Source organism: Platalea leucorodia (assembly GCF_965183815.1).
Source record: "Platalea leucorodia genome assembly, chromosome: 12".
NCBI lineage: Eukaryota > Metazoa > Chordata > Aves > Pelecaniformes > Threskiornithidae > Platalea > Platalea leucorodia.
In genome coordinates, this window is record NC_138834.1 from 3,223,464 (window position 1) to 3,509,361 (window position 285,898).

Here is a 285,898-nt window from a genome sequence, read left to right on the forward strand (position 1 = left end):
GCAAACACATTCTTGACAGTTTCAATACATCTGGTGAACAGCTCGGATGCTGCCTCCTGCCAAAGGCATAAGCCTTCATGCAGTGAGCAGAGCTCCGTATCCTCCACGTGATGCTGGAGCCAATTTCCCTCGCGGTTTTCCCCACCGGGATTGCAGGCACGTTGGTTGTGCCCCTACAGCAAACCCCCAGAAAGGAAGGAACAAATCCAGCAGGTCGCACCCCCGAAAGCACCCATGCATACCACTGGAAAAGGCTTGCGACGGTTGCAGTCCGAATCGGCTCTGAAGCACCCATCACATCAGTCAGCGCTGGCTGCGGCTGAGGCCGCGGTTAGGGAGGGTTGTTAGAGCGCTGGCCATCGAGGTGCCACGGCACACTGCCGGTTCCCCGCTTTGACGGGAAGTCTCAGCGTCGGAGCATCAGGATCTTGGAAATGAGTTGCACTTGGTGCCAGGATTTCCAGACCTGCCACATTGCCATCACATAATGGTCATCAAATGACTGTTTATACAAACACTTTTTTTTCTCTCTCAGCCACATAACCCTTACAAATACTCTTGATGCCAGTGGAGCTTTGCCTAGGAACTTGCACACTTCTTTTTCTCCCTCCCTCTCTTCTGGTCTCCTCCAGCACTTAGCTCTTGGGTACGGGTATTGAGGATGTCGGAGTGAATGAAAACAGACCCATAAGCTCTTCCACCTGCTAGCCTCATTTCTGACCGGCCGCTTCCATACCTCTCCAGCACCAAAAAGGAAGATTAAATCGCTGCCCAGTTTCTCACAGCACCCGCCACCCACCGTCAGAAGCCTGTGGTGCTTCCATCACCTGCCTCACCTTCAGATTCAAACTTCTCCAACTCCGGGGAGCAGAAAAGGCTGCTTTGTCGTGAACGAGCATTGCCTTTATCTTTAGGGAGCCGAAGGAGATTTCACTAGACATTTTACGCACGATATCAAGATTTAAGAGTTTGATTCAAAACTTTTTATCGTTTTCCATAAATAAGCCTCAGCTGCCACACGACAGGAAAAAGCCTTTATCAGAAACCCTAAGGCTGGTACCACACAAGCCTCTCTTTCCTCCTCCTCTAGCATACAGCTCATCTTTAGGAAAAATAATTCATTTTAATTAAGTTGAGGAATACATTTAAACTGGGCATGAGAACAGAAATTTATTATTCCTGATGTACAGGACATCAAGGTTATGGTTCGCACTGGAATTCAATTCATTGTCCAGCCACATAACGTAGCATGAAGCAGGAGGAGGGCCTATAAGAATACACAGATTTGACATTTAAAGCCACCAACGAGCCCACGTGGACGTTAATCACAGTGTAGGGTATCCCAGCTGTGTCTGATAGGAGCTGCAAGCCACACTGAACACTGCAGCTCTCCCCAGCAGTCACCAAATGATGCCCCGTGCTGCCCAGCAGTGCCCGGTGGCCACCCCACTGTCACCAGTCTCACAGCCCCACTGGGGCTACAGGTGCTCTGCAATCAGAGCAGCTACTGCCGGGGCAGGATTATGGGGATGATGACTTTCCTCCCATTCTGCTCGCACGTCTCATGAATTCAGAGATTTCGGCAGCGTGCAGCCAGGAGGAGGTGTGAATTTTTGTGTGCCAGCTCTTCTGAATGAGCCGGTGCCTCTTGGGCTCCAAGCGCAGAGCCCCAGCCTGCTCCACAGCCCACGTCCAGCTGGGTGCTCTCACCGGCTGGCAAACGACTCGGTTACTGGCCAGCAACCTTTCCTAGCTCAAAACAGCCCTGCAACAGTGAACCTGCCAACGCTGTGCGCCTGCGAAAGGCAGGTTCCCCAGGGAACGCTGCACAGAGCATGTTTATTGAGGTGCCGCAAATAGGTCAAGGATATGGCCCCTGTACAAAGGCAGCTAATTAAATGTACAAATCCAATAAAAATAAATATGTCACTTTAATATGCAGGTCCTGCTGTTCCCAAAGATAATAGGATGCAAGTTGGTTGCTGTAGCTACCACGCTAAGGGCAAAGAAACCCAGGGTAGCCCAGGGAAGAAATACCATCACCACCTAGTCCTGCTCCAACCCCGGCTGCAGCCAGCTGCCCCAGGGTGCTGCCCTGGGCCTGCCTTTATGGGCTGCGCGACGACAGGCAGCGCTTCCCTCTTCTGCCTTATCTCCTTATTGTTCTGCCTTCAGTGCAATTTTATTCACAGTGTTTTGTTTTGGAGGTGCTGAGGGGCTCACTGTGCAGCAGGATTGATGCTCCCACCGCTGTATCATATTGGCCCCCACTGGTGTTACTCTCATGTGCAAAAGGGAAGGGAATGGGGCGTTGCAGACCCGGACTGGGATCTGCAGAGCACCCAGCCGCCCTCTGCTTCACGCCAGCCCTGCCTGCCCCGGCCACGGGCTGCCTCGGGAGGAGAGACAGCATTTTATCTGCTACATTAAGAGTCAATACAGAGAAAAAAAATCGCATCAGCTGGGCTTTTGCCAGTTGTTGTCACCGTACATAGCGAGCAGTTAAAAAAAAAAAGGCAAATTGAAGTGGCATCTGCACCCAAAATGAAGTTTCTCAAACCAAAGGGATAAAATGCCACCTCACGATCACCTTTCGCCTTTGGGCAGCACTGTAGCCCATGCCACACCGGGCAGGGGTGCTTAGGGACTGAGCAAAAGCCTCCTCCTGATGGCAAAGCCGGGGCTGCAGCAGCACAGAGCAGCGCTCTAAGGCGTCTCCTCCATGACCGAAGCAACGTGTGCTGCAAACACGTGCCCTGCTCCTGGTTTCTGAATTCCAAGTTTGGGTGGATTGACACAAACTACTGCCCCCACCTTATTTTTTTTTAGAAATAAACACAATTTCTGTAAATGACCCTTTGTTATTGCAGAGCAAAGCCCAGACTTGCCAGGCAGCAGTCTAGGTGTCGTGCAGAGCTGGCAGTGCAGCTGGTACTCCAGATGCTCTGGCGTTTGTTATGGTCACTTGGATGCTTGTGAGCCAAGAATAGCCCCAGCACTCGTCAGCAAGCTCACAGGGAAGCAAAGGCTGTCTCTGTCCTGTCAGCTATTCAGAATGAAGCCTCAGACACAATTTAAATAAATAAATAAGCAAACACTTTTAAAAAGGAGACGAGTACAGAGGTTGCTTGTGGGCAAGGATGATGCTACAGAGCGTTAGTGCTAACTCACGGGCGTGTTGGCACAAACCAAGGTCTTTGCCCGTTCCTTCCCACCTTCCGAGTCAGCTCGGACGTCGTGCTCTCCAGCCTCGGGGTTAGTTAGCACCGTTACTGCATCGCGACGCACGAGCTCCCGTGCACGCCTGCACGTGTTACCCGGGCTGAGTGCGTGCAGGGGGATCAGGGTTACGTTACCGGCACCGGGGCACCCCTTTAGCCCCTCTGAAATGGCAGGCACAGCCTGTGCGTGTTTCTGGCTCCCAGAGACACCGACACCTCTGGCTGCAGCAGCTGACTGAGACCAGAGTGATGTTACAATTAATAATCCTTCCTGGGGCTGCACCCTGGCGCGGTGTGACCCGCTCCTGCAGCATCCGTGCTGCTGGCAGCATCCACCTTCATTGCAAGCCCGTCCCATCCCATACTGGCCAAGAGCTGTGCCAGGACAGGCCCCCAGGCTCAGCAAAGGCCACAGGTGATAACTCCCACGTGTATTTATTTGCCTTTCCATAGCGAAGGCCACCTGCGGTCTCTTGCTGCGGGAGAGGGTGGGGTGGTGCTGAGCTCATATATCAGCTGGGTGCGTTGCAGGGCTACAGATGCTACAGCAATGGGAGTGATGGCCTCACCCCTCAAATCTTCCCTCTGCCTCTTGCGTGTAATAAACATCAAATAAAGCCACGCTGGAGTCTTTAAGCCAAAATAATACAAGCTGCCAATAAACAAGTCAATGCCTGAGCAGTTTGTAAAAACCCTTCACGGGCTTTCTGCTCCACCTGCAAGCTGGACAAACCCTCCATCAGCGGTGGGCCGGGGCTGCTGTATAGTGCACACACGCTTTTGGGGAGGAGTCAGGCAGTGCATGCTGTACCCGGACCCCTCCCAGTCCTGCCACGCTCCAGCTGCGCCCTTCAGCCCCGGACAGACGGACAGACAGACAGAGCTGGCTAGGGTTGCTGTGTGAAACCCCACACAAGTCATGTGTGCTGCTGTTTTGCAGCTGGTGGTGTAAGGTAGTGCATTAAAAGCTCATTTACGGGTCTCAAAATAAGGTACCTGAATTCTCCAGTTGTTCTTTGCCATCACAGTAATGGCACTAAATCCAGAGGGAGGGGGAAAAATAACAAACAACAAAACCAACCAAACAAAAAAAGGCAAAACAAAACAGACTCCCTCCAAGTTTTTTGGAAAAAACTGAAAAGATACAATAAGATGCCAAGAATTCATGTTTATAGCAGTTCTATCATGTGTAGGGCATGCAATCGAGCACATCCATAGCACAGGCAAAAATTAAACAGCAAATTGAATGCCATGATTCAATTCTCACCTAACAGCGGCTGTACCAAGGGCAGGAAATGGAATTCCTCGACTCAGTTGTCATGACAATACTCTTGAAAAATATCTGCCCTAGGACAAACCCCCACCGCCTCCCTGCGAGCAGAGCGCCCGCGTTCCTGCGCGTCTTTCCCCCATTAATGCAGCGCTTTCCTTCAGATCAATTCCGGGCCTGAGCAATTACGCTCGGCTGCTGGATGCGGAGGCAGCAGATGATAGCAACGGTGCAGTTTATAATGCAGCTGCTATAATTAGCTCTTCAAACTAGCACTGCATCGGGAACTCCTCTAGCTATATCATTATACATGTAATGGGATAATTGCAACACGGTCACATTGTATTTCTTTTTTACTCACATTTTTCATTGCTAATATGCTTGTTAAATAGTGACAAGTACAAATGTTTTGAGCAGAAACATGAAATGCAAATGCTATTGCCATGCTAAAAAAAAACCACCACAACAAAAAAAGCCCTACTGTATCATTTTTTTCTGTTATCACTAATTCTGTGCTGGTCTTAGGAATTACACTTCTAGGATGAAAAGGCAACATATTCCTTGGAATATAAACTGTGATTAGAGTAGGACAATAGTTTTGGCCTTATTCTTAAAACTTGTATTATATATATTAAAATATATATATATAATAAAAGGAAGGGGGGAGAAGAAAGAAACTGGGTGTCTCTGCTGTTCAGTGTCAGCTTTATTTTAGAGAAATTTAAGAGCTAACTGGGCAGCAAGGGAAAAAAAAATACACGCTTTCATCCATGAGATGTCCTGCTAATTTACTTCCCCTCATTGACTTCATAGCAAATATGTTACTAATATCTCTTCCAAAATACTGATTAACTTTACTGGTGTGTGATGTAGCTATTGCTAGTATATTTATTTGTGAAAACAAATAGAGGGAGGGAAAGAGAGGGAAAAAAGTAAACCAGAAACATGAGCGAGGGCCCTGCTGAGTGATGGACAGGGTTTGCCCCAGAAAGAAGAACAGGAATGAGGAGCTGCCGAGAGCAGCGTTGGCCCAAAGCATGTAATGGGCACGTCATCCCCTTGCATCAGCATTTCAAGGGCAAAATGAGGCAGAAAGCCTCGCTCAGTTCAGTTCTGCAAGCTCAATTCAAGTTAATCTGAGGCAGAGCAGCAGCTTTAACATCTAGATCCCCAAATCATGCTCAAAACAGTGCATTATCCTTTGAAGTAGATGCCTTCGTCCCTTCCCCTCGCTTTTATGAGCTGCTTTACAACCACTCAGCCCAGAGGTCACCTTTCCCGCCGTAACCTAATCTAGCAAACAAACAAATTGCTTTAGAAAAGAGCAGGGTTGCATTTGAATTCCCACTTGACCGGCGCGCGCGAGTGCCCCGTTGGATCCCGGAGCAGCCCGCGCGCGGCGGGTTCGGCTGGCTCACCCTCGCCCGCGGCCACCTCGCGCCTCGGCGAACGTCGGCGCCTTCGCTGCGCTGCGGGGCTTCGCGGCAGACAGCGCAGAGCGCTTTAGGCAGAGACGTTGTACAGTGGAGCCAGAATAGAGCCCGGGCGGCGTGCGCGGTGCAGCAGGAAGCTTGTTAGGTGTGACAGGGTCTGCGCTGTACAAATGCTATTTTATTTGCACGTATGTGTGCGTGACAGAGTTTCAGGCTGACCTCAGGGCAGCAGCTGAATGACCCCGTCATCACTGCGCTGCCTGGGGTGGCTCTGAGGTGTCCCCGTCCCCCCTCCCCGGTTAGATGAGCCAAACAGGGATTTGCACAATGAATGGTGGACTTGGCAGTGCTGGGTTAACGGTTGGACCTGATGATCTTAAAGGTCTTTTCCAACCTAAAGGAGTCTATGATTCTATCAGCAGGCATCGTTCCGCTGGACAAACCTGTGTGCCCATCACCAGGGCGTTGGGGCTGCTCACCCCTGAATACAGGGCTGGGGGCCAGGTACCACGCACCAGAAGAAAGGTCCAGCCCCTTCTCGCTCTGAGGCTCGGTTCAGGCAGCTTTAGCTCCTCAGCAGCTCTCGGGACACACTTCAGCCAGGGATTTTGCACTTACTCATGCACAGAGATGGGAATTCAGCTGCCGTGGGCCATGCGGTGGGGAAGGGATGCTGGGGAGGCAGAGACGTGTTTGCACGGCCCAGGCACAGCCCTAACGCCGGAGCACAGCGCAGGTCCAGCCGTCTGCCGGTCTGGTTACAAAAGCTACCGCTGAATCGTCTTGGAGAAGAGAGAGTTACCATCGGATTTTCACCATATTAAGGCAGCTAGAAGAAAAAAGATCTTCCTTTCAACATTGCTCATGATACTCTGGTAGTCAGATTATTATCACTGAAGTAGCTTCCTCACCAATTATTTAATGAGGCCAAACAGGGCAGAGAGGCGGTGCGTCCGGGGGTCCTCCTTAATTAACTCCTACAGAGAGCAGCCCATCGTCAGTCCTGCATGCGCGGCTGATGTCTTTTCTGAACCAGCTCAGCGCAGTAAAGGGCTGGGGGTTGGAAACCCCACAGCCCGTGTTTCCTGAGCTCCTCTGTGCAAGCAGGGTCTGATTTGCTGTTATGGTCCTTAAAAATGGGGCAAACAGGGCGCTGGCTGCTGGCCTCCTCTCTTAGCACAGGAATAAACGCCTCAGCCGCGAGGCAGCAAGGGAGGAGCAATATTAACTACTCCTGATTTCCACCAACGTGCAAGGAGCAGCAAGGGTCCTAGAGCTGGGCGAACGCATGAGCAGCGTCTCTGCGTTTCACCTGTTTACCACAGCTAATGACCTTTTTCAGTAAAGGTTGGCATAACCATAATTATTAACTGCTGGAAAAGGCATTAGTTATCGCGGTGGATCGACGCGTTCCAGCAAGGTGTCATTGCACACAGGCAAAGGTGCTGGTTACAGATTCAGATACGTGGAAAACTTTTGAACTAGTCCCAGCAGATGAATTGCGGTTTGCGTTGGACTAGATTGAAGGAACTTTTGGACAAAACAAATGGTATATGCAAGCAACAGGATGCCACGCTTTTTCTATCTTGAAACCCAGAGAGACACTTAATTCCTGCTGAAGCCAGACCCTGACAGCTCTTCGGCAGCGCACTTTGAAGATAAGAGCAGATAGTACCTCAGATGATCCAAAAATGTTCCATAAAGTAAGGTGAAAGTTCAAAATAAAAATTAAACTGGGACTTAAACAAACAAACAAGCCCTAAAAAGTAATCTTGCCCTTTTCTCAAGTGATCTGAAACAACCTAGAGGAAAAATAATACCATACAGACGCACAGTGTCAGGCACCGCGAGGATGTGCTCCCGGTTTGGCAATGCCGCAGGTTTTTCTTTCCTTCCTATAAATGAGCCGGCAAGAGCCGTAACCTGAGAGCAAAGCCTTTGCTTCAAACCTAACCAGGACAGAGTCCACGTGGGAATGCTTTCCAACCGTAAGGGAAGAAAAACCCACCAGGTTGCAACGGGTGATAAATATTTCTCCAAGAAGCCTCTGGTTTGGCTCAGCACAAATTACAAGGCATGAGAGGTGACTGAGGGGAGATGCTGGGGCAGGGAGGGAGGACTGCAAGCAGAAATTAAACTGTCAGCTCGACAAAACGCACCAGCCGATCACGGTAGCATCTCCGCCGCTGTGAATGAGTGCGTGGCTGGCGCTGCACGTGGGGCACCCTCCTCCTCCTCCTCGAGAGCTAAAGGCCATCCTCTCGCCCGCCTGGGTCGGGAAGGAGCTGCTGCTCAGAGAAAGCCCGAGGAGCCGGCGGTTACTGGGCACTCGTTGGAGCACAAGCAGAGGCAACAGCTCCCAGAAAAGCACCGTCGCATTAAATGGTGCGTTTCTGTTTCAGCATGAAAGGCAGCCCCAGTGTAGCTCCAGGCTGGGAAGCGCTCAGCTGAGATCCCTGCTGGTGCCGAAATCCCTGCCGATGCCGAAATCCCCACCTGCGCATTAACGCAGCGGCACCTGGAAGAGGGAGAGGGCGAGGACCAGCCTGGCCGGGCACAACCTGCTGCTGCAGCTCCGGCACGACGCGGCTCGCAGCGGCGCAGGCTGCGAAAACCCACAAAGGGACAGATCGGATCAGAGCAGGGAGCCGGCACGCGGACCGGCACATCCCTGTTAGCGACTCCGTTTTCAAGGTCACCAGCATCATGTTTGGATGCAGCACGAGCTGGCCCGGGACAGCACTCTCGATATTAAAAGGAAACAATCCATTAAATGTGGTTCTTGGTGTCCTCTCATCCTTGCTGGTGATCCGAGCCCCCCCTGCCAGCTCCGGGAATTAGTCATCAGAGCGGCGTAATGTGACCTACGAGTCGTCAGCGGGGACAGCGGATACCTGCAAGCCTGCAATTTGCTAGCCATCAAATAGATGTGGATGGCTTGGCAGATCCCAAATTACAGTGGAAGTAGGAACTGAAGGTTTTACAGGAGAAATTATTATTGTCAGGGTTTTATGGAGAAAATAACCCCATAGAATGTATTTTAAGGTAGTAGTTTAGACAGGAGCATGATAACATCATAAACCATAAGAGGAAAACTTGAGGCATTTAAAAACATCAGAGGAAAACCGAGAGTGAATTACTACTGTCTCACCTTTCCTACTTATTTGTTGTCTTAAATGATATGTGTGTGCCTGTGTATGCATTTATAAATATATTTCTTTAATTCTTAGATAGGTTTTGCTAATGGAAGAGCCCACAGTGTTGCTGTATTAAACAGTCAAAAAAAAAAAAAAAAAAAGCTGTGAGTGTTTACAAGCACCAGCTGGAGAGCACAGGTAGGTAACCGCATCGCCACAGAGATGAAGGGTGGTATCACACAGCAGCCCGTCCGTCTCACTGCAGCCACCAAGGCCAGCAAAATTCCCTCTGGAAACCTCCCACCCCTCCGCCCTTGTGTTTCAGAAGCCACCAGAGCCCCGCCAGAGCAGGCACGCACCCCCATAAGTAGGTTTGATTTGTTTTGGGATCTTCTCAGTGGTCCTTTATGCATCGAAACGTAGAAAAGCTGCATCAGTGCAGGCTGAAGAGGGAGGTGCAGGTGCCTGGCCAGGGCTGCGGGCGTGCAGGGAGCTCAGGAGGATGCACCAGCGTGGTGGCCTTCTGCTGCCTCTGGAGCATCCGAAGCCCTCAGGGACGTATGTCGGAGGAGTCTGAAGTTCACCTTAAGTTGCACAGCCCGGTGTCATCCCACACAGGGATGAGCCTTTGCTCTAACACAGCACTGCCCATATCTCCTTCTCGGATCGGTTTTCCTAGCAAGTGGAAGAGGCAGATGGCAATAACCAGGGCTGTATTGCATTTCGGCATGGAGGCAGTCACGTGCTCCACAGGGCTGACGTGGGTTAAACTCCATATGCCTTCCATTTATCATAACTGAATGTCATAACCAAGTGTCCTCCAGCCAGCCTGGGAAAGGAACTAAAACGTCCGCGTTTCCTGCGCCTCCTTAACCAGACGTGCACGCAGAAGGAAAGCAGAAGGTCTCACTGCACAGAGAAAGGCAGTGGGAACCACCTCATCCTTCTAAGGTGGGAGGCTGGAAGGTGGCAGAACAGCTTATTTTGGGAGCTGCATACATGCCCAAGTGGGTTTACGGGCTGGGTTTGAGCTGTTGCTTACTCGTTTGTAGGGGGCTGATCGCTCCTGCTAAGTCCCGTGCCTGGGGATGCCCTTCCTCCACACAGAGCAATCTCAAGCAAGCAGAGCTGCCCGTTCGGTATTGCCTAATACAGGTAGGAAAAGGTGACTGTGGGGCTGTCGGCACCCTGGGAGGCTCTGTGCCAGTAACATCTTGGTAAAGCAGCATTTTTCACAGATCTTGGCCCTTCTGAGGAGCCATTAATTAGCCCTTGCCAGGGAGGATCCGGGACAGCTTTTTCTGCACTGCTTTCCAGGTTCAGTTCAAAGTTCGTTTGAAGTTAACAGAAAAGCTCCTACAGACTTGGGAACAAGGACCTAAAAACCTGGTGGCAGCTTTACCTGAAACAGTGAGCTGAGGGTTTTCCATCTTTTCCCTCATTTTCTAAACCCGCCTAACAGGCAAGGGCAGGACAGTTGTGCTCAGCGCTTTGCTGAGAGCAGCCATCCCTGCACACCCCTGCACACCTGCAGGTTATCCCCGGGGACCGCGCGGCCCCAGGCTGCTCTGTGCCGGCTCCCGGCCGGCTCCCGCGGTCCCTGATTGCTGCAGGTCCCAACAGGGAAGAGCACGAGCAGAACGTGCTCTCCTGCTCACAGATGGACAACTCTGCACTGCAAGACGTCTTCTTGCAGGTTGAAACCTTCGAGTCTTTCACTTGGCGCAGAATAGAACAAATTGCAGGCCAGACCCAACTTAAGCTAAGTGCCAAAGGGTAAATACCTGTAAGGGAAATGGATAAATACCTGGATAATACCTGTAAAGTTACCTTTCGGTGAGCAGGCGGAGCGGGAAGGTGCCTGCACAGATATTTACCCCCAGCATAACGCAATGCAGTCTGCACTTTGCCAAAGAAATCACAATGTATGTACTTCAGAAAGAGTTCAGTCATGTAGGGAAAGTAACATCACACTTAAATCTTGTTTTCTTTTTTCCCTTTAATCGGCTCTAGGTGTGTCTACATAGGCATGAGATTAAGGAGACTCTCAACAGAGGCAAAATCACCAGGGCACGACTGACTTCCCTCAACAGCGTATGTGCCCCCTGGGTGATGTGCCTGGGAAACCCAGCCCTGCAAGGTACGGTCCCCAGGGCACCAAGTCCCCAGCAGAGTTAAGACTAGTTTTGCTCAGCCCCCACTCAAAGCCTTGCTCCTCTGCTCTCTGCAAACACAGATCATGTCCCACTCCTCCTCCTCCTCCTCCTCCGGCGGCGGCGGTCTCAACCCAGTGTGCAGCACTTAGCCCTGCACTTGCAGCAGATGCTTGCCTAGTAATAAAACTAAACTATGGAAAATGATGCACGTGAACTATGCAGGTTTTCACTACAACTATTTTCACTAAAATACTGTATCAGAAGTATCACAGAGCTGTCCATTGTCTATTGGAGAGGTATAGAAATTAGAAATGGAAAAGGCCCATTCAATGACAGGTCCAAGAAAAAGACTTGTTAGCTCAGCTCCCTGCTCTGCATACTGGCATATCACCAAAACCTTGTGTCTAATAAAAGAAGGCATAAATGAATGTCTGAAATAAATACATTTAAGCAACTTTCTAGGAAGGATTTTTTTCTCTTTTTCAAAAATATGATTAGGATTCACTACTGTTTTGGGACTCTAGTCCAACATTTTCTCTGCAAATCACTAGCCAAGTGGGAAGCTGATGAATGGAAGTTTTTGGCTGACACAGAGAGAGAGGCAAAGTGATTTCACCCTTCATTGAACTCTTGCAACTTTCCAAGGTCTCTCTCTCAAAGTCCAGCTTTGTAGAATCTGCTGGAAGTTTTGAATTACAAAATCCCGCTTCTCAGTGCAGGGTACGAGGACAGAGCAGAGCTGGGCATCTCCCAAGGATGCGCAGAGCTGTCCCTTTCAAACTCAGAAGCAAAGAAACCCAGCTGGCATGCTGCGGGATGGCCGTGGCATGTCACACGTAAATAAATACAGCACAGCTGACTGCAAACGCAGTGTAAGAGCAGGCATTTCTAGGTGTGAGGGCAAAACACAGCGAATCCCCCAGATTTCTAGGTGGTGTAAACCAGCCTGGGTGCTGATTTCAGTGGGGCGATGCTGATTTCTATCATTTAAAGATCTGTCTTGGACTATTTAGGAGTGGGTCTCTGTTAGAGCAACTCCCAGGGTACCTTCACGGCGTAACACACCCTTTCCCAGCAAACCGTCAGCCGGTAGCATGAGTTATTTCAACGGCTACATCACTTCAGAGAAAGCCTCCACCATCTGCTCTACCCTCTAATTACAAATGCAGAAAACATAATTCACAATCAAATCACATAAAAAAAGGAAAGAAAATGAGCAATTAAAATGCACATTCTGCCAGGCAAATCAACCTTCCCTTCCCAGCCACGCTGTACCCACGACTGCTCTTGGATGTAACAGGCAGGGTCAGAATTAGTGCTGGACCACTGGAGACTTCAGCCCTGCTGGTTTCTCTGACAGCAGCCTTCCAGGCTTGATCTCCTCATCTACCAGGGACTCTCTCCAGCTCCAGTCTGCTGCAGTATTTACTGGTGACTTGCTAACCCTCGGGATCATTTTTTCTGAGGGAGCCTTTACCTGTGCAGACATAGCTGTTATTTCCCGCTCCCTGCCTCTCTTCTGGGGTTCTCCTGGCTCACGAGTCAACAAAAACTTGAGTGTTTTGGGGGAATAAGCAGGGATTGATGGCGGTGCGTTTGCCAGCAAACAGCCCAGGCTGAATTCATCTTTGGTGCAACATCGCTGCGCTTAGTGAAGTTATCATCCACTCCGTAACGTTCATACTGAAATGTACATTAACATTCAGGGATCATTTATACTCTATAAGTAATTCAAGCCTACAGAGGCAAGTTCTTGCATGTTCAAAATTCAAAGTCTCGTTCTCTAACATCAGCTGGTTCAGAAGGGCTGAAATCCAGCTCTGAGGCTGGAGTGAAGGGGGGTCCTTGGAGAGGGATGCTCTGCTGGGGAGAAGCATTTGACCACTGTGCCTTATCCCCGCGTACCTGACCCATGAGACTGGAGGACAGACAGCTCTGTCAGTCAGTCTGTCCATCACTGATGCAAGGGCTTTTTAGGAGCAGCCTGAAAGCCCAGCAGGTCCATCGCAGAGGATCAGGGTCAGCGCCCTGCGGTGGTCCAGAGCAGGAGGAAAAATCTCCACACTCTTAATTTAAAGGAAAATGTCACTCCAGGAATTCAAAGCTCTGCATCCGACGTGTCTACAGAGCCTCTTCTCGTGGCACATACTCCCACTCCTGCCTGGGTGGAGAAAAACCTCTTTGTAAGCCAGCACTGCAGCCTGCTCTTCCTTCCCTCCCACCCCTGCTCAAAGCCCGCAAAAGGCTCGCTCTCGCTTTTGGCAACGCTCAGGTTTCCCCGCTGGGGTCCAGGCACACACAGCGGATGGTACCTGCTGCGCCCTCCCTGTGCAGCTGCTACGTGGCACGGCCAGAGGAGGGGAAAGGGACGGGGCTTGGCTCCATGGCCGCGCTGCCAGCCCCGCTCTCGGCTGGCAGAGCCCCCCGCTGCTGTGGCACTCTGCCACTGTGCAGGGGCTTCATCTGCACTCGTCTCGTGGAGCAAAACTCCAGCAACAAGTGGGCTGCCACGGAGCCAGGCTGAGGGGGGTCCCTGACCAGATCACACTCCTAAATAATTTCTAATTTTTCCTTTTAAAAGCCTGCTCCAGTAGTCTTCCTCCCCTGCCTGCCTTCAAGGCTGCTCCACGAGATCCTCATTGGCAAGGAGAGCACAAGGCGCTGATATTATTTTGGAAATGTTTCAGTGCTTTACAATAGTTTTACAATATCTTGCAGCGAAGTGGCAGATGGGATTCTGGACTAATCAATAGACTACGCAGAGCCAAGTGCCGGATCACTGATCTGAACTGAAAGAATAAATAGTAAATCAAAAGAACACAAAAGTACCATCAGTTCTGTAACACAAGAAGATCTCTAACTTGTTCTGCAAGCAAGTCCGTTCCCAGATTTGCAAGCCCGTACTGTGAGCTCAGTATGATAAAAGGAGGCGGCATTTCTCTTCCTGCACCGGCTGCTGGAGGCGAGGTGGAGGAGGAACCGCAGCCCTGATGGCTGCTGCGGCGATCGCAACCGCAGCTCCTTGCGAGCTGCCTAGCGTGAGGCTGAACGCGGGCAGCCTGAGCCGAGCGCAGGGCTCGGGCAGCTCCCCCCAGCCCAGTTCCCAATGCTGTGGTCGCCTTCCTTGGCCCGACTCTGCTCTTCGTGAAGCAAAACGGTATGATGTTACATGAGAAATGCTGGATGCAAGCAGCAACCCCGTCGCAAGCAGCAACCCAGCTGCAGCTGACTGGTGCATCACTTCGGAGGCAGCTCTGTAGCCTCCTCCCTCGGGGAGCAGCAGGTGCCATCAGACACGCAGCAGGCTTCTCCGGCAATTAGCAAACGGGGCTGAGACGATTCACAGCTCTCAAGTGCCCTCAGAGCCATGACAAGGCCTCAACCAAAAGCCAAGGGCCACATCGTCGCTGCTGGCCGATGGGAACCGGTGGCCAGGAGGTTGGTTGGGCCATTGGGCAGCTTGCCGCTAAGGGACGAGTGACCAGCTGCCTGGCTGTAAAACCTGTGACACGCAGCTCGTGTGTCGGAGACGCGGCGCAGGGGAGTCATGGCCGCTCACGCAGCGCAGGGGCACCCGTGACCCCCCCTTCCCTCTCCTTTACAGCTACAATCTTAATTCAGGACTTGTGTCCTTAATTCAGGACTTGCACCCCCCTGCTGCCCCGGGAAAACCGAAGCGCTCCTAGCAGGGCAGACGGGGTCTGTCCTTCCATTTGCTCAACAGCCCCTGTGCCCAGGGATGAGTCAATACCCATCACCTATTACTGCACAAGAATTTTTTTTTTTTTTTTAATATTTAGAGATTATAAAAGACAGGCAACAAGTTATACATTCAAAGGAGCTCTTTCTAAGTGCCAAACCGCAGCTGAACTGTAGTTATGGTTATTATACAGAAACAGACATAAAACTATAATGTGGATCAACACATTTTATCACAGTCATGCAACAAAATACTGAGTCCATGCAGCTTAGCTATTACCTTTCTACAGCTCTGAAAGATTTACCGTAGTTTCAGCTTAATCTGGAATTTTATTATGTAGTTATTTTAATCTCACTTTATTTTATCACTACTTGGAGTCCTATTATCAAAGTAAGATCATGTTTAGATATAGCAATGATGAATAGTGTTAGAAACAGCTAAAACAGAAGCAGAATCCAGCTCTGTTTTGCTATACGCAGTGGAAAACCATCAAGAGAGCCTTTATGATGCATTACAGAGTGATAAAGGGGTAGTTCCGACTGGGTGGCTGGGATGAGTGTTTAATTGGATGTTCCCCCTCCTCGTTATTTATCTGTATAAGCATCTCCCACCCCTCATCAGACTGAAAGCCAGAAGAGACCCTGAGACTATCTTCCCTGAGACCACGGCTGAATCATAGAATCATCAAGGTTGGAAAAGACCCTTAAGATCATCGAGTCCAACCGTTAACCTAACGCTGCCAAGTCCATCTATACCATGTCCTCGAGCACCGCATCTAACCGTTCTTTAAATACCTCCAGGGATGGAGACTCAACCACTGCCCTGGGCAGCCTGCTCCAATGCTTGACCACCCTTTCGGTGAAGAAGTTTTTCCTAATATCCAACCTAAACCTCCCCTGGCGCAGCTTGAGGCCGTTTCCTTTCATCCAAATATATCAGGCACTAGCCTCATTTTTACATACTCTTACACACATTTCGCTGAGATAAAGTACTTGTTCAGCAGAAGAACAAACCCACGCCAGAAGATCCTTCTCCCCTCGTTTTCTCCATAACACTGATGTAGGCTGGGACTCTCATCTGCAGCCAGTGACTCCTGCCAATCGACATGAGAACATGACTTTCACAGTACGATATCGATAGAGGACTAACCATGCCGCAGGCTCAGAGCTGACCACATAGGCAGGGTCCCAGCACGCCAAAACCAGCCCTGTCCCCCGGGGCGGCCCTGGGGACGGAGGAGCTGGTCAGGCACAGCCTCCCTGCCAGCCGGCGGAGCCTCTCCGGCAGCTTGCCTGCACCGCCGTCTGGTTGCACCGAGTGCTTGGTCCTGCCGCGGGGTGTATGGAGATGGAGTTACCGCTTGGCTGAGGGGACCTCTGAGAGCAAGCCTGGCGCGTGGGGCTGCAGCGTTGGTACGTCGTTCAGAGGGCCGCTGCTGGGTGCTTTGCCACCCCGTCCCTCAGTAAGGAATTCAGGGGAGCATTAAAGACAGACCAGTGCTCTAAAGCACAAACGTACATCTCACCTGCCAAGACATTTAAAGCATACATTTAATTACTATCCTGAATCAGACTCTTTTCCTAAATTGGGACTAAAAGTTTCTAGGACATGGTTTAAAAACATAAGGATGAACTGCCACACGTGGCTACTTTGGGAAGAACCGGGAGACGGCTGCTCACGCAGCAGAGCGATGCGGCATCGGCAAGCAAAGCATTCGCTGACACAGGCTGCGATTGCAACCGGCAACACACGTGTCACCTGGATCAAAGGAGGCTTGGAGTCTGCCTTATCGCAGCCTGTAAGTGCAACGCTGGGAGAAGAAACCGGCACCATTCATTCCAGGTACGATCATCTCCTTCCCCGACCTTGCACCAGCTGCGGAGCCACCTGTGAGACAGCCCCAGGGAGGGAAAGGGCGGACACCGGCCCGGGCCACCCTGCCATCACCTCGCACCAAAACGCAGCCTGGCACGCTGTGATTTTTTATTTCTGCCTCCTCCCTTTTCAGCACCCTCAGTCCCGCAGAGCCATCCCGGCCACGGCACAACGGGATGGCGGCTGGGCGGTTTCTTAAGTGGGCCCACCACAGGTCCCGCTAGCCCCCATCTCTGGCGTGCTGGGGTTTACTCCCCTGCGTGGCTACGCGTGTCGCACGCCGGCGCTGATGCTCCAGCCCGGGTGGGCACCTGTGTTCCCAGGGGAGCGGCAGGAATCGGAGGCTTCGGTTTGGTCTCGGCGCAAATGGGATGTGTGTTCCCTTTCCTGCACAGACAGAAGCACCAGGCAGGAGCCGTGCCTTGGCAGCACGCTGAGCAGAGCCGCCTGGCCCGGTCTGCACCGTCCTCTAGTGGCCACCAGCCCCGATTCACTGGCCCGGCTGTGGTGCCCGAGGGCAGGGGAGCAGGCGAAGCCCGCGGGCAGCGCTGGGCCAGGTCTGCCTGCAGCGCCCTGGCTGCATCCCCTTCCGCGCAGCCCGCGCCTTCTCCATCACGCTGTGCCCTCCCCGCACCGCGTCCCCTCTTTCCCTCGCCTTCCCCCGTTCCGTTGGGCCTGGGACTGCCATCGTTGCAATAACGGCGACTGCAGCTCTCCTGCTAACTATCAGCAAGGCTCCGGTTTTACCCGTCGCCCCAAGAGCAGAGATGGGGAGAGCACTCGCCGTTATTTCTTCCACCCTTTCCAAAGCTGAGCTCCATCCCAGCAGGCAGCCAGCCCCGCAGAGCTCAGATCGCGGGGGGACCCGGATGGGAAGGGCCACTGTCATGGCAATGGAGATCCTGGGCCGGTCCTGAGCGTGCTGCTCTGGTCTTCGCACCCTGCTAACATGACAACGTCTGAAATTACTTCCCACGACTGCTCTCTCACCCCTCCTCGCTCTATGCTGGCTTCAGCGTGGCTCTAGGACAAATAACCAACTCAGCAGGGTCTTCCTACACCAGCGAGTTTCCAAAGAGCCGGGTCCCCCGTCCCCCTGCACGCATCGGACAGCCTCTGAGACCAAATGACCTCACCCGTCTCTGCATCGAAATGGTGGGACACCAAACTGATGTTACAAACAGACTCTAACTTTTCTTTCTGATCCCTGTCTTTTCGTTTCAAACCAGAGATTTTTAATCTGTTTTTCTCCATGATAGCACACACTGCCAGCTTCTAAAAGCAGACGCTTTTCCATAGTCTTGTAACAAGGAGATAAGAGAGCAGCAGGGGATGAAAGTCCAGCATAGCAATCGCCTGCTTCCCAGCTCTGCACAGAACACCCGGGGCGGCATTTCCCTCCAGACGAGGCGATGAGCGTGCGGGAGGGCAGCTGGGAGAAACCCCCCCGGCTGCTCCCCGGGGCCTGGGTGCTGCTGAGGACCACGCAGGATGGCTCCCAGCTTCGCTGGCCTGTGGGACGCAGCCCGGCAGGCTCCACACCAGCGACTCAGACCGCCAGGAGCAAAGCCCCCAGGCAGAAGTTGCCAGTAACAGCAACAGCCCCCAGGAGGAAGGTGAGGGGCTCCAGCCTTCCACGCCTGGCCACAGAGAATGGGAAGGATTTTTGCTGGGAAAACAATCCCTGCTGCCGAGTGTGAAATAAAGAGAAAGTTTGAAGTAAATCAGGCCATAAATCTCTTGATAAGCTGAAAGAGAATAAAAGCTCCCATCAGTATTTATACTCGGCTCCTCAAAGATAACAGGAGTTCATTTACTAAATACCTTTGAAAAACTAAGCCTTCGGGCAGACACGGTCCAGAGGAAACATTTCGACCAGGCAGGATGCTTCAGGAATCATCTTAACAAGGAAAAGCTTCACAGGAGAGGACTGTATCTCTGGAAGGAGCCACACACTATAGCTTTAGACACGATGCACCGAGCGCAGGAAGCCAAGCCCTGGGACAGGCTGCAAAAGCGGATCTGTTCCAGCTCCCCTTGGCTCCACCGAGGCTTGGAGCCATCCCACGGAGCGCATGGGGCTGGTGGGTGGGCAGCCCCCCTCAGGCACGTATCAAACGAGACGACTGCCTGCTGGCCCGCAGATCCAGCCAAGCACACGGCTAACGGGAGCCGCTCCGCTGGGCCCCACAGCAGAGCCCCGTGGCACACGCTGGGTAACCCGCAGCGGCTGCCACGATCCCTGCCGACATCCCTGCTGCCTGCCCACAGCCCCCAGGGCTGGCGCGGGGGGTGGGACTTCACTTACTGCCTGCATCCCTCGCCCTGGCCTCCCCCTGTAAGCCTACCGGGGTGACACGGCAGCAAATGTCACCTACAGCTTCTCTCACGGCTCGCTCAGCTCCAGGAGCCATTGCCCAGGTTGCAGGAGGACCTGACCTGGGCAGAGCAGCGCACCCAGCAGAGCCCCGTCTCTTCACCAGCAGATGAGACTGAAGGCCTTCCGCTTGGGAATTGCAGTTCTTGGCCATCAAGCCTCTGTTTCCAGTGCCACAGCACATGGTAGCTCCCATCTCCGGCTGAGATCACTAAAATGTAAATCCTCACTCTCCCAATCCGCAGGAAGCTGATGTAGGCAAAAGGGACGTGATGATTCGTTCACTTCGTATCTCGGAGCCCAACACACTTTCCCCAAGAGCAGCACAAGAATGCACCTTGCCACCCACCTCAATATTTGAGAAAAGTTAAATACAACCACTTGTGATTGATGCTTCTCCTCACATAAGCGCTCCAGCCAAAATCTGGATAATGCGTGGCGTTATTAAAGCATCAATTATCTTTAGCGCAAGCGGAGCTACATTAGCAGGACTGCAGTCTGCTCATTTTGATAAGGTTCGCTCTGTTCATTTATCAACAAAAGGCGGATACCAGCAGGCCACGGAGTCTGCAGGTTTTAACGCTGTTAGGATGGAGCTGACATTCACGTCCTCCGTGCGTGCAAATCAGCCAGAGCATCCTGGCTGTTGGGGCTTGCTTCTCCGGAAGGCTGGCGCTACGGCCCGCGAGGAGCTAGTGGCCACGGCCAGCAGATCCCCTGCAGCTGTAGGACGCAGGGCGAGTTCCCCGGGTCCCGGCGGCGTGCTCCTGCCTGACAGAGTGCCTCAGGTACCCCAGCAAAGCGGCCGGAGAGCTGAGGCTTGCTGCCGAGCAGGTGATGTTCCCAAACAGCTCAAGTTTTGCTCTTCTCACGTGCATGCAGGATGGTGGCTTAGAAAATTACAGGAGACCAAGACGGTTCTCTCCGAAGCTGGCCGTACGCTAACCCAGCTGCAGATGCCTTCCACCAGCTCAGAAGAGAAGTTTCCCTCTGTTTTTCTCTCTTTTGGCTCTACCCACATGCTCCAGTTCTCTCTTTTCAGAGATGCAAGCATGGCCCAGGGACAGGGCTAAGAAACTGCAGAAAAGCAATTCTTTTTAACAGACCTAAAATTTCCTTCATAAACTACACGAAGATAGGCTCTTGGCTTATTAACAGCAGTAAATCTCCAAGTCCAACAGACTTCAGTTAATGAATATTGATTATGATAGTGCTGGAGAAGGCTGGTGTCAGTCAAACGGAGATCCTGTAGCCCTCTTCGCCCAAGCAGGGCTGTAAATTACCCGAAGGCTCAGCTGTTTTTTAAAACTAGGTAGTGGAAAACACAGGGGTTATGGCTGCAGTGCAGCTTTCACTGTCTCAGGGCTGGGAAACCACCTTAATGCTAACAGCAGCTGGGCAGCGGGGCTAGGCATTTCTTACTGGGCTTTTTAAGCGCTTGGGAGTCTGTGGATCTGGCCCCTTTGGAGCCACAACAGGATTTATCAACTCGGTGTCCAGCTCCTGCACGCTGAGAGGAGCTTACACACCCGCGGTTCAGAGGAGCAGAGGCGGACTCCCGGGTGGCTGAGAGGACAGGCAGGGGATGCCGCTTAGGCAGTTCCTAACATCCACTTGAGACAGCTGAATGTACGGTGTGAAAAGTGAGTTATTTTTACACATGGAAGCCTAATTTCTTGGAGGACCACTGCCAGCCGGCAACCAGGCGTACCTGTGTCCCACCGTGCTGGAAGAGGACAGGCACTGACTGCCCCAGGGCAGAGATCCCTCTACCTGGGGGACACCGGCCCCAGGCCTCCGGCTGCCATTTGCACTCTTCCATCTACTTAGGGATGTAAAGCACGTTTCCCTCTGTCCCCCAATGAACATCTTAGCATCCGAAGCTGATTAACACAAACACCATGGTCACCTGGACCTTTGACTCACAAGACAAATCTCATCAAGCTCTCTCTTTTACCTTCAGGCTAGGATGACTTTGAACAGCCTTTAAATGAATGAAAGCTGAGGAAAATAAACCAAGGGCAGTCCGCAGACCTCATCACCGTCCTCTGGTGGGGGAACCAAGCAGTGATGGGTGGGGAGGGCGGGGGACTACGTCCATGTTTTCATAAAACTATCTTTTATGCTCACTGAAATAACCCAACAACAACAAACCCCCCCAGAACAGCCCTCTCCCTCCTCCCCGCATCTGATAAAAATCAAATAATAACAGGAGTGACTTATGCACCCTCTGCCTGGTACTTGAGTCTGGCCTTCCAGTTAATAGACACTATGATTAAAGCATCTATAATCTGCAGTCTGGGGAGACCTGTAGAGCAGCAGCAGCAGCGGGTGTGCAGCCTGATAAGGGTTGTTCACTCAGTGCAGATGAAACTTTTAATATTTATAACTGCTGATTTTTTTTCCTGATGTCTCCTATTGAGGGGAGGGGGGTGAAAGTTGAAAGATAAAAGCTTGATGAAAGACCAGGTGGAATGTTTTTCCAAGGACAGGCAGGGGCTTAAAGCTATCTATCTCCACCTAAGAGCTGGTTTAAGAAGGCTGCTTAGGCAAGTGCAGCATCAGAGATGGGGGATGAAGTCTCTGGAAGACCTTCAAGGCGTGTCTAAAGTGCACCCAGGCTTTAAGCCGTAAGCTCCTCTGAGCTGTCTGCAGTTGGTCTTGCCTGCACCAAGCACAGCGGGGCTGTGTCTGGGACTGCTAGGCATCACCACAAAATAATTAAGTCACACCAGGTCAGCTGCACATACTTTAAGTAAAGTGCTAACAGCATTTCCAGCTCAGCACTGAAATACGCCAAGAGCTGAAAACACACGGCGTCAGCCTAACCCCCCGTCTCAGCGGCAGCGGGAGCTGCAACGGTCAGCACACAGGGCACCGGGAATGCACTTAAAACAATAAATTGCATCTTGTTCCTATCAAGTCACCTTTAATTGCAGTACAGCACTTAGGATCCCCGGCTGGTGAAACACTGAAGATGCTGGGGCCCTTGCAGCCTTCCTCCTGGGAAAAAGCAAAACCCACTTCCAGTAGCGTCCCTTTTCCAAGCGTATTGATGATAGTTCAGTCGGTGGTCATTCGGTCCCAGAGACACAAGGCTCTGCGCACGAGGCAGCAGCCGGCCGTACCCGAGGCAGAAGCTGCCGCTTCCCTCCGCTCCCCCCGGCTCCGGCTGCCCCGCGCGCTGGCCACCCCCGTTCGGTGCCGGGGACGGCGGGCGGCAGAGGGAGGCGCGCAGCTCAGGCAGCCCGGCAGGCGCCCCGCTGACGGAGCGGCTCTGCCTACCCTCCCTCCAGACAGAAGACCCCAACCAAACGCCCTCGTTTCCAACACCGTGAGACCTGGACACGCCCCATGCCCAACTGGTTTAACAGATGTGCATTAAAAAAAGAATCTAACGCTCCTGGAGTGTCAATATTACAAAAGATATGAATGACACTGCCCATCAGTGATTTCAGACGGCTATAACTGGGCCAACCCGAGTACAACAAGAAGATGCAGAGAAAGGTATTCAATATATATATTCATTCATGTCACCTGAAAGATGATACACTTACATACTTCTTTCAAAGGCACCTACGTGGTCCTCTTTACTATAGCATCAGAGCACTTCAAAACGTTTACCCAACACATACAGATAACGTACATATGATACAGGGAAACACGTTTTAGAGCTGAAAGACAAGGCTTGGGTGAACCTGAACTGAGGTCTCTCAAGTTGTAAGTTACCATCTCAGCCACTCTGCCTTCCTACCACAGACACCAGAAGTCAAAGAAAAAAGAAAGGCAGGCTGGCCAGGGAGGAGACAGGATTGCTTTTTCACCAGAGAACAACAGAGTGTGAGACAATTTTTTTAGTGTTATTTATTTTTTTTAAGAAAAAAAAAATTGATTCATGAAAAACACCCCACCTGAATTCAAAAGCATCAAGGGAAAAAAAAAAAAAAAAGAGGTAGAGCTCTATACTCTGAGGACATGTCCATTGTTTGCAAAGCATGAAGAAAACTGGATGAAGAAAACATAACACTTTGTGTCTCCAACAGAGCTGCAGTTTTCCTTGACTTAAACAGACTCGTCTGCCAGAAATCACATTTCTTGGCCTCCACTTTGACTGTGTTTTTCTCCTCCACAAAACACTATTTCAAAATATGCAAGCAGAGTTAAAGTCTAGTGAGACAGTAAGTTGTTGAAAATGATTACGACAAAAAAGTTCGTGAGTTTATCTGTCCTTAATAAGGGTTGATCTAAAATCTGCATGACTTTTGGAACTATACGAAAAAACCAAACTAACAAAACCACCCAGTATCACTGGACTAGTTAAAACTTGATTAGCACCTGGATACCCAGCGGCCAGAGCTCCTACAACGCTTGCAGGCTGCAAGCAAAGCTACGTTAAGCTGCTTATCATTCTGAAGCAAAAATCTGGGATTAGACATCCCTCCCACTGCACATCAGCTGGCCTCCCAAGCTACAGCAGTCACCAGGATTATGCTCATTTCCAATGCTCATGAGCATTTTGAATCAAGCAACCTTACAGCATGAGATGGATGTACGCCAAGGAACATCAGCAACACTTCATAGATGGAATTACTGAGCATCATCTGTGAGTTGGTTTTGACAAACCTGAGTTTTCAATGCCTCAAACGTGCGTGTTAAGACTAGTGCATAGAAGCCGAACATCCCTCTGAAGACGTGAGCTCAAAAGTGTATAAAAATACAATTGTATATAAAAATACAATTAGAATATCATCAGGTGTTTACAGCTATGTATTGAAGTCACTTGCTACAAACAGGTTATCAGCTCTAGTATGAAAGTAATACATCTGAAAAATAAGAGTAGTAGTCAGAGACCGCGCTTCCCCTCAGTCCCATCAAATGGCAGCCAGAGGGTTTGTGGATGCAGTCACTGACCACAGCCAGCACCAGCAGCTTTGGAGAAAAGGGAAGGAATCCCAGCAATGAACAAGTCCAGAAAAATCTGCACTGATGGAAAATCCCTCCCAAGTACCAGGGGCAACATGCAAGCATGAGAAACAAGAAGCAACAAAGGAAAGTCCATCCATGGGTAGCGGCAAAGGTCACTGAAGAAGGCTGCACCCTTCTCAAGCAGTCCAGCTCTCATCACATGGAGATAGTTCAAAGGCAGAATTGCCGAGCACAACACGTGAGCCTTGTGCATGTCCCTAAGATCAGTCAGCTGTGCAGGTGTGTTTACAAGAGATCACGTCAATCTAAAGTGAAGTGCTCTGCAAAAATATCATTTTTCTTCCCAAACAAACCTTGTACTTGCTCAAACTCCAGGGGCACATCAACAGCCTTTTTCTTTACTTCTTTATCAAAAAGCTACAAAGAAAAAAATAGAATACATTGGCAAAACTCAGTACAAGCTCTTCACCCTGGCTGACACCACTGCTCACTCTAACCTCTTAAAAGATCCAGCAATAAACTTTTTATATAAAAGCCATCCCTGTCACCACTGCTGCCTCATGGTCCATCATTTAACAGACATTTTCCCATTTTCCCTGGCTCTGGGTAACCAAAAGTCAGCCTAGCTCCCTCCCCAGCAGCAAGGCTGATGAACAGGACACAGCTATTCCGTCCAGGAAGCAGTCTCCTTTCCTCTGGTTCCAATCATTCACAAAGGCAGAGCAACGCTACCTCATAAGCTGAGAGCTCCAGGAGCCCTGATATGTCATCCTCTATTTCAGACAGCGACTGGTTCAGGATAGCAGCTGCCTTGGCCACATCTGGGTGATAATGGTTTTGTAGAGCCTGCAAAGCAAGACAAATAGGAGATGGTCTAATAAGTACAGGGTAACAGACATCCATCTGGATTCCCACCCAGGCAGCTGCCCCTTTGTTGGTCAGATCTTCAGTGAACATCAAATTCTGGCAGAGGCAAGTTTGCTGCACTGTGCTACTACAGAGCTTCAAAAATCCTGATTTCAGCCATCTTTCAAAGACGCCAAAGGCCCCTCTCACCCGGTTCACATCAGGACAGACGGTCTCCTCCACAGGCCATACCTACAATGCATAACGCAATTCTGCTACCTCCCATAGCCCTGAGGCTGCATCCCAGCCCCTGCTCTCTGGCCCTCCTGCTCCTGCACAGCATTCTTCTTGCTGCTTCAGCCCCTTACACAAAACCCTTGTAGCATGTAAATGGAAAGTGATAACCCTGGCATTAAGGTTTTAGAACCATCAGGAGTAATTTAACCAATTTCCACCTTCATACACCATCCTACAAACGATCCAGGTGAAAGGTGAACATTACAATCTTCTCTAGCATTTTTAAACCTGTTTCTACAGGATGACCTAGCTGTACCCAATTAATTTCCATCAGTGCTCAGCAAGTTCCTCTCTCCCCTCTGAAGCAACTAAAAAGCCTCAGACGTTTGCAGCTATTTAGTCTTTCAGCTGTTAACTGCACACTTTTCAGCCGCACAGTCAGATGTGCGCTCACAAGTCACCTAGTAATTAGCATGAATTTCTCCAGTGTGTGGAATCCTTTGCCTCTTATGCTAGGACAGAAAAGGATGCAGAATAAATCATCAGCCAGAAACTCATCTCATTTGCAAGACGTACGTCAGCAGGTTCTTGTAAGTGGGACTGCCCACTGCCAACATGTGTCAGGGAAGCAGCAAGGGTGGAAGAAGCCCACACCAGATGCAGATGTTCCTTTTTAGCTGCCATACCTGAATCTCCCAGAGAGAGCTCTCCAAAGCCCTGCTTTCAGACGGGTCCTCCTCCTCCATAATATATGGATCTTCTGACATATCTAAGGAAACAGAGATACAGAGCCAATACCTTCTGCGTGATGTACATGACCCCAAAGGGAACACAGAAACCCAGAGCAGTGCTGCAGCCAGAGTTGCTCCCTCCCAAGACACTGAGGGTCCAGGAACAGGCTGACACATCCCAGCACGACCCAAGAGTCGCTGTTCGCAGCACTACAGAATCGTATTACTTTCAAAGAGCACAGGAAGTAGGGCACAAAGAAGTGGAATAGCCTGATGCAAAGGGCATCTCAGACAACTTGGAGCAGTCACTACTGATGTTCAACACTGATCAGTTAAATCACAGGGAGATGAAGTAAAAACTCGGGAGGCTGCAGAGGCGCCAGTGGGGCCACCTACACAAAACCACTACAGACTGAAATCAAAGAGGTCTGTGGTTTCTGCATCCATTTTCTTCTCATTTCTTGAGGTGACCAAGACAAGCCCCGTGCCTCCCGGCCCTTTAGCGTTTGTAAGCAGCCTGGGTCAGCGTGCCAGGCTCAAAGCAGCCTTCTCCCAGGGAATCACAGAGGCAAGGGAGCCAACTGCGAGAACTAAGGTCAGAGAGGAGCAATGCAGATGGGTCTTCACAGTCAGAGAACTTGCGGAAGCAGCCTGCTGGCTTTCCACAAACTCAAGGGACGGAGGGATCCTTCTATAAGTCAAAGCTGGGGCTGGGATCTCCCCTCCTCCTCCACAGGAATCCTGCTCTTTATGATACCTACAGGCATAACACAAAACTCCCCTGCCCACCTCCCCTCTTACCTTCTGGCCCATTAGGTCTGTGTACTAGCACTTTGCACGCCGGGTGCCTCCGAAAGAGATTACAGATGAAGGGAATGACCATGAGCAGAGCCTCGGGAGGAGCAGTGAGGGCCAGCCGGGAGAGGCGCTTTATGAACGCTGCCACCAGGTACGCCGGCAAGTGACTGTTGGAAAGGAGACAGAAGAAACCAGCACGTCAAAGCCCTAGCGAGTGAGCCAGCAGTCTCACCAATCCAAACAGCATGTCAGGTTAAAGACGAGTGGGGCTCTTCAGATTTTTTGGGCTATGGAGTAAAGAGAAGCTATAAGAATCCCGGTAATAGAGGGGCTTGTGCACTCTCTGGAACAAATTTGGGGGCATTTCCATTCAATGCATGAATAACCTCAAATCACCCTGATTCAATCCAGATGCATGGCACCACTCCAGGCACTCGCCGTAGCCAAGCACAGCTCTTGCACACGGTCATTCACATGGCAGTCTTTATTCAGTCATTTTATAAACTTCCGAGTGCTTGGCCAGGCAACCTTAATTATATTCTTCTAATGCTGTTTTGTGGGTTTAATTAATACAGGGGCCATGGTCTTAAATTTACATAATACTTCCAGGACTAAAGCAACCAGTGCAGCTGTTAATGGGAACATAAAGCTGCTGTAATGTAAACGTGCGCGACAGTTCTTTTTTTATGGTAAAAATGCAAATTTCTAACAGCAATCAGCTCATCTAGGCACTTTCTTCAGGTCAGAAGAGCCGGGATGAAAGATGACAATTTTCAGCCACTCTGCCTTCAGCCCTAGGGCTTGCTACACCTGCAAGGCTCAGCAAAGCCACCCCACAGGACCCCATCTGTCAGATCTTGTTACTCTCTCTAAAGCACACTATGAATACAAGGGGTTTGGTATTAAGTGCCTAGTGCTGAACTGTAAGCGTTACTCTTCGTTTATTTTATAACATATGACGGCAACTATATGACCAGCTGCTTATCTAGTTTCTTCCCTGCGTACCATGAATTAATAGCATCAAGACAGACTGTCAAAACACTTTATATTTCAATGTTATATGTCTGCAAAAGGTCATCAACTTATCAACAGCTTTATGATCTATAAAAAGCCCACAAATGTTACTTTTCCATATTCATAAAGACAGACAGAAAAATCATCACTTTCAGCCAAAGTAGAATACAGATCAAAATGCATCCATAATCACTTGAAGATTAAACTCAGATAACTAACTGCATTTTTACTTTCTGAAGCTAGATGGCTGTGTGGCAAATCTTCAAAAATAGCACAAGAAAAATTATACAACACTACAATAACACTCTTGGATTCAGTTTTCTCAGTAAAATGAATCTAATCCAGTAGGCACACTGAATTCATTATATCCAGACATGTGGGGGACTGTTCAAGAACAATTTCGGGCCAACAGAAAAGCAGGAGGAGAATATGTGAACATACATAATAAAGATGCTACTTACGACGAAGACAAAAACAGATCAACCAAGTGGAAAAAGCGGGCTCGGTACTTCACGTGATATATAGAAGGGTCTAAAAGGCTGTACAGCTTTTTGTAAAAGTCAGGGTATTCCCTGTTAAAAAAAGGAAAAAGACAACATCCATTAGTGATGTACAATGGGACTACACTGTGCCTAAACGTTTCTGTGCTTTCATTACAGACCACGCCAGGCCACTGCTGGGCTCTGTTTAGCTTTCTTAGGCTTCTCTCCACAGCCACCACTTGAAAACAAGCTGTAAGGTGAATTTATGGCTCTTGCGGTGCCCAGCCATTTTCAGGATGTGAAGCTATGCCCATTGACTGCAAATGGTACGGGATCCAGTGAGAGGCATACCAAAGACTACTGCTTCACTATGTAATCAGATCAATGGAAATTGATTTTCAAGTGCTGAGCAACCACAGTCTGGAGAAGATATTTAGGCTCAGCTGAAAAAAAGGTCAGACTACCAAAAGAGCTCAGCATCCAAACAGCTGAGCCTCTTGTGGAGAGTTTGGCTTTCTCATGGGGGAATTTTAAAGCCTGAAGATGTATAGAATCCATTTCAGTTCCTTTCTATAAAGATATAAATGCAAAAACCCATGTTCTGTTAAACAAGATGCTCTTTCACTTACAGATTATGCTGATGAATCAGAATAAATAATCCATTTAAGGCTAGAAGACTGATTGCTCCACCTGTAAGAATGCAGGCAGGTATCAACACGATAAGAAAATAAATATCAGCTTCAACTTGTTTCTACTACAAAACCTTCCCACAAGGAACACAAAACTAAGAGTACCTGAAATCAGAGCCAGCACAATGGCTGTAAGGTAACACAATTTCATCTAAAACCATCCAGAGGCTCATAAGTTACTTACAAAGATTAAGCTGTAGTTCAGAAGAACAGGCTCTGAAGGACTGAGACACAAACATGCTGCTCTAATCCCCCAAGAAAGCCCCACTGGGGAGGCAAAGGTCTCCTCAGAAAGGACATTTCTGTACGAATCTGCACATCCTGCGTCCGGTTGCAGGCCAGGTATCAGCATCGCTGGCTGAGCTCTACATTTAAAAGCAATCACTCAAGTACTCAACTCTTCCCAAAGCCTTAAATACGATCTTCCTTACATACAAGGAGCAACAACACTGACAAACACAGGTAAAAACATCTCGCTTTCAGGGACAGTGGAGTTCACACTAGTCCCTTAGCTTCATCCCAGCCAAAAGTACATCTATTTCATCACCCAGGCCGCGGTGTCCCATCTAGCAGCCCTTCCAAGTCCATACGTACCATGCTGCAGAGCCTCACAAAGGACAAAAAGCCTGTTTTCACTCACCTATGCCATAGGCCACTGTCAAGAAGTCTATCATGAGAGTGGGCTCATTCATGTAAGGCAGGATGGAGTCATGCAGAATGACAAGGACTTTTTTGTAAAGGCCAGTGGGGAGCTGTGAAGGACAAAACAATACAGTGAAAGAGTCATTGCAAGGAGAACTCAGAAAGCAACAGCAACCCATGGCTCAAAAAGGCCACACACAAGCAAAAGGGAATGTGCCAGGACAACACAGAACGGCTTGCGGCAACAGTTCCCAAACGGGAGAGTTTACAAGCGACACCTGACAATTACGTTCATTCAAAGAAGCAGGTGCTCACAACTAAAAGTGTCATCGCAGCTCAGAGGGGAAAGTCACCAGCAAAAAGGCTTGGGAACCTTCAACTTGTGGACAGGGTTGTTATGCTGCAGATCATTCCTTACAGGCAGACTTGTTTAAGGCGGGGGAAAAAAAGGCTGAGAGTAAGGAGAAGCAGCAGACCGTACATGAGCTCATGTTTCTTGGCAGGAGAACAATCCAGCAGAAATGGTGACTGGGCTGTTCTCATCTGACACCGAAAGCACAGTGGGGTCCTACCAGGAGCTGCATGCAAGGACGGCCACAGCCTCTAACGATTAGCAACTGGAAAGCAACGCAGATCAGCGGCAGAAGTAGCACTCACCTTGTACTTCAAAAAACTGAGCCACATTTTTTCAAACGCCTGCTTGTGTGCCTTAAAACAGAATTGCAAGCAGTGAGTTAAACACACTGGTGCAGATAAAGCTCTATTTTAAGCAGATAAAATTTCAACTCTGCAGCACCAAATGAACAGTTACCTGCAGCTTCGACACTTTCAATTCCTCCCAGTTATCTAAGAAGAAAGGGAAATCAGATGTTGAACTTGAAACGGATGTTTAAAAAATTAAGTTGGCCGTTTTTTACTTAGTCCCTTGATACCCTAAAAATTTGGGCTGAAGTCCTTGTCTTGACACAAGGCCATGACAGACCCCACTGTCGACTGAGGAATGTGGATTTTGTAATACTGTTTAGAATTACTGCAGTCACAGAAGCAGACATTTTTCATTAGAAACAATAAAAGAGTCTTTACACAATAGAAATCTTAAACCTGATTTTCCTTTTCATACACAGTTCATCATGCAGAGCTTACTAACCTTGCTTCACCATAAATTTGACCATGTCACACTCTTTGTTTGGCATGTTAATGGGCGAAATGAGGGAAAATACATTCTGCTGGTAAAATGGCAGCGGCCTCTGAAAAAAAAGCATATAATCAAACATGAAGCAAGTTCCAGAACAGATGGTAAGATGCTGGACTTCAATACTGCCCCATTTCCCCAAGCACTGAATATATTTAGGAAAGAAAAAGGAAAGGAAAACCACTGATGCCTAAACTACATACTGGTATATTCTCTATTGCTGCCTCATCCTGGAGTATTACTTGTTTGCTTAACAAAAAACCTATCTCTGAACTAATTCTGGTTTAACAAAAGTGGTGGATCCAATTAAAGAAAACAGACTCCTCTTCTGCACCAGAGAGAGGAGAGAATTAAAAGTTCTGTGTGCGCCACCTGAGCTGCAGAGATTTGGGTAAACCAGAACCTAGAGCCCAGACCAGGTTTTGCAACAACAACAGTATGTGTGTCTTGAACTACTTCCAATTTCAGACTGAAGACAGTCTTAACATAACTGGCATACAGTGTGATCAAGAAAAAAAAAAGCCTTCAAGTGAGCACACTCATTTCTCTTGCTCCCCAAGTCTTTCCACATACCACTAGTCCCTCGTCCCTCCCTGCTTCACACACAGGACACGTTTCAGAGCAGTTTATCCAGACCCACCTCAACAGTAACAATTCGTTACCTCTTTTGTCTTCTGCATGACTTGTCCAATACTCTCAGTGACCGCCTTTATGACAAAGTACCGAATGTCATCATATTCCATATATTCTTGAAAGCGAGAGATCAGGAGTGAAGCGTCCTCATTTAAGGGAAGCAAGCCATCAACAACTACCTAGCAAAGGGTTTGTAAAGGAAAGCAAGGAGTCATTCTCATACAGTACTGGAGCAGACAGTGAGCTGTGATGGCTGAGGGCACCCTCCTGTCGTTCTGAAAGGCAGCTAGCACGGCTGTGTGCTGCTTGCCCCGAAGCAACGTTCACAAGCCATTCTGACAAGCCCTCCTGACTTCCAGGATGGACCCCTTCTGTCAAGGACAATGTCACTGAGAAATGACACGGTGGCTGAACCAGGGGCAGTACCTTCCCTCTCATCTCCCAGTCCTTACAACTGAGGCCAGGGACTCCAAAAAACCACCCCAGAACTGGTACCTCATAAATACTCAGGAATCCAGCTCGAACCTGCACCAGGCAGCTGCTCCCACGCCTGCAGGTGTCACCTCAGCAGGGACAGAAGCTCCAGGTCTCAGTGCTCCCTCTGGACCACCACCCTCCCTTCACACTGAAAACCTCCCAGCCTGAAATTTTAGTCCTGGAGAAGGTGAGCACATGAGGTCGTGTGTGCCATCGGGTAAGTGACAGGAGGAACTTTTCAGTTCTGCAGTTTACCTTAAGAAGTTCACGAGGAAAAGTTAAACTCCCCTTCCACTCCGCTTTGATCAATGGATATTGCGCCTCCAACTCAACAAACTTCATGAGGGTGCAGAGTGATAATTCCTTTAAAAAAAAACAAAAAAAACAAAAAAACAAAAAACCAGGAAAAACCCCACCTCAACAAGGACACCAGGGGTCAGACCCAAAGGAGGCAACTTCTAAGGGAGGAAGAATGAACTAAGATGTTCTTCACGGAGAAAGCTGCGCGCCTGCTCCTGGCAGGCTGGTGAGCCGAGGTGAGCCAGAGCACCAGCAGTCTCGCAGCACCGCCTGCCCTCCCACACTGAAATATTACAGCGATAATTGCTTCTGTGTCGCGAGGGACCCCACGTGAACCCGCGTCTCGGCAGCAGGCCCAGGACCTACCTTGACCTGGAAGGCGTCGTGTCCCATCAGCTCGGCCAAGCAACCCACGCAGTCGTTGTAGCGGTGCCTCATCCATATCTTGTATTTGTCCTCGGCGCTGTAGTTATCTGAAGGGTGAAACACGGACAAGGCTCGACAGCTCAGAGCGGCCGGGCCGAGCCCCAGGGAGCCCCGACCCAGGCTCGGGGCCCTGCCTCCCCCGGGGCGCCGCCGCAGGAGCCCCCCCCAGCTCCCCACTCACCGGCCAGGGAGGCCTCCTCGGCGGGCAGCTGCCCCACGAAGAGCTCCCTCCGCTCCAGCAGCGCCCCGAAGAGCCGGCTGCAGGCCCTGCCGGCGCAGAGGACCTCCTCCTCCTCCTCCTCCCGGCCCTAGGGGAGAGCGCGGCGCTGAGGAGCGGGAGGCGGCGCGGCCCGCCGCGGCCCCGCGCCCTCCGCCCCCCGCGGGCCGCCCGCCCTCGGCCCCGCTCCCGCCCCCCGGCCCGGCCCGCACCGCCAGCAGCTCCAGGATCTCGAAGACGCGGTTGGCGTTGCTGCGGCTCCCCAGCACGGCCTCCAGGCAGGCGGCCAGCGCGGCGGACCGCGCCATGCTGCCGGCGGAAGGGGGAGCCGGGGCAGGAGGAGGAGCCGGCGGCCGCTCCGCCCGCAGGCGGGGCCGGGGGCCCGCAGCCGGGGGCCCGCAGCCCGGGGCCCGCAGCCCGGTCCCGCCCCAGCCCCGAAAACCGCATCTTTGAGGAAAAACTGCCCGGGTCCCCCCTTCCGCGGGGCGGCGAGCCCGGCCGGCCCCGCGTTACAGAAGCCAGGGCAAGGCGGCGTTATAAAAATGTACACTTTATTACACCTTCAGGTAGGATACATCACTATTCCTTACAATCCTACTGGATCGAGTACAAATGCTTATGTTCATAAGTTATTTACAGGTTGACTTCCTAACACACGCCTGGGAGAAAGACACGTCCAAAGGAAAAAAAGAAGGAAAAAAAAAAAAAAAAAAAAGAGGTGATTTTTATCTTCATTGACTGACCTAAACAAGAAACAACCGCCTCTTCAGACACCACATCAGACCAGCACAATGATGCAGTCAACAGCTTTCCACTGCTGGAGTGTTCCCCCCCCAGGACTTTCATGCACATAATAAGAGCTAAACATTTAAAAGTAAAACTGGGGCTAACTAAGCAACATTTCTGGATGAGCAACGCTATCCTGTACACAGTGTCAGTTATCCGTTACCACTGCATTTGCTCTGCATTTTGAACTATTCCGCTGCCACCGCTACCAGCTTCGCGGCTAGTGATGAAGTTTAGGTCACGGCACAAACCAGTGGTTCAGCAGGGTCAGGGGAATACTGCTGCATGCACAAACAGCTTAAAAAAACCAAACAATGCCCCCGTATTGGCAGACCTGAGGGTCCAAGAAAAAGAGGATGCAGGGGAAAAGAGGTATAAAACTACCAAAAAAAAAAAAAACCCAAAAATCAGGAACGCTGCCTGACCCAGTGTTTACATTCGTGATCTTACCGGAACGGGCTGTGCCTATCCTACTTAAAACAGAGGAGCTGCCTGGGTATTCTTTCTTGTTTAAGCCATTTGGACTGCTAGGTACCAATAGGTGTGTACATACAGAGGTAAGAACAAAAGATAACGCTTTCCTTGCCTTTAAATGGGCTCCCCTCCTAAAAGAGTAAAAAGATCACAGAATGGAAAAAATAATTTTAAAACCGTCGCAGAAAAGGAATGTTATAATTTTGTCTGAATTTTACACGTCGCGCAGTTTTATGGCCAAAGCAAAATAAATCCATTCAAGCCACCAAGAGCTTTTTGATTCCTCGCTCAGTGCTGTTTGCAAACAGAGGCTGTCTTTCATTTTATGCAAGAAAAGTAAAGAAAACCCCCACAGTTCTATGCAGCTTTTTGCTTGGGTTTTTTTTTTTTCCCCCCCCATAACAATAAGGCAAACTGATTTGGAGGAAGAGGCCACGCTCTATTCACATCCAAAATACCCACCTGAAGATACATTCATCATTAGCTTTAGTAAAAGAATAGTACAAAAGTTAGATCTTATTCTTTACACAGTTGAAGAATTAAGTCTTAAATTTAATTTCACTATTCTCCCCTTCCCCCAGCCCCCCACCCCCCGAGCTGAAAGCTGAGTAGAAAGTACTGAACATTTAAACATGTTGCCAGAGCAGAATGAAACTGAGAGATTCAATTTTATCAGTTGGAGAGTTTCCTTGACAGAAGTCCCATAAGAAACAGCTACGGATCATTTGTTTAGCTGTATCCACCAAACAATTCATTTAAAAAAAAAAAAAAAAAAAGGCTACACTTGAATACACATCTACTATCAACACAGTATTTACTCAGTTCATGCCTAAAATATCCATTATCTTAAAGTGAAATATGAGAATGAGCGCACAGGTTGGGTGATTCAGTAAACTGTACACAAAACTACTAACAAACATTTTAAAAGACTTACAAAAATGGAGAATGAAACTTTTTTTCCTTTTTAATTACATATACTTACAGGATTTCACATTTATTGGCTAAACTTTGCAGGGAGCACTTCAAATATAAGTTAGATCTTCCAGAGGTATTTACCTCAAGCGAGAACAACACGCAGCTTTTATACAGATGGAAAATACTTTGCTATATTAGCCACGCTTGGTGCTTTGAATGGCTTCACCGTGGATATTGAGCGCACATCCAAACTACAGCAAAGAACTGCATACTCCCACGGGCAGTTTATGGTATGCTAACACAGATGAATTTTACTGACATTTATGGCATATCACCATTTTACTTTTGTGAAGCTGGGCAGAATTTAAACGTAAGTAATGTTTGCTTTATCTGGTTTGGATGAGCACAGAGACCACTGGCAGAATGCATCTTGTACAGATTTTGAGTGCTAAACAGTTGCTAATACGCTGAAGTTATATGAAAGTTTCCATGTTTAAATGTTCACCAGCAAAAAGCCTTGCTGCTAAAAAAAAAAAAAATAGAAGTGGTTTGTCTTCCTTTCGATGTTTGGAGTAGCTTCTCACTTGGCTTAGCAAACAAGAAATGCTGTGTTTCCCTGTTATTGCATTTTAATCGTTAGTTCAACTTGGTTTAGTAGGTGCCTTTAATCTGACAGTAGGCGTCCTCATTTGTACTTTTGCTTGCTGATTCTGGGCTTCAGATGTTGCTGGTGCCTGGGCTGGATTCTGTACACCTGGAGCCTGAATCTGGGGAGACGCCGTTGTCACGACTTGCTGTTGTATCAGTTTCTGCTGGACAACCTGAGCAGTAGCAGTCGTTGCAGGAATCACCTGAACCTGCTGTTGACCTGCTGTCGTCTGAGAAAGCGTCACGGTTTGGGGTTGAGCTTGTACCTAGACATTAGGATGATGAGGCAATTACAAAACAACAGTTTGGCATTAACCTGAGCATTCGTTACATTACAGAAGGCAGCTTACTTATATGAGCATTTGCTCTCTTGACCGACACCATCTTGGGCAAAGTAGGAAGGCTGGGAGGGATTCTGGGAACACAGGCTCTGTGGTTTCACTGAGAAACACTGTGCTGTCACATTTTCTAGGGCCTTATAAATCAGAACTAAGAGCCAAGATGCCTGTAACGCAGCTCTCTGCAGTGCAAATCAAAGGACATTCCCCCAGATCCTTTACAGAAGATAGACGGAAGGTAAAAACCCCCACTGGATAAACAGGAAAATTCCTGTACCGCAGAAGTGAAGTAACAGAGAAAATAACAGAGGGATAGACGGAGGATCAAAGAGGTTAAAACGCCAACTTTGCACCCATACTGTGACAATAAATACAGCCACTGAGGCTTCCTACCAGTCTCTGACATTACCCTTTCAGACTACAGCTGCCAGTTCAGGGCATGATAGTTTGAACTCCATCCAGAAATCTCATTTTCATAGCTCTACCCTGAGCAAGGGAGGAAGTCTCCTTGTTCTGAGGACAAGGTAATGAAAACTGAGCAGCTTCGGCTGCCTTTGTCAGCTGCAGAAGCCAAATGCACTTTTCTCCAGGGGAAAGTTAACTCTTGACCGACCCAAGAGGAATCCACTGGGAAGCACTAAAAATGCAGGCAAAAAGAATGCCACATACACATCAAGGCCGCAGTTTTAAAAGTACTTAGCATGGCCTAATCCTACTGCCACTGATGTCACTGGCGTGTGTGCGAGGGGAGCTGTTTATTTGTCTTTTTACCACAGACTTCAACAGGCTGAGAGTTATGCCAACATCAATGACTTTCGAAAATCTAGCTTTTAATGTCCCCTGAAAAATTATCTAGGAGCTCTTACTGACTACAGAGGACAACTCGTGTTGACTGATGAGGTTTCTACTCCCTGCTGTCTACCTTGCCCTTGAAGCAGTCACATCTGAGGTGGTTATCAGTCAGCTTACACCACTTTATCATCATTTTAAGATAAACAGTCACAGATTTTATTCTGCCCTAAAAACCTGCACTATAAACTGCGACAGATTAAGAGCCGATTGGCTCAGATTTTTGTGCACCGAAGGCAATAACTTCATCCACTGTCCAAAGTTAAATCATTCCTGCCAATCAACTGCCTAAGTTATGCCTGTTGCTAATGGTCTGAATGACATTGTTCTAAACAGTGTTAAATAAACTGCCTGGCAGTTAGGGGAGGGGAAACCGAATCACCTTCTCTTCCCCTAGGCCCGTCTGTTAGCATACCACCTTTAGAACAGATACCACACCATTCTGACTTCTACAAAGCACTTGGCACAGCTTTGTGAACTGGAACAAAACAACTTGTAACCCTCGATTTGTCCCAGGTTTTGTAGAACTAACTCAGATAGCGCTCATTAGTTCAATTAGTTGCTATCTTTACTATACATCGCAAAAAACCAATTTTTAAAAATTCTTTCAGCTCTAGAAAATATTTTTTAAAATCTGTTTTTCAGCTTATCTACAGTGATGAGCAAAGTTTTAGACTAGAGAATATACAGCAGCTGACTCAGTATTCACGATTCGTTTTTATAGAAGGGCACTTGCTATATCCTTCAAAAATACTGCCTATGCCACACGTAAGGTGAAAAATGCACATATTCCGAATAGATGAGCTTTCAGTAGGATCATGTTTCTAGTGCCCTATTTGACAAGCGCAAAACCTACCTGTTGGGAAACTGAAACCATCTGCTGAATGTTGGCAACAGTAGCCTGTTGCTGGACCACTTGTGGAAGTTTTGCAACCTGTAGTGACATGAAATAAAAGAAAAATTTGGTCAAAATAAAAAATTGCTAATAGCAGCAAAACACCATAGCTATCAAAACTGCTACCAAGTGAAAACCTTTCCAAAGTCCTGTTCACGGTAAGTTGCAGCTTGGCATTCTCGGTGATACTGAACTTTTTACAAAAGTTTTTAGATCAGTGTATTGAAGAACTCAGCTAGCACAGGAAGAGGAAAAGTCATATTTTCAATTTTAACTGCAACATACTCATTTCCTCCTAACTATATACAAAATTGAAGGAAGCACAGAAGTTCTAATGGGCTACATTATCTTAGATTAATTTTTGGAATTCCTAACCCCCTTCTTTTTCCTTGGTTAGACTGATCCAGTTATGCAGAAAAGAAGATAACTGAACTGTCACCTACTCTTGGCTGCCAGAGATTAGGCTGGGAGGCAGCACCAGAAAACAGGAAGAACTCTCGCTGAATTTTCCTTAGTATACACAGTACGGAATCCCTTGCTTAATGAAAAGGAGTGACTCTATTTATTTATTTATTTCAAAGAGGAAAAGCAAACTTATAGCTCAGATAGTTCCTCTGACCTGCTATAAGGCCACATATTCTGCACTAATGAATTTTATTATAGTCAATTTAAACAAATGTGTGACTAGAATTAATATGAGTAGGTGGTAAAATACTACATCACCTGTCACCTTTACAATTCTCCAGTCACAGCAGAGTTTAAAGGTGCAAACCTGTGTTACCTGTACCTGAATCTGGGCCTGCACTTGCTGGGTTCCACCTGGTTTCTGGGTTTGGGAAATTGGAGTTGTTAAGAACTGTGTTTTAATGGCAGGTTGTGTAGTATAAGTTACTTTTTGTTGCTGTGAAGTCTGCTGTTGGGTTTGGACCGTAACCTGTTGAGCATTTATCTGCAGAAGAGAAAAAAAGGCATCAATGACTTCAAAATATATATGTATTTTAAAGAATAGGTATGTAGCTAACAAGATTAATTAAACTATTGAAACAAAATCCTCCCAGGATCAGTAATAGCAAAATGAGCACTGGTGAAAGCTTTCATGCATTTATACAAATATTCTGAATCACTTAAAGTATTTACTGAAAAGGTTCTCTCTTACACATGTGCACACATACGCATACTTCATACGACAATGCACTTCCAAAAAACCACATTGGTGGCTGATTGACAGCAAAGCCCATGACATTTGAGGAAAAAGTGTATTTTGCACAAATTATACTGTAAACAGTGAACATCTCTGGGAATTTTCCACATTTGGCTACATTAGAAGTGACTAAAGAGAATCTTCATCTTTGTTATTTAAAAAAGAAAACCCAGTTTGGGGCATGAGAAATCACACCGAACAGCTGACTTATTGAAAAAATTATTAAGTACCCGACAAGGCACATGAGAAACCGTTCTCTCTAGATATACTTAAGATTCACCCCTAGAAATCCTGACTGACTCTCTGGGAGTGTCCTCGTAATTCAGAGCCGAAGCTTTACAACCACAGAAGCACTGCATAACTCGATGGGAGAGCAAACAAGTACCTTTTGCTGCACAGTAGCTTGACCCTGGGCAACCTGAGGCTGGATAGCTTTCTGTTGCTGTGCTGCTTGATGATGCTTGAGTTTTAGAAGCTGCTGGACATGCAGTGGCTGTGCCACTACCGTCTGGCCTCCTGAAAATTACAAAAACAATTACAACTGGAAGAGTCTTCATTTTCTTGCTTTGTCCCAGTAATCACAGCTTGCAAACATAGATTGCGCTTTTTATAGACTTACACATCTGCATAGCTTTGAGCACTAATAACCCACTGAATAAGACATACTATTTTGACAGTGGAGAAAAAAAAACATTCTGTTATCTAAGGGCATGAGTAAGCTTTGTGTTCTAAGAATAATCTTCCTACAGGAAAAACTCTGTCCATCCTACAGGAGACTGTTATGAAATACTTCCATTTTAAAAAAAATTATGAAATTACTATGTCTTTATTCTTAAAACTATATCTGCTCACCTACTCTCATGCACAGATTAAAAAAAAAAAAAAACACAACCAAAACAAAACCAAAAACCAACCACATCTGGCTAAAGAATCATGCTAACCTCCAGATTAAATGGAATAAGTGTAATTCTCTTGCCTCATTTTTGAAACAAATGGGAATGCAACCTCTATCACTTTATTTTTTAAAAAGCATGAGCATCCCACAGAAGACATTACTTGAAACATCCCACCTTTCAAAAAGTGGGATTTAAAATTTTATGTTTTAGCAAGTCTGTTGACATACCTGCTGCTTTCTGCGGCTGCCCAATGGCAACACTAATGCCTGCAACAGTAACGGGGAGCGTAGTGACTCCTGCAGATGACACAACAGCAGCTGGAACAGACACCACCGGAGGCTTTGCCAAAGCAACCTGCGCTGCTTGCGGAGTTTGGGCCTGGATCTGTCCTTGTGCTTGAAGCTGGGAAGCAGGAACACGAGTCTAAGCAGTAAGGAATGAAGATTATTGTACTGGCACAAAAAATATTTGCTGCATATAACAGGTCGTTATAAAGTGATAGTTGTAAATGTTTCTAAAAATAATTGCTCCTTTACAGCAATACACTTCAGAGATGGTATCAGTGGGTAAGTGAAATTTAACGCTACTTATGTTACAGCTGTATCTTTTGTACTGCCTAAGTAATGCGAAGAAAGGCCCTTGTGTGTGTGAATGACCAGTATCCAGTTCATTTAAACCAGTAAAGAGAAAAAGGTGTTGAAGGCTATTTTTGCCAAGTCAAAGACAACTTACAAGACGAGCAACTTGCAGGTTTGTTACAGTAGTGCCTGTGAGAACTGCGCCAGGACGCGGTGCTGTAACAGCAGTCAGTTGTTGCGTTTGCTGTTGCTGTTGCACTTGTACTTGTGCTGTTTGCTGCTGTGCCCCTTGCTGTGTCTGCTGCGCTGCCTGCTGCTGGGGAAGCTGCAGTTTCTGCTTCTGTAACTTGATCAGCTGTTCCTGCAAAAACCAAACCCTTCCATCACTTCTAATCTTTTACGTGACTACAGGGGAAAAATGGAGATGAATCTGGAGCTTTTAAAGGAGAAACATTCTATGCTAGACTTCAGTTAAGATCAAAGAGCTAAGAATGCAACTCCTTTACGCAACGGGTTGCCAGTGAGTAAGTGCATGCTTTACATCCTGACCTACTGCGATAGTGGTACTGTTTGAAACGGCTATCAGACTCTGCCTTCACAAAATTTTAGTAGGATCAAATTTAAGGAAGAGGTGCATTACACTCTAGCCCAAGAAAAGAGGATGCAGCACACGCTGCTAATGATGCTTACAGTAACAATGAGAGTAACATGTCACGTTACTTCGGAAGCATTTCCTCACCTGTGACAATTTCCCCACAGTTTTTATTTGAGCTGGAGACTGTGCTTGTGCCTGCGCCTGAATCTGCGGGACCTGCACCTGAGCAGCCTGCTGCTGCTGTTGCCTCAGAAGCTGGAAGTGAGCAGGGGTGATTGTTTTGCCGGACAGCTGGACTGTTGGTGTAGCTGTGAACAAAGAAAAAACAAAATGCTCTGAAGAAAAGATCTTCAACATGCACTTTAAATTAATCGATTTCACCTGAAAAGCCAAGATGTTAAATGCATATTTTTCTGCTCCAGCACAGTTTCTGGACTAACCACAAATAACAACATATTAGCATAAACATGATGTAAAAGCAGAGTAAATAAAAAAAGATATGCTCCTTTCTTCACAATGTTTTTTAGTTGAGACAGTCAAGTCTAACATTTTACTGCTAGATTATTAATAATCTTTTTTTTAATTTTAATGCCTAGGGGTCAAGCAGCTCTCTACTGCAACACTCTATCCAGAAATACTGGAGAAAACCGTAATCTGAGCACCAACAATAAAGCAAGTTAAAAATCATAGCACTGTTTAACTGTGCAGCCAACAAATCCAGACTTTCAATATTGTGGGGCTACTGTGGTCAAGCAACCTACAGAAATTCTGGGGCCCTTTATGTACCCTTGGGAAAAATCCCTAAACAGACAATTATTACCTGGTGTAACTTGAGTCACCAAAGACCTTGTCTGGGTCTGCACGGGTGTTAAGTTTGTAGTTACTACGGCTGATGCTGTCACTGACGTTACTGCACGAACTCCCTGGGTAGATGCTATGGTCACCAGTTCTGTGGAAGCAGCAGGTGCTGCCGCAGTTCGCTGCTGGGTATGTACCACTTGTGCAGTTGCAGTGCCTCCTGAAGTCTGAAAAGGAACAAAGTCATTCATTCTCACGGTTTCCATACCTCATATAAAGCTATGGGACCTTCTGGAAATGGACTATATAATTTTAGAAACAAACATCAAAAATTGCAAAAGCAAAGAAGGTCCAAATCTTTCTAACACATCTGTCTGTTCAGATATGTCTCATAATCAGCATCTGGTTGAATCTTTTTCAAAGAGGCTGATCACTAAACCCGTAACTACATTACAGAGATTTGATTTTATTACCTTTCAATTTTTTGCTTTATATTCCATAGTCTTAAACCATTAAAATAAAGATCATAATTAACAAAGCACAAAACAGTTACAGAGGCTGGAAATGATAATGACATAATACATCGCCTATGACAGCACTTGCCTATGAGCTATTTTTAACAGTAGTATCTATAAGGCACTTTTTTCTGATAAACTGTTCCAGTGTGTTCTGATATTTTGACAAGGGAGAGGGGTTTGATAAAGAATCACATGATGCACATGGAATTTGCAAGAAGTAGAGTTTCTGATGACATGGAAAGCTCAAGAAGAAAACAGATACGCTGATAAAATACGCAACCAAGATCAGTTTAGGGACATAATTAATGATGTGATCTACTCACAGTCAACGTTCCAGGTATAACAGGTGAAGCCAGACGTTTATTGATGGGCTGAAAGGTAGCAGCAGGGACTCCAGCAACGGTATTCACTATGACGTTTCCACTCACTGTAGCTGAAAGTAAGCCAGGACTAAATGTGAGATTCTAAAAACGAAAATCCGAGTGTCCTATCATCTCCAATGCCTAATTATAAAGTCTTCTTACCAGTCTGTATACTTGTCCCCGTAACTGCTGTTTTGATTGTGCCCGCCTATTTAGAAGACAATTGAGGTAACAGTTCAGAAAAACAGTAAAAGAAAACTGAATATAGCTCTTACGCTACTATGCTGTTTAACACAATGCTGTATTCCAGAAGTGACAAAATAAGAAAAATGCAATAAAATGCACAGATACTTCTGCAGTTGTCCGTTCATTTTACATATCAACAACAACCAACGTATATATTATGATTCTGCCACACTAATGAGCAATTGGAGATCAGTCAAATGTTCAGTAAACACTGGTCATTTGACATCCTTCTTAGCAGAAGAAGGGAGCAATATATTACTCTGGAGTGCCACAGACAACCACTTACACGTGAACATCACTGAGCAGTAGATACACAGCAATACTTATGGGTCAGAACCCATCCTCTGTCTCTTTCTGTAAAAGCTGTATTATTGACCTATCTGCCCTTCAACAAGCCAAATAAAATTACTGATCTATTTGCCCTTCAACAAGCAAATTAAAATCACCACTGCCTGCACACATTAGTATGCAAACTGGATTGGCTCTAAAAACAAAAGCACCAGACCTGTCATCAGACTCGTTAAAACAGACTCCAGATTTAAGGAAGCCAGGAAAACTTTGCACGGATTTGCAATAAAACCACCATGATAAGTCCTGTAGGATGTAACATTCCAGTTCCCTTGCAAAGGTTAGTAAAGCTTTGGTTTTAAGCTACTTTAACAGAGTAACTCTTATAGCTACTTTCTCTTTATTGTCCAAGTTCTCTGTATAACACTGTTCACTGACTGTGTAAAGGTATTTGCTCAGACTTTGATTAAATTAAATTAAAGTCTAAACTGAAAAAGGCGAAAAATCTTTGCAACGGATATGGTGTTTTTCCACCTCAGAATGCCAAGACCTATGGCTAGAACGCTATGAACAGTCTTAAAAAATGAGCAAAAAAAGAGGTCGCCCAGCACACTCAGGAAAAAGAAAGACAGAAAGACAGAAAGAAGGACAGAAAGAGTTTTTACCTCACTACACTGACCTAAAATTCTCACCTTCCAAAGAAAACAGAACACGCAAATACGGTACACACAGAAGAACTGAAGGTACTACATCAGAGGCACCAAGCCCTCCCTTTCTTACCAATACTGCTGTGTTGGCCACAGTAGTTACTGCAGTCTGCACTACTGCCTGCGGCTGCTGAACTACCTGTGCCTGAGCCTGCGGCTGAGGTTGGGCCTGTGCTTGCTGTACAGCCGGTTGCTGAGCTTGCTGCTGGCCAGCTTGCGGCTGCTGCGGCTGTGGACCTGTCTGCTGCTGTGCCCTCTGCTGTTCAGCCAAAGCCTAGGAAATCAAAGCGTCAGCTTCACAGTCTTCAAAACAGTGCATGTAACAATCAGGATGTATTTTTTTAAAAACAAAACAAAACAACGCAACAAACAAAACTACTTTAATTCTAAGCATGTAATATGTATGTGTACGCAGAGACAGCATGCACATCTGTCCTCACTGTAACTCCCAAGTTACACGACCTAACTAGTGTCAAACTACAAGCTATATTCATGGTTATATGGCTTAGAGCATGGCACAACGAGCAACTGACCATCAAGAAGCAAGGACAAGTATCTCCTCCTGAATAATATAAGAAAGGAGGCTATAGAATGGTCAAGAATAAAACAAGATTTTTACATGGTTTTAGTATGTTTTCCAAAAAGATGCTTCTAAACAATGAGTTTGAGTGGGACATACAGGCCCAAGGAAAGGTCCCACTTTGGACCTTGGATATCTAAACCCTAGGACATGAACAATTAGCAGCTGCCCATAACATCTACTGTACCGCCAAACTTCTCCCAGGAGGCAGCTTTTCTCATACTTCCTCTGTTATCTCATTTTTTAATTACTGCAATCATATGTATAACTGAGGTGGAGACCATACCTTTTTCTCTTTTGCAATACGTTCTGCTCGGAGGGATGCAACTTGAATTGGAGGAAGCGGCTTATCATAGTTGATTCCACTAGAAATGGATAGACAAAAGCACACAATTGTTAAAAATAAACAACTGAAAATTAAAAAAGGAAAAAAAAAAAGCACTTTTATGCAGTTCATAACTCCTTTAAGACAGAGAATGCCCACCTTTCTGCAAGCACCGATGCATGCTTTGGATTCTTCTGGAAAGGATTCATGCCAAGTCTGAAATTGAGCAAAACTGTATTACTGGAGACAGAAAAAAACTTAAAAACAATATTTAATTTCACATGTTTTAGTGGGTGACACTGCAGTTTCGGCAAAGTTTTCATGATATTCCCACCAGTACTGGAGCCTGCATACAGACAGACATTTTAAGAAAGACTCAGAGTAAATATTAAATGGATACAGAAAAAGTTACTGCCGGAATATACATAGAAAACAATGTACTATTAAACAGCACAGACATCAAAACGTTTACAATTCAGGCAAATGGAAAGTGTAGTTTCTCACGTAGATTAAAAGAAAACAACTGAGTGCTCTTCTGCTCTTAATCACGCAAAACAAATTCATGCAGTGAGTAAAAGCTAACCCAAACACATGAAATATGGAGGTGTTCCAATGACAGAAGGCCAGGATGCAAGAACAGAGAAAAAAAACCAGCAGTTTGAAACAGAGCGTAAAATGACTCTCGCTTGAGACAGCAATTCCGAACATGGTTTCCAGGAGATCTGTGGTGACAGGGAGATGGAATGATCCCAGTTACACTTACAGAGGTTTGATAGGTGGACTTCTTTTCCCTGCAATCATTTTCATCATCTCAAAATGATTAGTATAAAGTTGTGTGTGGGTGGCACCCTCATCTTGAGCATAGATCTGATTGGTACGCAGTGGGCGACTGTTTTTAGTCTAAAAAATGAAAACAAACCAACTTTCAATTGCGAACACACCCCCATGGCGCTTTGTCTATGTATAAACACATGGTGCGCTTGTAGATTATTTAAAAACGTACTCCAACATATCTATCACAGACTGGTTTCTGCCTCGTGTCACTGATAACTTACGGTTACACAAAACTCTATGGGAAATATATAAAGAAAGAGCAAAATAATGAGCAGTTCTCACGGTCACACTGGCATCAGCACTTGGGGACATACAAAATGGCAAACTCTAATTTGAAAAAAAAAAAAAAATCTTTGCTTTAGTTTAGATTTTGCAAGTTTAATTCAGTACCCAAATCGAGAGCCCATTAGTTTACAGTTATGCATAGCGCACGCATAATATAATAAAACCATCACTGCACTGCTCTCCCAACAAAGCTATGTTAAGATCCAACACACCATGCCATTCTAACATTTGGCTTCTCCTAAGCAGAAACTGCCAGTCAGGGACAAACCTGCTTATTAGTCAGAGAATGGGACTACAGTCAGAAGTTCTAGATTCGCTACCCAGTTCTGTCACTAAATTGCTGTATGGTTTGGAAGAAGTTGTTTATAATAATGGAATTTGTTTTTATTTCTGTAGCGTACTACCATCCTCATTCACTAAAAGGTGCTTCGAGCATTAAAGTCACTATATATTTGTAATCCACTTAGACCCTAGCATGAAGTGCATTCTTACAGATCTTAAGTACCGTCACAATAATCAGGATAAGTTACATGGTGGTTGTTAGGTGGAAAAATACCCACTACAGTTTAAGTGAAATCACAAACTTCTTGCATGATTTAAAATTTATCTACCAAATCCAAAAGCTGAAGTCTGGTGTCAATCCACTGTATCAACAAAGAAAGGAAAAATAAATTTGGAGTTTTAATTGATGTTTCAGAACTCAAGTAGCACTCAACATGGATCGCATATGAATTATCTGCCCACCTCCATTGCTGCTAAATACCACAGTGTCTAGATTTGATTTTGAAAGAATACCAATGCACACCTTATAAATACTTTTTGTCTTCTTTTTAGGATTAGCTTCGTACATTAGCTGTAAAATAAGAAGGAAAGTTAGATGATCTTTTGTGGAAGATTTTGTTCAGGTGCTTTTTCTTTTCAAAGAAATCACATAAAATAAGTGGAAATCCTGATGAGGATAATTTTATAATCTTTTAAAAGTTATTTATTTACACTGTTGAAACATTTAACAAAAAACAAGTGTTTACGGAGATAAGGAAAAAAAACTCTACAAACTTAAGGTAAAAAAAGACGCATCATTCTATGTAAACTCACCTTTCCTTCTTCCCTTGGAATAATGACATTTTCGTATCTGTTTCGGCATTGTTTTGGTGAGCGATAGACTCTGCTGCATGAGTTAACAACATCACTAACAAGGTCCCAATTGGGAGTGTGTGCTGGCGATACAACAGCAAGATTTAAAGGAAGCTCCAGCAGCTGCTTCACTGCCTACAAGAGATAAAGTACAAAAGCTTCAGATGACAAATCATTCCAATCTTCCAAACCTACCCTTATCTGCATGTGTCCACGCACCATTACTACAATGACACAGACAGCTTAGGGCTCAGGCGATGGGTTCACCTACATTCACGGAGAATAAATGAGCATAAAATGCTATTATGCAGACTGACGTGCAAGAAAACACTTGGAGATTGGTATAAGAGGAACAGAGAGCTGCCATTCAAGTGCTGCTCTCTTCTCAAAGGTGGGGAGAACCTTAGCTGCATTATCCAACGTTCTGCCAGCACAACTAATCTGGAACATAATAGTAAGTGGTCTCTACAACAAAAATAGGACTTAATCTTCCATTCTGTAGTTTAACCTTTAATTTATCCTTAGAGGAACGCAAATGATAGGCAATCTGCTCTGAGTTATGTCAGCAAAATGCCAAACTAACCATTAAGAGTTAGAAATAACCTTGAACAGATCAAGTGCAGAAAGAGCCATTTCTGAAATCAGAAGCAAAAATACAATAAATAATAACAGAAGAAAGTGCAGGTATCATCTGACCTGCAGAAGTGCCCAGTCTTCACTGATCAACCACTCTGGATTATCCTGTCCAGCCTCAGCCGCTGGTTTGACAAGAGTCGGCAAAGGCTTTGCAAACTGCGTTTGTTGTTTCAACAAGATGTTCTTCTTTTGCTCTTTGCCCTCTCGGCGCATTTTCAACATTCCTGGAGTTGCTCGATCAAAAAGTGAACGAGGTGGAATAACTGTCTCGCCATGACGTTGCTTTTTCTTCCTACCTGCAGCTAAGACAAAAAAAAAAAAAAACCAAACCTTCCTGGTAAATAGTTACTACCATTCTTTGATTCTCCTGCTACTTATAGCCACAAAATGCTCCTACCTGTGTACAGAGTATTCCCCACTGCCTCTTAAAAGCATACTGTCAGTAACTAAACAGAGCCTGGTATAAAGTAAGATCGGCCTTGTCCTAACTCACATAGTAGAATGCCTGTTTTATAAAATTGTCCTTTTAAAAAACACCTATATGTCTAAGCAGAAAGACACACTGTAAGAACTGGGGCTTCCAGTGATCCTATTGCTTCAAGACCACGGTGAGACAGGAATTTTCATCTCTTCAAACCTGCAAATTTGATCTATACTGGACCAGACTTGTAGGAGGCATGAAAAATCCCCCGATTTTTTTATCTTTCAGCAATAAATCTCAGAACAGTTTTGAACAAACATTTACCAGATGGATCTGTTTTGTGTCGTTTACGTTCCTTCCTGACATACACTGGAGGCAACTTCGATTCTGGAATAGGGGTGGTATCATACATCAGGCACATAACAGAATCAATATAGATATCATTGTCATCCTGAGGTGGAGTGGGAGGAGTCCAAAGCTGCACAGAACAAAATTTGTGGTTATTGCAATATTAACTCTCCACTGATCTCTCTGTTTCAAAAATAAGCTGCCTGGTGTTACTTTTACTTACAGGCATTATTTCGGTTTGTCCGTCTGGACCTTCATAGACATATTCCTAGACAGCAAAAAGAGAATACAGTTCAAATGATCCAACTGAACACTGAAGGAAAAGGCATTCTCAGAATAAATGTTAAGAAATACACTATTTAGAAAAACAAGACTAATCAGGAATTACTTTGTTGTATGCATCCTCCCGAGTGTACGTTAGAAGTTCCTCTTCATCCTCCCAAAGCATTTTTTGCTCTTTTTCCTTTAACTCCTTCATATGCTGGACTTCCCACGCTTTCTTTGCAGTTTTCAATTCCATCTAGATGAAAGTCAGACTCCTTATAAACTTTATGCAGTAACAGACACTGGATTAAAAGTTATCGCTTTGTATTTTTATGGACAAACTCCTTAAACTTTGACATTTTCAGGCACAGAAATCTTACAGCAATTTCTTAACAGATACTTCCACAATCATTTAGAAGAGATTTTGTAGTCTCTGTTGAGGGTCTTTAAACCCTTGAAATAAAGCAAACTCAGAATTTCAGTTAAACAACCAAGACAGGCAGAACACAGCTCCTTTACCCAAACAAGCAGGCTCATTGAAATTACTGAATTTTTTCCCCCCACTATCAATGCAGTACAACAAATATTTGCTGAGCTCTGATGAAGAATGTCATTCCCATTTTACAAAAAAGAATTTAAGAACTGAAACCTGCTTAAACCAAGAGAATCCCAAAATAATAAGCTCTCTCTAAGGCATTCTGGTGTTCATAAAGTATAGCAAGAGAAGATCGCAGAAGTGCCTACAATATGTTCCACGTCATTGGAGAAATTTCCACTTCACGTTGAAAATATAACCCTGCTTGTACATACTGTGACAGAACAACATGGAAAAGAAAGATTTGTTTTACCTCATTCAACCGTGGCTCGTTCTCATCAACTGAAACGTGGAAGAGCTCTAAATAATTCAAAGCATACTTCTCAATTGGAGTCAGCTGAGAGAACATATCAAGGAAAAAAAAGTTAGTATTGAGGCTAGTAAAAGAAATGTTAACTGAAGGAGAGCGTATCAAAGCTCTCCTTAAAACCAATCTCCCTCTCTGATGGCTTAAGTCAGTAGGACATCTCCCATCCATTTAATGGGAATATCAATCCCATAGACAACAAAGTTGCTTTAAGGCCAGACTGAAAAGAAATTGAAATATTTGAACTAAACATTACTTTTTAACCAAATATTCATGGGAAGTCACAGTACCTGATCCACAACAGCAACTAACTCCTGCAGCCGTGAGGGCTCATCATTGTATTTTGTCTCGCAGAGCTCTGAGATTAAAGGTTCAATGCTTGACTCGGGTCCTATTTCTTGTATGCGATCATTCGACTCCTCATCCTCTTGTTCAATACTGTTGAGGGCCTTTCAGAAAAATATATTTTAAAAATAATGAAGACTTCAAAAATATGGAAAGGAACCCCACAAGAAGTTCACTGAAATCCAACACAAATTTCTGGAATAAGTCTCTGCTGAGGCAAGAGAAGCAGTCCCCAGAAAATATACAACTCAACTGTGGGCTTTTGGAAGTTTTGTTACGAGGAAAATGACAAAACAACATAAAATTACCAGAAAAAGAGATTGACAGAATTTACCCAAATAAAAAAAGGCATACTAATATAGTTAGTATTATAATACTAATACTGCACAGCTGTATTTTTAATGTATGTGTTAATAATTACCTCTATGAATGGTCTTGCAACTTTAGGTGAAATATTTTCTGCTGGAGATGGTTCTTGAGAGAGTACTACAAATTCTTCAGCTTTCACTCTAAATCCAGAATCCTCCATAGGAGAATGAACCTCAAACAATTCCTGAATCGTTTGCTTGGTAGGTAGAAGAAAAAAAAAAAGTAGTACATTCAGCTTTCGGGACCACTCTATTTTTTCACATAACTTTGAATTAGCTCAGGTTCAAGTGACCTTACTATGGACTGACTAAAGAAAAAATAAGCCTTTATCTATTATTTCTGGAAAATTGTCCGTTTTCTCTTCTGTAACTTTCTCCTGTAGGACTACAGAGTAGAATAAAGTGTTAACAGTTCATTTATAGGCACGTCAGAAATACACACTGCCTCATCCTGCACCACCATACTGGGAGTGCCAGAAGGGGATGGACTAGCTTCATCAGTGCAGTCACCGTCTTCTGCATCTTCGGAGCAGCAACTGAGAGCCTATCTCACTAAATACCCAAACTTTATATTTCGAAGTTATTGAAACCTTCATCCTAACAAGCTCTGCAGAATTTTGCAGCAGGGTGCAAGAAACCAGAATATATTAAGTCACACAGGTGATGCCTGCGCATCACTATGGAAGTAACAGAACAAAAGCAGATGGGCAGTATTTCAGAGAACGTGGCCCTAACACCTAGAGTTCAAGCAATCATGAAATCTAATGTGCTCACCTATCAATTCTAGCCCAAACAGATTTCTACTAAACTGTTACTAAACACTGCAACACAGATGCTTGGATTTATTAAACACTGCAACACAGGTGTTTGAACATATTTTGAATATTAACTTACCTGTGTTAAAAAGGCCATTGAATAGTCATTTCCCTGAGCAGCTACTTCTCTGATCAAGTCCTTTGTGCCGTTTTTCAAAAGCTTCTCTTCTACAGAATTACCACTGACAAGCCTAAAAAAAAAACGAGAAAAAGGAAAGAACAGGCATCTGATAAGTCATTTCCAAAACAGCTTTCAGAAACAAAAAGAGAAGTTGCCCTTAGAGAATGATAACACTGAACTCAAAATGTGGTGGTTTGTGGGTTTTTTTTTTTTTTTTTTAGTTCCGGTACAGGCCCAGAACGAAACACATACTACCACCTCTACTTCAAAGCTTTGTTTTAACAATGAGTGTAATTTAAAAAACAAACAAACAAACACAATCAAAAACCACCTCATTTAAAAAATTCCATGTAAACTAACAGATGAAAACCACGCAGGTACGATTCGTTCATTACATTTGGTGTTAAGAAAGATCACATTTTCATATGATAACCCAGCATCTTTTTTATTGAAGTGAGATGAAGTTTTCAGCACTGTTTCCACTTTATTTCAGATCATACAGAGTAGCACTATCTGAATTAACCTTACATTAAAGCATGTTAAAGAGTGGTCATTGATCTGTAACCATCACCTGTATATATGGATATCTTTACACCTCCCAATTCTGTCACACCATTCCTGAGCTTTTGCATCCATCACTGGGTTTAGGTCATTGTCATAGAACACAACGGTGTCTGCCTCAACGAGATTGACTCCAGTGGAACGACTGTGAGAGGAAAGGATGGCACAGAAAATGCGCTTGTCTCTGTTGAAAATTTTCATCAGCTCCTACATAAACGGAATAAAAGTAAGGAGTAAATAAACCATACATCAAAACAGAATACCAAACCAAATTCACTATAGCCTAACAAAAACCAGACAAAACCAAGTGTTTCAAAATGAGTAAGAAACAAGGCAAATTTCCTTCCCCTGCTGTAGGCGTGTAAAAGCCTGAGCAGCACAAATTGCTGTACCAGTTGACGACCGTTAGGGCAAGCTTACCTGCCGTTGTTCATGGTTAGCATATTCATCAATCCTCACAAACGTGAGGAAATGGAAATTCAGGAACAATTCCAGTATGTCCAACATCAGAATCATCTGTGACAAAATCAGCACACGGCGCCCTTCAGATTTCAACTTTTGGAGCAAGACAGCAAGAGCTTCTAATTTTCCTATATTTCAAACAAGAAAACCAATAATGATTTTATATAGAAATTCTATTCCTGTGAAACAGGAAATTACTGAAATATTGTCACCAAATGTCCTCCTTTACCTGAGTCATACTGCACCAGCCGGAGGTCAGGGAACTGCAGCAAGTGAGGAGTTGTAATCTGTTGCAACTGATGCAAGTGTGGAGCTGCCTTCTGCTTAAGACTGTGCTTAAGGAGTTTCAGTCTGTGACTGTATGAAGGGGGAGGATTTGCTACATACAAACATGGGGGAGCAGCAACTGCAGCTGGCAATACGAAGAGAGCCCTGTGAAAAGCATCAAAACAAGGGAATACCAGTTTAAAAAGTTACATACAAAATAATCATCTGCAGCAATAATTTTCAGCCTGTCAACCACGTAATTTTACACTAATATCTAACCACTTTGTTAAAGTGACTTACTAAGTGCTGCATACCTTCAAAGTCTTAATATTCTCTATCTCCCTTTATCTTTTTGTTTTGTTTTGTCTGCTTTGACGATAGCTTCTGTTAAAGTGTTTGCACTGTGACCACTGTATTCAGTCACTGGAGCTCAAACACAAGAAACACCCCTCATATCAAACTTACTAAAAGCAATTCAAAAAAAGTTTGAGGAGTTCTAATTGTATTTCATGTTTTTAGAAAACTGCAGCTACTGCTCTGCACACAATCCACTAAATGTCAGCTTTAGCTAAACTAGCTTCTGCCTACATCTCTGTCTTAACTCTTGTTGGTTGGCTCCAAGAGGTACCTACTCAGAAGTAAATCCAAAGCATAAGAATGTCAGCTGAGTTTGGGCTTGAAATTAGGAATGAGGCACTGAAAACTCTTATTATAAAGATCCTAAAAGAAATAGAAGTGACTGTTATTTTTTATGTTCATACTGCACATCATCTACTGCTAAATAAATCAGCCTAAACCAAACAAGCGCAGGAACAGAAACAAGGTTTTAAAGCTTTTTTGAAAAGGAGCGTTTAAGCAATAACTAAATGTGATAAAGGCTTACAAGGCAGAGTCACACATTACCTGTTAACAACATCCTTCAGAGATTCTCGTTGCTGAACCAAAGTCAGGATCATTTCTTGCAATGGGTTACTTGGGCCTCCAGAGGCACTTGAAGAAAGGCAACAGTTCACAAAGCCAGCCCACCTCCAACTGTTGTCTTCACTGGAAGACAGCTGAGCGGGCTTTCTTTCACCAGCCAAAGAACAAACACTCAGCAAGTCTCTGCCATACATTGGGGCCCGTGAACAACGGCGCTCATTGCCAGAAAATATTCTGTCCAGGCGCTCCTTCAAAAGCCGGTTCTTTTCTTCATATGTTTCCTTTGCCAAGAAAAGTTGAAAAAAACATTTGCTGCTCATCACAATCACTTAGGAATTTGAGTTTCTTTAGAACGAAGCTATCAGGATCAGAGTACTGTGTGCTTTATGCCACCAACATCCTAGATTATAACAACTACTTGGACCAATCACAAAAGGTGTACATTTTGGATAAAATTTGAAGACTACAGCTAAATTTAATTCATATTAAAGAGTCAATTCTATCTTAGTTTAGTGTCGTCTTTCTTTTTTTAAAGTACATTTTCATCATTTTGGAAACAAAACAAAATTTATTATTTATATTTGGGACGTTTCAGTTAACACATTAATATTGATAAGGTGCAGGTTCTTGCACGGTTTAACATATACTTGAGGTTTCCCTATGCTTTATAGGTTGCTTGGGTATCTCTTCTAAAAACCTGTTAAGATTAGAAATGTATAAAAATCAGCCCAATTGCCTTTGTGTTCTAAACACACAGAAAATCTTACGATTCCTTTATTTATGCATTACTACATAATTACAATATATTACAGTTATAAAAACCTGCCTGCTATCACAGCACAAGAAAGCTGTTAGCTGCTTTTATACACCAGAATTTATTTTAAACTATGGATTATAGATGAAAATGCATCAGATCTGCCAACCTGAAACACTGACAAAAGTTGGTTTTTTTACCTAATCTGTAATCATCAAAGTTCCTAATTAATTCCAGCTTTGTAAATTATAGCTTCCAACTACTCCCTGGACTTAGTATCTATCCTGAAAAGTTGTGTTTCCATAAGAAAATAAAAATTAAGTACCTGTGACTGTCCATGGGTAGGTGCTGGTTTTAACGCTCCTCCCATGTCACCAGATGACAAATTAGTAACTGCAGTTCTACCTGGAATACAAACTGAGGATAAACCTTGTGTTTATATATTTATTCTTCTGAAGATTGGTTTCATTTATAATTTTCAATAAGTAGACATTTCATAGCTGTAACACATCATAATTGCAGACAAATTTTTAGTCTAAATGTCCATTGGGTATTGCAAATTTGTATTTTGTTACACACCAGATATCTGATAGATATCTGCACCAACTGTTTTCACAAAAATCCAAGACCCATCAACTGAATTTTACTTTGCTTTGCACAAAGACCTGCTGCATTCATAGTTTATTCAGAATGTCATGTATAGTGCAATAGGTACTAAGATTTAGAAGTTATAATCTAAATTGGGAAAAGATTGTTCTAATTTACCTTAAACAAATCATCTAAGATTTTCCAGAAAACGTATGAATTCTGTGTATCTACAAATTGATGAAACTATATGATGGAATCTCAGAGTAGCATTCTTGTGAATTCAACTGCTAGCAGATGTTTTCCCAGACTGCTAACCAAACGATGAGAACGTTACACACAAGGAAACTAATTGAAACTACAGTAATACCCTTCATGTACTAGCAGGCTACGGACACTGTCTAGCAGTTATTTTCTTGATAGGATATATAGGTTTCTATCTCAGCCAGAACGCATTGCTCATCAGCACTGATTATTTATACTAGAAAAGCAGCACAACCTTCCGCTAGTCACTGTGACACTGTATTTAGTGGCGAGTCAATACATCCATGAAGAATTGCATTCAAGTGAACAAGCAGGTGCTAGCCCTTACATTAAGAATAATAGACTCCAGGGAGTCTGCAGAGGTTTAAGCTTTGCCTTTCTGCATTTTCATTACAAACAAGCTAATACAGATAGCCAGTATAAATCCAATTTTACTACACAGCTATGCGTGAGCCCAGCAATTACAGTTTCCAGTCAACCACAGCAATGGAATTTATTTGGCATTTTATCCAAAATTCAGAAAGTCAAAAAAAGTATTTTCAATGTGCTTTACATCTTCCTCCAAAGATGAACAGCAAAAATAACGTTTTCTTTTATCAACTGGAAACAGAACTTTAGTTATTATTGCTTTTAATGGAGCTCTCTTTTTACCATCATAAGAGTAGCAACATGCGTGAGTTTTTGTAGAAATCTTACATCAGTGGCCATATTAGGAGTACCTGTAACGTAATCAGAGCTGGAGGGTGAAACATTTGAGCCACGGATCTTCCAAACTATGACAGAAATCCTTTACCTCCCAACAACTGGGAGGCTGTTGAAGCTTCCTCTCCCCTTTTTATGATGAGATGTTTACTCTTCAGAGAATCAAAATATGTACTTCAAGGGCACATTAATATATCAAAAGGGAGCAGTAAACAGTCTGTTTTGAGGGAACGGTTTATATCCAGAGAAAATTACAGCAGATGGCCATTTCCAGAAATGAACTCCTAGCATTGCATTTATCATCATTTAACAATCTGCTGTTCTGTTGTAAATGCATCCTAGACAATTTCTCTATTGTTTTTTGATCAAGATCTTGATTGTGTTTTTAAGCAAGGACCTGATCACATTTGCAGCAAGGTACCAAACACCTAAGCAGTATTTGCTGAGGGAAAGGGAAAACAGTAGCTTGATTAGATAGAGAAGCAAAGAAAATTAGATAAAAGCAAAATCAACGTGGAAAAATTGAGAGAATTGCTGGACATTCTCTCTCAGTATAAAAAATAATCACCCTGATCTTTCTTTGAAAAAAGTAAAGTATTCCAAATTCACTTCTTCCCACAAAAATCTGACCTAAGACACAACTGGTAAAAAAAAAAATATATTTAATACAGTTTCAAGCTCTCCCAAGTTTGTACTAAAAACTTATCTAAAACCCCACTATACATCACACACAAACCAGAAGGATTTGCCTCATAGTTTACCTGCTTCTGAACTCAACTTAGAGAATTACAATCTATAACAATTTGGAGTTATATATCAATGTGATTTTAGTAATTGAATGTTTTGATAGACACATTTCTTCAGGCTAGAAAACCTACCTTGCTGTGTCACTGCTGTGGAAGTTGGGACACCTGCTTGATGCTGGTTTCCTAAAGCGTTCAGAGCATTCTGAACAGTTCCCGCTTGGGAAACTGTCTGCATGACAACCGGACCCTGAGGTCTCAAATACTGCTGACCAGGTGCTGAAACAATCTGAAGAACACTTCCTGCAATGGAGGATTTTAAAAAAAATTAGGCTGGATAGAGTGGAAAAGAATAAATGGTGTTCTCTAGCAAAAGATACTACTGTTACACACTGATCATTACTGTTTCAAACTATGTTAAGTTTTCCCAGACAAGTTCATCACACCAACCTGATTTAAAGTTCCATAAAATCCAATAGGAGGAAAACACTTAAGTCTACATAGTTAAAGAGGAGATCCACATTGTTGGGGTATCATTTTAAATCTAGGTATTTTATATGGAATTCAGATGAAATCCAATCAACCAAAAAGTCCTCACTTAGCATTCCCTCTATTTATTTTGTTGCCCACAGAGAGTCAAGATTTCCAGGTTCTCCTGAATTTGGCAACACACATACGACCAGCAAGGGAAACCTGAGGGCAAAATATATTGCAGCATTCAGCTCAGGGTAATAGCTGGGTCAAAATTCAGAGGCACACCAATCTTGAAGTACTATTTATACCATTTCAGAACAAACCAAGAACGTCCTCAGTTTTGTCTGTTTCTGCTCATCAGGGAGCTTAGCTGAAATAATGCCCCACCTTACTTTAGCTGTATTCCATACATGTGAAAAAAAATTCAATAACAGAATCTTGAAATACAACACAGAAAAAGAAAGTAACCGTGTCTTTCATTTGATAGGCATTTATTTTTCAGAACAGAGCTACCTTGTTATCCCTGTCTCACACAGAAAACAGGCAGAGCAGAACAGTACAAGCAATAGGGATGGAAAAAACTCCTCAATATACAGCAACAAGGAACGTGCTGCCCATACCAAAAAATAAGCATTCTAAATCATGGAAAACTCCCTGTTTTGAAATAAGTACCTTGTAACTGCAAGGGTTGCCCTGCAGTGAGCTGGCGAAGTTGACTATGTGATAAAGTGAACTTGTTCCCTTGGAACTGCAGTGTTACAGGGGTCTCTGGCTGAGCAATTCTGCCTTGTGCTCCTGCTATAGAAGCCAGCTGGGCTATTTTTACTACCTCACCACCTGTTAAGGAGGGAAACAGGCATTACAAAAAAACAAAATGGGAGGCCGGTTGTTCAATATTCACAGTTCTAAGTTTTGGTTAGTAAACTGGTGCTGAAGCGCCTTCCATGCATAATTATACTTAGTGCATCAAAAGTGTCATATAAAAGTTAAGCAGGTATTGCTTTCTATATTTGTTGGACAAACTGGAAAAAAGCTGATTGTTTAAAGGGTAAGAACATCAACATTTTAGAAGTTATCACTTTCATTAGCAACAAAATTAGGAGCTACCTGAAAACTCATGTGACACTTTGTAACAGAACGAGTATAGACATTAAAGTGATTTTCACTGCCTTTTCAAGAGCATGAACGAAGGTTTAAGGAAGAGACAAAAATATTCACACGTGTGGCACTGTAAATACACATTTGAAATGGCCTGAAATTTGCTGATGAAACGTGATTCATATTAAGCGATCTGCACTTAGACAAACCAAAAAGCTTTAAAGTGACAAGGACCAAGCTTTTTGTGATTTAAATGCAGAAGGGTTAGAGGCATTTAAGCATTAAGTTTTACAATACTGAGAAAATATTGGCGTGAAAATTTAGCTTTTGTAAAGGCAGTGCATTACCCCAGAGATAAAATTAATACATCAGTGCTCAGTACTCTATACACATGCTAATAGGCAGTGCACATACAACCTTAAAGCAAAGCCTCATCGCTTTTCTCTGCCTAACAGTTGCAACGTTCCTCTCCGCGAGAGAGGCCTTTAGCAGATGGATTAGTGTTTAACATGAAAGGAATAATTAGGAGAGAGCTAAAACATTTGGTCTGAAGGAAGTCTTGCCAGCAGAAGAAACATGCAGAAATAGGAGATTAAGTTGACACCGCTAATGTATGTCCACAGCAATTCTATTGTTTCTTATCCAATTTTCGATTTTCCTTGGTCATAAGCAACGTACTGAGCAAGGCTAATCAGAAGAGTGAAAAAAAAACAACGATTCTGTACACATTTTAGGGTGCCTAGTAACTTAACCTCATTGTAGTACAAAGGTGGGAGAAACCTTGAAAGGGGAGGCCACTTACTAGGCAACCGTGCCTGGGCCTGAGAGGTCAGTACCAGCCTCTGAGGCAGCACACTCTGTTGGACGGTGTGCGAGGGGGCCTGTGGCTGGGCCTGGCCTAGCTGAGAGGCCTGCGCAGAGGTCTGGCCCCGCGGTTTCACAGGGTTGGCTGTGCTAGTTGCTGTGGTGAAGGTCGCTGCGGGCTGGTGTCTTGGAGCACTGGTGGAAGCCTGAGTTGTCTGAAACTGTGCTGCTGCGGCTGCAATCAATAAGGGTTGTTTGTGCAAGCTGTTAGAGGTTTTAACTCCACTCTTTTAAACAACCTGCATTAAAAAGAAACCTTCCAACAGGATATTAAAACGGCTACAGGAACGGCTTGTCCTTACAGACTGGGATTTCTATCCACACCTATTACTGCGTCCTATTTTTACAACATTATATATTTGGAAAGCATTGTTTAAAGGTTAAATAAATACACGAAAGCACTGTAAATTCCCATCTTGAACAGAACATTACACGTCATCAGGGTTTAAATACCAACTGTGCCATATTTACTCCATACACTAACAGTTAGGTTACACAAAGCTTGGTTTTGTATTATACTGGCAGATCGCACTGTAGAAACTAGTGGGGAAATTTACTGGCAATTAGTCTGTTGGTATTTTTAAGCCATTAGTACTCTAGACCATTAAGCTAGAGGGAAAAGGAGTTCTATTAACCGCCTAACTTGTATCGTCTATGCAGAGGTTCAAGGTAACGAACCTAGCGCTAACTCTCTTACCTTGATTTGAAGACACCGTAGCTATGGGTGATCTTCCTCGTACTTGTCCCTGTTGAGTTACCGTCGCTGTGGTCACCGTGCGTTGCACTTGAGTGCTTGGGAAAACGACGGTCCTGCCCTCAGGTTTCTGACCGTACTGAACGGGTTGAAATAACCTGAAAAGAATACAAAAAGTCAAAGTCTATATGAAGATCACAGTTTGGCCTTTAAAAATAAACTCTATCACCCAAAGAAAGTATAAACTGATTGCATCAGGTGCTAATCTCTTTCTCGCAGATGGCTGAAGCTGGCAAGACTCATCACTTCAACAAACTTCACGTGTGGACATTCTATAAAGTCACTTTGCTAAGTCTGAGAAAGAAGAAAACTTCCATTGCCATGCATCCAATTTAATGCAGGATTCATCAGAATTACAGCAAACAGCTTAAACAGTCTAGCCCAATAATCTGGAAAAAGAATGGGGCTCTCCTATCATTTCCAGAGAGACAACAACATGCCAGCAGGTCATCAGGCAGCTCCTCTGCATCAGAAAAACAGTTCCACATTGCTTTGAGATCACTACTTCACTAGGAGAGAAATACTCTTAAAAAATTCACTGCTATAAAACTTCATGTGTCTCTTATAACACTGCAAGCACAGCTAACACTGTAGGCCCAGCTTAGTCCTGAAGAATTATTTCCATGCTAATTTTGCAAAACAACACTCCCTTGCCATAAACAAGGACCCCAAGAATAAAGCTCAACTGCTGGTGAAATAAAAACTATGTGAAATCCATAAACAAACTTCAAAAGGAATTGTATGCCTCAAAAAACTATTAACACAGAATCCCTATTTTCAAGGGTAAACAAGAAAGCAACAGAACAATAAAATGCAAAGTCAAGTCTGAGGTTTTGTGTGAATCACATTACCAGAGATGCAGACAGAACTCTGTAAACATAGCCACAGAACTACATTTTCCTCTTGTAATTCTAGCTTAAAAGGAGGGCAGTTGTACATACCTGCTTGGTTTGAGCTTCACTGGGTTGGGCCTAGCCGGTGGTGGAGGGGAGCTGTAGATTTCTTCAATCAGCTTTCTAGTAACCTTTTGTTTTGGCAACATTTGTGCTTCATAATGAGTCATTTTGTTTTCCATTCCAATGAGATCAAAAAGAGACAAGTCTGATTCCTAGGGACAGTGTAAAATAAGGTTTATTTTATGTGATGACCCAAACAGTTAAGTCCTCTCTATGTTCTATGCTGAGTTCACTTTCTGTACTTTACTTTTTAACTTGAAATAAATGCTCTAAGTTTAAAAAGTAAACTATTAATTATTAGCCAAAACTGTCTAGAAACCTTGGAAACATGTCTTAAGCTGATAGTCCCATTTTAAGCATCAGCACTGGCAGAAAAAGAATGGAAATCATTAGCTATTTATGGAAATCAAAGCAAGTCACATTCAACAATACCCCGTATTCATATACCGTCATTTCCAAAGAATTAAGTAGAACTCTTAGAAAGTGCTTCTTAACTATCGAGCTCAAATGCAAAACTATAAAGGCACGCATATAATTTAGGAGTAGAAAAATATGAAGGACAGAAGTAAGATCAACCAAAAATATCATCTCATCTGCTTCATTATACTTTTCTCTAATGAAATTATTCCTTTGATTATCTCAAAGAGGGGGATCGCTTCTTTAATGATAACACAAATAGTGGTACTTCAAATGGATTGACAGAAGTGTACTAATTTAGTCATTGAATCAGAAAAAGAGTAACTCTTGCTTTCCTTTAGCTACTGAAAGCAGAAAGAAAATGACAGAATGCTGTAAATAAGCTCTGTGCTACCCGGAGTGTTTTCAATGTTAGAAAATTCCTGCAAACGTGAGTATGATGAAAGCAAAGCTAATTTCTCTTTGACCAAGTAGTTCATGAAAAATTACTGATTACAAACCACTTGAAAAGCTCAAACTACTATTACAAAAAGAGATGCAGCAAGTACGTGCTTGGTAGGCACAGCTATGGAATAGTGAATTCCTTCTATTTATAAACTTCAGGTAGACTTATGACATATAAGAAAACAATACTAAGTACTGAAATTCTACAAGGGAACCAAGAGAGAAAAAAACGGTTTACTATTCTACTCACCTTCCAAATATCCTTTTCTAGGGCACTCAGTACCAGAGATGCAGTTCTGTATTCCAGTGTTTCCGATACATAAGAGGTACTCGAAAGCCGGGGATTTATCAGATCAGGGTGATTACAAATCCGTTGCAGCTGCATCAGGACATGCAGGACACTGATGAAGTGTCCACTTTTGAGAGCTTCTTGGGTTCTACCAAATAATTTATACAGAAATACATTAATTTAAGCACAGCTTTTATGGAGATGTCCCTAAATCAGCAAGGTGAGAATGTGCAATACAGTACATTATGCAGGAGCCTTAAAAGAAGCTTAGAGTTTACCTAGGTCTTTCTAGAGTGTTTTAAGTAGCACTGTACCAAATGTGACTTTGGAAACTTGAAACTTAAGGACCAGTGCTACCTTACAGTCAACTACAACCTAATCAGCTCCCTACCCTCTGCCTGCTTTGTTTCTGTTTCATCCCTGCACCACTTGATATCACAGCGCAGGCAAATGGGTGGGTGCGAAGAGAAACACTTTGGGCTTTAAGAAATAAAGAACCACTCATTAGAGACAAATTTTAAAACAAAATAGCAGCAAAGGCGACCATTACAACTTGATTTTTAGGTTCCAGGGGTAAATGCATGTTTTTCATCAGGCCCATAGCATCACTTGCCTGTAATTTTAGCTTACAATGTTTAGTTTACATTCTATTCACTGGTCATAATGAGAAATTTCAGAAAAAAAAACTAAAACACTTCCAACCGTGACAATCATTTATCACCTTGCTTAAGCACCAAGAATAAAAAAATATTTCCTGTTTTAACTCCTTACCCTGGTTGTAATATGACATCTTCATACATAGCTTTTTGTCGACTAGAAAGACGACACTTTAGCACATGTTCATATTTCTTTGTCAGCTGCTTTTCAACGTCTCTCTTTGATCTTCGCAAAATAAATGGCTGAATCATCTGAAACAGTTCATAATTGAGGTAAAAAAAATTTCACTTCAAAGATGCAGTTTTACAACAGGAAGCTAAACCTACTCACACCTAACACATTTGATGTGATAAACCTCATATGCCATATATAATCACATTGCTATGCGCACAGTTGTATAGGCATTAATTTGTTCTTTAATTTCTGCACGTTATGCTTCAAAATCTGAGCCTTGTATTATTTTTTAAAAGAAATCTCCATACTATTCTGGTAGCAGAAACCCCTGCTTTCAGCAGGACTTTCTGTCCGAACTGAACAAAGTGTTAAGAAAGGCCACAAATTTCGAGGTGAACCACATCTTTTCCTTTCTTCCTTTTTTTTTCCCCCCCAACAGCTTAACTACTGTAGTAGGACAGATGAGAAAAAATGACAACATACTCTGTGTAACCTGATGACCAGTTTATGGCAATAATCCTGGTTCTCCTCATTAGCTGCTTTTACCGGAAAATCTAGATAAGGTCTGGAAATTCCCGGAATCAGAAAATGTACCATGGTCCACAACTCCATCAATGTGTTATGCAAAGGAGTGTCTATCAGAAGCAAACGATGCTGGCTGTGAATAATAAAAGAAGCTTTTTAACCGATACAGCATTTAGCTAGCATCATTATGAAAAGGGCACCAACATTCAAACACTGTTTACTGTAGCTTTAGGTTTGTCAGATACACAGAAGAAATCGTAGTGCTAATACAATTAGATCTAGGATAAATTATCTTTTTTATCTTGAATATACTACCAAACTAGCTTCCTCATCGCAAAGTATCAGAACATACAAGGAGATCTGTTTGGGAGCACAAAATATCAGCGAAGAATTACAGTGTCATGGTAGCAGCAACAAAAAGATCCTGAGCACGTCTCTGAATCCTCTTTCAACTAAAGGCGCGTCTGTAGGTGCATGCTGCACAGGAATTTGGGCAAACCAAATCAAGAGGGTTTTTATCAGTTTTCTGTTAAAGAGAGAACTGTGTGACATGAAGAGAGAAAAACCCACTGCCAGCAGGAAAACAATTCTCTGCTCCATACCTGCGGAGACTGAAAAGTGCCTCCCAGTGTTTCTCAGTCATGTTCTTTATTTGTTGCATCTCATCTACTATTAAGTATTTCCAGCGCATTTTCATAAATGCTGGGTGGCCTTTGAACAGCTGTTTGTAGGAAGTGATACACACATTGAAGCTGTTGGGTTCTGTCCATTCCTACAGAAAAGGAAAGAGAGGATGAGACAAAAGTTACGGCAGAACCCTCAAGTATCTCACAACCAGCTATTTCTTCACTAAGAACAGAAAGATGCTATGACCCAAAGCATGCTAAAAGACAGTCTTCGTCTTTGGATTTAGTCAGTTCAGAAAGCAGGTTAAGTATTGCATGTACTGGTCAATACTAAGGGACTTCCAAAAATGCCTTTGAAAATCTAGAACTGTTAGGTGTGAAACTCTTTGTAAACCAACTTGTAGTGTTAAAAACTTCTCATATCCCATCAGGATGTAAGGAACATATAGATAAATGCAGGTTGAAGGAAGAGTCTTGCCATCTAAAATGCTAAATACAACAGTGTAAGAGTTGCAAAATACAGTACCTGTCTTTTTGCCCGAAGTTCCCTTTGGCTGCCAAAGTAGAGAAGTATTTTCAATCCTGGGCACCAGCGTTTCAGTTCCAGCTCCCATTTCAATATGTTACAGCTCCGTACAACAACAAGGTGAGGGCCCCAATTACCTACGGAAGGGGAAACATAGCAGTTAACAGGAGAGAGAGACTACTGACAATTCATGGGGCTTATTTTCTGCCCTGATTTTTTAAGTGCGGTGCACTAAATTCATCATTAAAAGTGAGATCCAATAACAACAGAGGTATTTTAATGACTAATCTATTCTTTATTATTTTTCAGACCTCAAGCACCCCTTGTGCACCTAATATCTATTTTTCCCTCACCTACATCAGCTGCTTGAATAAGAGATACTACCTCCACAACAAGCTTTGACAGACTTATATTCTTAAACAGTCCTGACTACAACAACACTATTAGTAATATCTGAGATGACATACAAGACACATGTGTCCAACTGTTCATATTTACTCATTGAATTTAACTATCGGTGGCCATCTGGTCATTAATCAATTTGTAAGGCTTTTTCTACACTAATAAATGAGGCTTCAGAAGAATTTTGCCACCTAGAAGGTAACAGCAGATTGACCAAATAGTATACTTGATAAGAAGGCACCCCTATGTCACACAATCTAAGAAAGTTTTTCTGACATTATCTTACTCTGTGCATTACCTGAAGTCTGATATGGTTCAGCAGGAAAAAATGTGACCCTAGGCTACAATTCACAAAGACAACGCTGGCTCAGTACCCATCTAAAATTGTTAGGCAAATGAACTTACCTTCATTACAAGCCAAGTGGGCAAAAAAGGCGATAATTTGTACTGTTTTTCCAAGCCCAGCCTCATCTGCCAGAATGCCATTGAGATTCTTCCTGTACAGCTTTGCTAGCCAATCCAGCCCAATCTTTTGATATTCTCTGAGAGGCCCATACAGTAGCGAAGGAGTATTGTATTTTACCTGTAAGGTGAAAGATTTCATACTCTTTTTCTGAGTTAAATTCACAGACCATGTCATAAAGCATAACCATTCTGTAGTTCAATAACTAGAAAATATTTATTCTAATTTGTGGCTAAAATCTGTGAAATCATGGAAAAAAGCCTTCTTAATGTAAAAGTAAGCGCACGCAGTAGCAGCAAACAGGGAGTCTTACCGCTGTTGTTATCCTAGAGCTGCCTTTAGGTAACAGCATTTCTGCTGCAGCAGCAACTTCTGATATGTCTCGCATATGCTTCTTTGGAGGACTTGATCTGTCTATGCTCTTGTACTGGTCAATGCTGAGAAGGGAGTCTATGAGAACAACTTCTTTTTGAGGACTTTCCCTATCAGAGATAAGGTCTTCCATTTCTACAAGAGAGAAAAATTACATTGGCATTTACAATAAACTTAAGTTATCGGTTACACAAAGGAATTGAGATGGCTAGAATTCAGACAGGGGTCTAAAAGGAGGCAGCTGACTTTTAAAAACAGTTATATATACTTCCAACCTAGTGAAGCTAAAACAAAAATAGCCTAAGCTCAGAATCACGTACATGTTCTGGATGCTCACACTAGCTCGGCTAACACGACCATTAGCTTTTCATGATTTCTAGGGAGGTCCTCTGATAGTACCTAAAACCTATCCTCAAATATGTAGTTCTGTCGTAACTCCAATACAGAACAGATGGCAACTGTGTAATAATAGCTAGCTATGAAGTGTGCTGTTATATTCAGCGTAGAGAGGCTCTCCTATGGCTCGCTACTGTTCCTGAGAATCTCATACATCTTGACTTTAAGAGAGGCAAACACTACCCTCTTTTCATAAACTGAGAATGAAAAAAAAAAAAGGAAGAAATTCTTCACTGACCATTATCCAAAAATATTTAGTAATAACAGGAATAAATCTCATTTTTCTAATGATCATTCCAAATGCTTAGCAAGAAAGCCACTGTACAATCCATTCATTCTTTTATACAACATTCTTCTTCACTTAAAAAATAAAAAAATTTTAAATGTGATTCACTCAATACTTGTTTTTCCCTGTCTTTTAAAGAGAAGAGCCAATCAATTTATTTCACCTTATAAGTCAGTACAACTTCTTCTAAACAAACTTCTTCTAAATTACAAAAGTAATTTACCTTCCTCACTGCTATCCTCTTCACTGTCAGGCTTCGGCTGGGGCCAGTGAAAATTTTCTGCAAAGGCACCTTCATACATCTTTAGTAAATCTTCCAGAGGCAATTCAGCTGAAAGTCATTAAAGGATGTAAGTTTAAAAACATCAAAACTTGTAACTATCAATACCATTGTTTTTAATCTCATTACGTTCTTCACAATTGTATAAAGCCAGTTCTCTAACCAGAAGTTAACTGAAGAGGTAATTATTAGGGGGATGATGGGCATATTTATTTAATGACCTCGATTACAGAGAACACTTGGCATTACACCAAGCAGTTTGCGCACCCAGCTTGCTTTTTGCTGTATTACAAACCCCCCATGCAAACTGACAGTAAACTACCGGTTGGGGAGGTAGGGACGTCAAATCCAGCCGAGCGGCGTAAAGACAATTCATGACTTCAAAGTTTCAAAACTGAGCTGTACCTCAACCCCACTACCTCCATGGTCCCTGTCTGATCTGTTGAAGCAGGAATGTGCATGCTGGTGGTGGCCAATCAATCAGGAAACATCCTCATTAGGAACTTGGCTGACTGGCCAAGAGTTATAATCCCTCCAACTGGCCAGCTGGCTGCAGCCACTAAGCTGCCAAACAGACCGATTTGGAAACTGCATATTAATTGCCGGGCAGGTTTAGCTTAATGGGAAGCTTGCCTCTCAAAACCAGCAAGGTTTTTACCATGATAAGTGAAGTGATCCCCACGGGGTACCTTGCATACATCAAGCTCAGCACAGCAGTTATTGTTATGTCGCTAATGAAAAGAGAGCTGCTAGCCAGAGCACTGTTCCTAGAAGCCCCTTACCTTCAAGTATTTATACCCCCCAAGATCAGCACTTCAGGGCCCTTTCAGACTTATCAGGTGGGTCACAAAACCCTTTGGAGATACTCAAGACAGCTGATGACAGAACGTTCATGTGCAATCTGATACACTTCTGGTTTTAAGTATTTATCATGCATTCCCAGAACTTAGGTTGAGAGTCTTTTGGTGCAAGGTTGTAAAGAAATGCAGTGCTTCAGTAGAGAAATACTTTTTCTCAAGCTATCCTGTGTGATAACTGGTTAAGTATCCAGACCGCTTTATAAAGTACAGATGTCCATCATCATCCCATAAACTAATCGCTAGAACTTTCCAAACGCAAAAAAATAAATACAGATTACATATAACTAAACATCTAAATGCATTCAACTTCTCATCTATGACCCCATTTACAAATACAGTAACTACTGCATGTTTCCATCTGTCGTTTCAGAGCCCACCACAGAGAGGAATCAAGCTACATGCCTACCTTCTTTGGCTAGATTAGATAATTCAGTTTGATGGTTTATGTTTCCTTCTTTAGCTTCTTGTTCTTCAATTGTTTCTTCTTCATCTTCAACTAAAATAAAAGCAAATGCTAACCTTGGCATTCAAATTAGACAATAATTCAGGAAGTGTAATTATATGCCTCTGAAGTGTACTAGCGTAGAATATTATAAGTTAGCAGGATTCAAAAAGAATGAGACATGTATGGAAAACAAGAAAATCTGAGAGCAGCTATACGTAGAAATTAAAAGATAAGTGAAAAGGAGAGAAGTGCTTCTGCCTCAGGACAAAAGGCAGTCTTGAACTATTTAGTGCTGGTCACCAGAGACAGGTTATTCTGCAGCCTTGAACAGGGGATTTTCTTTGTCAGAAACATGACACAGATGTCATCACAAGAAACGAATTAAAGTAGACAGGTTATTCAGTCTGAAATCTTCAAAAGAAGTTTAAGACCACTAATAACGTTTGAGAAACAAAGGAATGAGGACAGAAAGAATTAAAATCCACCAACAATGATGGCAGTGTGTTTCCGGGGAAAATTTTTTTTTCAAATTTCCACTGAAGGACTTTTAAGGAAAATTTATTATCTAGCTGACTATCTAATCTCTCTAAGAAATGGATGAGGGTTGGTATTTGGTTTGTGAAAAGCATTGCATCCATGTAGTAACAGACTGAAAAACTGTGGCTTCAGGGTTTTAATATACAACTTATGTGCTACGCTATAGATGCACAATTTTGAGAAGTGACTTACCTTCCTCATCAGTCAAAGATGTGCTTGCCTTTCTTTTCCTTCCAGATGATGAACAACCCTAGCATTAAATAATTAAAGTATGTAAAATCATAGAAAACAAAGTTAGGGAGTTTTTTTGTTTGTTTTTTTAAAGAAAGCAACAAGTGCCTTGCAATCACAACAGCATTTGCTAATAGATACTTAACACCTATTAGCACTTTCCTGGTCACGCAAAACCAGATACTCTGCTTCTGTATTGAAGGTAGCGTCATGCAATCAGGCACTTCAAGTGTCTGTGGTTCAAATTACTCAGGTCCGGCTGTGGCACAGAGCCATAGTACGCTCTTTGCCTTAAAAACACTATTGAGCCACAAAACTTTTATTACCCAAGTTGGAATCAAGGACTAAGTTTTCACTAGTCAATAAAAAAGGGATATGGCACAGGCCTACAACTGTTCACTCTCAGCTGTCCAGCACACTCTGTAGCATGGTTTAGCCTGTGCAAATTAACACTCGCAGACAGCGCGAGGCCACGGTTTGGCTGACAACACATGCTAAAGCTTGTTCCTAACAGGAAATTCAGATGCAGGCATTCTGCTTGGTGAAAGGGGAGTTCAGCAAGTGGGCATCAGCTGTGCCATGCCAGATGGCTCAGGGCCTCAGAACAAGCCCTCGCTCATTTTTTTCCAAATGCACAGATGTAGCCAAGGAGTCCTAGCACACATTTCATCTAGAGCAAAAGATACTGAAGTTTCATTCAGTTTGACCCATTCTGTTACATATACCTACATCTCTCAGCAGATAAATCACAGCTGAAAACATGCTTTCACGCCCCACAAAGTTTACCCCTGGTTACAGTAGATGAAACTCCTGCACAAAACAAAGTCTGGCAATTCATTCGTACATTTTTTTGGTATTGCAATCTTAGAATGACTGATTCAAAGCCATTGAGTAACTATGAATTCTTCCTTTAAAAGACGTTATCAACTGCAATCCACTTCCCCGTTAAAAGTTGTGGTTCATAATCAAAAAAAATTATATTTGTGCTTACGACAATATGTTCAATTGTCAGTAACTACACAGAAATGTGCTTATCATTAACATTTCATGTTTATCAAAACTTTTTCACACAGGTAGTCAAACTAATTTGATGGGTTTTTGAGAAAGACTTACCATTTCACTTTCTCTTTCCAATAAAAGGTCTTCTACAGGTTTTGCATCCTTACCTGGAAAATTGTTATACTTCATGTATGCATTAGTCACTTAGCAATTCTATGTTTCTTACGTGAACTTTTAAATGCATTCAACATAAAACACAAGAAATATTAACAAAATCTAGCACAAAAGCATAAAAAAAACCCCATAACTCATAGTTCAGAGCTGTTCACAACCTTTTACTAGCATCTCACAATTCTATCACCAATAAGATTAAACCCCACTGAGTGAAATTATGCAAAACATTAGCATCAGAATTTATACCAGATTTCTTACGAAATGGAATACAATTACCTTTCCTTGAAGTTCTCTTTAAATTCAAAGCTTTTTTCCTTTTCTCTTGAAATTCAATTTGCAGTTTTATTTCAACAACCTGAAATGTAAATCAAATCTAATAAAGCACTTAAACTTTATAAATAAATTAGCAAAGATGAAAAAAACAGTATGACTTGCACGAGTATTAATAAGTCAGTATTTTACCTGTTCAATGTTAGACCAGAAGTATTCTATTTCTCTAGCAATTGATGCAGCAATTCGCCTTAGTTTGTTTTGTTCTTCCCTTTTAGCTCGCTCTTCATTAAGTTTCTTTTCTTCATGATAACGAGCCACAGTTCTTACCATCTAAAACACCACGAGAGATACTGAATTAGGTTACCTCAAAATACACATTATTGTGTTTCTTAAGATTATAGTGGTTAGCAGCAGCCAGACCATAGCTTTACACATGTAGCACTCACCTCCAATATTTCTAATTCTTACCATGCCAGTAAAAGAACAGACATGAAACTCAAAGGAAAAAAGAAAATACAAGAACTATAACTAAGCAATCAAGTAGGAAATTCTTAACTCACTACTCTCTCAATACAAAAATTAGGAAAAAATCTACTGAAATTAGCAGCGAACACACAAAAGTTGGGGTTTTTTTTCAGACAGCACATATGAAGTCATAGAAATCACACCACAAAATGTCAGAGACCAAAGGTAAAACGAGTTCAAAAAGAGTATACATACATGAGTGAAAGATCAGTCAATGGCTGTTAAACACTGACTTGACTGCAACCTTTAGCTCAGAAGGTCCCTAAAACATTGACCTCCAGAAGTGTGAAGCATACTGCCAGGGGAAGGATCATTTCATATTTGCCCTTCCTGCTTCTCTTATTCTTAAAAACCTACCATTGGCCACAAATGGAGTAAGTGCTCCAAATCCAGATTTAAATTACATTCAAAATGCGGATCTTCATTTTACAAGATGATACACCTATGTCAATACTTTGCATGTAAGGAAGAGAGTTTCCATCATTTCAGAATACACAAGAGAAAACAACATGGCAATTTAAACTAATGACCTCCAGTTGCTCTCTTCATTAGCCCAAACTGGTTATAAATGTAGCAAAATAAGGTGCTACATTGCTAGAATCCACAGAAAACTCTTGCTTATTGTAAATAAACAGATTTTACATATTTCATCTCACACCACCCCAATTTTCATTCCATCAGTGACTTAATTATTCCCACTGTGCTGCTCTCTTTCCCTATGGAAACAGTTCTCTACCATGTTTCCACTGCTGTCCTTAGAACTCCATGGTTTCTGCTTCATCTTTTTCTGAGATTAAGAAAGAAGAATTAGACAGACAACCACACCCGATGGAAGTTATTTACAAAATTCTACATTTACTCTTCATTGAGAAGGAATAACCGATTTGCGAGACAGGCACAATAGCTGTACTTTTAAAATATGACACAGTCAACATATTGACTGGTCCCCTAAACAAGCTATTTGATTTCCAAAGGAATAAAATCCATAAAATCCAAACCTACTATTTGCATCCACAATCAATACAATTATCTAGTCTGTTTCAAATGCTAGAATATCCAAAGCTGACAACATGGCTTCTCATTTAAGTTAGAAATCGGTGCCTTATATTCCCATCACTTCTATCTGTAGAAAAAGAATGTTTGACTAGGTCTGCTACCAAGCTCAGTGATAGCGAGAGCGATTGTTCTGAGTCAAAAAAATGTTTTTCAAGTACCTTCTTAGCAGTTGCCATCTTCCACTTTCTCTCTTGGGCAAAATCAGTTGCCATCCACTGCATTTCTTCCAGCAAATAATCCCAGTGAGATTTTGGTCTTGGAGCTTCTTGGAGTTTAGGCAGTCGCCTCAGGGACCACAAGCCTTCCTTTCTCAGTTCTGCTATGCGCTGATGGATTTGATTTTCCTTAAAAAGAAGTACATACAGTTACAATGAAGCTGCAGAATGCACCTAAAACAGTAGCCAAATAGAAAAATAATAATTGTTCCCACTCCATCAAAATAATTGACAGCAAAAAAGATGTAACAGCATGACACATGCATTACAAAACTCAAGTCTGAACACTGAATCAATGAAAAAATTACCAGACTAAATTCAACTTAAGCATAAAGAGAATCACAGTACTTCAACCTGTATTACAAGAGCGACTTTGTTAACTAACAGGATAAAAAAGGTTTGCTGGGCAGCACAAAAAACAAGTTACAAGACGTATGCAAACTGCAATCAAATAATCCTTCTTTCCTCCATAAATTGAAATTGCAGGTGTATTTATCCAAAGAAGATAAATCTAACTTCATTATTAATACTGCTTGATTTTGTGAAAAAACAAGTTCTCTGTGATGTTCCTGTTAAATAAGCAAGCCATCTCCAGTTAGCTATAAAAATAAATAAGGTTGCAGTCACCTCAAATGAGTAGATAGAATCAATGTAATAGAAAAAGGGCAAAAACAGTATGTAGACCAGTGAGCCTTCTTCAACTTCTCTGAATGCCCATAAAAGCAAAACTCAGTATGTAAAGCAGACTAAAAAAAAAAAAAAAAAAAAAAAAACCAAACCACCCCACTCCTCCAAAAAACAGCCCACTTTCATAACTCAAACACATCACTCGTGTTAATTGTTATTTGTGTGTTAACTGTTCATAAGTTTTGGGGAAAAACAAAAAAATCTTACCAGCTTTACTTGCTCAGCAAGCTTGTCTTGAGAGTTGTCCTGTGGTACTACTGCTGCGTTCTGAGCTGGGCTTTGTGTTTTAGGTGCTGCTGCTGCTACTGCTAAGCCTGGGGGTTTTGATGCAATAGGAGACAGGGACTTGTTCGTTGCTGGAGAGGTCCTGTTTGTTTGTACTGGATATGTAGAAGGCGGTGTTGTGCCTGAGATAGTTGCTGGTGCAACGGATGAGGTAGGCGGTAGTGTACTTGCTGTAAGACGCTGAGAAGTCTGAGCAGGATCTGCAGATGGTCGTGTCAGAGTCACAGTCTGCCCAAGAAACACATTTGTTAGTGATGAGTTTAGGATTCAATACTGTCTTAGTCTACACTACAGCAGAACATAATGAGGACTTAAATTCAATTTAATAAAAAATTTACACCTGCATTTTTGTAAGGAAAGCATTTAAGCGTCCAGTGGAATTGAAAAACGTTAACATATCTCATACATTCCCAAGATAATGTTCTTGGATTTCACTGGGCATTGAAACAAACGCATTTTCACCCCAATAAAGGTCACATACCTGTTGCTGTATTGTAGCTTGTGGCTGTGAGACTTGGTTTGGCGTCTGTCCTTGCACATGGATTGCTGGTGGCACCTGCTGTTGAAGCGGTGCTGGAAGCGGAGCGGAAGTCAGGGGTACGCTTTGAGGCTGGATCTTCACCTGAATCGGAGGCTGCGCTGGAGATTCCACTATCTGCGGTTGCTGCTGTGAAAGCTGCAGCGCAGCTGGGAGAGACGTCATGGGGACGTTCGCAGGTTGCAGTCTCCCTGGCAGCTGCGGCGGAGGGGTATGCAGGCTGGCTGCGTTCTGCACCGGAGGGCCTTTAGATGGGTCATACTGTTGTTGACTCTGTTTCTGCCCAGTCAGCTGTACAGTTTGAGGAGTGGGAGGCATTCCACCTACAGAGCAAGAGGAAACACGACACAGATGAAATTAAAACGTCCAATGCTCTTTCCTGATATAAAGAGGACATCGACTGCAAATAGACTAATTTGTTACTTACTTTGCCACAAGACACCATCACTTGAAAATACCACATCACAATCACAAAATAAATCACCATTACAATAAACAACAAAGTATTTCATGCACAGGACTGCAACTAAAATTTGGAGCACAGCAACTATAAAAAAACATGTCATTATATGTCTTCTGAATTTCTTAAACTTAAAAAAAAAAAAAAAAAAAGGACTGGTGAGCTAATGGAAGTTAACCTAAAATAACAGCATCAAGTCTAAATAATATTTAGTTCTTAACACATTCACTCTAACACATATTCTAAGCTTGGTGTGACTAATGAATAAAAATTTGTCATGATGTTGCAAATTAGGAGGTTTCCTTTTCATAAGTCATTGGCTCAGTTCCAGAATTCTCAGATTAACCATTTTGCATCAGCACCTGTGACGTATTTCCATGCCCACATGCACCTTCGGAGCCCGTCACTCAGCTCCTTAAACAAACCAGGCATTGCATACCAAGTATTAATTTACATGGAGAAGTGCGTGGTGGGACTAGGATCTTGGAAGGCTGGAAGCCCAAGTTTCTAGTCCCATCACTAACATCTCCTTGTTAAATTAATGTGCAATTGGCATGTGGTGACACAGTACCTTGTGCCGTTGGCATTAGCTGTTGAAGAGGAACTCCTGAAGCCACACCCGGGTGCTGAAAAACCATCCCATGACGGCCCACTTCAATTCGTGGTCTCTTAGACGAATCTGTGATATTCAAATTCCATTTATGGCATGGTATAATGGAATGGGTTCAATTTCACAAAGCAAACTACTACACATGATTCCAACATCAGCTCAGAAAGCTACGACTACTATACATGTGTAGCATTTATGAAGAACATGCTCCAAGGGCAGAGTCCCTCTAACTTCAAGTTGGCCATCTCCAACCTTCTTAGCCAGAACAATCAACCTAACAACGTCTCCATGCCTGCCAAATCCAGTCCTATATATTGTGAGTGGAGTGCACCCTTCACACAGCACCATTCGCAACAGATAGTCCTAAGGATCTGGCAATTCCCAAGGTGAGGCAAAACTGTATTTCAAGAGTTACAGAACAGCGGGCTCCATTCATTAACTGTTTGGGAAAAAAAAAAAAGAACCAAAGTGAAATTCTGCCCGCGGAACGTACCTGCTGGTGCAAGCGCCTGCTGTCTCTTAAAAGCTTCAATTTCTATGGTGTTCACAGTCGCTGTTACTGGAGTCCCTGTATGCGTTTGCTATTGGAAAAAGAAAACAAACCACAAAAGTTCAATCTGCAGATAGTCTGACACCAGATGTAATTTACAAACGGATCTAAAGAGGCCAGCGCAGAATGAACCCTTCGGAACAGTTGTACAACAAAGAAACCAAGACTCATTCAATACCTGCTATAAAGTTTTAGATGTCCATAATGCACAGATACTCTTCATTGAGCTTACATTTTAAGACAGTAACTAAACTGATGAAGTTGGTTATATATAATACACGTCTACATTTTTTAAAAAGTGATACCAAACCCAGGAAAATGGGATAAGTAAACAATAAACTTGCGCAATATTTTTTTTTTTAATAAATGGAAATTTTCATTAATGTATTACCCTTCATTATTTGCATAATGCTGCAATGAAGTCAAAATGACGCATTCATATATTATATAACTGCAATAAAAAGCTGACATGACAAAAATTAAACATTGTGACTTCATTACAGGATTAATTAGGAGGGAAATTAGATGGGGAAAGAGAATTATGCATAAACTGTATCATAACTAACAAGACACGAAAGTAAGAAACGAGAGTCAATACATTTGTGAAAGTTAATCCTTTTCACTCTGTGTGAACCATCGGTAACACACAAATGAACTCTCATCCTGAAGACAGTTTAAGCTTCCTTGAGTCTCCAGCACTGCCACTCTCAGGATAGAGCTCCATGAGAGTTAGCCTTGAAGTATTTCAGGGAAAACCGCTAAGGCTCAGAAGATGGAATAAAAGAATCTCAGCCAAGTTACACAAGTTCCAATTCCAGTTTTCCAGATGTTAGGCTTGTACTTGTTTGCACAGCTGGCAAAATGAGTACCATGAAGAAACTCGATGGGGAGAAAGACAGTATTGCCATAAGGCTAATGTGACATGAGAGCTCGTCAGAAATTACTAGACACTTTGTCTGAGGAGAAACATCACACAACCATGAATTAACAAGCCTGGAAGAGCACTATTGATATTGAGATGGAAAGGAAATCACAGGGGTTTGATTCAGCAAGCTGGAGTTTAGCTTCAGTAGGATTACACAGTGCAGGAAAACTTTATTTTAAAATTACTACAATTAATATTGGCAACGATGGCAGAGAATATATCCTAGATAATCCTTTCAGCATCAAACTTGAATGGCAGACGTACATACAGGATTACTGAAACAAACCCCTTTGGGTAGATGACGATTTCCATGCTCCTTGGGCCCTCAGCACTAATGGCAAGTACCTATGAATGTGTTTGTGCAAGTCCAGTTCTTTTCAGTGAGTGTCCAAGTCACGTTTTTAAGTTTTCTCCAATATTTAGCCATGCTATACCCAATATTCTACTATGAAACTTATTACGAGAAAAATAAGGGTCCAAAGAAAGGGCTTAAGGGAGTCTATCACAAAATACAAAGGTGGACTTTATGTATGCCTCTATGTGCTGGAAAATGAGCTACTTTAACATTCAAGTTCTCTAAGTGTAGTTTGCTATTGGTGAGAGCCTCTGCCACACTGATGCACAGTAAGGGTTTCCAAATGTTGTAAAAATTTATTATGACAACATAGCAAAGACAGCAATTTCCCAAAAGAATCTTCTAGTTTATTCACGCATCTTTTCTTCTCTGATTTTTAATAGAAATGCTACCAAGGTAAATTAAGCCTAAGGCAGTAAACACCAGTCTACATTGAAATAAACCGTAGCCGTCACAACCCTACATCTTCAATGCTTCATCGAACGGTATTAATGAACATAGCCAACGTCACCTAAAATGACTGGGTTCCAGACACTCCTTTTTGAGCTGAATATACCTCATGCCACTCAGATTCTATCAATAGCTATGAATTAATAACATTTAATCTCTTTGCTGCTGTGAGGGCATTTGTGGCCACTCTAGTGATACAGCTATAGCCTTCAGATGTGAATTTTGGTTTTAAGAATCTCTGACTCATATTCATCCCTAATGGTCGTGGTTCACTATCTTATCACACTCAATATGGATTAAGTTTTCAAATGTTTGCCTTCTCACAAGGCAGACATGCAGCATATTTCAAGTCCAACAGCCAGCGTCTGGCAGAGCATCATACACCTAGGCATTAACAGAATTTTCAAAATAAGTCACAAAAACTTATTTTCTACAATGCTACTGGATTAACAAATTCAGCTTAGGCCCCGTTCGCATCAAATGCTTTCTGGGACAACAGTTTAAGAAAGTATGTTCTCCAAGCTCCGCTTCAAATGCCATTTATTTCACCTGCACTCTTACTCTGGATGATTGCATACTCATGCTTTCAGGCTGCATCTCTGCTTTAGGATTTTTGACTGACGTTTTTTTAAGAGTATGCCTCCCAGCTGTCTGCATTATCACCACGTAATTCAGGCCAGACGCTTCAAAGAGCAAAGATGTTATGTCTTTATAAATTGCAGTCACATACCACTAATATTAGACTAAACCTGTCCTAACTTTAATTAAAATAATGTAGTTCTCCGGAGATCGTGATTATGCAGCACACCCACCCACAATAATAATTCTGAGTGCTGCACTTACGCACTCAAATTTGAATGATGATGCTGATTGGGACACGTTATTTCTCTATGAACAGTCACAAAGAGAAAGACTGATAGAAAGAGATGATACTTTCTGTTAACAGTTTGTGCTAAAAGGTATTATCACAATTATACGGAGTTTTGTACGGTTTTAGCATGAACCTGCCAGTTTCTCTGAACCAGGTCTGAAATGGTATAATACTTTCAGAAGTACTTCATCACTGCTGTAGCTATAGCTTGATGACAACCCTAATCACGATAATAAATAACCTGATATAGTATCACATATTTTAAACAGCTTAGATGAAGCCTGACTACCTGAGGAGACTTCCAAGACATGTCAGTATTGGCCATAACAAAGAGCTCTCAGTGCAAGCCCCGTAACTATGCAACTCATTTGTAAAATATCACCGTGAGCATCCCATTTGTTAGACACAGGAATACAACCCATTTTACATTCCCTTTAACTCTCCGTTTTCCAAAACCTAGACGAAGGCAGTGCAGACTGTACAGCTTCCATGGCACAGCAGCGTAATTCAGCCTGTCACACCTGCTACTCAAGTGTATATAATTGAGTAAAGGTAAATATTTTAGTTGCAGAGGAATTAGGGTGTATTATTTCTCAGGGTATATAAGCAATGATGTCTGGGTAGCACAGATTTGAAGGTAGCTGCGTAAACCCATACTAGCCTGAATTTAAAAGTTGCGCCATCACTGATCCACAGAAATTGTAACTGATTATCACATTTATTTCTTTACTTTGTTCAGTATTCCCTCATGCAAAAAAAAAAAAAAAAGATTAAAAAAATGTAAAAACGGACTTATACAATAAAAATAAGCACTTCAGTTTCTTCTTCCCAACATTTATGGTAGAGCTAATGGAAAGCGGTTAGTTTTGGAAAAAAAATGTGTCAGAGCGTTATTATTGTTGTTTAAAACATTTCAGGGGAGGCAAATCCAAAACCTTCTGTAGCCATACTCAAAACCTTTAATAGATAAGGAAAAAAAGAAAAGAAATTTAGAAGAAATCCACAATTACAATGCCACAGACAAAAGAATCCATATTATCACTATGCAGAATGCACAAATGAACCAAATGCATTAGGGAAACAAAAGACAAACAAACTAAAGTGAAAACATTCAAGCTGAAAGTTAATGAAATAAGCCAGCAACCTGAAGACAAAGATTTAATTTCCTCAAGGCTTCATTAATACTGATGCATTTGAAGATTGCAAAGGGGTTTTTTTGTTTCGTTTAGATGATAAGGGATGGGCTCTTGGGAAAATTCTAATTCATCTAAGAAATATTAAATCTGAATGAAGAAAAAAAATCTGGGATGAAACTACATTTTAGAACCATTGAAAAGTACCTGAAATGGTTGCTGCTGGGATGAAAAAGCAGCAGAAACATTTGGAGGAAGCTGGGTTGCTATAGCGACAGGAGTACCAGTCTGCCCATCCTTTCCTGTCACAACCTTTACCTGAGAGAAATATTTGGGGAAAAAAAAAAAGAAGGGAGAATCATTTTCTTTTTAAAAGTTTTTCTTCTTTTTTTTTTTTTTTTGTACTGTTCAACACACTCATTTTGTACCGATGGTACCTCACTGAAGAGGGGATTATAACTAAACGACCATCGGCACGGCTCGGTTTGAATGCAGGCCATTTTTCAAGAGTTCTGTCTCACTTTTAATAGCAGGACAGAGTACGGCCTTGACTATTTATAGTGACTTCTCGCCACTGGAAACCTTTTCTTAAATCCAGTTAACATAAAAGCGTGTTTTAAATTTAATGATTGCTGCTCCTAACGGACAACAAATTAGCATGACAGTTTGAACTTAAGAGAGCTCCAACATTTATTTAAGCAATGAGCACAGCCACCATTCGCTCTCCCCTTGAATTCCCAAAGTGATCAACCTTTCCAGGCAAGGGATGAAGTGCGTTGCTTTAGCAGAAAGTGATAAAGAGGGGGGAGGGGGAAATAAAAGAGAAGACGACAAAAAAATACAAAGAAAGAACATACTCAAAAGATGCCTTAATCTCCCAAAAGGATCCATCATTTGAAAACACATAAAGGCTTCTGCTGTTGCACTTTGCAAAATTCCCCAGCAGTTAAACAGACAAGCGGCTTTCACAAACAGAAGACAATCCATCACAAGAAGGCAGTGAAGTACAGCAAACTCCAAACCCGACAGACCGAGGGGCAGAGCCTCAACTGACGTAAATTGTAATAGCTCCACTGGCTTCAACGAACCTCTACAATTTACACCCGCTCAAGATCTCTCAAAATGCGTGTACTGTAGTTAAAAATACCTGGTACGTCAGCTGACAAACGCGCAACCCAACGAGAACACCTAAACAATTTGACAAAATACAAACCAAGTGAAAAAAAAAAATATTGAATATCCACTGTCAATAAATTACAATAACAGGCTAGCTTTTGTGTTACTATATAAAGAAACAATTCCTTCAAAATTATCAATAACTATCACAAGCAGAAATATATTTTTCCTCATCAAGAAGTTTAGACCACAAAACAATGAACAAATGACTTCAGCTGTTACACTGTTAAAATTTCCCACAAATTCCAACCGAAGAGATGATCACTAACGATTCACACCTGAGAGAGTCATCAATTTTCAGTAAAGGCACTAATTTCTAACAGATATTTCAAGGCAATATGAGTTTCTTTACACAACAGGCTTGGTTTCATTCTTTACAAACTGGCAGCTACCAATCCATACATATTTTTACAAATTTTAAAAGGTATTTGTGAGCGCCCAGGGATGCAGTGGCGCCAGTTTTATCCACCCTGTTGCAACCGCTTGCCATGTAGGCTTGCAGGCAGGCGCCGCACAAGACAGGCGCCGCTCCAGCACCCCCGGGGGGGCTGCAGGTCAAGAGCTACACAAATGGGTACAAACGCGCAGGAGAAGTTGCACAGCATCTGTCCGTGGCAAGCTTATTTCAAGTCCTTTGCCATTAATAAACAGAGAATTCAAGTTAATCATTTTAAACCTTTGTGTACATAACAAAGTTAACTTGCTACTGTCCAGTCTGTAAGTGCTATTTTTTAATCACCTAGACAGCAATACAAGCACAGAGCTCTAAGACAGCCTAAGTAACCCGATTCATTACTATGGACCCATATATATTACGATTCACATGTTCTCTCTGAGTAATTAGATAACTTCAAATTTTTGTTGGCCACAGCAACACTGAACTTCAGTAACGTCTATGGTTAGAAGTCACATGAGTCAAATAAAGGTTAACCTCTTATAAGACTTTTTGCTTATTCTTTTTTTGTTTGCGTAAGTCCAGTAAGTGCAATTTAATCTGATTCCTATTCATTCTGATACCTTAAAACAGCTTCCACACCAATGCCATCTTTATTTGTGTGTTGGCTTATGTACTAACCAGAACAGTGAAAGCTCCTTTCACCTCTCCGTTTTTCTTTTAACTACATAGGTCTAACGGCACGCTCAAACCGACCTGTCGAACCACACTACCTAGCAGAACTGCATTCTCCCAGACCAACTATATAAAGAAAAATTACCATACGTCATCAAGTAAAAATGATTTTTCAGGTACTGAAAATTACATTCTGTAATACTTCACAATCCAGGTGCCGCAACTTCATCTCCGATTTTATTCCAAAATGTTAACCAACAGATTTCTTACCTCATCATTGATGACCTCAGATTGTTCTTCCTCTTCTTCCTCCTCCAGATCCAAGTCATTTTGCCTCAGGTATGCTTGCAGCGGAACACAATGTTTCTTCTTAAAAGCTAAAAAGTCCATCATATTCCCTTGAAGATGTTGCAGGAAAAACAGTTCAATTAAACATTCCTTAAAAGTTTCCTTAAGAATTTCCATCTGCTTGTGGTGATGATCCAAACATTGTTTTCTCATTTGAGCAGTCTCTTGGTTGGCAGGAGGAATCTCCTCCAATTTTTTGGGTTGTTTTTTCACTGCCGTATTAACTGTAGGAGTAAGAGGAAGACTTGACAGCCCCTGTGGTACAGTGGCCCGTGAAGGACTTGTGGGAGGAGGTGGTGATGTCATTCCAAATGCAGTAGGTCCTCCAACTCCCGCTATCAATCCACCAGAAGTCCTGTCATATCCCATGGGTCTACCCAGCTGCTGCCCCTGAAGCACTTGCTGCTGCTGTTGCATAAGTTGCCCTTGGATAATATTGCTGATTTGGGGTGGCAAGCTGGTCGTCGTAATATGGCCCGGGCTAGTCAAAGACTGCATATTCGCCCCGCTAGCCACAGGACTCTGAGGACCGAGATGATGAATGGTGCCACCAGACTGAGAATGAGGTTGCGAAAGCCTGCGTTCCCTTACCGTAGTAGGGGTCCCAGAAGATGGAAGCTGTACTTGCGCGGCAGCTCCTTGAGCAATTTGTGCAATTCCCGGTCCTTCTTGATAGACAAAGTGTCCACCGTTTGAAGGACTCAAGCTGATTTGTCTCACAAGCACACTAGCATCCACAAATCCTCTCGTAGGGCTCTGGCTGCACATGCCCAAGCCAGGGCCTGGAGTGCCTGCCCGAACATTTGGTAACGTTTGCACTGGCACGGGGTTAGGCTGCGTAGGGCTTTGAGACTGAACTTGTTGAGGCAGCGGTGACGTGACTTGAATATACGATGGGGATCCATGCTCAAACCGCCTCTGCTGAGGACTGAACTGAAAACTCGGCGATGTTGGGTTCGGAATTGGCAACGGGGTAAGTGTTATCTGCTGGTTTCCTGAAGCCACCGGTCCAACGTTTTGCAGCGTGATGTTCACATTCTGCCCAGCTACCGGACTTCGACTCATTATAAATTGCTGTATTTGGTAACTGGGGGACTGGGGTGCAGATGGACTTGCAGAAGGTGCAAAAGAAGCTGCAGGGGACTGGGGTAAATTTGCCTGTTGGTCTTCCCCCTCACTGCCCGTGAAGGACCTGGACCTCTGGAGCTGGCGCTGGGCATTCTGAGGACCATTACCATGGTGCATTCTCACTGTTCTAGGTTTTTTACAGTATGCTCTAAAGAAATACACAAAAACAAAAAATCAGGGAAAGTAAAAATATTTCTGTAACTAAAACTATTTAGTTCCTATTCGAAAGACTACCTTACAGTAGGAACTTGGTTCTCCTGTCTTTGCAGTTACTTAAAATGTTTTACATCATCAGTCATTGCCTGAAATCCTCATCACCACAAAAGCTCACTTAAATCTCTCATACATTCCTCTAGCTAAAAAAGTGCTATTGAAAAGTTTTATGAAGGATACATTCCTCTTGCCTAGTTAGAATGACTTCAAATAATTTTAAGAAAAATGTTTTTCCCTTTCTGTAGAAATTCAAGAATCAACAGTCTCCAATATCAAAAGTATCTACTCTTTTTTGGGTTCATTACTCCCAATGTTTCAGTGCTTTTAACACTTTACACGATGTTCTCATAAACACAAGTTGCTTAAAATCTACAGCACGTTTCTTCAACAATAACTAAAAATATAATAAAAACGGACAGAAACTATTCAACTTTATTGTTCTGCCTACTGAAGAAAAAACGCGTCATGAAAAATCTCCCTACCAAATCATCTAGATGTTTGAAAAAGTATTGTACCTGATACTTAACCCTGCTCTCTCCATCCTTCAGAACACTAACACCTTAGAGAGATGAAAATTAATCCAAATCTGCATTTCATTTAAAATGCTGTTTATTGAGCCAAGAAATCCAAAAAACGTTCTGGATTTGTATTTTAATCATTGACAAAAAAAAAACCCAAAACCATTTCCACTGACAAGTAGATTCAATGCCAGGTGTCACACAGTAGCGGCAGCAAAAGAAAAATGAAATCTGATTTTTTTTTTTTTTCCCCCGCAAAAATCTCTCTCATGTTTTGAAAACAACAGTTTTGGTTCCGGTACTTCGGGCCCAACACACACACAAGCACGCTGCTCCGAGCTCTCGAGCTGGTTACAGCGGCAACAGGCGCCCGCCCCGGCGGGGAGCCCAGCGCAACCCCCGCCGCCCCGGCCGGGGCTGCCGGCAGCGGCCTGCTCAGGCCCGGGGACGGAGACGTTCCCCTCCTCGCCCCCGGGAACGAGTCGGCTTCCCGGGAGGGTGAGGGAGCCGGGAGCGCCGGAGCTCGCAGCCCGGGGGGAACGGGCCGCGCCGGGCCGGGCCGGCTTCGGCTCTCCCGCTCCGCGGAGCTGGGACCCGAGGGGAGCCCTCGGCAGGGCGGGGAGCGGAGGGGAAGACGATCCGCCCCTCACGGGCACCCTTCCCTACCGACCTAACGACGCTGCAATACTTCGCGGTATCGTGCCTCTTCCGTGGCGCTGATACAAATAATTAAGATCCAAACGATATCACCTATCGCCAGCAACAAGGTCTTATTATTTTAATTACCTCTACCTCGCGAACATTTACGGCCCAAGTGAAAACACTTAATTACGCGCTGATAAGGAAGCGCCGCCGCCGCGGGCGCGGGCAGACGGGCTGGCCTTTTGTGTGCCGAGCCCGGGGGGCGAGCGGCCGCACGGCGCGGCGGGCCGGGGCCGGGGCCGGGCCCCAACTCGGCGCGGGGCTGCCCTCCGCAGCGCCAGCGCCGCCGCCTCCCCCCCGGCCCCGCGGCGGGACGCGGCCGGCCCTGCCCGCCCCCCCAGCCCCAGCGGCGGCGCGGGGAAGGCCCGTTCCTCCGCGGCCGCCCCCCGCCGCCGGGACCGGTGTCGCCGGGCCTGGGGCCCGAGGCCTAGCGGGGACGGCGGCGGGGGGGGCGGGGGGAGGGGGGCGGAGAACGGCGGAGCGGGGCCCGGGCGCCCCCCGCGGCCCCCCATCCCGGCGGGCCCCACTTACCGCGGGCGCCGGACTTTCCATTCGCTCCCGGCAGGAAGCGGGGGCGGGGGGCGGCCGGAGCGGCAGCCGCTACCAGCGCCGGCAGGAGACAAACCGCGCCTCCTGCGCCGCGCTCCGCGCCCGCGCCGCCGCTGCGCCTGCGCCGCCCCCCGCGCATGCGCGCCACGGGCCCGCGGGGAGGCGGCGGGATCCGGTCGCCCCGGCAGCCGGCTCCGGTCGCCCCGGCTTTCTGTCGGGACAGGGAGCGCTGCGCCAGGCGGCAGAACCAGACTCGGGACAGGGCAGGAGATGAACCTTTATTGCGGTGCGGACACGGGAGCGTAGCAGCCGTGCAAAGAGCAGTTTCAGTGCGGGCAGGCGACAGGGCTGACCCTTTTCTTCAAGATTTACCGTAAAAATCCACGAAGGAAACGTGCCTGCTGACAGGGTGAACCAGACCCTGCCTGCCTGGGGCACCGGTAGCAAAAGCCCCGCACGATGTGAAGGGAGACAAAAAAAACCAACTCACTGAGTGCTACTCTTGATTACAATAAAATACTGCCCAAAAAACCTGGGGAATAGAAAACAGTAACTTCTACCTGCTACAGAACGACATTCGGTTCCCATCTACAAAGCAGACATTTCACTACTTCTAACATCGGCCACCGAAGAGGTCACGCACGCTGAATCCAGGCCGTCCGCGAGCGCGGCCTTCCAGCGGCGCACGTGCGCCGGCAGCCCGCCGTCGCGGCGACTCCTACGGCGATTTCATCCGGGCCAAGGCAGCCGCTGCGGGCTGGTGGTCGGAACTTGGCTCCTGGAACTGTTTGCGACTAAATCTAAAATTAAATTTTAGATGAATATTGGTTACTAGCTAAAAGTATAGAGAGAAAACTTTGAGGGAAAAGCTGAAAAGAAGTGACGGAGTATACAAAGATGACAGGGTTTAAAATTCTATTTAATTAAAATTAATTACACTTAAATAATACAGCATCTGGGGATATACTGTTTTCTAAAGAGGAAAGGACTTACTGAAAGACTCTTCTCCCATCACTTCCACTTGTCAATAAACTTTAAAGTGAGCAATGCTACCTATTAAAGATTTGAGGATTTATTTTCAATAGCAAAATGTGAACTGAAAATAAAAAGTTAAACGCTACCTGATATAAGCGGAGTCATCAACAGCATCTCTGTCTGCACAGCTGTTGTCAGAGTGATGGTTACAACTGACGCCGTCAAGTAATTCTGCTTGAAAAAACGGGCGGGGGGTTGTGGGCTCCAGCTGTGCCGGCGTGGCGGGTACCACGCACTCCTGCGGCAATACAGCTGCGGCTGGAGGGAGCCTACGTCCTGAAGCCTGAAAGCGTCATAAAATAAACTTGTATTTTTAACATTTACAAGTGTTCTAAAGTGATCGCAAAAGAGGGTGTGAAGTTTTAAGAAATTCTTCCACTGAGGGAGATAAATACATTGAACAAGTACAATTATACTAGTACCATAAAATGACATTTGTTCCTCTCTGTATATGGAGTTCCTTTTTCAGCATCACAAAATCCACTCTCGGCTGAAGCTCAAAATTCTGTATCTTTAAGAAGGAGCTTGTCTATAGTTATTTTTTGAATACTACTCTTATATCCTTGAAGAACAAGACTGTATTTCTGGTAACATTTAAGTCCATTCCCCTCAGCTCAGATAAAATGAGATGTGCCTATTACTCAATATCCCAGTTCTCCACGTTTGCCGAGAGTCCTACACACAGCCTCAGCAAAGTCAAAACAGATGCCGTAAGCGCACGTGAATCTGGGCTTACAGATTCATTCAGCCGGGAGAAACGTTATTTCTCCGCCTGCAACTGCAGGAGCGAACTGAATTCACCTACCACACGGCAATCACTTTTTTGTTTCTCACCTGTGCTTCCCCCTGCGGTCGACACTGGGTTTGGATTTGCTCCACTGTTTGTTCCTCTTCTTGCTTCCGACGAGGCTGCTGCTCCTGCAGTTGGGGAGCTATTTGTTCTTCAGTCAATGCCTATGACAACAGAAGCAGAGGAAGGGCAGGGGGCAGAAATCACAGCAATAGGTTTCTTTTCAATTTTTTTTTAATTCTAAATAGAACAAAAACATGACTGTTGCCCATGAAGTCACCTAAAGATTTATCCTGAAATGAATTCCTAATTGTCTATACCAATAATTGCGACAGAAAATTCTGACTTGACAAAAAGTTATTATGTATCATGGTTGCCTGCTGCTGACATGGCTAAAATGCCAAAAAATGAGACAACCACAATACGGTAAGGGAATAGATCTGGAATGGACAACTGGTAGCTGATAGCTTTGATGCACTGATAAAGGAGATTAGGCAGTCAAGACTCATACTGAACAATTTTCAGGTTTCAGGTTTCCAAAAACCCTACTAATTTTTCCTTATTCCCAGCCTTTCCCATTGTTTTTACAGGAAAAAGTAATTTAAAAGTATTTGAAACTGAGAAGAAAGGAAAAGTTCTTGAAAAGAATGTACAGAATGGAATTCACCCGGAAAAACTGAACAGACCTTTTCCAGCATCGTCACAGGCTCTGCACCGATGGAAACAACTTCAGACATAGGCAGTAAATTGTCATAGTTGTCTGCACTGAAAGTAAATGAAGTAGCTTCAACTAACTTAATTTTATGCAACTATTTTAATATTCATGACATTTTAACACAAAGAATTTTAAAATTCTGTGAGAGGACTCTGCAATTAAGTTTGACAAAGCTGAGGATTAGCAGGGAACTCCAGCCACTTCTTTACCAAGAAATACGACAGCTGTATCGTTACACCTGAGGCAAGAGTTGAGGAAAGCCTGGGCTGACCCTCCTCATCCCATGGAACAATCCTGAAGCACTTCAAGCTTTTCTTTACATCAGCACAAGCACGGGTTTGATTCTTCGACGGTACCCGCGCTACTTTAACTTAAGGCTGAAGGTCATCACAGCACCTCTGATGGGAAATGCCATTGTGAAACACATTTGTGCTTAAGAGAAAAAAAATTTCACCAATCAGGCCGCCAAACTGTTTAAATGTTAAATCTGGGAAAAATGATCATTGACGGTAGGAGTAAACTTACAGAAACCTATCCGAGGAACTTCTTTTTCTAGCAGTCATTGTCATCAACTCAAAGTGATTCATATAGATTTGAGTACGCTCAGAATTCTGGTCTTTAGCGTAGGCTTGTCTAACACGAAGAGGATAACCACCTGTGTTCTGGAATAAATAGGAATTGAAGGCTTAGGTACCAAAAATAAGTAGTCATGTGCCCTGTCTCAAAAATCATAGTTTACAGTGGTCTTGACTGAAGACAATTCATGTCCTGCCACTTAAATAAAAGTTAAAATAAATAGCTCCCCTTCCTTATTTTTAATATACAGATAGCGCAAAGTGATACATCCAATGTCATATCTTTGTCACAGCATTGGGGAAATTCATATTCTTAAGTGTATGGAAACTATAATAAATATAACCTATAGCAGTCATACTGACAGGGCAAGATATTTACTAGCATTTGCTTCTGTAACAAGCTATTCAAAATTCTACGATATAGTTATGATTCTGCTGACTAAACACTCATGTGGTCTACTAACAGCAATGAGGAATTAAAAAAAACAAAACAAAACAAAACAGTCTTCATAACGTAATGGACATTTCAACTTAAACTCACCTTTCCTTCTAGATCTGCAAATGCTTTTATGTAACGGTTTTGGCATTGCTTTGGGGAGCGATAAACATAGTTACAAGAGTTAACAACCTCGCTGACAAAGTCCCAGTTTGCTGTCTGCGCTGGTGACACAATCGCGAGATTTAAAGGAAGTGCCCGTAACTGTTTCACCGCCTAGGAGGCAGAGAGAAATCAAACCAGGGTAATGTTTCCATTAAACGCCTTTCTTGTGGGCACAAGCATGTATAATCCTATGTTAATCAAGGTCTACGGATGCTGTAATAAACTTCCAAGTAAAAAGTTTTTGAAGTCAATAAAAACGAAGTACCAACTTACTTTTAACAGTGCCAAGTCTTCAGCAATTAGCCATGCAGGGCTATCATGCCCACCGTCAGCCGCTGACTTGATGAGAGCTGACAAAGGTCTTGCAAAATAGGTTTGCTGTTTCACCAAGAGGAGGGGCTTCCGAGCTTTGCTCTTCTGTCGTGTTTTCAATATTCTTGGAGTCACTTGGCTGAAAAGTGAAGGCGGAGGAACAGCCATCCTTCTACGGCAATGCTTCTTTCTCTCACCTGAAGCTAATTGAGAGGACAAAGTTGTTATCTCCAGTGAGAAAGGAACTTTGTGTGACAAGATCACGACAGAAAACTGATTGCTGCCAATCATCTGACTAACGAGAAGGCTTTTGCAGTAGTTTTCTGAATGCAGGTACCTTCAACCTATGGTCCCCTAGTACAGTATTTGACTTGATCAGTCATTTGTGAATAGCTTCTCGCTTCACTAAGAAAATAAGCTTAAAAACAGATTAAATGGATGCACAGGAGTCTCACTGCTTTACTCCTGCTCATTTAATTCACCCGTATTTCTACGTCTAATTCGTAAGGACAATAGCAAGTTTTCACAGTGCACTCCCTCTGATCTCACTCTACATTGAATCATTTTGTTTGGGCGATTTCAAGCTTAACAGAGATAATGGTACACGCATGCCTAAATGTTTAAACACAAACTTAAAGATATTCTTGCAAAAGAGTTTCCATATCGTTTCACACAAAACCATTACCGCACCTTCCCATGCATTTTGAATCCAACTTACACGACAGATCTGTTCTCTGCCGTTTACGCGCCCTCCTGACAAACAGAGGTGGAAGCCTGGACTCTGGAATCGGGGTACTACTATACATCAGACACATAACAGAATCAGTGTAGACGTCATCATGATTCTCAGGTACAACAGGGGGAGTCCAAAGCTAAAAAAAAATTAAAAAAAAAAAAAAAAAAAACCACCACAAAACATCAACAACAACAAACAACCCATAGTTTGCCATTAATTAAAGTATTTTAAGTAAGGTTTCCTTCAGATGAAATAAGGGCTACTGACTTACAGGCATTATTTCTATTTCTCCATCCGGGCCTTCACAGACAAATTCCTGTGTAAGAAACAAGGAGTTTTTGATACCTCAATACATCATCCAGCCCAGAACCCAGCACTTAGAAACATGTTTGCAATAACTATAATAAAAAATAGTTAGGAAAAAAATATATTTTAAGGAATTAATCTTAATTTTGAAAAGGCAGCATATTTTTCTCAGTCTCTTCCTTCAGTTATTATTACCTTGATAGATAGAAACATGTTTGCAATAACTGTAATAAAAAATAGTTAGGAAAAAAATATATTTTAAGGAATTAATCTTAATTTTGAAAAGGCAGCATATTTTTCTCAGTCTCTTCCTTCAGTTATTATCACCTTGATAGATAACTGTGCAATTCCAAGTCAACCTACAAACCGACAGTCCTCCTGCTAGAACAGCAACTTGCTACTCTACAGAATTAAACTGTCCCCAGAGCGACAGCTTCAATTTCAAGACTACAATACTTGTGCAATGGCACAAGACCAGCGCAATACAAACCCCACAGACATACTTAAATACATGGTTCATAGTCACAATACGCAAATGTTTCGAAAAGCAGGGACTTGGAGATCCCTTGATGTTACCATGTTATAAGCATCCTGTCTGGTGTAAGTTAAGAGTTCCTCCGTCACTTCCTGCTGAAATTTTTTTTCTGCCTTTTCCAGCTCCTTGGCATGCTGATATTCCCATTTTATATTTGAAGTTTTTAACTCCTTTTAGGAAGAAAATTTGTACACTTTAAAATATTACCACTTTTATGTTAACAGCAGCAAATTGCCACTGATTTGAGTCTCACCTTTTACAGGCAGTCATAGCAAAGTTAGTTAAACTGAGTTTTCATTCTTGGGTAAGGCCCTCATACCAGTAAAGAGAAAGAGAAAGATGTCTACCTGTTAATTAGGAACCAATGTGTTTTTAGACCACGATCATTTTGAGCAAAATTTCAGTGCTCATAAACAGAAAAAAAAAAAACAAAACACCCCACCCCCCAAAAAGAAAATCTGACAACAGTTGGGTTTTTCTATTTTGTTTTTATTAATTACTCAGAAAATGAAATATAGTCGCTTACCTTGTTGACTTTCTGGCTGGTTTGATCATTCAAAGTATGAAACAATTCCAAGAAATTCAACGCATACTTTTCAATTGGCTTAAGCTGTTCAGAAAAACATTTTGACACACTGCTAGTTAATTAGCTTTTGAATTAGAAACACATAAATAACCAGTGATTTAAAACAAGTAGAAAAACACCCCAACCAATAAATGTATTTATTTTGGTTGCAAATAATGGCACCATAATTAAGGTAGAAAAGAGATCTAAGGACCAAAAATCTGACATTCTGGTCCCCAGCTAGTCTGCTCACGTCCCACCAGTGTCACCGAGAACAGGCTCCAACTACTGGCTTCCATTTTCCTAACTGGGAAAAAAAACCAAACCAAACCAAAACGAGAATCCCATCCAAGTCGTTATGCACACTCCTGACTGGGTGTTCGTAAGCAGGCTGCTACTTGGGTTCTGCACAAGTAGCCAAAGGGAAAAGGAGACAATCGGGATCTGACAGAACTTAAGGAATGCTAAGAATAGTCATTTCATGGTTAAGAGAAACAGATCCAAGGACTTTAAGGAAAAAACACAAGTACCTGGCAAAGCACAGGACTGTAAAACAGTTTTGTATCACAAGATAGAATTTAGTCCAATGCACTTCACAATCCTCAGGAGAACATTTGGTGACTTAAATGTTTCAGTACATGAACAGATCTATCAACAAGCTCAGATTGCCTCCCAGGATTGCTTCAATATTTAAGTTTGCACAGAGCTGTTTCATGTAAATGGAGTGGAAATAAAGTACTTTATGAAAGCCATTTGATTGTTGCACAGGAAAGTAAATTTCAAATATTTCTAAAGCTTTACATAAAACAAGAGAAATTATCGTACCTCATCCACAAAGCTAGCCGGCTGTTCTAACTGTGAAGGAACCATGGTATTTCTTGAATCATACGACTCTGAGCCTATGTCATCCCTTATCTCAGATCGCGTCTCTTCTGTAAACTTTCCGGAATCCTCTTTTCCATAGTCAGAGCGAAGAACCTTATGGAAACATGTTTTCAAGTATTCGATAAGACAATGTATGATACCAAAAGTTCTTTAATCATCCTAAAGTTGAGTTTAGAAAAGTCAGATTACAGACATATCTGACACCTTTTGCGGCAGAAGATGTTTTCGTTTGATTAAAACAATGGCAAAAGGAGTGTAAAATTATCATTGCAACAAACACAGTTTTCTTTCTAGATATATCTTCTGATTTTCTATACGAGCTAACAATTCAGGATTTTTACTGATTTTAACTGTGATCACATACCACTGGCCCCCAAAGAAGTCTGGAAATAAATATAAAACTAGCTGATGTTTAAAATCTGACTCTGATCTAGTAAAGCACTTATTTTTTACGTATCATTAAAGAACTCCTCACATTCTTAGTGTTACAGTACCTGAGTTAAAAAGTCGGTTGAACAATCATCTCCTTGAGCAGCCACTTCTTGAATCAAATGTTTAATACCTTTTTTCAACAGCCTCTCTTCAACAGAATTACCACTTATAAGCCTGTCAAACAAAGAAACTCATTAAATACTGTTCCCTAGAAAACAGTGACACTTTCTCAAACTCAGCTATTTCATGTCTAATGTTCCTCGCCTACAGCAGTGAGTACCAACACTTGTTTAGAGTCCATCAGGTATTTTCATAGAAGTTTTGTATTCTTTTTTAGTTTCTTAGAGGAAAGCTTTCTTTTAACATCTGATTTCATATTTTCAAAACACCCGGTTCTTTTAAGTTCTTATTTTCAAACTGCACAATAAACAGTATTGTCTTCTATACAATTGGATTTTTTAAAAAAATCCTTACAACAGCAGGGAATTTTCTAACAGACACCACCCACGCGTGCTTGGCCAGCGGTGCAAGGTGAGCAAGAGCTGCCCTCCGCTCTCAGCACATCCCTCCAGGAAAAGAAACAGTCACTTGAGAGAAGCTTTCAAATACATCTTAGAACTACATGAACATCAGCATCTCATCACTAGTCCATTTGAAATCCAACCACAGACCATCAAGACCGACATTTATTGTTTATCAAGAGCAGGAAACACCCACAGATACTAATGCTTGTTTTGACTGTCCCAACACAGAAATCCAGACGGCTTGCAAGAAGAAAGTGGGACGGGAAGACAGGAATAGAGGATACAGTAAGGAAAGGACAGGGTTTTCATTTTCCCTTTAGTTTGAAGGGAAGAAGTATGTCTGACTGATCCAATCTTTAAAGGGATCTTAAAAAAAACAAATTACTTAAACTAAAAGGAAGACCTCAACCAAAAATCCTAGTTTCACCTAAAAACATCTTTCCTCTATTTTTTATTTTAAAACACTTAGGCTAAGAAATAGCATAGAAGTCACCTGTATATGTGAATATCTCTGTTTCTTGCAAGTTTATCACACCACTCTTTAGCCTTTGTATCCATCAGCGGATCTAAATCAGTGTCATAGAAGACAACAGTATCCGCATCTACATGGCTGACACCTGTGGAAGGAGTGTGGGAAGAAAGAATTGCACAGAAGAAGCGCTTGTCTTGGTTGAAGTTTTTTATGGATTCCTAAAACGGGGAGACAAACAACTTAATTACAAATTCACATTAATAAAGCATAAATCTCTAAACAAACTTTTTTGCAGAATGAGAAGGTCAGAAAAATTGCTTTCTTACTAATCCCCCAACCTACGTTAAGCTTGCACACATTTTAAGTTATCTGACTGCCCACATTACAGATCTACACAATTCAAAATTAATTTGTGTACCATTAAAACTATTAATTTATGGTGCAGTCAACCAGATAAAAATCTGAAGATCTATTACAGTAGTCACATTATGTCCTATGACTAAGCACACCTGACTGGGTTATCACATTCTGTACGTGCTTCATCAGTTTTCTTGACTATTGACGAAATTGAATCCCTTCTATTGTGCTGCCTTGTGTGTTTTGTGCTGCATCTGACAAAGCATAACAATGCAATTTGAAATAAGAAATAAGAAAAGAATAACTTAACTACATTGTTAATGTTTGCTCAAACTGTAGGCCCCAGAGGATACTGAGAATCTTACTGGGGAGGGAAATGAGCATACTTTCAATTTATCCTCAGGCAATGCCAGGGCACTCTACAAAACCCAAAAGCCCCTGGAGTAAGGCTGAGGAAGTGCCAACGTAAAAACAGCAACTACACTTAAAGTACTAACAGTGTAGATAGCTACAGATAATGAAAGCAAAAGCAATTAATCAAAATGCTATTGTGAAATAAAACATCTGTACCTCAAGCATAAATTACTCATAAATGTAGGAAAACTAGTGGCATACCTCTTGGAAACACCCCAGATGCCTCATCAAATAGTAATATGACTGACATATTTCATATATAATTACATATTTTGTGCTACAGCTACATATATAATTTGCTTAAATAACTAATGAAATTATGCAAATGAATTTTGCAAATGTATTAGACTTCCCTCTAGCATTTTCCCTCCCACTATGCGCATCTATTCACTATTATCTTGAATAAGTGATCTTCCTACCAGATAATGCCGACTGTGAGCACCACTCTCATTAACTCTTACGTATGTGAGAAAATGGAAGTTCAAGAAAAGCTCCAGTATATCAAGCATTGGAATCATCTGCGTCAAAATCAACACACGATGTCCTCTTGCTTTCAGCTGCCGAAGCAAGACAGCCAGAGCTTCCATCTTGCCTGTTTGTGAAATAAGGACTTGACGGTTCTGCAGGTAGCATTCAACAATCAGGGAAAGCACATTCGCACGGTTATAACGGGTGGTGGGTTTTTTAGTACCTGAATCACGCTGCACCAGCCGGGGATCTGGAAACTGTAGAAAATAAGGCCTTGCTATCTGCTGCACTGAACGGAAGCAGGGAAGTATCCGTTCCCTTAGATTAAACTTCAAGACCTTCATTTCATGGGTATAAGTACAAGGAGGATTCGCTACATACAAATACGGAGTAGCAACAGCAACAGCTGGCAATACGCACAGATCTCTATAAAACAAACCAAAACGTTAATATACTAATTTTTAACAGCTTGGGCTATTAACTACTCAAAAACAATGATAAAGAAGATGTCTGCATGGAAGCATAAAGGACCTGGCTAAAGGTAACTGAAAGTAAATCAGTAGATGAAGTTTTATGTTAACATCAAGTAAATGCAAAAACACTCAAGATCAGAACAAGAGGAAATTACCACTGTCCGTGAAGCTACCAGATAAGCTGACTTACAACTCCTACTTTTTTTTTGTAAGTATTCACACAAAAAATACAAGATACGTCAAAATAAAGTAGAATTGCTATATAACTAATAACAATTGCCCTGGAACTATTAAGAGTCTTAAAATCTTAGAATGATCTAAAATTATACATCAGGGATGCAAATAGATTCTGCATAAAGGAATTTAGCCTGCAATAAGGATTAAACAAGGCAACTCATTTAACACTTTTAGCATTTTACAGTACTTTACATAAATACCCTGGTTTGGATGGTAGCATACACCCATCAAATCTGCGCCAAGACTGCACGTGGATTTGCCTCAATTACCTAGTAACAACATCCTTCAGGGCGATCTGTTGCTGCTTCAGTGTCAGAAGGAGTTCTTGCAAAGGATCCTTTCGAACCTCTGAAGTTCCACGTGAATATGGAAGGCAATTTGCAAAGCCAGCCCAGCACCATTTGTTAATCCTGGCAGAACAATGCGGAGAGATTTTTCTTTCACTGATCCAAGAGCAAATTTCCAACAAGTCTCTGCCATACAGGGGCTTTCTGGAACAACGACGCTCATTCACAAAATATATTTTGTCCAGGTGTTCCTTTAGTTGTCTTTTTTCTTCTATGACACCCTTTAAATTCAAAATACTTTTCTGAATGTATTTTGACCAGAAAAAGCTTATGCAAAAAAGCAATTTATGCAAAAGAAAGTTGAAAATAAGGATAATTTAGTTAATGCGAGAGTTCTATAAATGGCTATGAAAAGAGAAGTGAGCAGGAGAAAAGATGACGATTAGAATAGTATTTGTGATACAAGGACAGATGTTAGGTTTGGTATTTTAATGAAAAATAAATCTGCTTTCCTACTCTATGTCTACTAGCAAAAATATAATGGGAATTTCAAACTACCATTGGAGAGTCCACTAGTACAGATGGATGAGATTAGTCAATTGCAATGTTCTACATGCTTTAAATATTAAAGCTTTGCTTATTTCAGCAAACAGATATGCACACACAAATCTTATAAACTATACATTGTTCATGATCAAGTACATACTCTATCATATAAAGAGTTAGCATAGTACCTGAGTTGGACACAAAAGTGTAGATACTGATATAGTTTTAGTACTCAAGTCATCCACTGTCACATCAATAAATTCATTTTTCCAGGAAAGCAGCAAGACAAGAAAAATATTTTAATGAAGAAAAATAATTTAATTTCACAGATACATGATATTACAATATGAGGATATTGTAGCTTCTAGAATTTTGATTTCTGAATAGTTAAAAAGAAAAAAGAAAAAAAAAGAGGGGGGAGGGGGAAGAAAAAACGTGAATTGTATCATGTAGCACCTTACCTTGATGCTTCAGAGGCTGTCTACCAATAAGCCGACAGAACTGACTGTAAGACAAAGTAAATGTCTTCCTTCTAAACTGTAATGTTACAGGCCTCTCTGGCTGAGCAATTGTCTCTTGTGCTCCAGCTGTGGAAGCCATTGGGCTGAGTACTATCTTGCTGGCTATTCAGAGAAGACAAAAAAGGTACAAGATTTAAAAATAAGAATTTCCTCACTGCACGCTGCAGGATTTGAATGCTTATCCCATGCATATAGTGTGCCCTATTTCCAACGAAGGGCAAGTTTACTCCAGACATAACTCTTGGGTTGCACTTAACTGCAAACAGACTAGGTCTCCCTCTAATACTGTGTATTCTTAAACTACACGTGAAATGTTCTTCCCCCCAGTACCCCGGTAGATTTATTTAAAAAAAAAGGATGATTTCCTAGGTACACTTTGACTGGTATTTCACATGGGTACTCATTTGATTTGACAACGTACAAACTTCGCAAGGGCTTCAAAAGTCTGCATGGGTATATTTTAAGCAACGTTTTTGGGGAAAACAACCACAGAATAAGAGATCTTTTCCTGCACAATTCATTTTTAGCAATGAAAGAAGGTCTTAGAACAGTTAAGATCACAAAAGAATAATTATCATATATAATTTTCAGTCTCCCTTCATACTGAATGCTTCCCATTCAACCATGCAAAAACTTATACTGTACCCAGCTGAAATCAACATGCAGAGAACTTAAAAATGGCCTGAAAAAGAATGTGCTTGAAATACTGCGCTACCAACCCAATCTTCTGAAAATGGTCTGTTCCAAAGGGCCGTATCATATAAAAAAGACCCAGTTAATAATGAGCTTTAGTAGTGGCTCAGCAAAGACCCAGAGAATGGGACGGTGACGATGCCTAAATCTGATCAGTCAGTTACGACTGACGTGTGCGAAAAGCTGCCTGACACCCTGCAGGGCAGGTCGGAAGGGAGAGTTTCATTAAGATGGTACACCTGCAGACCAACACAGCTGCCGGCAAAATTTCCAGTGTTTGCACAAGAGTATCCTTCTGTTTATACAAGACAGACGGAGAGATAATAAGGAATTTTGTTTTGATTTTGTGCGCGAATTCTTGTTAGAAAACTGCTAATGGAACTTGATGTTCAAATATGTAACGCACAAACGCATTCAGTACAACCTCATTTCTTCCCCAAATTCAAGCAATATTTAAAAAAAGCAGACAACAAACAAGAAAGCAATGGTTTATTACATGTACAACACACCTCTCCTACGCTGATTTTCTGAAAACATGGCAAGGGGTTGTCGTCTTTGTATTTTCTCATGATGATCTGCCATAACTGTTGCTGTGCCCACTGTCTGCTGCAGCGGAGACCTTGAGAAGTCTCTAGTCCTACCTTTGGGCTTCTGTCCATACTGCACGGGTGTAAATAACCTAAAAATTAACAAATCATCTTTCTACACATACAAAAAAACATACATGAGGAAGTTGTTAATCCCTTCTTCCTAATACAAAATCAAGTTAAAAAGCAAATAGTTATTTTTAGTCAGTAATCTGAGCTAGAAGAGGGACCCAGCTGCACAGCATACGGCAGGAGGGATTCTGCTTCTCTCAACACGCAGAAGAAACACAATATGCTGTAAAATGCAAGTACACCAAATGCTCCGAGGCTCCAGCCTTCTCTGAAAGATTACGTGGAGGGGTACAAGCATGACAGATCTCCCATATTCCTTAATCATCTTTGGACTCTGGAGACAGCAAGAGAACTCCCCAAAAGATGCTAATAAGGATCCAACTTCTTAATGGAGCAAAGTCTTAACTATGGCTAAGTGCAATATAAGTACCAAAAGCAGGGGATCTCTACTTCCATGCATCTTTAGGCAGTCTGGTTTTAAAAAACATACCGCAACTGTAAAAGCTGACTTCACAACAACTGTTTCGTGTATACTGCTTCAGGGAAACTAAAGATGTCTGAACGGTGAAAGAATGAGTTCTTTTTCTGCTTTACGTATATATTTTAGCTATTGCTTCTAATTATTAAATTTCATTAACTGGCAAAGCTACCTTGCGGCAGAACTGCCTAACAGAACTAGTGGACATCCTCCTTGTCACCCATTACAGCTGCATGTTACTCAAGCTGTCTTGGGCTTCAGTAACCATACTCTGCTCTTACCAGGTTAATTTATTGCAAAATGTTTAAGTCTACATTGCTCTACAGCAGAATTACGTTCGCTCCAAGACTCAGAAAGGAACCCTCCCAACCACTCTTCAGAGACAACAGTCAACAGCAAAAACAAAAGGTCAAAATTTAACAGAACACATTTTTTTCCTCTCCCCCCCCTCCAACCTCCACAAGATTTCTTTAAGTGGTTTGCAAGCACATCTTAGACTTAAAAGTAACTAGAAGGAGAAGATTTAATTATTCTGCTTAGGAAAGTCTACTACAGAAGTCACTTCCACTGTTTGATCAAAAACACAACAGACTTCAACTCTTGAGTTTGGCAGGAAAGATCACAACTGAGCCTTCGTAAATGAAAAGAACTATTAAGCGGTAAAAAGCAGTCTGCTTTCCCTCAGAAGACTGGCATACAGTCTTAAGCAGTGATCCGTTTGGAAACAAAAGACAGCAAGAAAAATAAATGCTTCTGAATGAACCCTCTTGGCCCTCACAAATATTACTCATTGCCACCTGTTACTTTAAATCAATCAATCAATCAGTCAGTCACTGGAACACCGCATACCTATTTGGTTTGAGCTTCACCAGCTCAAGTCTGGGTGACGAAGGAGAACAGTAGATCTCTTCAATAAGCTTCCTAGTTACCTTCAGTTTTGGCAGTATTTGTGCTTCGTAGCAAGTCATTTGGTTTTCCATCCCAATCACATCAAAGAGAGACCAGTCTGCATGCTTAAGTTATTAAAAAGAAAAAACAAACAACATAAAGAAACATTCTACTACCATTCAGTTGCAGTAAAAGAAAATAATAGTAGTAATAATACCACATTATCTGAGAATGATTAAAAAGCTCACAGCTGATGCCAGCATTAAACCAAAACGTGGAGGAACCAAGTGTCATGTGATTTTGCAGAGAGCAGCTGCCGTTACTTTAAAAGGTTTTAGCAACCCACACCATGGAAATAGAGCATTATGCTCATGTTACCAAGTCAAAAACAGGACAGCACCCTCAAATTACAAGCTCTGCAGTTAATTCAATGCTTGTAATTAAAACATTTGTCTTTGTAGAGCTGGCGCTCCAGGCTCATCCATTCCCACCTTGATACATTAACCCCACATCCTTCACAAGCCTCTGACACTCACCCTGTCCCCCCGCCCCAAAATCATTTTTCCAACAGGCTTAAAGGAGTAACTATTTGAATTTTCCAGGACATATAATGCTACTGTTTTAGTTTTTTCCAGTTTTTCTTAAGCCTAGTATTGCTGAGATCACTAGAAAAAAAACGGATTAAATCCCTTGCAGTATAACTTTGACAAACAGGCCATAGTTAAAACTAAACTGTGGAATCTGAGACAGCTTCTCATCTCCAGAGCCGTATGCAGCTTAACTATGCCCTTACTACTCCTCAGGACAGGTCAAGAATGGCACCTTTCCCTTGCTTCCAAGACCCATCAGTTTAGGTTAATTGGGAACTTTAAGCAAAACCAAAAAATGTTGCAAAATAGTCTGACCTTCTTTGACAAGGACAGCAAATTCCCAGCATACCTACTAAATTCAGTACTACCATAAAGTCAATGGTTATTATTTATAAGCTTAGCAGTTGCTTCTAAAAATAAACGAATTAGCAATTCAGATTTTGAAAGTTAATTGGAACCTGAATTATGTGTAAGAAATTTTATGTCCTAAGCCACCTGCTCTCCCAGTCAAATCAAGTCAAGCACAAGAGAATTACTTCCCCACTCACCTTCCAAAGATCCCATCCTAATGCCTTCAGCACTAGAGAAGCAGTTGTAAACTCCAGCCTGGCTAAGACACAGGAAGAACTTGGAAGCCGGGGACTTATCAGATCAGGATGATTACACACCCTTAGCAGCTGCGTCAGGATATGGAGGACACTGACAAAGTGCCCGCTTCTAAGACATTCTTGAGTTCTGTTATTTAAAATGAAAATATAATTTAAATTACCTTTAAAAACCAGTGCTTTTTAGGAGCTTAGGTCTTTCTGCACACTCAAATTGTTTTTCTGAATAAATCTGGTAACACCGAGTTATCAAACTTAGAAAAGTACGAGTTTAAAAATGCAGTCATCCATTCCTCCAGCTTCTCTTACATTCACACAAACTTTTAATAATTTATAGAATATATTCTGATTTTAAAACTCACATTATCATAAACCTGAATTTCTCAAACAGCCACTCTACTTCAAATGAAAATGACATCGGATAATATATGAAATATATATTGTCAATATTAAGTCCTTTTTTTTTTTAATGCCTGAATAAATACCGCTTTAAATTATCAAATTCAGTGGAAAATACAAACTAGACATATCAGAAAAGCAATGTAACGTATAACCTAGGATATCCAGTTCCTAAATAACTTAAGAAATAAATTTAGACAAAAACTGTGACACACGGTCAATTTTCTAAGTTATAAATATTTTGTCCCATATATATTTTGTCCCATAATCTGCAAAGACAGTTTATTTTTGCTTCTTTTCACCTTGTAAAACAACTAGAGCTAAATAAACAAACACAGAATGAAGAAAGGGCTGAATGCAATTACCACTAGGTGTAGAACATGATTAGCCTGCACAGCACTATGATTATGCCAATGTGTTTTAATATTTAGGTTTGCCCATGACTCACTCAGAAATAACACACTAGCAAACAAGCTCTTTTATTGTAACTGGAACGGTTCCTAACGTTAATGATGAACGAACAATTAAGAACTACTCAACAGACGTACCTTGGTTGAGACAAGATGTCATTATACATGGACTTCTGCCGATTAGAAAGACTACATGTAAGCACGTGCTCGTATTTCCTTGGTAACTGCTTCTCAACGTGAATTTTGGACCTCCGCAAAATAAATGACTGCACTACCTAAAAGAACACAAAACAATAATTTCCTAATTCGATTTTCTCAGAGAAAGAGATGCTAGTATTAAGACACTACCCTTAAGGGAGACGTACTCTCTGCAGTCTCACTGCAACTCTCTGGTAACGATCTTCATTCCCCTCCACAGATGCTACCTTCGTAAAATCCAGATAGGACTGGGAAATCCCTGGAATCAGGAAACAGGCAATGGCCCACAGATCTTTTAAAGCAGTAGGCAGAAGCGTATCCATCAAGAGTAAACGATGATGACTGTGAACAACAAAGATAACAATTAAGGTAAGATCTATTTCATAACTTAAATTACATCATAGCAAGAAAATTTAAAAAAAAAAATGCAATTATAAGTGCTGAAGTTATTTCAGAAAGTATCGGATAGACAAAAGCAAAAAGAAAAATTTGAATGAATGCTTCAGACCTCCGGAGATTGAATATTGCATCCCAGACCTTCTCTGTCAGATTATTACCGTTCTGCCTCTCATCTAAAACTAGGTACCTCCATTGTACTTTCACGAATGCGTCATAGTCTTTAAAGAATTGATCGCAGGAGGCAATACATACATGGAAGTTGTTCAGGTCAGTCCATTCCTGCAACATAAAAACACAAAAATCCTAAAGGCTTTTTTGATGGCTTTCACAGCAAGGATTATTGTTTCCTCTTCTGGGATTAAAATAGATTATCTTGCACATTGTCCCAGTGCAGTTCTTCAAAGCTTTCAAAATCCCAAAAAGGAAGAGAATGCTCAGTTTAACTCTCTGGTTGTGATGATTGAAACACCATATAAAATATCCTTAAGAGAAACTAGTTTTTTAAAGAAGAAAAAACTTTTCCTACAAAACACAGTAGACCAAGTTTCCTAGCCATCCAAAAACAATTGGCAGTGAAAAGCCACCTTTCCTTATACATTTTTAAATTGCTCCTTGAAGCATTTGGACATGTTTCAGAATACTTAAACTTCTTGTTACAGGTTATCAATACTATTCATCCTTAATGGATAAATTCTAATCTCTAAGATTCATATGTGTCAATCTTTAGGTAAATTCCACCCGGAAATATCAAAATTATTATGGACTTGATTGCAAAAGCTGTCAAACGTGTGAATCAACATCCTAATATTTACTTTCAAAAGGCAAATAAAAAATTAGAAACATGAGACACAAAATTGCAAGAATGAAAGGAAAAGTCACAGAACTAAAGGAATAAATATGCTCAAAGCTATGGCAGTTTTGTTAATTTTCTTCTGCTCAGGTAACAAGGCAAGAAAAAGTTACATTATTTTTATGGCCCAATTGTACAAACTTAAGAGAGAAGTGAAAAATTGCTAGTAAATCTAAGATGATACGAAGGACTCCAACACGGAAGGAATTGAAAAGTAACTGGAAAAGACACATCATCCCTAAAGGAGGGATAAAAGTTGTTATGTCATAAGAGCATTAATGGAGGAACCCAAGAAGTTCCTTCTAGCTATGGAAGTTGAAAATACAAAAATTAGAGGGGGGGGGGGGGGGGGGGGAAAGCAGCAGCATATTTTGCAAATAAGTTTAGGGAAGTCTTGAAGCCTGAACACACATATGTGGCTTCTAAGCTACAAAAAACACACCAAACTTCCTGTTGTTTCTTCTGGATTACACATCAATTTCTCATCCAAAAAATGGCTAAATTCAACACATTTTCTTAATAAAACTTCTGCAAATACTAAGATGAGGTACAAGTCACAGGAGCAAAGATGTGAGTTTCCCAATACAGAGATTAGGTACTAGTCAAAATTATCTGTGCCAAGGGACATCATGCCAGTAAGTACTGATAGGCAGTACTGAAGGCAGCCAGATATTGCTGGTCATCAAAGCAGATGTTACTGGTAAATATCAAACTCTGCTTATGAACTAGCATTCATGAAATGAGGAAATATCTTCGTTCTCCCAGTATGCCACATAACAAAAGAGAAAAGAACCAGGTTGCGACATCACTATACTGAAGTTTTTAACCACCATGGCATAACCGTGACTCAGGCTGATATTTTCGTTCTGGGTAATGCTTACGTTACCCAGCACATGTGTAGATGAAACACTGCTCTACAATACCTGTCTTTTTTCAAAAAGTTCTCCTGGGTTCCCAAGATACAGAAGACTTTTCAAAGCAGGACACCAGCATTTCAGTTCAATCTCCCACTTCGGCACATTGAAGTTTTGTGAAACAACAAGAATAGGACCCCAGTTACCTATAGAGATAAAAGCGACAGTATGACTGGAAATGAGTGCACGCCCCTTCAGGACTTACAAGAAAAGGCAACTGTGTATATACAAACAACATACACATGCACTACCAATGAAAGGAATTGCACATCCTTTTTTATAAAATTAATTCCAGGTACATTTCTTTAAATGATACATATTAAAAGCAATTCTTTTTTTCTCTTACTAAAAACACATTCACTAATGAACGGTTAAAAACATAGATTTATAAAATAAAAGATCTACAACATTTCATACCTTCATTACATGCCAGGTGCGCAAAAAAAGCAACAACTTGCACTGTTTTCCCAAGTCCAGCTTCATCAGCCAGAATGCCATTGAGATTCATCTTATACAGCTTTGCCAACCACTCCAGTCCAGTCTTCTGATAATCTCTAAGAGTGCCGCATAATAAGGACGGGGTATCACTTTTCACTGCTGTTGTGATTTGAGCACTGCCTTTGGGTAACAACGCTTCTGCAGCAGCAGCAATGCCCGCTGAATCTGCCAGGTATTTCTTTACAGTAGATGTGAGAAGATCTGGAAGCACCACTTCCTTCTGAAGGCTGTTCTTATTCAGAGAGTCTCTTATTTCTGCACAAAACAATAAAAATGGTGGTACTGCCGTATCTGAGAAGAATGATTCATTAACAGATTTGATGCCGTTTACAGCTAAGCCAGGGCCTAAAGAACACAAGAATTCTACACTATAAGAATAATGTAAAATCCAGGTTGTCAAACTTGACTACATAAACAAGGGCAAGCTGCAGTGGGACACAGGTGCACACATCATAGTTTTAGTGAATTCAGGCTCATGCATGGCCCCCAAGGGACATAAAACTAAACCCTGATACAAACAAGAGCTCGGCAACAAAAGGCCTTCACAGTGCATTCATCAAAGCTTTAGTAAGCCACAGGAAGTCTGTGAGCTCAAGAAAGGAGATACTTATGGCTCAAAACTAAGATCAAAATACTAGCTCCTAAACATTTATTTTGGTAAGCTTATACTAATACTAGCAGTACACAAAAGGAAAAAAAAAAGTCATGCAAAAAAAAGTCCTATGTTCTTATTACCTTTTTTTGAGATGTTCTGTGAGTTTAATACTTTCTTCTTCCTCTCTTCTAACTGTACTTGCAGCTTTAAATCTACCACCTAAAATGGAGAGATAGCGGGGCGGGGGGAAGAGCAGCAGAAAATGACAAACATGAACGCACTTAGCTTCAAATACAGCTATGAATTACTTAACGTTCCTTCAACAGTAAGACAGGCATCGGACATGGCTACAACGCAGAGCACTCAAAGAAAAGAATAGTGTGTACAAAACCGACCGTGAATAGAAGTCATCCACGTAATAAGTGAGAGCTTCCCAAGAATAACTCACATCAAAACTTAAACGCCCGCAGCAAGCCAGCTGCACTGACGAGGATTAGTGAAGCGCTCTCCATGACATATAAGGCCTGAAATTATTCACGCAACCATAACATGAGCTATCTTTACCAACAGATAATATTCACCACGTGGGCTGAGCAAAGCTCAGTTGTAAGACTCTCGCTGTTGTGGTCCAATAGGTTTTTATTCAGTATGTCTGTAGATTTTTTTTCTTGTTTCACATTTACCTGTTTAATGCTGGACCAGAAACGTTCAATTTCTCTAGCAGTAAAAGCAGCAACAGCCCTCCGTTGCTTCTCTTCTCTTTTCTTGCATGTTTCCTGATGAAGCATCATATCCTCGTGATGGCGAGCCACCCTTAAAATCAGCTGAATAAAACCATAAAATTATTTTAAGTTTTCACTCTGTTCTATCTAACAAGCACATTTCTAAAGAAAAAAAAAAATACAATCCCTTTAGTACTGCCCAAACTTTACAAACACAGTGGAGAGGCAAACCAAAACTCACACATCCTCAGCGATCACATCCTAACCATGAAAAGGCTGCCTATTCTTCCCCCCTTTTATGGTGGAAAATATCAAATTCACATTACTCTCTTGGCAGTTATCATCTTCCATCTTCTTTCCTGAACAAAATCAGTTGCCATCCACTGCATTTCTTCCAAAAGATAATCATGGTGTGATTTGTGCCGTGGGGCCTCTTGGAGTTTGGGCAGACGTTTCAGAGACCATAAACCTTCTTTCCTCAGTGCTGTTATTTGCTGCAGAATCTCATTTTCCTTCAAGTAAACATAATTAAACTTATGTTTCCTACTGCACAACACAAAAACAAGACAGAGATGCTGTGAAAAATGTCACATGAATAACCAATGGAAATGGTTACTCCGTCCTTGGAAACATTCTACACTGTTTGAAGTTGCACTTTATTAAAAGATAATGAACAACACATCATCTTGTGCAGATTTATGTCAAGTCTCTGAAGGACTTTGTGGTGCAGCGGTATTATGTAAAATCAGTAGAGAAATTTGGGATGCAGTGGTACTGAGTCTTTAGAATTTTATTTTTTCCTCCTAAAATATAGTACCTCCGTACCTCATCAGAAGAGCAGGGATGCTTCAGTGAGAATTTTCACAGAATTGAAATGCCCTGCCAAATGGCAGATGGACAGAATTCCCTAAAAATTTCATATACAAATACATTTAGTTTACAGCATTTTTATTAACACATGTAAGTGTCCTGCAACTGCTGGCCAGTAAGCACAAGCAGCACAAATTCTCATTGTGATTTCCCCCGCTTTGTTCTAAATATGCCGCATAAAATGTTAAAATAATTGATTCTATTTAAGTCTCCTTTTAGGATTTCATTAAGAGAACAAATTCTACTTTGCTAGAGAATCTGCCTGATTCCTTCTCATTCCTTTTCTTTCTTCAGAAAAAATCATATGGCACATCTACACCACCAATTAAAACCAAGAGCAAGATACAGCTATCTACAGCCCACTCAAAATTCAAATGAAGACGAAGTTTTATTGTAAAGAAAGATTTATACCCAGCTGTGCTATACAACAGCTATCTGAAGCAAATTATTAGTTCTTGGTAAAGTCTTTTGCAAAACCTACTACTATTTGCTCCTTTCTCCCCAGGCTGGAGTAATAAATTCTGCCATCCACAAAGTCTCAATACAAAACACAAAGGACAGCACTGCCAGGACACAGTGAGAGGTTAGCACGCTGTTCCCTCTTGCTGCACCTTGTAACTTACTTACCTGCAACCTTCCTCACACGTCTGAAATTTACTTTGAAGCATGAAATTAATTCAATTCAATGAAAATCCAGCACAAGAGTATTTAAACTGAGAGTTGGATAGCCATCGCAAATGACATAAATGAACAGATATGTTCTTCACAGAAGTAAAATTTCCAGAGAAAGTAGCGGTAAAGTGCCAAAAATTAATCTTGTCTAGACTTTCCTAATGAGACAGATGTTACCGCTCTGTTTCTGAGGATGCTGCCTTCTCAGTATTCAGACAGACTATTTAATGGTGCAGAATAGATGACAACAGCAATTACAGTACACAAAAACCAGCCATTCAAAGCCACATACAATATAATATGCAAATCTAATACCTGTTGCTGTACAGGAACTGGAGTTGGGGCCAAAAGCACGTGCTTCTTATCACAGCCTGCTGGTTGTACCTGCTGAAGAAAAGCTGGGTTCCTGCTGTGTGGAGCAGGTAAGGAACTACGCAAACTTGACAAGTTTGGCCCATTTTGCTGTTGGCTTTGCTCCTGGCTAATCTGTTGAGCCACTTGAGGAACAGGAGGCATTCCACCTGCAGAGAAACTTTTAAAAATTGCAATTTCAGTAACTAAAATAGTGGAATATCAAAAAGAACCAAAGAAAGTGGCAATACAGACTGTTACATAGTTGGCCAAATCAACTTTCTACCACACCACAATACAATTGCATACCTAAAAGCTATGAAAATGCAAATCAATCAGCATGCTAGTCTAGAGTGTACTTACTCACTCTTTAACCTGATAACACGAAGATCTTTTTAAACAACATCCTACAGAGAGGTGATAGCTAGGCAACCAATCTCCATCAGGGTATCAAATGACCGAAAAGGAAAAATTTCATGCAACAACATCAATTAAAGAAAACAACAAATTAGGCACAGAGGGTACAAATTTAAGCCCAATGCATGGAAAATGAGATGTGCAGCGCTCACTAAGATTCCTAGGATTTTCTCCAGAGGGTTTTTAAATCGTGTAATAATTGGTATTAGATATAATGTTACAATTACAGAAGATCTCATTAAAGCAATTATCTTTAATTACAAAGTTTAAGACTTACATTTGATCATAAACACTTTATCATAAATCATTAATATATATACTAGATGTACTAGCATTATTTTAAACACTTTTTTTAAACTGTTATCAAAACTAATTATGAGTCTCTATGCGAAGTACTATTTTGGAACTAAAATAAAGTTAACCTAATAAAGTATCTCATTATCAATGAAACGGTGCATTGGTCTACCCCTTCCAAAGCTCTACCCACATTTACCTTTGATTTCAGTTTTAAATCCTCTTTATTTTGCTATGATATGATTTTGATGGTCACAGAACTGCTTCCTGCCCAACTTTTACAAAGAGAGTTCATCTTAATGGTCACTGACCTTTTAACTGAATTTAACCACTTGAATTCTTTATCATCCCAGTAGCTTCATCCAGTTATTTCCAGCAGTCAGACAGAGAGGATTCCTGCAGTACATACTGAGCCTTGACTGGGTACACCTGTACTTCGAGGACGACGCAGGACAGTCGACGGGCGCTGCAGGCTCTCCCCAGCGCGACGGCCGACGCCGCAGCCCGCGTGCAGGCTGCGCGGGGCGGATGCCGTCACGCGCGGTCCCACGCTGGAGGCGATGGAAGCTGTGACAACGGGCTGAGCCTGGCGTCACTCGTGCAATTCCCAGATCTCTCGTTTCATAAAGCGCTGCCGTCTGAGGGGCAGAATGATTTATCCTGTAAGTACACGACAGCCACCTATGCCATTATACAAACCCAAGCGGGGTTTGAACGCCGCCTTGAAAACGTGGTAACGCCTGCAGCGCTACCGGCCAGGCTGTGAAGAGGCTTTAGCGCAAAGATAAAGTTATCTGAACGTACAAGGGCAACGCATCCAGCCCCCTCTGCTGCAAGATGCAGCAGGAGCCCGCCGGTGCCGAGCGGGGCTCCCGGCGGCCTCCCCGCCAGCAACCTCCCACCGCCCGCAATGCAGCGCCCGCCGCTGCACGGCCCCGGGCCGACCCGCACCCCGGCACCGGGGCTGCGGGACCCGAGGGAGGAAGGCGGCAGTTTACTTCACGCCCTCCACCTTCTAGGAAAGAGGGAAAACAGACCCTAACGCCCAGCGCGGCAGCCCTGGCGCGGCGCCGAGGCGGGGGGCGCTCCCTCAGCTGCCTCAGAGCGCCCGCGCCACCGCGACCTCTCCGCCGCCCCTCGCCCCTCTCTCACACCAGCCACCCGGTGCCCCGCTCCCCCGCCCCGCCCCCGCCCCAGCACACACCCGGGCCCCGCCGGGCGCCCACCTCTGACCCGCCGTGGTGTGGCGGTCCCCCGCCCCGCCCCCGCCCCGCACACACCTGGGCCGCCGGGCACCGCCGGGCCCCGCCGGGCGGAGCCGCCCGCCGCGCCGCGCTCCCCGGGCCACAGCGACCGCGGCGCCCCCTGGCGGCCGCGCACGGCGGCAGCCGCCCCTCGCCCCGCCCTCTCCGCCGGCCCCGCCCCCTCCGCCGGCCCCTGAGCGCTACCATCGCCCTCTCACCTGGGGGGGGCGCCCCGCCCGCCGGTCCCACCGGCAAGGGGGGGGGGGGCAGCCAAGCTCGGCGCATGCGCGAAGCCGGGGCGACGGCGTTGGGCCCGCTCCTCGACGGCGGCCTCAGGTGAAATTGGGGCAGCGGCCGAGTCTCAATTAAATCCGTTAGAATACAGCCCTGCCCCTCAGGCGGCTCGCAGGCCGCACCCGGGAACGCCACGCACGGGCACCAGGGGCTGCCCGGGCTCCGGCCTGGAACGGGCCCGTTGCCGGCCGCCTGCAGCCTGGGCCTGGGCCTGGCCCCGGGGGGCTGCCCCTACAGCGGCCTCTGCCCGCCACAGCGGCCTCCTGCCCCCAGCACGGCGCTCCGTCTTTGTTTTCTGCCCCAGAACACAGCTTAGCCTTGCACCCTTTCACAGAGTCCGTTTTAGAATTTAAACCACCTCTGTACGCTTTATTTTTTTACTCAGCTCCTGCAGTGAAACAGGAGCTGAAATACCAAATTAATAATCCCCATAAAACAAAACAGCATGCAGACCAAGAGGTAAGAAATAACCTTTTTTTATTATTATTATTTTGTTTTCTCCAAAGGCTATAAATACAAATTCCCATTGATTTCAACCGAGATACATGTCAGTTTTGGGGCCTTTATTATAAGCAAATAAAGGTTGGGTTTTTTTCCAGATTGAAAGGGACAGAAAGATAAGAGCTTTGGCTAGAAGACTAATGCAGATTAGGTGAATAGTATGAACCAGCAAGGGCTATAAATGAAAATCTAGGTAGAGTCCCCCTCCAGAACACTTTTACACACTTGCTGTGATAAAATAGAGCAAGGCCTTCACGGTCAAATAAAAAGCAGTAATTAAAACCCAGCTAAAATAAACAAAGCAAATCCCTTTTTAAGGGACAGCTGCGCTCTGGCAAAAAAACACTAATTCCAGAAGGAGCCATAAAATTAGAGGCTTTGGCCAGAAACCACCAATTGAAGGAGCAAAGAGTTCACCCCTCATATTCAATAACCACCACAGTACAAAGCAAGTCTCCATACAGACCCAGCTAGGGAAGCGTTATCAAGCGCTCATACTAATACCCAAATGCTTGCAGAGTCTTGTCCTACCCCTTCCAGAAGTGTTCTACCGGCAGGGAGGGCAGGAAGGCTGCTGCCTTTACTTGTTTTTTTTCTTCCACCAGCTCCACGGAGAGTTGGAAACAAGAACCAGAAGTCAAAGCACAGTTGGGGAAAGGAGAGCAAGAACTCCAGAGTATGCAGATCCCCAAAACACAGAAAATTAAAATCGATTCCCAAAGGAAGACAGTCCTCAGACATGTGCTTCCTGCATCATTGCACACATTCCTCTGTTCCGAGCAGCTTGATGGGAATTAAGAGTTCACACACACAAAGTGAAGGCAGACTTGATTAAAGCCCAGAGGAAGTCAGCACCATTCCTTTCACGCACGCTAAATTGATTCAATCCCGAATCTAGCAGATGGCCAGATAGTTTCCACTAAAACCAGAAACACTAAACCAGCAGCAACACATTTAGCGATCCACCACAGGCAACGCTAGAACCTTCATGGCTGCACACTTTGAACTGCAGTCCTAACAATTTACGTCTTCTCCTCACGTCTCAACTACAGGTCTGTGAAACGACACCTCAGGCAGTAAAGGCCCAATTACACGCGTAGCTGCCGATCTATGTTCTTGAGTCTGCCCAAGCATACGGGCAATACTGGGAAGAGGACAGGTCCCAAATAAAAGGTCTTGTCTTGAAATATGTGGTTCAGTCCACGTCCCAAAGTTAAGACCTCTCACTGAGTAAGGAATCATTTCTTTTAGACTTGCAAAGCTTGAGGAAACACAGAAAGTTTGTTTCAATACCAAAAGAATTCACAGCAGTCAGCATGATAATGAGTTCCTAACCCATGCATGTTATTCCACAGGAAAGTCACGGATGACATGGAAAATAAAAGCTTAATGGTGTTTAGAGATCGGGTTAAGTAAAGGTGAAGAAAATAATAATAATAAAAAAAAAGTTCATGGAGACATAACTTCATAATAATAATCAAAAAAAGTATATTAAAATGATTTGCCCCATCTTTATGTAGAGATTATACATATTTAAAATACTACTTTCCAGGTAAACATATAATAAAAACATTATTCAAATAGCAATTAAGATATCCTGCATTACAAGATTCTTTTAGAAAGCTTATTTTACATTACACTATTTTCAAGTATACCAGTCAGGTGAGTCAGTCAGTGGTATAAAAAGGCTCCTTTACTTTTTCTACTGCACTGTTTTCCCCACCCAGTTTCTCCTGGGCATCCAGTTCTTGTTCTGCAAGCGCACAAACCCCTGCTTTACTGGATTCTTGGATTTAGAAAGGCCACTTTTTTGTAGACAAAGGGAATTGCAAGCAGGAAGGGTCCCACGTCCAGCCGCTTACTGGCTCAGTCGGAATCGTCATCACAACCGTCGCTGCCTTCGAGATCGCTGCTGTTCTGTACGGTAAAATAGAGAACGGTTTGTCAGTATTTCATTTACATCTAGAGGCTGACCTAAATCAAAGACATTGACTTTAAACTTCTCCAAAAGTATAAGAAAGCAGGGCTAGATCCCAACTTCATGTCTTCGACCCATCTATTGTAACAAACTTCTGTGATGGTGAACAACGCTTCTTGTAGCAAAAAAATTGTACATTACACCCAACAGCAGAAGAAATTTCTTCTCATTTACATTTACAACTGCATGATTACAACCTACGGTATGTGGGAAACATAAACTGGGGTAATAGCATGAAATATTGTTTAAAACAAATGCAGGTGAGACAAGTTAAACAAGTGCTTTTTTCATGCGAGTCCCTCAAAAGTTAAGTTTGTTACATTGTCTAAAGCCAGATTTGAGAATTTTGTTTGTCTGCTGCAGAGAATTTATGCCCAAACTGTATTAGAGATATGCAAGGACTCACTAATACTTGTTTAAAAATGAAGTCAGTTGTGCAGAGTAGCATTAGGGAAATACTACAAACGTTAGCAACTTACAAGGAAACTGAAGTCTGAGTTCTTAACTGGGAGCCACTCCTTCAGGAGTAAGTCAATACGGTGCGATACAATTGGGGGGGGTTACATAATTTTTTGAAGCAAGTATTTTGACTGATATGATTGGCATAAAAGGATTTTATAAAGAAAGGTTAACATGACAATACGCCTATAGTTACTCCTTTTTTTCCTCACCACCACTTGCTGAAAACACATAAACCCCCAAATCCCGTGAATTTAACGTTGACAATTTAATATCCTACTACAAAACAAATTCCGAGAGGCTTAGACAGTTTCCTTCGTAACAGCAAGCACGGCTCATTGAAGTGCAAACAGCCTGCAAAATCTCAAAGGACTCTGTCATATCATCCCTTATTTATCCTTCTCCAGACAGCCTGTGCTAACTATGATGCCAAAACTGTATTTGGTAGAGTTTATCTAAAGCAAGCAGACCTGCCTCCTGCTAGCAATGAATCACTGATTTTGAACCCGGCAGCAGTAAGTCCTGTCAGCATTATCATCAAGACCCCTGAGCCAGGTAAGGACTCTCTGCACCACGCGGGGTCTTTGGGTCCCATTTAACCAAACTAATGTGGCATTTGTCATAACCTCCTGTCACAAATGTCCTCACACAGCACTACACTTCAGAAAAACAATTACCACAAGTATAAAAATAACCCTGAGAAATTTCTGGTATCTTGCTTGTACTATTCAGCGAGGCAGTAAATTTTATTTTGTACGTTGAAACTCTTTCTCATACTGAAACAAAAAATAGCAGAGACGGGATTAAACCTAACATTCTTCAGAGCAGGATCATTATCTACGCAAAATAAAGCTAATTTTAAAGACTCCATTAAGTGAAAAAAGGTCATTATTTTCTTCTGAGTTGCACTACACAGAATTTTTAGCACTGCCCATCATTCGTCCTTCAAGGATTTGCCAGCCCTGTGACCAAGAAAACTTGAATTACAGAACTGCAAGGTATCTTTAGTTCATCAAGTGCAACCCCCCACTCGAGCAGGGCCTGCGTCAAAGTTAGATCAGGTTTATCAGGGACTTGTCCAATCAAGCACTGTTGTATTTTAAGTCACTCCAGTGGTTGTCGATTTAAAGAAATACTTCATGAGTCTGACTCAAGATTCCCCATGTGGTTTCCAACCTACTTCTAGCACGTCCCAAACATCTTTCTACTCTTTTCTTGTGAGGCTATTCTACATCTCAACCAGAAAAAAAAATTCTTTAACTTAAAACCAAAATTTTCTTTTGGTTAAAAATGTATTCTACACCTTTGTTTTACTGCAATTTACAGCTGACAGCAGTTCCTGCTGTCAGAAATCAGGTTTCTCAATATCCCATTTTACTCAGTTGCTCTGATGACCCATTTTGAGCTTATGGCAGATTTACTTTAAAAAGCTGATCCTAAATTTCCCCGATTCCAAACCTTATCTAGTGAACAGGGCATTGCACAAAATGAGAATTAGCCCAAAATCAGCGAATACAAAGAGCAAGCAGGTATTTGAAGGGAAATTGTCAACCTGAAAACTAGTCTCTCAAACAGCTTCACAATAGCAAAGGCTGGTAATATGTCCACAATTTCTGTTGCCAGTTTATGATTCTAGAAATTGGCCTGTGCTTTAAAGCATTCCTTCCTCCCTCCCTCAACTGCCCCATGCAAAACCCTGCAAAAATAACACTTCATACAGTTCATTCCGCTGTCATCAAGTGCACAAAGACGGAAAAAAGATAATAAACATTTCATACTCCAGATGACTGTCATCTTCCGTGGCATATTCATGGAAAACAAAAATGTTACTAAGGGAAGAGCTACCTCAACCTGACAGCTTCCATTTGATAAAATAATGGCTTCAGTCATTACCTTTGAATTTTTGTTGTTAGCTTGCATCCCAACGGCAGAAGAGCTGAAGTCATGAATGGAGAGGGTGTTTAGCCAGTTCACCATGGACTTCTCTTCCCTTTCTGTGTTGATAATGGTAGGATAGATATACTGCTCTTTGAAAACAGCAATCTTCTCCTCCTCCTCTGTCCACTCCAGTGGCTCATGCAGCCCATCATTTCCAAAACGCCTGTTGTACTTTTCGAAGTGTACTCTTTCCAAGACCAGCCCAAGTCCTGGAGCTTTGGGGACGTCTACTTTCTCCTCTCCCCAGCTGAGCTCTAGGATAGACTCGGCAGCATAACCTTTCACAATAGCGATCACCAGCCCAATCATCTTCCTTATCTGGTGCATCATGAAACTCTGACCTTTCACTTTGATCACCGCAAATTCTACGTTTTCCCTCACGAACGGCTCTCCGCAGTACATCTCCATTATGTACCGCTTGGCGCTGGGGTCCCTGGGTCCCTTCTGGGATGTGAAGTTGTGGAAGTTGTGAGTTCCTTTATAGCACGCAAGCAGTTTGTTGACTCTTTCAAGGGTCTCTCTGTCCAGTCGGTAAACCTCTTCTTGCACATCCTGGTCTTTGTGGGCAAAGGCAAATGTCGGCAGCATGTAAGAGTAGGTTCTGGCATCACATTTGTTCTTGGAGTTGAATCCCCCAGTGACTCTCTTCAGACCTTATTTTAAAAGTGACATTAGGTTTTTGAATCAGTAGGTTACAATCTGATTGTGATCTCGCTCCTACCAACAAGGATATTTTTTAACTAAAATACAATCAAAAGATAGAAAGGTTTATTTTAGAGGACCCTAATTTCAAACTAACAGAAACATACGGATTCATGTTAAAACTAAACCGCTTACGAGTAAAATTATAACCGTAAGGGAGAGACCTTCTGCAGGAGAAAGCTCCTCTTTGAAAACATTTTCTCTGCCCATTCCAGTATCCTTACCCAGAATTCTGATGTGAGAAGGAAGATGGTTATTGATCTTTTCTAAGATGTCATCTATTAGCCTGACCTTTAGCGACACAATCTGTCCAGCTGCAGACACACCCTATAAAAACCGTAAAACACACAAACACGTAATTATGTACCTTGGAAGCTCTGGGATAGCGCTTGCAGAATTGAAATAGCTGAAGAACAAGTTTATTCCTTTTTCTCACTGGTCATTTCAGGCTGAAGCGAGGCAAAGGCAAGGCCACAGGCAGAAACGCAAGTCAGTACTCCTGGAAGACCCGCTGCATGGCTATACAGCGCCTTAGCAATCTTAGACAGCAGAACACTGTGCTCCCTTCCATGACATCTCCCTGTATCTGACTGCTATTAAGTAAAGCACCAACTGAAAAGGAATGACTTGTACATAAGATCAGCCAGGAACTCCAGCTCGGACTTAAAACCCCGCTGTGGCAGGCTTAAAACCAACTGAGATGCAGCTAAACTCTCAAGCACCGCATCAACCAGGCAGCAACAACCCTGAGGAGCAGCAGCAGGCTGGGAGGCTGAAGCACATGAACGCAACAGAAGCACAAAGTTTAGGTAGGAAGCACCAGCTTTACAAACACCATCTAATCAATACCCTGCGCTTTCTAAATATTTGCTTGTACTTAAGTTTAGTAGTGGATGAAAGGAGATGTTTCAAGCAACATTCACTGTGAATAGTATTTGCTATTGGATCTCACCCTAGACATCGCTTTACCAGTCAATCCCAGTACACCAGAGTTTATGAGAGCACAGGCCCTAACCAACGTACCTTATCTGTTCGAGCACACCGCTGAAAAGACATTTTCTTCATATCTTCCCCATGGTTTTCTGGGATGCAGCCTGACTGAACAAGGGCAGATACTAAGTCGTCTTCAATTGTCTTGAACTGTGAAGATCCCACGTTTCTCTAAAAGAGGATATATAGCAAAAATAAGAAATAGAACAAATAGTAATAATTAGATAACTGAAGACGGTAACTGAAAAATTTTGTTAATCGAGCATTGTTGTGATATTCTTTAAAAGTCTTCCCTTCACAGCCCTAAAAGCACTGCCATTCTCTAACAAAACTATCCTTTACCAGAGAGTGTTAATAAAACTTCCACATTCCAATTTACCTTTTACTTGTTATTGCAAGTAAAGGATAATTTCTAATTTCACTGTGCAATACTTCTGCAATGGAGTTTTTTGACGATTCTTTCAACTGCATGAAACAGCACCAATGAACCACTATTCCAGTGCCTGCAAGTTAACAGCTGCTGCTCCAAACCCAGCCTCTGCAAACTCTGCTTCTAGAAATTAGACGGGGTTCTTTTCCTCAGTTCACCGGAGCTGTTGTGTAACGCAGACTGTGGTTTTCTCCAGCGACTCCTGCACTCAGCTCACAGATGAGCTGTAACAGAAATGCGCAGCTCCACTTGCGTGTAAGGCTTCAAAGCGCACACCCTCGATGCGCACCATTCAATTACGCGAGCAGTAAAGCTGACGGGCACTTACACGGACGCGCCCACGAGCGTAAGGTTTACTGCTGTTGAACAAATCTACTTTGTTGCATAAACACGAGAGACCCTTCCCTGTGTACAATCTTATCAGTTATCCCGTGGAGCTTTTAAAGCATGCCTCACGAGTGTGCAGGGAGCTTGCAGTATGCTGAAAGGAGCAGCAGATGGAGCAAACTCATTCTCTCGCTGCCAATACCGTGTGCCACACGGCCCTCCCTGCACGGGCAGGGCTGGTGCTGCCGCAAAGCAACATCCCTTTTCTTCCACATGCAGACATCGAAGTCTTGCAACGCTTTTCCTGTTTCTAAACTGCTACAAGCCACCCCACTGGAGTGCACCAGAAAAAGGAGAATTTAAAACGTCTTCAAGTACAGACAATCTTTTTAGAAGTACAAGAGACGGCAACACAGATGCAAATTTGTTTCACTCAAATAGGCAGCTCAGTTCTCCGGAATCTGTGTGTAGTGAGACAGCTTGAGGTCTAACCTAGAAGAAACTTAGCCCGACTGCTTTGAAATGTAAAGCTTCACCAGCAGCTGGAGCACCGGTCAGAAGGGGATCACCAGACACCCTTCAGGTGTTGACAGAACTGCAGTGCCTGTGCTTTCAGTCTCCTCAAGAGCCTTGTCTGCAGCAGCTTTGCAAGATCTTCTGCTGATGCTCTATAGTAAAGGCAGACTCACCAGAATCACCAAATATCGGAGATGTACCACTGACTTGTTTTATTCAAGTTACTACTGAGCCATTTGAATCCTGGCACGCACTGTTCCTGCCCCAGCTTTTCAAGCTGCAACTGCTTCCCGACTCAGTCAGTACAACTCCAGCTATAAACCCAACAGACTTCAAAAAAAAAAGCAGGTCGCGTTGTTTTGCCAAACCACATACTTGCATCCCATGGTAGCCTTTCCCTGAATACGCCATCAACAACACAATCTTCCTTTTGGGTGACTTTTTATTCTGATCCTCCGCATCTTCCTCATCCGCATTTCTCTTCAACCTTTTATTTTGATGTCCATTTTCTTCCAGCCTTTCAACCACCTCGCTGCTGCTGTTCAGTCTCTTCGTCTGGCTGGCAACCGCTGCCCTCAAATCCTCAGCCATTGTCAGAACCTGCAAGGGACAGGACAGCAGACGGGGCTCAGTGAGAAACGGAGGCAAGAGGCGACAGCTCCATCCCCCGGAGCAGCAGAGGGGGCACCCGGGGCTGGGTAACAAGCCGCAGGCTGGAAGGGCGCCCAGCCCCGCTCCCCCCCGGGCCGCGTCACCCCTCCCCCGGGCCGTGCCACCCCCGCCGGCTGCCACCACGCTGCGGGAGAAGGGCGCAGGGCCCGCACAGCCCGGCCCGCACGGCGGCCCCGAGCCCGCAGCCCGGCGGGCCGTGCCGGGAAGCCCGGCAGGGTGAGGAGCGGCCGAGCCGAGGCGGTTCCCCCACCCGGCCACCCCCAGGCGAGCGGCAGGGCGCGGCGCCCCGGCGGTACGTACGCTGCGCGCCCGGCGCCAGGGCCCGCCGCACGCCGCGCTTCCCGGGGCGGAGAGGCCGCAGCTCACCACCCTCAGCCCCCACCGCAGCCGCAGCATCGTCCCCGAGCGCCAGGCCGCGACGGGCAGCTCCGCCGGGCGGGAGAGGCCCCGGCCCCGGCCCCGGCCCCGGCCCCGCCGCCACCTCCCGCCGCCGCCGCCGCCACTTACGCGGGCGCTGCGGAGCGACGCCACCGCGCGGCCGCCGCGCGAGGGAGCCACGTGCCGCCCTACGGCGGCCGCGCGGGGACACGGCGGGGCGGGGCGGCGCTGAGGGGGCGGCGCTGAGGGGGCGGTGCTAAGGGGGGCGGTGCTGAGGGGGCGGGGCTGAGGGGGCGGTGCCGAGAGGGCGGGGCTGAGGGGGGCGGTGCTGAGGGGGCGGGGCTGAGGGGGGCGGGGCTGAGGGGGCGGGGCTGAGGGGGCGGGGCTGAGGGGGCGGGGCTGAGGGGGGGCGGGGCTGAGGGGGGCGGCGCTGAGGGGGCGGCGCTGAGGGGGCGGCGCTGAGGGGGCGGCGCTGAGGGGGGCGGCCCGGGCCGGGGCCGGGGCCGGGGTCCGGGAGCCCCGGGCGGGGCGCTGGGCCCGCGGGAGCCCAGCTCGGGGAGCCCAGCTCGGGGAGCCCCCGCGGCGGCCCGGGCTCCGGCCGGCCTCGCTGCGCGGGGGAGAAGATCCCCGCCTCGGGGCGTCCGCAGGGCCGCGGGCGGGGCAGAGCGTTCGTGCAAGGGCGGGACCGAGCCCGCCCCCCCAGCGCCGCACCCCCCCGTCGGCCCCTGGCGGCGGCGCCGGCGCTTCCCGGAGCGCCGGGCCGGGGCGCGCCGTGGGCAGGGCCGGGCAGGGCCGGCAGCGCGGTGCGGGGCTGCAGAGCCGGCCCGCGGCCCCGCCGCCTCCTGCCTTCGCAGTCACTTCGTTTTGCAGCAACGGTTTTGGTTTGGGGTTTTTTTTTTTATGTTTTGCAGCAAACTAAAAGTTTGCTGCGGGGGCATTCCCCCTGCTCGGTCCCACCCGCCGCACGCAGGCTCTGCGGAGCCAACACATGCGAAAAGCCTGCCAAGTTATTAAATCAAGCAACAGCGGGGGAAAAGGCAAACTAACAAATACATTCCTGCGGTAAATGTGAGCTGGCTGAGTAAACCAGTCCACTTTTCCCTTGCAAACCCACCTGGGGAAACCGGCACTGCCCACACCGGGAGGACAGGAGGGAAACGCTGCACAGGACACAGGGGTCCGCCACGGAGAGCCGACGGCGGCCCTTCCCGGAGGGGCCCGACACCGGGCCCCCCTCCCACCCAGCTCCTGCGTGTGCCGGTGCCGAGCCCAGCGCCTACGGATCCGCGTCCCCTCGGGTTTCCCCCCCAAGCAGCTTCCTCAAGCAGCCGCCGTGCTCACGTCCTCTGCAACAGGTCTGGTCTGCAGCGCTGCGCTTAGCGGGACAGCTGGGCGCAACAGGCACCCTTATCAGGCACCAGCCCGCGCCGCCCGGAAAGCCAACCGCACCGGGAAATGGCTTGGTGATGCTACGAGCTGCAGTGCTTTACAGGACGGAGCTGCGCGGAGAGGACGCGGGTTCCCTGGCACGCCGCGAGATGAGCTCCGTTATTCATTCAGGTGGAAAATGGAAGGGCTGACGTTTCCAAGCAGGCCAGGTTATCAAAGGCAGGCTGGTTATTTCGGCTAATAAGGGGAAGAAATGCAGCACGTCCTTTTTGGAACCGACACTTCTGAGTTATTTCAGTAGCGGCGTGGGGCAAGGGGAAGATTTATCACACGGTCCCAGCTGCAGTTTGTTTAGAGAAGTGATAAAAGATCGCCTGTCACAGCGCAGCACTGCTGCCAGGGGAACCGGGAATACAGATCTCTCTATCGCTTCGACCAGGGCGCCTGAATCTTTCTTGTGCCTCATTTCCTGAGGAAGCGAAGCCTCTGCAACCCTGCTGCTTGGCTGCCCTCCACCATCTCTTCCTCTCCCTCTGTCGTGCTTTAACCCCAGCCGGCAACTAAGCGCAACCCAGCCGCTCGCTCGCTCCCCCCCGGTGGGATGGGGGAGAGAATCGGAAGAGTAAAAGTGAGAAAACTCATGGGTTGAGATAAAGACAGTTTAATGGGTAAAGCAAAAGCCACGCACACAAGCAAAGCAAACCAGGGAATTCACTCTCTCCTTCCCATGGGCAGGCAGGTGTTCAGCCATCCCCAGGAAAGCAGGGCTCCATCACGCGTAACGGTTCCTTGGGAAGACAAACGCCATCACTCCGAACGTCCCCCCCCTTCCTCCTCCTTCCCCCAGCTTTAGGTGCTGAGCATGACGCCATGCGGCATGGAACAGCCCTTTGGGCAGCGGGGGTCAGCTGTCCCGGCCGTGTCCCCTCCCCGCTCCTGGTGCCCCTGGCAGAGCACAAGAAGCTAAAAAGTCCTTGACTGGTGTAAACTCTGCTCAGCAAGAACCAAAACATCAGTGCGTTATCAACATTATTCTCACCCTAAATCCAAAAGCCAGCACTCTACCAGCTACTAAGAAGAAAATTAACTCTATCCCAGCTGAAACCAGGACACCCTCCCTGCCGTGATTGCTGAATTTGGCTCATTTCAGCTAAATTTGTGGTGGGACAGGAGAAGGACTTACATGAGGGAAAACTTTGGTATCCCAGCCCCTTACCCAGTCCAAGAGCAGCAAAGCAGCTTCAAAACAGATTCCTTTTAATTTATCCATTTCATCTTTAAACAGTTGGCTACCAAAGGCGAGGAGAAATTAAAGTGACTCGCCAGAGGTGCTGCCGTCGGTCAGTTCTGTGGGAGCCGGCACCGGGCAGGCAGAGCCTTGGGGCCGCGTAACGCAGGCGAAACGGCGGCGGAGACGGGGCTGCAGGTTCTGGCGCGGAGCAGGAGGCCCCGCTGCAGATGGCTGCGTGCGGCCTGCGAAGCCGGCGCGCTTGCTTGGATTTGGTCTGCAAAGCACGGCGAGCACCCAGCACCCTCAGGAACGAGATTAACACGGGGGTGGATGCCCCTCGCACCTATACCCAGGGCTGAACTGGAACCGGAGCAAAGGATTTGCGAGGGTCCCTGCTGTTGATGTGAGGAGCAGAACATTTCACACACGTTTAACAGGACTGATAAAGTACACTGAGCGGCACACCTGCTTGGCCTTAAGCGAGGGCGCTGCCATCGAGTTTACTCAGCAGTGAGATCGGCCTCGTAGAAGCTTTCCCGGCCCAAGCGCAGCCGGGGCCGGCGGCCGATGGCACCGCTGCCGAAGAGGCAGCGGGCGCGGGGCGGCGGCAGGACGGGGCGTCCAGCGGGGTCGGGTTTTGAGGCGTCTTAATTTCACTTTCCTGACGAGGCGGGTGTCGGGCCTCCCTGGCCCCGCACCGGTTTGTACGGGCGCTGCGGGGGCTCCGCGGCTGTTCCGGGGCAGCCCCTGCCTGCAGCCCTCGCCCTCCGGGCCGCGCTGCCCGCGGGCGGGACCCAGGGGCTCCGCAGCGCCCGGGCCGGCCCCGGCCCCGCTCTGGGTCCGCTCCGGGCCCCTCTCCCGCCCCGCTCCGGCCCCGCTCCGGCCCCGCTCCGGGTCCCGCTCCGGCCCCGCTCCCGCCCCGCTCCCAGCCCCGCTCCGGCCCCGCTCCCGGCCCCGCTCCCGGCCCCGCTCCCGCCCTGCTCCCGCCCCGCTCCCGCCCCGCTGCCGCCCCGCTCAGGGTCCCGCTCCGGCCCCGCTCCGGGCTCCGCTCCGGCCCCGCTCCCGCCCCGCTCCGGCCCCGCTCCGGCCCCGCTCCCGCCCCGCTCCGGCCCCGTTCCCGACCCCGCTCCGGCCCCGCTCCGGCCCCGCTCCCGCCCCGCTCCCGCCCCGCTCCGGCCCCGCTCCGGCCCCGCTCCCGCCCCGCTCCGGCCCCGTTCCCGACCCCGCTCCGGCCCCGCTCCGGCCCCGCTCCCGCCCCGCTCCCGCCCCGCTCCGGCCCCGCTCCCGCCCCGCTCCGGCCCCGTTCCCGACCCCGCTCCGGCCCCGCTCCCGGCCCCGCTCCCGCCCCGCTCCGGCCCCGCTCCGGCCCCGTTCCCGACCCCGCTCCGACCCCGCTCCGGCCCCGGTGCCGCCCCGCTCCGGCCCCGCTCCGGGCCGAGGGTGCCGGGCCGGCGGCCGCCTGCAGGCGGGGCTCCGGCAGCGCGGTCCGCCCGCTCCGCCGCCCCGGGACCCGCCGCTCCTCCGCCGCCTGCCCCTGCCTCCCCGCGGAACCCAGCGAGGCTCCGCCGTGTTTGCGGCCCCGGCTCCGCGGCAGCCCCGCGCCGGGCCCCGCTCCGGCCACCCCCGGGCGGCTGAGCGGCCCACGGCCGCCGGCGGTGCTCGGCCCCGCAGCAGCCCGGTCCTGCGCCGATGTGACCCCCGCAGGGCCTCATCCTCCTCCCCAAGGCCTGCTTTGACGAAGGACGTATTCATGTCAAGAGGATTTGCTTTACGTTTTCAGATAAATGTAATTTCTTTTAAATCAATTTAAAAACAAATGATGAAACGTTGTGGTTTGAACGACGTGCTCTTCAAAATGTTCTCTGTCAAAGGGAAGAAAAAACCTGCCGCGTCGATCTTTCATGAGTTCAGGGGCGCGGAGCGCAGCCCAGGCCGGCACCGGCTGCGGCGGGGGGCGAGAGCCCGCAGCCCCTCCGTGCCCCCGCACAGCGGTGGGGGCCGAGGGCGAGCGCGCACCCCAGCCCCGCAGCGGGAGGGCCTTCATCGCGGCGCCGGGAAGGCAAAGCCAGGGCAAACCTGGGGAGACGCCTTCCTCTCCTTCGGGCGCGCGCTCTTCGCTGCCTGGCAGTAGAGGCTCAGGAGGTACCAAACGTTGTAGCTGAAAGCTCTTCACCCCCACGCTGGGAACGGGAGCCGTGCTGCGCTGCACGGGGCGAGGAGTGCCCCGGTCCGCAGCTCCCCGGCAGTCGTGCGCCGGGGCGCTGCCCAGAAACAACCACACCGCAGAATCCAAGGCAAAAAAGCACTGGAAACTCCTTCAGCGGTGGCGAATATTCCCGTTGGAGACCAAGGCAAGCGTCCTCCCTCCGCCGGGCGCTCCTGCTGTAACGCAGGCCAGCGCGCTCTCACTTGGGAGCGACTCCGCTGCCTAAAACAAGACCTAAACTGGGAGAGGTTTAGCAACGATTCGCTTCTGGGCCTTTCACGATTACCTGCAGCAGAACCCTGGCAGACGTGCAATCCCCCGCCACGGCGTGTTAACGGTCCCTCTGCCACCGACAGCAAACGCTCGGAGAGAGCCGATGCTGCGAGGCAGCCGAAGCCGCGAGGCCCCGGCGCCGCGGGGTGCACCGCGGGCTCGGGAATGACTTTTTTGGGAGCTGACTCTTCTTGCGCCGGGGCTTTGGGTCCGAGCCGGGTTGTGGCCGCAGCCAGGCGTGTTGAACACTGGGTCCAGCTGCTGGGGATGGCTGGTGGCAGCATCTGGGGCTCGGGGGGGCTCGGGAAGGACAGCCACCAACATCTGGATGCTCGGTTACCCTCTGTCCACAGCAAGGGAAGAAACCTGGGTCTGACATGACTTGCTTAAGCCCATTCTTAGGAACACGTTATTTAACGTGTTTTCTGAAAGCATCCAACTCCCCTGCCAGGTTTCAGCTCCCGGGGGGGGTGGTGGTGGTTTTGATTCTGTTGTCCCTAAAAATGCTGTTTCTAGAACAGAAGTGTCCCAGGGAAGCTTGTACCCCCGCGCCACGGGGATACATCCAGGGAATGGCACCCATCATCAGCGCTACGTTTATGGTAATACATTTAAATAAATGCAACTGCTAGGATTTGCCTGGAGAGCGTCAGCTCCTGCCCCGCCGAGCCGCGGGCGCGCGGCCTCCCTGCCGCACGGCCCGTCCCCTCCTTCAGCACAAACCCGCCGGCCCTTCCAGCTTCCACGGCTACGCACGGCCGGCAGCGGCACACAGGATACGCACGCTAAAATAGGCCGTGAAGGAGTTAACTCCCCGTGAAATGAAGCCTTAGCAAAATACTTGATCTTTGTATCGCCCTGGTTCAACCCCCACCCACCCATTTCTACTTCCTTGATGTCACCAAGCCACCTCTGATCTTTCCGAGTCGAACGAGCGAGTTTTTGCTGACGTACTTACCAACAACTAAATATAAAATGCGGGAACGAAGCCAAACGCCCTGGAAGAATTGCTTGGGTTTGTTTTCTCCTAGAACCAACAGCAGCGTAACGTCACAGTCCACATCTAGAAGGTTGTGCAATTGTCACCAGTGCTTTTAAACTCTCCAGGCCCCGTGGTTTAGTGCTTATTACAAGAGACTGTTCATTTCTGGCACTGAAGTCTTCCCAGCCAGCGCTTTCCCCCTTTGCTCTCCGCCTACGAGTCCCACGGGTTCAGCAGAGCATTCTCTGTCCGCACGGGCGTGCGGCACGCGGTGGCCGCTTTCGTTTGGCCAGAGGTTTCCACCTGAACCTTTACACTTCTTCACAGGCAGCTTCAAAAGAAACGCCCTCCCTTACCCGCAGCGTCAGAAACTGGTGTATACGCAGCCTGTACCACAATCCTGCAGGAACACGCACACACACGAGGTTTTTCCACCAAAGGGGGCTTTACGTGTTAAAAAAACAAACAAAAAACCCACAAAACCCCCACCAACCCCTCCCAAAACAAAGATCCGAGTCTGCTGAGCTGTCAGACTTCAGGCGACGCCAGCATCCCTATTTACCTCGCTCCGACCAGCTTTCCCAGGGCTGCCGCAGGGCCTTGCCCAGGTTGGACCACCACCACGTTTTCACCGCGTGGAAGCGCAGCTTCCCCCAGCTCTCCCCGACCCCGCTGCTGCGTGGGGCAGCTCCGCAGGGAGGAGGGATCGGCTCTCCCCGCGCCCGAGCGACAGCGGACCGGAGCCCGGCGCGTCCAGGCGGGACCGTTCTCACGGTGCCCGGTTCCCCGTGGTGGGAAAGGCAGGGGCAGGAAACAGGAGTTATAAATAGGGCTGAGGAGGAAAAACACAATTCCAGCTCGTGGTAAATTAACATTTTGGAATAGGCTCTTTTCCTACAAAACCAATACGGTCCGGCAGCTGCACGGGGTGGCGCTGAGGGGCCAGGGGCTGGTGGGCAGGACTCTCCCCGGGGACGCGCACGGCCAACAGCAGCGTGCACGGTCCAGCAAGCGGAGCTTTGGGAAATGTTTGGTGGAATTAGGGTATTTGGCTCCTGCAAGTTCACGCCTCTCTTGCTGAAGTTTCTGTAAGAAGGGAAGGACTGGACCGATTCGTTCAGGACCTCCCTCACGTCCCAGACGCAGAGCTTGGCTTGTCGTCACAGCACATTCTGACTCGGGGGGAGCAGGGACTACGCCTGCCTGGCGCCCGAAGGCAGGACCAATGCTCACGGCAGCCGCGCTCTGCTTCTTGCCACGTTCGGTGACTTTTCTTACAGCCAGGTGGGCAAGAGAAAACTAAGCCACGTGCCGTTCCGTTCCAGTAACAAGCAGCAATGTGTACAAACACGGCAGGAAAATATTGAATCTTCATTAAAAATACCCAAATCTTATCACTATACTCACACTTCAAGTACCTCTCTTGTACAGCAACAAGCTTCCCGACTCTATTCATTAAAAAAAAAGCTAATGTTTAAAATAACGCCCAACTATGAGGTCTGATACAAACAGCACCACGAACCCACGCTGTCCTCACCCCTCCAGACGGCCGTCGCACACCCCGCTCCAGCATCGCGCTGGGGTGCCAAGTAACGCACGGCTCCGACAGCCTGATCTTGCAAATACTGGGACAGGGGCGAAACCGAAGCACCTGAACTGGACGGGAAGGGCTCCGCCGGCGCCGGCGCTCGAACCGCGGCAGCAGGAGGGCAGGGCCGGGCACCGAGGCACCACGAACCAGCGCCTGCAGCTCCCACCCCGGCACCCGCTTCAACCGTTCCAGCCTGAAAGGCTTCACGTGGGGCTGTAGGCGACGCAGCGTGTTCCGTCCCGAGCTTCGCCCGCTGTGAAACGGGTGACAGCACTTCTTCAGCCGAAGGTCGAGGCTGGTAGAACCAAAGATTCAATCCCTTACTCAGCTACTGCACTACCTGGAATTATGAAGTACTGAAAATAGGCCACTAACAATTTCAGATCAATTTTATTTTCTTAAATTGATGCTGTACAATTTAAAGCAAAAAAAAAAAAAAAAGTCACACAAAAACACAAATAAAAAATGTTGACAACGTATCAAGCATTACCTTATAAAGAACATCATCATACGCTCTCACAAACCTGAAGATACGTGTTCATTAGACTGAGGTTTCTTGAAATCTATTAAAGACGCTAGACACAAACGCCGCAACAGTAACAAAGCCATGACGATAGCCGGTGGACTACACTAGCAACTTCAACAATGCTTGGGGGTTGGTTTTTGGGGAGTTTTCTTTTTTTTTTTTTTTTTTGCATACGTTGTTGTCTACAAAGCAATAAATATTTTTCACCAAAAAAGTTGGTTTCACGCTACATGCAGTTAGATAAAAAAGAAAGTCACCGAAGTGATGGCAAAATAAATCACCTGTCTGATTTGTTTTTCTTTTTTCTCTTTTTTTTTTCCCCCCTATTTCTTGGGTGGGCTTTTTTGTGTGGTTTTTTGTGTTTTTTTTTAATTCAAGCACAGTGGCTAAGTTTCAAGTATTGAGAGAAAACATATATATACACGTTTGTGTTTGTGTGCGTATCTATACACACACACACACAGCCTGGTATGTATATACACAAACACATACATATGCATCGGTTGTAGGCCTGTAAACCACGATTTTTTGGAGCAATATCTACTTGTATACATTGAATGTGGACGATTTTGATACATTCAAGTAATTAAGTACAGCTGGAGGGTTAGCGCTGAGCTCGCCGCGCAGAGGGGCCGCCGGGCACAGGCGCGGCCGGCGAGCAGGGCGCGGGTGCCGGCGTCGCGGTCGCCGGCGTCGCGGTCGCCGGCGTCACGGTCGGCCCTGGCTCCCCGCTCCTGCCCGCGGCGCGGCCCTTCGCACAGCTGGTGAAACCCTTTCGGAAGCGGCCTGGGTCTCCTCGGCATTTCTGGCCACAGGCTGGGGGAAGTTGGTTGCTTGGGTTTGTCTTTTTTTTTTCTCTTTTTTTCCCAGGCACAAGCACAAACGGCCACGGAAGCAGCAGGCTGTGAACGTACGGCACAACAGCGGCCCAATACTGAAGCATTTGTGAAAGCTACGCTTAAACTTCCCTGGTCAGGGCAATCTGAAATATTTTTAAATTTCTTTATTGGCATTTCTGCTCTGTGATCAGAAACACCCACGTTGCCAAAGATGATGCCAGCTCCAAAGTCGATTAAGTTGCTCCTGAAACCCTTGTAAAGTATCCCACCGAACGTGCCAATATTGAGAGAAAAAAAGCAAGGACGACTTAACCACCACGTGCAAAATATTTTTAGATCCCCAAAAACAAAGCCTGAGGTTTCGAGTTGCTTTCAAAGATACGTTTCTGCCCAGCGCTAACAAAATACTGCCACGACTCTGATAAATTAAGACACACACGCGCGCACGCAGACGGACGGACAGGCAGCCAGCGATCCTCTCACGCACATGCTCACAGCATCCCAAGCCGCAACCAGAACTCGAGCCACTCGCACCCGCAGTCTCATTTGGCTAGAGTCTCCTTAAAAGAAATGCTGAACGTAAAACTGAACACTACACGATTTCTTTATAAAAAAATGAAGCAGCAAATAAAACTTCTTAAAAAATGCATTTCCACTTGTAAGTGTGTAGGATCTTAACGCCTGTTCTTGAGCTCTTAAAAAGCACGGAGCTTTATACTGACTGTCCTTAAAAGAACATTTAAATAAAAAAAAAAAAACAACCAAAACAAAACAAATCGTGGTACTGCCAGACTGGAAGTCAGCTTCGCCTGGTGTGGAGGAGGAACAGCACGGACTCTGCAGTGCTTTTTGCCTCGCACTCACAAGGTACAGTACAGTTAAATACGTACAGTTACACACAAACCATATATATATCAATATATATTCGCCCTTAGGAATACATATTAATATACGCACACACGTAGTGCAATAAACAACCAGGAAGCAAGGAAAGGAATAAGAGGAACAGCATTCCTAACAGTCGTGATGTTCCTGGGTTGTTGTGTGACGCAAAGTCCACTTCTCCAAGTTCCCATAGTGTGTAAAGTGCTCCTTTGATTCACAAAGCTAGTGTTTTCAGTTTGGGGGTGAGGGCTCCAGGAAAGGGGTGATCGAGCCAACAGCCGAAAGCAGGACGGCGCTAGTGCTTCCTCCTGGCAGGTATGCACTGACAAGGCCGAGCGAACAGCCAGGAGTCTGTCACGTTGATCCCGCTGAGCCTGGGGACCAGGGGAGGAACGGATTCCTTTTGGCTTCTTACAAACACAGGAGCGTTACACTTTCTGTCGTCCTCCCGTTCCCTGCGCGGTCTCTTTCCCCGCGTCGCTTGCCCGTCCGGGCAGGGGCCGTCCGCCCGGCAGCCGCGGGAGATGCAAACGTCCCCCGCAGCAGCCCGGTGCGTCTGCGGGAGGTGGGAGCTCCTGCAGCAACGTGCGGGCAGGAGGAGCCGACTCCCTCCTCTCTGCCGTTCAGCCAGCCCTCCCAAGGCATGAACACGCAGGAGAAGGGACGGGAGAGAAAGGAGGGGAGGCTCGGGGTGCCAGGAAGCTTGACGATGCCTGGCTCTCAGCTGGGTAGGGAAAAGTACACAAACTGGCCGTGATTTCTGAATGACACCCTCCAACGTGAACTGAAGCCAGCAGTTTCCGCACATCCATTGCCTGCAATGGACACAGCACTGGAATACCCTGTTCTTAAGCAAGAGGGGTAGGCAGCAGTCTTATCCTTCAAAGTGCTGGGAAGAAGCAGACTTCTATCCTTCATCCCCTCCGCCAACGAGGGAAACCTTTCCACATCGGCTACGTCTTTGCCCAGGCATTTGGGCAGGGAAGTATTTGTGCTTGCTGCAGTCACACATCCCCACGGAGGAATCCGAGTCTGTGGAACAACTTCCTAAACGGTCAAAATACAAAACATCGAGCAGTTCATCCTCCAGGTCTCCTGCCGCCAAAATCGTTTCCCACCACAGCAGCAGGCCGTTGGAAACCAAGTGATCAGCTGGGGCGAGGTGCGCGAAGAACAACACTGAAATCAGGCACAGAACCCCGACAGCAGAGCTGACAGCCTGCGCTCGATGCACAGTTTACCTGGGAGAGGAAAAAAACAAGAAAAGAAATCAACTTCCCGTTTTCCTGGCAATACAAAGACTACCAAAACATGCTGGAGACTGGGGGGGGAAGAGGCAGAACCTCAGCAAATCTAAGCAGCCCTTCGAGAATCCTCACCACGTACCGATTTAGACTAGGCGAGGACCTGACCACAAACACCACGCTGGGGAGGGTTAGGTCCAAGGGTTGAATAATTGGAGATCCAACAACAAAAGCCAGGAGGCAGCGGTTCTGACAGAGGTATCAAGATGTTATAAAGAACGACCGTCCACCAGGAACAATTTATTTGCTTTTAGTTATCGGAGTGGCTTTTGCCAGCAGGCAAGATGACTTGAGGTCTCCAGTGCCACTTGCCATGGCTGACAACTGAGAGACTGAGCCCAGCCCGGCATGGCCAGTGCCAGATTCTCAATGCCCGATCCCAAGACTCTCTCTCGAGCTAAACGTTTGGTGGAATTCATTCCTCTTGCAGGAAGACTTGCTGTATTTCTAGGTTCATCATTTTACTTTTCAGAAATAAGTAATCATATACCTGAGATCTAAAATGAAATGTGTACCCACTGCAGCCTACCACGGAACAGCTCAATCAGGAAGCTGGAAGATAGGGTAAAACAGGGAATACCAGGATATCAAGTGGGAAAAGAAATCTATTAGATGCATTAACTGTATCTCTGGACAAAAGATGTGATTTAGGTTTGGTAAGAAATGGTACAATAGAAACTACTCAGTATTCCCTATTCACTTTGCCCTCCAGTACCGCACACCACATGCCAATCTCCCTTTGCTCTCCTTCAGTGAGCGCATGTCAGCTGTGAAAGCTGGTGATAATTAACTGACTGATTGCCTGGGAGCCAGAAACCCTCATTAGGCATCCGAGAGCTCTGCCTACACGGCCGACTAGAGCAGCACTCTGGATGCCGGCCCAAGAAACGCATTCAGTAGCCAGCAGAGAGGAGAGGCCTGGTTTGCCGGCTGTGCCCGTTCCCTTCAGCCGCCGGGGACCGCTGCGGACGGGCTGGCTTAGCTGTGATGGACCAGAGCCGAGGCCGAGGCAAGCTGCTCTAACAGACGACGGCTATCCCCCATCCCCTGCGCCTGCCTCCCGCAGAGAGAGACGACAGAGGTGATTAAACCGCAGCCGTAAGGACAGGGAAAGCGTGCTCAGAGCAAGTCAGGTCAGTCCTTTCCACTCCATGTGTGCTAGCTGCGGAGCCTGCAGCAGCGGAGAATAACACTCCTCGGGAGAAAGGGAAAGCGCCAGGGGAGACCGCTCGGAGCGGCAGAGGGGACCATCTGTCCCTGGGAGAGGAAGCCAGCGGATAGCAAGTAGGTAAGAGTCCAGCTTTCGCTGCTACAACCAGCACTTACTGATGAGAAAAATATGTCTGCTGCCTTCTCAGCCAGGCCTGGGGCTGGGGAACAGAGACAGGCGAGCAGTCCTGTTTCAGCCGACGTGTGGGAAGGAGCCCTGGCTGTGCTGATCGGCCATCTCTGCCCGACAGCCGCTAGCCGCTGCAGGTTCGCGTTCCCAAGCGCTCTGTGCAATCAGAGGGCTGGTTCCAGCTGGAAACCCAACCCAGGCCCCTGCTGTTGCCAAACCACTTCCTTCAGCAAGTTCTTTCGCACATCAAAAGCTCCAACAAAGCCCTGGCAATCACTCCGCGTGGGAAGCTCTCAAAATACGGCTCAGAACAGGGACCTGCATTTCTAGCAGTTCTGCCACCGGGAAAGCAGGAGGCCAGGCTGCGAGGAGCTCTAACAAGCCAAGAGATCTCTGCTATGTCCACCAAAACGTAGCCAAAGGAAAAAAGGATGCTGGGTACTGAAATTTCTGATCCATGCAGCTAGAAAAACACATGTTCTAGTGGGAGAAAAGAAAGTCCCTGAACACTCACATTTATTGATGTTTTCTATGTCCCCCTGTTCAGTGATGATGTTCAGGAGCCCCTCCATCAGCAGCAGAGCCTTGTGGTACCTCTGGGCGCAGTCCTCTCTGTGGTGGAACATCTCATCCAGGGCTGCAGACTGCACCTGCAGGCAACAACCCCACGCCAAGAGGTTACTCCCAGGCCAGGCTCAGCTTTCCCAGCATGGCCCCTCAGCTGCATCACCACCTCCCGCGCCCAGCCTCCAGAGGCTGCACAGAGTCAAACCACCCGCTAAGGCCCCTGGCAGGGACCGCCAAGGCCCGACCCCGGCTCTGTGCTAACCCTGCTCCCAGGCACTGCGTGGTTATTACCATTTGCACAGCATAGCTGAAGATGAGCTTCTCTGCGGTGATGCTGTTGATCCGATCCATGAGTTTCTGTTTGTCCAAGAAGAACCTCTGGAGTCTCATGTTGAGGCAGTGGCAGGATGATACACTGGATTTATAAAGTTCATTCAGCTTCTTCACAACTAGAGTAAAGGAAAGAAATGCTTTAGGCGCTACTTCCAGTTCTCCCTGTGCCTCCCAATCTCCACGCACAGGACCCCAAATGAGTAACTTCAAGACAACGGGGTTATCTTAAAGCCAAAAGACTGGCAGGAAAGTAGTTGCTGCACCAACAGGGTCTTTTTCTTCTCCTCTGTCACCTTCACCAGTTATAAGCCTGCACGTGGCAACACCTACACAGATGCCTAGTTCACCTGAGGCCAGGTCTATTTTTGTTTCCTTCAGCTGCCACGAGGCAGAGAGCAGTTTGCACCGTGCAAGATGTCTCACGCACCCCCAGAAGCAGCAGACGTGCCAGATACAAAGCTTCTGCTACTTGCTGGGTGATGACGTGCCGTGAAGAAGTACGTGACTTGCATGTGGAAGCTGTTGGAGCAGAGCGTGGATGAGCAGCACTGACTAAGCAAGGGAATCTCTCTCGGGACTCTGCTGTTCCAGAAAGAAAAGACACTGATGCCTGTGAAAGGCCACCTCCTTTCCTGAACCACGGCAGCTCCTACGGGAAGGTTACGGGGACGGAGAATCGGGAATCAAATATGATTCTGGGGAATTAAATAACAACCCAAAACAGCAAGCAATGCCACAGGCTTGAGGCTCCCTAGCTGCGCGGCATGATCTACACAAAGTACCGAATACAAACTCCCACCAACATCTGATGAGTATTAACTGCTATGTGCACATTTGAAAATCCCCACGCTGCACGATTTGCTCCTGGGGGAGGCAAATTAACCCACGCCATGAACCAGCCTCTCCCAGCTACGATGCAGAGGGGCAACCTCACATGACAGCCAGGCCTCGCGACTAAATCTAGCCTTACCGGGCAGAGATAAGAGAGCAGAGAGCCAGAGAAGAGACGGCCTCCAGGAAGAAAGGCTGCTGTAACTCTTCATCGGAGGCACAAAAACGCAACCCTGTCAGGGCCAGGCTGTCAGAGCACCCTTGCTCAGAAGGAATTTGAGAGGGAGTGAGAACCCCAAAATTCGTGGGTGACATCAGGAGGGCGAAATGAAAGACTCCATGAGAAGAGAGTCAAGAGAGACTATTTAAAACCAAAGCAAGATACAAATACAGCAATATCCTCCTCCACGGAATTCAGTCAGAGCTCTGAGCTGTGCCCAAATTATCAGGAAAAAGAGGATGTCTGTGGGTAGGGACCCTGCCTGGCACACACTGCCCAAGGACACTCCAGGGCAGTGTCTTGTCGTACTTCCCTGCTTTTTCCATATACATGGGACACAAGTACCTTGAAAACTCTCTTGTCCTCGCTGTGCCCTGAAAAACCTCGAGGGAGCAGCCTTTTGTGGGGAGAGAAACAAGAAAAGACACCCTTGCCCAGTTCCCACATGCTGAAGGACAAATCACACTACGAATCTAGAAGGTGCAATCTGCCCTGAAAAGGAATAATTTATTTGGGTTATGACAACCTTCCTGCTAGCCTGAACTTGTGGAAGATGCGTAGCTAAACCTGTGTATCTTGCTCCATACTGCCTGCTACAATGTATGTGTGCTCATCATATTTAACTTCTATTTTTTTTTTTATACCCCATCCCAAGGCAGCACGAGTACTTTCAAAGACTAAGCTCTTGGGGAAGGTGGCTGATGGGTCAAGTGCTTCAAAAAGCTCCCTCAGTACAATGGTAGTTTTAAAATTATTTTTTCTAATCAATCACTGAATCACAGCCAGCTCACATCACAAGCCAGCCAGTCAGATGCAAACGCACGGCTGTAACACTAGCAAAGCAGTGACTCTGGCACTACCAGTATTTTACTTCCTGTGTTTTTGTTTCACTTGAAAAATCATCACTGCCACGACAGGTCTCCATTTGCCAAGTAAGCACTTCCTAGGACAGGCACTGTGTAATTAAATTGGACTTACGTCAAGTACAAATAAGCACCTGAGACAGCGATGTACAAGGAATCAGATAAGATACCTTCCCCTCTCGCTAATTAGTGCTGAAGGTTCTCACAGGGGCATGAGCAGGAGTTTTGAGACCTAAAGTCAATGTGAAGAGAGGAACATTCCCCTCAGTGCGAATAAGACAAAAAAAAAAAAAAAAAAAAAAAGACCTGGCTGTGCAAGGGGACAATAAGAAATAAGCCCCTGGGCGTACTGGTGGGGGTTCACACTCTCTCAATCCCCTCCACACCCTTTGCGACACTTAATACTTTCATTCCAGGCGCGTCCTTTGTGCCATGTGCCCAGCAGCCCGTACCTTGCTTGACGGTGGAGGAGAGGCACAGCTTGCCAGCTTTGATCTGCTCTATGGCCATCTGCAGCCCCGAGGACAGAAGCTCCGCTACTTTCAGATACAGCACGAGCTGCTCTGCATAGCTGCAAAGAAAGCACATTGCGATGCAAACAGATGGATGGGACAGCGGTAAGTGTCCCGAAGGTAAGGATACCTGGGGTGGGAGGAGTGACAGAAGACCTGGGAGCAGGGCGGCTCTCTCCTCGGTCCTTACCTCCACTCCCGGCTGAGGAGGCTGATCTGGTCGGCCACCACGCTCTCCTGGAGCTGGTACTCCGATGTCACTGAACTGCTCATCTCGCCGGAGCTGCCTTTCAGGGCGGCAATTTCCATCACGTAGTGGACGAAGGCCAGTGTGAAGCGGAGGCTGCGCAGGATGTCGGTGTGCTCTTGCTGTTGAAGGGATGCCAAGGTGGGAATTACAGAGGGAAAGCTGGCATGCCAGGGAGGGCTGCTCACCTAGAGGTGGGCCCGCAACTCATCCCAGCCTACAGAAATAACACCTGAGCCCCAAACCCCCCTACGCCTCTGCTTTGGGCAGGGACAGCCAAACTCAGCCTCGAGCCCAGCTCCTCCTCCACAGTAACAGCAGCAAGAGACAGCCACAGGCCAGAAATTTCCAGGCAGCTCCCTGGAGAAGTTGGTGAGACTTGCTCCAAAATTACATGCCCCCTTCCCAAGGAGGATCCCAGCTCTGTGGGACTCTTCCAGAAGCCAGCCAGGAAGGGGGAGAGACCATCTGCACCACGGGCCCAGCTCTGGCTCCCACCACAGCAATGCTGGTACAAAACTGAAAGCAGGTGTGGATTTCATGAGAGTGACAACCTCCTATGCCACAGAAAACTGCAAACAAAGTCTGTCCCACCCTACAGCCCGGCCCTCACTTAGCCCTTGGCCTTCATAACCTCCCAGGTCAGTGCAGTGAGCCCTGGGTGAGGTCCTCTGAAGGGACAGCAAGGACAACCTTTTATCTGCAACTCCTGTCCAGCTAGCGAGGGAAGAGAGCCTCTCCACTAAGTGCCACGTTCATTTCAAAGCAGTTTTGCCTCTGCTATTACAGATCAAAGGGGATTATCCCCTTTATTTATGGGAAGCTGCGTTGCTTAAGTCACTGCAAGCATTTGTGGGAAGTCAGCATTTGCGGAAAAACTGAATGCTTGTGCGTCTGCAAAAGGAATTGCTGCCTGGATCAGACGCAACTCCATTGTTCATACTCTCTCTGTAGAGAAGTGGCTAACCTGCTTGATCTTCAAATATTCAGTGGCTCAGTTCATTCAAAGGGGGCCGGTAAGGATGTTTCCTACATGAATTTATCAAAAAACCTCCATACTCAAGTTGTGCAAGCTTTTGTTTGCTAAGGCAGCGTTGACTATCTGAAATATGAATCTCTGCTCCCGCTACCTTGCCACCTGGACAGTCCAGTATGGTTAGGAAGTGTTATCTCCATCTTCCTCTATTTTCTTTAAAAGCAGAGGAGGAACTTGGAGATTAAGTAATTGCCAAGTCATACAAGAAGTTTGTGGCAGAGCAGGAAACTGCTGAGATCTCGCAGCCTGGTATCTCTAACCAATGCCCAGTCCTTCCTCTCTGCTTACACAGTCAGCTTCCATTAATTACGCTGGCATTTGTGGCCTCATTTGGCATCACAAGAGTCTTTCCTTCCGTAGCCATCTCTGTATTGTGCTTTTAAAGCACTGCAAAGAAACTAAAACCTAGCCTTCAACAGAAGCTGAGCCGAGTGCCATTAACAAGATCAAGCTGATACTTCCTTAGGATGCTTCTCTTCAGACCAGTGTGTGAAGTGGTGGCAGCTGGGACCTCACCAGGTAGGATGCTCAGTTAAACTCACTACTATTGCCATCACATCAATGCTGAAAGCCCTAACCCCGTGGCTCTGCAGGTAATTAAGCAAATGAATGCAAGTCAATGCATAATTGACAAAAAAAAAAAAAAAAGAGCAAAATAAAATCTGAAGTAGAAGAGCAAACCCACATCCTTAAAACAATGTATGCATATCTCTGCGGGTATCTAGGGGTTTTTAGCAACATCAGCAAAATTCAGATACCAAGAGCCTTCCCCAGTCCCAGATGGCCCAAGGAGGCACCACAAGCAGAGCTGAAACCGTGACTGAATCTGCTTCCCACCTCTACTGCAAGTGGGCAGCCTGACCTACATTTCAAATCTATCTCAGCTACAGAAGCATTTGCTCTGCTTCAGCCTGCAGCGAAGGGGAGCCTGGCAGCTCGACAGTCTGGTTCAGCAGTTTTGGTGCAGAACGTGGTGTCCCGCCGCCCCCGTTAGTAACAGAAGTGTCAGGTTTACTTTTTTCAGCTCCTTTCAGCAGAGGCTGTATCACTGCCTGACTCCCCAGCTGCATGCAGCAGGCAGTCCTTCGACACACTAAGCTACTCACGCTCTCAAGTCAGCTATTACTGGTGTTGAGCCTTTTAAAAGGGAAAAGGCACAGTTTCTTCAGAAACTGTTAATATAGAATGCATCAGATAACTGATGTTTCCAACCTGCAATTTCAGCTTTGGAAATGGTGAATTTTAACCCTGGTCATGGGCTGTTTCATGAGCTAAACAACTTGGTAGCAGGCTCAAAAGTCACTGCTAAATATGCCCTGGGCTTTCTAAGCACGGCACTGGCCTAGCTCTTTTGAAGCCAGCCTGCTCCATCTTTGGAAGCAACCCCCTTGGCTGGAGTCATCTGACCTCTGGATTGGCTTTACTTTTGTTCCCCGCTGTCCTTTGCCCCTAAGATTGTCCCTGGGATATACCCACCTCCATGAGCGTCTCTTCGGGCAACTCTGGTGCCTCAAACGTAACAGCACCTTCCAGGTTGGCTGTGATCGGATCAGCAAAAGCGTACCGGAGATTTGAGGGGCCTTCCACAGCATCCCCACCAGTTCCCACTGCCAAGTGCCTTCCGCTGAATGAGCCTCCAGAACTGAGAGAGCTGGAAGACCCCACTGAGAAGAAAAATAGGCAAAGGAATTAGTGAAGATATTAATAGTAGGCCAGGTATTGTTTATCCAGCAGAGGGGACAATCCTGTAGGATCCGGGATCCTGGCTCTGACAGGAGCCAGCAACAGGTACTTTGGAGGAAGATGCAAGGACTCTTGATGCGGAACAACCACTCCCCAACATAAGCTCCTTAGCGACTCAGTTAGACCAGCTTACAAGCTCAAGCAGATTTAACGCACCTTCCAGAATGTCTGTCATTTATGGAGACTACTCAGAAGCACTCTTTTTTTCTTTTTTGTCCAAACACTTTCTGAATCCTGCCATGATATCTTGGGCTGATTTTTATCATACACCACCACAGCCAGCTTCCCAATCATGAATCAGTGTGGTTTGAGCCCTGGTTCCCTACCTTTTACACCACCACTGAATGAGCACCTCTGATAAGCGAGGTTTTTATCATGGTTTTAAAACAGCAACCATTTACATGCAAACCAGGGGAGCTTTCCATTACATGCCCTGCACTTCTGCTTCCCCCTCTTTAAAAACAGGAGGCTGGGCAGAGAATAAGTGACTTCAGCTGAGCCAAGACCCTAACCTCAGGATTCAGGAGACCATGCAAATACGGTGTCCATCAGACAATTCCCTCACCATCATCTTTTCCCTGAATCCACCCTAAGAGCGCATTGCATATAAGAGACGGACACTTCAAAAGGGATTTGTGTCTCAGACTGTTCATAATACATTCACCACTTGCAGAGGGCTTCATATCCCACTGACACAGAAGGATATATTCTGTCTGACAGGGGGATGCCAATACCAGCTACAATACTCTGCTAATTCTACCAAGGCGATATTCTCCACTGTCACTGATCCTTTGGAGGGAGATGTTTCTCTTCTACCCATGAATTTAATTTGCTGCCCTACCCTGCCTTCAAAAGGTTCAGCAATACATTGCACAACTGATCTGCAGAGAGGCGCAGTCTCCTCTCCTCCCAGAGCTCTCTCCCTGTTGGCAGCTATGCTTCAAAGCTAAGTGGATCATCAAAGACTGGCAGAGTATTTCCAGATATTTCAGAGAGAGGAAAGGACCAACAACATCACCTTCTGGATAGCCTGTAATTCCAAGAGGCTGTTTGCAGAAATTGTTATGATGACTGATGAAAAGGCTCTGCCTTTATATCTGTCAAGTGATCTTACTCATGGCTTGTCCAAGCACTTGGGGTGCAGAGTTTCAGCTTGCAAAGCACCCCTTTTCACCACTCACTTTGTGCGTTAACTATAACATGAGGAGTTACTGCACTGACCTAACAAACAAAGCTTGTCAAGCAGCATTGCTTTGACCACCTTGACCCAACACTGCGTACGTGTTGTAGGTTCACTATTCAACAGCCTTCTCTTCCAGGGATTCCATCTGAGATCTTGACTGTTTGGCAGATGGTTAAGCATCCCAGTATCAACCTGCTAAAAAGTGGTGCTTGGATCTGCTTCCAAATTGCTATTATCCCCGCAAAAGCAATACAGCAAGTCTGAATTCTCTATTCATAACATTGCAGTAGCAGCCCGAGGCTGTAGCCAGCATAGTAACCCCATTGTGCCACAGGCCTGTCAGACACTTTGTAAGAGTCTCTGCCCTACAAAGCTTACCCTCTAAATAGGCAAGACAAAGAAAGGATTATGGTCCCAACTTTGCAGACTATCAAGGATGTGAGTGGCTTTAGTTATGATGGAAATCCAAGCCATACCCAGGAACTGAGCCCATGTGTCCCCCCATCCCAGTCAAGCAGCTTATTCGTGGCTACATCCAAACCTTCCCTGCAGTAATTAAGAACAACAGTCGACTACATTCAGATGAGGAACAGCCAAGATGAGAAACCAAACAAGCCAAAAATGCAAATAAAAGTGTCCAAATATTTTCTTAAACTGAACAGAGACTCCAACTTCCAGACGCACTGTCCCAAAAGGGCCAATTACCACAGCCTCAACTGTTGGCTGATGAGGCCAGAGCACTGGTGTCTTAAAAGAAGTATCTGTCAAGCAGGAGTGCATTTCACCATTTCCTACTTAGGCAGCTCAAAGCATAACTAACACCACTAATAATTTTGCATACAGAGCCATCCTGGCCCTTTCCTAACGGTACTCGTACACTGAAATTGTTGGGCACGGATGGTCACACTTGTCTTTTATAGCTCATCCAAAACCCACAGGGAAAACGATCAGAACACAACACAATCTTTACGTTTGTTGACCTGTCAGCAACAGTGGGTCTATGAACAGCTGCAGCGTTATTCCTGAAGCAGAGAGAAATGAAGTAAAAGAATAGTTTGCCTCTCTCTTCCAGTACTGGAAAACCACTATACGGCATTAGCCGTTGTGCCAGTGCCAACCGTTATCAGCAATAACCGGGGTTGGCAGGAGCCAGCATGAGAACCTCAAAGGCATTTAGACCAGCTGAGCTCTACGGACTGTGCTCTGAGCAGCCCTCTGCCACCACCAGTGTTCAGCAGCAAGGAATTCAACACATCGCTCTGCCCCCAGGCATTCCCACTGGAACAGGCAGGTAGGTATCAGCCCTTTACCTGAAAACATCCTGGTCCTCGTGGTCTGTGGGGGGGTTGTTCCACTGGGAGGGGATCCGACAGTAAAAATCACTGGGGATGGGCTGGCAGAGCCCCCAGCCCGGGCACCAGAGTGCAGGGTCCCTCCGTAAGCACCTGAGGGAGCTGGGGAGACAGTTGAAAGGTGCAGACTGGCATCACAGGAAAGTTACTCAGAGCATGGTGTGCCTCACCCAGCAGTTTTACGTTCCTGCAGACTCTCTTGGGAGACAGTGGTTACCAGCACAGGCCAGCGCTCCCTTTGGAGGCATCCCCCGAGAACACGACCGGGCCAGGCTGGCGTGGACTACAGGACACGAGCCTGGGCAGCGTCACGCATTGCTGCAGCTGTTCTCCCCTCCTCGCTTCCCAACCTGCAAGCCCAGGAAGACCCACCCTTGCAGAGCCATTCATATTTGAACCGCCTGGCAGAAAGTCTCCACTTTCACACTCCACACTCAGAAGGGGCCAGAAGAGGAAGCCCTGCCTACAAAAATCACACCACTAGCCAGCAGTTACACAGCACGCGTAGCCCACAGACCTTTGAGCGCTCCGCAAAAGAAAGCAAACATCATTACGCTCCTCACACACGGCAGTCGCTTCCTTTGCCAAAAGCCATCAGAAAAGCAGCCTCCCATTTGTAGGAGGCATGCAGGCAAACTGTTCGCCCCAACCCAGGACATCCTGCCAGATCTGCCTGGCCTCCCCACCTACCTGCAATTTCCATTGGCTTCTCATTGTTCAGGCTGTCGTTGCTGCCAGCTTCTGAGATCTGTGCCCCAAAGGCTGCCTTCAGAAGCAGGTCAGTGAGCCTGCCTGTGCTCAGAGATCTAAAAAGAGGACATACAACATGATGCAGAAAGTCAACAGGTGCAAGGTTTTGGCTAACTTCCACCCCAGTTTGTGCCATTCCTGGTCCACAACCACTTCATGCTACACAGCAAACAGCCCGGAGCTGAAATAACTACTCTTCCTCTTTCAACAGAGGATCTGAAGCACCTCCTGCTACTTGCAGAAAGCATACAACTACCGTGACTGCCTGCAGTAATGCAAGTACTGACTACAGCATTATTACAACACAATTTTTCTTTGATGGAAGATACAGAAATTAATATCAGAGGACTCCTCCAGATCACTGAAGAAAGCTGCAGACTGCAGAGGCATGTAAGAAAAACTTAAGACTAACACCTGAGTGACTTTGTATCCTGCAATGCTCATGACAGTCAGCATATGGCTTTCAAACACACCTCTGGTCTGAAGACCTGTGCCCACTGTTCGATGGACAAGGAACACCCGTTAACACCCTCTCATCCACGACAGGCACAGGCTCTGCAAAGAGCAAGGCATGCATCTGCATAATTGTGGGGAGTCTGGTCTAATAACAAAATCCTGCCTCCCCACTTGATGAAACCTTGGATGCTAAACACAGTGTGAAGCTGCAGACAATCTTTCATTTTATAAAATCTAGGCCACAGCCTGCCCCTGTAGAGGAAGACTTTAAAAATCCGCATCATATCTGCTTGCAACCCAAGAGTGCTAGCAGATAACTACAGAATGTTTACAGATGCTACATTACAACTTCAGTGTTAGCTGGGGTTTGAAATTTGCCCCACCCGTCCTGTATTAGGGAATGAAGCACCACTGTATAAAGCAGACTACAGCTCACCTGCCCTTCATCTCTTCCACAGGCCTCAATCCCAAGCCAGTTTGCTGGCAGTGGAAATGACCCATCTCCTTCAGATCTGGCAAGGTCTTGTTCCGTGTCGGAGTCATCATGACCCCCTGATGTGCCAAGAGGGTGAGGAGATTCTGGGAACTTGGGGTTTTGGGAAACTCAAACGGGGACACAGCCTAAGAACAGAAAAAACAGAGATCTGCCTTTAAAACAAATAAGGAAGGTTCCCCTTGCCCCCTCGTTTATCAAAATTAAATTGTATGCTTAACAACCTTCCTGAAACAAAGAGGTAGAAATCCCACCCACGCAGTTACTTGTCCTCAATCCCAGAAAGACTAAAATGAAAGGACAACAAACTGCTGAAAATGTGTAGCAGCCTAACACAAGCACAGAGAAAATGCTGTCACAGTGCCAGCTTCGCGTGAGACACCAGGGCTGTCACCTGCTTAACCGTCTGCCGTCTCTGCTGGGGATTCCTACCGGACACGCGCTTGCGTCGCAAGCCGAGTCGCTGTCTGCAAACCAGCCCAGGCACCGCGGTTCACTAATGCGCTTCTGCCTAATCCAGGCAGCTCCTTTTCATTGCCCGTTTCAAACCCTGGACTCTGCTCAGATGGTGAGCGCTGCTGCCAAGTGACATCCGTCCACTAAGAACTGGGACGCTGCCCCATTTCACACAGATCACTAAACAGCCCTTGAAGAAAAGCTAACGAGTGGTGATAAATCCAGGTCAGAGTTATCTGATCATGCAGTGGTTCACCCCCAAATAACCTAACAGATCAAGCTGTGAGAAACCCAAAAGCAGACTCCTTGACATACCTTTGTGGGGGAGCCCATTATAGTTGGCAAAGGGCTTCTCTGCATGAACTCGGACAGCTTCGGTGAGGATCTGAGCTGCCGGCAGTGCTGCAAGCCGTGAATCTGCAGAGGCTGGCTGACTGGGCTATGACCGAAGTGAGCAACAAGAGGATCAGAGTGCTGCTTGGTTATCTTCTGCCTGCAGGAATGCAAATCCGACAGGTTGGGAGCGCTGTGGAGCCGGGAGCCCATCCCTCGAGGAGAGTGTTCGGCCGAGGAACCTGGAGGGCCCAAACACAGCGACAAACCACATCATCTTCTGGTTCTAACATGAAAAGCCAGCCTGATCCCAGGATCCACTGCTAAAACATCTACAGATCAAAACCTTCAGTGGATGGCCACAATGTGCCAAGCCTGATTGGGGTTTGACTCTCCAGGAGGAAGAGACAACAGGGACACAGAAGCGTAGCTTCTTTCCTTCGCTGCAGCCCTTACAGAGAAACAGACCCTGACTGTCAGAGCTCAGCAGCAGGGCAATTACACATCAAGCGGGCCACTTGGCAGAGGGGGAGTTGGGGGGGTTTGAGATGTGTTTCCTTCACTCAATCCATTGACTTCCAAGTCACAAATTTGAATTTCTGTGACACAGGGTCTGTCAGCACTGGAAGAGGCTGGCTGATGGGACGTGAATGGATCAACTCCTACCAGCACACAGAAATCCTGGCTGGCCAAGCATCCAGAGAAGCTGCTGAAGGACCATACCCGACCTTGAACGCCCTGAGACTACGGTTCTGGCCCTATCCATAGGAATAATGAAGGAAGGTAAGGACCAACGCACCGGCGACAGGGACCCGGCTTCTCACTTCTACGCCAAGAGAAGAGGGGATAACAGTCTGGCTGGGCTGCTCTGGGATTGTTCCGACTTTGAGGGAACACAATAAAAAAAAGTTTATTCAGTATTAAGTTTCCATAGGCAATAACAACACTATGCATCATCTGTTTTATAGAAAGATGCTAGTTATCTCTCCCATCTTCTCAGCCCTAGCTGTGTAGTGAAAAGATCAACAACTCCTGTAAAAGGATGAAAAAAAGCTCTGTCTGGTATTAGTTTAGCCAGTTTTAGTCTGACTTTGCAGTGATATTAATTCAGAGGAACAGAATATGAATATTTAGCATTTCCCCACCAGCAGAGACTAATACAGGATCGGAGGCACTAGGGATATAGAATAGCTGGTTACATCAGAGTCTGTTCTTTTATAGAAAACAGCAAATTGCATCAGTTGTACACTGGGGTTTTTCTTATCCCTTCTCCACGTGAATTGCTTGTTAGCATCTGCGTCAGGCTACCAGATATTCAGACAGCTACTTTTCAGTCTGAACAGTGAAGTTCAAGCCCTTCCAAAGCTGGTCAGAATTCTGCTCTGACAACAATTGGCTGACATTTTTTCTCACCCCAGCCTGAGCCAGTAAACAGATACTTTGCACTTACAGAAGTCCTCTTCAGAGGGCAGCAAAACGTTTGATGCAGACACCAAAACAAAGCTTGCCTCTCCTGAGGCTAACAGGAATTTTGCTCTCCATTCTACTGAGGCCAAAACACTTGTCAAATAATCTATTGAGAAGAGCCATGGGAGAATACAACAATCTGAATTCCCTATTACCTGGCAGCTACAGCTGGTCATAACCTCCCTCTTTACAGGAAAGAGGCAGGTGTTTTATTAAGGCAGCAAAACGCCAGCTGACATCTTACCTTGCGGTGATGGCATAAACGGCTTGGCACCACCAAAGGAGAGCTTTCTAGAGCTGGGCACAGGTCCATGCTCTCCAGGATAAGGAGGGGAAGCACCAGTTTTCGGAAAACCAAGAGGACTTGTACTGCTAGACCTCCGGACCGTACCAGACCTTACAGGAAACAACAGCAGCACAGACGTTACTCCAGATGCCAGTACAGAAGAGTAAGGAGAACAGTATCACCAGACACACACACACACAGAGCTACTTCCACAGAAGCTGAGCTTCACGACTGTTTATCCTGGCTCAAAATCCCACTGTTCTAGGACTACACCGATACAGATTACGACGATAATCCTTGTTCTCAAGAGTTTCAATCCAAACAAAATTTTGCAAAACAAATGAAAAGAAAGAATGAGATTAGCTTAGCTGTAAGCAGGAAAGCCTGTCATTTTTCAGAAGTCACTTTTAGATGCTTTCAGGTATCCACACCAATCCTGAACAAGACGGAGTTTCCTATCTTGCCATGTCTTGTTTATTTTAAGGGCTTATTCAAGTGTCCCTCTTGTGCTGAGCCACTTGCTCTTTTGTCAGAGCAGCCGTTTAGGTGGAAAGCTCTGCGAGTGCAGGTCGTACGATGCGGAGGTAAGCTGTGCCAAAGGCACTCCTCCGCAACAGAGCTTTGACTCGAATCAGAAGCTACAGAGCAAAGCAGAGCAGTGTGTGGCTGTCACATCTGAAACAGTTCAGTACTACCCAGAGGAATTTCTTTTTGGGCTGGACAGTCAGAATTGCCTGGGCTCCAAACTCCTTTATCTTCTTGTGAAGCCTCACCTTAGGGAGTTAAAATTAATTTGTACAGCCCACACGTGCAGGAACCTCAAGCGTTACCCAGCTGCTGAAATGAAACAAAAGAGGAAACTAGACTAGTGGGAAAGTGAGTACAGCCACGCCATCACTCTGGAGAGAGATGGGATTATTGTACATTAACTAATTATTTCTCAATATTTTAATGTTTTCACCCCTCGTTAAGAACACACAACCTAAACTCTATTTACTGAAATGCCATTTATCCTCTGCAGGCTCCTTCACCAAGATTCCCATTACACTCCTCTATATGAGAAAACAGTTTTTTCATCCAATCCTTCATTCTACTCTCAATTTGTAAACATTTTTTCCCTTGTTAAAAGAACACCAGTCTCAGCCAGTAGGTGGTTTTATGGACAGGAATCAGTGAATATGCTGAAAAAACCCCTCTGTGCTCAAGTCACTGAAAGATGCTGTCACCGAGGTATGCTGCCTCCTCTCCCAGTGACGCTGCATTAAGCGGTATCTGCATTAAGCGGTATCTGCATTAATAGGTATCTGAACAGAAGGTACAAAGGCACAGGGGTTTCAGCAGCGCAAGCAGGGCTAGCTACATTACCCACGAATGGCAAAGTCATCCTGATGAAGTGTCAGGACATCTACTGAACAACACTACTAGGTATATGCTTTACTTTATGCCACATTTCAGAAAAAAAAAAAAAAATTAAATAAAAAAAATTCTCTATTTCAGTAGTTGAGATACAAGAGTTTGATCCACCACCACACCCATTTTCAATGTGTAACTACGTTTCTCAGCCAAATGAATCCACACTATATTTACACGCTTGGAAAAAAAGGAAATCCTTTGAAATTTTAACCTAAAAATCACTTCTGTTCAGCTTGCTCCAGATTCAGAGACCTAACGCTCATCAAGTGCCTGGCCCCGAAGCTAAATGAATACACAACAAGGAAACGGACACCTGGCAAGGTGAAAAGATACCTAGATGTTCAGTGGCAGAAAGCATTGCTCCCCCATGTTTTTAACTCTCCAGAACAGGAGTCATCCAGAAGGCTGAATATTATCTATCGGGAACTTGCAGAAAAAACCACCAGCTGACTGCCACTGCTGAAAGATGTGGAACGTCAAATGCCACCCTACGAGACATGGGATAAGCAAGCAAGCAGATGAGCAGGACAGGTGATGCGGCCAAAAGTATGCACACATAATTACCACCTCGACAAGCAACCTATCTATCCACAGAGAAGCTACATTACACAGGCATACACCAGCCAGTCAGATGACAGTGGTCGATTTTTCAGAAACAAGAGTGTACGTCAAGTCATTTGACTACAAACATGACGAGGCACTTGGCTGTAATGGCCTATTCGATACACCTGATGGAAAAGTGGAACCAAATTCTAAATGCTTGATGAAGATTTCTCCTTCCATTCCTGAAGGGCGTCTACTGAATTTGCTGATTAGAGGAAGTGATGGTGAGAGATAAATATGGCTTCCTGGGGCAGGAAAAAAACATGACGCCAGAGATTTTGAGAAGATGCTAAAAGCAGAGCGTGAATCATCTGATTGCGTCCATTCCTCGAGTTCCTCTGCAGGGACAATGCTAATCTCATCATTACACAGTGCTGACTAAAAGGAGCAAAACATGACAATTTGATCCCCGACCGGTAGCTGCAGGCTGTGAACCTGAGCTCAGCAGCCCGTCACCAGGCCTGGGGTAGGCACGGCGTGCCTGGGTGCACCTTCTCCAGAGCTCTCGCTTTATACACCACATGGATAACCAGGACTCTTCTGTGAGTTCCAACACTAACAGGGTCCACGAGTTCTGCTGTAAAAAATACACGGCACGTAGGAAACAGGAAGGAGCTTATCACAAAACCTGCCACACACTCAAAGAAGTGAACATGAAATAGTATTAAAGTAACGCTGGCACAAAACAATCTCTCTGCTGATCCCTGATTAATATCAGCATATCCTGTCTCTACTTTGGGGTTCACTCTGAATAAGCCTTATCCTGAATTAGGCTGGCTGAAGCCCAAACTTAGGCTGACATAGGTATTACCCTACTTCTGAAATCTAAACTTTAACTAATCCAGATACCAAAGCAACTCATCCAAAAAAAGACGTGACACCTCATAGACACCTCTGTTTGAACACCCCTGCTGTACAAACTCTTTCAGATCCTGCACGAGTCTCCTTCCAACCAGTCTACAACCTGGGCTGCCACTGTCAACCCAGATTTCAAACCTGTAAGAACCAGAAATTACACATGAGAAGAGAGAGAGACCCCACGTGTCTTGGATGTACAAGGCATTACCACTGAACTCAGAAGGTCAGCTCTACAGCTGAAGGTTGGCATCCGGGTCTCCCTGACGGCCTTCAGAAAACATGCTCTGCCTCACAGGCAAAAATTGCTCATGACTTCATCAGTCCTGGCTGCATAACCACATTAACATGCAACTCGTGTAAGACACATCATCTATGGTGTGACTAGCTACAGGAACCAATTAAGGTAAAGTCAGGTAAGTTTTGCAGCCTCATCCTTTTAGTTGTTTATCTCAACCTTTTCCTTTTATAAAGGCATCTGCCAGATGGATGGGTCTCTCTGCTTGGACACCCAACTCACAGCTGGCATGGGAAAAGCTGGCAGACTCAAAGGGGCCCAGCCTGCACTGAAAGTTGATGGGAGCTGTCTCACATACATGCACACAGACAAAATTTACAATATACGGTAACAAATAAATCTCAACGCTGCTACAAAAATATCCCAGAACTATGTTACCACCTAACACACACCACACTGGCTACCTACAGCAAGGGGGAGAGCCCATCACACAGGGAAATTTTCAGAGGTACAGAGAACAAGCTGTGAAACAACCCCCAAGAGCCCCCGCACTGACGTTACCCCCGCCTCCCAGCCGCAGCACTTACCGCGGAGAGGCGTATTGATTGGGAGACTGCAGGTTCTGCTCAATCCGCCGGTAGTTATGAATTTGCGTTGGGACCGGAATGGGCACGGAGTGTCCGTACTTGCTGCTAGAAAACTGACCTGGCCGGCTGTTGAAAGGAGACACACAAAGAAAGCTTCTTGTAAGGCGTGGGCCTTCAGCCAGGTCATCGGCGGTTTTATCTTCATAAAGCAACCGTATACGGGGAGCGTCCCCTTGGCTGCTCTCGGGTTGTGGGTTTATACTGGGAGGCAGTTCAAAGTCATATCAAAGGGAAGTGGCACGACGCATCTCCTGAAAACAGGCACCTTCCTTCCAGCACGATTCCCACCCACAGACTGGAGTTAAAACATACACCCAAGCGCACCACTCCCTCCAGGAAAATTGGAGCCCTGCTATTTCAGGCCACAACTGGCCTAGTTTCCAACAGCTCAGATCCGCGGCCAAAGAGCACATCATTGAACAGGGGCTAAACATTCGTGGCTCACAAAGGACACCAGAAAAGGTTTTGCTGCCAAGTGTTACTTGCAATTCATGCAGAGGCACTGCTGCAGCAACGGCATCTCCATGAAAGTCGCAGCACGCCACGAAGAGAATACAAACTTGTGGTGTATATCCGAGTATTTGCAAAGTGAACTACAGGATGGAGAAGGCAACTGAGGAGTGAATAAATCTAGGGGACAGGAGCTAGTATCTATATACCCATCAAGGTCAGCTAGAATTTCACACACAAAATGGGACAGGTCCATTCTGCAAACTTCAGACTTCTTTCTAGTTCCATCCAAGCAGGCTGATCAGCTCACGTCCGATATCTGTTCCCCCATGTGACAGTTTGCCCTGTTACTCTTAGCCTGTACACCACACTATACACATACCATGCTATACAAAACCCATGCAAAACCGCATTTAACTAAGGAGCCACCTAAAATCTTTTCCCAAAGGCTCCAGAATTCTAGGATTAATTGCCATGGCAATGCTATTTACAACTGCCAACACCAATTGCAAGGATGTTGCACAATTACAGAAAGATCTTATTGGTAATGAAGGCTTCTGCAGTCTTCCTTGTTGTCAATCGAGGACACGTGCCTGGGTCTGCCCCTGGGAAGCAGTCAGTATCACTTCTTCGGGTCTAACACTCGGAGTGGAAGCATTTTGCATAAGATGAAAGGAATATTTAATTCAGCAAGAACATACATGTGTGCACAGGGGAAGAGAGAAGAGGTTGTGACTTATTTGGCAGTTCAAAGCATGCCATTACCAGAATTTATTTTTTGGGGAAGGTCAGTAGTACTCTGTGGTTTATGGTGATGGTGTTGAACAAAGCTGACCTGCAGGAACGTGTCTGCAGATCTCCACACTGTGCACATGAAGATGCTCCTCCATCGCAAGATAGTAACTGGAAGACATCTTTCAGCCTTGCTGAAAGTGATTCAGATTTCTTCGTTCCTCTCTCCATATGTCTACTAATTTTTTAAGTTCTATATATTCTTCCTTGCGTGCTCTTGTTTCTTCCATCAAGAGAACAGACCCTTAACCTGATGTTTGTCTCAGCAAAGGCAGCATGGAAGCCTTGATTATCCGTTGACATACAATAAAATAAAGGCATTCAAGGTTTCTGATTGCTCAGTGGAAAGGTGAGGCTTTGGTGTCTCTGCCTTCCATCAGTGTAAGACATGGTGTCAGACAGATATAAAGCGAACGGAGCTTTAACCAAGAAATCTGAGTGTTAATGTCAAACTTTGTACATATCCTGACTTCCAACATACATTTCAAATGCTATCTTTTCCATCTGGTCAAAGTGCTTTGGAGGAAAAGAAGTTCTCGGATGAAAGGATCCTCTCTCTCCCCAAGAGTTTTATCAAGTCCATATAGGAGCCAGGTTTCTCCACAAGGTGCAAGTTGTAAAAGAAAGCATCCAAGTGAGCTAACATATACTAAACCTACTAATTGGCTTCAAGCCTTAAAGAATGCAATTGACCATAAATTTGCAAAGACCAAGAGATAAAGCAGGGACAGGGAGTTTAATTACTTGGCAGTAATTAAAAGCTCTTTGAAAATGGTATTAAATCTATTGCTGTGCGATACATCCAAGGAATTACCTTTTGTTAGACTTATTAAGCATTTCCAACAAGGAAGTGTTTTAAAGAAAAAAGAAAAAATCAACTGTCAGCGTATTTTAATTCTACCTAGTCCTCATGCTCTTAGTTAACAGGGAGAACGGCTCTAGAGTGTACCGTAATATCCTAAGGAAAACCCACTGCTGGCCACTCTAAAATAGCCTTTGCTTTCTGTCCTAGTTGGACTGCATCCAGCACTGCTCGCTAGCCTAGAGCCACACATGAAAGGGAGAACTGCTGCTTGTAAGTGAGCAAAGACCGAGAGAAAATCAGGAGTCCCCTGCGCCAGTGAAGGCAAGCGCTGAGCCCACGGGCCTCACGACATCGACGGGCACTGAAACCCATGTTAATAGTAAGGGCACACCTGGCTGGCACCAGCTCAAAGCACTTTCAGATCAAAGATCATGCTTTACACTCTGGATTCAGAGTGACTGCTCCAGTCTTTCATTATTTATATCTTATTCCCCATCCTGGACAGGGTAGGAAGTTTTCAGTGTTTCTTTAAAGCAGATAGAAAAGTGAGAAGTAGCACTAGAGGGTTTGGCATCTACTCCACAGAAGCTGCTGGGAATGAGTAGGAAAGACAGCGAGAGCAGAAACACGTTTAGATCACAGCCACTGGCACTGACTTGCCACCTTGTGATTCAGTAGAATACGATGGGGCCAGTTTGGTGAAGGCAGCCGTGAACAGTGAAAAGTAGGCAGCATTCGTAGTCAACTTCCATGAATTTCCACTCACTGCTGTCCAGAAACAAGGCCAAATCCTTTATTAAAGACTGATCCCCAGAATGCAAAGGAATCAGTTAAGGAATAAGCTGTTAAAAAGCTTAGCAGGCGATGGCATAAGAAGCCTCGTGCAATTAAACTCCACGCTGTGGTACGTGCTTGCCAATTAATCTGATCACGTCAGCAAGGCTTTGAGCTATATTCTTCTCCTTTAACTTTGTATGCTTTGAGGCTATGTTTTGTCATTTTCTGGGCTCCGTTCACGTGACAAGTGTGTTCAACACATAGCCTGGGACTACATTTTCTTCTTAAGAAAGATTTTAGGGTCATCCATCTCCCAGTGTGAAATCCCCTTCAACTGTCCTCCTCCAACAGGTGCCATATTGACAGAATAGAAGATGAAAGCTGTCCTCCTTCCCCAGTAGGCAAGAACAAGATGGGAAGCAACACCACCAGTTCCCTGTAAGCTAAGCACATACCCTAAAGCTTCAAGCTCCAGAGTCAATGGGATCACCTTCCACAGACCACTAACGTCTTCTGAACCCAAATGCGTCCGGACCCGCTGGCGGCGCTGGGCAGCTAGTGCTGTTGTGTGTGGGCAGCTCTCACCTACAACATTTCTAAAGGCCAAAGCTGAGTTTATAGCAACTGGTTTAGTTGGAACTAACCCTATGACTGCACCTGTTTGCACTTGTTACTCCTACTCCTGTATCCTCCGTTAGTAAACAAGGCCCATGTAGCAGCATTACTTTATACAGATATAGTGCAAGAAGCTTTTCGGATCTTCAAGCAAACTACCAACAACTAAGTAGGCCCAGATCTGTCCTGCAAGGGGAGAGGAGCAACACTCCTCCACATCTGCCCAGTAATTCAAGCCTATCATAATTTCAGCCTTGGCTAAAGTGTTGTGCTCTAATTCACTGCATGAATTGAGAAACAAGGGTCTTTAGCTGGAATACTCACCGCCTCTGCAGGCTGAGCACAGAGGGGATGAGTAGCACACACGTGCCAGTGGAGCACATTTACTTTCTGCTTGAGAATAATCCCTGGCCCCGCAGGGAACAGAGTTAATTCCAGCTCTACTGCATTCTCTCCTAGCCCCTCCTGAGGGCCAGAAGAGGGAGAGACAGGCTCTGTAGTCGGGACTGATCAGTGCCCGAGGCTGGGGAGTTTCTCGTTACCCTTTAATTAAAGGAGACGTGGATCTCGCCCAGCACAACATCTGTAAAATCCCCTCCTGGCAGCCAATGGGTGTTCAATTAACCAATGTCGCATAGTCACCACTGAACAGTCTTTCTTACCTGGACGGGCTAGGAGAACTGCTGTATGGGGGTGAAGGAGATGGTGTCCTTCCCTGGCTTTCCAAGCCTGCTGAAGTCACCAGAGAACTCCTGAAGAATGACAGAAAAACACCCCAGCTGTTAGAGCCTGAGAACCAACCCTGCTCCCCCGCTACGAAGAACAGCAACAGAGCTGTGTCTGCCCAGCACCCTCTGCTCAGTCTAGTCGTAGGAACCCTGGGGACTGCCACGCTGCCCCACGTACACTCTAGTAATTCGGATGCCACATGCTGACGATAAAACTGAAAACGGTCAGCACCAGGCAGGTGACAGTCATCCCTGAAACACGAGGTAACTCAGCAACATCTTCCCTCCCATCCACCAGAACCCAAGAGTCCCTAATGCACAGCACGCTCCAGTGGCTGAACAATTTCAGTTGCCTTGGTGGTCTTACCCGCTGTACATCAGGCTGTCTTGGATTGGTTTCCCCCCTGCAGCCTCAACAGTTAAATCACCTGAGGAACAAGTAAGTGCAGAAACAGATTAATTCGAGATAATTTTCTTAAAAAATCTTTACATCTTCAGAGAAACTGAGATTTTGGGTAGAATTTCCTGCTCCTCCAAGACCTGCTGAGTTGCTTCTGAAGTCAGTGTTTTGCAAAGCACATGTGGGCTGAAGCTGATGTGGGTGCTGCTGATCCTTATACCCTGAAGTTTTGGAAAATTTAGGCTGAAAGAAAGTCCTTTTGGAAGGGGGCCCAAACCTGACAGAATCATTTGGTGCAACAGGTATATGCCCACTTGGTGCAAACAATTAGCTGCTGTGTAAAAAGACAGCGGTGTATGTTGCACACAGGGCTTTGAAACATCTGTGTCCTCCTAAGTGGCAAAAATGCAGGGCAGCCAAATGAGCTGGCAGCTGGATACACAACATAGGGGAGTTTGTGCCTTTGCCAAAACATCTGACCACTGGAAACATGACTAGCACAAGACAAGTGTATACTGGTCCCACGGCTGTTCCCAGGAAAAATACAGGTAACACTCAGCTCTTCCTTATCATAAGGATTGCACAGCAGAGACCTTTCACAGATGCCAGTTCTACCCCTCCAAATTCCTGTTTTAATGCAAGTAGTGCAACTGTGAAAGGAGGAATCACAGCATTTATCACCAAGTCCCAGCTCAGCACAGCATCATACACATGGTCAAGGTTGAACAATAGCCTTCTGCTGGTTAAGTAAGGACCGGTGCATGGACGTATTTAGGCATGTGGCTGAACTGGGGCCCTGGCCTCTATGTACATATATATTTTCAAGCAATTCCTATCAAAGTATAAACACATAGAAGTGCTAAAATGAAAGTCAAAATGTTTGAAGAAAAATCCAACTTATTTTAGTTTTTCTCAGGGATTTTTTCAAGTGTAAAATCCAGCTTGCTAGCTGAAATCCTGTTGTGGACTGTGATGCTGAGTGAAACTGAAGGCAGGATGACACGGGAATAGCTTCTGTGAGACAAAGACATTTCCCTGGGAGCCTACTTGTCTTTTCCAGTTGGATTTCCAGGTTCAGTCTCTTATTGAGGTCCCCGAGTAATCTTTACTCTCAAATCCTATCTTTGAAGGTAATTACAAAATATCCTATGAAACTAGCCAGCGAGACAGATGTCTCTTCCAGCTTGAGAACAAAAACATTCCTGTTATTGTCAAAACAGACAGGTTTAATCCCTGTTTCAACTTTCTAGTAACTATCCTTATATCCACATCCCCCTCTGCTTACAACGTCTGCATTTCCAGAAACCACCTTACTTGAGAACTGTGCCGGGACCATAACGAAGTCATCTGTGTCACAGGACGAATTCTTACTGCTGCTTCCAGCAGAGTCCTTAGATCCATGCAGAAAGCCGGGGGAATCCTGGGTAGGAGATGCCAGCGCCTTCTCCTGCAGCTGCTGCTGCATCTCTCCAAGGGACTGCTAATTCAAGAAGAAAACAAACACTGGCCTCAGCACAGCTACTTCATCATTCTGCTCGATCCTTTAAACTGAGCTGTACAAGGCTACAAACAACATTTTGCTGATAAACCAGGGCTGATAGTTTGCCAGAAGCAGCTGTTTAGTTTACTAAAAAGGAACAGCCTTTCATGTCCATGTCAGAACAGCGCATCTTTTGTTACACAAAACATACTACCAGCGTGTCTGATGCTCCCCAGATAAGAAAAAAATCACTTGAGGCATTGCTAAGGCTTTCTGGATCAACCACACATTTTCTACCAACTCAATTTAGTATCGCTGTGGAACAGAGAAGAGCTTCCAGAGATAATTTTGGTCGTTCTTCTGGGTTATGTTTTTTTGTTTTGTTCTTAAATATTAAACATCCAGTCTCTACTCACACTTTTGCAGTAAGCAGTACACAGGAACATGTACCTAAGTGTCCCTGCACTTTCTGGACAACCCTGTTTTGCTGTGGTGCTGATAAGGAGTTAAAGGCAGGCCTGAGGAAGGCTAAGCATTCAATAGATGAACACCTCACAGCCATCAGAGGCAGGACAGACCCTAAGAAGTCCCATTTTTCTGCCTCCTTCAGCCAAATGATGAATAGTCCCACAATCCTCATGTTTTGCAGACAGATGGAAGAGTTTAAGAAAGCTTTAAGACAGCTAAGACAGCTGAACTGCCCACGGAGTAGATCACAATCTTTATCCTCCTGCATTTTTAGGCTGAGAAAGACCTGAATCGGCTTTCTCTTTGGCTCTATTAAGACCCTGTTCACCCTCCAAAGACTCTCCTGCTGTACCAGTGAAGACTCCCTCTCAGTGTACAGGCAGTACATACAAGCAGAAGGAATTTTCCAGCTGCCAAAGTTGTCTCTTTTCCACCCGACCTGCTAGCTCTGCCCTGCAGACGTGGCATTTTTCACATGCTGAGCCAGCACACCTCCATCAGCAAAACTTCAAAATGCAGAGCGGGACCAGTGCGGTACACCTCAGACCCTCTGGGTCTGGCAGTGAGTCTGTATCATCCCTGAGCTTCCCAAACCAGGAAAGCTCAGGGGGAAGAGTCTGTCTTTCACACCATCTACCTATTCCTTAGTCTTACGGTCAGGAGGGCCTCAGCCAACAACCCTCTACTTGCAGCTGCAGCGGGGAAGAAGCTCTTGGGAATGCAGTTATGTGACATTCAGCGGAAAGCAGACCTCTCCTTTCTGTCCAGCTCACATCATGAGCACCTACATTAACTTCAGATGGTGCCTCAGCCCTTCCCACACCAGGTTGAGACACCTTGGCCCAGGGAAACTCAGAGAACAAAGCAAAAAAGCAGTAATGCCAGGGAGGAAGAAATTCAATCCTTCTCCCTTCCCCTACCCATCACACCACCAGCATTCCTGAGTTCAAAGTCAAAAGGCAGCTTTCACCAAGAGCCTCCGGAAACAAGCTTTCAGTTCAGTGAGCTGGAGGAATGTCAGTTCACTGGCCAGCTAATATTCTGCCCTCCAGAAAAGTTTTCATCATTTCAGGTAACCAGAGAGAAAACCCGTCAGTTCAGATCATCTCTCACAAGACCACCAGACTGTGGCAGGTCTGGTCTGAGCACACAGCTTTGCTGAACGTCCCTCTGTGGTGCCTGGGAACGCTGCTCAGAAAGGAGGAGGGTCACCTTACAAAGAAGGGCGGATACGCTGTCAAGCTGCAGAGACTTCGCGTGAGAACAGAGAACTCGCAGCCAAGAAAGCAGCGCTATGCCCTGAATTAGCGACTGTTTTCTGGTTCCAAGCAGCTTTCCGTCTCTGCCAAGACAAGCTAGTGCCATTAATACCAACTTTTTTCATAACGGTTTTTCATATAATAGGCAACAGCGAATTGAAATATTTCTTGTGGAGAGAAAGACAACCTTCAGGACCCAAACTCTAAACAGACTGGGGAGGACGCTGAACCAAACCCAGGCAGAACTAAGGTGTTCAGCGGCTTGCACCAGAAGACAGCAAAAGCAGAGACCTTGTTTCAAAGAAGCAAGCAGGGAGACCGTTAACACAAGCAGTGCATCCTCTGAGCTGTACTTACGGGAGGTGATGCCAGGTGGGAAGTAGAAGAGCTGCTAGAGGAACTGCCGGAGCCTGAACTGGGGTAAGAAGGCATTGGCACGGAAGCAGCTGTAAACAGCAAAAGACAAAAAACAAAAGAAGCTGTCAAACTAAGATCAATCAATAATAAAGGGTCTTTTTCATCTTTTCCCATCAGGTTTATCTCATGTGCCATCATGTATCTCATGTATCAGATGTGGCGAATTAAAAGAGCACAAAAGAAAAATTAGCATTCTGTTCAGTTGTGTGATTCACATCCATCCACTCCTCCATGCACTATTTCACAGTTATAACTCTCGGGGGGGGGGGGAGGTCTCAGAACACCTGACCAAGGTCAGGGTCCACTCAACAGCTGGCCTACACAGGTAGCAAGATGGTTTCTGCCCTAAAGAGCCTCCAAAGCATCTTTGCAAATGAAGGGAGAGATAAACAGAGAAGTGGACTGAGTTACCCATGTCCGGGGCAGAAGTTAGAAGCCAGACCATACCCTTACAGTTTCTTTTTCATCAGACCTTGTGGCTGAGCACACATGCATCAGATGTTGGGAGGTCCGTGCTAAGTTAAACACACGCCTACTCAAGCCCTATGTGCTTGCTGCCCAAGCAGTCACTTGGGCATCCCAGGCCACATGCTATAGAAAAGCCCCCCCCAGAACTAATCATTCCAAAAGGAAATAGTTCGTTGCTTCCTATACCTCAACACGTTCTCCCTCGGTCACTTCTGCAAGTTAAAGAGGTTTTGCTTCTTTAATCTCTTTGTACAGAAATTGTTCCACAGCACGGGCTATTCTTGCGTCCCTTCCTTTTATGTTTTATTGTTCAATATCAGAACTGCTCATGTTATTCACTTCTTGTCGAACTGGCTTTTGTAACTCTCACAGAGGCATCAAGCTCACGCTGAAGGGACTAGTTAGCATTGACCTTCAGGCAGAAAAGATGATTAAGGCATCACAGGAGAAAAGAATATTTAACTCCAATGATTTATGCAAGTGAGGTTCAGTCAGTAACTTAGAAGAGCTCGGCTCAGCCGAGAAGGAAGACGAGTCCAAGGTAACACTGGCTCTTTAACAGACTTTGAAGCATTTAGTGGTTCAAATTCCCCAGTCCACTCACACAAGACTGAACAGTGCAGAAGCTGTAGAAGAGTCCCAACATCCCCACTTCAAGGCAGCCTGAAGTCAGATTTTACTCTGCAACCATTTTGGTATTTGAATGACTTAAGATAGAGATCAGAGGCAATGCTTAAGTGAGGAGAGGAACACTTTGCTTCTCTTCCATTGTGCTGGCAGAGAATTAGCACCTTGTATCGGATTTCTGCCTTTACAGGATCTGTGCTAATGACTCCATACTTAATACAAGGAAGGTTAATAACACCTAGAAGAAGAATGCTTCTGTTTGAAGTAAAACTACCTCCGTCATTAATCACATTAGATACAAAGCACTTACTCTATTCAACCGGCTAGAAAAATAAAAGTACATCTCTCTGCAATGAACTGTTGAAACAGTGTTCTAATGATAAAAGAATGGGAAAATGTGCCTTTTAATACTAGACTTTAAGAAGTCTTTCCATGTAGCCTATCAAAGAAGGTTAAAGGACGACTGGACCACTGTCTGCCAGCACAAAGAGAGCAATCACTTAGATGCTGAATTCCTCAGTCTGACAGAGATGTAACAAGATCCAGCAACAGGAAAATGAAGCCAAAGAAGCGTAGACTTAAAATACACATTTTAACATAAGTAATCAACCACTGTAACAGTTTAACCAGGGTCATAGTGATCCCCTCCACCCTTTGCTAACGTTAACAAAACCCAAATGTTTTTCTAAGGAGATTAAGTTATACTGCAAACGGAGATTGATTCGGCAGAGTCCCGGGGCTTGCGCAATAGGAAGCCACGGCGGGATGGCTGCGCGGGGCCTGCGCGCAGCGACACACGCACACGCCTTTCCCCCCGTCGGACCATCCTGCAGCGCTCACCCCGCCAGCATTTTGGGGGTTAGGTCCATAATGAAATAAATCTTTCCCAAGTTTTGAGAGAGGCTACTTTTTAGCCTCTGCATCTGTTCTACGCTTGGTTTTGTGCCCGTGATGGACCGTGCTGTTAAAACGCGCTACCCTGGCTCCGGCGAAGGAAGAGGGACGGCGGTACCCCGACGAGGGGCATTCTGGGAGGTCGGTCAGGGGCTTGGCACGGGGGGCGATGCCGCCCACCCAGCACAGCCGGCTCCCGCTCCCCACGCTCAGGAACACACACAGAGGCCTGAGAACCTGCCTGTGAAACGGAGAGCTCTGTCCTGCCCATACCACACGGCTTTTGATCTCCGCGGTCTTCCCACAGAGCCTGCAGAGCAATCCCTACCACCTTCCCTATGTATTTAATACCAGAAAACTGAGAGGGGGGGGAAAAGTCTTCCCGTTTTTATCCTGCCAACTGTTACAGAGCAATTCACCCTTGCACAGAGACCTTCCTATTATGGAAAGGTGCTTTGAAGGGAAGGTAAGTGATTTCTGAACTGTATCCACACGTGCCTGCTGCAAGACTTGCATCACTGCTCATTTTTCCCGGAATTAGTATTTTTGTTAGAGTCATTTCAGTTCTCTCTCAAGGGCCCCTCCACTCTATTTTGGTTCTGTGCTTATTATTGATTTAAACCTGGCTGGAATTGAGACTTTTCTATTTCTGTCTATTTGCTTTGGACAGCTTTCCATCAATCTAGGAAGGAAGACAAGCAGGCGGACTTTGCCACTATCATCTGAAACTCAAGTTAAAACTATCTGCATGAAGCACACCTTTAGATACAGCCTCTATTAATCACTGCTCTTATTTATAACCCTGCCAACCTCCCAAATTCACACTGTAATGCTGTGAGGTCCAACTCAAAAGGTCCTGACACTAAAAACAGACTTTCATGCAAGTAGAACCACAAGGTTTGGCACTGACAAACTCTCTCTGACCACCATAGCCCTGTTGGTGCATTTTTTAGCGTCAGCCACGTAGGACAGCTTGAAAGCAAGACGCTTCCATCTCCTCCACACACCCAGGCACTCCCAGTTTGAAATTAAAAAGGGTGCTAACACTTGGCTCATCATGTTTTCAGCTCAAGTCTGAATGCAGGGAATGTTAACATGAATTGTAGGCCCCCACCCAAATCCAAAAATTGCTGGATTGTAATTGTAATGTAAGTAAGTCTGTTTTCATAATTGTCTTCTCCAACTTGTTCCAGCAACAGAACAGTCATCCTGTACGTTGTGTAACCAACACCAACTGGTTTCAAAATGGGAGAGCTGGGAGCCATAAAGGCAAGCCTCTGCTCCAGCTATGTGGATCTTGACACTGGATCCTACACCTGCAAAAATCACTGCTGACAAATCATCCTACCAGGGGCTTGGTTGTCCTAAAAATATCCGAGCCGCAAGCTTTATATGAAAGCTTTATTTGGAATCAGAGTTTCACACACACTGGAGAGATGCATTTTTGTGATTATCTGGATTCAATCAAAACCAGTCATCAAGAAGTTACTTAATTGCAGTCTCTGACAAGGCAATAGTTTGAGTGCAAAAACTGAACGGGTTTGCCCAAAGAATAAGCTGCTTTTTGGAGTTCAAAAATTTGCACCATTAAAATCTTTTATATGCAGAAGTCATGTTGATTTTTTGCTAGTTTTTACCTATTTTATGTACAATAAGATTACAAAGATGGCAAAAGTCAAGTTAAGCCTGACAGATATTCCAGACATTGAACCACCTATACACTTCTGAACCATAACCGCTCCCGTTTCATGCTTTCTTAGCTCAGAGTAAAGGGGGTACCAGCTTACCACTCATTAAAGGCAGGAGCAAAAAAACCTCCACAATATTCTGCACGGGTACCAATTACAATGTGTTTACTGAGAGAAGACTTGCGCAAGTGTCTAATTATGCCTTCTCATGCATTATTACTGTAACACACTGCCCCATACCATATGCTGATCAGACCTGGCTACAGACAGACAACATTCTGACTAGACACGGTATTTTAAAGACTTTTATTAATAAAATTTTGACACATTTAAAGTACACGCTTAGTCACAGGTACAAACTCCACAATATAAAATAAAATATAAATAAATAAACAAAAAAATAAAGTACACGTTTTGGTTAACAAAGCCCAAGGCCCTGAACCCACTCTCCAGGCTAAAGCCTGTGGCAAAGGGAGCTCTGCGGTACGCCCTGGACGGCAGCAGACTTAGGTCCTTGCTTCACTAACGGAGTGAGATGAGGAGGGACGCGAGAACAACCATCCCTCAAAACCACAGTGGAGAGGACGAGCTTGTCAGAAATGTCGTATTTAAACATTCTTGACAGAAATGTTGGTTTTGCTGAAGTGTCTTGAAAAACATGCAAATTTACTTAAACGAGGGGGAGCCCCCGCCTGAGTAACTTCACAATTATCCACTTGCAGAATTATCCACATTGGAGAACTCCCCAGTTTTCCAGAATTCCAAAATTATGTTATATTAAAAAAAAAAAATTTCTTTATCATTCCATGAGACTGTGTACTAACACACATCCACACAGAATGAACAGCTGATGGCTCTCACTTTATTCTTAATCCTTGTGTGACCAGACCTGGACCAGCCTTGACAGGGTTCAGGAGCCCGGGTGATGGGCTCAGCTCTGCAGGCTGCTGGCAGCTCTCTCCCGTTCTGACCTTGCCACCTGAGGGCAGACTTGCCTGCAGGGGTACGGAGACCACCACGCTCTGCTCAGACTGCAAAATGTTCTCATATGGAAGTGTCTCACCTTAAAATTGTTTTGGGACCTAAATGGTTGCCTGCATCTGCAGTGCAGGTGCCTCTGAGCTGGAAGGTCCTTTAGGCAAAGGCTGCACAGCGCGTCCCTGAGCTTAGCCGAGGTCTCAGTGCGTTCATCACACAGCAACTACTACTCCAAAACACAGATGCCGGTACAGATCATCCAACAAACTCTCCTAAGAGAAACTTGCGCACTCAAATGTGAATCACTTAGTCATTAGCTTCCACCAAAGTCAGTGGTAGCCCAATTATCAGCTCCCAAGGAGAACAAAAACACGAGAGCATGCTGATCCTCCCCCCCAGTTCTCCACTGCAGGCCTGAGGACTCTAATTCAGTCTGAGCACGACCATCATGATTCAGATGCAGCCGCATCTCTTTTCCTCTTTGATACTTCCTACACTCGTGATGCTGAGCCACATGTTGAGATGAAGTAGCACAATAAACTTTTGCACTCATCTTAGTCCTGCACACAAAGCCAGGGGAGTTAGCTCCTGAGCAACTGCAGCCTTGCTAAGTCACCTACTCCAGCTAAAACTGTGCAAATGTTAAGCATGCTACCACGTTAAGCAGCATTGCATACACCTCAGGTGAGTTCTTATTGAGATCACCGTAACCCAGACCTTTGCTGACACACCGGCTCTTCTCTCACCTGTTTGGAAACCAAAAGGACCACCGTCCCCACATGCAGCCTTTCCTTTCACTGCACTTCCCAGAGGCCTTCATCCATCCCGGCCATCTGGCAGCAGCAAAGACCTCCACAGCAGACTACAAGAACCATCTTCTCCACTAGCAGTTTTCTGTGCACAAAAACTTGAAGGCCTCCAGCAACAGGGAGCTATTTCTCCCCTCATCTTTTCAAAGCCAGTAGTGGTCTCTCCTGCCTGGAGAGGACCCCAGGCTGTGGACATGTGCCCAGAGGTGAGGACCAGCCGGGCAGCAGAGAGGTCTGGAGTTTGTATTGTCCTTACCTGCCGGTAAAGGTGCTCTTTTTATTGGGCCCTGACCCCACACCACTAACTTCGGTGCAGCTGGGGGCAAAGGCTGAGCTACAGTCCCCTGGTCATAATGGTGCCTCTGGTTTCTGCACAGCAAATGTGCACAAGTTGGAAACTGAGGCCAAGTCAGGAGAACCCTCTCCTGTTTGCAGGGGGTTTTCTGTTCCCCGGGCCAACGAAGCAACGGAACTGCTGGAGATAAGCGATGAGCTGGTGGGCATGCAAGAATACCCCAAGGGAGTCCTCCTGTGCCCACGGGGGGATCAGACTTTGAAGGGCTTTTCCCACACGGCAGTGGTATAGCAGGTGCTGAGAGCTGAGCTGGCTTAGGAGCAGTCCTACACAGGCAGAGTCCTTTCCTGCCTGCAGAGCAGTCCTGTTTTACAGGACTTGCCCCACATCTTGCTGGCGCAGATGGAGATAGGGGCTTGGCTGGCTTGCGACCTCCCCTAAACCAGAAGCGTCTTTTCTTGCCCGCAGGACGGTCACCTAAGTACACAGTTAAAATCTGTATCAGGAACAACTGAAAAGTCCTGCTCTGGAACCAGGAAAGCAAGAGACTGTCAGGAGCGACGAGGCCATCAGACAAGGGGTGTCCACCCACAGCGTACATCCAAGAGGGGCTCCATGTTCAGAAAGCGTTGGACATGTGTCCTCCAAAACTTCCAGCCCTTGCACTGGGCACCCCAAATCAGTCACTGATGAAAATTCTTGGCTCTGTCATTTACTCGGGAGGTTAAGGGCCCAGGAAGAAGGACCAGAAGATGACAACCATACACAATTCCACTAAACCAAGTCTCTCAGCCAGAGGACTATTATATCCCATACAGTAGAAGCAATTCGGAACTGTTTTCCACTGGAAAACAAACCTCTGAATCATAGCACATGTGGTTGGAAATTTTCAAAAGTTTCGAATCAAAAGAGGAAAGAAAGAACTTTCAATGGAAATTTGTCTTTGTTTTGACCAGTTCTCACAGAGCACTCAAATTTAACCCTTTAAAACAAGATTCATCAAGAATTTGGAGGTAAATGCTGAAATAAGATTTGGTAACCGGAGCCTGCCACTTGGCACAGCCAACCTAAGGTACCACCTGGCAAGCAGGGACAAAAGTGCCAGTTTCCACTGTTCGCTACCCTGAATTGTCCTACAGGTGTGGATGAAAAGTAAGATCATGCTGCATAATCCTGTCTACCTACAAGCATCCCCACTGGCCAAGCACTTCACACAAAGCAGCTGAATATGTTGCAAAGCTACGTTTACTTTTACTTCAGGTTTCTAAACAGCCCCCTAATCATCCCTTTGAAGGTAACTCGGCAAAATTAAGTACATTTTGATGGCAAAACCTGGACGTGACACAGCAACAAACGTTGAATCCCTGCCTAAGTAACTATGAAAACATAAAGCAGTCTTTTTCTTTCCTTTTGAACTAGAAGCAAAGGAAGTCATGTCATGGTTCAAAAAGAGTTATAATCAAAAATGCAACACTTACATTTTTTCATTGAGGCACTTGCATCCAAGAACGGGTGATGGAAAAATTCATCTGAAAAAAATCAAGAACAATGACTCAGTGAAAGGAAATGACGGCAAGAAGTTTACAAAGCAGCTAAAGCATAGCAAGTTACAGTATTTCACAGTGATTTTTCCATGCAATCTAGTCAACCATGGAAGTTGACTGACTGCGGTTGCATATAGCAGTGGTTAAGAACGCAGACTGGGGACTGGATGCAGGATCTACTCACAAAAAAACCGATGGGAAGTTATTTGGACACAGGGATTGCTATGTAAGTACAAAAAAACAAAACAAAACAAAACAAACAGTGGCTTCTCTGCTACCAGCCACCTCTGCAAAATCAGCTGGGGGGGCAGAGAAGGGAAATCAGCTGGGGCAGTTACATGAATGAAGAACAGGAGGAAAAAAATCTTTGCCAAAAGCATGGCCAAAGGACATGAGGATTTGTACCTCGGGACTCACTACCAGTACTAATGGATTTTCCTTCCCCACAGGGCATTAAAAGAACTTAGTGAGGTTTTGCTGCAAGCTACAACCCTGGGCTGCTGGAGAGAATACGTTAAATTAATTGTTAATGCTCCTCTGTCTTGCAATTGCCCTTACACTTGTAGGAACGGGAATCAGTTATTGAGGGCCAGATAGCGTGACTATGCGAGACCCGGCACGGCCGCGTCTGTGCATGTGCATCAAAAGCTCCCATCAGCAAGAAGGGAGAAATCCTAAGGCACAAAGTAGGAGTAAAAGACAAAGTCCCTGGCTGATCAGGATGGCAAGTCACCCTAGTTATAGGGATCCAGGGGAGCTATGTTTATCACACTGCGCTGCCACTCATTCCACAGAAGAGGAATGATGGACAAAGGGACTTCCACTGAATGATCTTCCATCACACCCACACCCAAACCCATCGTTCACTGAAGGCAGAAAGGCATTTTCTGAAAGGCCACCACAGACCTACAGCCCAGAACTCCCTTCCTTTCACACCAGACACAACTGCTGCTTTCTTCACTCATTACAGGAGGATAATCTACAGATCCAGGCCAAGAAAAGCTTCTGTCCTGGCTTGCTGGAGACCTGCTACATGTTTGCCTGTCCTCACAGGTAGCCACCCCTCCCGACTCCTCCATCTCTGATCCACGGCAGCTCTACATCGAGTCCTCTCCTATCACAATCAGCAACGCAGCCCTTCAGGAGCCTCAGGCATGGATCCACGCTGATTCCTTGGCTAGCTGCAGGCAGTTCAACTGGTTTTCCCAGCACGGATTTCCTGTTGCAACACCCAAGGTTTACAAACTTCTGCTTTCTGTAAACAGCTCCTCTTTGGCCAGTGAGCTTTCCAGAAAGTAGCAACTGGGCTTTTTGTTTGCTTTTTAAACTTAAGCAATCCCTCTCTCCCCAGCCCCTCCTTGCCACTGCCATGCCGGGGTCCTGCAGCCAGAGTGCACTGGTCCAGAGCTCAGCACAAGAGAAGTGATGGAAATCTCTGGCAAGGAAAGCTGGAATCTCACAGATTACATCTGCTATGGATGGAGAACACCCCTATCCTGCCAGGAGCTGCTTGAGTTTCCTGCTGCTTCTTCAGCCTGCTCCTCTCAAGGGTACCATCCCTCAGCTGAGCTGATTCAACCTGAGGGGGTGGAAATGACCATTTCTTACTTTTCCCTCTCCACCCTCCGAACTGCTTATTAGTTGTGCTTGCAAAGCAAAATTTAACAACCCTGCTTCTAATCATCAGCAGGAAACTTGCAACTTGAAACCCTCCTGGCTTTCCTCTAGATAATCTTGAGATTGCAAAGACCATCAATTCCTGGTAGAAGAGCAGCTGAGATATACAACAAGTACATGAAGTTTTAAGCTTACGTGTTGTGGTTGTGTGAATCAACTAAACGCTGGGGGAGGTCCGTGGAGGGCACTGTGCACACCTCCGGGGGACTACAGCGGGCCTCAGGGACCAAGGAGCAGCAGGACACCCTGCTCCTCTGGGGAGCGTGGCTCAGGAATCATCCCTGACCCAGCAGCACACATGAGTCTTCACCTTACAGAGCACAGGAGCGTAAAAGAGCAGTGAACAAAGGCACCGACCATCAGCCAAAGCAGGCCTTTTATAAATAGTGTGGGTGAAGAGAGCAGCCTACGGTTAGTTTGCCAGTAGGAGGACAAAGCACCTACCTACTGGGAGCCATCTAAGGTAAGGGGGAGATCTGCCTCAGACAGGATCTGGAGCTGCGGGACATGAACAGTTTGTGCACAGCTGGCCACAGACAGCAGCTGAAAACACAACAAGAGTTGGGCACAAGTGCTCTCATTTCAGTATTGCTACTATTTTGGCAAGGGGCATCATCTGGAGCTCTCCCGAGCTGACACTCTAAGGGAAGGAAGAAGGGTCCATTCCGTAGGTGTAGGTCAGAGTCTCCAAGCCCTCAGGAACATAGAGAAGCTGAAGATCGAGCACCAGCAGACACCAGGGAAAAGAAAACAGTTGTGTCTCAAAGCAGGGAGGAAGCTCAAATGCTTTGGCAGAGAGTCAGAGGAGCGGAGGCAGAGGTGGATGAGACCAAGAATACAACTGGATGCTGAGGGAGTGTATTAGTCTAAATAAATCATGGCTCTGGCACTTGCTTTCCTCTCAACTGACAGGAGATATTAGAATATGGCATGGGATGCCAACGCAGCCATTGAGATCTGCCTTCTATAAAGCACCAGGAATATCTCAAATATAGGCTTCTGTACAGAATATATTCACAGACCCTCCCTGAGAAACAATTACATCTTACAAGGACATGCCAATTTGTAGAGAAAAGGATTCCGCATGTGATTAAGGGCAGGCAACAATCTCAATGCAGCAAGATGTGCTGTAACTGTTGTCCTGAGTGAAATCAAAGTATATTATCTCAAATTTCCAAGTGTTAGACACTGACTCATGCAGTCTACTCAAGAGGTACAAAAACAGCTTATAGGGGGCTAAAAAGGTTTACCAGGCTCAATTTCTGACAGCGGGGAAACAGGAATCTCAAAGATATTTTCTTTTGAAAGGCACAGCAGCATGATAGCAGAGGCAGAGATCCACAGCCCAGATAGATCTGCAGGGAATAATACTGAGGGGTGCTTATATCCAAGTCAGTCTGTCAAGTAGCTTCAACAACTCCCTTTTCAAAAGGCTTGTTTTCTCACTTCTGCAGCCTAGTAACCAGTAGTCCTTTACACTCAGCACTGGATAATTATGATCAGCCTCAGTTAATCCACACACTTGCTTCACCCAGGTGACACTATCGCCAGAAAGGCTTTCCCAGTATCTTTAATCCAAATGAATAACAGAGGCTGCAAAACAATTTCTCTTCATCAACTCGCATATGCTGCCCAGCAGGAAACAATCCACCCGGGCAGGTAAGCAACAAAAAACCAACAGAAAACCAACCCCCCAAAGGACAGAAATATCAAACCCTTTTACCCCAAGACTGAATAAAAAGCAATATCCTGAAAACACACAGCAGCACGCTTTCTTTTCGGGTAAAAAGGGTAATATCTGTGCGAAAGGCAGAAAGCTCTATGGCTTGCTGTGATATTGCCCACCTGATACTTAAAACAAATCCATAGGCTTTGGCCCTGCAGCCTTGTTTCAGGAAAACTACTTGAACGGGCTTGCCCAGCACCAAACCTTATTCAAACACAAAGGCTGAGGGGCGAACTTACCCTTTCCACCAGCAGCAGTGGCCCATGGAAGCAAAGCTGCTCCTTGCCGTTCTCCTCTGCTCTCAGAGGAGACACACCACCAGGACCAACTTCCTTGGTAAGAGCGAGTATTCACATCCTGATTTTTACCTGAGACAGGTCTAGACTATCTTTGCTGAAGGGGAAGGGAGAGGTGGGGGGAAGAATAAAAGACCAAAAGACCACAGAGTTGCCTTCAGGTGACCTGGTCCTTTCAGGGGCTCTAGGAAAGGTTCCACCTCTGCCTGCTTTCCTCTAGGGCATGGCTTCACTAGAGGTTCTTCAGACCTTTTGGCTCAGCTAGACACACCTGGAAGAGGCTGCCAAACCCAGAACCACCTGGCACATAATGATTGTTCTCAGTTCAGAAGGAATTAAGACATCAAAAAAAAAAGAAAAAATGAAGTCTTCATGCCAACCAAGTCAGGAGACTGAGACACAGGTCTACAGGGAGAGCCAAGAGACTGCCAGCTTGAGCCCTGATGAGAACCAAGGCATCCTTCCACAGAAACCTCGAGAAGGAGTGAAGGGTCTGCAAGCAGCTATGGTCTCCTGACTCAGATCACTGCAGACCCTAAGAAAGGGAGGGTACTGACTGAATTGTTCATTAAATGGATGCAGCTTGCAGCTTTGGGAAGGAACTGTGACAGAGAAAGAACACAGATGCACAAGATACACATCTCACCTGGTAGCATACTTAACACAACATAAATTCAGAGAGATTATTAAAGCAGAAGAGAGAAGAGGGAATGCACATAAGAAACATTTGCTGAAGGTATGCCAAATCTCTGAGTTTACACAACTGCACTGGAATTGGCATGGACCTTTCCAGCACATATACTGAAAAACCCAAGATTATGCACTCTTCAGGCACAGGTGAAACCCAGGTGTCTGGATGCTTCTCCTAGAACCAGCCAAAGCACGGAGGTTTGTGCAATGCCATGGCACAAAAGATGACACAGACAGGCAGCAGAACTAAAACTGGAAGGAGGTCTTACCAAAGTCCATGCGGTCCTTATGATTACGCTGCAAAAGGCCCAGCAGCAGCTGCCTCAGGTGGCTTGATGTCTCCCTGGGGATGCTAGGATTGAAAACAAAAGCAAAATAAGACAGACTTGCAGTCTACTTAAACTGCTTTTACATATTCGGGAAGGCAACCTGCAAATGCAAACTCCCTTTGTGCCTGCTGGGCTAGGAACATGAGATGAGCTCACTGGAGAGAGGTTGAACAGGAACATCTCTATTTGCATCTCTGTTTGGCTTTTACTCCCCATTGTCATTGTTAAGGCTACAGCTAATCTGGCTTTAGTAGCCTCTCCCATGAGCACCTGCAGATCCTTCCCTTCCACAGCAGTGCCAATGTCAACCTTCTGGTTCTCAGTTAAGTCCATTCAACATGCAATATTTTGCACATGATAAATAAAATCTCTTCTACTTATTCCCAGTAGAGCAAGGAGGTCATGAAAGTGAAGCAGTTACCAAGGGGAAGCTTCCAATTAAGACATTGGTGGTGAAATGTATTACCAATTACTACCATTTTATTAAGGCATTTCTTTTTCAATGCAGCTTATGTAAGACTAGCAAGTGACCTTTGTCTATTTGCTTCTTTGATACACAGCATTTATTAATCGAAGGCCACTAAGATGCGAGCAACTGCCACCCAAGCAAGCTAAAATTCATGCAGCTATTACCCCACTTTCCAGTATAGCTAGGAAGAAAATACTCTTTTCAATGGCCATTGCAGCACAAAAGAGCTAGTAAATCATTGAGCTCTCCCTCACTCCACAAGCAGATGGGGGAGAGGCCAGGGCAGCTCTTCACAACCCCAGTAGATTGCGAGAAGCAGGGAATAAATGAACGGATTAAGGCAGGGAAAGCAGAGTTCAGGCCTTGCATAAGTGGATTCAGCTCTGCTGACTTTCCTCTGTAACCAGAAGCACTGTTAGGGGCCGTAGCAGCCCGGGCCTGCCCGCAGCCAGAGCAGAGCTCTCCAAATTAAGCGTAGGTGGCTCCAACTCCTTTCAGTATTGACTCTGTTTATCGTGGCTGTGGCCAGCACGGCCCCCACGGTCTGCCAGGCGTTCCCCGCTCCCCATGCGTGGGTCAGCCGAGGTGATGGCATGTGTGCTCAGCACGGTAATTTTAACCGCGCGGAGCCCAAGCCTGCCCGGTAGCACAGCACGTGGCTCGCTCGGGCAGGGCTCCGCTTCGCTGGGCTGGCATCGCTCACCGCCCTGAAGCCAAGCCCGACTGATGCTGGGAGAAACAATCCTCCTGCACCATTTCCACCACTTCTACCCCTGACACAGGATAGAAAAAGAAGCTGGGACAAAAATACTAGGGGGAAAAGAGGTGCTAGCTAGCACTAACAGACTCTCGTTCAGTGAAACTAGAGATGTGAGGCAAGGTCTCTATTTATAGGTTTCAGTACTACCCAGTTATTTTTCAGCGAAGCCCTAGGCCTTGCTGGCACAGGAATTTGAGCCCAGCGATTCCTAGAACAGGGAATGATGGCAAGCATCCCTCATCCTTGTTTGTACTGGAGGAGTTGCTTTTCCATCCCTGACACTAGAATGGTTTCGCACGCCTCCCAGGCCACCAGGACTCCAGAAGGGATGCAGTTAAACTGAGAGTCAGTTTGAGCCAAGAAAAAAAACCACCCTCTTGTCAGAAAAGGTGTGCCTTAAAAGCACACTGTGTAACGGAGTAACCCAAGATACCACAGCTAGCAGAGTCTCCTGAAAAATACATTAGTGCTGGAGACCTGCAGTCCTCCAGCGTTATCGTCATAATTTATTTATCCACGACACATAAAGCTCTCATCCAAAATGAGTCCATTTCCCAGCAATGACTTTAGCTTTTGTACGGTTTTAAAGCCAAGAAACAGGAAGGTCAAGTAGTAGACCTCAGATGTCACAACACAGACTGAAGATGGTGCAGATGAACAGCCTGTTTGCCTCCTCTTATCTCCCACGTCTAAAACGTCAAGTTTTGCTACACTACCCCACAGCATTATTTTCCAAGGCCGTCTTTTTAAACATAAGGAACAAAACTGCCTTCTTCCCCCTGTGATCTAGAATACGCTTTACCATGCAAATCAGCACAATGAATGTTAGCTATTTAGATCAGCGCTATTAAAATTGTGAGGCCTTTGGGCTTGCTCCTCCGGACATGGGCTCCCCACCTCAGAATGGCATTTCACCTGTCAGCAACAGCACCAGCCCGGCAGGCAGAGACCGCTGGTGAGCATTTAATGAATTTAATGAGCTTTTTCTGCCCCACCCCGCTCCCGAGCCAAAACACACCGCTTGCCATGGTGATGGCAGGGAGGTGGGTGCCAGCCTGCCTAGCCCCAAGGAGAATGAAACCAAATCCTGGCACTGCTGCAGTCTGAGAAGCAGGTCTCTGGAGTGGTTTTGTGTTTCATCCTCTGTTGGCAGGGCTGGTGGAGGCCGTTTATTCATGTTTACTCAGGAAATAGCACAGATTGCGGCTCATATTAAAGAGACAAACGGACTTTGGAAAGCAGGGAACCAGCATTTACGCAAAGGCTGCTTCGGACCAGACTTCTACAGTGAAAGAAAACAATGGGCTCGGATCTAAATTTTGGAGGAATTTGGTAGTTAAGAAGCAGAGATGAGTGAAAAGGGTAGATGCAGAGTGCGTACCAAGGGCTCACAACACAGGAGAAGGACTAATCCCTGCAAGAACAGACATGCTCTTAGAGCCGAGTTTTATTTCTCCCCTCGCCTGCCTCCTACTGCATGCAGCACAAGCTGAAGCGGCAGCAGGGCAGCGTGATCAACACAAGGAAGCTTATTAATTGTCAGGATTAATTTCTCTCTTAGTAAGAGGGACTACTTCAAAGGTGAGCAGACATGTTCTAGGCTGTGTAGTGGAAACAGAAGCTCTACGTTCTGCTCACACAGACTATTTGGCTCCAACTATGTGGCAGTGGTTTTCCTTTGAAATGTTTTGTTTGGGTGTTTTACTCCATCGTGCCCTCTGGTTCAATCCAGAAGAGCATGCAGATGCCCCAAATATTATCCTGGTAAAAATTTGCCCCTTCTTCCCAAATCAAAAAACGAAGCACTTGAAGGGAAATTAAATGCATAGCGCAAGTCATTGGTAAGAGCTCTAGCTTCTTGACAGCTCCTTCCACTATCTCTTGGAGCTGTCTGAACCGATAAGGGGAAAAAAAAAAAAAAGAAATCCACATACAGCAACTCAATGAGCTTCCTGCGTATGTGGCTGCATTAGCAGCTCTGCCAAATAGAAACTAACTTTCTGGTTAAAAAACACCTTCCATTTTTTTGATGGATAAACTTGGAACTTCAGTCCTGTCTCTAGACCAAGCTGAGGTTTTAAGAGCAGGCATGAGCAGGCATTCTGCTTTAAGAGCTCAGAGATCAAAAGGAAAGACCACAGCAACAAAACCAAAATACACCGACAAATCACAGTGCTGAGTGGCAGCTAGGTGCTTCACTAGGTAACATACACCCCGGTGGGACGAAAGCAGTTATCTTCCCCTTGGAAACTGCAGTAGTGTCCGTTTCCATCAAGGTTATATTTCCTCCTATTAGCAGGATGGACACGAGCAGTTGCTGTCCTGACACGTGAGAAATGGGAATGTGATCTGCAGTCAGGTATGGCAGGTTACAGGACAGACTGCAGTTTGGCTGCTCGCATGATTCAAGCACTGCCATGATTTCTTCCCAAGGCTCCAGCCTCAGGGAAGCCATATGTGGGACAGGACCACTAGCTGGCTCTTGAAATCGCTAATGATCCTGAATTTTTGCAATGTAGGAGAGAAGGAGTATCTGCAGAAAGAGAGGACACCAGCTCTGGCAATCCGCTGCTGTCTGACTTTCTCTGGGCCACATCACTACTGGTTTAAGGAACGGGGGAAGGCAGGTGGCCAAATACTTTACAGTCACCTCCCTGAGTGACAAGCCAGGAGCAGGCAAGGACAGGTGTCAATATGGAGTAAACAAGTGCATACAAACAGTGACACTGGAAAAACGCTTACTTTGGCATCAGCATCTTGTTTTTCTCATAGAAGAGACGAAGATCCTGTGGGCTGCTGGCCTGTAGAAGAGAAAGAAAACCAGCACGTGAAACAGTTGACAATGAAGGAAGGGGATTAGCATTTCTATTTCACCGTTATTCTGAAGAGCAAAGAGGCACTTTTCAATTGCTGAACCAGCACAGACAATGAGAACCTGCAGCTTGCTTTAGATTGAAAAGCCAGCACCGTGCCAGAGTGAAAATACAGTATTTCAGCCCGCTGTCTTTTTGTCCCTGACCTGGTTCTCTCCTGCTCTCCCCTTCCAAGGGCTGAGCTTCGTTGCAGCGGGCTCTGATGCTCAGGTCTGAGCTGGCCTAATAGCCTCACCCAGGAGGCTAAATAATTGCAGACGTGAGGAGTCCCAAATGATGAATGGCAGCTCCCGCTGAGAACATGGATTAGTGCCGCAGGGCATTTAGAAAAGGGGCAGGGAGCCTGTCGATGGGCAAGGGATCTGTGAAGAGACCAGGAACATGGGGAAACAGCAACTGAATTAGGATTCTCTACTTTAATTCCAGGAAGCCAGAAGGTCTCAAGCCACAGCTCCTATTTGTGCAGTAATATACACAACTGCTGGGGATGTTGACTACAAGATCCCAAATTCTGAGAGATAAAAAAAAAAAAAAAAAAAAGACTAGGCACAAGAGATTTATGGCTGAGGTTAAAAATAAAATCGCCAGTATAGAAGCTCAGACACATAAAAATCTCCTAAAGTCATTTCTCCATTTGTTTTTATGCAATGAATAATACAGGCCAGTAAATTAACCCTAGTGTCTCAAGCTTTCCTGCTTAGGCAAAGTCTCTTTATCAAAGGCAGAGCAGGCTGGCTGGCGTGACACAGACATGAAGGCACATATAAACAGGGAAGGAAGATCAGAGAGATTAATCTGCAATCAATTATTGGTGCAGCAGAGTGTGTAGGAAAGTGTGAACAAGGAGGCAACAGGCAGATTCTCCTGACGTTCAGGGCAGGCTCAAAAAACCCTCGAGCCTTCCACCTACTTCCATTTCTAAATTAGAAGCATTTAAGGTCAATTAAAATGCTTAAAATGGCAAATCAGACAAGCCAATCTGCAGATGGCCATCAAAATACCACTAACACAGCATGGCTGGAAAAGCAGCCACAGAAGATGCTGTTTCAGCATCGCCTACTCCCTCTGGCTGAAGATGAAAATTAAGGATAACAGAGCTCAGTACAAATCCTGAAGAGAAACCAAAGGGAGAGTCTCAAAAGCTGCTAATATCAATAGACTCGTGTAGTACTGATGAGGACAGTATTTCTTGCACAGTCTTAGCAACCCAAGCTTCACAGCTCTCCTATGAATTTGTATCAATAAGAGCTACGGGATTCCTAAAAGAGGGAAATAAATCCTGGTTCTCCTTTCTGCAATAACATATCCTTTGCTGTTCGCAGACACAGAAGGGACCCGAACAGGAGGTGCAAAAATACTTTCTTCACAAACTATTAAAATGAATGTTATTCAGCAAAGCACCTTGTTACATAGGTGCCAAACTGCATCAAAATTTCCAATCACTGCCACTCAATTTGATTCGGTTCAGTAAAACTCCATTTTACACCCTTCCTCCTGAAGATCTTGCCCTGTAATTAGATTCTTAATATTTGGCAAACTTTAACGAGGCAAGAGTACGCACTGCACCAAATGGCTTGGCCACAACGCTCTGGGTGATAAAAAATATGCCTGACAGACATAGCCTACAAGGAGGACCAGAACCCCGCGGCAGGGAAGCGAAGTGCTTGCTCCCGTCAGAGATACACGCCTTGGCTGTTTGCTCTGTTCATTTCCTGCCGCAACAACTCAATTGTTTCACAAATACAATGAAGCTCTGATCTATTTCAAACGCTGTTTTGTCAGAAGTTTTCCTGGCAATAAAGACAGAGTATATTAAAAGCAGCACACATGCAAAGCCCAGTTCATTAGAGAGGGTTTCTAAGCACTAGCTTGGATAGAAACAAAATCCTCAGTAAAGTTCCCCTTCTCTTTGTACAAATTAAAGAGATATCCCTGTAGGGATGTTGTTTCTCCGTGTTCTGCTGTCTCTGTACAATTCCCACTCGTTCTGCCAGGGTGTCAGGCTCCTACCCACCCAGACCACCCTTCCTCACCGGGGCTGTCCCCAGTTCAAGGTTGGTCTCCGATATAGGTAGCTGCCTGCTGGGGAACAGAGTCATTTTAGCGAGTGCCCAGCACAGACAACTGTGGATCACCATTAATTTGGTAATACCAACTGCATCTTCACATAACTTCATTATTAATCAACTGAGTCATACTGTTCTGCTCCCAGCAGCAGGCTCCTGGGCTCGCAGTAACATGCCCGCTGCTCCCCTGCTGTTAGCGTCCATTTCATAAAGCACTGGTACCTTCAGCCACTTTGCTCACCTCTCTTCTTTCAATAAACAGTGCTTCTCTGGGAATCATGGAAAAAAATGCAGAAATGTTTGCAAGATGCTAAAAATGCCATTTGAATTCCTTGTTCTAGGAAGCCAAGGACTTCATTTGAAACCTGCCTTCTAGGCAGATACACCCTACCCAAGAAAAACACCAGAAAAAGCACATTTTAGGCACCTAACAACTAGACTACTCAAGGTACACAGAGCCAGCTGCTACCTGTAGGACAGCATCCATCTGTCAGAAACAGGGATGCGGAACAGACAGCTCAGTTTTCCCCAAGAACGGGAGACCCACCAGCAGGCCAGTTCACGCCCTTGTTCCCCCTCTCACGTTACTATGGAGCAGCTGCATTAGTGTAACTGGCTCTGGTTTTGTCTGTCCTTTCTATATATAAAGACAATTGGACAAATTCAATCCTGCCACTCTGTTACTTTGTCCTGAGCAGCAGTGGAAATATGTTGAGCCAACAAAGGCATTCAGCATAACCCTGCCAAATCCCACTCGGTGCTGGCTGCCTGCAAGCGAATTGCACGCGAAAAGCACGCAGGGTGGTGTTTCCAAAAGCACTCAGCGCTGGATTTGTTGTGCTTGGGGAAAGGCTGGATGCAAAAGCCCAGCGCTCAGTCAGAAGAGGGCCAGGGACATTCGCACCCTCGGTGAACAGCACTGCCTTGTCAACACCTCATAGCAGGTGTATGGTATCTGCTCTTCTGTTTGAATCCTTTCCTTTGCGATTCCTGGGGATTTGGAGGTGCAGAGAAGGGATTCAGATACGTTAGAAAGAAAAAAAAGAAATAAGCAATGATGTTTCTAGCTCAGTAGTTCTAGGGAAAAGCTTGAAAACCTGCTGCAAATACCTTCTGCTTGTGCAGTCTTAACAGCTGATATTTTAAGACTCCCACAACTAAGTGGTTGGCATTCAGGGGATCCTGAAAGCACCAGGGCCAGAAAACAAACAAACAAACAAAAACCCCTAAACCTTTCTCTTTAGCTGCCCATGGATTGTTTTCTCTCTGCTCCCAACAGAGCAGGATCAGACCCACAAACACCATGCCCAATTCCAGCAGAGTAACCTACCACCGCCAGGAATACCTGTCCCCACTGACACAGGACAGTCCAGAGGAAGAGCTTTGGGAACAGAGGAGCAGCCTGCCTAACAAATAAATCAGCAGTTCAAATTCTGGGTATAAAATCCTCCCTTCCCTAGTCTTCCTCAGGGCCTATTTCACAACATAGCAGTTGTTGTAAGTGATACATAATCCTAGTACTTATGCAGGCAGAATTAACCCAGAAATAAAGCAGTGGACTGGGTATACCAGGCTTAGAAATTAATTTTTCACCTAGCAGCTAGCTGAGATGAGAACATACGCAAGCAGGTTAACTCCTTCAGAGCTGCCAGACCAGGCAGCAAAACTTGCATTACCTCTCTTGTCACTTCCCTGCTCCCTGGCTCGCTCTCCTGCAGACACAGCGCACCATGTCCGTAACGCAGCTAGGAGAAGTTTCACACAAAGGCTCAGACAGCAGACAACCAGGTTTCGTGGTCCTTAGCAGGATCTGATGTCCAAGCAGACCCGTCCCACTGCCAGAGACAGCTCTGACAAAGGGAATGTGCTTGGCTGCATGTCTCCTTGCCAAGAGCTGCCCAGTTTTTAAAGGGGTCACACAAGAGAAACCACCAGGAACATCAGCGAGATTCCTCTCCCCCCGCCCCAAAAAAAGAAAAAAAAAAAAAAAAAAGAGATTGAGGTCATTTAATCACATTTAAAACATCATCTGACAAGGACTAGATTGGTTTTGGAAGATATTTTAGACCTTGTGTAAATCTTTTCCTTCTCTGCCTCCAGTTTTGCTTCTGGTTGTCACTTGTCTACACCACCTCATGGTGGGGACTAGGTCCCAATCTTTTCAGCTCGGGTAAGGACAAGAGAAAACCAGTATGCTCTCGGTACACTTCTTGGTACTGGTCAGCAAGACCAGGAACTGCGCTGTTCAAGTCCTGTCCTCAGCGACAGAAATGAAGAGATGCAAGTGCAGACCAGTTATTAGGCAAGGCAAATTAACAATTCCACATTAATACAGTGCTCAGAAAATCTGTTTATAGGGATTATGAATCCCATTAATCTCATCCCTATGGCAATCTCACTGTTTTGTTTATGGGCACGTTTAATACAAAAAGCTCCTTACGACAGCTTCACCAGCCATCCTACCAACTGTTCGCATCTGAGCATCAGCAGCTTCTTTCTTGCCTGTGTGCAGGGAGGCAAGGAAAGGGACGGGAATGGCTCTGGGAAGTTGCCTTGGGTGACCCAGCTATAGTTAATTTTAACTTAGAGACAGCCAAAAATCACACTCACGCACATACACACATCTCTGTCTTGATTTACACGCACTTTCTGGATTGACAGCTGCCTCAGCCTTTCCACACATTTGATCTTTTCTCCATCTAACCCAGCCCCCCCAAGCCCTATTTTATTTTTAGACAGCTCATTCCTCCTCACTACAGATAACACTGGAGTCCTTTTGGCTTGCATCCCCGTGAAGGTGCCAAACTGGCTCATGCGGTGAACAGCTAGAGCGCCCAAATGCAGCATGTTTCACGCCACCGTGCTCCAGATTCCCATGGGAATCTCAGCTAGACAGAGGTGAGGGGCTGTCCTTGCTGGTCTGGGAGGGAAGGCACGGTGAGGATTTAGCCTGAAGAGGTTAACATCAGAAATGCAGTTCCTGGCTGCCCTGTACGACTGGGTCTGCTGGCCGCACTCGGTGGAATCAGCCTGTTATCTCCCCACCCATTTGTAGATGTCCCTCCCAAAAGCACTCATCCCTATTCACGATCTCCCCCTCACCTCCGTCCACTACCCCTCTCTCCTCCTAAAAGCCCTGTAAACAATAGCTTCTTGCCTGCTCAGTGACCATCAGCAAATTCTTACAACACAGTCATGCCAACAAAGAAATAAAGGCAGTTAACCTTTAACTAGCTTTCCAACATCTGCCCTAGACAGGCTTCTTTCACCTGAAACTCGCAGCTAGGAGAAGGCAATTTGTGACACACATGGTCAAAACAAATAGATGGTGCACAGAGAACCATCTGGGCTGAGCTTTTCTCTCTCCCTGATCAAACAAATCCACAGCTGCTACTGCAGCAGCAAATGGGGCCTGGCATTTTGCTTCAAAATACAAACCCCGAAAGAGGAAAGGGCAAGGGGAAAAATTAAAATAGAGAAACAAATGACCTCCATCCCCAGCCCAACAAATATTGGATGTACATGGGAAAGAAAGAAGCTGTCCAGCCAGGCAAGCACAAAGCAAGGATCAGGACCTGCTGGCAGGTACAGCGATGTCCCCTCATCGCCCACAGCAAGGCAGGGTATTGCCATGTCTCAGCCGGAGGCACAGAGGCACACAGGACTGCTCTCGCCTCTGCGCGAGCCTGAGGACACACGTACGGGCTGAGCTGATGGTTTTCTGACCGCCTGCCCTTTCAAAACTTTGGCTGGAGAGCCAAATAAAGCTGATTGGTATTCAATTTTATTCCGTGCAAAAAATCTTCTCTCTAAGAACAAATGTTTTCAGAAGAACATTTCTGTGACATGCTTCAGTGACCAATGATAAAGCCACCTAATTCTTTTCAAAGAAATCAGATGCCCCAAGGTTGCGTGTGAGCTACTAAGCTAAGAACACCTATGATAAAGTCACCATGTTAAATAACTAAATCATTTCAATGAGTACAGTATCAAGGTGCCTTTAGAGACTAAAGGGCACCAAGTTACAAGACAGAACAAGTGCAAGGCTCTCCTATGCATGCAGAGTCAAAGCTTGCTTCCTCCACCCCCACGGTTTTTTCTTAATGCACAAATATTTATTTTCTTTTATCCTAACAGTCATTTTCTCCTCTCAAACAAAGATACCAACACCAACAACAAGTGGATGCAGCCAGCAAACAGGAGCCATTCAGGAGTTTCAGTGTGCTTTGTAGGGGCGTTTATAAAAAAAGAAATATGCAAAGGAAATGAAGTCTTGCTCTAAATACAGAGCAAGCTGGTGGACAGAATAAAAAGCACCGGAATGGAAGATTCTTACAGCAGCAGGGAAAAAATTACCCTGAAGGAGAAAAGTGTTCTTGGCTCTAGACAAAACCAAAACATACCATTAGTTTACTTCTGTATTTGCCCACTCTTTCCTGCAACAGATTCAGAATTCACTTTATCCTTCCTGGTGATGTAACTGCATAAACATTCAAGGTCTTGCGTGAAATTCTAAAGGGCTGTGGAACTAAAGCTCAGAAAGTCCTGCAGTTCATAAAACTTGCCTTATTCCATGAGCACAGATTTCCCCCTCAACTTTTTTTTTTATTTGTTTTTTTGGGGTTTTTTTTTTGTTGTTGTTTGATTTTGCCTTTTTTTTTTTTTGTTAGGGAGTCAGGATAAAGAGATGTCAGGACATGAGAAAAGAGGGCCACAGTTCACATTTGCCCTAACTGACCTAAGAACCTGAAGAGTTGGCATCAGCTGATACATCAGCATGCAAATTTGAGGTTTGGTCTTTTTCCATGGATTAGAGATGAGCTCTACAGAGCTCACACATCAGAGAAGCAAAGAACTACCAGCAACTCAAGCATCTCTCTGCTACGCTGTAAGACAGCAAGGACAAAAACCTGACAAGTACAGTACTTTAAAATAGTGTTGCAAAGGAGAGTCTGCAGATCTCATTCAGCAAGGAAGAAGACAAGTAATACGCAGTGTGGCATGCTAATGATTGGGAATGAGAAATGCACTGAGTCTAGATGAACTCCAGCTATATATAAGACTAAAAATACATGAAGTAATCCTGAAGCAACTTGCATAAGGCTGTGATGAATTCTCCATCATTCAGAAATTTAAAATCAGAGAATGCCTTTCACAAAAGATATGCTCGAGCTCATCCAGAACTATAAATGACAGGGTGGAGTTTTACTGGACTGTGTTATATTTGGAGGAGTCTGGACTTGATGAACATAAACATTTCAGGCTGGAAGGGATTGCTGTGACATGACAGATAAGATCCTTTGATAAGATCATACTTAACTGCTCTAAAAACAAAGTCAATTTAGCTGCAATACACCAGTTACCACCAAAATCATCCCGAACATTAACTTGCAATTACAATCTTCCTTATTGTCCTTTCATACCCAACAGAGTTATAATTATAAATTACACACTGAATACAGCTGTAAATAGAAACTGATTTTTTAAGTGTGGGCCTGGAAAAAACCCACTGCTCTAACTGATTCACGATAATTGTCTGAAAAGATGACCCTTTCTAAGGTTTTATAACCAGGAAATACATTTCACTGAGATAGAGCCCAGACGAGGAGAGTCATATTCTAGTAACACGTCCAGCATTACAACATATAAAGCACCACATTGTCAAGGTGTTGGACAGCCAGACCTCCATGAGGCTGGATCTATGGGAGTTAATATTCCAGATGACAGAAGGCTTAGAGTAAGCGGATTAAAAGGAAAAAAAGAAAATAAGCAAGAGAGTCAGAAACATTAGATCTAAGCAACTCACCTGAAAAGGAGCCTTTCCTGTCAAACACTGATAAATGATGGTTCCTATACTCCAGAGGTCAGCTTTGGCATCGTAGTGTTGAGACATAATGACTTCTGGTGCCTTTTTGGGGAGAGAACAGAAATCTGTGTTATAAAAGATGTAGGGTGGTTTTTTTTTGGCAGCTGCAAGAAAGAAACAGCAGTCACTATTATGCTTTAAACCCCCCTGAGCTAGATTCCCCAATAACCATGAAAGACTTGCTCCCAAGACAACTGTTGTGCTACCTTGAAAGGGCCAACTCCCTATCTAAGTGGGGGAAGCACAGACTTTTGCTCAGACAAAAAATACCAGAGCCTGTTTTGCTACTTTGGGCAAACTCAGTACTTTCCCTTCTCAGCGTACCATTTTCTGCTGAATCCACCTGTGCTCAGAAGAAGCCTCACTGAAATCGCACAGCCAGATCTTCTAAACCAAAGCAAGAAACAGGTAAATGATTAAGAAAAGCAAAGGCTCACACTGCACAGGTAAGCTTCAGCCTCCATCCTGATCTGCATCACTTATGCACTTTCCTTATTTAGCCCGAGATGGCAGCATATTAATTATGCTCCAGAGCTCGCTGCCAAGGTCACAGTTTGGGTTCAAAGGCAGATCTGTGCATTCCACTCCAACAGCTTGAGCCCTGCTGTGCCTCGGACTCTGGTTTCTAATCTCACACCATGACCTCGGTTGCTCCCTCCCAGACTTGTTCCAGAAGCTGGAGATGGTACAGGTCCACAAAGCCCCGTGGCTCAGGAGGCAGCATGCCTTAGGAGCAGTAGCAGCAGAGGAGGGACAGAAGGGCAGGCTTGCTAATCCCACGTGTTTATAACAACAAATCTCATCGCAGTGCTGCCAGCATGGAACAGGATCAATTTTCTAGCTCTGTTAGAAGTAAAGGCCACATGCAACAGAAAAAAAATGGCAGCAAACAAGTTGTGGACAGGAGCTCAGTCTGTCCCTAAGGCAAGCAGGCGAACAAAAGCCAAGGAAGCAGGAGGAGAACTCCACAAGAAGGTCTGAAGTCTCACGTGACATGGATCATATCAGGGTTCAGACAGAAAGCTCATTCTGGTGTGGGTAAAATACCTTTCTTTTTTAAAAGAGCAAAATGAAAAGAGCAGCAATGGGCTACGAGCTAAAGCAGGGAATCAGGGCCTGCCTTGCCAGCAGATGTTCCCAGGGCTGCTGCACAAGATGCACAATAGCAGTAGGGACAGACTTCAAACACCCCCTAAATCCCAGCTGAACCCCCCTCCCCATCTTTCTTCAAACCCATCAGTAAGAGAACAATATGAAACATTCTGAGATTCCCTGTAACGTCCAGAGTTGTTTAAAATAAAAAAATAAAATAGAAAAAGGTCATCACTACCTTCCCCCAGCCCTTTCAAAAAATAAGCTGGGTGTTTTCATTTACTTTCACAAGAGACTCAAAGAAAAAGTATCACTAAAAATAGACAATTCAGGAAGCTCTCACAGGAGAAAAAAATTACATCATCTTCACATACAGCATAGTTCAAATAAACATCGGGCTTCAAAAAAAAGGGAGGGAAAGAGAGGAAGTCTGTTTTGCCTGAGTTAGTACTGTGGAACAGACTACCAGACACGCTACCCCTGTGCCGCGCAGCACAGTCCAGCCTAACTCTGCCCGAAGAGTACAGACAAAAAAAACCAACTTAGAGTGGATTAGACCATGTTCAAAATCAGGTCCTTACTGCCCCCAGGACACTTGCAAAAAATTCAACCTAAATTGATCCACATCATCTTTTTACTTTGAGCTCAGACACACACATCCCCAGGAACTATTACATGGCTGGCTTTCGCTTTTTTATTTCTGGCCTGGTTTTGTCATTTTTAATTTCACTGACTTGATGCGACACTGAGATCCTGACTGCTGCCATGAGCACAAACAAGAGATCACCTCCCCACATCCTGGTCCCAGAGTGGAAAGTACAGAGGGAGTGAAAGGGATCACTTTGGGTTTTTGTTTTAAACACATCTGTTTCACAAGCTAAGAAGTCACCCTGGAAGCAGCTGGTTTGGGGAAAGAATTAGTGGGGGAGGAGGGTTAGGGAGTGGGAACACACAGAATATAAATTGTGAACAGAAGCAGGTGAGTTCCATTTACACTCATCTGCTAAGCTGTACAGCAAAGTATACTTAGGAGTAAGTTAGCCAGAATGGCAAAATCTCTGCCTGCATAGGTCCATAAATCTGAAGGGATGTTGCAAGACCAAAGAGCTAAAAACAGTTGGGAGATTTTACAAAACTGCTGTTAAACAGCGACCTTGCTCCTGATGCTGTGGCCTTAGCAAAAACAACTGCAAAGCCCGAGGTGACAGCAGGCTTGTGGAACCACTCTGTCCCAAAAGGGCCTGCTGAAGCAGTGATTTACTGAGGGTCCTCTCCAAGGACCTTCGGCTGGGGCTGCACGGCTAGAAGGCGCGTCCCCTGGGTGGTGGATAGGGGATCCCTCTCTGGAGGGTGCACCGGATAAAACTGAAGAAGGTGCCGCGAACCAACGCAGCCTAAGGGAAGGCCACCCTGACAGAAAAGCCACTGGCCCTCCAAGTCATGGGGGTTGGGCAGGAGGCCAACTACCTCCTCCCGGAGAAAGAAAAAAAAAAAAAAAAAAGTTGCAGAAACGACAAGCATCAACTCGGAGATGGAGAAAATCAGTAATAAAGTGAGGAGGAGGAGATGGAACTGGATCGGTCATGTCTTGAGGAAAAAACCAACAGAAGACTGCGCTGTGGCCCTTGGGACTCCAGAGCACGCAGCCGCAGACCGATTGAAGTGGAAGAACGACGTTCACGCCTTGTGTGCCTCCTGGCACTGAGAGAATTCAGATCAGATCCTCTCCAAGGAAGCAACACCTCAAATATAGCCAGATGTGTGAAATATCACCCCAGCCCGCTCTTTTGCTGTCGCTTTGCTCGCAGCAGAGAAAATAGATTTCATTTTGCAATGCCTTCAGTGGAGAGACCCTGGTTCCCCCTGGAAGACGCAGTTTCTGGGACCAGACAGCGATCAATACCCTGTTTTGTTCCATTTTATTTATCGACAGCTCACCTGAAAGTTAGATGACAACACAGGCACCTGTTGTCCAACACTACCAGCAGCTAGAACTTTATGAAGTCTCCCTGTGTAATAGCTGGTTTCTGACAAGTAAATGAAATTTCACCTTCGGGGGAAAGACTAGCAAAAACCAAAGCCTTGCTTCTAGGGGGGGCAAAGCAAGAACAATACAGAAAAACCCGTAGGCAAAACACACTTACCATGTACATTGGTGAACCACACAATGTTGCTGCCATCATATTATTCTGCAGATACCGGGCAAACCCAAAGTCAGCTACAAAGAGAAACATAGAGGTAGGTCAGGATCAGACACCAGTTCTGGAGAGCCTGCACCTTCCCCAGTTGACTCCCCCCCCTACTTTCCTTTCACTTCCCATGCATCTTCACAGCAAGTGAAGTACCCATCTTAACAAGACTTTGAAAGCTCTCTTCTCAAGCAGTAACAACCTTGTGCTAGTTATTAATGCACACTACAGATACTAGAACAGACCAAGCCACAAAACAAAGTATTCAGAAGCACAAACTCCCATCCATTTTTCAAAGATCAACAGTCACTTCTTCCTGTACCCATTCGCCTGCACGCTGAAATGTCAGCTGCTGGAAGCCGGTAAAGCTCTCTTGACTTCATTGAGAGCACGGCAGCTCATACTAGCTAGTTCATCTGCTGCTATCTCAACTTACAATTTTGGGAACTGAAAGTTCCCCTCCATTGAAAAGGCTGCAATGTAACAGACATCCAGTAGAAACCACTACTCACCACCACCCACATTTCTAGACCAGCCCTACTGAAAACAGTCTTGCTCTGTTCCTTTAAAGGAGTTTCAAGAGTGCTAGCCCCAGCACGAGGACAGAAAGCTGAGCCGTAGTTCACCTGGTGGCTAGAAGAGCCAGGGGCAAGGAATACCAAGATGAATTACCTCTGCAGGTTACTCAGCATCTGATCATGATACTTAAAGGTTCTCTCAAGGTTACCAGATATTTCAAGCTAGGAGACTGACACAGCTGTTTACACTGTCATCTGTCACTAATGAATCGGTATGGCTAGCTCTTCCCTGGACCACGCACACCCAAGGGCAGCCGTGCCTGCAGCCCTCCTGCCTACGTCTGCCGCTCCCAGTCACTTCCATCTTCCAGATAACTGCACTTCCAAAAAATGCTTCACGCAAAAGGGCAGCAATACTTCAAACTTTTCCACTGGACCTCATTTCTCAGCTGAATGGAATCACTAACACTTTCTCCACAGCACAGGGTTCAGGCGAGGAACAGTTTTATCCAATTGGTGTCAGCTTCAGCTCGTGAACTATAACATAATCAAAAGTCCACGTGCTGAGGGTGATATCATCCAGCACTCATTTCTGAGGGACCACAGGGGATACGTGTGCTCTATAACTGGATTTCTGGAGCATTTCTCCCAACTACTGGTCCATCTGTGCCACTTGCCTAATACGCAAAAAGTGAATTTCTTCAAGATGCAGCTGAAAGGCCTGCCTCTAATTCAGACCGTGGAAATGCCTGCTTTTGGGTGTGCCTGACTCCCGCTGGGCTCTCTGAGGCCAGCCAGGAGAGCAGCTAGTTTCAGGCCTTAAGAGACCAACATTTGTCTTCAGCTTTTCATAGAATTGAGGTAAAGTCACAACGGCTGCTCATTTCTTGGTAAACTGGAGATTACAAGCCAATTAGGGCAGGCTGGTATTTGTTTTTAGCGAGGGAGGCACCATTCAGCTGGAAGTGGAGCAAGGCCTGCCCAATTCTTTTGTGTTAAGTCTGCGTCCTGGCAGAGCAGAAAGCTCTCGCTCTGCTGCCTGGAGCCAGCTGAAGGTTATGTCTAGCAGAGGAACTCAGCGAGGAAGATGAAAACCATTAGGGCACTTTAAAAAGTGCAGCAATTCCTTCCTTCTCCTAGACAGGTCCCCAAAGAAAGATTGAGGCTTGCTGTTTATCTGTCACCAAACTCTCAGGAGAGCGCTTAGGGAGACGTTTGTAACGGGGTCTTACCGATCTTTATGCGAATGTTGTTGGGATTTGATTTCCTGCCTCCAGCGTAGGAAAGGAGGATATTCTGCGGTTTCAGGTCCCGATGGATGATGCCTTTGCTGTGCAGCATTTTCATGGCACCTGCTATCTGCTGGAGAAAGATCCTGATGGTGTCTTCACTAAGTGTCCGCATGGCTAGGAAGGAAGGAAGAAAAAATAACCACAGATGAAAAAATTACAATGCCAGCTCTCTGAAGAGCCCAAAGGGCAGATTCTCCACAGCAATTAGCCATAATTTGTCATTTTTATTTCCATGTATGGTGTTTTTTCTCCACAAACCATTTCTGAATGATTCCTACAGGCAACAAAGGAGAGCATTTGCATGCCCAGCTTATTCTGTGGTCAGGGCTGTTTTCAGCCCTGAGTCTCTTATGGTGAACTTAGGCCAGTGGCAGGTGCTGAATTAGGTTATCACCCGAGTTCAAAAGTGACATTTGGTGGGGTGTAGGGCTTCCCTCAGCCAGATCCAGGCAAGCACTAGGCAGGGCCTGTGGCCCAAGGACTGGGAGAGTCGCTACCTTTAAGCTATGGTTGATAGCGGTTGGATACCTAAGGTCAGAGCTTTACTACAAAAACTATGTCTAAAGGTAGAGCTAAGAGGAAAGGCAGTTAGGATTAGGATTTATGCCTGCAAGAATCATTAAGGCTCATGCTGGGCCTGGAAAGGGTTGGCAGGTTAAATTCAGATAGTCAGTTAGGGTACATGGCCAGCAGGGATCTGTAACTTCGAGGTATGAGTCCAAGTCTAGGCTGAACCCTTGTGCATCACCACCTGCTAGACCAAACCATAATCCTAATCCCAAACCTGGTGCGAGGGTGAACCACGGTCGAGTACCTAACAACATATCCCTACCAAATGGCCCCTGCAAACTGCCATCTGACACCCTCCAGCTTGCATTCATAGAAGCAGCAAGGACATCTCAGAATGCTTTCATAAGCACATTTTTTTTAAAAAATTGTATCGGTAATCAAAATCTGCAAATATGGAAGCTCTGAACTGCACTCTCCTGAGATATGGGCTTCCCAGGAACTGTGATGTGAAAATAACCATTGAAGGGATTAAAATAATGCTCAACTGGCTCTTCTCATCAGAGCGATGCGACATTAGCTCTCGTTATTTTAAGAACTATATGTATGAAACTCTTGCCAAAGCTGGGGGCAGCCTGCTGAACGAACCCCAGGATCAACAGTGCTACCAGCCTGCCTCCTTGTCAGTCACTGAGCAAGCCAGGCTTCAAGCAAGCACCATTCCACTTGAACAAAATAATTTATTTTGTAAAAAGTCCCTGTAAATTACTTGGGACTTCATTAGTGTTTTCCCAGCCATTCTCTAGCAAGACATTAAAACAAGCTGGCAGGAGCTTCAAAATGCTACTCTACCTCGTCAGCTAGAAGGGAGGAATCCTTATGAAAACACAGATGAGGTTGCACACAGCTTTAACACAACACAGGAAATTAAAAATCTAAATTTTAAAATACATGCATGGGAAACAGCAAGGGACACAGATAAGTTAAACAGCACTTAGAATAGAAAATAAACTCCCACCACTCCCAAACCTCACTGTTCTAGAAGGAGGCACAAGCAGAGCTAAAATGTCACTACGGCTATCAGCTGGTCCTGGACTCATACACGTGAGACCAGTGCACGTGTATATAGGGTTTCTCACCCCTCACTGGGCCTTTTTGCTCATGAACTGGCACTCAGCTGGAATTCAAGAGACTCCTCTGCAAGAAGGGGAGCTTCTGTGAAGGGATTTTAAGGATATTAAAAGGCAGCTCAGATGCAAGCCTACCAAACCCACTTGCATCTTCTGAAAAAAGTGCTGCCTCACCTTTAACAAGGCTTTCCCCGACCTCCTGCTGAAGTGTATCAGTGTACTCAATCCTGTACCATTCTCTGTCTATTAAAGCTCCAGCATCTTAGCTGTGCTCAACCTTCTCTCCAACAAAACGTCTCTGCAATATTTCTGCGATTCCTATTCAAGGAAATCTATTTAGGAATAGTTAAAACACCACCTTTAAACAAAACAGCGAGAATGCCCAAGTTTTTTTTGCCCAATTCAGCTCAGGCCCAGGAAAGGACAGGCTGTCTCATCTTCCCCCAAACATGAAGCAAGACTTGAAACTTGGCAGTTCTTAACATTATTAAGCTGGCAGGCAATTACCAACTCCTGGCTAAATACACTCTGCCTCTAGCAGAGAAACGGTGTTGTTGAGAGTCTTGTTCTGACCTGCAGTTCCAACAGCACGCCACATCTTTAAGGCATTACCTTCTCCTTTATATAATTTGGTGGCTATAAGGCTAACACAGCGCTAGCCACTATCCCTCAGCAAACCAGTTAAGCCTCCTTAATGTGAATCTTTACTCTTTATATTGAAAAAAACCACTGCTACCAAGATCAGAAAAATCCATTCACCCACAGAACACAGGGCCTCTAAGCTACTAATTTCTGCAGAATTTAAGCTTTTGCACTTCACAGAAGTCTGTACGAAGCTCTCAGCCCTGCAAAGGTGCTGTTTTCCAGACATGGGCAGAATCTAAGCTGGTGTTTTGAGCCTGCAGACAGATTCCCCCGGTGCATCTGCTGTGGCATAATGGAGCTACCACCATGCAGCGCAGCAAAATTAGACAGAGGTCTGCTGGATCCTCTGGCAGCATTAAATATCCCAAATCCAGGTAGTGCAGCAAGGTAGGACTGTGAAATGGAGATGCTGCCATCAGTAACAGAGAAGGGACAGTCAGTTACTTGAGGAGCGTAGGGGCATACCCTCTTACCTCCCTCCATTAACAGACATGCTGTAACACAGAAAAACAAGAGTCCTTATCTCTTATACTTGGCCCATCAGTCCACTGAGTGACAGCAGCAATCTCCAACTGAAGGACAGAGACAAAAATACAACTGACACTTTCAGCAACTTCAGGATATTGGTCCACAAAAGATCTCCTAGACCAGCTACCAACGACAGGGAAGGGAGAAGACACAGAAGACTCATTCAATTCATGTGCCACCAAAAATAAAAAAGCGTGGAGAATGAAACAACTCACTTTCTTTGCTACATCCCAATAGGGAACTTTTACTTCTGTCCCTGTATAAAGGGGACATTCTCGTCTTCAGCAGAAAACTGCTGGCAAAACACTAAGCCCACACTGAAGTCTGGGCATCCCCGTGGATGTCTGTGGTCAGCAACACGTTCTTGCAGAGAACGCTGTTTCACAAGCCTTACTTTGCCATTACTGAGAAGTAATAATATCCCTGTGTTTATTTTCATGGGCTCCACTTCAGTGATGAGGCACTCAGCTTACTGCCTTGGGAACGGCGGCTACACAGGTCAGTAGATCAGAGCAAATATTTACTGCAGGTCAGCGCAGGGCCCGTGTGCCTCGTAGCTCTTGAGGCGTAGGAAAAGGATGAAACCATCTAAAAACGTACCCTGGTCAGCCTGTGCCGAGATGTTCAACCTGCCACGCGGCTGCCAGGTAAACTGTAGTAAACAGCCCTTGTCAGCTGATCCAAGGGTAGATGCATTGGAGTACACCCGCTGATGTTACATGACAACACCATTTTGGAACAGTTATTTAGGAAAAAGAACTTCTCCTCTTACCCACAGGTGCCACAAGTATCTCTTTAACATGGGCCCAATCCAAATCATGCTGAAGTCAGAGACCACGCTGATTTATTCGGGGCCTGTCTTGTAACTCCCCCAGCTCCACCCGTGCAGAGCGTGGCCACTGAGACTCCTGCGAAGTCTTCTGTACAAGTCAGCAGACTTATTCTAGATAGGTCTAGTCTTATCATAGATATTCTTAATTACCTAGCTGTAGAGGGTGAAAAGTTACACAGCAGTGCCTCGCACCTCTTGTTTACAAAGGGGTCCCCACACCGCCTGGGATGAATTAGAAGATCACAGCTCCTTGCACGTGCCGTGGTCAAACCAAGAAATGCCCTGCTCTGACATGAAGTCTCCTTCAGAGATGTGCTCTCCAAGAAGCGGCTTTAAGGAAGGTCATGAATGTGCACTCGTGAACTGTCCGTAACAGCCTGTGCCAATGCCAATTCACAGAATTTAAGAAGACATTTTAGATCAGCCTGCTCTGACCTCCTGAGTACCCGAGGCCACAGAATTCCAGTTATTCCTGTACAGAGGATGGTCACTTCTGTAATGCTTCCCACAGCTCTACCACACACAGCGGCTATCTGCCACTCTCAGCTCAAGACATACCCTATGGTGGGCTTTAAATGAAAGCAACACCCACAGAGATCTATCAGAAGGGAAATTGCATTGTACCATTAAACAACAACACCACAGAAGTTGTACTTGGCACAACACACACGACCTTGGGTTGTATGGAAGAGATGGGGCTGACCAACAGCGTAACCCAGCTGAAATGCATACTGCGTTGAAACATGCACATATGCACGTCTTCCAGTTATGAAGACAAGGAAAATTAGAGTGCCTTTGGATTCAACACAGAATTACCATATTGCCTAACGCTTGTAATTAGAGGGCAGAATGGATTGGGAAGCTTACAAGCATCTCGTTCAATGAGAAACAGGGGATTTGCATGCACAGCTTGCATAAGTGTTACAGGAACTACCAGCAAAAACGTCTGAGGAGTCAGTGGGAAAGTAGATGTTGTAATTAAATACCATCACGCAATTATTAAAACAACTGGAGCAGCACAATGACTGCTCAATAGAGGTGAGCCTCCTGCGCACCAGTGAAATGCCCTGGAAGAAATCTGAAATTTCCAACATGAGCTTTCAGGAAAAAAATTATCATCATCGAAAGCACCCCGAGCACCTGCAGAAGCTGGGAGAGGAGATACCCCAAAGGAGCATGTGGTGGAACAGAAGAAGGCACCTGATGCAAAAGCTGACACTTGTATCCAGGCTCTGGGATCTGGAAGACCCAGATCTCTGCTGCAGCGATGGGAGTAACTAACTTTCTTGCTGCAGTCCCTTACTGACTGCTCCCTCTGGAAATCCGAGCCTGCTGGGTTTTCTTTACTGGCAACCGGCACACAGATGTTAAGAGTTAAAATAAAAGTAAGCACCAATTTCCCAGTCACAACAGCTGCTCTTTACAGTTGTCAAGGTAAAATATTTTATTGGTAAAAACAGAGCTAAAGGTAACTTTCTCAAATTAACTCAGGCAAAGAAGGATCAAACCTTACCCCAGGCAACACTCAAACAAACCAAACTGGGGTAAAACTGAATTTTATTTGGAAAACATAATTCATCGTCACTTTCTCAAACTAGCCACCAATTTCCTGAGTAGTCTCATTTGATACACAAGGAAGTGCGCTGTATTAATAGCCTAGCTAATTGCACACTATGCTTCACTTTTTTTTTTTTAGTGGGGTGGTGGGAGGTGGTGGAAGGGAGAAGATGACATTGGGCACATAGAAGCAGCAGTATGAACAGGAAGATTTTCTATAAAACCATGTTTCTATAAATCATTTGGCCAGAAGCTGTGTCACATTGTTTACACGTGCAACTTTGCCAACAAGAGTGCGCAGCCCAGTGCTTTAGCATCAAGGTTCATTTCACGTGCATGAAAGCTAAAAACTTTAGCTTTCAAAGCCCACACGCTGGTAAAACTGAAGTTTGACTATTTGTTAAAAGCATTTCATTATTAAATTTTGCACTTGTATTCAAGGAGAAAAAGAGGGTATCAAATGCAAAACCATTTTCACTTGGTATTCATAACAGCATTTCACCACCACCAAAGATGCTCCTTCTAAAGCACGGCAATACCAAACAGAGGCAAAACACCATCACTTATCTAAGACAAAGCATACTAAACCTGGATTTTGAAAAACAAATGCCCGTCACTTCTATCTCATCCACATTTTAAACAAACAAAACACATGAAAGGCAGACTATTCCTTCATTTTCCTTCAAGTACTAAATCCTTTCTGAAAATTAAAGTCCACAAACACAATTCATTACCCTGTATGGAGTGCAACATACTAGCATCAAGCCCCAAATAATCATTCTAGGGATACCAACACTAGCTGTAGGGCAAATGTAAATTTAGCTTTTAATCCTTCAATTTTTGCCATTTCCAGGCATAATGTATCTCAAATAAGGAGCCTGAAGTATTATCCAGCTGACTAGCTTTTAATTTGAACAATATAAAAAAATTTTGTTTAACCATGACCCAGAGCCACACCAGAAATGAGATTAAAGTTGTCTCTTCGCGTTTAGTAATCTTCTAGTTAACATGCAAAACAACAAGGAAGCTACTTTAAAGGAAAAAAAAAAAAAATACAGTCAGGCCAACAGAAAATAAGGGCTGTGTCTGACTGCAGCTAAGCAACTTGTTCAGCATGTTATCCTCCTACCGCTTCGGGACTCAGGTGCAACGTGGTTTTCACACAGGTCAGGCTCCTGTCCCTGCGCAGTGGGCTGCACTGAAAATTACCTTGGGAGATCGAAGCCCGAGTCCCAGCATACAGCTGGGTAACGCGCAAAGCATGTTTCTTTCTGTCTGATGGCAAAGACGGACTTCAGTCTCACCAAAAGGTTCTTCAAGGCAGCACAGTCACAGATACCTGTGCTATATTCTCCGAGAGACCCTGAAGTTCATAGTTTTCATCACCCTCAAAACACTACTGGCTACGCTACAGTCACCTGCAGTACGCTGAAGTAGGAAATGCGTTCTGTCCTAGATGTGTGGACACCCTTAGGGGTAAACTTAAAAGAAAGTGAAATAAACTCTCGGGATCTTATTTTAATCCAACCCTACAGAACTGCAAGGCTTCAGTATAAATAGCTTTTTTGTACTGACCCAGACAAAGACAAACCATGTCCCTAGCAGTGTTAAAGTATGTTTAATCTATAAGGCCATTGTAACTAAAATACATAACTACTGAAAACAGTCACCACTGACCTACATAGGAAAGACTACAAGACTAGCTTTTATTGTCATGGATTCGCAGTTTTCAAATTATTGTCAAGGGTGAACCTCTTAGAAGAGCAGTGATACTCTATTTATTTTGCAGGAATTAAAAAAAGATATACAATCTGCTTACTTAGATCTTCCACAAACCCCAGCAACTTTAATGAGCTAAACCAGTCAGTGTTTTCTTCTGAATACAGAGGATATTCTCCATATTGTTCTACTTACTGTGAAGATAGTCTGCCAGGTCACCGCCATTACAGTACTGCAAACAGAACAGAAAGCTCAGTTAATGCAAGGCAAGTCCAAGATTAAAAAGAAAAACAGTAGACTTCACCAGGATGGCAGGCTTATCATAGTATTTAAACATAAACAAACACATGTGTCAAAATATGTATTCAGAAGTTGGCAGGGAAAACCCCATTCCTGTAGGTTCCTCTTCTGTCCCATTTCCCCTAAACTTCATTTTGCATTATGATACACCAGCATTAACTAGCTTTTGTGCACGTGCACATCAGAGAGAAAGATAAAACCAGAACAAAGCAGAAGGGCCACCGCTGGAGACACCACCAGAGAGCTGGTTGAGGAAAGCCTGGGAGCAGCCACAGCTGAAAACTGAAATTCCCCACATCGCGTTCCGTATCATTAAGGAAAGTCAACAAGACCTCGCAGTGAAGACTGCGGAGGAAGGAAAACATTCACAAGCTTTGCAGGTAGGCTGCGTTGACAAAATTCTCTTTCCGTGTATCTTTGAAGCAGATACTACCCAGTAACACCCATTTCACCCTTGCGATATCTCAAGACGTCCAACTGATTAAACCTGTGCCAGCACAACCTTCTGACAGCAGCAGTAGGAAAAATCCCCCTGGCCGCTGTCTGCACCCACACCGCTCCAGTTCTCAAAGGCATGCAGCTGCAGATCAGATTAGCGAAAGCATCACAGGAGACTGAGCAGAAAGCACTACTTGTGTAACAAGCTGGTCTGCTTAAAGCAAGTTTAAGAAAAACTTGGGGGGGAAGGGGGGGAACTTTTAAAAAAAAATGAAAAAGAGAAAAAGGACGGGGGGGGGGGGGGGGGGGGGGGGGGAAGAGACACAGACACACACACTCACCTCCATAACCAAGTAGACAGAGTTTGCCAGTTCCTGGGGAAACAGAAAAGGGAAAACAAAAGATTTAGGCATTGAAATATTTCACACACTTTACAACTGCTGCATTCCCTTTTAAAGAGGTAAACTGTGCTCTGTTATGATTCAGACTGAAGAAAGAGTAAAAACTTCACTACAGGTTAATTCCTGGAAGATTGCTTACTTTGAAAGCGCCAGGTATTTAAGCATGTTATTCCTTTCCGAGTGTGCATCTGTTTAACCAAGCAGATCTCCTGGATTGTGGCTCAGGTCTTCATGTTCCTTTCAGGCTCTTGGGATTAACGGCGGCACGCAACGCAGATGCTGGCACACTGCCGTCTTAGGGCCTTAATTGTTTCCACATTTAACTTAGCCCTTTATAGCAGCTATGCCCACATGGACAGAGCTAGTCTGAACTGAGAGATAAGAGCAACACAACTTTGGGATGTGCAATTCAACCCCACGGCTGAAAAGTGCCTAAGAGATTCACCTCTGATTTGAGGGCAAAAAGGAAAGATCTCAGGTCAAAAATGCAACATCAGCCAACCAATTTCTACACATGCATTAACAGAGTGCTATTAATGGGTGGCTAAAGCTTTCTGGATTACCATGGGGTTCAACACCAGCAAAGTCCAGGCCAAATGCTCATCTTCCTAAGTTTGCTACAGGTGTGATGCCTCTTACAGTCTTAAGAGTTTACCTCCAGCCTTGGCTGATCTTCTCCACTGGCTCCCTGGCCTCAGGAAGCATCTACGAGGCGATATATCCATGGTGCCAGCACGGGATACTGCGGAGCAGTGCCCCACAAACGTGCAGCACCACGGAGCCGCATTAGGAACTTTGGTGGCTGTGCTGACACCAGTGGCCGCCTGGCACTTGTTTAGCAGAGCTGCCAAACCACTAGCAGAGAACAAACATGAAAACAGCCAGATGTTTCAGCCCTGGGTAGACTCAGAAGGGCGAACGATTCTAAATCTTCTTGTTGAAAGAGAAATCAGACAGCAGCAGACCTACGACATAAAAGCCTGTACGCTAGAAGTCAGTGCTAAATTCAAGGCACAGTCCCGCTCAAGGGCAGGCAGCAATGACCTGGGTGAGTGGGGAAGCTCTGAAAGCAGCAGCAGAGCAAGAGACTTCCCTCCATTTCCACAGCTCCAGGGAAGCATGCCTTTACTTACAGGCTGTTTAGACACCTGCCTGCCCGATTCCTCTTCCGAGCCTGACTACAATTTCAAAAAGCCCCGGCATCCACCCTACCAGCCTTTTAGTTTCCAAACAGTCTCCACTGTCTGCTCTCAGCCCCTTTCATCTTGGTCTGCCCACAGGACTCTACCTCCTGTCAAGCCTGTACCAAATTGACTGCCTTTGTCAACGCCTCGAGTCCTCAGCACCTCCCGTCATTTCTCTCACAGTCCTCTTTTAACCTCACCACGTGAAATCTGAGTTTCCAGATGCTTGCTGGAAGGCTGGTTGGAGGAAGAGGGGGAGAGGGGAGGAAGCTGAATGACCTGCGATTTGAGAGACTCGAGCCACAGCTGCACGCAGCACGGGCCGCCGTCCCCGGAGGGGCACGAGGCACCGGGCAGCCCAGCAGCCGCAGTGGCTCCCCTGGTTCCAGCGTTCACCAGACCCCGGGGCTGGCCATCCCCAGCTCTTACAGCTGTTCTCACTGCCAAGCCCAGCTGAGCTTTTTGAAGGTCCCCTTGTTTGTCCAAAAAGCAATTTTCTGTGATACTCGAAGGCGGCGTTGGTTGCATTTCCTTGCATGACAAGTATTGCTTTAAACAGACCTCGTTTTCCAGTCTCTGCATTTAAAAGCAGCACACGTTAAATCATCCACTTTCACACACGCTTCAGATAAAGTGGGAAACCAGTCTGTGGTTAGAAGCACTAGCCCAGGGAAGCAGTGCAAGAAGAAAACCCCAGGCATCGTCACAAACTTTGCACGTGACAAAGCACCGGGGAAAAATTTTCAGAAGCATTCAAAGCCCACCAGCTCCTGCTGTCCTTAGCAGGAACAGCGGAAAGTCAAGGTTTATGAAAGACACCCAGGCCTTTCACTCCAGCCACGGACACACCAGAAGGCACGAGGACACACCAGAAGCGCGGTGCAGCCGGTCAGGGAACGACTGCGGGGCTGCAGGCCAGGGAGCTCGCTACAGGGCAACTGCTGGCCATGGAGGAAGTCTCTGAAGTGGTTTTTGCGGCCCACACCGAGTTCATCACTGCCACAGCAAGATTTTTCATAGACACTTGTTGTTTAAACATTCTGTGATCACTGCAGCGCAGTAACTCTACACTTTAATATGTATAGTGCCAGCAGGGCTTGGGGAAGCTTAATATATTATTACTTATACAGAAAATGAAAAGGAGGTTTAGCTTGCACAAGCTGAGTCCAAAAGATATTTGTAATAAGTTACCAGCCAACAGCTAATGTACACTGTACAGTTTGGTTGTTTTTCCACTGTACGTTATTTAAAGACTCTGCAAACAAACATCATCAAGCAAGCCATTGATTTTTGGCAGCCAGCGTGTACAGTGACTAGGGTTAAATAAGGACCTACACAGGCAAGGAAGATGCTCTGCTCGACTTCCCCAGCAACAAAGTGACCTTGGTGGTTGGTGGCTTTATCCCGCCAACACGGGGTGAAGAGATAAGAGGGCAATGCCTGAAAGGCTTCTAGGAGAGAAGCAGGCGGCCCCCCCAGCCACCCACGGGCAACAGCACCCTCTGAACACCCAGGCCTTGCTAGGAAGCGCTCTCCAGCCGGCTGCACGCACGCCACCGCAGCAGAACGTTTAGCAAGTGTATTTTCAGATCGCAGACGCCTGTAGCGGGGATGACACAACTTCCACATTTGCAACTTCAGCATTTCAAGACCCACTCACCAGAAAGAGATCTGTAGGAATTTTGCCACCAAAACTAAACATTTATTTCAGGAAGGGCCCCGGAAACAAGCTCTTGTTTGGAAAAAGCCTTCAGCCGGAGCTTACTGTGGTTACAACGGATACAACTGCCTAAAGAGACTTCTGGTTTCTCCAATGGGCTGATGGACTTCCCTCAAGCTGATTCAGCAGCAGAAACTATTTCTTTTCCATTTCTATCTTTCCACAGTATTTATGATTTGTTCATTAGCAAAACAAGGAAAAAACACTGCAAGCCAAATTTTGCAGGCTACCAGTCTCTCTGAAAAGAAACAAAATGCCCAACCCACTCATTTCCACATCAGTAACAAGAATAACAATACAGTTTGTTGTATTTCTGCAGAGGCTTATGTCCAAGAAGCGCTACAGATAATTTACTCTGGACCTCTTACTCACATGTGCCAGCCCGTGCAGCCAAGGCTAATCCTGTCACTAAACGAGCTCGACGAAGGGAACAGCACAGAGGCAACCCCCTAACTTTTCCTCTCATCACAAAGCGCAGCAGTACCCTGACCGTGCTCCACAACAGCACCAAAAGGCCTCTGCCAAAGACACTAAGCTGATAATTAATCAGTCTGGATCACTGCCTGACTCAGTTCTTGCAGCAGAGGCCCCAGCGATGAGGTTACAATTTAATTGAGTGTAAAAATAGGCAACAGCCTCTACTGTCTACAAATAACGCACATCTGCTGACAGAGGACAAAGAAATGAAGAAACTTCATTTAGCAGTACAACATAAATCACCCCAGGCCAGTGCTGTGTTAAAATTCCTCACTGGGACACGAGGAAGGATGGCGTGATGGACATCAGGACCCAGCCGTCCTCTCTCCCTTTAAATTTTCTCTCCACCCATACTGGAAGGTGGCATGATCCTCTTCTTGGAAAGTGTATGTTTAGGTGTGTCCAAAGGGAAATGTCTGGGTGTACCCACAGTTAGTCATCCTCCTACCACAGCTTAAAAAGTCTGCGAGAGGAAATTTCCTTAGAGAAACCCTCCTCTGCACAATACCCCAGCACCTAGCCTGCCACCAGGTTTAGAAAGATGTTTAGGAAAAAAAATAAGTTGAAGTTTAATTACACAACACTCCAAAACTCTCTCAGCAACGCAGTGTTCTCACCAATCTGTGTGGGACCAGTGTTGTAATAGACACTGGGGTAAAACCAGCAAAGAATGGCTTCCACCTCACACAAACCCTCCTTTCCGGAAAGACTGGGGATGCAGGAGGAACACTTGGGAGATGAACGTAGCTCCACTACTAAGCCCATGTGCTGAGCACCGCATGGCTGATGAGGCTCCTACTGCCCACAGGAGAGGAGCCGTATGGACTCAAAGTCCTCAAAACTGGTTTTGTTACTCTCCTGAAGAGCAGCGTACCATCGCCTGTTTGTTGGCCTCCCTCCGATGGCAAAGGTTCCTGTTTTGTACCTCTCGGAAGATATCTACCATGTGTGGCTGAACACTGCCTCTCCAACAGCACCCGGAGCAGCTGCCAAGCGAAGATAATTGCTGGATCTCTGTAAACAGGGCTAGGACTCATCAATTGTACCAACACAACAGAAGCATAAAATAAAGCTGAGAGTCTGACAGTGGAAGATAAACTTAACACCAAATGAAAGCCAAGCTTTTCCACTCTTTTTTTATGCTACTTCCCCGGCTCGCTGCAGCCGAACCACAGCACACCGCATCCTCCCGTTTTGCCAGTAGCATCTCACGGAGCCAGCGCCCTTGTGGGCTATGGTCTCTCTGTAGTCATCGCTCGTCTGACAGCGGCACCGGAGTCACGAACGCAGGCTGTAACAAACACCATTTTGCTTTACAGATACCAACTCCTAGGCCAGCGGCAACTGGAAAGCCTCTAGCTAAGGCGGGGGCTCCCAGGCCGGCTGGGCTCGGGAAACAGAACCCACCGTTCTCAAGAGAGGGAAGACACTTTCCAAACAGCAAAATCTCTTAGTGTTATTTCACTCTGACTCACAGCTTGGCTTGAGCAGGCTAACCTCTGAAGAGGGAAAGAAAAACCATCATGCTATGCAAGGATTATCTCTTGACGCAACTATCTGAACAGAAGCAAGATAAAAGACAACATTAATCTGAATTGTGGGAGCACCTACTTATACTCACCCTTTGGAAAATAGATCTAAAGCAAATAGATAGAAGATATTCACGTGCCTTTTGACCTCATGAAGAACGGAAAAAAAAAATCTCAGAGCCTACTGTGTTTCTCTCTTCTCTTGCCCTGCTCCCTTTCTTCACTCCTCTGAACCTTACCAATAAGGAACTCGGGAATGTTTCAAGCAGGTTTCCAATTTAAGAGACAACAATTAACTCAGATGAAGGAAGAAAAGGAAGAAAGAAGAGGAAAGTACTCATTTGCTGCAGTATAATCTCCTCTCTGCACAGACACACAACACCACAAAATGTTTCTCAAACCCAGACACAGCTTCACAGCCAGACAAAAGCACATTTTAGGACAGACTTTGGGGATTCAAGTTGTGCAGCCGGTGAGGTCCTGAACCAAGAGAGTTAGCATGTTATAAGGAACCAGCAGCCGCTTTCCTCTTGCGTATGGGCTACACTGGAAGTGATAAATCTTGGGCTGCGGTAGCAGTCACACATAAGCATGGTCCAGGAGATGGTACGCAAGCAACAAATACCATCAACGAACAGTCTACTCAATATCTTTGCCCATTTTGGCACATCCAGGTCCAGCAATAAAACCTCCTGCTACTGACTGGAAAGCAGTATTACCACAGTCAGCAGATCTTCAACTTCCCAAAAGAATGAGGGCTTTAATTTCTTCGTGTAGATCCCAGGGAATAAGCATAAGAAGCAAGACCCAGGGAGGCCCACAGACTTCTGCATTGGCTCTTGACTGCATTCTGCCTCCGACAGACCTGTCACCTTGCTCCAGGATGCGGAGCACCAGCAGAGGCACACGGCCAGCAGACGGGAGGCCCTGCAGCATGGAAGTGACTTATGGCCAGCCTTGCAGCAGGTGGATTTCTGTAGGACCAGGAGAACAACGATGCAAAGGGCCAGTGTTACCCCGGTCCAGGCACCATGGTATTCTCTGCTTATGAAAGAGATGAGTTGTTTCACAACAGGTTGTACTTCAGGGCAGATTAAAAACAGCAGGAAAGCTATGCTCCGGTCCTACACAGGCTTCAGGAAGGGAGGGACAGTACTTCCCATCCCCCTGGCCACAGTCCTAAAGTCTGACTGCGTGACATTAAAAAAAAATAAACAAGACAGCATCATGTCCGCAGAGCTACTGTTTGCCAGGCAGCTAACACCACCACAGACAAATGGTGGGACAGCTGGTAAGGCAGCTCAGTCTTCAATTGACCTGAAGAAACTTCACCATCCCTTCCACTGGACACGAGCTTTCTGCAGCTTCCTGCAAACCAGCCCCAGCTCTCTCCTCCTCACCTCCACCTGCAGGCAGCGGCAGGCTGCGGTGCCAGGCACGGCCCCACTGACCGCGCAGTCTGCTGTTGGCTTCAGGCAAGTTCACTGCAGGCCTTGATCAAAGCCCTGAGATTCAACGCGCCTGCTGGATGACTGATAGCTGCAGCGCTCGCAGAGAGCTCGAGCAGGCAAACACGACTGTCCTTCTGAGGCAGACTGGGCCTCTGCAGAGCAACACGCTACAGCAACTCAAAGCCGAGAGCTGCATCTGAGCCTAACCACAGAAACCAAAATATAGGATGAATGCCATAATAAGAGTATAGGCACAAAGTGGCAGGTTTCACAAGTCACAGAGCTTCAAGGCGAGACCAAAACATGCATCAGAGCAAATTGAAGACTCATGCTGCTGGTACACTGAAAAGCAATCACTTCTTACAGCAGTCATGTTCGTCTTGGGGTAATGCTGCCCCACCTACACCAGTTTGTGTCCCCAGCTGGCCAGCTGCTAGGGAGGCATTACTGCCAGAGAGCATACAGCGCAGGTCACATCTGTACGCAGCAGCTGCAGCAACCCAGCAAGGAGACGAGATTGCAGAGGGAAAAAAGCAGCAGAACCCTGAAAAGTTTGGACTTTCTGACATGGAATGGAAAGAAGTAGTTACCCCTCTGCCAACAGGCAGAATAAGACCTAGAAGCTTCTTTAAAGAAAAGCAAGCTCCTTTTTGCAAGTGACAATGCATTATGTCAATGCTATCAAGAGAGGAGACTTCAGAATTCTAAAAACGACAATAAAAACATTGAAGATCCCATTTGCTTTTCTATGTTTATTCCTCATCTCCTTTCTGTATCACAGTCATATTATAAAATGAACATTTAAGGTTGAATTCACCGTTACCTTAAGCTCAGCCACATGTACTGGAATGAAATCCTCGCACACCATAAGGTTGCATTTTACAAGCCTACCCACAGCGCGGGAATAGTGGGGGAGCGCTGTGGGTCGAGGCAGACAATAAGGAGGGCTGCAAGAGGGAACGTTTCAGTGTTAATCACACACTCACCGAGACACATTCACTTAGTGAGACATGTTCAAATACAAGCAAAGCCACTCAATCTGGAAGTTTGATTTCATAACCAATAACGTAGTTCTACTAACAAAGTTGGGAACGGCGTGTTTTTTTAATGGCATATGCCAAACACAAGCTGATATCCTGCAGGAGATCTTTTTTATGCAGCTCTGGGAATTAGAGGCCCAGCCCCCACAGGGTTTTCTATGGCAGCTGCATGACTGACTGGCCTTTGCAAGTCTTCTCTTTTACATCCACTTATTTCATACTTCATTTACCAGGTTTAAGAAAACAAACGCACGCTGTCACAGCACAAAGGTGTTTAAAGAAAAAAGCATAGGTTTTCAAATAAACTGTCTTATTTAAGAGGGGGGAAAAAGATTCCCATTACCAGAAGCCAGAGTAACATGAGCTTGAACCTGCAGCATTTAAAAAATGAAGATAACTGGATATGTTTTAACATATTTAACGGGTTGGCTACAATTACCAACTAGATGGAAAAAAAAAAAGTGTATCAGTCAAACACAAATGAAAAATCCTGCAAAGAGAAAGCCGCCCCGCTGCCCAGCGGCATGCACAGTGACATTAAGCAGCACAGACGCGTAGGAAACGCGCGACCTACGCGCTCCAAACCCACCCAGCCCTGCCGACCCCACCTCACCCTCCGCTGGGATTCCCGGGGTTTCCCATCGCCCCAGCCGCTCTTGCGCTCCAGGCCACCAGCGCGTACCGAGCCGGCTGGGAGGCCTTCCCTCCCTGGAGATGTAAGACGCTTTGCTAAATAGGATCTCTAATGACTTAAAATTCTGCATCTTTCATTCCCCGTGCCGGAACCACGCTGTCTGGTTGATCTCCAGTATGCCAGCTCAGCTGACCTAATTCCTCCTGTTATCCTGATGCTAGGACACAAGCCAGGTGCTCCTGCAGCCAGACAGAACATTACTGCCCTAAGCAACCAGCGATGCAGAATTTGATTCATTTCTATCAGCCCCTCTTGAAATGACCTTGCTTATTAAAAAAAAAAAAAGCAACTTTGAGATCCTCGCTTTGCATTTCGAGAGCATCTCTTTATGTTTATGGTGGTATTTAAGGCCTGTACATCATAAAGCAGGAGACATTAGAGTTAAAGCGCCTCTCACTATACACTAAACACAAAAGAGGCTCTAAAGCTATCTGTTGGCAGGGCTCTTCCCTTGATTCTGCTGTGGACATTTATTATTAAATTTCTCAGACAGGAACTATAACATCTGAAGACAATTAAGATGGCTTCTCTTAAGCAAAGTATGTTTAGGCCTGTACCTGAGAAACACCGCCTTGGAAAACCACATCACTCGTATTCACTTTTCATGAAGTTTGCCATTTACTGTTGCTACATGAACATGAGCAACAGGAAAAAGAAACCAAAAAACAACAAGCAAAAAAGGACATACTTAATTTGAAAACAAACCAAAACCAAACCCATTCTCTCCTTGACATTACAGATCAAAGACCACCACCTCTGCTGACCACCCCTGTGCTCAGCTTCTCATTCGATCTGGCTGCGTGCCACGTCGTGAAGGCAGTCTGCCTCATGGAAGAGACACGTCCAACTCCAGAGGACCAGGGCTTCTCCAAGAGCTTCCCCAAAGCAAACCAGAGCCATCCAGCTCCGATTCCTACCACCAACACCAACCCTGTGTTTGCCGTTTGCTAGCTTGCCTGTTGTGCAAAAGCTTTTCAGTTGGTATCCACAGGTGGGAAGGCAGGGGGTGCAGGAAAGGGAGAGGAAGGAGGAAGACACAAAGTGAACTGTAGCCTCAATTCTCTACACATGCTTCAGCATTAAGGTGAGCTTTTGAAACACAGAGTTTTATTGCAGTTTCACAGTTTAGGGTCAAGTCCAGTCCAGCCGCAAAATTAAACCTTTTAATTGGACTTTGGTCTGGACCTATAAATATTTTAAAGAAATTCAAACAGTGGTTCTCCATCTGAATTCAATCCCACCCAGCCGCTAATTAGGAGGCACTTCTTCCCATCCATCTTCCAAATCTCCACTGCCTTGCTTTGCCCACTCCAACCAAATCCATTCAATCATCACAAGGATTTAAACGGTGGAAATTTTCATAACAGAAACACTGATGGAGCTTCATGAAGAGCAGCACGAATTGCACCTCAGCCGTTACCAGAGCTTTGCTGTCAAACTGTGAAGACAACAGCCTACCAGTTTCCGATTACTCCTGGGAAACATTCCTTAATCTGTCATTATAGTCTGAGTAATGCTACCTTCCACAGGAGCTTTAGAAGCTATTAACTTCTACGTCGCCGGCTCTTCCATGACATCTTAATCATGTGAGAGGAACACAGGTATGTGCTTTACACACAGGATGAGTAAAACAGTGATCATAACTTCAGAAATGCAACAAGACCACTCCCTCTAAAAAAAGCCCATGACTCCTCTAAGGTCTATATTTAGTGGTCAACATTTGCTAGACGTTTCTGTGACCTGCACAGTGGGGTGCCCAGCTAGCAAAGCCAACGTAAAACAAATGTTCAAGATCATAAAATCCTCCACTCTCCATAAGCATAGCCATTTTGGTCCACTAAACTCTCAAGCCTCATCCTACAAAACTACTGGCAGAGGGCAGTTGGATTTTCCATCCTTTTCCCCTTCTAGCTCTAAATTAAGCCAGATCCAACCTTCAGTAACAGAGCGATTCCCTTCAACAGACGCGAGGATGCTGACAGAGCAGGATAGCAGACACCCCATGCTTGTCCGCAGCGCAAACAGAAGGAGGATTGCTTGGCAGTTCAGAGAAGCCTGCACTTTACACCCACTCACCAGGAAATCTGCCAGCTTTGCTCAGGGATGGAATTAAAACAGGATTTAACCAGGCAGGCAGCCTGACCTCAGGAGGGTGATCTCCCAGACACAGAGTGTCTCCTTAGTCATTCCAAGTGTCACGGCGGAGCCCTGTCTCCTGAGCCGGGGCACCCGAACAGCAGTGCCCGAGGAACAGAAGATCCTGCATTAGGTGGCACGAGAGGTGGCGAGGCAAGGAGGTGACGCTGCAGCAGCACTGATTCATCCCACATCGTGCTCATCAGCGAAGCGCTGCAGCAGAAGCAAGCGGTGCTGGAGGGCACGCCGAAAGGACGCTGCCGTGCACGGAGCTCCAGAGGTCCCGGGGGACAGCAGGAGGCACGTACACAAGGTGTGGGCTAGCAGCTAAAGGCTCCATATCCAAAAAGGATGATGGTGCAGACAGCACAACAGAACCTCACAGCCCAACAGCCCTGATCCTATTGGTCACAAGGACTTTCTATACAGCAACACCAGAAGAAGCCTGTTATTACTTGGCTCTCAAGACCAGCCCAGGGTGACTGATCATTCAGCTGAGAAGTGTTTGTTCTGCCACCCATTCCTTAATCCATGTGCACAAGAAAAACTGCACTGCAAGGACTCTGTGTTCTTTGTCTCCAGGAGCTCCAGGTGATACAGTCACCCCAGCAGCAATATTTTTGGTGAGTCTGTACTGCACGAGTGAGTTAACCATTACTCTCAGCTCATCCCGAGCGGGTGAGTACAATAAGCCAGCTTAACACAAAATTATGGAAAGCAGACCCTCAGGTAACCTAGGCTAAACCAGAAACTCAGCAGCACAGGGCCCTGCGTGACATTAACAGCTATGTTTCTACAACCAGTCCATCCCACCTGTAAAAAATTAGGGAAAAAAAAAACCAAAACCAACACACCACCACCCGATACCCACACAAGCAGAGTCATAGCTAGGCTGCTTTAAGAAGGGAGCTCAGATCATAGCACACAACAAGGGAAAACGTGCCAGTAAAATAATCCTTCTTCCTATTTCATGCAGGAAAACACTTTCTAATACCCTAAGCATGATTTATGTCCAGGAACAGCAGATTTTCTGCCCTAGCACCAACACAGCTACGCGCGAGATCTTCAGTTGATACGTATTCAACCAGCCTCCCTGGGGCAGCTGGCACAGCACAGGGAACAAAACATACCCAGGACCTCCAACTGCCCCAGAGATCTTGGTTACATGCTAGAACCTACTTCTTACTAGTGCTGGAAGAAGCTGTCTAGCACAGAGGGCTCCCAGCATCTGGTAAGTTCAAGAGTTACCTTCCTACCATTGAATCCCCTTAGCTAATCAAGTGGTCTCTGATCACAGATTTAGATTCAATGTCCTGAGTCACAAGAGACCAAAGGGAGTCCCATACACCAGACCACACGCTGCTAAGCTTTCAGCGTCAACATGCGTGAAGAGTTGAGCTGATCCTCAGAGTTTTGGAAATCCATTTTCTAAGAAACCTCATTTCCAGACCAAGTCCTCATGCGGTGGAAACCATCATTTGTATCCTTGTTGTCACTAGTTTCCACCTTAAGGAACAAGAGCTCATTTGGCTGTCTTCAAAAAGGGTAAGACGACCTCTGGTCTCCAGATGTGTCTCTAGACTGCTGTACTCCCCTCGACGGCTGCAGTCTGGAGACCCCAACTCCAGCCCCTCCGCAATCCAGCTGCGGAGTCGGGCAGGGATCGCTCAGTAGCGGCTAACACACCCTGCATAGGGAGGAATCCGGTTTTCACTTTATGCCAAACATCTCCCCTGCCTAGGAAAGATCTGCACCACAACTCCCTACAGACACTAAACAGACAGCACTTTTAGAAACACAATACAATATGACTTATCCTCTTTTTGAGCAAGGGTTCTCGCATTAGGCTCCTAGACTATTAGTGGGAGCACCTCTCACTAATACATGAGCACATAATAATGGGAATATGCATATTTCATTTTGTGAGCCGTTCTCATGTAATGATGCTGCTCTTAGGACTCCAGTAAGGGGATCTATAAAAGTCCAGACACTGAACTTTTATGCATTAAACATTCACCAGTATCATTTATTCCTAGGAAGCTTCTTATTTTGTCATTATTTATGAACCAGTATCACAAAGATCTATGACACTAGAAGGAACACAGCAATTTTCCTGGATTTGAGGATAAAACAAGCGTGCCAGGGTAAGAGCTTCTGTCAATATTAAGCATCAGCACTGCAAGTGTCTGTCTGGGACAAATCTGGCATTACATCAAAAATCTTGAGTTGTATGAGGCCTGGTTAGCATTAGCTTTTAACCAGGAAAACGCAAATGAAAGCATCATTGGGTGTAATCACTTGCTTACAGCTGCTGTGGTTTTGGCAACCATTTCCTCGCGTGTAAGGAACACACGAGTAAAAGCTAAAGTCAGCGTCGACAGGAGGTGCAGAGGAAGGGACGACACAAAATGCAACAACAGACAAAGCTACAGGGCAACATTAAGATTCACAGGAAATATTTATCCTTTTTGCTCTATGATGTTGTAATACAAGAATAACCCTCCTCAGTTTTAGAAACCCCAAAAGTCATGGCTCCATTAACTGCAAGTATGACATTTTCGAGGGTAAATATATATGCAGCTATGAATGAAGCAACAGATCTGGTATCAGAGGAACAACATGAGTAGTAAGTAGTCTTTTCCACAAAGTAAGGAAAGGTGGGCAGAAGCCAGCCTTCCACAGAACTGCACTTTTATCTTTGCAGATCATTTACTCTCATACAACTCCTAAGCAGACACAGAGCAAGGCCAAACACTCAGACACATGACACACACAACGTAGGCAGTCGGACCACATCAGACTGTGTCTGATGACCGATCACCTTACACCAGGGGAGACTCCGCACCAATGCCACCTAAGCCATCTCATTTTGTCCAAGAAATCAAATTACCCAGGTCACACAAGGAGTCTCTGACAAAGCTGGTAACTAAACATATACCTGGGCATGCCTTGAGCCCAGGACCATTCTCAAGGTCCTGTTTTGTGGTATCTTACACAGCTTCTTGCTAGTATCTCACCAGGCTACACTGCTACACACAGAATTTAAAGCTCATTTGCCATCACATAAGGAGAAAAATGCATTGCTGCAGTTCTAACAGTGACGAAATCACTCCTTTTGCAGGAAATGTCTTTGAGCTGCTTCCTACCCAGCAGTTATTTGAAGCAGGGCGAGGAACAGAACAGAACACGAACAAAGGTTTTGAAAGAGCTGCAGTAAGCAAATCCAGCAGCATAATGCTTCATACAAATGCAAACTATAGAGGAAGCACAGGAGAAGGCACTCACTCCCTCAACTGAAAAGTTAGTAAGTAAACTTAGAAGGTACAGAGGAGAACAAAAAAAACACGAGACCTAATGCCCCAAGCAGCCCGTGCCGAGGAAATTTCCCCAGCTCTCTGAGCTGCTCTGCAGCATGCAGCAGGCCAAAGGCGGTCACTGCTTTGCAAGACCAGCCTGCAAATGATCTTGCTTGAGCGGTGGTTCAGGAGCAATGCACAGCCGGCCTCTCACTCAAAGGATATTTCCAAGAAGCAATCCCGTTCCCAGCAGCCCTGCCTCCCTCCCAGAGCAGCCTGAAATCCCCCACATCCACCTCTCGCCAGAACAACGCCAGGCATTAAACGCTTTCCAGGGACCTGGCCCCCTGGAGCACCTCGCCATAACCCCCTACCCCGGTAGAGAGGGACGCGGTGGGTGACACAGCCCTGGGGGGCCGGGGTGACGCGGGTAGACTACAGCACCCAGAAGGCATTGCAAACAGGCTGTACCAACCGGCTGGGACTCGTGTTTGGGGTGACGCGGAGCCCACCGGAGCCAATCCACGGGAGAAGGAGGAATGTCAACAAACACGGCGGCCTGCGGGACATGTGATATCAGGGACAGGGCAGGCAGCTCCTGATAAGCCACCCCAGGGCCACCCAGGGGGTCCAGCGGTCACGCAGCCGTCACTCGCAAATATCAGACCTTGGGGTGGCACAGGCTGCACCCACACCCCGCACGCCAGCCCCTCCATCCAGAAGCAGAAGGGTTCCATTTTAGGCTTTTAGATCCCGCAGTGTTTTTTAAAAAAGCACCACAAATGCCAGTGAAAACTCATCCCATAACCCAGCAGGATTTTTTAAACTAAAAATTCAAGGGGAAAAAAAAAAAATGTCATTGGATAACTTGGGTTTCAGAGCAGATCGGTTTTAGCCCCTTATATTAGATCTTCAGAGCTGACTTTGAGGGAAAAAGCAACTGCGGGAAACCACAATAATCTAAAAATGTCTGGTGCAATTTTTAACGCTTAGCGACTGCCACAAGGACAACAGAAAAATGCAAATGAAAATCCTCTGGAACTGAAGACAATCATATGCTACAATGTCACACACACACACTATTTTTACATTGCTTAGGAAAAAGGAATTTTCTTAGGGAGTATATCCAGACCAGAGAAGGAAAATAAAAGGTAGGCATGCCAAGAATAACTACTGTAATTTTATTTCTAACATTTTGAGAACTTACGAGCCTCCAACACAGACATATTCACCACACACTGCATTTGACTGCATAACATCCTGGGAGCAGGAGCTCCCGCCTCAACTCCCAACTGCATGAGAGTTCTGCGGTCCAGACAACAATTAATACATGATCTGCTCAGCTGTGTTTGTTTATCTCTCCCTAACTTATCAGGACACTTCCCTCCACCCCCTCTGAGAATACACGTTTGATTACAAACATCTGTTAATAACTGAAATTCCACAAACTCCATTCAATCTCTCCCAAATCCAGAATGCTTTGCCATAATTGAATGTATTTACCTGGAAGTCATACAAGGCAACGATGTTTTCATGTTTCAATTCCTAGAAAAAGTAAAACAAACACCATAAGCTAGGGGCAACAAAAGACATACAGAACAAAGACTGAAGAAAAACAAGTCAGTCTACTTTTACCTTAAGTATTTTTATTTCCTTGCCCAGCAGAGTTTGAGATTTTGCAAGGTTCTTCTTGTTAATGCATTTCACAGCTACTTCCAGCTCAGGTTTCTGAAAGAGTGAATATGTAATTCAATAATAAATGTAAATTTCACCATTAATCTACATTAGGATAAGCAGCCTCTTAACAGATTACAAATACTACTGAAAGAAGTGTCTTGCAGCACCGGTAAAGGCCTCTCACTTTATATCCTAATGCCTATCCCTCACTTGTTCAGACTTGCCCTTTCCCAAATTATGCTTGTCAGCCCAAGGAGAAAAGCCCAAGGTTTGGGTTTTTGTTACTACTTTATACGATGATTATCCTCTTATTTAATCACTAGAAATAAACGCACCATGGGAGCCATGGCTTATCCCAAGCCCTAATGATGGAAAATCCACTGCCGGATTGGTTTCCTTTTATTTACCAGTGAGCGATTTCCCCTCCTCTTGGAAAAATTAAGGGGAGAAGGACAAAACTTCAGACACATACAAAAAAAAAAAAACCAAAACAAAAAAAACAACAAAAACAAAACCAAAGCAAGAGCCATCTACACACTTCACAGATGGCATGCGGGGATTTCTGTTCGCTTGATTTCAAGGTGAGGGCCAGTTTTGGCGAGCAGGACGCCTCTGCGGACCCCTCAGCCCCGCTCCGGCTAGCCCCACGGTGAAGCCACCTGCCCGGGTCCTGCTGGGGCGCACCCTTGCCTCCCAAATAAACTCCAGAATAACAATAATAAATAATAATAAACACGTCTACCATCACCAGAGCTGCCCCAGAGCCCCGGGCTGATGCCCAGGCTAAGAATAGCCGCCGCAGCCCGGCAGGGACGGGGCGACCGGGACGCGGTGCCCATCTCGGCCCAGACCAATAAATAAATAAATAAGCGGGGGGGGAGGAAGAAAATAAGAGATAATTCACCTCTTTGTGCCTGCCTTTGAAGACGACGGCGAAGGCTCCGTGCCCGATCAGGTCCTTCCTGCTGAACTCAAACTTTCCCACCGTCTCCATGGCGCTGCGCCGGGGGGTCCCCGGGGCCGGCGGGGAGACTGCGGCCGGGAGGGCTTCAGAGCTGCAAAGGGACGGGGAGGAGGAGGATGGCGGTGATGAAGGAGCTCCCTTTAAAGAAAATTAAACCTCTCCCAATCCGGACACGACGGAGCAGCCCCCCCCCACCGCCCCCCCAGGAGCGTTCAGGCGCCGGGGAGCCGCTGACGGGGGGAAGCCTCTCTCCTGTCAGCCCCCCGGCAGCTCAGCGCCGGGCTCCCCTCTCCCACCTCGCCCTCGTCCATGGGCTGCCTCTTCCTGCAGAGCGGCCGGGAGCTGGTCATTGTTAGAGGCCGGGGAGAAGTTGGCTCCTCAGCAGCGGGCCTTCCCCATCTCCTCCTCAGGACGGACCGGCGCGGCTCCTGCGGCGGCCGCTTCAGGCGGGGCTCCCCATGCCGAGCCCCGGCCCTCCCCGCCTCGCAGGCGCGGCTTCGCCGAGAGTCCACCTTAAGCGCGATCCACCTTAACGCCCAGTCCACCTTACGGGAGCGGTCCACCTTAAGCGCCAGTCCACCTTAAGGGCCGCCTGCGCCCCTCGACTGCCCGCAGACGGCGGGGCCGGGGTCACCCCGAGGGTCCCGCCGCCCGCTCAGCCCAGACAAAGCTCTGCGGAGCGCGGCGCGGACGGGGGCAGAGCGCCGGCCCCGGCGGCGCGGCGCAAGCGCGGTGCGCGGCAGTGGCGGAGGCAGGCGCGGAGGCGGCGGCGGCGGCGGCCACCTGAGGCGGAGGGGCCGAGCCCGGCGCATTTAAAGGCGCCGCCCGCGGGCGGCCCTGAGTCAGCGGCGCGGCGCGGTTCGTCGTGGCCCCCAGCCCCGCCGGCCGCCGCTCCTGCCAGCCCCCCGCCCCGAGCCTTTGAGGAACGCTCCCAACAACTAAATAAACGGGCCCGTTTGGGTCAGTTTTTAAAAATTCCCCACAAGATCCGTGACAGGGCCCGGGTGAGACCTGAGGGGCACAGGTGGCCCCCGTCCCACCACCTGCAGCGCCCCTTCTTCTCCCACAGCGGGGCCCGTCTCCTCCACACGCTCTGGCCCTTCTCCACAGGCCGAGTGCTGGGGGCCATGGCCGCTCCCTCCCCTGCCCCGTCCTCCGCTCCTCTGAGGGGAGCAACCCGGGCCTCCAGCATGCGCTGAGGGGCGACGGAGGGTGCCTCCATCGAGCTCTCCTCCGAGAAGCCTTGCTGGACGCCCTGCTCCGGAGCTCACCGTGAGAAACCTCCGCTCGGCCATCTCGGTCTCTCGCTGTGCAGTACCCCACCAGCTTCGCCCTGGTCGTGCCCTCTTGCAGGAACCCCTCACACGTTTGACCCATCCCCTGCTCCAGGCTGCCCGAACCCGCTCCCGCCAGCCGGGGTGGTATCCAGACCACTTGCACGCTCACTCCGTTTTGTCTGCATCCTTATCAAAATACCCAAAGCCGAACATCATATTCCAGCAGCAGAGAAAACAACACGCCTCGCAGGCAGCACCCCTGCTCACACATTCCAGTTGAAAGTTTGCTTTTTACACAATTCGGCAGTATCAACCCGTATGTCGACCTGTATCGGCGCTGCAACACCAAACACGCGCTGCCCTTACGGTGCCGGTGGCTCCGCAGATACGTGACGGGTGCTCGGTATTGACGCTGAGCATCTGCACTTATCGCTGTTTTCAGCAAAAATTCGGAACAAGCAGCACCTCACAGCATCAGGCCTTGCTTTCTACACAAAAGCAGTGGCTGACCGATAACAACGTCTGGCTTGTGGTCCATTGCCCTTGGTTGCTAGATAACTTACGTTCAGGTACCATCCTGCGCTTACAATTTTGGTGGAAAAATGACAGCATATCCCAAACGCTGATATAAAAGTCTCAGTGCCTGACCGGTGGTAATTTGCGTCTCAAATTCCAGCAGTTATTTAGCGCTTAGTGAGAACTGTAGAAGTGATAAGGGTATTCTTCAGTGGGAGTTTGATAACAAGGTCTGTCGAAGTAACCTTTAAACCGAAGCAAGACTAGAGTACATTTGTGATTTCAGCACAAATTAATTATAAAATTACTTTTTAAAAAAATAAAATATACTTGGCTACTTGTTTTTGTTCTCACTGCCAGGCCTGTGCTGTCCACGAGTTCTACAATTTCAGGCTTTTGTCAATGATCACAAGAGGTTAATTCAGAAATTAACACAGCAACCGGTAAAAACAGCCATCATCATCAAACTTGCAAAAAAAAAAAAAAAAATCAAGGTACTTGACAAATGACAGACCCAGGAATTTATTTTACCGGTTGTTAAAAGCCGCTGTCTCTAATGCAGAACACAACAGTTGCAAAAGTTTAAGGCAGGAAGTGAAGAAAATGTTTTGAAACCTCGTAGGTGATTGCTAGGCAGGCACAATCGTGTCCCCCCCTTCGCTGGAAAACAGCCAGGGCACCATGGTTAGCAAGCAAGGACCGCGGTAAAACCTCTGGTGACCACAGGTGTTTGTGCCTTTACTCTCCTGGCACAGCAAAGACACGCAGACCTAGCGCAGGGCGAAGGAGGAAGGCGGTATGAATGCTGCTCAATGAGAGGCCAAAACATCACAGTGGTGAATGTTCTTTGTTCTGTACTGCCTGTGCTTATTTGTTCCTTCACGTGCTGATGGTGGTGGGGAAAAAAAAAAAAAAAGTTTAACTTAAAGCGGTTTTGATTAAATGTGGGTTCTAAGGTAGCTTTCTGCAAGCAGCTACATACAGAGCAGGGCGGTAAAGTCAGCCTCCCCTCTATTGATATTTTATTTTTATTCTAAGCAAACGGGGTTTGTTTTTAAGCAGACTCACTGGGTAGCTTTCTAGTGAATAAGCGGAACTTCAGAGCAACATAAGAATTGTGAAGGTACTCAGAGGTCTCTACAAGGATGAGGACCAACTTGTACTGGATGCCATGCGCACACACGAGGCACGACACTTTCTCTGAACTGACAGTTTAACATTTGTGGCAGTTAAATGTCTCTCAAATGTGTCTTCCAAAAATAGACTAGTGGAAAGATTTCAAACTTCTACAGAGATTTAAAAACTTACCCAAGGACAACTAATAAATGTAATGCCGCTTGACAGCAAATACAGTTTTGAGATATTTGGAGTGCAGTCTGCAGACACATGGTATTAGCAAAACATTTGTTCGTTTTGGAACAAAGGCGGCTGAAAAGCTTTTTAATTAAAAGTAGGATTCCTCAAATTTTTTTTCTGTGGTTTGCTGATTAAATACTTATGCTCTATCAATTGTTCCCTGATGTCCAGAATTCAGTGAGAGTATGTTTAGGCCAACATCCAACACATGCAGATTCTGTTCTCCTCCCACAGCCTCCCCTTTGCTAATGATGGAAGTACCACCACCAGCACGTATTCAACTACTTCTGCAGATGGAGGCATTAATCTTTGAGGGGACGGAGTATATAGTTCAATTTACTAATGCAAAACACGAGGGGGGGAAGATCTACTGCTGTGATTTACAATGGGTAAAGAAAATATAAGCATACACCCAACTGTGGGAAGCCTTTGAATATTTTATTGAAATTCTTTTTTTAATTTAATGCAACTTTATTCTTTTTCCTAATTCACATGTGAAGGAAAGCAACAGACAACTGATATCCTGATGACTCAGATGATCCTCTTTTCCAATACCATGTTTTAATCAGTAGTCATAAATATGGGTGTTTCTACCTACCGGAATCCAAGAGTGCCCTCCTTACCTCTGGGCTGCAGCGGTACGGTGTAATTGTCTCTGACACCACCTCTGTGCTGCGGAATTAGCTAAAGCTGCAGAAGTATGAGGGAATTATGCAAGAACAAGCAAACTCAGAATAAAGATTTAGAATAAAGATTTCCATCTAGGGTTAAATTGTACTCATCATAGTCCAGCCTATGGAATAAATTGTGTCTGTACCTAGCCAGTAGCTCAAGGTGTGACTGAAGCTCGTGTAGGTACAACTACACTGGTTTTAAACAAGCTAACTCTTTTACCAGTAACCTGGAGCAACACAGAGTTAATTTTGGACTGCAAAGCCTAACTTAGAAGCTGGGTGAATGCTACGGAGACCTGGTGTGTACTCAGCTGCTTGCTGTTGTGTGTACTTTGCTGTAGGTACCAGAGCTTCCGTGAACACTTACATGAGACTTCAGTCCCATCCTGATATACCCACAGAACAAGATACATCCCTTTGACTACGTCTTCTAGGACAAGTGACATTTTACATTTGCTCCTGTATAGCAAAGACCTGCATTCACATATCCCAGAGAACCTGTGCCAGATGTGTGACATGTTTCTTGTTGCTATTCTAGACAGTTCTGGCTACCACAAGCATCCTCTGTGGGCCAGACAGCCATCTTTCCCAAAATCCTCATGTTTTTGCTTTTCTAGTTCAGCGACTCCGTCCCAGCATTCCCCACACTGTCCCACGAGAGACCAGAAGCCTCACAGCAGCCACCCACGGAGCTGAAGCACTGTATCTGGAAGGCGTAGGGAATCCCTGGCCAGATGCTATCACAAATAACAAGTGCTTTCCCTCGCTCTGTATCTCTGGGAAATCAGAGTTCTGCTCAACGCAGAGGGAATCTCCAAGGTGCTCCTGTGTAACCTTTTTATTACTGCAATCGCCTCACAGACAGATGCACTAAGGGCCAGGAAAACAAATCCGTGTTTCTGGAGGAAGGGAAATGCCGAGCTATGAGGCTTGGGCACATGAGCAAGATGTGACTGCACAAGTTACTGCACACGGACTGAGCCTGTTAACTGGCCACACCTCCTCTTTGCATGAAATGAAAGCCTAAGCTTGAAGATGAGCTTTAACATGAGCGGTAGCGCAGTCATAGGTATATACAGAGGTAGTGCTGCTGCGGGGCAATTCATTTTCCTCACAGAAATGGGTGCTTGAAGCTTATTCTGAGAATTTCATAGCCAAAAAAGATGGACAGAGTAGCACAAGAGGAATGATCCTGTATGGCTTAGTTTCAGAGTACATCTGGATGAAAAGCAGACACTTTATTCATGCGGACTCAAAATCTGATTCAAGTTCAGACATGTTAAAACAGTTAAACATCCGCTTTCCACAAACATCCTAATAGCTGAGCGTAATCGCCAGTATCTGGGCAGAGCCAACACTAACCTGAATGCTGGAATTTTTGCCACATTCATCAGGAAGGAGGGAAGGAACTGAATATGCAGTGCTTGGCTGAAAGTCAGTTTGGTGGAAGAAATATGTGGAAGGTCCACAAATATCTGTAAATGGTGAAAGTAAATATTAGCCTAGCATTAATGGAATAGAAGGCAAGCTACAGCTGAATTTAATGAAAAATTAAAATGACATTTTTTAATCGTAGCCATTTCAGATGTCTGTTAGTAGATTAGGTTCTGGCTCGCTTACAGTAAGGATAAGACAGACTACAGTAGAATTGCACCAGTCACACCAGGATAAGTGAGTTTTGAACACAGCCATGTTGTGTTGCATTCCTGGAGAGGCTGAAGGAGTAGATTAATTTGGAGCCCTGAAAACAGCTGTAAATTTACAGCAGCGGTGTAAGTTATGTCGAGAGTATTTGTTCATACCTCACCAGGGATCTGCAGAAACAATGTTCCACCTCCGCTAAAACGCTTTTATCTTAGAAAGGGAGGGATCCCCCACTCACGACATCAGCCCTTGATCGGTGAAACTAGAGGCACGCAATGAAGTGACGGAGTTTACAACCTGCTCCCTACCTTTCACAGCCAACTGCTCCCCCCGTCACCCGAACAGCTGAATCGTAAGACATTTAGGTGACATCTAAACATGGGCTAACACAGCTGGAAAGACTAGACGTTTGAACTAGCAGAGCATCGAGGTTATTCAAATACCAGTTGCTTGAGCAGTATGGCACATAGCATCACGCACCGGAGAGGAAGAATCGCTTTCCATGCACTTCCATAGCCCTGTCGTATTACGTTCTGGATTTATTTACGCTGTGGGCCCCTTTATTGATTAATACTGTTGAGAGATTTAACTAGCCACTCAATTATCCTGGCAGGCCAGGTCTGAGATGTTTTATTACCCCCCGCCCCACACACATACACCAGCTCACTGAACAGATTTTATGAATTATTGAAGGCAGCGTTTTAATGTACTCAGCAAGGTGCTCTGGCAAGGGGCTTCCTAGGTTCCCCTTGCATTTTAATATCGGATGCATTTCAGCTACTGGCAGAGGGCTCTGGGCACTAAAGGCTGTACCCGGTGTTCAAATCTGTTAGTGCTCACATCAAGGACCATTACCTAACCTGCCTGTCAAGCAGCTGATTATATTAATATGAGGTTTGCCAGTAAATAAGAAAGACTCTGCAAATCCTCCCCCCAGAGCAGTCTGTTTTCAGGCTAATTGGAAGCTATTTCTTGCCAGGACACTGCTTGCCCATAAATCAGCAGGTATCATTGTGCGGTTCCTTACATGACCTCGTCTCTGTCCTGGATGAGAACAGACCCACCCTCAGCCTCTCTCTGCATCTGCACGCACAGTTTGGTCTGTGCCATCCATGGGGCCCCTCACATCAGTCCTGGGGAAGCCAAGGTGTGTTGGGAGGGGACACGGGCCGCTCTTCAGCCAGCACCCTGGTCCTCTGCTCACTCAAGTCACCAGGACCTTCTGCAGCAGCTCCAACAGGCTTCAGCACTAGCCCTTGCTTTGGGGACCGCTGTGTTAAAAATAACCGCTCACCTCATATGGGGAGGAGGAGCAGGAGTGTCACATCCCTTATCTTTTGCATCTATGGAGTCATACGTTTAGGAGGCCAGAAGAAGTTTGTTCAGCCTGGGCTTCTCTCCAGATAGAGCAGGACCAACGTGGGGTGAGGAGGGGGTGATTCACACAGGGGAAACCTCCAGGTTTAAGGACCACCTCCTTCTCCAGGAGAGAGCTGAAAACCATGGCCAGAGAGAACCTCTCGGCTCAAGAATGTCTTTCCACAGCAGTCCAAGTGGACAGAGAAGTCACATTTATCACCTCAGGTGTCTTTGACCTTCTCAAAAGCAGCCTTAAGACAAAAATCACCTATGAAAGCTAAAATATTAGGAGCCAGCAGTGACTTCCCAGAGAAGCCTGTATCTGTCCTGTTATGAATCAGAGGCCTCCTTGTTTTTCCTGCTCCAAAACCTGCCCATCTGAGAGCAGGTTTAACACCCTTTCCCTGCTGGCTTACAGCAAAAAGCCACAGAAGCGTGCAGGCTTATAGAAACAGTCACCTCTTTCTCTCAGTCATGAACCTGGGAAGTCCAAGACCTGCAACAGCTTGAAAATGGGCTTTTTTTGGCAGCTGGGCTCACTCTGGGGTTTGGTGGATCAGCACCGCTGCCCCTGGGGAGGGGAGGCATGGCCAGGAGCACCCCGCGCCTGGGACCAGCTCACTCGGGATGGCTGACTGCTTCCAGCAAGCTTCCAGCTTCGCCTTGGGAAGGGACTGTTAATGAAACTTTCCTCTTTATGACTAACTGGCTTGGAGGTGTCTATGTTTTCAAGTAGACCAGGAGCATGTACAATTTCAAGTAGGCATTGGTCCAGCCTAGGCCTTACTCATCCCTTGTAAAGCCAGAGCAGAAATGATAGTTTCCTTCATTTACAGACATAGGTAAATAACAGCTGTAAGAGGGAGGAGTATCAACAGGCAATAGGACAAGACATAACGAGCTTCAGCAGCAATGAAGGAGATCTCTCCCACCACTGATGGGTTCAGGAGGGGAGCAGGCTGCCCGGGCAGCAGAGCACGGTTGCTGCTAGAGCCTTTCTAGGACAGGTTGGGCAAACATCTGGCAGGAACAACACAGGCAAGGTGAAACCGTGGCCTTGGACGAGCGAGCAACGTCATGCCCAGCTCTCTCCCCCTTTGTGATTTGCCTTCAGCGTTCTGGTTTGGGCAGAGGCTGAGAGTTTTTTCCCTAAAAGCCCAAGATGAGCAGTTACTCCTAACTCAGACCTTGAAAGTTATCAGCCTAGTCCCACTCCTACAGATACAAAGAAAGAGCATTTGGGGAAAAAAAATCCTTCTTCCTCTGGACCTGTTATCAGCCAGCTTTTTCAACTGACAAGGACAGGCTGCCTTGCAGAAATGTAAAATTTGGCACAGATGCAGCCTGCCGTGAGTCTGGACACTGCTGTTCGCAGCAGCAGGGATCTGCACCCACGTTGCAGCTCCCCAAAGCAACGATCCCTCAGCCCTGCACATTTCTAGGAAACCAGAGGGACAATTCTCCAGCACGGAAGCCTGAAGCAACGAGTGATGGGGAAGAAATGTTTTAAGTGGAGCATCAGAAAAGTTTCTTTAATGTTTAGTGCATTCAAACTAATTTTATTAATTAAAAAAAAAAAAAAATCACTGATCTGCTAAGATGTCACCCATATCTGTACCCCAGCACTTATTGCCCCACAGCAAAGAGGAAGATCTAAGGGCAAGGAGATAATGAAATAAAAAAAGTCAGGTTAAAATAACTTATTTCTTTCCCTCTTTTTTGCACATCTGAGCTCTCTGCTCCATGAATTCACATAGCAATTGCCCAGAAATGCAGTTTAGCTGAAGCATTTGACTGGGACTGAAGGTATCTAGCTGCTGACTTCCGCCTGGCAAAGCGGAGGTGCATTTCCGAGAGGTATTTAGGTACTTAACTCCCCTAGATTGCTGTCTTTTCCTTTCCCTCATCTGTGTAAATGGTAAGGTCTTTGAAGACCTAATTTCTCATCGTTATTTGTGTACTACTTTGATTTTGGTAGCGACTGTAATGCAATAATGGTTACATCCAATTAAAGATCAGAAACGTACACATCTCGGCATTTGTCATTTGCCCTTTGTCCAATGCAAGGAGGTACAATCACTAATAAAAACAAACATCTGAATGAAAGCAAGAGGAAGAAGGCTAGCCCTGATTTGGGAATTCCCTGTCCATAGCTAATGCTCTCCCCAGGGCTAGGGACAAGCCGTGAGAGTTCTTCTGCTAATACGCCAGGTTAACTCTAATGTTTCCCAGTAGAGGATTTTGGTTTTATTGACACTATAAAATGTTGCAGGATGCATTCGCCATGTATATGCAGGCATTGAGAAGGCACCTGACCTGGCAGTACTGGACAGCAAGATCATCCAGAACTATGAGGGCTGTGGAGCTTTCCCATGACTCATGAAATTGTAGTCAAATATTCCATGACTCATGGAGTAACCTAACAAAACCCAGAGGGAAGAAAAGCTATGGGTTGTTGGTTGACAAGAGCCTTTTAAAATTAACCCGGCATAATAGGATAGCAACATCCTCTTTCTGACTCTTGAGAAACTCGTAAGGAAGAGTTTTATCCACTCCCTTATTACCAAGGGACCTCAGCTGAGGTTATGTAATTAGGATGGGACACGTTTTGGAGCTTCGAGGCTTGAATAGCAATATTAATAAAATCCAGTTACAGAAAGCGTGACCGCATGCAACAAGCTATTAATACTAGCTTATATTTAAATGCAGTTCCCTTCCATTCTACTGCAAATAAACAAAATTTATCAGACAAATACCTAGAAACCAGAATGGAGCCTTAAATGAGCCACATGATAAAATACAGTAAACGAGGTTAACTGTCTCCCCTTCTGCCAAAATGCTATATACTTGCTTAACCCTGTAACGCAAATAGTCTGGCCCCATGGAAGGAGAGTCTGAACACGCGTTTCCAGAGTCCTGGGTGCAGTCGTGCTCCCTGCTTTGCAATGAATTTCCTGGGAAGCTCCGGGCACCTCTGCAGCAAGATAACCATGCTGGTAAATTAAATACCGTAGACAAACCTCTCTAATCCCTCTATGCCTCCGTTCTCTCTGTAAAATAGGGCGAGCGGAATTGCAGAGTAGAGAGGATGAAATACATTAAGTGTTGTGGGGGCCGGTGATCGATGGCAGTAACGGAGGCCACGGAAAGGCCGGGGTGCTGCTGGTTGAAGAGGTATAAATTCCAGAGGAGCCCAAAGGGATTGGCAGCGGAAAGCTTGTCCACTGCGGGACTTACAGGGGATAGGAAGTGCCCCATTATTTTTAATTTGGCATTCAGTCTCTGCCTGACCCTTAGCAGATCTGGGATCCTAATGGCTTGTTTGAATTCTCTTGTCTGGACAAAATAATACAGACCTAAGTCTAGGGAGCAATACAATATATTTTACATTTAAAACATCACAGTCAGTTTGGTTTAAATAACATATATCATATCATTCCAACAATACCGATTACAAGTTAAGAGATTTTCTGCTTCAGAAGCTATATATGATGAATAAAGAGAAAAAAAATAGGCAGAAGAGTAGAGTTTAAATGGCATCTAGGGGAAGAGAGAAACACTGGAACTATTTGTTTTAAAAGAACTTGTTTATTTTTTTATGACACTATCCTGTAGTTTATAAGACTAGGATTTGTTTGGCATAACTTCCTTCAGATCTCAAGGGTTATATTGAGAATCAGATTTTTCTGTCAACAGTCTTAATCTTTTAACTAATATAGCATCTTTCATGAAAAACTCCAAGCACTTTGTAGTCCTCCGGTCATACATTTTAAGACTATACTCAACCATTCTCAATTTAATGTCACACTCCTATAGGAGCCTAAAGCCTCAGCCAGATGAAACAATTTACTTATATCGACTTGCACCAGCAGAGGACCTGGCTAATGCCAGCCAACATGCTTCGAGAGAGAATCAACTTGAAAGACGTGTAACCACTGTGGCATCAGCTTAATGTGTCACAGGACACCAAATCAAGGCCATGATAAAAAAAATAAATCTGCTAATAGCTGTATGGGTGCAGACTGGTGTGTAAGGCACAGAAGGGCTGTCCCTGTGACTCTGACACAGAAAGCCATTGTACACGAGTAGGAGGAACAGCCATAGCAAGATGCACGCTCATTTTCTCTCATGCGTGCATATTCGTTCTGATCATTGCATACGGGTGCGAGCTGGAAGGATTATGGCTTTGTAGACAGGACGTTTAGTTCTTCTTACAGTGAGCTTCAGAGGAAGGGTCCTCCATATCCAAATAGGAAACCCCAACAGCATTTAAAGAAATATAAAAAAAAATAAAATATACCAGAAACAAAACATAAACGTCATCAGGCACTGCAAGTCAGCACTGTCCAGGAGGACAAGAGTTGCCACCAACAGACCCACCCACATCAAACCAACCTGCCTAATCTGATCAGAGAAATTCTTTGTGGTTGGATTCAGTTAGAAAGACCGTGCACAAATAGGCCCTGGAGCAAATTATACCATTTGAACAACGTAAGTATAATCTTATCTGAATCATAGAGGATCTGTTGTTACGCAATGAATCAAGTGTCCTCCTCATAATCGTTTAGCCAGTTCCCTCATGACACAGAGGCGGCACACGCCGTCTGCGTCACAGGGGGAAGGTCCTGCCTGCCCCTGGTTATCAGCACAGCGCCGGCCATGGGAAGGCATCACTATGCATCGCAGCAGCAAATTATTTAGCGTCCCTGCTGATAGGTCCTGAATAGCGCGCCGTATTCTGGATTTAGGCTAGCCAATCATTGCTTTTCTTCAGCAAAGCCCTTGCCAACTCTTTAGCTTTTAAGAGCAGACTTGCCAACGTTAGGCTATTTCAATACAAATGCCTCCTCACTGGAGCGCCAGAGGTTGCAAGTGGGACTGAAGAACCAGCGGGCTGCTAGGCTACAAGGCTGCCAGAATACCTGCCCGATAACTTCTAGCTGGTGAGAAAGGATGAAAAATTTCAGGAGAACATAAGTAATGAAGATGTTCCAGGTTCACAATCTGCGATGATTAAAGCCAGCATTAAACCTATTCTGTAACTACACAAAATGACTGGCTTACACATTGCTGACTTACATAACGTCTGTTTTTTTAATTCTATTATCCCAAAACCCAAGACCTCTTTGCTCTTTACCCACTAACTTCGTTAAAGCGTAATACCTCTTCTCGCGCAGCTCATTGCAACAGGTTTGCTGTGTACGTGGGTTTTCCAGGAGGTCTCCGACAGTGCTCCTTGCGCCGATTGCAAGAACCGTTATCAATCAACTGGTTTTAAATAGACAGGGATGCATACATTGCCTCTGCAAAGAGTTTGTTTTAAACCTCTATTTCATTTATCTTGAAAAAGGAAATACGTTTAGCAAAGTTATCTCCTTGTACCCTTGTGTCTGACCTTTACCCAGTGCTACAGACTCAAGGGCAATAAAGGATTTAGCCCCCTGCTACCCACTTCTCAAAGGTGTCTGTCAGCGAACGTTAGGGTCAGGCTATGCTAATAAATGGAATTTAAGCATTCCTAATGTGGACCGTATAGTGTCTACCCACCTTCTCTGCCTGGAACATCTACATTTTAGTACATGCTTTTATTGCAGCCGCAATAGGTGTGACTGTCAAGTGTCAGGCTGAGCCTAGAAGCAAAACAGGACAGAGCACTTAGAGAAGCAGCCTACTGGGAGATTCCTCAGCTCTTACACGATCTCAGAAGTGACCTAAGTAAGGAGGAGGGAGCTTAAAGAGCCTCCCAAAATGGATCCTTTTTGGAAATACAGACAGCAGCTGAAGCAGACTCAAACCGTGCTCCTTGTCTCTGTTGCCTATAATGAACAGGACGAAAAAGGAAGCCAGAAAAAGCTTCATCTCTGACACTAGTTTTTTTCTGAAGCTCTTGAGGTTTTTTTTGTAGTTTTTCAGTTACCTGAGGTAGAGATGATTTCACATCATGTTATAATATTAGGGGAGTACTGCCTGCTGTGTAAAATGAAACACTAGAGATATCTTCTGAAGTACAGCACAAAGAGAAGGTAATTATAGACATTATTTAAGCCTGAAGAGTCAGTCCTTTAAGTTTCAGGGCTAATGAATTCCTGATAAGAAATTTCTGAGCCAGAAAATTCATGGTGGGACTAATGGAAAACACCAAATTAACCTGAAAAGGCAATCAGAATTTGTCAAGCACAGGTAGTTATCCAGTCCAGACTGATGCTAGGAAAGGCTGGCAGCACTGTGACTTTCTGGGCACGATGGAAGATCCAAAGTAATACAGAGAAAGAGACCAAAGAGAGTGGGGAGAAAAAAAAAGAAAAAAGTAGAATTCACAAAGAAGAGCACATGGAAACCTCCAAATCTGGGCTACTGAGACATGCCATCTGGTTAGAGATCAAGCCTTGCCACAGATTACATCATTTTTTGCAAGAATTGGCAAAAACTGCTTGCATATCCTACCAAAAAAAAAAAAAAACCAACAAAAAACCAACCAAACACAAAACCAAACCAACCGAAAAAAACAAAACCCAAAAAACACCAAATGGAGACATTCTTCGGTCATTTTACAGCCCAAGTACCGTCAGCACATCGTGTCTATCCCTCTGAACAGAGCCAGGTGGAGCACAAATCCACTATTGCTTCCTCTGTCCTGGGTCCCTGCTCCTGAACGAACACCACGAGTTGCACAGAGCCAAGCAGGCTCCACAAGACAGAGCCACATGGCCTGTGGCCTTCCTTGGGATTTTTTTAACTGCAGACATTCAACTCATGAGTATCTTGTGCAACATCTATTTTAGTATGACGACAGAACTGAACCTACATGACATTTCTGTGTTGCTGTAGCCAGAGCACGGGATGGTTCCACTCCCTGCATGGCTTTGCTGCTAATCTGGCATCTTGGCCTGTGAAATCCCATAAGGCTGGATTACGCCTTTCCTTTCTTTATCCCCCAAGTTTTGAACAGCCCCAATGACACCAAACCAGCTCCTTTTCTGAGCTAATTCATACCTGGGGCTGGTTCACCATTCTGTTCCTGGGTTTACCAAGTGCTGAAGCACAGCAGCTTCCCAGATACCAAGAAGTAGAGATCTGAAGTTCATGAATTAATTTGATAGCAAATATCTTTGGCTCCTTGATCAGCTCAAGCCAAATGGAAATAAGAGCTCCAGTCCCAGAGAAACTCAGGTCTCCACATGGCTTTGAGCTTGGGACTTTCCAGAGAAAGTCAGCTCTGAAATATTTGCCTGCAGACTGACAGTTTGCATCCCAGACACTAGGGCAGAAATCAGTAACAGAGCTCCAGAGTTCATCGTGAAAATGCTGTTCTGCGTGAAACTGCACACAAAGACCAGACACTTCCCATCTGACACAGGGAAAGTCTCATGATTTTTTTCAATTTTTTTTTCTTAAAGGCCATATTTCAATCACCCTCAGTCATTTTCCCCCAAGTTAAAACCCAACTGTTATTTGTAGGTGTTGCATCTTGGTGAGGTTGTGAAGCTGGAGCCAGTACGGTGGAAATCCTGTACTCAGCACCAATAGACTCTGCTGAAGCCTGTCATTTATCGCCTGAATGGAAAGAGTAACAACTCAACGCAAATATTTGAACTTCTCTTTGTTCCTGGCACAGCTCTTGCAGCATACACGCAAGCAGATTGCATTTGTTTTTGCGAGGGTGGGAGAAGCAACAGAGCTGGGTACGAGCCGAATCCAGCATACAGGGGAGGCAGATGCTGTTCCCAAGGCCGTGCACTTGTACGCAGGGCTGGAGCACCAGCACAGGTAGATTTATCAAGGCAGGGTGAGTTGGTTCCTGGAGCCTTGTCAGGGTATAGATCAAAGACGGATGTTAATCATGAAGAGCAGCACAGGGCAGAAACTCCAGCGGGTAAATCCTCTGCCTGTGAGGTTATGAGCAGAACTGAACCAACCACTAAAAGACTCCAGATCTGAGCAAAAATCCAGGTGGTCCAAACCTGGACCTTCCTCAAAACCTCTCCAGCCTGGTCACATCCCACTTGACCAGGGCAAAGCATCCACCAGTCAAACAGCACCCTTCAAAATAATGCCATTTTCCTGTCCTTATTTCAGAGTGAGGGCAGGACCACAGGGAAGCTCCATGACCCCAGCTGCATGACCACACAGTTGGTCCCCCCACCATTTTTACATCTGCTACAAGTCCAAGTACACAACACTGCTGTTGTAGGGCTAGTTTGTCTTTACAAGTAGTTACAGTGTCGTCACCTTGTGTTTGGTGTGGAAACTCGTATGAGATGTTCCCCCATCCTCAAAAAGCACAGGAGCAGGAGACCAGAGGCCTCCACCACCTGCAAGCCAAGAGGCCAGGCGCAGACTTGGTTTCACCGATAGCGCTGGTGCAATTTAAAGAGCTTGTGGAAAAACAAACAGCCCGTCAGCCGAGAGGCCCGATTCCCTGGCTCACGGCCCAAGGAGGGAAGCTCAGGAGCACTGAGCAAAGGGTTCGGAAGAAAGCCCTCCAGTCAAAGACCCCCCCAGAGGTTAGTGACCAGCGACCTGCACAGGGGACGAGCACTGAGCCCAGGAGCAGCAGCGAAGGCACCGGCTGCTGCTCCACTCTCCCTCCCGGCGCTGGATTTCACCAGCGATCACAAGGGGCTGCTAAGCTGGAGAGGAGAATGTGAGCCCTTCCTGCCATAACTTGTAATCAATATAAAAGTCAAGATTAGCGTTAACTTCTAATTTTTTTTCCTATTACTCACCCTGCCCTAATTCAGCATGGTTTCCTAACTACTGCATTTAGGCTTTTTTTTTTTTTTTTTTTAATGTCGGAACAAAATCTGCTCTGCAGTCATGGCTTCAAGAGGAAAGAAGTGAAGGCGAAAGTCCAATAGCAACATTGTCTTTGCTGCTCTGCCCATAAAGGTGGGCTCAACCAGACACAGCAGCTGCCCAAACCAGTCTTCTGCTGCGGCTCAGCTTCTTCTGCAGCGCTGCAAACAGCAACCCGAAATATCAGCCTTCAAAAGTCTGGTGCTATGATGGATATTCACCGATACGCATTTGAATTATTTCTTAACATTTATCAGAGCTCTTCACATCCATCTATGCCAACACGCTTCAGAAGCCGGGTTCAAGTGAGGCAAGAGCCCTGACGCCAGACCGGGAACAATACTGCACTTTCTGCTATCTGCAACACGATTACAGCCCCAGGAGCTCCCCTGGGCACACCTGCCCGGTCCAAACAAAGCTGGAGATAGCGTGCACATAAACACAAGCACGTCACAAGGACAGGCAGGCAGTCTCACGCTACGCCTTTTGGTGGAGTCTGCTGGTAAGTATTTGTTTGCTCACCCTCAGTGACACGGACAAGCAAGTAGGAAGCAGAGCTGAATTAAAACTCAACACCTTAATTGGGTTTGCAAGGCTCAGGATAGCATCAGAGCACTCCCTTTGCTTTGGGAGCACAGCAGAGAGGGCTACTTCTTAGGAGCTGGTGAAGCAGCCCCTTCAGATGTTGGTCAAGCCCATTTCTCTTGGCAGCCTCCTGTTGGGACCCAAGGAGACAGGAGTTACTAAGGGATCAACATCTCCTGGCAAGCACTTGCCAAGTCAGCCCTTATCAGCCTTCAGATACTTATGGAAGGAGAGATGCTATCCCTGAACGGCTTTGCCCAGGATCTGTAGAGGTGCCGGCTTGCACGGCTACAGTCACCTCGCCCTGCCCACCCCAGAGGGGCTGTGGCACAGGGCAAAGCATGAAGCCCTGCACTTATGGCAACGTGGGAGGCAAGGAAGCCTGCGCTGGCTCCCAGCAGGGTGGACAGCAGTAAATAAACAGATTGCCCTTGGTAGCGTAGAGAAGAGCGTTTCACTTTGCTAATGAGAAACGGCTTATGCCAGCAGAAGACCAGTGGAAGAGAAGCACTGGGGCCATCTCCCTTTGCAGCAACAAACAGACCACCACGAGTTTCAATGCAGATAACAGCAGAGCAGTTGGTGGATGAGCCACACTTCAGAGCTGCCGTGACGGAGCGTGCAGAGCAAAGTTCTTCCATTACATCACTGCTACCTTGCTTGACCCAAGGTTAAGAATAACAATCAGGCTGCACTGCCTCATGCTGCCAGAATGAAACTATTTAGACAGGCTTCCTAGGGCAGCCGCGAGCTTGTTCCCCTGGCAGGCTTGCAGGGAGAAGCGCTTTGGGAGGTAGGGCCCATCAGTACCCCCGAAAGAGGTGGAGGCCAGTAGGGACACGACTTCATTCCTATAAGTGCAAGAGGTGCCAAGTGTTTGGCATGTGCTTTGCAGAATAGGATTAGCATGGGCCCTGCAAAGCTCTACTCGCCTGAGCATGGCTTTTGCTTAGGGGTTTTCTGATCTCACTTGTTTATCCTGGTTGTACATGATCATGAAAGCCTTCCAGAGCCAACAGATATGAAGGAAGTACATTCCTGATGAGCTGCTCCCTCCCAAGTCAGTCCCCCCTCTTTCAGGAGAAGACCCAGCAGCCTATACAAGGCATTGTGTTTATTATGAGACTGGAATAGGATCAGTCTCCTGTTTCTGGACAAGACCTACTGCAAGCTGCACTCGCGCGACAAGGACGCTACTCAGAGTCCCCCTCTCGCATTCCCCACGACAGAAGGGAGGATATGAGGGAGACTGGGCATGGAAGCGCTGTGCAACTTCTTCCTGAGCACTAGAAATGCTCTCTCATCCCTGGGAAGTCATACATCTGCACTCCTCTGACACACAGGGCTGGAAAAAGCAGGAATTCACCCATGTGTAGGGGTACCTCAGGAGAAAGAGCCAGTTGAGCATCCAGAATTAGAGCCAAATTGCTCCGCTCTTCTTCATGGTTTCCTTACACACATTTTTATTGCAGCCTGGGAACTCTGCTGCTGCCCAGCAGGCACATCTGGACAGATGTTTTAAAGCGGCACCACAGACATCTGTCAAATCCCATCACGCAAACGTCCCTTCCGTAAGTGTTCCCAGGTCACTCCAGTCCTGCTTTCTCCCAACCTCATATTCATATTCCCAGGTCAGACTATCAGAGATTCACCAAATATGATGTGGGATTGATGATCCTCATGACCTGCTGTCCTCTAATGGGTGGTGGTCATCCATTACACAGAGGTGCAAGGAGCTTTCTAACCACAGGGACATGCAGAGCTCCAGGATCTTCTTTCCTAAGAGACCATCATCTCCAGCCTGACCTGTGCATTTTTGTGATGGGGAGGCAGAACTTCATGGCAGCAGATGAGAAAAAAGGGAGTAAACATGGAGTAGCAGGGAGTGGAGGAGTTGCAGGGTATGAGATGCCTGTGGTCCTTTACGACAACTGACAATCTTCACATGAAGACCGCCTAACACCATAATTTTCTATGCCCTGGACAAAATTAGCATCAGATCCAGAATAACCAGCACTTTCTCAGGCTGGGAAGAGGAAGACGACGTTATCCCTGCGTTGCCCTGTAACCACCAAGCTCCCTGCTCTACTCCACATGGAGAACATGCCAGGGGCCATCCTGGCTTGGCTATTTCTGCAATACAGCTGGGGTGGGAAGCAAAATAGGGCATTTCCACCCTTTAAAATTTAGTGGAGGGGCCCTGCATACAAACAGGCTTCTGCAATCATCACCTGTGCTCCCCCAAAACCCTTCCCTTGTTTCAACAGAGAAGAACAGACCAAATGCCTGATCCGGAGCAAGAGACCCGCTTGCTCCCGATGTTTCCAGCTGCACAACACATTGGCTCGGTTTGGCTTGTCAGATGTGGGGTGGGAAGGCCTCTCCCCAGGACGTGCATTTCCTCACATGAAGCCCAAAGAGGAGTTGCCACAGCCCAAGCAGCACAGCCCATAAATCTTGACGCAGTTCCTTGGGAAGCTTGTGAAGTCTCGTCCTCACCGCAACAAAGCGTCCCTGTTGTCAGAGCAGCTCCTCCCCTGCCAAGGCGCGCTTGCTGAAAGCTGCTCGGAGCAGGCTGTCCCCTGTCCCAGCAAAAGCCAGGCCTGGGTCTCATTTTATTTGACTGGTTTGGGTGTGCAGTCAAGCTCAAAGCCCGCCCCCCCCCCTTTTTTTTTTTAAACAAAACAAAAAAAAACAAAACAAAAAACCAAAACCAACAACAACAAAAAAAGGGAAACCCAGATCCTTCCATACCATTGAGAAATAAGCCCACCAGAGCTGGCAACCTAGTGCTGAGTTAGGGTTTCACTGCTGACAGGACCATAAATCCCAGAGGTTTGGGATTTGCTTTTTAAACCAGGGACCAGAAATTTGGGTGGAGGACAGGGAACTGCTCTGGCAGCCCTTGTAGTAATTTTGTTCGTGCCACGAGGTCAGCAATCGCTTGTACTGCAGAAGATCCAGAGACAGCCCCTCTGCTTCCCCGTTTACGGCCCTAGCACATGCCTACAGAAATCCTCCACATACCATCCAGCTTTAATACCCTCGCCTATTCTTAGCCCAAGCTGGTCTTCTTATAGACTATTACTCAGCTACGTACTCCCTGTTTTTGGCTGTCCCATATCCCTCCCCCAGCCTGTTCCAGCCCCACAAGGCCAGCCAGCTCCTCCTGTCTAGAAATTTCAGGGAAAAGCAAGTGATCCCCAACATCAAGCTTACCAGGAACTGCTGGGACATGGAGAACCAGGACAAGCCCCCTTCCCCTGGACAAAACACCCCTTGGGCTTGCTTCTGCTGCTTACAGCAGCATCAGGCTCAGCCCCAGCTTCTACACCACACTCACCTGGCAGAGGGGATGGAAAAAGCAAGGTGGCAGGGCTGGAGCCAGCTCTGGTATTTGTCCTCTCCCAAACTGCCATCTGAGAAGCAAACAACAGCTCCATCTCCAGGAGCTGCAGCAAGGCAGGCAGGCTTCAGGAGCAGGTCCCCACCTGCTGATAAGGGCATCATCCCGGGTAGCTCCACCTGAGCTGTGGGGCTGATCCCCCCCACCTGCTCTCCTGGCCCACAGCTGTGCAAGGGCATTTTCTGGTTAAATTGGGAGAGAAATGTCGCTCTTAATAAACCAGAAGGTCCCATTTTAGAAAAGCCTTTTGGTGTAAGGGCTGAGAGTCTTCCCCTCAACTGTAAGGGGGCTATAGGAGGCAGGAACCTTTTGTAACACACATGCCTGCCTTATGATTTTATCAATGAGTAAAGATGAGTCTCCTCAATAACTTATTGTATTTTCAAGCTGTTAAATCCCAGGTCTTGTCTGAGATGGCTTGTTATTAATTTTTTAAATCCAGGCATTGCCACGGCTTTGTCCTTTGAAAACTGCTCCTGCCCACCTTACTCTTTTTGTTTTTCCTTCTGCTTTTCTTTATGGTAGCAAAACAGAAAAGGCCTCAAGGGCTGGCAGAGCCTGGGGATGGGTGGGAGTGAGAGCCAGGAGAAACCTTGACTGGGGCCCTGGAGCCAGCCCCAGCAGGCATAGCTGCCATAAACTCAGGTTTTCAGCTTTAAATGCTCATGGGTTCAGATGGCCAGTCCCCCCCCGACTTTAAATTCCCATTCCTCCTATTACATAGGAGAAGTATTCCAACTCTGAAATGACCTCACAAAATCCTCTGAGAATTTAAATAGCCAGAAAATATCCAGACTGGGCAATATACAACAGCAATATGATGCTCAGGTTATTTTTTTCAGAGGGTGGAGGGGGCTTTTCCAACCAAGACTAAGGATGTTGTGGAGGAGAGCCAGCCCAGGGACTCTGGGTAGGACCGAAGGAATCCAGGCACAGGGACGGTGCCAGGGAGCCTGGCAGCAGGGCATCAGCAACATTTTGGAGTACAGAGACCGCATTTATACATTACATTCTTATTTTTAAGCCACTAGGAAGCACGGCTGTGCCCCTGCAGGCAGAGCTCCCGGGGCTGGGGAGTGGTGCGGCTGCCGTCTCTGCTGTCCTGCTGCAGCCACACCGGGGACGCCTGCCCAGACCCGGCCGCTGCCCCCGACCTCCTCCGTGCCCCCGGGAGAGGGGTCTGCGGCCCCCGGCAGCCGTGCGGCCCCCGGCAGCCATACAGCCCCCAGCCCACCCGCGTCTGCTGTTCGTTGGCTGTGCACCCGCTCAGCCCCTCTCGGAGACAGCACCCATCCTCCCCAGACCCCGAAAAACACGCAGTGAGCCTGGCATTAGAGGAAAAGCCAAGACTTAGTTCCTCAAGTACCAGGTTCGTGCTGTGGTTTGCACCTATCGCCTCTACCCTAGAAGCCATCTGCAAATGTGGTTGGAACTGGCTGGGGATTTCCGAATACACTGTGCTCGGAGGGGCGGCAGCAGAGGCACCGTGTGCCCTCGTGGCCTTCGCAGCCCCTGCCAGGTGCCGCGGAGCCCCCCACCCCGCTGGGCACAGGGCTTTCTGCTTTGGGTCTGTAAAGCACGAAACCCTTTCACCAATGGATCCACACCGCTTCACCCACAGGGAACTGCTGTGTCCCCGTGGGAGAACAACGCAGCACCCCGAGCACCCGCACGCTCGCTATAACGGCGTCTTTGTGCTGTGGACATCTGCTCCCGATGCCCCAGCCCAGCCCCGTGCTGAACCGGTGACCGCGACGGGAAACACTCCGGCTCCCATTTTCATCCCCGGGGAGCTTGAGCTGGAGCTGATGGCAACGGCAGGGTGGTTTTGCCCGCGGCTGGGGGATCGGCCAAGCAAGCCACACACCGGGAGGAGACAGCAGCATTTCTCCATCCTCCCCGAGGGTTATCTGGCAGCAGTGGAGCCCTGATTCCTGCTCCATTTCTGATCATCAAAATGCATAATCTGAAGTAGAGAAAGGCATATTGAAAGCCTTTCCACAGGCTTTATTTATAAATCACAGTCCCCCCATGTTAAATAAATTTGATTTAACTTGACGTCCCCTTAGCGTGGGTCCCAGCACCACCGTGAGCACATCAGCATGGCTGCAGGGCCACCAGTCCTTGTCACCACAACAGGCTGCGTGGTTGGGCTGGAGAAGCCATGGAAGCAGTGCTAGTCACGTCCCTGCCTCCTCTGATCCTCCAGGTGCAGCTTCTCGATATTTCTTTTGTGGAGAAAGAAAAAAAAAAAAGAAGAGGAAAAAAAAGAGAGTGGTTGTCTTCCCCGAGATGCTGTTCTCCTACCTGGCCTCATGTCCGAGAGGAATCTATAACATGCTGACATTCATGCAGTGTCACCCCAGCAAGCACCAAAAGCCACGTCTTCTTGGCTCGAGAGGGGAGAAGAAGAAAAGCGATGTGAACCGAAGGAAAATCCCATCTCCCATGATGGCAACTCACACTGCCCTGCCCCTGCAGCCCCTGCGCGGGCTGGCAGGCAGAGGTGGGACGGGGAGCTGCTTTGAGCAGGGCAAGACCCATGCAGTGAGAGGCAGCTTTACTCAGCAGAGGGAGCTGCTACGCCTGAGGTTTTTTGGTTTGTATTTTTTTTTTTTTAAAGGATATTTAATGGTTTAATGGGAAGTTTCCATTGAATCATGCCCCGTAAAATCACACTGTAGCACATCGTCCTGAAAATAGCTGCACCCTGTGAATGATTGGGACTATTTAAAAATGCAAACAGCAGAGAAAGAAACTCAAGGTGACCCCTTTTTTCTATCAGGAAGCAACTGTGTGCTTCTCCTGCTTTTCCTGCTTCGCCACGGAGGGCTTTGCCTTACGCCCGGCCCCACGGCAAAGGCCCTGGCTGGCAGCGGGGCAGGGGAGCAGCCCTGGGCCCTGCAGCGATGCTGCCCGCGGCTTCCCCCGCTGCTGGGTCTCTCCCAGGAGCCGGCCCTGCCAGAGGCAGCAAGAGGCATTTCTGTAGGAGATGTGCAGAAGCAGGGTAGAGGGGAACAGTGTGTCCTTGCAGCTGCTGCCCATTTCCCTCCTTCAACACCCCTTGACAACATCAGGCTGGAGGACCCTGGCCTTCCTGACATCTCTATCGCAGTTCCTAACACAGGTTCTCACTCACCGCTTTCAAGGACTCTCAGATGCCCAAATTATACCACAGAAAATAGATTAGCAGTGAGAAAAAAAACCAAACCAGCAACATCGTAATGCAGTGCTTGACCTTGCTTCTGTTGCTCCAAACTCCTGGCAGAGGCATCAAGAAAGGTTTGAGGCTGACTGTGCAGCATCCCTCCTCCCTCCAGCCCATCCTCCGCAGCGCAGCCAGGTGTGACAGAGTCACAAACGAATGCGATACATCTTCATCCCTCCCAAAATGTAAAACAACCCGAAACAGGAACTCCGAGAGCAGGAGTTCACATGCATAGATCAAGCTGGGGTGGTGGGTGGAACTGCATCTCATTTGGCTGCACGCAGCAAGGCTGCTCCTTGCGGAGAGGCTGCTCCCGAGCCTCAGCAGCCCGCACCTCACTGCAGGTGGCAGGCTTGGTCTGGCAGAGGACGGGGAGATCTCTGTGTAGGCAGCCAAGGTTTATTAGAGAAATTGTTAAATTCAAATGACTCGGATACAAAGATAAGCTGCACTGCCTTCTGAAAGGCAAAGGTGTTTCTGATCCGTAGAAACTGATACAGGTTACCGAGACATCAGTGACCACAGCAGGTTTGACAGTAAAATGATCACCTTACAGTTAATCTTAGTGGAGTCAAACTTTCTTTCTACCTAGTACATCCAATAGGATGCGTACATCGTGTCAGCACATAACTACCGCCTCTCGCCCGTGGCCTTGCTGCCTGTCCTCCATGGCGTTGCCATCTGTCTCAGCAGCATCTCTTCCCCTTCAGCTCTCCCCTCCCTCATCTGCCGTGTTAAAACACCCAAAGCAATACATCTCTATGGAACATTTCTAAATTCAACGTTAGGCTGCTCTCATCTTTAACCGGATGGGGAAATAAGGAGGTGCGGAACTCAAAATCTGTTATTAGACCTTTAAACTAAAATTAAAAAGAAAAAACCAAAAAGCACTGTTCGTTTCTCATGGAGAATTCAAACCCTTCACCGGCATGTTCCTAGGAATGTTTTTCTGCTTGCAACAGTTAGCATCACGGGATCGTATCCACCTCCCCTCCCTGGAGCACCACGGCGTTGTCTCGTCTGTGGGATGAAATGTCATAGGGCTGCGCACATCAGTGCTGCTGTCCACACGCTCGTCAGCACGAGGCTGGCTGACAGTCTGAGCACGGGGCAAGCCCGGAGGGACGGGGAGGCCGAGGTGCAGGAGCAGACCTCGTAGCCGTTTTCTGAGCGGCTCTCGTCATGCTGCCCTGGTTTGGAGCGTGCCCCAGTCCTGCTGCTCCCGGCTGCTTCTGGGGCATCGGACTGCATGTCGCTGCACACCAGCCAGTCTCTAGCGATGGACTGGGGATAACCAGGCTGGGCCTCCAGGTCACTGTCCAGCACTTTCCAGTACTCCTTGCCCCTGAAGAAGTAACTTGCACCTGCAAAGAGACCAAAACCCAAAAGCAAGATGAGTGGCGATGGGCGCTCTCCCAGTGGCAAGGGCACAGGAGCACTTAGAGCAGCAGAGGAGCACCCCCACCCCAGCTGAGCCCCGGGGAGCGGGGGCAGATGCGATACCACTTCTTGTTGCCAGTACCCTCTCTCGCTGCAGGAGCACAGCGGCTGCTGGTGGGATGCTCTAAAAGATGATGCTACACCCGGCTGAGATCTCTCGCACCAGGCAGGAGCCACCAGACAGATGGGAGACGGGTGGCGAGACATCGCTGCTTCTATGGTGGGTCCTAAAGCAGATGCATCCCCCTGGTACCAAGGGTGTGCCCTAGAAAATGCACAGCTGGACACACCATATGCATCTCTCGGTGGCCGTCAGTGGACAGTCTTGTGACAGGGCATGGTAAGGCTGAAGAAGACCTCACCTACCTGTTAATAACCTGGGGTGCGTGTTGCTGTCCCTGGGCTCAGATAAATAACCTGAGCCTGGCAGGGCCCTGGGAACCTTCTGCTCTCGGGTGCACTTTTTCCACTCTGAACTGGGAGGCTGTGAATTCTCTAAGCAGGTCCCACGCTCACAGAGGACTCCTACCCGCATGGATGGCCGGTCACTCTCAACAGCTCCAGGGATTCAGTTTGAAAAGCCTCTGGAAATGTCCCTCCCCTCTGCCTGGTTTATGGGTTGCTATTACACTCTTAGGTTGCCGGTAAATAAAACCTGGAAGTGCCACTTTGCTGTGAGCGAATGGCTGGTTTTAAACATCTCCTGTGACAAAATTTTTGTGGTTTTTTCAGGGAGAAGAAACCACTGAGAAATCTCATCCCCGGAAAATAAGTCATAACTCTGGGGAAACATCTCCTTTAAAAATATTTTCTGTCTGCATCCTTGTATATCTAGCTAAAAATCCAATGACAACAAATTCAGTGAAGAGCAAGCCAGCACATATTAGAATAAAAATCACTGCAAAACAACATCAACTGTGTTCTTTTAATAAAATCAAATTATTAGGCCCCCAGGATATTTTTGTTGCCTGCTTGAAATTACAACCTCTTTTAGCGAGCAGCGCGGGGAGCTCTGGCTGGAAGCCCACCTCCCTCTTCAGCTTTCAGACACCAGAAAGCGTCATCCCATCTGGGGCTGAGCAGTTCATGTCAGCAGGCCCGGTAGAAGGGGCTACAGCTCAACTGCAAATGAAGCACTGATTTTTTTCTTGTGTTTTTTGAACTGGCATATGGACTCACCATCTGACCACCTCATGGCATCATCTAAAGGGCTTGGTATTCCCTTCCACAGGATGGTCTCTGAAGGGTACCCGGGATCCATCCTCCGTTCGTGGTCATCGTAACGCCAGTAGAGATTGTCCTTAAAGAAATAAGTCTTGTCATTGTGGGCCCAGGAGAAAGCAGCGTCGATTCCTCCCGGTGGCAGACCGAAGTCCGAGATCGGCCGTGGGTATCCTTCCTCCACGTTATTGTCTTTGAAGACCCAGTACCTGTCTCCTGCGGAAAGGAAAGAAGCACAGAGCAAAATCACATTTGTTTCGGAGCCGAAACCAGCATTCCCCCGCAGGCGAGCTGATGTTTCATTATCCGTTGCCCTGACAATCCTCAGGACTGAGCTCTTGGCACTGAAGGATGGGGACGGGAAGGCAGCAGCCCAGCGGGGAACCTCGATCTCAGGGGAGTTGCTTTTTTTGTGTCGGGCTCTCCGCGGAGCATAGCCCTGTTTCCCTCCTGAACTGCTGCAGGCGTGACGGTCCCGGGACACGAACACGCCGACAGCGTTAGCACAGTTGTCGCTTTTATGTATCTAGTGGTGGCATTTGGTTTTCTGTCCCTTTGATTTCTGCCCGATATCTAACTGCAAGAAATAGAAAGTTACGTTCAGCTGTTGTGGGCATATTGAGCACTATCTGCCTGCTCTTCGACTCCTGAGAACCAAAGCGTAGTCCTACTTTGGAAGAGAAATTGCCACGCTTTTTAGAGCCAGCTGGGCTGAAGGACCTGTGAATTTTAAGGGATGTAAGGAAGATGGACAGGGGCTGGACAAGTCCCATCTGAGCAGCTCGCTGCTCTTCAAGTGCTCTCTACACAGCCACCACCCCCACCCCGCTCTGGCCCTACCCTGGGCAGGACAGAAATGTCAATATGGGGTTTGTTTTCAGATTAAAACGAAGCACAACATAACTGGCCCACAGTCAGACGAGGAATCAGAACAAGTAAACCAACCCAGATCCCTCAATTCCCATGTGATACTCTAACCACCTGGGCAGTCTTTCTGTTTGTGCAATGTCTCTGTGAACCTGCAGTGTCCTTTTGGGCATCACACAACCTATTTTAAAGATCAGGCTTTTTCCTCCCTCAGTTTTCTAGAAAATCTGAAGAGGCACTTAAACACATGCCCATGTATCAGCAGCAGGACCTTAGAGGCTGGGGTAATTTGTGCGCTTTGGTTTCTGTCCAGGGATCAATGAAACAGCGCTGGAGGGAGAGAGCGACACAGGATTTTATAGCTGGAAAGAAAATCTCGAGTTTAATCTTAGGAGCTAGGCAGGACTAACACGCACATCACGCGTGGCCACGGAGCGCTGTGCCTTGCAGGGGCAAGACCCCAGCTGTAGCAGAGCTGTAATTTCGGCCTTACAAGCCAAATTTAGCCAGCAGCCAGGAGGAGCCCCTGGAGCCGAGCTGCCGGAGGTCTGTCCGTCCCCAGCGGGGAGGGAAGGGAAAAAGGGAAGGAAGCGAGCGAGTGCCGCTGTGGTCCGCAGACCTGGCTGGGAGGGTCTGGTGCCAGGCGTGAGGGCTGCCGCGCTCCAGCTGGCCCCATTCCCTCTGGATTGACGGAAAGGCAGAGCGGGGCGGGCTGCCCGAGGCAGCCTTTTGCGTGTCGTTCCTTGGGGAGACGCAGGGCTTGGCAGGGCTCTGCGGTGCTGAGCGCACGGGCAGCCTGGAACGGCTTCGGCTGCGCTTGGAAACGCTGGAGGAACTGAAACCAAATTATTGCTTTCAGAAGTGCTTGGTTCAGCACTTCTGAAACCGATAATTGCACCACGCTCGGAGCAGAACGGTCGGGAGACAAAAAGCCGGGGAGCACGGAGGGCTGGGATGTATTTAGCTCTTCAAGCGCACGACCTTTCAGAAAGAGCTGGTGCCTGCTGGGGGCTTGGGCGACATTCGGCACATGGGTAACGTCTAACCAGCGTGGATGGACGGTTCGCAGGGGACTTGGACATTTGTGTAGGAATCTCTTTCCTCCAGTTCTTCTGAAAGAAACTTGCGAGATGTTTTTAAAAAAAAAAAAAGAGAGGATTATAACACTTTAAGAAAAAAAAATAGTAACAGAAATGTAATTGGCAAAACCAAGATCTTCAGGTTTTCATTTTTGTCCCCTCTGCAGCTTCTTCACTTCTCAGCAACAAATAGTAAAAAGAGAAAAGGCTGAAGAAGGAGCTCAAAACCTGTAAAGTGTGTGCGTGGGTGGTCCCCGCTTTTATTTCGTTCTTGAAAAGCAAAAATTTCAGTTAGGTTTGGCTGAAGTTTTTCTTCAATGCCATTCCCTTCATTTTCTGGGGAACACGACTGCTACTTTTTGCCTGCCCTCCCTACAAGCTGGTTTCTCCTGGCCTCGCTCATGGACAGCAGATCTCAGACCTGCCCTGGGAGATGCTCAACAGCTGACGCTGGTGTCTCCTGCCTGCAGGAGAGGCCAAAACTCTGCCAAGGTACCTTGGCACCGGGACCTACACCGGGGACGCACGCGTGCTGCCTCCAGCACTGCGTTTGCTCTCACCTTTGAAGAAGACGATCTTGTGGTCGCTGGTTCTCTCGTAGACCGCGTCCAGGCTGTCCAGGTTGAGCGGCAAGCCCCGCCAGAAGCGGTGGATCTGAGCCGGCTGGAGGGAGACCAAGTGCTTATTGCGAGTCAGTCTCCAGAAGTACTTCCCTGGAGGAACAGACTGGACATTACTGAACCACACTGCAACCCACCTTCGCCGGGAGACGAGCGCTGGGTACACGGCAGCAGCAGAAAGCAAAGCGCGTGAGATGGGAGCTATGAGTTACAGATGTCCTGCTTTCCAGCAGCAGCTGCTAGCGCTTTCTATTCCTGGCAGCCATTAGAAGAAATCCCCTTTTCAGGATCAAAATAATCCCCTGGACATCGCACCGGAGTCGTTATACTCCTGGCCACGGCGTGAAGCTGCACGGCTGAGTCGGAGCAGGCGAGAGGAGCCTTTCATCTCCTCCCTCGCTGCTCTGCACGGGACCTCCTGGGAGCTGGCGGGACCAGGCAGCGCCTGAAGCTACACCGGGTACCAGCAGCCTTTAGCGAGAGCCTCCGAAGAAACATCCCTGTTTCTCCTCTCCCAGAGCACCCGCAGCTTCCCGCGCACAGGGTGCCCAGCTGCTTTCATATTTAGAAATGCGTATGATGTTACGATGAAACACGGCAATATCAGAGGGTTTTTTTTATGAAGAAAGGGAGTAAGAAAATAGAGGAGGAGGAAACTGTATTAATAAAACTGGAAGGGGCTGAGGGGGAGAAGGAGGCACAATTACGGAGTTTGGTACCATCTTGGCATAGGATAAGCAGGGGACCTCGGTCCTGCGGTGCTCCCAGGGGCCAAACGTACCAGTGGTGTAAGCAGACACCCTTCCAGCACCTGCAGCAACACTGCCCCAGCTAGAAAAGCATTTGGCTTGGGGTGTTTCTGGAACATTTCGGGTAATGGAAAAGGCAACAGGTTTGTCCTCTGTGGGAAGGATGCCAAACTTTCTCATGCCGAAAGAGCCTTGCATGGGATTTCCCGAGGAGTCTTAATGATTTTAGGGGCAACTCAGAACCCAACTCTGCACTGTCTCAGGGATTCTCAGCCTGAGTTTTTGCAGCGTGCTTCGTGCTGCATTTTCCCCAGAGAGCTTCACACAGTGAGATCTCAGCCGGAGCAAGACGTCTAAGCGCCAACTCTCAACTTTGTCTCATATTTGTTATTGCCTGTTACAAATTATTGCATGTTATTTACATCTGCTCTTGCATGGATTCCCAAGAGGGGATAAGCAACAGAAACCAAAGATGCGTCTTCGGATTTGTATTCAAGACACTCGGTCCTTTCTCCAGAGCTGGCAGATTGTGGCACTGTCTTTTAAAATTTTATGGAAATTGGATCTTAGCCTAATAATGCAGGAGGTGAAACTCTAACACTTAAACATCTGCAGAGAGGGGGGTTTATTCTAATTATAAGGATTTATATCATATTCTTGTTCTTCTGCTCCTGTTTGCATATTTGCTCTATCTGACTGAAACCCACGAATGAATAATACATTCAAATGTGGTAGGAATTGCCATAATTACAGATTCTTTTTAAGAACATTAGAAAAAAATAGGATTCAAATTTGGTGGCCATTGTACATCGATGGAAAAACATGTAATTAAATAAAGATGATCTCTGCATCTCTAATTAGCAAGGCACTAGACAAAGCCAGATTTTCACTTTTTTAACAAGAAATACAGCTCGACGTAATTCCTTCTTTAGCAGATAAGTATCTGAGCTTCGGAGTACCCTGGGCTCGTCTGAGACAAGGAGGGAAGCCCCAGTGCTTTTGACATTTCCACCCTTTGCCAGCGATGGGCTCAGCGGGTGTGCAACTGCAGCAAGCAAGCTTTAAATCTACTCTCAAAGTCAGGCATAGCCTGGGCTGTTGGTTAGTTTGGTTGGGGTTTTGATAATCTATCAGGAAAAAGCAAAAAAACAGAGCAATTAAGTAGCAAGGAATTCTTAACACGACAGCCCCAGTCTGCCCGGGCTCGTGTTTTGTCACGGCCAAGCCTGCTCACCGAAGTGCTGCGGTTGCTTGGACGATCAGCAGCCAAAGCCAGATCCGCGGGGGAACTGCTGCCATTAGCTTGCAGAAATATAATAAAATAATAAAAAAAAAAAATCCCAACCCCGTGTTTGTTTTAAAAGTTTGATTTAAAACTACCCCCTGAGCTGGCAAACTGAGCAGGATGAAAGCCAAGTGTAAAGTCCTGCTGTCCTGAGCGTCTCGTTTTATATGGATGATGGGTTGAGGCAATTGCTTTCTTTAATACTAGGTGATTTTGATCCCAGCTCTGTACCGCGCTCTCCGTGCTTTGGCTGCCTCTGGCAAGACTGCTGCACACACCGTGCAAACACACACAGGCCAAAGTTGTCTTAAAACCAGGAGTCTGTAGCAAGGCACCAAGATCAAAGCAAGTGGCGTTTCCGAAGTGCGGAGGATCCACCGTTGCCTTCAATACAACAAGCCTGGGAGCCCTGGAGAGCTTTGATCCTGGTGTTTTTGCGGTGGGAGAGGCTGCTCTCCGGCTAGGGAACCAGCCAGGCAGCTCAGAACAAAACGTCCATCAATGGAGGGAGCTCATCACTGGAGGTCATTAAAATCCTGCCCGAGAGGCGACGTCCCTGCTCCGTGGCGCCCAGGACGGTTTGGTGGCGGCGATGGGGGCTCCGAGGGAGGTGCCGGGCCCCGGAGGCAGCCGTGCAGCTGGTGCCCACTGACACTGTGCTCTTTACATTTGCATTTTGGCCCACAATAAATATATCCAAAAATAGACACCAACATGGATTTCTCTTTAGTTTTCATCTTTTTTTTCCCCCCTCTGAAAGACAGACAGCCATTTATCCTGGACACCAGTTCTTGTCTCTTATTTTCCTTTTTCACTGTGGCTTTTTGGAGCCGGCATCTGAACAAATACCGCAGGGGAACAGCCTCCGTATTGTGCTCCCCCGAGGGCGCAGACAACATCGGATTCTCTGGAGCCCTTTCGCCATTCTTGCCTGCGACCCGGGACTCGTGCTGTGATGCCCAGATGGGTTACACATGCCCGGCCGCTGCTCCTGATCCCTGGGGGAGATGCTTCTGCCTCCCTGCTGGATGGCTTTGCGGTGGCCAAATGGTGGCCAGGGATGGAAAGAAGTGCCCAGTGGGCAAGACGGAAAAGAAAGCCCATGTTGTCCAGCCTAGAGGGGCTCTGTACAGCTGAGAAGACACCGATGGGATCCTCGTCAACAGGCCGGCACCCTGGGGCCACGCTGCCAGCAAGTGTTTGCTGACATGGAACCAGATGGCTCTACAATTGCGTGCACGTTGTCTTTGAGCAATGCACAGCAAGCAGCACGAGGGAAGGTGAAGTGTGGGAGGAAAGGAAAGTTGGAGGCATCCGGGAAAAAAGCAGTGGAGAGCTGTTGTTGCTCTGCTCATCCTTGGTTCGACCCAGATTTCGACTTTGATAGTGCAAACATCAGGTTTTAGTTCTTCGCTTGGGCAGTGCGGTGCAACGGATCACAGCACGGTACACAGCGACACGCTGGCTCGTCACCAGCCCAGCCGCTTCAGAGGGGAGCGTTAAACCCCGGCTGCGGGCAGCCGCGTAGACACGCACCTGCCCAGTGGCACACCGGCCAGGCACTGCCGTGATGTGGGCAGGGGGGTTTGCCTCCACGGGCCTCTCCTTCCTAACCACGTGCCAGACCCCCAGCCTGCCATCGGCTGCATGGGCACCTCCGCTGCGCTGAGAGGGACGGGCATGAGCCAGGCAGTTTCCTTCTGCACCGGAGGCAGGATTCACATGGACATTAAAATTTCCTTATCATCCATCTTCAGCCTCAACAGGCTGATTAAAGGTCTATGCCCTTTAATTGGAGCCAAAAGTGGCATGTGAGATGCCTGCCTGAGTCTGTGGGCCCTGCAGCCTGCAAACCCCAAGCCAGCTTATCCTCATCACCCGCCCCAGCCTGCCCGACGCTGCTGCTGCAGTGTTGCACTGTCACACCAACGTCACCACAGTGTGACACACGCAAAGACCGCTGGCAGCGGGAGCTTACCTTTGAAGAAGAAAGCCTCTCCCCGGATCTGGGCCACCGCATCAAAGTGAGTGTTGCATCTGTTGGGCACGTCCCGCCTGAGCCTGCGGAGAGATGCCCAGGTGAACACGGCCCAGGTGGGCAGCGAGGGGCCATGTCCTCCCCGGTGTCCCCCATCCCATGGACCGCATCCCCCCTGCCCCCAGAGCCCCCAGCAGAAGACCACAGGCTGCGTCCATCCCTCGTTCCTCACGCTCAAACCCAGCCACGTGCACTGGGATTTCCAAGGGGAGCTTGGGCAACCCTCAGCCTGAAGACAGCTTTGTGGCAGACGTGCTCCCTGGGCCACTGGAGGCCATCGCTGGGAGTCAAGCGAGGACACGCTCTACATCTACCAGCTAGTGTAACTGGTGAGGGCAGAGCTGGCTTCCCGCTGCCCGGTGGCACAGCGCAGCTCGGCCGGCTGCCCCCGGGCAGCAGGACACGTGGTGGATAAAAGCCAAGCAGCATCTCGCTCCAGCGGCTGGGGACGTTGCTGCTCCGAGGCTGAGCTCTGAAATGCCAGTGAGAGGTGGCGGAGCTGCAAAGCAGAAAGCAGACGAGACCGAACACAGGGAGACGATGCCACGTGCGAGACAATGCCATGTGCTATGTGGTGAAAGCCACCCGGCAAGTTGCAGCTGAGATACTGAGCTGCTTTTAACAAGGCAGGTGGGAAAGGCACAGAGTATGAAGGACCCACAGCGCTACAAAGCCCATGTGAGAACTGATGATTGATGGAGGATGAGGAGAGGGTGCTGGGAACATGCACAGAAAAGCTGCTGTGGGTGACAGGGAAGCATAAATCTAATTTGCTGACAGAAGAGTTGTGCTGGGCTGCCAGCACCAGCTCCACAGCCCTCTTCGGGCACAAAACAGATGCGGAGGTGAACCCCGTCCACCCTCCCAGTCATGCACGGGGCGAGAAGAAGGGGTCGGCACGAACAAGTGTCCTGCTCCTCCTGCTGCCGGTGTGTGACGATGCTCTCCTACAGCAGCAGGGAGAAACGCTCTCATGTTTCTAGGTCAAAACATGGCCATACAGAGTCTTGCGGACAAACTCCATTAGAAGGCGCACAGGAAGAAAGATAACTAATGGCATTCAGCATGTTCAAGGCAAAGGGTCCCTTAGGGCCCTCATAGCCTTTCTGCAACCCCTGGCAGCTGGGACACCTCCACCAAGAGCAGGTGCTCAGCACCTCTGTACCGTGGGCATCACACCAAGCAGGGCAAAGCGGGGTGAAGAAGGTGCCGAGGTGGGAAAAGTAACTGCAGCACAGGGATATTTTTTCAAGATTAGATTCTTCTTGGTCCCATTACTGTAGGAATAACCCGACTCTTTATGCTTCAATCCTGTTATCCCCTCTTTGCAGATGGTACATTGAGGCGCAGAGAGATGACCTTCCTCAAGGTCACACTCCAGATGGGGGCAGACCAGGAGGTGACCTGCTCCGTCTCTGCTGCTCTCACCTGGGGCGCTCCTGGCATCCGGCAAAAACGCATGTGACCATGAACTCCTACTTTCTTGTTCCGTGTCCCTTCTTAACTGTCCTGCTGCCCTGGTAGTAAAACAATTTGGTAACTCCAACGTTTATTAATGAGCTGGATCCAGAAGTTCCCTTAATGAGGGCACACTGGTTGATGACACTCAGCGTAAGCAGTCCTTTGCCAACGCAAACCTGCGTTGGAGCCAGGCTATCGGTCCACTTGTTCCAATATTCACCCCCACAGGTACATTAGGGAGTTGCTCACCGTGAAAAGGTTTAGGTAAGTTATGCTTGCACAATTCAGGATACTGCAGAGGAAGTTTGATTAAAATTTCAGCAAGGATGAGTTCACCTAAGGGTGATGGGGACAATTTTCCATTAACACGAGTAAAATTTTGAGTCTTAGGGAAATGCAAAGCATTCCAAGATGATACAGAATTTCTGGACATGCCTTGAATGACAAAAAGTAGCTAAGTGATAGATAGCGACTATCATTTTTTACTGCTCCTAATCACTTCAGTTGTGGGCTGGCTGGCCAGTCTCCACACATACTGCTTGACAAAAGCAACAGCCTCTGCAGGAGACGGTCAGGAGAGGTGAGGAAGAAGGGGCACTCTGTGTGCGCGTGTTTTCCAGAAGACAAGATGTCCAGAGGGAAATACCAAAGCCAGAGTGAGCAGGCAAGATACTGATGCGTAAGTGGAGCTTCGCTAGTACATGTCCTTTGCAGGAACACCAGTGACAGCTGGAAAGAAATGAACTTGACTTACGGGACAGTGGAGCGGTTCTCTGGCAGCTCTGGCAGGACAGGATGGTCATCAGTTTTGCTTACTTCGGGTCTGGCTGTGGGGGACACAGATTCTCTGACCCCTATATGGAAAGACAAAGAAGCAGTAGAGGGGTACACCATCCTCCCCACAAGCTCCACTCACCCCAGAAAATGGCTATTCCAGCATGGGCCAAGGCAGAAACGGGCCGTAGCTGGGTGAGGGACACAAACTTACCGTAGAGTTGCCAGATTCGGACTTTGTCCTCGTAAGGGAGGTCATATTTGAGAGGATCCCCCACTGGACCTTGGTAGTAGGGTCGCATAATAGACTCTATGGCAGAGATATGGGTCAAGCCAATGGCATGGCCAAACTCGTGGACGGCTACAGCAAATAGGTCCATCCCGTGAGCGTCTGGAAATGAAGACAAAATTGAAATAAAAGTCACTACATGCTGATTGCATTTTGGGGATTTGGGTGGGTTGTAAGGGCTGTAAGAGAAGGTATAGGTATATATTGGATAAACTGGGATAGAGAGCTTTGGAATAGGTGAAGTTTGAAAACTAATTTTTGCTCCAGTTGGAAACAGGAGCCTGAAGTGTATCATATGAAAATGGAAAGAAAGCCAGACACCAGCTCGCAGTGTGAGTCCTCAGCCCCACGCAGGCTCGGGGACCGCCCTGCTTCTTCCCGGACCACTGGTGGCACCTGAGAAAGAGCTGGACAATCATCTGAGATGGTGACCTGGGCACAACCATCCGTCCCCCCCGCTAACTGGCAGTGCAGGAGCTGGGCCACAGCAGTCGTCTCCTGTATCTCATGTCTGCCTGCAGCAGCTGCAGACACACTCTTTGTGATGCCCAGAATACCAAATTTCTGCAGCCAGAAGCTTGTCAACGCCTGCGATAATGAGCAAAGCCAAGTGCCAAGGAAGCGGTGAGCGCCCGGCAGTGCCCGCCTGCCCACGGTGCTCTGCTGCCTGGCTGGGCTTTCCCTGCCTGCGCAATGCTGGCATTGCACGCTGCTGCCCTGGCCAGAGCCACCGCGAGCACCTTCCTGCACGCATACAAACACAGAGCTGTTCACCTGCTCATCGGCCACCAACCCCGCTCATCTAACTGCTGCCCTGACAGGGAATGGCAGAAAGGCCAGGTGACCATGTCCAGCTCCTTTCCAGAGGACTTGCCCGTCTTCTCCCCTCCTACACCTTGTGCTGGCAGGGCTGCAGCTCCGGGGTCTGCTCCTTTAGAAATTTTGATCCTCACATGCCACACTGGGCATCAGGGAGACTTTACTGAACATTGATACCTCCTCTGAAGATTCTTCCCTCAGTTGGGCTCTTTCTACTCTGTTCTCTTTCCCAAAATTGCCTTATTTGCAATCCAACCCCTAGTGCCTCACACCACACCCACACACAGACCCATCCTTCTAACGAAGGGTCCTCTCCAGAGCCTCAGACACTCAGGTCAGATCTCAACCAGGGTTAATGTCTTCTTCCAAACTTCCACCGCTGCTGCCACCAAAGCAAAGGAAGAGCTCCCCTCAGGAGCCGTACGGGACTGATCCTGCTCGGTGCATTCCCACCACCCAGCTCCAGGCCAGCTGGGCAAAGCACCCATGCAATTGCTGCCCCTCACTGCACAGCAATGCCCTGCAGAGCAATACCAGTGGGTGGCAATGATTTTAAGTATGGTTCTTACAAAGATCACGACTGCAAGTGTTGTAATAAAAAGGCAGTGAGGCTGGAAAGCCGAGGTGGGCGCGGAGCTCGGGGAGCCCCATGTTCCCTGAGCCACGCTCGGGGCCAAAGGAGACGTCGGGCAGATCCTGCACAGTCCTTTGTGCTCCCCACTGGGCTTGGGGTGTTGGGGGGGATATTTTTGCTGAATTCTGCTTTTTTCTTGGTGAACATTATTTACAGTGTCTGTAAACAGCCAGGATTTTTATAACCTGTGCTGTTTTCCCCAGCACTAGGAGAGAACAAGACATATGCTTTCTGACATTTTAATGCCAAACTGACAACCTTGGGGATATTTTTATATCACCTACCAAGTTGTTCTTTTTGAATCACTAGGAAGAACAAAATAAATAAAAGATGAAGGTTGGATAGCTCCAAGACCTTCAAAATAGAGGGCAGCTTTCTCGCTGTCAAGCTCATCGCTTGTCCCTCGGTGATGCTTGGAGGGATCCTCCCTGCGGGGCTGCCAGCCCTGAGCCCACTCCTCCACACGAGCCTGTTTCACGATGAGCGTTCCCAACCACCAGCTCCAAAACAGGCACCACTCCTCACTTCATCACATAACGCATCTGCTACGGCAAGCTACCAGACCTCGGCGCTTGCCTCTGCCCTGTATGTTGGCAAAGCAGAGCTGCTGCTTTATTTTCTTCCTTCCCCATAAAACATTGGTTGGGGTTGCACAGCGTCGGGAACCAAAGAGCAGGTTGAATCCTGAAGAATCAGCCTGTCTGGACCTTTAGCCTTAACCCCAGACCTCCTCCAGCACATCTGGTGAATACTCCTGCCCACAAACACTCAGCAGGGACAGATGGAGGTCAGCCTGTGGGAAGGGAGGAGAGGGGTGGGGAGAAAGAAGGTATGAGCTGGTTTCCGAGAAGACGAGTAGGTCTAAATGAAATCATTAAGCTGAGGCAGCAGGAGCCCGCTGGGAGGCTGGCAGAAGAGGTAGCGTGACAAGTAAATTAGCAGCTGGCGACTGCAGAGGAGACACTCCGTCAGAACGCGCCCGACACGAAGGCTGGGGACCTGATCCCCACAGATGGCTTCCACAGCTCAGGAACACTCGCTTCTGAAAGTCCCTCTGCTTATTAAAACTCTGTTCTAGCCAGATGATATGAAATAAAAGAAAAAAAACTGTAACTTGTGACCATCCTGATGTCAGGTAATGGACATGAGACGGCAGGAAAAACCTAGCGTTCACAGGGGGCTTTTTCCCTGCAGACCACAGAGCCCTTTCCAGGCAGGTCAGCTAATAAATATGCTCTAAAAATAGGAAACTGGGGCACGTGGCAATGAAGCCACCCAAGAGATGGCAAAGTCAGAGAAGACAGGCCCCATCCGAGAGCTCCAACAGCCGCACACCCAACCTGTGACCTTCCAGGTCCCAGAAGAGACAGGGACTGGAGGTGGGCAATGGGGAGCTCTGCAACTGCTGATACGATGGGGCGAAAAAAGGAGGTATCATTGAGGCTTCCAGGAACATAGGAGGTCCTCGACGCTGGCTGCTGTCATTCCACTAGCAAGGCTGAATGGGGAACCAGAAGAAGGCGTTGGGACCCGCAAGCCCGGGGTGAAGGCGTAGCAGAAGCTAAACCACTCTAGCCACCAGCACAGAAGAGGGAAGCTGGGAGCACATGCATTTGGCTGCAGCTCTCCCACCCCGACATACCTGATGATCGGAAGGTCCAATACTCATCATCGTCAAAGTGGGTGTCTCCTGCTGTGTGATGGTCTCCCGGGAAGAAAGCATGTGCCACTGTCCCACCAGGTCCATCAAAGGGATAGCCATCGTTGTGATCTGCCTTGGAGAAGTCTATCTGGATGTCGGCGTTGTTACCTGCCACTTCGTGGAAATTCAGCGGGGTAATGTCGCTCCAGACCTTCAGGGCATAGTACATCAGGGCTCGGACTGTGTCGTGGCCCAGGTGGGACTCTTTTGGGAAGGTGCGAACTCTGAAATAAAGAGGGCAAAAAAGAGGATAGGACAATAGCACAAAAGATCTTCTCTGAGGATCACCAGGAAGGGCTCTGCAGGTGCCTGGTGCGTCACAGAGACTCGGGGAGGCCTCCAGAGCTCTTAGCGCACCTCCAAAGTGCGCCCGCATGCTTTTCAGATGTGTATTTAAGTCTCTGAATCACATGGGTTCCAGAGCTATGAGGATTTCGGAGACTGAGTTTGGGTCCTCTGGAAATACTGAGCCAGTCTTCCCCACCAGAGTGTGAAAGACCCCGCGGGTGTGAAACACAACCAGGATTTGTGTCCTGGTACCTCCCGATCCTGCTGTACCAGGTGGCAGGCAGCCTCAGAGCCACACTTCACGCACAAACTGCGGTTAATGCCCAGGACTACTACCCTTGCCCAGCCTTGGAAATGCCAACGCTGTGAGTGCCTGTCCAGAGCTTGCCCATTTCTTTTTTCAAGCTCCCTTTCAGATCTATCAACAATTATTTTCTCACCACTTATTTGTTCCAAGTGCAACCCAAATACGCAAAGATTATTGACTTCTGAAGCCTTTGCACCACACACAGGCCCGTACGTTTTCCTGCAACAAACAGCAGGTCATTCCTCATTCTTATTACACGCACATGGAAATCCAGTACGGATTTGCTGCCTCCATATATTTCCCAGCATGTCTGCTGGAGGTATAAAATATACCCTGAAACCAGGATGCTGCCAGCAATCTCCGAGACTGCAATCCGTAACAAGGAGGAAGAGGAAAAGATGCATTTTATGTAAATCACATTCAAAATGCCTCCAGCCTATTGCCTGCAGGAGACAGGCTATCTGATGGAGCACTGTAGTTGAGAAGCTCTTGCCTTGCTTCTTAGTAGAAAAAGCATCAATGAGTGGGGGCTTACGACACTACTTCACCTATCACAGGGCTGTTATGGTTTCTCTGTATGAGCACGGCATCCCTTGGTCCCCAGCTCTGCCTCGCCCTGGAAGAGAAGCCAGGTGGGACGAGCCGTGTGCCGGCGTTTCCCCTGCAGCTGCACGATTCAAACCTCCCTTTTGGCCTGAGCTGGAATGAAAAAAAAGTCAATGTTTCCTGTAAAACCAAACCTTGAAAAAGAATTCCTAATATTGTTGATTTAATAGAGGAGGTGAAAAGACAAAGATGCAACAAGGCACCTTGGCTTCCAAAAGAGTATGTTTAGATAATCTTTCATGGACAATTTTGACAAAAATAAACACACTCCAGGAAAATGTACTGTTGACTGAGTAATTATTGACAGAAACCAATTCTACTGGAAAATTTCTGGCCAGCTCTACCCTGGTGATAATGAATACTTTATTTCTTGTATACCAGCACACCAACCAAAGTGTTCATGAAATATTCATGGCTTGACAGATTTTTAAAGGCTGAAGCAACAATTATGATCACCTCGCTTGCCCTCCTGCATAATATAGCTGGGAGAGCATCGCTCAGTTTTACACCACTCCCCAGCACCAACGTGAAGTAATGACCTGACTAAACCTCTAGAGGTAATTACAGGTGTCAGAAAGGGAGGTCACATCACTCAAGCTCTTCCTACGAGTAGTGATTTGGGTACTGGGAGACACTGCGGATCAGCGACGGGGAGTAGGAACAACTCGCTGACTGAGGTTGGATGCTCTTGCTTTCCCAAATACTTGCATATATCCCATGCCTGCAGAGACACGCAGCCCAAGGTGGGTACCACCTCCTGACCTGGGTAAAACTAGCGAGGGTTAAATCCAGGACAGAACAAAAAGGGACTCATGAGAACAAGCAGAAACCTCCCTAACAGTTTCTCTGAAGAGCTTGGGAACCCCACCCTAGAGACGGTGGGAATGAGATGGGTCAATGAGGCAAAACACATCACAGCCAGATGAGCAAATATCATTCACATCTACACCTTTGCTATCCTTAACTAGTCTGGGCAAAGAAAGACCTTAACTACTAAACCAAATGAGTTAGCATACATGTAGCATCAGGTAACCGTAGGACTTCAAACAAAAAATACTTGTAAAGAAGACAGCATGGAGATACAAACAGTATGAGCATAGGATTAGAAAAGACAATTTTCAGGCAATTTTTAATTTATAGAAGAGACTGTGGCTGGATGTAAACATCTACAGTACAAAAAAAAGGTCACCTGGTTTCCAGATATTCTTTAACTAGGTATCTTCATCTTCCACAACACTCCTCTGGACTTAGGTAAACCCTTTACTGCTTTAATCTCTACTGAACAAGTCATTATACCTGTAAACCACACCATGTTTAGTCCAGGAATTACGACCTATCTCCAAGATTTTGGTGCCTAGGGCACAGACTCAGATTCAGGGACATCATCTGCTCTTCCCTCCTCAAGCCCCGTTCAACCGCGTGAGCTGCTTTCCTTTCCTTTCCCTCCCTTTCCAGCTGTAGAATGAGGATAATAAATCTGATCTCCCTTGTAAAAGGATGGTGGATGAAAAGCCCTGTCTAAAGAGACAAACGTTATTAACATTCATCCCAACCCCTGACTCCAGAAACATTAGATTAAGGCAGAAACACTATCAATACTTATTTTGCTTCTTATAAAGGGTCCTGTGCCTCTGAGCTGACCCACATTTTATTAGCATGCTGCAGGTGTAAGTGAAAAACCCCCCATCCTTTACTCATTACCATCGTTATTTTTCAAGAGAATCCCATCAGGGTTTTTCAATTCAGCATCTGATTTGATTGCTGGAGCTCTGCTAATTGTTTTCAATGAGATTAGGAGAAGCCTATTATGCCGATAGGATGTTTGTCGGCATTGCGTTACCCAGTTCCACTGAAAAGGAGGCACATTTCTAGCACCATGCAGATGCACACAGGACTAAATAAGCTTCCTCCCACCTTGATTGTTATTATTTGTAGTAAATGGTGCTTAGGTACCCAGCGGAGAGGAGTGCTCCTTCGTTTTGGATGTTAATCTCTCCTGAGACTCCCCTTACAGAGCTCCAATCGCGGGGAAAAGCCTGATGTGAGCAATTGGAGAGAAACTTCTCTCCTCCAGATAGCCCCTGCCAAGCCACTGGGAAGGTGATGAGGACGGGGCTGCTCAGTGCCCCTCCGGCCACCCCACCAACGTGGCCCCGAGCCCCCCACAAAGAAACACGAAAGCTGATGATCACCCGGCTGCTACCAGTCCTTCACATATCCCCCAAGTCCCCTCCTTTGCTTGTCCCATCCAAAAGAGATTTTGGGTCCAAGCTGGTTAATAAGTAGAGGCCAGAGAGGGCTGATCTGCCTCTGTTCGCTATTGAGGGGCACCCGCACCAATGGTTATTTTGATTTCTGGGTTCCTTTTGGGGTTTTGTCCTCCCAAAGACAAAAGTGGAAGAGTATTAGTGATGTATGAGAAATCAATTGCTGGTTAATGAAAACACTCCTTCACCTTCTGCAGCCCTGAAACCACAGAGAAATAAAATAAATGCTGATAACTACCAAACACAGCAGGCTAAGGATTGCCTGATAAACACAAATTGATTTTTTCTGGCAGGGGGAAGAGGGGACAGTTGAAAGGGTGGATGCTTGCCGCCATGGCAAAGGCGCTTTCCCAGCCACCCTGAGCCACCCGCAGCACAAGCCATGGCACGAGCCGTGGCACGGCAGCCCCGGTCCGGTGCTACCCCGACACTGCCGCAACACCCCAATGCCACGAGAGGAAAGCAGCGGGGCTGTCTGCCCCTCCATTGCACCTCTCCCAGCACTTGCAAAAATTACTGAACATTTCTGGGTGATAATCCTTCTCCTGTCCTTTAATATGCACATAACACCAGGCAGCTCCCCGCAGCCTGGCAATGGGCACTGGCACGGGAATCATCCGTCCCGGGGAGAAGAGATGGGTGCAATCAGATCTCGGGCTGCGAGAGGAGCAGCTGCTCCGGAGGGGGCTGCCGGAGCGGGGCCGCTGCGCTTCGCCGCCCGCCCCAGCCATCGTGCCCCCGCGCTGCCGCCTGCGCTGGCAGCAGATGCCAACGTGGCAGCTGCCTGCGCTCCGCTCCAGCCGCTCGGGGCTTTTCCTACGAGGGTCCCACGTGCCTGCGATAGGCGCGTTATGACAGCCCTGAAACAGCTCCGCACCGGGGGCAGACAGTCCTGCCCGCCTCGGGCATCCGTCACACCCAGGCAACGGGGGCACAGCTGCCTGCGGCCAGCTGGGCTTGGGCTGGGAGGTCCCCGTGGTGGATGCCACCGATTAGAGCAGGAAAGCGGGAGGATCAGGTCCGTTGTGGGGATGGGAGCGTGGTACTGGGGGCTACCCTGGTTGCACACCTTTACCTGCCTGGCTGCTGCCCCTCCGTGCCTCAGTAAATCCACATCTCAGCTCAGGCGGTGGCACACCTCTGCTGCGGGCGGGCTCGGGATGCTCACAGCAATGGCAGGCAGCGACTGACAGACACCACTGCTACCCGCCACCTGCGTTTGCTCCAGCTCCAGCACCCCATGTCCTGAGCATCACAGTTTCAAATACTGCAGCTCTGATGAAGTGGCACCAGGGACTCATCCTTAACTAAAGATGGATGACTAAAGTCATCTCAGTTCAGCACTGGGCTGAGATTTCAGCACCGGGCTGAGATTTCAGCAAGAAAAAGCCTGGGAAATGTAGAAAGCTGAGCTTTGGCGGCTTCCTCCTGCCCCAGGGAGCTCAAAGCATGCAGAGAGGGGCACGGCCCTAACGCTGCATTTCCCATGACTGCAAGGAGACGGTGGGTGCACGGGAAGAGACGGAGATGCCAGCTCTGAACTGCCCTTCTGCGGGGCATAACCAAAAGAAATAAAGCAAAATTAGCAAAAGAAAAACCAGGCTGCAAACGCGAGGGGAAGCTCCCGGCGCCGACGCCAGCAGAGGGCATCCGCAGCACGCCGCGCCCTGCGCCAGCTGCATCCCAAACCTATCCCACTGCCGCCTCACCGAGGGCCCGGTACCTATGTACAACACAGAAATAATCCCATGAAAAGAAATATGTCGTAATATCCTGCAAACTTTCCCTGGAGATCATGCACCGAAGACCGCGTGTGTCCGCTGCTGCACCAGGATGCTCCGCGGCTGCACCGCCGGCTGTGCAGGCTGCAGCCTGTACTGTTTTGCTCCCTGAGCCCTCCAGTCCCACAGGCTGGCTGGACTCAAGGGTAAAAAGAAGAAACCTGCGCAACCTGCATGCCTACAAAATTTTGTTTGCCAAACGCTGCCTTCTCCATCAGCGCAGGTGCCTATCTGGAGATCATCCTTTCGTACAGCTTTGCTTACCTGTTTATTCCAGCCTTGCAATTGTTCAGGTTTTTCTTCAATTTTTAAATGCATGGCATACTAGAATTTGGTTTTGTTTTCTTTTTTTAAAATCTTCAATGTGTAAAAGGTAAGCGTGTAAAACTTTATGTCTCTATTGGCGGATTTTCACGGCAGTTTCAAAAAAGCTATTTTAATCTCAAGTGTTGGATGTAAACACTACGTTGGAGTTTCTATAACGCTATAGCCTTCTGTTGGCTTATACAGCCTCCAGTTATAAAATACAGCCCTTTCTTGAACAAAAGCCAAGATCTTGGAAAGGATCAAAGAATAAAAAGCAGAAATGAGTTTGTCAGGAAATGGATTTTTTTATGTCATACACATAAAATCGTCTCAGACCTAAGCCCCTTTTTATGGCAATCTTTGCTGCAGCACCACAGTTTCCGAGGGGGTGGGAGGCTGGGGGTACCCCGGGCTGCGTCCACCAGAACAGCCTGACCCCATTTCTCTCCAGCCTGGGACTGCGGACACTGGGCCAGCGCGGCCGGAGCCCTGGTGGCACCTGCAGCACCGGGCTCCCGACCGCGCCGCCCGGCCACCGCGCCCGCCCTGCCGTGGGACATAGCTCGGGTTTGTCCAGCCCAGCTTGGCTCAGAGGAGCTGCCGAGGTCAGGGCTGTGCACAAGCCTGGCTCTGGCAGCTCGCAGGACATCAGGGCAGGTTTTATTGTTTCACCCAAGGGGATTCTTTTCCTCTCTGAAATATGAAGTTTATTCCTCTTACCCATCAAGACGGGGCTGGTCAACAGGGGGACAGGCTGAGCTTTTATAACGCGGGTCACTTCACTACAAGAAGCCATCCATTAGCCAAAATTGTTTCTTACTGAAGCTGAATTATGTTTATCTTTTCTGAAAATAAGGTCTCAGGGGGATGTGCTGGAACATGGACCGAATCCCTGGTAAGGCCACAGTTTCAACACGTGTCAACAGCGACAGCCAAGTCGAGATTTGTTACTGCAGTGGGAGGTGGACTGGCTCTAGGGACTATGTCAGGATCAAAGAGAAGATTATTATTAAGAAGGAGATCTCTCCATAGCATCCACACGCATTTTCAGGATAGTACGAGTATCTCACGGTGCTCACCTTTCTTCAGCGGTTCTTGGAGGAACAATTGCTGCAGCACACAGTCTTGGAGGGAGGAAAAATGAGTCCCAAAAAGCACAAGTCTCGGTGGGACAGGGATCAGCTTGTTTGCCACCCCTCACCTGCAGCGTGACTGCTGGGGGATCTGGAAGTTGGACTTGAACTTCTGCGTGTTGCAGGTTCAGAGTGACCCGCACGCGTTGTTCCCCGACGTCAAGGGAAAAATACTCCCCTGTGGCAAGGGCTAGGAGAAAAAAAGTGACTCTAGTACCCAGAAAACGCTTCCAACCCTTGGGCTCAGGTGGGGCAAGAGAAGCAGCCCGATCTGTGCTGAGCCAAGTCTGTGGCAGCTGCTTGAGAAAGCGCAAAGTCCCAAAGAATTCAAGAGAAACGATGCTCTAACCGCTGCACTGCAGCAAAAAGCTCCCAGCTAATCCGCCGACCAAATCCACACCGTTCCCAGCCCTTGGCCAAGTGAGACCAGAAAGTCAAGGCTGGGATTGGCAGGAGAAGAGTTTAAAAAAATAGTCTGTGGGGTCCTAGGAGCACAGAGGGACACGTTTTAGCACATCACCTTGAAACTCATCACAAAGCCGTGTTTAGCCCAGGTCTGTGTGGGATCAGCCCTTCGCTGCAGCTTTTCAATAGGGGAGGATGGATTCCTACCTCCAGGACAAGTTCCTTTTGCTCCACTTGGTGACAGCCTGCGCGAATCGCTTCCTCCTGCTCTCCGTGGTGGCGAGGTCGGGCAGAGAGCAGCGAGGGGTCTTCATCAGCTCCAGCGTGGCTTCATCTAGGGTTAGAAAAAAAAATAATAGAAATCATGGGAACGGTGGGCTAAGAAATCCCAGGGGGGACAGGGAGACGGGAAGGGAAGTGCTGAGGACGCAGCAGCGGAGCAAAAGGCAATGCCAAGAGCTCGTCGGAGCACGGCACCGGTCCCAGCATCACCCGTGGTGACACCCATGGGGTGCTGAGCCCCCTCCATGCCACGGCTGCACCCACCACCGGCAGCAATTCCTGCTGAAAGCCCCTTTCTTCAAAGCAGCCACCAGCTGGGGCTGCCAGGAGGGCAGGGGAGACGGCCCCCCGCGGCTGGGGTGCTAGGCGCTAGCTCTGCTCTTAGCGTCGATGGACACTTTTATTGATTTCAGGAGAAAAGGCAGCAGGTTACCTCTTGCATGACACTTTAGAGATCTCGAAAACTTGTGTGGAAAACCACCTGTGGTCGGCTTTGATTATACTTTAAAACATAAATTTTTAATTATTCTGTCTTATTCTCTCTTGCTGAATTTCCCATTATACCCCTGGCAAAGCAGAGAGACGTCTGCATGTAAATAAACTATATCTCTGTTCTGCTAGGAGCTCATTTGGAAAACGTTCATATTCCTTCTTATTTATTTTTAAAACTGAATGAAAACTTAAAGCCCCTATTCTCATCTGCTGAAAGGCAGACAAGTTGTTCGTTCACCCGTTTTCCGTGCTGACTTTACCTCTTTACTGAAACGCTTTGTTTTCAGGTGCAAACCCGCATCCGTGACCTGCCCGGGGCAGCCCCCCGGGCCTGTTTCAAACACCCCCTCCAAAAATGAAAATGCAAATGCATTCGAAAGGCCATCCTTGCTCCTGGGCCTCCTGTAGCTTGTGATAAGGTGGAAGGGAAATAATTGCACGTGCTCAATTAAGAGCGGAAAGTCCCAGCGATGGGACGCGGCCAGCGGCTGCTCAGGCGGCAGCGCTCCGGGGGACCGGCGGAGGGTGGCCGGGGGGCCAGGGTGGACAGAGACCGGCCTGCTAATGAGCAGCTTCTCGTTAATTCTGTCCCAAGCAGTGGAAGCAAGCTGGCCACGCGGCAGGAGGTCGCGGCCACGCATCAGGGAGGGAGGGGAGGAGAGCAGACAGGCGCCCTTCCGAGGGCCAGGATAATGCTGGCTTTCTCCTTCCCTCAATGAGGACATTGAGAGGAACAACCCCGGCCACGCTGGGGAACTTGTGTCGCTTCAGCCTGGCCTTGGACTGCTCCCTCCCAGCCAGATGTGGCCGCCACGTCAGGCAGAAGCCACCCATCGCCCTGTCCCGCTGGCGGCCGGAGCTGCCGGGGAGGGTGATGGGCTCTCAGCTGGCCGGGGGGCAACTGGGGGGTGCCCGGAGCTGCTGCGGCTTGGCGAGAGCCAAGGAGACCCTCGCCAGCTCTGCAGGCACCCCGCGGCTCTACGCGCCGTGGGCAGGAGCGAGCAGCGCTGGGGTGAGGCCGCACCATCCTCCTCCCTCCCCTCGCTGCGCCCCAGCGGTGAAGAAACCAGAATATCTACTTATACAAATTGGGAGGCTTAATCAGGATTTTTGTTCAACTCAATATGATGCTGCAATTAATGCTTTGAACAGGACAACCTATCAGCCTTAGTTTCTCTGTCTTTTTTTCCCTTGTCTTTTTTCTTCTTTTTTTTTTGAGCACACCAAGAGCTATTTTAAGCACGACGGGAACCCCAAGGGTGTGTGGGTCTGGTGAAATAATTGCTTGCCTCAGGTTCTTGAAAGCACAAGGCAACAAAGCACCTGAGCCATGTAATTACTCTTACAGCTGCAAACTGGGCTGTACGTTACACCTGCGTGAGCTTTTCCTGTAGATGATGCTACTCCACAACTCGGTGCCAAGTCCCCTCTCCTCCACGGATCTGCAAGGAGCCGACCCTGCCTCCCTCTGCAGCGGAGAGAGGGGGGATCACGAGCCACTGACCTAGGACCCCCGTCGCCTCGAGCCCCCCGAACCTCTGCATGGCAGTGATGGCCTTGGTGAGCTCCTCCTGCGTCTGCAGTTGTCCTGTGACGGGATCCGGAGGAGGCAGATATCCAAATTTCATCAGCCAGTCCTGTGAAACAAGGAGAGGGGGGGATGAGAAAAGGAAAGGAAAGAAATATAGACGCAGGGAAAGATGCTCCGAAGGTCCCGTCTGTTCCACTTGGAAATGTTTTTCCCATTTACATGTTTTTACCCGGCTTCCCCATTGAACTGCGTGGTCTCTGCTAACAAACGGACGTGTCAGGACGGATCTGTACACATCACTTCAGTAATGGGATCCGGCGAGCTTCACGCATTCCAAGGGTGACATCTAATTTTTCCAGCCGGCTGCAGGCCATCTTTGGTGGCAGCAGCAGCGCAGCCCCAACCCGAGGGTCACACAGGCGCCTTTTATTCTCCCCTCGGACCCTGGCAGCTCTTAGGGGAAACTTGTTGCAGAGCTGAGTGCAAGGAGAGGGGAACAAACCTGCCTGTCACGAGGGCCAGGCAATGCCACCTCCATCGGGACCTCACTTCCATGGGGGTCCTGGGGAGGGTCCCCAGGTCCAATGGGGGAACCTCGCTGACCTCTGGCCGAGGCTGCAGCGCAGCGGGTTTTGCCCAACTCTGTCTCGGTCGGACCCCTCTGACCATACGTGCTGTCCTTTAAACCTTCTGCTGTCCCCTCTGGGCACCACAGCAAGGTCACAGCTTTCCATGAGGGGTGAGAGGAGGGGACCTTTCCTCCTGCCTGCCGGCGTGGGGAACACTTCTGTGGCCAAGCGCCCTTTGCAAGTCTGCCCATGTCCCCATGCTGGCACAAGCGGGCTGTGCCCGCTCTCCCGGGTCCTTCAGCCAACCTGCTGCAATGCCATCAAACTGCTGTGACATTAATCAACCCACTGCGACCTCCTGCTGCTTTCCAGTCCAGGAGTGGCCAGGGTGGCCGAGCTTTGGGACGACAAGGCCCTAAGGATGCAAACAGCTTGGCAGAGGCTCCCTTCACCTGGTGGAGACAAGCTGGGACACAGGGACAAGGACAACCCTGCAGTCCAAGTCCCCTCGATGCACCCTGACGGCTTGAGGGTGGCTTGCTTTACCTGGACCTTCGCAACTTCAGGACTTGGACTGGAAACAAACCCAGCCATGAAGTCTCTGACCCCCCCTCTGAGCCACGCAGTCATCTGAGACCTGGGGTGGATGACCTCAGTGCTGACAAAAACCTGAGCCCTCCGGAGAAAAACACCATGGAGACGCAACACGCCAAGCCGCTTCCTCGGAGGCCACCGCGGGACCTCGGCTTGGTCCCTTCCCACCGGTTCCCAGGCACCATGAGCACTGCGGCTGCAAAGTCTCGGCTTCCAGGAACCGAAACGCCGCCCCAGCGAGACCCAGCAGTTTCCCAGCAGTGCCATCGCCCTCCTGCCGCGGGAGGGAGGGGTACAGGGAGCAGAGGAAAACCCTGCAACAACCTTCCTCTAAAATTTGGCCAATGTCAAAAAGTCACTCCTGGTGATTGATGGCCCTTGTCATTTTAAAATAATATACATAAATTGATTTTTTTAAAAAAACACTGTAAGAACATCAGGTTTCTTAACTTTGGATTATTTGTTCAAGGGGATAAATGACAGAGTCGTGCTTCTCCCAGCAGCACCAGAAACGCCAGCACTTTGGTGAAGCTGAAACTTCAGTCACCCACAGCCCCTGACAGGACCAACTAATTTATTTAAGAAGAGAAATATGTGGCTTTTCTCCCTGTGCCCTCCTCTCCAGCATTTCCCTCTCCCTGCCAGTTGCCTTAAAGCATTTAGAGCCGGGGGTGGGTATCTCTACCACCAGAAAGCAGCCGGGACCTGTGAAACACCCGCACGTCCCTCTTTGCCAAAGCCTAAGCAAGCACGGCCACATGCCAGCCATCCCGCTGCCACGGGCGCCTCATTAAACCCAAGACCACTATTTGATAGGAATTCGTCTTTCAAAGGACAATACATTTTTACGAAGATCTTTCTCTTCCTCTTTTCAGCCTAAAACTGATGAAATAAAATGCCATAAATCTCATTCTTAGAACTGCTTTTTAAATGTCTTGTGAATTATCTTTCTACATCCTTTCTTACCTTCCTGCTCGCTCCCGTCCCCTACCTCGGCAGAAGGATCAGCGAAGAATAATAATGCTGCATGCAGGGAATGCCATAAACACCTACCCTCTATTTTCTTTATCTCTATCAAAGAAACATTGAGCTATTGAACCTCTTGAAGACTGATATCGATCTAGACTTCCACTGCGGTCAATACGCCACAAATTTATTGTAGTCAGATCAGTGCCAAAAGCCGGTACCTGCTTATCGCTACAATCTGAACGTCTTGGCTCAGTGTCACCTGCAGCGGCCACCCTAAACGCCACAGCATCCCCAGCCCCTCTCTGGCAAGCCCAATTGAACGATTTCATACTTAGAGAGCTTTACGACAGCTCTCCCCGTGCTCGGCGTGGCTCTCCGTTGGGGAGCACCATCTCCTGTGGCAGGTTTCTCACCGGCAATTCACTTCCCTCCTCACCCTCCTTCACAGTCACTTTATTTTAGCGGGATGGTGTGTTGGGATAGCCAGAGAAAGCAGCTTATCTGGCCATCTCTTGTTGCTTAATGCAACTCCATTAGCCACCACCTTGCTAGGAGCATGTTAGCATCGTCGCAGCCTTCCCTCACCATCAGGCTGAAGGCCAGGCCAAGCGCTCTCTCCTCTTCTCCCTGCTCCTGTTTGTCCCTTTGCATAGCAAAAACATTTGTGACAGAAATTAGAGATACAATTCACCCCTGATTGTTCATGAGAAATCGGCTGTGACACAGAGCTCGGCAGCCGGCCCATCAATTGCCAAGGATGGTGGGATTTAATTTGGTTTCTTCCCCGGCCATGGAGACAGCGTCATTTATCCTCTAATGACAGCGGAGCCACTGCTACACCGGAGATGTACAGAGCTCAGCTTTGCTCAGGCCCTCCTGGAGAAGGAGGTGGCAGCAAAAGGCTGGGAAAGCAAAGGCACGGTGAGGTCCAGCAAAGGTCCTGCTGCTCTCTCTTTCTGAACCCAAAGGGACAGAAAAAGCACAAGTGCAAGCGGACACCGCAGAGCAAATGGGGGGCTCCCTAAAGAAAAGATGGAAGGAACGGGCAGATATCACAAGTCCTTCACCTGATCTACCTTGCAAGCACTCATTTTCCTGCATGTGATTTCTCATCTAGACCATCATGTTTATCACACCTTACTCAGGTTCTCCATAATTTTATAGACCTCTGTGATATCGCTTTCATTCCTCTCTTTTCCAGTGTACGGGTTCTGGCCAGTTTCCTCTCTCCTTGTAAGCAAAGCTGATCCATAATATTGAACTTTCACATTCCACCTTTGCTGTGGCAGAAAATTTCCTTAGGGAAAAAGCAGCTGCACTTGGAGAGGAGAAAGACCAGCAGGAATTGTCTGGCTAATTATCCGTGTGCCCCGTGAAAGCTTTTCAGATATTTTCTTGTCCTTAATTAGGACAAAAGCTAAACTTACAAACTTCCATAAATGAAAAATATGAAAACATTTTCCACTGAGATAACTTTTCAACACGTTCCCTTCTTATTTCCATTTTTTTTTAAATAAAAAAGATTTCTTTTCCCAACTCTCATTAGCTTAAAATGTTTAAATGAAATAGTGATTTGAGCTGAATGCTAAAATTCTTTGAACATATTTCTTGCCTGAGTTGGCACGATAAAAACTTTTCCTTAAAAATGTGCTGCATTAAATGAATTGACCTAATCCCATGAGAAGATTCAGCTTCAGCAACTCCCTATTTTAAGAGGAAAAAAATTGCTTCACCAAAAAATTCAGATTGAGGCAATGTCTGACTATCTTCCAGCTCTGAGACGAGCTGGGAACAAGCACAGCTTCACTACATAGCTCATGCCGTGGCCTGGGGTACGTGCCTTGGTCTGGGGCTGATGGGATCCCAGCTCAGTTTTTGTGCCTCTGCCCCCCAATTCCTAATCTATAAAATATTTGTAATGGTATTTCCAGGTCTCCCATCTACTGGTCCTGTGTGCTCACACTGGGAACTCTCTGGGGCAGCCCATCCCCTGCTCTGCTTTACCCCAACCATGGGGGGCTGCTGGGCTGAACCCGGCCAAGGCATTTCACTGCCATCACCAAAAGTGGACCCACACGATGGACTTCTCCTCCGGTGATGGGAGTTAGCAAAGATAGGGCTGAGGAAAGCTGGAGGGAATGAGCCAAGTCCACGATCAATCTTCTCATCCCGCTCCACCACCGAACAATACAGAATGAAAGGCTTCCCATTGTGCTCAGGGCCAAGGAAAAAAAGAAAGGAAAAAGGAAGAACTGCATGCCTGGCAAAAACACCCAAAGACATCCATCCATCTGCACCTCCCCTCCGCTGCGCTGGATAAACACAGCTGCCAGCAAGAGCCCTCGCGCTGCTCAGCGCTGAGCAGAAGCACACACATACCCCTTACAAGCCACAGCCGGGATGTTTATTGACAAAACACCATCCCTGCGTGGGGCTGGAGATCCCAGGCAACGGGGAAAAGCCATCGCAACGTGTTCACCTCTTGGGACCGAGGCACCAGGAACGGAGGCTCCCTGGGTGCTGCCTGTGCCCCAGCCCCTGTGGTCTCATGGGACCCACCATCCACAGACTACACCACTCAAGAAATGAAGAAAAATTGGAGGGGAGAAAAAAAAAAAGTTTTTCCCTCCCTTGTATCCCTACAATCTTTCAATGGTTTGATTTTACCCCTCCCATCCCACCGCAGGTGGTACCCAACAAAAGATGTCTTAAAGGAACTGCTTCAAAGCGCAGTTTTCCTTTGAAAAGGGACTGTGTTAACGGTGACGCAGCAGCGTCGTTCCTCCCCGGAGCTGCTCCATGCATGGGTTTGGAGACAGATTGCTCACTTCGTTGGCTAAAAATAAGCAGTATTATTTTTTCTTGTCTGGGTTTCCATACTGCTGTGGCATAGCGTAACGGGGAAAAGCCTGCTTCTTGCCTTAAAAAACGATAAGCAGAAACTAAAACTGCAGAATTTTTTTGCACATATTTTTTTTTTCTTTTGGAGAAGGCACAAAGTTAGGAAAAATGCTAATTAAGTCCTCCTCTCCCCTGCAAACAAGCCCTGCTTCAATTTTGGACTTTTTTTACTTCTTAAGCCATTTGAATGGAATACCAGGGAGCGCTGCTGCTGCGGCAGCAGCCAGGGACTGGGGCTCTCCAGGGCCAAGTGATGACCCAGAGCAAAACGCTGGCTCCAGCAGCAGTGAAGCCTCTGGTATCACTTATGCAGAGCCAATTTTCAGATTAAAATGGCAATTTCATTTCTTTCATCTATCCACTTCCTTTGTATCAATACCCTTTTGTCCTAGAATCTACTTACCTGCTTCATTTTAAAATAGATGTAGATATTGTCCCTCTTTTATGGAAGATTTATGAGCTCTGTAGGTTTGCTTTTACAAATATTAATGTTCTATAAGCTGATGGGCTTATTCAACTGCCACAGGCAAAGAAAAGACTCAGTCAGCAAGTATTCTTCCTGATGATTTCTTTTTAACGGTCGTAGGCTGGCGTTTACAAGAAGACAAACTAGTTCAGGGTAACAAGGAGAGGATAAACAGGATAAACAGCAAACCAGAAATCAGGATAAGCAGAAAAACTCTACCCAAGCCAGTTCCGTGCTTCTGCCTGCTCTTGTATTATTATAATGACCATGTTTCTAAAGCTTAGCCCCAAAAAATCAGGGTGGTTTTTTTTTTCTTCTTGGTGTTGCATAAACATACAGGGAAAAAACCAGCCTTAATCCTGCAGAGTCTGTAACACTCCCTTTGCACAAGGATGTTGTTTTACCCAACACATCGCCAAGCGGAGAAAAGAGCGGAGAACTACCCCTGGTCCCTGGCTCCTCTGCAGACTCCCAGAGCCGCTCCATCGCCATCTCATCAACGCTGGAAGAGGAAACTGGGTTTAAACTCACGCCCTTGTTGCCAGGGGTGCAAGCAGCACCCACAACGCTCTGCCTAGGGGCTGGCGGTTGTGACGCCCGCGGGCACCTCTCCCTGGTCCATGCCGCGGCCACCGGCGTTGCTCCAGACACCTCTTTGCAGCGCGGAGCCGCGCTCGCAGTGACTTGCGACACACCTCCAGAGACTCTTTGGGTGGGCAACATGCACTGAGAGGTATATCCCAATTCCCAAATTTTCAGGGCAGTCCAAGGCTTGAGCAGAAACATGTTTTTTCACTCAAAAGATCCCTTTCATTAATAGTTCTTGAAAAGCTTTACCAAACTGCACCTTTGCTCATTAATCAAGCTACCAGTTGCTTTTTATTCTTTTAAAAAGGCTACTGTCACGGCTGAGAGCCTAAACCCTTACCCTGACCTGAACCCAGCCCTTGGCTTTCCGGCGGATGCAGCCCCGCTGAGGTCCCTCCCCGCTGTCCCCAATAGCCCGGCTGCAGCAGGAGCACAAAACACCCCAGCGCTCATCTCCACCACTCATCTCCTGCCGTCCACACCAGATAACCACAGAGAAACGGGCTTTGTTTTTGTAGGGTCACCCAGGGGGAAAAGGAATTTGAAAGCTCCTTTCCTGCTGGAAGTCCCTTTATACCCTGGGTGAAGTTGCACGCGCAGGGGAAGAAAATCCAAAACCACTATTCAACAAAATTAATGACCCAGATTACTAAAATAAAGCTACAACTCAAACATCCGGAACTAATTTCCAAATTACACTTCACTTTATCTCTGCAGCTACCATTAAATAGGGTGGAAGCTTTTAAAATGAAGAAAAAAAAAAAAAGAATCACCGCCACCACAAGCTAGATTAAAGGGAAATTGCTTTTGGCTGTTTGAGTTTTTCTTCCAAGTTTTCGAAGGTTTACAGTATTCAAATTTTTAGTCATTTTCCTGAGATCAAACGACCCCAGGAATAAGGCCCATTAATTAGAGCAACACATATGGTGCCTCAATACTCCGAGGAGCGCGCTCCTGCAATGTAACAGCCTCCGGGCCATGCAAAGCCAATAATTTCCTTCCAAAGGTTGCCACACACCTCTCTAATGAGCTATCGCACGCACGTAATCAGCTGATTAATTCATTAGGAGAAAAAACTGCAGTTTGGATTAGAACCAGGATTTTGGTTGCTGCCACCGCTGAACCACGGGACCAGTTTCATTAGCTCATGCCAGAGGAGTCGCTTGAATCCAAACAGCTATTTAATTCGAGCGAACACTGTGCACAGAATCCAGGGTAGAAGTTAATGCAGCTGTTAATGATTTCCTCTCCCTCCCCCTTGCTTTAAATATTCGATTAGGTTAACAACAGCGGCGTTGTGAAAGGCCACAACCTACAAGTCCTGAAGACAGCAGGTCCCTTGGCAAGGGACAGATCACACCACTCGATGACACTGGCCTTGGGACATCCAGGTCATTAAAGATCCAGCGGAGAGAGCACCTCCGCTCCGGTGCGGCTCGCTTCCCAGCCAGCAACTGGATGCCAGCTTGGCTGCCTGCAGGTCTTGTCGGACGCGACCAGGTCTTGCCTGTAGCCTCAAACGCTCGCTTGCAGGGCTCTGCTCGCGTTACCGCTCTCCTGGGCGTTGGGGGATGACATCCTCCACCGGGCAAGGTGGGCACGGAAGGAGGCTGTCGTGATTTGGAAGCAAACTTCATCCACTCTGCGGTAGATGTTACACAAGGTGTAAGCATCTTGTTGGTTGGATGGATACCAAGAGCCTTCCCAGAAACACAGAGTTAATCAAGAGATGTTGTAGAAGCAGAAGGAAATTCTCTGCAGACCGCAGAAACAGCCTTTTCAACCTCTTTGAACTGAAGATCAAAGAACCAATTCCCACCCATAGAAGGCAGGCAGAACAGCGCAGCGCAGAACAATGTTTACTACAGCTGGTTTAGGTTTCTTTTCAGAGTAAGAAAAGGTGACAAAACATATAAACAAGGTACACTTTATTCTGTATTTTCAACATAAATGTGTTTTTTTTTTCTTGGTGGAGATTTTCAGCACATCCTGAGAATTTCCACTTGAAGGCAACGACAATGCAAAAAATTTGTGTGTAATTGAAACTCCACATGACCATCAAAAAGGAGTTTCAACGGGAATAATTTTTTGTTTTTAAATCAGCCCTAGTGTTGCATAATGCTGCCTGTCGTGGTGAAGCATCCTTTTTCATCAAGGAGTTATTTAGCAAGGAAAGGAGGAAAGCCCTGGCCTATAACAGTCTGTTGCACTGTGATGGGAAGTTAGGTAAATGACCGAATTAGCATTCTTTTATCATGCTGCAAAAATAGCTCTAAACCACGTAACTCATTGCTTAACATGGTTTATGAAAATAACCCTGCTCCTTTCGTGTGGGTGTAGTCAGAGGCTGTTTGCGGCGGGTGCAGGAGGCTCTCCCCTGGCAGCACCGTGTCCCGGTGACAGATGCCACCGGCCAGATCCTGTGCAGAACAGCAAACCTGGGACTCCAGCTCTCCCTGGACACCCCCAGCCCTGCTCACTACAAAGGCAAGCACCAACGCTTGCATTGAAAATAAAAATGCAAAGAGTTCTAGTCCTCTGGTGGGCCCAGAGGCCAATAACATCACTGGGGGGATCAAAACAACCCCAATACTCTATTCCATTGAGAAGCACAGAAAGTAATTACCATTGCAACATATGGCACATAAATACCGGCAGCAGAGTTTGGATGTGCTTTAAAATCCACTTTAGAGCATCTGTGCTGCTGGTACCCGGGCTGTGCCCGGATTTGTCTGTGTGATGGAGCGTGGGGGCTGTTGCATTAATTCACGGGCTCGCTCCGGCTCCATTTACACAGGACGAACCAGAGTACGGCCTCGACCCATGAGTCCAGGTAGGATGGACAGTGGCCAAGCAGGGTGGAGGAAAAAGCCCAACTCGGGCATGAGAGATGGAGCAACTGGAAACCATGAGACCTGCCACCCACCGCTCTTGAAGCGGCTGCACTTGTTCTGCAGCATTCAGAGCTCACACAAAAGCCCAGGCAGGCGTTTCTCCTGGATGCCGGCTCCCCTCTGCGCTGGAGCCCGGCAGCTGGCGGGCGCCCAGAGCCAGGGAGCGCGTCCCCCGGCACACCTCCTCCCCACCACGCTCTGAGCACGCCCGCAGGTACGACTGGATCAAATCTAACCTCAGATCTGGTGTGACAGGGTTAAATTAAACGTCACCAGATACAGTTCTTACAGCATTTGTAAGCCCAGGAGAATTCTCCTCCCCGTGTACCCGGCCGCCGTCCACACGTAGCCAGGGAAGAGGTTTCCCTGCTCAACACAGTGCAATAAATCATGGTGAGAGGTTGCCTCATCCCTGAAATCACATCCTCTCTGTATGAAGAAAAATCGAAGCCAAGACTTTGCGAATTCAGGGTTTTCTGGGCACAGGACACGGGAAAGTCCGTGGTTTCCTGGATGGTTTTGCACAGGCTCATCCGAGTCCAAAGCTGCCGGGGGGCTGCTGTGAGCAGAGCCAGCTGGACAGTGCTCCTCAGGAAACATCTGCTGGAGATGGACGGAGGGAACAGAGCGTGCCTTGACCCTCCTCTCCCTGTGCTCCTCCACCTTGTCTCCCCCATGCAGCAGGAGGGTGGGCAGGGAGGGCAGCTCCCGTGTCCCTTGCCCCAGGGGAATCCCGCGTCAGGAGGCTCCCCGAGCCCTCTCCGCCACGGGAGCTGGGACGCCCGCCCCGCACACAGAGGGGAGGCTCTGCAAGATGGGCTCTCTGGGGGTTTAGTTCATCTCAGCACACAGATGTTTGAACATTTAGTTAAAATCTCCGAGCCTACTGAGTATCCGACATGGGGCTATTGACATCACCCAAGCAGACTATGCAGAGAACTTCCAAACACTCCTGTCTTCCAGCTGGATTGGGACCAAGATGAGCAAGAAAACGATGAATTCTTTTAAAAGAAGTACAAATTGCTCTTTACTAAAGTGAGAATACACAGCAAGGCTCTCCTAGAGGGTGGCTTTAAAGGTCCTGGTTTTGCTTAATGAGCTTGTCCATCTCATTGGACCCGAATGGCACGTTTGCTCACAGAACGCAGGGAAAGTCAATGACACATTGAGAACACAATGGCGTTAATCTATATTCTCTCCCGGTCTCACCGAGATGAGCTCCTACTCTTTCGGTTTCAGTCATTAAACAAACCACGTCTGGTAGCTAACCGAACAGACTGCTATACATCAAAACAAATCTCTCACTAATGCCATTTATTGGATCTTTTATTAGGACAGTGTCTTCTCCAGGATGGACTCCAGACCTGACTTTCTCTGCAGCATGACCAGTAACACCAGAGTTTGCCTTGGCCCGTCTACGTCCTCACTCACGGCTCTCCGCCTCCATCCCCGGCTTCAGAGTTGAACCTCCAGCACGGCTTAACTGCTTCCCCATCTACAGCAGCCAACATTTTACCTTGATAAATCAGCTCAGCTGCACATCTCTCCTCCACTCATTAGCTTGGAGATCAGCGCCTGCCTTCCTCCCCCTCGTAGCATCATGCTTCCCTCCAGCTAGGTAGGCTTGGTTTTCAAGATAACCTCAGGACACAGACTGCCTGTTTAAATATGCTCACAGCATGGCTCAATATCCCTTCCAAGAGACTGCAGAAATTCTCTAGTCCTCTGCAAACTGGGAATTCAAACGCTGTTATCACTGTGCTCTGTGCTAGGACTGGTCCAAGGGCTGCAAACAACAGCCGCAGTCCCTGTATTTACCTCAGCAGCCTTTAGCGCGGGTCTTAGCTGCATCTTCCCATTTAGTTTTTAGCAATGAAAATATTGTGACTTTAAGAAATCCATAACTCAGACGCTGTGCTGGGGTGTGAAACAGAGCATCCATTTGGGAGAGAATTAAGCCCCACTCATGTCTCCTGTCCCTGGATCTACGTGACTCCAGGAACAACACATTTGCTACCTCGTTGGCTTTGCTGCTTCCCCCAATCTCTTGAAAACAGCGGTATTACAATGAGCTTTTCTTGTTGACAGGCTCTTTCTATTAGCTGTACAAGTGTCTTGAACAATTATTGATGCTGTCCCCAACTGGCAAACAGAAAAAAAAAAAATAAAGGAGCCTTCTGTTCACGAGCAAGGCTATTAAATCAAAGGAATCATAATATCGCAATTCTCAGGTGACCAGCCCTCAGGTGCAAACACTGGGAACTCTGCAGAAGTACTTCAGGAGCACCCCACAGGCTGTACAAGCTGGAAGAAAGAAGAAATTACCCGCTAACAGCAGCAGATAAAAAGAAAAAAAAAAGAGCCCTGCATTACCACAAAGTGTTGGACAATTTGCAAAACATGACAAAAATTCTTTAATCATTAAAACAAACTAACTGAAATGAATAATTCAACCTGCTCTGACTAGTCCAGGGCATCTTCCTGTGGCTACCAGGATGACTCTGCTTCCAGCGAGAACTGGTGTTAATCATGACCTGGGACCAGAGCAGTTTTGCAGAAAACAACCAGAACAAAGCAGAAACCAAACCAACCCACAGACTGTACTCCTCCCCAGAGGGATTCAAATTAGACAGTACCTGACTTTGGCAAATGAGCTGAACCATGCAACGCAGAACTTGCTTTCACCAGCACTCTCCCCTGCCCCAAATGCTAATTTAAATAATAATAAATCTGCACGTCTATACACACTGTTATCTCTTCAGGCATTATAAGCCGTACCAAATTATGCAGCACCACTTGTGTATGTACCAGACCACCGCGGTTGGACAAACAGCGATAACCGCTCCCGCACAAGAGCGAGAGCCACGGACGCGGGTGCCGACCCCTCTCTCCCCAAGGCCCCGTGCACCCCTCCAGCCGTGCACAGCTGACCCCGCTCCTGCAACCCCCCCCGGCCACCGGGGCCACCGGGTCCCCTGGCCACTGCTCACACCTGCGGCTCTGCCACGTCAAAGGACAGGCTGAGAGCAGAGTTTTTGCAATGTTTTATCCAACAGAAACGTGAGTACAGGCTACGGTTTGTGTACACACTACCAGTTTGGTTTGCTCTTGCTCACCCCCTCCCAGCTGCTTCCAGGCTTTGCGCTGGGCCGGTCGTGCACAGCTTCATCCCAGTCAAGTGCAAACTGATGAAATACTGGAAAAGTAGGATTTTTTTTCCTCCTTGCTAGGAGATAGGTTGCTGTTTGTACCACAGCTCTTCCCTGCTGCTGGCAGGGAGAATTGCCTTTCCTGCCCTGCCAGGACTGCAGCTCCGCAGGGGAGATGCTCGGCGCTCCCCCCCGAGCCCGCACGCTGCCGGGGCTATGGAAGACACCAGGAACCGGCGGCTGGCACACAGCTGCTCTCACTCACGTGGCACGACACAGAGGAAAACTCATGCGTCCAGGAGACACATCCCTTTTAGTCCACGGCTGCTATTGGGAGCATTTTCACAGCACAGGAACCTCACACAGGTCCTGTTTTACCAATGGGGAAACTGAGTCGGGGCAGCAAAGGGAGGCGAGTACTGGGTCACTGGCAGCAGCACATAACCATGCTTTGCAGACCGTGGCGTGAAGGGCTTTTGGCTGCTGTTCCCACACTACCCATCCCTGCGACATGGGCACCCCGCGGATGGAAGGATGAGAGGACTGTCACCTAGGTCCTACCCAGATAGTTCAGAGGAAAACAAGATGCAAACCCCACATCCCACCTGCAGTAATGAGAACTTCTGTCTCCCCTGCACTCATCACAGGGTGCCTTTGGAAACGTCCCCAGAAGGTCCCACCAGCTTTGGAGTATTTCACAACAAGGGGTTGGCAGGTTGGATCCAAACCAAACCAACCTGGAAGTGTCCCTGGCTGAGATATTACCCACAATTTGCCCATGCAGAAAATCTTCCGTTTTGCCCAAATCTTCCAGTTTGCCAGACCCCACTGTGCTTAGGGCAGCTCAGGACCAGGTACCGGAGGGAGAGGGAAGCTGTGTACCAGCTGTGGGCTGCACAGCAACCTGGCAGGCTGCAGCACAGGCATTTCGGGTGCTCGGGATCATCTTCAGGCTCCTGCAAGTGGACTTGAAGCCAGGGAACTTCAGGGAAGCACCAGAGAAAGGTGGTCCTCATTCTGCAGAGTGTCCCCCAAAACCAAGGCTTGGCAAGGGGGAACCAGCCTTGGCTGAGCATCGCCTGTCCCTAAATTAGAAGTCCTCGTTCCCGGCTCTGACCGGGAGCAGCAAGAAGCCTCGGAGGTGCCTGCAGTGACTGACGGCACCGGCCGTGGCAGCGCAGCAGTCACTCGGTCAGAGGTGATGCTTTATGCGCAGGCTGCAGATAATAAATAACATTTGGGTGGCTTTTAATGTTCCCTTGAAGAACATGGGTACCAAGCGTTGGTGTTGTGACTCACGTCTATTTGAAGGGACAGGGGACTGGGTAGCCATGCACCGAAGGACAGACTGTCCTGACATACCCCCATGCAGCTTCACATGACCCCCTCGGGAGGCTGGTCCCCCGGGGCCACCAGCATCCCTGGGGCACTGCCAGGCATCCCAACCCCGAGTTTCTGCCGGGTGGCTCAGTGCCACGTGCCCATGGCCACAGGATCAATCCGCTGCTGCTGTCTTCTCCTCATCAGCCTGCAGACCTCAAAAACCTGTATTATTTTTCGTGTGGGCTTGGACAGGTGGGAGGCAGCGGTGCCCGAAGCCGTTAGGCAGGGACGAGCCTTTTCCCAACGCGATGGCCGTCTGCGTGACCGCGGCCACACGCGGTGCCTCGGATCCAAGCCTGATATTAATTACAACAGTGTCTCGTCGCTTGCTGCGGTCCTGATCGCACCAACGTGGGATGTGCGAATTAAAGCCAGTGCTTGCGATTTTACACATCAAAAGCCACTCCAGGCTTGCAATAAAGGAGCCCGCTCTCCCCACCGCCCTCCAGCCTGCATCTCTGCACATCCCCTTCCCAGCACGGCTGGCAACAGGAACATTTATGCACAAAGATCATCTCTCCCCCACTGGGCAGCAAATGATGAAATAAAAAGATTATAAAACTTACATATTTGAAAAAGCTCTAATGGGAAAATATCCCCAATCTTCTGTGGCCTCTCTGTGGTGTTGATACAGCCTGACACAGCTGGAGGCATCCTTCACCTTTCTACGCGTAAACAGCCAGACTTTATATACCTATTAGATCTATTTGCAGTGCAGACAGATATTGAGATTAAGGGGTTTCAGCTTCCCAGCCACGTACCCCATGCTGAGACCCAGGTAAAAGGATCCCATCCGACCGCCCCAGCTACCGCTGGTCTCCTTAACCCTCAGCCACACTTCCCTGCCCTCGAGGCTTGGTTTGCCTCCTGCACCGTAACCCCTATAGCATAAGCAATAAAGGAAAATCGACGTTTTTATCTTGTTGAATCTTTGCTAAAAGTATGTTTCCCCTCTGTGAGGGCTGTGGGTGTTGGTGGTGATAGCAAGACAAGGTAGATGGCTCCCATTACAAGCAGACGCTGCTCTGTGCTCACCAGATTTATGCAGAACTTCATCCCCTGGCCCCTTCCCGAGACCTATTACGGCAGGAACAATGCAGACTAACTTTTGATAACAATCAAACTCATTAAATGGAGAGGTCTCACATTCCTACATAAACAGAATATGAAATGCAGAGAAACTCCTGGAACAGACCATCCAGCACAGCAGAGCAGAAAATCCATCTGGTAAATTGGATACATTTAATCACACCAGGTTTGTTTTGCCCTTTTTTTTTTTTAAAGGCCCATATATTTTGACTCCTTCAGCTTCATGACACAAGCTCTGTCAATGCATTTGATTGAAAATGTCAGAGTGACCATCTGTATCACGTCACGAGCAGAGTCGCTCTCCTTGCAACACCAGGACGGCTCTTCATCAGGAGCAGAGACATGCCCCGGCATGCTGAGCGGGCTGCCGTTCTCTTCGGCCGTATATATCAAGTACTGGTTGTTAAGTATATGAAAGCCAACCGTTCAGGCCTGCTGTCTCCTGCCCTAAATACCACAAGAACAATCTCATCTCCTGCTGAACCTTGTGCAAAAACGTAATCGGCATCATCCTGCAGCTGCAGAGTATATATATAGGTACTGCCCGCTGGGCTAGACAAACTGCCCACAATTTGCCGACACATCTATTTCCAAAGCTCACAAAGCTGGGCAATACCCCAGAAGGAGCCAAATGCCTTCCCATGAGGAGAACGAGCCGTGCACGGCCACATCTGCAGCACCCTAGTGCTCAAGGACGTGGAGCGGTGATGGCCAAAGGCCAACAAATCCTACCAGAGAGGCTGAAGAAGACAGGACATGTATGTCCTTGGAGGGACTAAGGCAAGGCAGCAGGTTCTGCTGACTGCGTTGCTTAGGGTTTTGCCTTGACCGCGCAACGAGCTTGCTCGGAAACGCAGGTGATGAGGTTCTTTTTCAGAAAGAGCAGGGTGAATCCTTGTTCCTCCTTATCAACATGTCAATCCGTCCTGCTTTCTTGGGAAAGGAAGAACGCCGCTGTGCTCAAACTGCAGCGAGCACAGGAGAGCTATAAAAATATCAGTAAATAAGTGTTTTTCCCTCTTTAACACAGGGAACAAGACAATTTGACCTTTCCAGACACCTGCAGCTTTCTACAGCTCCAGCCCTGCCTTTTAGAAGATGTTGTGGGGTACATCTAGCCTGCAGAACGCAGAGGTAGCACAAAGAGCTTTCAAAGAGCTTTAAGCAGGTTCAGTGCTGAGACCTGCCTAGCTGCGGCAATAAACTAGATTTGTTTTGTTCATTTTTATTTTTTTTTTCCTACATGCCACAGCCATGAGTGTGGACATTATCCTTTATTTTCTTCCACAGCAAGGACGCAGACATCTCAGTGCGAGCAGGTCTGCTGCTGCTGGGCAATTAACCCACTTCAGCAGACAGCTGTCCCTGAGCAAAACCACAGCAGCAGCCGCAGAGGTAGGACAGCGCCTTCCTCAAAGCAGTGCGACTTTCAAAGCATGATTAGGCCAATTTCAGCAATCAAGCTATTAAACTGAGTTAAATAAAATTTTTCTTTGGTAAAATAACCAAAGAAATCAAAATGTAAACCCTTAAGTTAATGCAAATTTAAGCTTTCACATTGATTGCCCATCACATATTTATTTCATTGCTTAATCTAGCAGCACCAAAATGAACATTCTTCTAGCAATGGTACAAATAATAATCCTCAGTGCCTTGCAGTGAGTGATAGCATCCCTGGCTCAGAGGCTGCCGTCCTGCAGGGGTGCACAGAGGCTACAGGCAGCCAGGCAGAGCCCGTCCTTCCCCCAAAGAGATCACTCCCTGTCTGCAAGAGAAATGGCAAAAGGGAAATGGGGAGGAGGAGGTGTGGGCTGGAGGTCGCACCGCGGGGAGCACAACATGTCCCCTGCACCCCAGGCAGATGCCCCGGCCACCAAACCTCAATGCCTCTCAGCAATTATTCATAGCAGCGCTTTACATTATGCATTATTGTCTAGCCTTTTTTCCTGGTTAAAGCCTCAGGTTAAAAATAGAACCATGTTTTTGTTGAAAATCTGGCTTTTTAATTTTTTTTTTTTTTTTATTTTTTATCTTTTGGGAAGTCTTGCAACTGATGGAGCATTGCTAAGGAGGCGATGTGGCAGCAATGGCTCCCTGCCAGCGCGCATCAGGCCATAATGGTTAACAGACCCCTCATGGCCTTTGTTTTGCTCCCTTTTCTGTATTTAATGCCACCATTTATAAGGCCCTTGGGAAAAGCAATGGGTTTGCATATGAGCGTCCTGCGAATTTTCAGCAAGAAACCAGGTTTCTGTGAACAGCGATGCCGCCGAGCGCCTGTGTTTAATGAGGTTATGTCAGAGCTGGCTGCGTGGGAAGAGCGAGGAATGTGCAAGAGCCTTTCCTTTTTCCTTCTCTCCTTTTTTTTCCTTAAATGAATGCCTTTTGTCATCTTTCCCCTCTCCTTTCTGCTTTGCAAACAAGCTGTTAGCGTGGCTCGGTGGGTGGCTGTGAGCAGAGAAACTGAGGCACGCGGGGCTCCCTGAGGATCTCCAAATAAAATCATTTGTGCTCCCGATGCAGTGAGATTCCAGGGTGGGGAAAGTTGATCGGATTTTGCCATCAAGGGCTGTGTTGCCTGATTCCCCGCAGGCGTGGGGACATCACAGCCAGCGCAGGGGGACAAATGCCAGCCTGGCCTGATGAGGAGGGGAACAAAGTCAGAGGAAACCTTCGCCGCACATCTCTTGGAGGTGCCCGAGCACAACGCAATGCTTGGCCCACAGCACGGCTGCCTGCTTACTCCCAGCCGCTGTCTCTTATTTCCTTAATACTCCAGCCTCCGTCACCCTCCAGCGAAAGGGAAAGCCCGGCTGCTAGGCTGGGATCAGCCTGGGTCAGCAGCCGGCCAGCCCCGGGCGAGCCCCGAGCTGGAGCTGGGAATCCCTCAGAACCGTTCCTGGTCCAAGAGGGGAGCGCTCAAGCCACCAAGGGAACGCGAGGGAAGGTCCACACAACTGTGCCATGGAGTGCGAATTAATTTATCCTCATCAGCCATGTTGCAATTAACACAGAGGCGTAGCAGGGTGCTTAGAGGCGGTAGGTGCTTGGCAGGACAAGTATTACTTGCTGTCGCAAAGAAATGCAGGCAGTGCGTGTCTCCCCTTCCCCTGCACGTAAAATTAAAAATAAATAGGGCATCTGCCCTGTCTTCAGCTTCTTCCTCCCCTGGATTAGCCCCACCAGGCAGCACGAGGCTCCTCTGCTGATGAAGAACAGCAGGAGCAAAACAAACACAGGAGAAGAAACAAGTGACCTGCTGCAGGAGTGAAGTTACTCCGCGGCAGCCAAAACCAGGTATCAGAGCCCCTTCCTCTGCCGCTGCTCTCAGACAGACAACCTGGAGAGGGGCAGCTGCACCCAGCCCGTCCTGTCTTAGTCATCCCGACACTTCATTTTGATCTGTCTCTTTTCTTGCTTTAATACAAAGACCTCGCTTGGCTTTGGACAACCTATCCATCAGGCTGAGTTTTCAAAGCAATAAAAGATGATGTCCAAAGTCCATCTTGCAGACAAGGGAAGAAATCTTGCAGGCAGGACTTGCCACAAGTCAGGACAGCATTGTTATATATATATATTCTCTGAATTAATGCCTTTTAGCTAAGCAAGCAAGACTTGAATCTTTTCCAGCCCATAGGCTCATGGTTTTTCTAAGTAGCAAGTATTGACTTTTAAAAAGGCCAAGATAATTTTATGACCATCAGGAATATTTCAAGCTATACAAAGCCAGATAATGGCATGGGGGGAAAAAAAGAAATCAAATCAGTTCATATATATCAGGCCTTAATTACTGACTGACAACAGCCAGGAAGGAATTTTTCCTTTCAGAAGCAGCATTTCATACGCTGTTAGGGCTGGCGGGAGCCGAGGACACATTTGCCCTTCACAGGATGGGCTCGGAGATGGAGCTGCGAGACCAGTGCTCCCACCAGCGCACCGGGACCCTGCCCGCCCTGACCCAGCATCCTTCGCCATCAAGCCAGCCCTCCCTTGACCGCTGGGCTGATAGGCTGGGTGCACGAGCCCAGCCGTACGCTGGATAGAAAGTCACATTTCTGTCCCCTAACCACCCAAGTAAAGAGGGAAAGCCACCAGAACAGAGCTTACACTAGAGCTCCAGAGGAAAGCAGGGAGAAAACATGACGTGAAAACACGCAGGAGACCGTTTCTCTGCGACTGACTTGGGAAAAAAAAAAATAAATTGCTAATTAATAGAGTGGAGAAGCTAAAGAATCAAACAGGAGCCCAAATATACCAGATTAATTGAGCTTGCTGGACGGGTGGGAAGGAGCACTGCAGCCGGCGGGGACGGAGCCGGCCGGCAGCAGCCGGGCCCCGCACTGGGCGCTCCTCCCTGCCCGTCCCTGCAGAGGGGCAGCTGAAAACCAAGTCTTTGTCAGGGCAAGGACAGCGAAAATTAAAAGATTGCATTTTTCTCTCAATTCCATGGCTATAAAGCACCTCTCTCTGGAAGGCCAGTGCTGAGCGCAATCCAGCACTTCCACTGCTGCAAAATCTTATCTCATTTTGCTCCCAATTTGCCACTTCATGGGCTGGCAGGTTTTGGGAGGAACACAGCACGCAAAGGAAGGGTGAAATCTCAGCAACTCTGAAACCAGGGCAAGACTCCCACAGCTCAAAAGCAGCCAGGATTTCTCCCCCCGCTCTGAGCAGCCAGGCGCGGAGGTCTGAGTAGTCATTTTCCTCCTCAGTTACCCATCGCCCCAGTGAGACCCAGCCTCAACCACGGCCACAGTTTGCACCAGGTGGGAGTATAAACATGTCAGCGAAAGGCGTCCTCCGATGGATGGATGGAGAGGGAGGAACAGCAGAAAATATATTCAGATTGCTCTGACACAATTTAATCTGACTAAAAGCCATGACAGCAAAGGCAGCAGCAGGCGGACGCCCATAGTAACCCCAGCCCACCAGCTCAGCAGGGTCTGTTTTAATGGACTTTTTGTTCACTCTGTGTTTAAGTGAGTATATTGTATGCCGTTGTGTTGTACTACAAAGAGCATTAAAGCAGCTTCCCGGCTCTTGGGGCACAAGTGACAGATAAGACAGCTTGCAGACCCGGACAGCGGGGTGCTGGGGTCGGCAGGCTCCGCCGGGTCACACCCCCAAAGCCTGGTATATGAAAAAGCAGCGTGCAAGGCAGGTTAGGAAATGTGAGGAGAGGGCAAGAAGAAAGCATTGCACACCCTGATAAAGAACATCACAGACTGCTTGGTAAGAGCGGGCAAGTGTCAGCCAAGAGCAGAAATAAGACAGACCCTGATGAAGATCTGGCTAAATAGAAAACCGGAGCAGTGAGTTTCATTACAGGGATTTCTAAAGCAAAGGCAGGTTCAAGAAGGAACTGGTGCGGGGCGAAGTCTGATCCTCCACGGATGCTGCCAAGGCTGAGTACGCGCGGCCCTCCACCTTCTGCTGCCCCCAGGCCCCCCAAAGCCTTCGGCAGGCAGGCAGCGGGTGCGCTGCAAGAGGCGGCAGGCTTCCCCACGGCACGTTCGGGCAGTTATTCCCCACCACAGCGATGCCCCACACGCAGCCTCCCCACCTGTCTTGCCAAGCAGTCCACAGGGACGCTGCCCACAAACCCACTGCGATTCCCCCCTTGGGGTTTAGGTGCTAGCGAACAGGCAGGCGGCTCCCTGCACCCACCTTTGCACCCACCCTCCTTTCTGCACCCAGAGAGATGAACCCTGCCATCCTGAGCAACTGACACCAAAGCATTTCCAACAATAAATCCACCAAAACACAGCAAACCAAAGCTATTAGGAGAAAGCAAGCAAGCTCTTTGGGTAAGAAAACTTCAGCCAAACAACTATAAGCAGAGTAAATTCAAGATATACTTGACCTGGATGGCAATAAAAATCATCTCGGCGTGCTGCTCCCACCTCTCTGCTGCTGGGGGCTCCGCTAGCTCCCCCTGCACAGCCCAACACTGGGGACATCAGAGGCAAAGCCAAAATCCCCTGCCCCTTGGGCAGACAAAGCCGGGGGGAATAAGAGGCTGTGGGTAAACGGGGAGCAGCCAGGGACGGGAGCTTCCCCCGGCACTCAAATGTGTAACTGCGGTTTAACGTTACATAAGGGTGGACTTTACAGCAAGGCTCCTTTTGAAACAGATCTTGTAAGGAAAGGTTAAAGAAGCTTAAATTATTCTCTCTGAACTCGGAGGCTCAGAAGTGACATCCTTCATGTTGCTTAAGGTACTGGAAACTGGAAGCACAGCCCTGCACAGGGTCTGGCTGCTGCGGGGGCTTCAGGCTTCAAGGGAAAACAAAAAGTTTGCAGAGGATTGTATTTCTTTTCATTTGCGCATTTACCACAGCGTGGGCTCCAGCTGGGACCAGTTAGAAAAGTGGTGAAAAACACTTTTTTTTAATTAAAGAGCTGGCTGAGTACGCCATTATTCAAGCTCATTTTGTGGCTTTTTTGACTGGGATTCTCCAGGACACCCCTGGGAAAACCAAAGCAGCATCCTCAGACGCTGCCCTGCCCCGTCCCCTTGGTTAGAGGGACCGAGTGGCTCCAACATGGACAGACACTCTCTGGGGCTCTCTACCCAAGCAAGACGCCTGTGGGGCTGTGAGCCCACAGCCAGCACCTCTTGCAAGCAACCTGCCCCACGGTAGCAGGGTGTTGTATTTTCCACGTCTGCCATAGAATGCTGCAGGATAGAGTTTAAGGAGGTTTTGGTTCAGCTTTGCTCAACAGCCACCTCCATCCCTGCCCATCAGCACGCTCTACGCTATGCGCCTGCAGGGAGAGCTGCTTATCCTAAGGGAAGCATTCGCAGCCTGGCACACAGCAGTACCGTGTCGATCTCTGTACCGTGCCAAGAAACAGATTAGTTAACAGACAAGGAGGAAATATTTACTGCTTCTCATAAGGGGGTCTACGAAACCCCTCCAGTGCACCCTCAGAAGGCTGTGAGCACCCTGAAACCAGGAATACGATGAATGAAGAGATACAATAAAAAACACATCATTAAGCTTTTTTAAGACACTGACTTTCTGCCTTGCCATACGTTGTCCCACGGTACAAGCCCAGAAGTTAGGGGAGAAGCGGGGAGGCAGGACCACTGTGCCCGAGGGACTGGCCAGGGCCCCACTCCAGGTGGCTCTGCAGCATCTTTAGCAAGAGCAGGAGGCAAACCTGGCCTGGGAGAGGCTTCAGGGGCTGATTACTCAGCCTAATAAGCTAGTTGAGATGCTGAAGCAGCTACATAAAGAACACATAGTTATACATCATTTTAATTATACATATAATGGCTTTATCTTTTTGTTACCTTATTTCATTATTGAAACCTTTATTTCATATATACATTTAAATTCTCAAATCCAGCCACCAACAAAACTACTTATAAATAATTTAATATACAACAGGGTACCAATTCCTCCAAAAGCAGCAATCCTGCAATGAGAGTACTGGAAACTCTCAGCATCTGACACTTTAACGTCGTATCGGAGCACCCAGAAGGTAGCACTAGCTCCTCCAAGCTGCACATGCTCATTTAAAAGCTGTAGCTGAGGAGCTTGTGCGAGAAGAGCATCTCTTGGTGACCATCAATATACAAGAGAGGTCTTTGGCACGCAGCAAGGCAGGAGAGGCTGCCAGAGAGTTTGCAACACCAGCATGAGAGCTGCACAGAGAGAAAGAAAAGAGACCTTCAGCTGTACGGTCCTCTCTGCCCTGGAGACCCATAGCCAGCTACACAGATTGGGCTGGGCAAGAACATTCCCCTACCAATGTCTTTTGGCATCACAACACCACATTTAGGATGGAGAAGAGTCCTTAAAGCATGTCAAACCACATGGAGCAATGACTAAGGTCTGGAGCACCGATAGCAGCTGCTGAGCACCAGCATCCCTGCAAAATAAACCCAGGAGAGCCACAGCGAGACCCTCACCTCCCAGCTGTACCAGGAGGAAACCCCACTGGTTATCCTAGCCCACTGTCAGCATTTGCATAATAAATAGGTTTTTCTAATGATGTTTGTCAGCTTTTCTAATTACACAAGATATGCGGCACAACACCTTAATTTTTCATATACCTGCCTCCCTTTTTCCTTCCAATAAAATGAACTTAAAGACGAATCCACCCATGCAATCTCTACCCCAATGGAACTAAGACGACTTTCACCACAGACATCCGCACGGCCAGGCTTCTACCTTACATTTCTTCATTGCATTTATTTCCCCAATGAAGCTGTATTAAAAATGTATAGGTCAAAACAATAGATACCTGGAGATGGAAGCATATTCTCTCTCTCTCTCTCTCTTTTGGTCCTGCTACAGTGAGCATTTGTGTTTAAGACCCAGTGAGGTCAATGGGAAATAAGCAGGTGCTTAAGTTTTAGGCACGTGAATAAATTAATCATTATTGAAGAGAGTACACATGTGCATATTTTACTGATTGCTGAATCAGTGCTTTTAAGCTATCAAATTGGATCAGCCTGATTGCCATCACAAAATACCCTTTTGCTTCCCCACGACTGAGGCAAGACCTCCTTAACCGGATTATTTTTGCATTACTCGGTGGAAGGGGAGAGATGCAGGGAGCTCCCCCGAGCCCCCGCGGCCACCAACCCTTCCCTCGGGGCACCTGTGTTACATCTTCGGCTCAAGTAAGCAGGAGATGTAAGCGTAGCTGCTAAGGAGACGACTCCGTTGCACCGCAAAGGGGAGGTGAGTGCCTCCGCGTGGTGTGGGATCGCGCTCTGGGTTTTCCAGTTCTGCCTGTGCTACGTGGAAGGCAGCGCGGGCGCTGCGCAAGCCTTCTGCTCTACAGTAAGACGGGACATTAAGACATGTTCCAAGGTAACATCAGATTTTGCCAGTAATGCTAACGAAACCACGGTCTGAATTGGTGCAATGACACAGCAGCAAAATATTTGCAGCGGACGGTGTCAAACGAAGCGCAGGCAGCACATCATCTGAGTGATCACCTGGATGGTGAGCTTCCTCCCAATCCCTCCCACAGCCCAACCCAGCGCGTTTGCTACTGTCGGCAAGGGGGATGCGCTGGATCCCCCCGGCACCGCCTGCGCCAGTCTGCTCCGCGAAGGGCCCGATCCGGCCTCGTGCAGGCAGGCTCCTGCCAGCGGCTTCTGTTTTGAACTGCTGTGGGCAGGGCTGGGCAGGCTCTGCCCCTGCCTGCTGGCTCCTTCCCACCTCCATCCCCAAAAAACAAAGGGTCGGATGCTCGCCACGCATGTCCCAAACCACAGCCCCAGTCCTCCAGCCCCATTACGCACGACTATGAGGTGCTGCTGCAGGCTGGATTAACTCCCATTTTTGAAGCCCTCCAAGATCATCAGATGAAGGTCCCACATCTGTAGCACACATCACCCTCTGCTCCTCTCCATGCTTTCATCCGGCATGGGAGCACCAGGACGCTCCCAGGAGCAAACAGCCTTTGCAAAGGGGCTTTATCTTTGCTTGCAGGAAACCTTGAAGGTTCAGAAGGCAGCAAGGGAAATTTGTGCTGTCAAAATCAAAGCCGCAGTAATTAAACAGAAGTTTCCTCTGTCCCAGGGAGGCGGCTGGCAGAGCAGAATTTGTGAGTGGGGACATGAGGTTATGTCCTACATGAGGGACTGCCCATGCAGAAGGTGAAAACTCATCCCGCTCCTTGGCATGCGGCACCAACCCCACGGCTGCAGCCGGATCCGGCGGCAGGGTCACCAGGCTGCTGGGCCACATCCCGCTCCGCATACAAGTGCATCCTGAGGACCCTCACCCTGCTGTGCCAAGTTCATCCTCACCCCATAACTCAAAACTTATCCTTTCTTTGTTCAAAACTAAGAAAATCTTCCAGAAAGAAGGAAAAAAAAAAAAAGGCAGCTTCTAAAACACTTCCCAGTCTGATGTGCAAAAGTCAATTATCCAAAAGAGAGGTGAATCGATGGAAAAGGCTCTTGGGTGCTGGGAAAGGCAGTGGCTGCCCTTTCCCAGAGCCGCACACAGCCCGGGTCGATGCTGCTTTGCAGCTGGCATCCGCTCTCCATATTTCTATTTGTTCCAGTGATGGGTTGCCAAGGTGTCAAAGTCAAATCATTTGAATTTCTCGCCAAGTGAAAGATACTCAAGGTTCAAAATGACACCTTGACCCAGCTGGGTCATTTTGCAGCAATTATCACCAATTTCTACGGTAGAAGACTGTAAGAGTTCAGAGGAGAAAAAAAATTGCTTGTCCTTTCTTCACCTTGCATACAAATGAAAAACAAATGTGATCTTCTTGCTCTTGACATAACCATGCTTTAAAGAGCTTCACAAACATCTATTTCCTCATTTGAGCTCACACAGAAGACATATTAGCTCTTTTAAATACGCTTTCTCCTTGGCAGTGTACAGCCCATCCCCTATCTTTAACATTTTAAGAAGCCGCCAAGTGGTTATTTGCAAAACTGACGTTAGGAGATGGATATAATCTATTTTAAACCTCAGCAAAATTGGCCAATTTCATGAGGTTTTAACATACGGTGGAATTAATCAAGTCACACGGATTATGAAATGTGAAACACAGCCCCCCAGCTCTCCACCCGCATGGGAACGATTTGGAAAAAGCCCAACCATCTCACAGCACAGCGAGGAGCTAAAAAAATAATAATAAAGGGAATGGTTTCCAACACACACCGGCTTCCCGAGCAGCAATGCTCTCCCTAGCAGAGTGTCCCTGTCTTGCGAGACTTCCACCTCAACTCGCCTTTTTGGCATCGCCATGCTCCGCTCCTTCGGTGGTGAAGCGCAGGGAAACGGGGAGCGATGCCTTTGAGCTCTGCACCCACCCAGCACTGGCTCTCCTGCAGCGGGGCCGGATCCAGCCCGTCCTCCTCTCTTCCCGGAGGCCTTGGCTACCTCCTGCCTTTCCCTGCTGCCCTCTGCACGGGTACTGGCACCACAGGGTCCCCTCCCCAGGAAAGGAGCCCCTGCACTGGCTGGAAGCAGCTTCACCCTTTCAAGGGGAAATAAATCCAGGAAAAGGCATTTCCTCCAACATTAAAATTCCAGACTCCTCTGTCTTACTTGATCTCGTTTGCGAGGTCTTGCTATTCAGTTGCTTGGAGACTTTTGTTTATTGCCTTGTTTTTCTTTTGTTTTAAATGGTTGAAGTTAGTGTTTTAACCGAGAACGAGGCCAAAAATATCGATTCCCAGGCAAAACTGCCTGGAGCTGGCTGTGGTTTCCATCTTTTGCTAAAGACATGTCCAACGCAAAGCACAGCACCCTGTGCAGAGACCGACGGACACGGCATCGCACACCAAATGCTCCTTCCAGCGCGGGTTGGGGGACATCGGCAGAGCAAAGCCGTGTTGTGCTGGTGTTAGCGAGGGAGTTGCTCGCTGGATCTGGATTTTTCGCGTCTGTGCAAATTTCTTCAGCTGCCACCCTCCATCAGGCTCCGTGTGCGGGCAGATGGGCAGCGGCACGCTGGTGACGGTCACCAGGAGTGCTCAGAAAGCTAATTCTCCTATGTGCCACCGTGCAGCAGCTCTGGATGCTTTACTCAAAGCTGAGGTTTGGCTCGGGACGGGGGACCCACGCCAGGCAGCCGAGCTCTGGGCTCGTGCCGGCAAAACCCCAGCGGTGCCGGCTCCCGCCTGGGCAGTTCAGCTGCTCCCAGGAGCAGCAGCAGGTCCCAGCCCTGGCTCGTCCCCCAGGCGCAGGGTGACTTTGATTTCCCAGCGCCGACTTACCCAGGCTGCTGGCTGGCTGCCTGTCCTCCCGCCTCACCATCAGCAGCGGGCAAAAGCTTCCCAGCATGTGCCCTGTCCTGTAGGACCCGTACCAGCCAGCCCGGCGCGGGTGCAGCGGGCAGCAGCAGCTCCTCAAAGCCAGGCAGCTGTTTTGTAAATTATTCAGTGTGGCAGCAGCTGCCGTAAGTTGAGGAAGCACAGGCAGGAGCAGGAGCACGAGCACGGCTCCCCGACAGCACACAGAGGGCTTGAACAAGGGCTGCATCACCTATGGGAGCTGCCAGATGCATCACCCAGGATGCTGGACTCATGGAGCAACTCGGAAAATAGGGTGGAGGTTTCCAGCGTTGGCAGGAGGGCGGCAAGGGGAGCGGGCATGCACCAAGGGGGGGGTCCTCTTGTGCCCCACCATCCCCTGGGCTCTTCTCCAACACAGCGGGTTGTTTTTGGGGGCGCAGGCAGCAACATCTCTCCCACGGACACCTTCTCTCAGCTGCCTGCACTCAGAGGGGATTTTCACAGCATCAAACACGGCGTGCACAGAGCTGAATCCAGTCCTCCCTCGCCCCCGGCACCCTGGGACAGGCAGCATCTCCCAGGCGCCGGCTGCTGCGCAAAGCCAGGGAAAGCAGGATGCGGTTTGAATGCAAACACGCCGGGGATGAGAAGACAAATGGCTCCAGGGGAACTACGATGACCTCCCCAGCAGTGTCAGGAAACATTTGTCAAATGGCAGAAGTCATTAGCTGTTTCGCCGCTCACCTATCGGGAATGTCACATCGCTGGTGACGGCTGGTTAATGCAGACCTGACAGGGCTTTTGCTGCCAGAGCCGAGGTCAGCTCCCTGCTTCAGGTGCCAACAGCCAGGTTTGCCCAGCACAGGCTTGGCCACTGGTCCGGGCACCCCCGGCTCTGCCCCTGCCTTGCTGATGGGCACAGCAAACCAAGCCGTGCCAGGAAAACCTGCCTGGCTTCTGGCACCCCTTTTGAAGTAACCCCCAGTGCTCATTCTTCTAGAAAATCAGAAGATTTCAAAGCCTTTTGCTACAGGTGGAAGACTACTGCAAGCCTATTGCAATGGGTGGGAAGCTAAAGACCTGAGCAGGGAAGGGACTTACTTAAAATCCATGAAAGGCCAATGCAAACCCCATCAAACCCTATGACCCATCCTTTTGGACAGCTTTAGGGAGCGTTGTGCTGAACTGTATTGAGCACAAGCATCCTCCAGGGAAAGCTGCTAGCCTCCTACGCACGGCAGAGCAGGAGCAAGCCACCAGTCACCAGCCTTATGTTTGAAGGAAGGAAAGCAGATTTAGTTTGTGCAGTGGTTGAATTTTGCCTACCAGCAAACCCGCCCAGCTACCGAGATCCGGCAGCGTGGAGCTGCCAGCTGCCTTGCCGCACGGGTGCCGCCAGGCCGGCCCGCCGCGTTCGGTTTTATGAGGGTGAAGGTATGCTCAGCAAAAACAAAAACTGAGAAGCCATCAGGTGAAAGCCACGCTTCTCCCTTCGTGAGCACGGAGGTGGGATGGGGATAGGTGAGGGCTAACACCAGGGCACACAGATGGATTTATACAAATACTTACATAAAAGCATATACTCAGGTACTTAATTTAATACATTACAAGTAACATCTCACCGTAACTCAACCATGACAGCAATTATTTTCCAGTGCTGCCATGAGACCAGCAGCCCCCCGAGCTCCCGAATTCGCAGTTCCGACAGCAGGGGATGGCCCGGCGGCACGCCGGAGCATGGCCCACGCTGCAGCCAAGCGCCCTCATGAGAGGCTTTTGCTCTGCAATTGCCTTAGAATAAGGGGAAAGGAATTCAATTAGGTGCACCCATCACCTGGCAATGAAACGTTACTGTCAAGGGTCCTTTGGGGGAAGTCAGTGAGGCCTCCCCTCCTCTCTTAGGAAAAATGGCACGGATATCTAGACCAGCCAAAGAGGGCAGAGCGAGAGTCGAAGGAGGTTAATCCAAACCCAGGTGTGACCGAGGGATGCTGAGACACAAAATGAACGAGCAAACTCGTGTGTTGGGTCTCCCTGCCAAGGTGAGCTTTAAAGTCAGCATGACTGCGTTAAGATGCTTTCGAGATAAGATGCATTTTCTGCACTACATCTGAAACGCGAGGGGAGGTGGTACCCCCAAGAAGGGCAGCTGGCAGGGGGGAGCCGGAGGGGTTCAGCAGCATCAGGCCCCTGCTGAACCTCCTCCTCGGGTGGGAGACGGTGTCCAGCACCTCGGCAGCACGTCAGACCCCCGGATGGATTTGCAGTACGCGCATCCCTCACCCATCTCAGGCCCAAACTCATCTTCCTACATAAAACAGCAACATGCACCTGGAAGCTCAAAAAACAGAGTGCTGGGAGTCTGTCAAATGAGGCAGTGAAAATGAGCAAGAGGTCGATTCCATAAAAGCCGCCACCACCCCCTCAGCAAAGAGGCCACTTATCTGCGATGCTACCTGCAGCAAAGGAATAAAGAATTGCGATGAAGTGAAGATGCAATTTCTTTTAGTGGGTCCAGAGCCTCCTTCTGCAGTTAAGACATCAACACAGGCGCGCATCAGCTGCGTCACCAAACCAGCTTTTGCAGGCTTTCCTTCCTGGAGGAACCTCTCCTGCGAAAGCGGCTTTAGGAGGAGTAGAAAGGGCTGCAAAACGCACGAGTGAGCAAAGCCACACGGCATTGCCTCCGCAGCAGGGCACTGCTGTCAGCTGCCTTGATAGAGTGCTGCTTTCACGCGGCAGCCCTCCTCCCAAACAACATTTTCTCTAGAATGGAGCTGCATGTTAAAAGTCAGTATATAAAAAATATTTAGGCCTCGTCTGATCGTAACACACCTTCCCTTGAGCACCAAGGAAATTCTCAGCCTGGCTTTCTTGCTCTGGAATCCACAGCAGAGCAGGGCAGGTTCCTGCAAAGCCTCCCCCCGCCCCCCAAACCCCGCCAGGGTCACAGCACTCCCCCGTGCCCAAAACGCTTGCACCGCTTTCAGCCATGTCTGGCTTTCTTGTCCTGGGCTCCGATGGCGTGGGGTTTTTGGGGTGCCCAGCCCTTTGCTGGCACACACGGGCAGTGATGCCCGGGGATGCCTTGGGCACACGATGCCTGCCACAGGCACGGGTCACTGGCATCACAAGCACAGCGCACCGAAATCAAGAGTTAACGTTAAGAGTTAAATTCAAAACACAAGGAAACAGCACTAGCACAAGGCTGGAAATATGAAAAGGCTGTCAGAGATGTCAGCGCTGGG

General features: G+C 46.8%; 7 protein-coding genes and 1 long non-coding RNA gene across 30 annotated transcripts; all 8 read right to left on the reverse strand.

The window, feature by feature from the left end:
* Positions 1–22,780: 22,780 nt before the first annotated feature.
* Positions 22,781–33,105, reverse strand: NOC4L (nucleolar complex associated 4 homolog). 2 transcript variants are annotated; one of them, XM_082324760.1, is made up of 15 exons: positions 32,992–33,105; positions 32,744–32,870; positions 32,503–32,609; positions 32,092–32,199; positions 31,389–31,538; positions 30,682–30,781; positions 30,346–30,380; positions 30,192–30,242; positions 29,533–29,644; positions 28,833–28,893; positions 28,183–28,293; positions 26,711–26,874; positions 25,865–25,947; positions 24,828–24,941; positions 22,781–24,512 (listed from the first exon to the last, which is right to left on the reverse strand). In XM_082324760.1, the coding sequence occupies exons 1-15, from the start codon at positions 33,085–33,087 to the stop codon at positions 24,396–24,398; spliced, it is 1,536 nt and encodes a 511-aa protein (XP_082180886.1). In that variant the 5' UTR covers positions 33,088–33,105; the 3' UTR covers positions 22,781–24,395. The 2 variants fall into 2 exon arrangements, with proteins under 2 accessions (XP_082180886.1, XP_082180887.1); XM_082324761.1 differs by lacking the exon at positions 30,192–30,242.
* A 236-nt stretch (positions 33,106–33,341) lies between these two features.
* EP400 (E1A binding protein p400) lies at positions 33,342–84,498 on the reverse strand. 15 transcript variants are annotated; one of them, XR_014229533.1, is made up of 55 exons: positions 84,378–84,498; positions 81,208–82,561; positions 74,902–74,989; positions 74,370–74,477; positions 73,282–73,661; positions 72,723–73,028; positions 71,772–71,957; positions 70,222–70,362; positions 70,036–70,114; positions 69,700–69,752; positions 68,548–68,605; positions 67,780–67,869; positions 66,457–66,564; positions 65,493–65,686; positions 65,122–65,299; positions 64,315–64,451; positions 63,765–63,934; positions 63,121–63,295; positions 62,578–62,714; positions 61,768–61,954; positions 60,642–60,808; positions 59,644–59,798; positions 58,885–59,121; positions 57,657–57,821; positions 56,646–56,813; positions 54,542–54,633; positions 53,445–53,743; positions 52,504–52,706; positions 52,233–52,402; positions 51,823–52,019; positions 51,210–51,321; positions 50,369–50,512; positions 49,893–50,051; positions 49,549–49,632; positions 48,825–48,956; positions 48,660–48,704; positions 48,413–48,566; positions 47,728–47,969; positions 46,993–47,166; positions 46,703–46,750; positions 45,542–45,678; positions 44,938–44,994; positions 44,740–44,818; positions 43,947–44,147; positions 42,795–42,840; positions 42,594–42,703; positions 41,775–41,979; positions 41,099–41,262; positions 40,514–40,720; positions 40,009–40,204; positions 39,271–39,401; positions 38,466–38,633; positions 37,646–37,723; positions 35,022–35,868; positions 33,342–34,170 (listed from the first exon to the last, which is right to left on the reverse strand). XR_014229533.1 is itself a non-coding variant. In XM_082324756.1 (54 exons), exons 2-54 carry the CDS (start codon positions 82,528–82,530, stop codon positions 35,596–35,598), a joined length of 9,231 nt encoding a protein of 3,076 aa, XP_082180882.1. In that variant the 5' UTR covers positions 82,531–82,561; positions 84,378–84,498; the 3' UTR covers positions 34,776–35,595. The 15 variants fall into 15 exon arrangements, 11 of the variants coding, with proteins under 11 accessions (XP_082180882.1, XP_082180880.1, XP_082180878.1 ...); XM_082324756.1 differs by lacking the exon at positions 33,342–34,170 and having other exon boundaries at positions 34,776–35,868; positions 44,013–44,147; XM_082324754.1 differs by lacking the exon at positions 33,342–34,170 and having other exon boundaries at positions 34,776–35,868; positions 40,009–40,183.
* Positions 84,499–84,734: 236 nt separating this feature from the next.
* Positions 84,735–95,325, reverse strand: LOC309596430 (E1A-binding protein p400-like). Its single transcript, XM_082324632.1, has 16 exons — positions 95,097–95,325; positions 94,341–94,543; positions 94,069–94,241; positions 92,900–93,096; positions 91,945–92,056; positions 91,391–91,543; positions 90,527–90,610; positions 89,431–89,475; positions 89,142–89,295; positions 88,385–88,626; positions 88,052–88,222; positions 87,461–87,597; positions 86,907–86,985; positions 86,265–86,384; positions 85,517–85,713; positions 84,735–85,195 (listed from the first exon to the last, which is right to left on the reverse strand). The coding sequence occupies exons 2-16, from the start codon at positions 94,459–94,461 to the stop codon at positions 85,114–85,116; spliced, it is 2,067 nt and encodes a 688-aa protein (XP_082180758.1). The 5' UTR covers positions 94,462–94,543; positions 95,097–95,325; the 3' UTR covers positions 84,735–85,113.
* A 54-nt stretch (positions 95,326–95,379) lies between these two features.
* LOC309596494 (E1A-binding protein p400-like) lies at positions 95,380–104,702 on the reverse strand (the record flags this gene model as incomplete). The annotated part of the gene is made up of 11 exons (XM_082324778.1): positions 95,380–95,411; positions 96,122–96,283; positions 97,384–97,553; positions 98,861–99,024; positions 100,038–100,224; positions 101,042–101,178; positions 101,269–101,443; positions 101,610–101,779; positions 103,274–103,410; positions 103,682–104,107; positions 104,666–104,702. 11 exons carry the CDS (start codon positions 104,700–104,702, stop codon positions 95,404–95,406), a joined length of 1,773 nt encoding a protein of 590 aa, XP_082180904.1. The 3' UTR covers positions 95,380–95,403.
* Positions 104,703–105,114: 412 nt separating this feature from the next.
* LOC309596488 lies at positions 105,115–107,141 on the reverse strand. Its single transcript, XR_014229540.1, has 3 exons — positions 106,937–107,141; positions 105,406–105,591; positions 105,115–105,181 (listed from the first exon to the last, which is right to left on the reverse strand). It is a non-coding gene; the product is annotated as an uncharacterized lncRNA (long non-coding RNA).
* Positions 107,142–109,756: 2,615 nt separating this feature from the next.
* PUS1 (pseudouridine synthase 1) lies at positions 109,757–118,311 on the reverse strand. Of its 2 annotated transcripts, none has more exons than XM_082325118.1 (6): positions 118,242–118,311; positions 117,438–117,662; positions 115,823–115,960; positions 115,024–115,126; positions 114,053–114,750; positions 109,757–111,639 (listed from the first exon to the last, which is right to left on the reverse strand). In XM_082325118.1, the coding sequence occupies exons 2-6, from the start codon at positions 117,651–117,653 to the stop codon at positions 111,589–111,591; spliced, it is 1,206 nt and encodes a 401-aa protein (XP_082181244.1). In that variant the 5' UTR covers positions 117,654–117,662; positions 118,242–118,311; the 3' UTR covers positions 109,757–111,588. The 2 variants fall into 2 exon arrangements, with proteins under 2 accessions (XP_082181244.1, XP_082181243.1); XM_082325117.1 differs by lacking the exon at positions 118,242–118,311 and adding an exon at positions 118,035–118,178.
* An 8,838-nt stretch (positions 118,312–127,149) lies between these two features.
* ULK1 (unc-51 like autophagy activating kinase 1) lies at positions 127,150–209,814 on the reverse strand. 7 transcript variants are annotated; one of them, XM_082325369.1, is made up of 30 exons: positions 209,420–209,814; positions 209,064–209,261; positions 208,118–208,210; positions 207,986–208,027; positions 192,896–192,928; positions 192,012–192,048; positions 184,839–185,012; positions 183,044–183,117; positions 179,748–179,849; positions 171,745–171,803; positions 167,714–167,796; positions 162,990–163,040; positions 155,693–155,781; positions 153,443–153,605; positions 152,096–152,156; positions 151,663–151,752; positions 147,502–147,627; positions 143,764–143,915; positions 143,503–143,625; positions 142,852–142,935; positions 142,035–142,294; positions 141,207–141,391; positions 140,255–140,370; positions 139,523–139,666; positions 136,763–136,950; positions 134,194–134,372; positions 133,944–134,062; positions 131,536–131,693; positions 131,192–131,327; positions 127,150–129,275 (listed from the first exon to the last, which is right to left on the reverse strand). In XM_082325369.1, the coding sequence occupies exons 1-30, from the start codon at positions 209,471–209,473 to the stop codon at positions 129,220–129,222; spliced, it is 3,429 nt and encodes a 1,142-aa protein (XP_082181495.1). In that variant the 5' UTR covers positions 209,474–209,814; the 3' UTR covers positions 127,150–129,219. The 7 variants fall into 7 exon arrangements, with proteins under 7 accessions (XP_082181495.1, XP_082181490.1, XP_082181489.1 ...); XM_082325364.1 differs by lacking the exon at positions 143,503–143,625 and having other exon boundaries at positions 209,420–209,812; XM_082325363.1 differs by lacking the exon at positions 143,503–143,625 and having other exon boundaries at positions 153,443–153,608; positions 209,420–209,811.
* Positions 209,815–232,496: 22,682 nt separating this feature from the next.
* On the reverse strand, positions 232,497–256,348 carry MMP17 (matrix metallopeptidase 17). Its single transcript, XM_082324849.1, has 9 exons — positions 256,294–256,348; positions 254,223–254,349; positions 246,863–247,146; positions 243,693–243,869; positions 243,459–243,558; positions 241,184–241,266; positions 237,112–237,264; positions 234,564–234,821; positions 232,497–233,308 (listed from the first exon to the last, which is right to left on the reverse strand). Exons 1-9 carry the CDS (start codon positions 256,331–256,333, stop codon positions 232,980–232,982), a joined length of 1,551 nt encoding a protein of 516 aa, XP_082180975.1. The 5' UTR covers positions 256,334–256,348; the 3' UTR covers positions 232,497–232,979.
* Between the last annotated feature and the right edge of the window lie 29,550 nt (positions 256,349–285,898).

What these genes read in the sequence shown, in the direction of transcription:
- NOC4L (XM_082324760.1), bottom strand. Translation starts at nt 33,087, where the DNA reads ATGGCGCGGTCCGCCGCGCTGGCCGCCTGCCTGGAGGCCGTGCTGGGG. An exon ending in TTCCTCGTGAACTTCTTAAG is followed by an intron (nt 31,539 to 32,091) that starts GTAAACTGCAGA and finishes ACCCTTTGCTAG; the next exon opens with GTAGTTGTTGATGGCTTGCT. An exon ending in TGAAAGTGTCGAAGCTGCAG is followed by an intron (nt 30,243 to 30,345) that starts GTAACTGTTCAT and finishes TTCTGTTTTAAG; the next exon opens with GCACACAAGCAGGCGTTTGA.
- EP400 (XM_082324748.1), bottom strand. Translation starts at nt 82,530, where the DNA reads ATGCACCATGGTAATGGTCCTCAGAATGCCCAGCGCCAGCTCCAGAGG. An exon ending in GTGAAGCTCAAACCAAGCAG is followed by an intron (nt 59,799 to 60,641) that starts GTATGTACAACT and finishes TATTCTTTTCAG; the next exon opens with GTTATTTCAACCCGTTCAGT. An exon ending in AGACAAAAAGTATTTATAAG is followed by an intron (nt 45,679 to 46,702) that starts GTGTGCATTGGT and finishes TTCATTTTTTAG; the next exon opens with ACTAAAAACAGTCGCCCACT.
- LOC309596430 (XM_082324632.1), bottom strand. Translation starts at nt 94,461, where the DNA reads ATGAAGGTCTTGAAGTTTAATCTAAGGGAACGGATACTTCCCTGCTTC. An exon ending in GCTGGTGCAGCGTGATTCAG is followed by an intron (nt 94,242 to 94,340) that starts GTACTAAAAAAC and finishes TTTCACAAACAG; the next exon opens with GCAAGATGGAAGCTCTGGCT. An exon ending in AAGACTTGGCACTGTTAAAA is followed by an intron (nt 88,223 to 88,384) that starts GTAAGTTGGTAC and finishes TCTGCCTCCTAG; the next exon opens with GCGGTGAAACAGTTACGGGC.
- PUS1 (XM_082325117.1), bottom strand. Translation starts at nt 118,130, where the DNA reads ATGCTGCGGCTGCGGTGGGGGCTGAGGGTGGTGAGCTGCGGCCTCTCC. An exon ending in GGTGTGCTCGAACAGATAAG is followed by an intron (nt 115,127 to 115,822) that starts GTACGTTGGTTA and finishes CGGTTTTTATAG; the next exon opens with GGTGTGTCTGCAGCTGGACA. An exon ending in CTAACAACAAAAATTCAAAG is followed by an intron (nt 111,640 to 114,052) that starts GTAATGACTGAA and finishes TTTACCGTACAG; the next exon opens with AACAGCAGCGATCTCGAAGG.
- ULK1 (XM_082325369.1), bottom strand. Translation starts at nt 209,473, where the DNA reads ATGACCAGCTCCCGGCCGCTCTGCAGGAAGAGGCAGCCCATGGACGAG. An exon ending in CCCACCTGGCATCACCTCCC is followed by an intron (nt 153,606 to 155,692) that starts GTAAGTACAGCT and finishes TTGAATTAGCAG; the next exon opens with TCCCTTGGAGAGATGCAGCA. An exon ending in CATAGAAAACATCAATAAAT is followed by an intron (nt 129,276 to 131,191) that starts GTGAGTGTTCAG and finishes TTCCTCTCCCAG; the next exon opens with GTAAACTGTGCATCGAGCGC.
- MMP17 (XM_082324849.1), bottom strand. Translation starts at nt 256,333, where the DNA reads ATGCAGAGGTTCGGGGGGCTCGAGGCGACGGGGGTCCTAG. An exon ending in CGAGGCGACGGGGGTCCTAG is followed by an intron (nt 254,350 to 256,293) that starts GTCAGTGGCTCG and finishes TTCTAACCCTAG; the next exon opens with ATGAAGCCACGCTGGAGCTG. An exon ending in CAAGATCGTCTTCTTCAAAG is followed by an intron (nt 234,822 to 237,111) that starts GTGAGAGCAAAC and finishes TCCTTTCCGCAG; the next exon opens with GAGACAGGTACTGGGTCTTC.